Consider the following 288,358-nt stretch of genomic DNA (forward strand, 5'->3'; position numbering starts at 1 on the left):
TTTTCATTTGCAATTCTTCACGCAAAATATATCCTACACGTTCTTTTGAAACGCGTATAGTCTCAGTAATTTCACGCTCTTTGACTCGCCGGTTATCCAAAACCATATCGTGCACTTGATCAATGATTTCTGGTGTTGTTACACTTTTAAGACTAATGCATTTATTCCAGAGATGTTCCAGTGCCATACCTACGTGGATCATCTTCAAGGCTATTACTGCCACGTTTAAACTCGGCAGCCCATTTATTAATTGCCAAAAACGAAGGAGAGGAATGTCCATAAACTTTTATGAAAACTTCGAATGAATTTCTTTTGGTGTTAAACCTTCTTTTACAAAGACGTTTATAACCGCACAATACCCAATGTTATCCATTTCCTGGGGATACAGACAACACTTTTGCTTCAGACAGTTGTACAAAACAAACTACTTGGTAGAATGGCTTGCAATTTCACATAGATGCTTATGACAGATGTACCAACTTAGAAAAAAAAATCTTGCAGATAGTGTTGCCATCTATGTTCGAGGCGGAGAACTTTTCAAACCACCGTCGTATATTCTGATTATTAATCATTAATCTTGTGACTAGATTTCTATAATTTCAGGTTATTTTTTAAACGAATTTCGTGTGACATTACATCGTATAGATAACACTACTGATCAAATATATCCCGACATCCCTTCGTAGTGAATGGGTACTGAAGAGCTCAGTGTCTTTCGACAAGGCACTGCTGTAGGATGCCACTTCACAACTCAGTTCGGGAAATTATTGCCTTGATGTAGCTGCCGGGATCAACTGTAAATGTTGTTAATGTGAAGGAAATATACCTGACAACAGCACAATCTCGACCTGGTAGGCCACAAAAATCATAGATCAGGACTGCCGAGTGTTGCAGCGCGTGGCGCAAAAATATCTCCTGTCCTCTTTTGAAACACTAGCGGACACCATTCTCTGAAGTGTTGAATCACGCTTCACCATCTGGCAGTTCGAAGGACGAGTCTAGGTTTGGCGAATACCAGAACGCTGCCTGCTCGAATGTTTTGTGTTAACTGTATAGTCTGGCGGAGGAGGCATCATGGTCTGAGGCTTTTCATTAATAAGAAATCGCTGTATAATGACAATTCTGTGCTTCAACCTTTACGGCAACAGTTCGGTGAATGCCTTTTCCTGTATCAGGGCAACAACGTCCTCGTCCGCAAAGTCAGGTCAGTGCAGAAATGGTTTGATGAAATTGGTATTGTAGAACTTGACTAGCACGCACAGAGCTATAACCGCAATCCGCAGAACACCTGTGGGAAGAACTGGAACGCCGTTTGCGTGTTAGGAGGAATCATCCGACATCCTTGACAGACTTCACTAATGATTTTCTAAATGAAATTACCACACCATCATATCTAAATGTAGTGGAAAGCCCTTTTCCAGAAGGCTGCTGTAGCAACAAGTTTTTTTTTTTATATATAAATCCTCTAACACATTTTATTGCCCAGTGGAGAGGGGGGGGGGGTTAGCCCTAACTAACATTTCTGAAATTTCAATGGACAGTTTCTACCTTTAGCAGTTCATGATAGCTACCCAGAGCTGTCAATCATCGAAAAGCATTCGGGAACGAGTGTACGCCAGATAAAACTCAAGCTTTCGGTAGGGAAAGAGTATTCCAGCACCATAGGTCGACTAACTTGGAAAACTTCTGTGATAAGGCCCAGAAGTTCCTTTAGTTGGCGAATAGAATTGAAATTAGAACGATCTCCTTTGGACAGCCTGGCAATGTAGAAGCGAGCGCCACTTCCACAGGGCTGTACAAGAACAGCGTGATCAGATGTGCTGTTTTTTTATCTAAAATTTGACAGTTTTCACGTAAATACTGCAAGATAATATAGCAGTTCCACAGTCTGTAATGTTGTTTCGTTGTCTTTATAAATGTTAGTTTGGCATTTTTGTAGCTGAACTCACTGCAAGAAAGATCTATTATTGGATGTTTTAATTGCGTAATAGTTCAGTGTTTCCACTTGCACCATTATTGGTGTGATGTTGTGTGGAGTGAAGCTAAACTGCATTGTACTGTACTTCTTTTTTGTCTCATATACAGTATATACAAATCTTTCCATAAACCTGTAGATCTGTTTGACTTTCCTAATTGCAACTGGTGCCGTTTAGGTAAAGTAGTTCACTGGTATCAATAAAATTCGATTTTTGTGAGCAGATGATAGAAAAATTTCGAGAAAAGTAGGCAATTTATTTACCGATAAATTTTATCCAAAATAAGAATGTAACTTGCATTTTACTTAATTTATAATTCAGTATTTAAACAATTTAAAATAGTTTCTGTCTAAAAACAGAGTACGTAGTGTTGGAGATTCTATTATCAAAATATTACAACGAAATATAAGTCCTTAAGAAAGGATTTACTCGTTAGGCAATTATGCAATTAAATGCATCATTTATCATTTATTTTATATTTTATACAGATAAATTATTTTTATTTCTAAATATTCATTTTATTTATAAATATTTTTATAAATAAGTGTTTACAATGTTTTTATAAAAACAGTTAATTTAAAAAAAAAGAATATCAAAATGTAGATTTTTTATATGCAAGTGAAAGTTCTTTTTAATTCCGAAATTTTTTCATAAAAGAAATATATTTATAAGATTTTTATAGTAGATTTTTATAGTATAAGGTATATTATAAATAAGGTATATTCTGTTTTAATTCTTTATCCTACCGATGCGTTTGCTTTAAAACAAGAATATGAAGACTAAAACAAGAATGTTATTTTAACATTTTCTTTAATTTAATCATATTTAATTATGATAATTACAAAAGTTATTATAATAATTTTTTAAAATATAGTTTAAAGTAAAATTCCAAATGAAATTATCAAATAATAAATAAATAAAGGTAACATTTATATACAAGAAAACAAATAATATTAATAAAGTTTTTTATAGAAAATATATGATAGTTATATTCCATAAATGCTGTTTCTTCAAATCAAGGCTGAAGATTATTAGGAGATGAGCGGGAGAATGAACATCTGATTCCCGGAAAAGTCCTTTTTAGGGCTTCCAGGGTAACAAATGGCAATGCTATAGCCAATGAAGTTTTAACTGAGGCTGGGCTATTGCCGTTACCCAGCCATGACTAGAGCTTTTTAGCTCAACAACACTCCATCCACACAGATTTAATTCATTCAGATGACGGGATAAAGAGTCAAGGAATCAGTCCATCGCCCAGTTCTTTTAAGAACTTCAAATCAAGGCTTTCCCCGTGTGGTTGCCGGGATAAGAATAGCACCAATGCAAATCCAAGCACGTCGTAAGAGGCGACTAATTGGACGCCGAGATTCGAGAGTCTGAGTAAGGTATAATTTGCCTTAAGGGAGCAATTTGAGTCTCCGGGGAAGGTGTTTTCTGGCACGGCCCGGTGAGGGGCTTTGTCGGTGAATGCTTTTCTTCGGAATTTGAGCGGTTCTGCTCGTTGGTGGATGGAAGGCCATCATTGAGTGGAGCCAACGCTGAGACGGACGGTCTTTCGCACACGATTAAGTGGTCTAGGGATCGTCTTAATTTTTAGAGATTGGTTTTACTTATGTATCACCAATGTAGCTAATGCATGTCGTACGAGGCGACTAAAATTGGAACACAGGGAGGGTAATGGATGGCAATGCTGTAGCTAACAAAGTTCTAACTGAGGCTCGGCTATTGCTGTTACCCTCTTGCCATGATCAGAGCTTTATAGCTCAATAACACCTTATCCTTACACTGTCCTCTACAGAACAACGGGGAATATGAAAAGCAATCTTGCCCCTTTAAGCCAGTCCTTATAAGACTCAAATCAAGGAAATGGAAGAATTGATCGTGAGATTCGGTGATTAATACCCTTGGAGGGTAATGGATGGCAATGCTGTAGCCAATGAACTTCTAACTGAGGCTCGGCTATTGCTGTTACCCTTCTGCCATGATCAGAGCTTTAATAGCTCAATAACACCCTATCCCTACATCAAGGAAATGGGAGAATCGACCGTGAGATGCGGTGATGATTAATACCCTTTGAGGCTAATGGATGGCAATGCTGTAGCCAATGAAGTTTTAACTGAGGCTCGGATATTGCCGTTACCCAGACATGACTAGAGCTTTTAGCACAATAACACCCTCCACACAGATTTTCTTTATTCAGATGGTGGGATAAAGAGTCAAGGACTTAGTCCATCTCCAATTATATATAATTGTTTATATATAATTATAGATAATTATTGATTTTATGTATATATATATAATTATAATTTCATAATTATATAATTATTATATAAATTAGGACTGAAAATGTATTTAGTGAAGTAAGGTGCAAAAAAAAATTATGAATTTAGATTTTGTCATGGAGTTCGTAATCAAGGACGTCAAAGGATTTATATAGTTTTGCAAATGTCAAAGATATTTTGGAATCTATACATCGGCTTTAGGGAAGAGGATTATAAATACTTGGAAGCAATGCTTCCAAGTATTTCCGATCATACTTAACAAAGACAGCGCGAAAGCTACTGTTAACACAGCAGCACATTTTCAACGGCTTAATTTTCTCTTGGCCAGACAAAGAACCTTTTTACCAAGTCTTGTTTAAGGCGGTTCTCTACTAACACTTCCAATTACAAGACAAGCAAGATGCGCCCCAATGACGAGACGCTTCATAGCTGCACCATTAAATCGCTGTTCTTGTCTCGCGACTCCTGTGTTTACCCTGCCTCGACTAAATGACTCGGCATTGATTTGTCATTAATATACCGGTTCCCTGAAGCTACGAGACTCGACTGTGCACGGGTCGAAAACTCAGGTAGCGAGAGTCGTACGCCAGGGGCCGTGCAATCCATGCAACGCAGTAAGTGTAAAGTAGTCGGTTTCTTCTTGGCGAGTCCGTTTTATCGTCATTGTTATCAATGTTTATAGACCGTCATGTGATCTAGGGCGAAGGGCTGTCTCGGTGGGTTAATAGACACAACAGGCTTTTCCAGGTGGGGAAAGCGACTTGAATGGTAGTTACCCGTTATCTGAGTTATTAAAAAAAGAAAAAAAAAACTTATGAAATGAAAAAAAAAATGATTGCATGAGAGAAAGATAATTATAATGCCTTTATATCAATTCCATATTTCTCTCGTTTTTTTTAAATGTATATATATATATATAGAATGCAAAACATTTCTAAAATTACGTTTGCTAATCTACGCATGTTCCGTTTATACACATAATTATGACAAATACGTTTTATATGGTTTATAACCAAACAATGTTTCTTTAGTCAAGTTCTTTGCGACTCCTATAATAAAAGTAAATTTCTCGATATTATTTAGCATTATTAATAAACGGTATTTTTATTTAATAATTTGATAAATGGTTAATTAAGTTATTTAAAATAAAGAGCCATGGTTAATAAAGTTCTATTTTATATTAAAAATAATAATAAAGTTATACTTTATATTAAAAATGATACCAAAATTATTGTTAAACGATTTACATTAAAATTTATAACTTAGAATAAGTGTTAATAATTTATTTCTTTATTAATATTTGGACACCTAATTTTATTACACATATGAAACTAGAAAATGAACCATCGTAAGGATGCTTCTGGTTGTTATTTATAACTGTCCTTCGTACTTTTTAAGATAAGATACTTTTTAAGATATAATCGTTCCTCACAACTTTGAACTTTCAGAAAAATTTCAGTAATTCATAAAAAATTTCAGATTCATTCTACATCTATTTATGCGTTAATATAGTCATTTCTGACAATATTTTAACTCCGGGTTTAATTTAATATTCTAGGTTTAATAACACTGCTGTAACAAAATAAATTATAGATCAATGCATAATGAAACATTTACTTAACATGATTTGACGAAAGCAGTTCAATCGATGTGAAAGATGGTTAAAAAATGAAATAATGAATTAAGAGGAATGCGATGCAATCACGTGGATCAACTTAAACTTCCTTAGAAAGACATCCATTTAGCGGTTATCTAATGAAAACTTGCCACTGAAAGACAGGAGTGAATTTGACAGGTTGGAACTTAAGGCCAGAATATAAAATATGATCCAGTATAACCAATGACAATTTTTGAGAATTGCGATGGTGTTATATTTCAAGAGCTAGAAAGTTGTTAAATACTGATCACAGTGTTTGCTTTAATATTTACATAGAGTATTAAAAATGGCTGTTTTAATTATTGTAATGAGCTATCAAAAATGAGAAAAATCATTCCCTGGCTCAATTGTTATATGTTAGCTGATGCGTATGCTACTTAGTAGAACTGACACATGCCCATCCCTAGCTAGATAGCAGTTTTCAAGTAACTATCCTAATTGAAACTCGGATTTTTTTGTTTGTACGTTGAATAGCACTGGTCAGTCATTCTAGTCAAGTGCTGACTCGGTAAGACTCCGATACTGTGAGTTTCCAAGTCTTACTTGCAATGTAGTACCGACTAGAATCCGCGGTTCTGATTTTTTTTTTTTTTTTAGCCCCACGTCACCAAAACCATAATCATATATATTTTATTTTTTAAGCATTTTTATACTTTTATTTATTTTTTACATAATCCTGGAGTCCTACTCAAGGAACTTTTTTCTAGCCATTTCAAGCCGCCAATAACCTGGGCTATAGTCTCACATCAAACGATAAAAATCATCCACCACCTAAAGACATTCATGACTTCATTCAGATTCTAATCCACAGTTTGTTTGTTGGAGAGCGGGAAGCTAGCTACTCGACCAACTAGTCAACCCACAATTACAATTAATATTTACTATTATTATTGTTTAGGTCTTTCTATGCAACTAAAAATCTTTTGAAACGGTTCGCATAATCATTCTTTTAGCCTAATTTTCAAAATTACTTTGATTTAATTTTTGATTTCTGAAACAAAAATATTAATATTTTTTTTAGCTTAAAGAGGAATGATATCTGAGATATGTTATGGTATATCATTTTATTGTTAAAACTTTCATTTTGTTAAAATTCATTAATAATTTTAATGAATTTAATAATTTATTAAAGATTTTAATATATTTATTAAAATCATAATTGAATTTTAATTTATTAAAGATTTATCTTATTTTCTTAGTTAAATCCATCATTGCAAGCTAAATGTATTGGGAAAATATGGTCGATGTGTGATGATTTATAATTATAATGACTTGCAACATGTGCAGAAGTGGAGGGTTTTATTTTTAGGGTGAATCTCACCCACACAAGTTTTAATGCCATAATTCATGGCATTTAAACGCGAATAGGTCCTGAGACCAAAGTAATATGATCACAAACCTATTATTATTATTATTTTGGAAGTATTCTTAGAAAGTCGAAATTGAATTGGATATCAAATTATTAACCAAAATATTTATTAATGTTTATTGTATTATTTAGCGCTTTTAATTGTATTTTGGTCAATGCTTAAGTAACAGGAGGGTAACAGCAAGGCTCGGCTATTGCTGTTACCCTCCTGCCATGATCAGAGCTTTAATAGCTCAATAACACATTATCTCTACACTGTCCTCTACAGATAACGGGGGAAAGGAAAGCATTCTTGCTTCGCCCCTTTAAGCCAGTCCTTATAAGAATTCACTTATTCTTTCTGTGTGGTGGCCGAGATAAGAATAACCTCACTGTAGCTCATGCATTTCTTAAGAGGCGACTAAAATGATCTGAGTTTCGAGAGATTCGCTCTCTTAAGTTTCTTCCGAAATTTTGCTCCCGATGAGGATGGCTTATTTCGGGGGTTTTCCCTGAGAGAGAATTTTGAATCTCTGGAGAGAGTATTCTTCGGCGTGGCCCCTGAGAGGCCCTGTCGGTGGATGCTTTTCCCTGGAATATGAGCGGTTCTGCTCAGTGGTGGTGGCGGGGCGTCACTGAATGGACAACGCTGAGTTGGACGGTCTTTCGGCCACTCGCTGGTCCGGGGATCGTCTTAATTTTTAGAGACGGTTTTACTTACATATAAGCCCATGCATGTCGTAAGAGGCGACTAAAATGGGACGCAGAGTTTTGCTCTCTTAGGTTTCTTCCGGAATTTTGCTCCCGGTAAAGGGGGGGTGCTTAGATTTCGGGGGGGGGGTTCCATGAGAGAGCATTTTGAGTCTCTGTGGAGGGTGTTCTCCGGCGTGGCCCGTGAGAGACCTTGTCGGTGGATGTTTTTGCCTGGAATATGAGCGGTTTTGCTCAGTGGTGGGTGGGGGCATCACTGAGTTTTGCGGTCTTTCGGCTACTCGTAGGGAGTGGGATCGTCTTCATTTTTAGAGAGGGCTTTACTTGCATACCAGCCCACGCATGTAGTACTAAAATGGTACCCAGGGAGGGTAATGGATGGCAATGCTGTAAGCCAATGAAGTTTTAACTGAGGCTCGGCTATTGCTGTTATACCCTTCTGCCATGATCAGAGCCTATAGCTCTATATTACCCTATCCATACATTTTCTTCAGATAACGGGGAATATGAAAAGCTTCACCCATCTAGCCAAAAAAAAATCATTTATTCCTTAACCTGTTTATTAATTTGTTCACTACTCTAGGCTCTATTAGTCTCTTAAGATCTTGTACACTTCTTTTCCAACAGATTGGTAATTTATTAAATGCTTTTCCATTTTAACAGTTGATGCTAATACGGTCCTTTATTTTTTTTCCTAGGGTTTGCAGCAAATGCTTCATTCCAATTTGCTCCCTTCCTCTAGCATCGGTCCTAGTTATAACTGTTAGAAAATTAATAAAATGATCTGAGAACAAATAAGCTAAGTACAATACCACTCCTGTGATGCAGTTACTTTTATTAGAAAAAAACAATAAGAACGATTTATTGAAAACCCTGACATCGCGAAATGTAAATAAAATGAACGGTTACAGTTTTCAATAGACAAAAGGAGGCGCTGCCAATCATATGCTGAGTGTTGCAGGATGCAAATTTTCATTGAACACACACAACTTGTATTTCGTTCATGCTTGTGTGTGTCGTGACTCTCGGTTGATTGTACAGGACAATAAAGGTGAGGAATGAGCCTTTCTGGTTGAATTTTATTGTTTAAATACTCCTGTTAGAATCTGGAATAAGAATTCTTTGAAATCCTTCGGATTGCTTCATAAAAATTAAATGTAATGAAATATTTCTGGTGTTCGCCTCTCTGTATACCTCCACTCCTGGAAGAAATACTTTGACATCAAAACGTAATCAGTGTCACTCACTTAGATAACTTACTCCAGAATATAACTTCTGTGTTTTAATTTATAGTAAATAAACTAAAATACCATAAAACGATATTTTGTTTTCATTAATTTTTGTGTGTAATGATAACAAGAAGAAAACTCGGCTATATTCAAACATAGCAATCGTCCACAATTTTTCTTTATTTCATCGATTTTATTTATTTTTAAAATTTCAGGAATTACTTGACCACAATCAAATTGTAAACTGGCGAACTTCTGGACTGCAACAGACCCTTTGGTGGTTGGCTGTATTGTGAACTATTCAATCCAGATTTTTTGTACAAAGCTAACTGAAAATTATATAAATCAAGTGAATATTAGATACAGGATTACTTCATAGTTTCTACATTCGGCTTTGATATAATACTGGATCTAATATCCACTTGACTTATATAGTTTTACATCGCCGAGCTTTTGGTTCTTCATTTCAGTAACTCACTGAAAAATAATTTGAAGCATGTAAATTATGTTCACAAAATAATAATTTTACATTTGTTCCAGAACATTATAAACAGCAACTTAGCAAACTTTATGAGTTCGGGTAACAGTGTGTTGTGGTAAAACACATATTTACAAAAAAAAAAAAAAAACGCTATAAATCACAATCAGTAAACCAAAATGTAAATCATGAAACAGTCAGCTGCTCTTTCCACGGCTTTTTAGCTTTTACGTGACACATTTTGAGCAGGAAGAAGCGGCTTCTGTCAGCTGATTAGGAATCTTCTTGTTTCATTACAGGGGCAGCTCGTGCATAAGGCACTGCAGCACCCCCAATTTTTCTCGATATATAAATATATTAATTAATTTATTTATATTTGCTTGTAATATTTAATTTTATCATCAACAATCCTATACAATTCTCTTATTTTGTTCAAAAAATAATAAAAATCCATCTTGTAACACTTAGGAAGGCGAAGTGAGATGCGAGCTATTAGCGTAATGCGGCACTGTCCGTCGCGCAGTTCCACTGTTGTTTATATGCAGTTTGCACCAGTAGTAGAGTATTCATAGTGCTTATCGTGTTTACTCCATCCCTTTAAATATTTCAACATTAAAGGATTCAACTTTCGACAATTAAAGGATTTAACTGTAATGTCCAAAAATTGTAAATCCATTCCTTTAATTACAATTAAAGGAATGGATTTACATTTGAATGATTTTATTTTAAAGTAATTTTGAATTATACCAACTGTATAATTTTATCGATAATAAACAATATTTTTTCATGTTTATTATTTTTTTTTAAAATTTTTACTGTAATTTTGATATTTTATCCGAACACATATACCCTGTACTTGCAGTGTGTATGTATATTTCGAAAGTTGCAGCACCCCCCACGATTTCAACCCACGAGCTGCCTCGAAATTTTGCTGTTTTCCATTTAATGATTTTGAGTTGTAGCAGCATTTTGCCAGTCTGGTTGGTAGATTGGACAGCATTTTGCTCTCCAAGCAACGGTCTATTGGAATTAATAGTGGGAGATGAACCCACCATTTTACTTTTTGGAGACCTCACTTTCAAAATTCTATGGTTGATTTCTAGTGCAAGATTTCTGGATGTAACCCATCCAGAAATTACACAAATAAAAACAAATCTACCCATAGTGCTCTTGTACTATCATTTGTCGTGGGTTCGTTATATAAAAATCATTCTCAGATTTTTAATATCTCTCATACAGTACGGATTAATAAGTATTTATTCGCAAGAACATAGAGCAGTACTAATAAAATATTTATTATTTAATAAATAGCTAAAGTTGGCTTCATGTGGAAATGATATCCGCAGGAAGTCATTCCAGAATATTTTGTGTTCCTCTTTTCAATTTGAAACTACAGCCGCCTAAAACATAGCGACATTACCTAGAAGACATGTCTCATAGGTCATTCCAGACTTGGGAGATATTTCATCAATCCGTTAGTATTAAATGAATTCATTTAGCATACTTGGTCATTTGCGTTTGTTAGCAGACACAGATTGGCAGTATTGTGATTATTTGTTGAAAGATCTGAGACAAGTATTGCTCACGTGGTACAATTCACACTGGACCATCTAAATATTGCATGGCGAAAAATTACGAAATGAAGTCACTGAATTCCTCAGTATACTAATTAGTATATTCCCAGACATTCACATTTTTGCTTAATTTAGCACTATTATTTACAGAATAAGAGCGTATATAAATGTGACTTTTTTCCATTTAAAATTAAAATTTTTTAGATGTTCAATGCTTGATCTGAAATAGTTATTCCGTGTACGACCTACGTGGGAATCAAAACATCTTCGGGCTGGTAAGTAGATTTATATTAATGTATACTAGAAGAGTACAAAATCTTGACCTTTTGGACAAAAGTTGTCTTTAATCACGAAAATTATTTTCTTGTGCAATTTTGCGTTTCACTTCCCAATAAAGTACGGTAGAGGTCCATTGAAACAATAAATTAAAATGGTGGACACATTTTATTGTTTATAGAAACCGTAATTTGCGAAGCCACACTGAAAAGGTAGTAACACTTGATTCGGAATCAAAAAAGAACACAATAAGTAAATCCGATTCATATATCCGATTATATCCAAGTTAATTAAACATCTTATCTTAATAACAATTTACAAGTGTTTTGAGAAAGAAAAATATTTACAGATTTTAAATAACTCATATCTGGTGTTTGACCTCTTTCCGCTTCGTTATAAAGACATATCTTTTAAATAAGACGGGGAATATTAATATGTGTATACAATATAATAAAATCTCGAACATTAGAAGGAATTATAGTAGAAAAATGGTATTAAGTTTCACGCGTAATTCTTTTTTTCCCTAAATTTTTTATTCCAAATAGAGCAACCCACTTGAAGCAAAACTGCTATAAATAAATATATTAAATACTCTTCTTCCATAATCTGCTATTCAAATTTTATTATTAATTCCCCTAGGAAATAAATAGAAAATCCGGTGAAAGAACATGAAAATAATATATTAAATATTATTGGTTTCATATAAATGCAATCTTTCACCTTCCTTTCCTTCCAGAATCGATTTACTACACGTTTTTGTTCCTCAAAATGAAAGCGCAGCTCACAGGATGCGAACAATAACCTCTAAGTTAAATCTACACTTTATTTTTCAACCAGTCTGGGAATTTTTTGATCGCACATATACCGGTGATGTCTGCCATTTATTTATATAACTGGTATTATAAATTTTTATAATACAACTAAAATAAACATGAAGGCTTTGGGGAAGGGGGAATTTTCTGTCTGATTCTCTTAAAATATGACCGTTTCCACTTGACATTTAGTGCTATGTTGCACATTTTTTTTATATAACCTTGATATAAAAAACGAGCCACAAAGCACCGACTTTTGAAGTTATTCTGCTATAATATAAATGCTAGTGCAGTTTAAGTTCATGTATTATGTTTCATAAGCAGAATATCAATGGAAAATAAGGGGAATGATGAAGAAATTTCTTCAAATTTCAAAGAAATTTGAAGAATTTCTTCATAATCGGGATAATAAAACACAGAAAAGAGAGTCAGTCGAAACTGATTTAAAACAATTTAATAAAATAATAAAACAAAGAATTGTTCTTTTAAATAGCGTGAATGTCTCTTACAATGGAAATAATATTATTTATATTTTATTTGTAATTCCTTTCACGTGATGTTTATGGAGTTCTAATTCCTATGAAACCAACTGCTTGAAACATTCCATACTCTTTTGTTGAGAATTAATTTGTTACAATACACCACAGTATAGTCCGACCACAGAAGCGAGAGCTCTCGTTGGCAGACTGCCAAGAAGAGTCAGTTCATGTTGAAGGGGAGAAAGAAATAAGGCGATGTACGAATTGGTCACTAACACGCCAAATCAAATGCTTTATACGTAAAAGTTTCCAACTGTTATACAAGAGAAATAGTTACCATTTAAAAAACTACAATGATCATAAAAGAGAAGTTAATTTTCCGAGGTATAATAATAAACAACTCATCCCACAATACGGATTGATTACCCTATTATCGGAATGGATTCTCCTTCTTTTGACATGCGCAGAAGTGTCGAAGGGCCTCGTATGTGTGGGCCTACTATACATTTTTTTACATTATTTCTATATTCATCTGACATTTTGCGGCTCTGTTTTTAAAACTTAACGCATATAATTCAATATAATTACATTGACGTATATTAGAACTTGGAAATGGTAAGATGAGAATATTAACTAACGCGCATTTAATGAGAAGCTCATTATAGAAAAGAATAATTCTTAAAAAATGTTGTGCAGTTTTTTAAGATTTTTGAAATCTTTCTTCGTTTTGTCACCAACCAAAAATGATTATTTTACTGACCGACTCGTTAGCAAAATAAATTTACTCAATAGATAGAATGAAAGGATTAATTGAAGGTTCGGATTATCGCGGTTGCACTGCATGTTATATTTATCTCCCTGTTTAGAAGCCTTAGTAGGTATCAACGAAGCGTTTAGTTGGAAAGAACGTGATTGGAATACCGTCTAGTACTTGTTGAATCTTTTATGAAGACTTTTCAATTGAAGGTGAGATAGCCAGTCTCATATTAAGGTGGATTTCCAATCATGGAAAGTCAGTTTTTTTTTCATCACGTAACAACAGACACTGGTCACAAGAACATGCGTAATTAACATAAATAATACACTGGTCTCAGGGCATTACTTCCTTCGGGAGTCATTGATTCTTGGTAGTTAATAGCAACTAAAATGCATATGAATAGATGATTAAATAAAAATATATAAAAAAAAATGGTGGAAGAAATTCGATCCCTGAGTTTTCAGTAGGTTTCATTTTGAACGAATTATTCGATTCTTTTTATATACTACAACTGTTCTAAGTATTCTTACGGTGAAGAAATAACCTGATTCTGCGCAGATCGACTTGCCTTTTTTTTTTTTTTTCTTTTACTGTGTAGTTTTATTTTCTTACTTTTATTTTTTCCCTCATTTTACATGTTTGAATTAGAAAAAAAAAACATGATAGAAATTTTGTTAGTAGAAAATACATTTAATGTCAAACTAGAGCTTCGGCACGCGTTGCGTGCTTAAATATCGTCGATTTGTTCTTGATAGCAATATTTAACAATAACACTGTACAGACAACGAAATCATCCACTGATTAATGAACCACCTGGTGTGATATACATACACAGAGAGAGAGAGAGCCTCCGTAGCTCAGTCAATATAGACGTTCGAACCCAGGTCGGAAAGACCTGGGTTCGATTCCTGTCCGTGACGTGAGGAACCTTTATCTGGTCTCCTTCGACTGAAGGTGAGTTAGTTCGAGTTTATTCTGGAAACTCGAGTTTTTTGTCCCCCAAAAGAGACAAACCGGCCATCTGAACAATCGCACCTCTACAGACACCCCCCCCTCCCCAAAACGTCAGGCTCAGAGACAAGTCGTTTGGAATCACGCGCGTAAGGTCGCATCATTTAAAAAGGCCGATCCCAAATAGATGGGATAAGAGGAAGAAGAAGATGATGACATATCTTATGCATGTGTATATATATATATATATATATATATATATATACACACACACACACACAAGGGTTTCTGTAGTACAATTGTTATTTTTGTAAATTAGCAACATTAATGATTATTTGGTTTCCAGGTAAAATTCTTTATCGTATCTATTTATTTTAAGAAAAAAACTAGGCAATAACTCTGTAATGATAATGATAATTTCGTATTTCACAAAAAGGAATAAAATTTGTATATCATTTAATATATCAAGCAAAACTATCCATTAGATTAAAAAAAAGCAATGAGATCTAAATTGATACGCTTTTAGTATATTTTTTTATGAATAGATATTGCTTTAGTTTTATTTAGAGGATATAGGTTTCATCAACAGATAAAAAAATTGCCAAGCGTATTCTAGACTATTAGTCAGATTTTGGACAATACTTGCAATGTCTACGTCGACATCATTTCAAACTCCTATGATGCAGCTCATGTAAAGAGCTTAATCTTTGGGTGTTTGTGATTAACAAATAATCACCTAGAATTTATATATATATATAAAAATATGCAAAATATTCTATTGTAGTCTTCTTTGTTTTCAACCTAATTTATCCTATGTTTTTTTTTTTTAAGTTGTTGTTCCCATACACAAGGTTGGTTGATCAACGTATAGTACATTAGTACCGTGTATGGGTAAGCTATGTGCAAACATAGCTCTCTAAATAATATAATATGAAAAAATTAAATATTTTAACAAGTGCCCATCGGATAAAAGTGCAATACATACACAGAGTCTGGCTTAGGATAGATTCAAATGTTTGAAAGTAAGAGAGTGTCGTCTTACCCCATAACTCCACACGGCTCTCATACTTCAGTCTTGCGGTATTCTGGAAATTCCCACAATGCTATAGATGCTACTGTAGTCAACTTATTGTATGATGTCACTGTCTGAGTCAAAACAAACCAAAGCATTATTTTGCTATGGAGGAAAGCCTTACAGGATGAATTAGCGGAATATTTTTAAGGGTTTTTTTTGTTTTTATTGTTTGGTGAAAAAAATCACTTGAATCCATATTCTCCTGTGGTTAAGTTAATTTCTCAATATGAATTTTTGTAATGTACATTTTCAATATATGTTCAATTTACTTTCTTTATAATTCATCTTCAGTCTGTATTTTCCTTTTATAATGTTCATCTCCGAAGAATAAATAACTAAACAAGTACAGAAATGACAAAACCGTACAAAAAAAAAAAGCATTTATAATAACATTTATCTCAACAAATGAACTCGGATGTACAATACATGCCATGTATTGTAGATTATTTAATTCATATTATTTCGAAGGACTGTTGCGATTTGTCAATAAAAATGGTTCGATAAACCTAAAGTGAAATGAGGGTGTAATAAAGTGTAGTAAAAGAATTCAAATATTAATTTTGAATAGAAATATCCTCCAAGCCAAATCGGAGTTATCATGCGTACGAACAAAAAATTGTAATAAGATTTTTTGTCTGGCCGTACGCATGATAAGTCGAAGCAGTTTGGAAATGAGTTCATTGAATCCATGATCGTGTGCGTGAGTTTTGCGATCGCCATGTCATCTGCTCATTCCTCTGCTGAAGATAATCTTAAAAAGGGATGAGAAGTCGGAACGAAAACGACAGAGACAAGGAGATATTGTCAGTCACTGGTGAACCAATAGCAACAGTCGTTGTTGCCACACATTGCACACGAGAAACTTGTGTGTTTCTGTCACGTGCCATCCCAAGCACGCGCTTTTATGTGGAAGAAATGGAGTCACTCCAGTTCATTTACAAGCCTTGTCTTTTGTGTATGAATGGGCGACTTGTGAGCGAAAAGGGCTCTGGAGTGGGACTTCCTTCCGTAAATGTAGCGGTTTCCGGGGGTCGGCAGTAATGTTGTGCACGTGCTTAGTCATTCAGGCGGTCCGTAATACACCTGAGTCTGGAGTTTCCCCAGGTGAGTTACAGCACTCTAGCGACGATTCTTCAAGATGGTGAGATACAAACACAACGCAAGCGACGAACCGGAATTTTCCATTCTCCAACCGGAAACCGGAAACATTAAGGTGTTTCCGGTAGAGCCGCGATTTGAGGTGTTCTCCACTGATAGAGAGCGCTCTTTTCTATGAAGGGGATGGCGACGAACCACTTTGCAGTGGCGATTTGGAAAGGCAAAAAAAAAATGAAGCTCATATGTTTTCATGGTATGACGTTCGTTCTTGGGAAAATGGTGTGAAAGATTTAAATGGTCGTTCGTGCTTGTGTTTCTTCCCGGTACGCGTCTCGCGCGCACACACACAGAGATTCAGTTTGCTTTTTGTCTAATGTTCGAAACCAAGCGTTTTTTTTTTGGTTTTTTTTTCCCCCAGTAAATTGAGATCTTCTTTCTAATGTGACTCCGAGCCATGAAATTAATTATTACTAATCACTTCAAATTTTATATTACCGAATGTCGTTTATTACTTATTTGGTGGTTTTTGCTTTTGCGCAATGCACCCTACAGTGTCTTACACAAGCCCTCGAAAATTGTTTAAAATATTAACAAAACTAGAATTATTATAGCATTTTTATCTGCAAGTGTATTGCTGGAACTATGTCGCATCAATGAAGATAGTCACACGGATAGATTACGTCATCATTTTTATTTCAACCATTTAGACCATAGTAGAATTTGAATCACATGCAATAGAAATCTATATTCAAGGGAATAAGTTGATGTATTTTGATCTCATGGAATATATGCGAAATCCAGAAAAATAAAGATAACCATCCAAATCACTAATGTAAGTCTGGTACATTATCTAAATAGTTTGAAGCCTAAAAAATTACACACTTCGGTGCATTGTTTTAAAGCAATAATGAACTAAACATTAGTTGTTATTCTAATCTGTAAGTGAAGAGCTTTGTTCAACAATGAACTTTTGAAAATCGTTTGGCTTCAATGAGTTTACTTTTTTTTATCTAACAATGAAATAGATGCTGTTGATTACAGAGGGAGTTTTATTAAGTGAATAAGACCTGAATATTGTTGTGAACATCTCGTTACTAAAATGCGGATGTTTTTATTTTCTTTCCTGTTTCACGCCACATTACTTCGATTGACTTCTTTAAACAAACTTCTTTCCTAAGCGCTTCAACGTGTTAGATTAAAGAGAAAAATCTCCCTTTTTAAAAACGTTTCTCAGAAAGAGAAAGAACCGCCCCCCCCCAGAAAAAAACATCTTCCGCTTCTCTCTACCGAAAACGGAAGCAAAAATGGACCACTCTGTGCACCTTCCATACAAAGGAATTGTTTTAACCACTTCCAAGCATCTCAGCTAAGACAGATGCCCTGTCGTCTGCCCCGCAGCTAGACCCTATCACCAGAACCCGGTTTGAGCAATACGGAACTGGCCTATTATGTGGGAGATGACGTTTCGAGTTCCTCTACACCAACGCAAGTCGTTCTACTGTGAAACTTTCTATCAGAGAGCGCGGTGGCATCGACTGAAAGCGCGAGTACCGCTTTCAAAGACAGAGACGGGAGAACGAAGGAGTAGGGGGGGTATGGGGGGTTAGGGAACGTAACAGCGAACACGAAGGAGGCGGGGGAAACATGCCCGTTTCTTGTTCTCCGCTCACCGTGAAGACGTTGCCATTGAAGAGCGTTCAGGCGTCTGCTGGCATTATGGGGGCGCGTGCTTTGCGCGGCGTCTCCCGGATGACGTGCGCATGATGGGTGGGAGAGACAACCGCCATATTGCTTGCAAGACCCCGACGTCGTTTCGGTCAGATCGTGCACTTAGATAAGTCGTTTCACTACCACTCCCCCCGGGTTTGGGTAGGTTTTGGCATTCGCAGCATCCGCGCGCGGAGTTTCGTTGTTTTCGTCAGAAACACGGCTCAAGTGAAGTATATAACGCCGACACCATCGTTGGGTAGTTAGCCTCATTAATCTTCGAGATTTATACCGGGTAAGGCCGTAGAGATGCTACGAAGTCAGTCTAGTGTAAAGGCAGCCCTCTGACACCCGGACAAGAACACAACTCTTCACATTCGCTCGACGTTATGCATCCTCTCCCTCCCTCCCCCTTACAATGGCGTCCTCAACGTGCTAATTGGCAGTCGACTGTCCATATGGTGGGCAGCAACTCCTTTGCGCAGACAAGACGTGTCTGTTTAAACTAGTCGGTTGACAAATGATGATGATAGCACAAAGGTGGATCAGTAAGCTCGCCAATAATGGGGATTTTTTATTTAACAGGTTTTTAAGCATCATCACAGTCTTAGGATTGGAGATGGCGTTGCTGATGAACGAGGGAATTCATAGACGAAAGGTCAAACCTGTCGCTTGAATAACTCTGCACAGAACAGAAAAATATATAAATTTACTGTTCTATATTTAAACAAATAATAAATTTCGTCTTTTAAATCCCAGTATTTATAATGTAATTAAATCTCTCAAATCGGATATTTTTCCAATACCAATCATTTTCTGAACACAGTACTCCGTTGCATTTCAAATAATGTGAAGTGACATCTGCCGGCCACTTAACAAACCAATGTTTTTGATTGTACATTAGTTAGTATTTCGACTCTGGTACTCTTGTTCGTTTTTATAACTACCACATTCTTTTAAATGCATTTCTTTGTTAGATTATAATACATATAACAATGTATAAATTGCAAACTTAATATTGATTTCATAGTTTGTGCTAGTCCGGGCGGTTAACCTAGTGGCTGTGCGCGGACAGTAGGGGTTTTTTCCACAGTTTATCCTGGGGTTTTTCATCCCGCAAAGCACAAACCGGCCTCGAGAACTCAATACTACGGACATAGAGGATACACCGAGGCGTAGGGTCGACCATCTTATCCTGTGAACGGTTTGAGGTGCGATGATTAATAAACCCATGACACCGCAAGATAAAAAGAGGAAAAGGAAGATGAGATAGTTTGTGCTATTTAGTTATGAATATGCTAAGCGGATGTTTAGAAAACAAAGGAAAAACTGTCTTTGTAATTAATCGACAAAAGTGCATCGGAATACCATGTTTGGTTGGAGAGTTTGTGTTATATCAAAATTAAAATTTTAAACAGTCAATTGAATGGAAATATTTGAACCAAAATTTTATCGTGTCTTATACTCCGCAGATGCTCATTCAGGAACAGATTATTCACTTAAAATTGCCTTACTTAAAAAAAATCCCCTCCGAATGTAAGTTACAATATAAACTCATTGTTGTACGGTCACCAAGAAACGCGTTTTGGATTACAAAATGTTGAAATTAAAAAGTCCTATCGAACCTCTCCAGGACCCATCTGCTTGGCCTCTTTCAAAATATGGAACTGTCAAGTCTCCTGTAAAACAACTTTATTTTATCGACTTTATATTTGCACAAAATCCCCACATTGAGTACACTAGTCTGTAAGCAAACCACTTTCTGCAAATTTCGACCCTCTGTTGGTTCATCGTCTGCATAAATCCTGCAGTACCAAATATTGTTATTCGCACTATTATGACATATTTGCTAATGTTCCGCCGAAAATCTTAACAAAACTGTAATGCATTCGATCTGATGAGGACAGATAGACTTGCTGTTTCTCAATAAAATAAGAAAAAATGGGGGTAATCACCTTGAACTGTCTTCCCCGTAAATCGGTATACGTAAAAGTGGCGATCCTTCTCAGGTGCTGTAACTCCTATTGAAATAGTAAAAGGGGGTAATCAATTTAAACATCATCGGCATTATTAAAAGTGACCATCCTCCTAGGGTCAAAAATAAATAAATAAATATATATTGTAATTTTAGTTCTCCATAAATAATGCGAGCCTCCGTAGCTCAGTCAGTATGAACGAAAACCTTTGTTCGGAAAGACCTGGGTTCGATTCCCCTCAGTGACGTGAGGAACCTTTATCTGGTCTCTTTCGACGAAAGGTGAGTTAGCCGGTCTCATAAGGAGGTAGGGGAGTTTTTCGTCCCCCAGAACAGGCAAACCGGCCCGTGAACACACACGTGGATTACGGTCCCAGCCATATGCTGGTCCCGAGCAAGAATAAAATTGGGGGACTGGGGAAAGCAATGGTGAACTACCCTGTAAAAATCTCACCAGGAATACTTAGCGGCCGATAATTGCAATACAAAGCCACCTACGGTTGGAAAAGACTGAAAGGGAAAACCAGGCTAAATAATGCCGTGGAGTCGCATCGGAAACAAAAATCATTTTATCACGTGGATGCCTCATTTTTTATTATTTTTAGACGAGCTGTAAAGAATGTCAAACATTTATTTAATATAATTAAAAAGCAAATATTACAAAATAAAAATTATGAAAAATTCAAATTTGTAGCACACCACAAAGCTGAGACTTCTATCCACACCACCACTGAGGCTGAAATCGCATCATAATACGACTTATTTATAAATAAATAATGCTTTATGAGAAGTAGAACTATTTTCAAAAAGAAGAAAATAGCATTTTTCTTCATTAAAACTGTGTTATTGTATGACAGATTTAACTGTTCCCGTCTGGTCGTAGAGTTATGTTTAATTCTGAGTGTTTTGTTGTTCAGTAGATCTTCCGTTTTCCGCTCAGGCCGTAGTGCGTAGAGGATAACGGCATCGTGCTTTAGATCGGAGAAGCATATACATAAAAAATTGGAGGAGGAGGAGGAAACTTATCTCCGCCCTAGTCATTGATCACCCCCCCTGATGACCGTATGGTCTGCGTCCAAAGATGTCATTCGTCTTGTAACCGATGACATTTTTTGATAGGAAACGATCAACACCGCAGTGCAGGACGTTGCTTCGTGCACAGTGGACAGCCTACAGATTTGTAGTTGAATTATGGATTATTAGAGAGAGGGAAAGATTAAAAGAAATTCCCAGACGAAATAGTCACGAATAAAAAAAAATTTCCTTGCGAAAGATAAAAAAAATAATAATGCTTTGATGTTCTTTTTATTTACAGTTTCTTTCGAAATTTTTGCTAAATAAACTATAATTAGACAAAGATAGATACACAATGAGATGAAGATGTTGTACTATTGTGCAATTGAACTTACGTAACTTAATCTTGCATTCAGTTCGCAGCAATCTAAGCAAACACAAATTTTGTTTAACTTCATGTTGCCTTAAAACCAAATAAAATTAACAATTCAATTCTGTTGTAACTGCAAACCACATAATTCTATTGTCTTTGGTTTTTGACAATAAATCTACATTTAATTGTTGCATGATAACAATAGGCATCATTTTCATTTATCGAATTGCAATAATCATATTATTTGGCATCTCTGAATACTCTAGCAACCGTGTCACATGCAACATTGTTATATCATTCTTGAACTGCTGATCCAGTAATAATTATAGATGAAGTAATAATTTGTTGAAAGCCTCTTTTTGTGATGTTAATAGTTTAATTTACTATCAGCGCTGGTTATAGAAAACTAAATATCAGTGATTGCATATTTGTTTATCATTCATCGTACGAAATACGATTGCAATTATTTCACATCATTTGTATTATCAGCATCATTATAAACATCTCTTGATTAACATACCTGTACAACAACTTCTCTTTCGGTCATTCACTTGTGTTTAGCCTTCATTCTCCATCGATCATTTTAATGCTATTTTCTTTTTATTTCCTCCTGAAAATAATTTCTTTGCATCTTGTACAAGTGATAAGTGACTCATACAAAGGTCATCTTCAGTTAGCTAAAATCAGCAAGATACTAACAGAAGATTTATTTCCGTTAGTTTTTTTTTTACGTTTAAGAAGTTCATTACATTCTTTAATAAAAACCCAGGGGCTCTATTCCAGGAGAAAGGGCTTCTTATTGTCCCAAACATCTTTCAGACGCTAGCGGAATTCACGCCTTTTAGAATTCGTGCCACATGGTGGTTATGTACAATATTAGAGTTCGTTTTGCGGGATTAGTCGCCATTATCCGCCTCTTTGTTTATTTTTTTTTCGAAGATGAAGCGCATGGATTCTTGTAGAGTCGCATTTAAAGAACTGTTCTCACGAAAAGCAGAATTGTCATTTAAAGTTGTTAAATGATTACTTTGCTTTACATTATTTAAAAAATTATATGGCTTATCCAGTAAAAAAACACACACACACACACTAGAAATAGATCGAGAATTTGTGTAAACCCCATGGAAACAAAACTATATATAAAAAATTGAATTAAACATTAATTAAAATATTAAACACTAAAAATCTTCATCAAATATGTATCTTTTGATCTTGAATCTTGTAATTTTAGGTATACTGATCCTTTCTTTCTCTTTTGATTTCACTTAGAGATCAACTATTTGCAATCAGCTTAATTACTTTTTGTATGGATTTTATTTTCGATTCTTTTAATATATCTCCATTTCTTTTGTGGTGAACTTATTTTTTACTAATTCTTCTTATAAGATTTCACTTGCTTTAAATTTCCTTGGTTGTACTAACGTCCATATTTTGCTTCCATATAATAATATGAATTATTATTATATGGAATATATTATAAAAATATTTTAAATCTTTGTTTTGCTGTATATGTTCATTTTGCTTCCATAATTAAATTAAAACAATATATTTATTTATTTGCTTTTATAATGCTGACTCCAAGGGTGAAGCGAGATGCTTTTCATATTCCCCGCTGTCTGAATGATACAGTGAATAAAAAAGTTCATTAGCAATGTCTAAAACATACCGAACAGCCTTTGCATTTCTTGAAAAATCTTTTAAAAAAATCTTTTCAAGAAAAATTCTTTTTTAAAATACGAAAATTGGAGTTCTTATTAAGTCTTATTACTTGTAAAAATATAGAGGTGTGTTTGGTAATATCTCTTTATCTTAATAATATTTTGAAATTTAAAACTTTAAAGTAAGTTTCCATTCTGTTATTTTATTTACTACTTTTTTTCTAATAATGATTTATAAAATTTTCGTTTTTGTGCATAGTTTTATAGTTTTATTAGAATGAATAAAAAAGATTATAATAATCAGATAAAAAAATTTAAAGTTCACTTGAGCAGTAATACGAAAGAATTGAATGAAATGACAAAATAAAACTACATAAAGAAAACTAAGCATCCATTGAGATAAATTTAGATGATGCTTAAGATTATTGGAGAAAAAGAAAATAATATTATCAATGGAATGTGTACCGTACTAAACCTGATTCATTCACGTAAGACTCCTGCGTTTAACCCTTCTATGGATGCTCCAATGTCGTGAGGAGTGAGTCGAGTTTTAAGTGACTAGAACTCGAATTGTTTGGCGTCTAGTGCGTTACTTATTTCACCCCCGACTGCACATTTTGTTAGTTTTGTTATAGGAAAAACCGGAGAACTCTTCCGGGTTGAACATGACCACCACATTTCTCTCCTTCGCAGCTCTTTACTAATAGAAAATATATCTCAGAATGCCGAGAATTGTCACTGAAGTTTACCAGTGCTTCGCAATGAGTGCGATCCTTGAGTTCCCCAAAACTTTGAGAATTGAGATGGTAAATAGGGTTAGTGATTTGAAATTTCACCAAGTTCTACGCTTAGATAAACTTTGTCAGTTGAAGTTTTGCGTGATTAACACAAACTGATAGTTAGCAGCGGCTGTAAAAGAATAGGGGATTGTTAGAGAAATTTTGTAGGAAAGGCGAGCGGTTTAATAGCGAACAAATATGCTCAGAGACAAAGGAGGATTAGAAAAGAGACGTTGAGATGGACGGACGAACTAATTAAATCCTTCGGAATGCTAAATTCTATTTAGAATTCCTTGCCATTGTATCAAGGCATTCGTTAACTAACAAAAATTCTTTTGGTGGCCCAAATTATGCTAGTTGGAGTGCTGCCTGATAAGCGCTCAGTTGGAGGAGGGATGGGGGGGAGGAAGAGAGAATGGAGGAGGAAAGAGTGGCCTAGACGAATAAGTGTCCCAACATGGCGGAAAAGTAGCGTCACCCAGCAAGCACATAATTACCCGTACACAGCCAGGAGGCAGCCAGCGAGCTCCTAATGAGCGAAGTATGACGTTGATTACACTGAATTGCGGGATCAGCGATTTCCAGCAGCCGAAACCCCATTGTCTTCCGTTGTAAGCCTCACTTCCCCCAGGGAACAATTACATGCTAATGTGCCTTCGTAGCGACGTCACACGGTAAACAGAAACTCCCGACGCCAGATATTAAATCGCTGCTGCCTTTTCTATACCCAAGAGAACCCGACGAGGGTCCCGCTTGTGATACCCGACTCCGGGATGATCGGGCTGAAACAACATAACGGATTATAAGTAGGTGCGTTCTACAAAGGACCCCCCCCCTTACTCCCAGAAAGTAACTCACGCACACATAGGTTATCTGAGTTTGAAAGAACAGATGAGTTCTTTTTCCTTCAGTTTCAAGAGTGTGTGTGCGTGCGTGAATGAAACTGCGCCAAATAATACGTTTCGGGAAGAGGGCCTTCACGTGGCGGGGTCCAGAAACGGAGGGCTCATTTTACACAGGTCAAGGCACACGGGAATATTCAATAGGTTTGAACTGTGTCAAATGTGTGCACGCACTGTCTGTGTTTAATTTCGGGGACGGGACCGGGGTCAAGTGTTGTCAAATAGAAGCCTGCTTTAAATTCCGCTTCTCGCAGAATTAAATCCCGACACCGATCCGGAAATGAGCACACAAGTAGATGAAGGAAAGCTTATAGAATAAAAAAGGGAAGATCCCATGCCTCCATTTTCATTTAATATATCGCCCATCTGTTTAAACTTCGTGTAAAAAGTAATCAACACCCGCTGGATGAATGTATCAGAATGGAATTGTGTCGCGTGAATCAACTAACTTTCAGGAGACATCTAATACACTTTTCGAATTCGCTTTGTGCTCTGATTTCTTCATATGTCTGTTCTTTATTCGGTTGTTTATTAAGTTGAATGTGCTGTCTCCACACTTCGGGTATTCTGTGATCAATTTGTTTCTTCCAAGGGCTGAAAACAGTCTCGCTTCCGTATGACATCTGATGACGCATTAGTTGGGTTTATCTCGTACTTAAAGGGAAATTGATCCACATCTTGATAACTCCGAAATAAAGTGCGCCTGGGATGATATCAACTTGAGATTGTGTTGTGATTTACATAATCCTATCCTCAATTATTGATAACCACTTTTGTGACGCGTTACATCAATATAAAAATGACTTCGAAGGAAATGTATGGAAAAATTAAATATTTTATTAATGGGATATGAACATGAATATCAAGTATTTTTTATGTGTTATTTTTATTAAAATAAAATTTAAAAGTGTCATAGTTGCTTAAAGCGTGTCTTGGGAACAGGGTTTCTAGAGCAGGGTTTCTGGACTCTGTAAACATAAATTTAAAATTGATAAAAATGAAAACCAAAAAAAAACTCTTTAGCCCACCCGCGGTGCAAATGTAACGTAGGTTTACTAATAACCTTTTGTTGGTGGGAACCACTTAAAAAAAAGTTATTTTTTGCAAGTGTAATGACCATGCAAAATCCAGTAAGTGACTTTACATTTGGATAAACCAAATAGTGAAGATAAGAAGATGATAAATTTAAATAAGTGGGTAGACGTATGTTAGCAGATGGTTGGCTGAAAACCTACTTTGAAAAGTAAAATCGAAATCAGCATCCACAATAGAAGGAATAAGAAGTATGTTGAAAACATTTAATTGCTGTCCTTGTGAGGAGAATAGCAAGAAAAGCAAACAGTATTTAAATATAATGGAAGCGTCCCTCGTGGTCACTGTACCAGTCAGGTATCTCAAACCGTGTACTTTGTTATTGTTCAACGCAATAGCTTTCACTGGCTTTGTGTTATATTAAAATAAACCGTTGAAACCTGAAGGAATGAATAATATAGAATAAAATTCGCATTCTATACTACATAAGTGGTGATAAAAACTGAAAATATAGAAGAGAAATTTAAGTGATGGGAAAAAGGAAATGAGATTGATAAGATGGAAAAATTGTTTACTGGTTTGTACAATTACGGTGGAAATGAACCACAAAGAAGATGGTCGTTAAATCAGGTACGAAATATTGTTGACACGTGGTTAATACACACAGGAATGGGATGAGTATAATGGAATGCAGTTTCTCTGTAAAGCAACAAACTTGGGTTAAAGAAATGTTAACTGAAGTCGGTGATTTCGAGATCGAAACAGGTTTTACCAAAGTAATGAGAATTGATGGTCTCCCAACTATCTTTTTAAAAGAAAAGCTGGAGATTTAAATGGCCATTCTTGATTTAAAAGCAAACATCTTAAAGATAACTGTATCACAATGATTTCGATTCGCCTGTGAGCGTTCAAGGTTGTTTTAATATTTCAATAGAACGATTAAACCGCACCGTATCTTAACCCTATTAATGAACAACTGTAAACTAAATGATGGACATTGAAGTTAGGCAACAGCTTACAATAGCGAGCGCACCCACACATACACAAACAGACAACAACAACAACATTAAAGGAAACACGACTTATCTGGCAAGACCCGATGGTAAAGCAAGAGGCTTACTTTCCCCACAATAAGAAGCAAAAAAAAAAAAAAAAAGGTGACATACTAAACAGGCCACTGCAAACAATAAGGGGAGCTTCTCGCCTTCCCCCTGCAGCGAGGAACTGTAGCTCTTACAAAGGCGTATTGCCTTTTTGCCATTGTTGTCTCGGGGCTCCTCACGGCCAAGCTTGCGATACGACTCCGTAGAAGAAGGCGCGTCGTTTTATTGGCACATCACACTTTCCTGGAAGGCGAGCAGCTTCCTGTTCACGGCATCCTGCCAAGCGACGACCTTTAGGCTCCGAGAAGCTTTGTGGGCGAGCCGACTTTCTCTCTCTGTCTCTTTTTTTTTTATCGTTTTCGTCAGATGACCGCGAGACGCCGGGAGGTCTAGAAAAATGGAGTTCCCTTGGCCGACTCTGGCCAACGGACGAAAAGACTGTCATTCCGGAAACGACCAGGCTTCCATCTCCGTCGGTTGCCAACTGTGGAGAGTATGTGTGCGATTAGAAGTAGGCTGGCGGGGCCGTGAAAGTGTCATATCGACAGGACAGAATACCCCCGCGCTTGAAGGGATAATCCTGGTCACTCCGGATATGGAACTCACTGCTGCAAACTGCTCTCTTCCTCAATGTTATCAGCTGCAGAACTGGTCACTTTCTAGCAGATTGGCACAATGTTCAGGTTTGCTGGCGAGCATGTCGCACTTCCACCTGATATATAATGCGAAAAATATGAGAAAAAGCGACCGTTGAATTTCCTAGCTGATAAAATGGGTCAGATATTAACCGAGCGTTATCGGTACTCGAGCGAGTACTTTTTTAAACAGAAATTTCAATATCTTATTGGTGAAGATAAAAAGAGTGTCTTTTGGTGTTTGTAAAAAGATTTATTCGCTAATCGATTGTATTTTTTGTGGTGAACATGCACTGTAATTTCCATATTTTGAACCACGGAGAAAAAGTGCTTGTGGTGCTCTACAGGCAAACGACATTTACAGGGGCTTTCAAGATAAGAATATCTAAAAATAAACTATTGAAATGAATCGAAAAAAAAAACAGTTTTTGAAGGAAGAAACCTAAAGTTGACACTAATAAGGGCACTTATTTTGATCTTTCTTTTCTATCAATGGGAGATAAGAAATTACACAAAGCAATCTTTCCATTTTTTTTAATGTCAGAAAAATTATATTTTAATACAAACACCAGTCTAGCCCTGTCTGAAATAATGTGTTAAAGGAAAATCACAATTGAACCGTAAAAGCAATCAAAATTTAGATAATTAAGTCATTTTATTAAAAATAGAATAAATGACCTTTGCAAAACACAAGTGTAGGTCTTATTATTTTATTAGTAATTTTATTAACTAAAATGAACTAACTATATAACTCAAGTGGATATTAATCCAGCATTATTTCAAAGCCGAATGTAGAACATGCACTACAATCTTTTAAAAATTTTTTCCATTTTTGTTATAGTGCGAAGGTGGGTGGGAGAGTGTAAGTGATTTATGTATTATATCCGAATACCTGAACATTGTGAATGTTCTGATTTCTGGGAAGGTAGATATGAAGGATACTTTGATTTGTGCTTGGCAAAAAAGAGTGATGGTTATAGGAATAAAGTATATGTTACTGTAAAAGCCCGAAAATTGGTAAATCCTAGCATTTACCACAATGAGGTAGTAAAAGTCAAATATGCTTGTAAACGCTTCCATTTCGGGCTTTTAAAATACAGTAGAGAAATTTATGTGATGGGAAAAAGAAAATGATATTGATAAGATGAAAAAATTGTTTACTGGTTTGTATAATACGGTGGAAATGAACCACAAAGAAGATGGTCGTTAAATCAGGTACGAAATATTGTTGACACGTGGTTAATACACACAGGAATGGGATGAGTATAATGGAATGCAGTTTCACTGTAAAGCACCAAACTTGGGTTAAAGAAATGTTAACCGAAGTCGGTGATTTCGATATTGAATCAGGTTTTACCAAAGTAATCAGAATCGATGGTCTTCCAACTATCTTTTTAAAAGAAAAGCTTTTAAACAGCATTTACTAACACCAATTGGTAAAAGCCTGTTTTGTTTACATTATAATGATTTACCTTTGTCAATTTAAATTTCAAAACATAATGTCTAGGATAACATTAAAAATAACTGCTTTATTATTTTGCTACATTTATTTAATGTATTATAAGAAAATGTTCATAAAATAAAAGTAACTTATTAATCACAATTTCCTTCAACCTTGTCAAATCATAATTAAACTTATTTATTACAGCAAGTTTGACTTTTTTTGACATTCGGAGTTACAAAGTAAATTGACTGATTCGCACAAACACATCTTTGTGTTACACTTCTTCGAACAGTTGCATTTTTGGAATCCTTGTCCACCAACTAAAGAAAGCTTTTTTATCACTTCACGTACATTTATTTCTTCGTTTACAACTTCTTCGATGCTTAAAAAATTTTCTTTGCACACCTGACCTAACAGGAAATTAAAAAAAAAAACGTAAAATATATTAGCACAAAAACAAACCAATTCTAGATCGTAGCTCACCGCTCACACCCGTCTATACTCGCACTCGACTGAGCGGTTAGGTACGCGAACAGCTAAGAGAGTCACGAGCATGTTGGGACCTGCGGACTACAGGCTCAGACAGACTCATCGCTTATTTCGGGCTTTTACAATACCATATATATAATAATTAGGACGAAAAGTCTCGCAAAGAATTACGCTCCGAAGGATTATAATGGTGGGAAAGTCGTTTACGGTGTCATTTAGTCCCTTGGAAACTAGAATTAGGTATCCATGCCACAGTAAATTAATTATCTGAAGTCTCAATACGAAGAAGATGGCTTGGAAGGAAGAGAGTTATTAAACTCTTATTTAAAGAAAAGCCTTATAAACCCAAAGAGTTCTACGTGCTCGTCTAGAGAGCAAGCGTTTACAAATATTCGTACTCAAGGTGGAGTTCGAACCTGTTAGTTGGAGAGAGTTTTTTTTTTGGGGGGGGGGGTAGTATGGCATTCACTTGACCAGATAAGTCAAGTGAATTTGGTCAGTAGATTCAGCTGAATATTGCAATGACAAATAAGATATAAAACTGCCTTGTAGCGACTAACATTTCGGACAGCGAACAGCGGAGAGAGAATCATCTTTCAAGTGAAAAGACTTCAAAGCATCAAACATTTATCTTGGCGTCGTTAGCAGATAGAAGGTGAAGATGGATCTGACAAAATGTGACCCGACGGACAAAGTGTTAGCGAGGAAATTTGACAGGGATGGTAATAAGTAGTTTCCTTTATACTCTAATGAAGTCCCAGAGTCGACAGGAATGTATTAAAAGCCCGCATCTGCGTCTGTGAGAGAGATGTAACTGCCGCAAGAGACAGATCTATCCAGTTCCTGTATCTACCGAGTATTAGATCACTCTCTTCCGCATGTGAGTATTAAGGACGATAATCCTCTTTTCTTTCCTGCTCCCGCACGTGGGAAGAATTATAATTCTAAAGACTGACACCAGGGCACGTCTCTGTCGATCGTTAAGCACAGCAATCAGGGCTGGAATAAACGATTATGCTATAAACAGTGCTGGGATTTTCTTCATCGTCCATCCCATCCCCACACACACATGCAGCAGATACTGTAAGCCTTAAGATGGATAAAAGCTTAAAGAACTACTTTGTGTAAACAACAGAAGTTGTCTTACTCACAGACGTCTTACCTTCTGTCTACAAGACCGCTAAGAAGCAGTCGAATTATAACAAAATATCAGAAAGAATATTTTCCATTTACGATACACTAGAATATGCTTGATTCTCATACATTTTTATTTATAACTCAAAGAACAACATCCTATTACGTATATAGTTGTTGCTGACGTCATACTGTTCCAAATGCGCATGAACAAGAAATAATATTTATTGCTATTCATTGGTTGTTGTGACATCAAAACTAGGAACGTTGAAATTAGTTGTTAACGCACGTGATATTGATGTCCTTTCTTGTAGCTTATAGTTAAAACTTTCAGATAAAAATGAACTTTTTATGACTAATTAACACTTGCAAGACAGAATAGACACACAAGAAATAATATAGCAAATCCACTTATATGAAACGATCAACAATCAGGATTTCGATTTAGGTATCCGTTTTGTGAATATTAAGCCAATGTTGATCTTGTCTATTGAAATTGTAGTCTCGGTGGTGTGGGGAGGTTGATGGATCTTCTACAAGAGAAGAAAGGTTACATACGCAAGCAGTCCTATGTGGGAGGGAAATCGACCTAGGTTTGGTTCCGGTACTGGAAGTAAACTGTTATACAATCGACGTAGCTGTTGTCTATCCATCTTCGAAGGACAACTTGGATGTGTCCCTCGACTCAGTGGGCGGTCCACGCGCTCTGTTGAAATGGGTAAGTCCAATGGCTCGGCGCGTGCCCAGTGTTGCACCCCCTTAGTAGCCTAGAGAGCCCGTCGCCGGAGCAATGCAAGCGTTATTTGTCCGAATGTAGTGACTAGGTCCGCAGTTAATCACCGGCACTCTGTTGGTTGCTATTGAAGCTCCCCGTGATCCATCAGCCCTTGGCCCTTAGAACTTTGTTCCCTCCATTACCATTCGGGAGGTGGGCTTTGTTTAGCGATGGCAGTGTTGACGCCGGGTCTAGCGGGGCGCATTATTATGGCATACATGGGAAGAGGGGGGGGGAATGAATGAGATCCTTTTTGTTGTGTGCAATGCATGTTCTCATGTCGTAGATGACGTGAAAAATCCGAAAATCTACACACGCTTTGAATAAGGTCGTATGAATACACACCTACTATGTTTACATTTAGGATTTTATTATTATTATTTTTTTAATTTTTAGCGGTTTATTATATGCAGCCGTTCCACGGCTACATATATGTATCCCTCTAAATGGCGTTTTAGCTTTTTTGTTTGTTCTCGCATGGGATGACACAAGGCTGTTGATCGTATGTTCACTATTGAATCGGTAATAGCTACAACTGAGTGTTTAAATAGCATAAAACAACATTTTATCTTTTGTTTGTGTAAACCCATAGTGCATTAGTACCGTGCGTACATTAAGGAATTTGTTTAAATTAATTTTTAAATTTTTTGTGGGTTTTATTTTTTGTTATCGGATCTAAAAATTTTACTTTAGAAAACAAAAAATAAACATTATATACTAGTTTAGACCTCGAATAAACGGAATAACATATTTAGACCTCGAATAAACGGAATAACATATTTACACCTGTTAAAGAAATGCATCTTTTACCAAAAATGATTACAAACATTCAAGCCCAATGTGATCTATGCCGATGACACAATATCATAGCCAGATGCCTCCGACCACATCTGGCCACAAACAAGCTACAGAGAGCAGTCAACGAATTAGAGAATTGGTACACCCAATGATGCATTGCCATCAATCCAGCAAAAAGCTCTGCAGTACTTTTCACCAGAAGTAAAGCAGAACCGAACACAAGCATACAAATGTTTGGAAAAATCATCCCTTGGCGCAACTCTACCAAATATCTAGGAGTTCATCTTGATAAACGCCTAAATTTCAAGACACACATAAATAGTGTCTCCACTAAAGCGAGTCAGACAATAGCACAGCTAGATCCACTTTTGAATTGGAACAGCTTCCTAAACATAAACAACAAAATCTCCTCTATAAATCAGTGATAAGACCGCAACTAACTTACGCATCACCAACCTGGGGACACATAGCTAAAAGCAACATCAGCAGATTACAGACGATCCAGAACAAATGCCTAAGAATGGCATTTAATGCCCCTTGGTTCATGAGAAACCCCCAGTTACACCAAAAAGCCAACCTTCCAGATATTAAGACTTACATGATAGGCATTGCAGAAAAATTCTTCGCAGTCACTGATAATGACCCAAATCAACTAATTAAACAGGCAGCGGACTACAAACCCTCAGATCGTTTCAAACACAAAAAACCGAAATCCTCCATCGCAAGAGAAAGCTAATACAGCTTACAATGCTCACAATGAGCGGGTGATTTACCCACAATAATCCTCTCATACACAAGCTAAAATTAGATGAAGAGTCAAGGACTCGGTCCATCTCCCAAAGAAGTTCCAAAGCCCAATGTGAGATTAGAATACGTAGTCTGTTGTTGGTTGGAAATTAAATACGCTAAGCGCTCGCAAACGAGTATTTTAATGAGGCTTCTGAGGTCTTTCCATATGCGAATGATATGATTCCCATTACAATGTAACAAAGGAAACTAAAATTTAACACAAAAACGGTGATTTGTTTTATAAACACTTTTAATGACTATGAAAGAATGAGCTCTTTACTATAAAAATAAAAGTATTGGAAACTATCCCATACGTCTGCTCTGATTCAAACTGAGTTCGCGTTTAAAGTGTTCGTTTGATCTTGCTGCCAGTACACATTGTTACAATTCTTGCTTACGTCACAACCATGAAGTTTCCCTGGAACTAGGAGATGGAAATAGGAGAATAAATGCTAAAATGCTATTATACGTCCTAAGCATAATCCTGTCTCTTGTATATATACACACACACACAGTGTCATTACCATTCTATTAGAAACCATCTTATAAAACCTGCAAAAAGAAATCCTGGCCCATCTTTCCGCTTCCCTACATTTCAAGGGAACCGTGGAATAAATGCTTGTTACATTAAGACTGTCACTAATTGTCCCAAACATGCTCTTCTCGACCACAGTATTGTCCTTGCGGAAGAATAGGAGAAAGAGATAAAGATAGAAAAGGGGGGGGATATTTAATACTCAGTTCGCACACACGTGTGGATTCCCACAACCGTAAATTCCCTCGTGTGGTCCGGCCTCCCACAGTGGCGGTGTGGCGAGTGTGGTAATCATTACATAATTCATCTTCAAGTCAATCGGTTAGGCTTAGCAGTGAGCAGTAACAGCTTGAGAGGACCGCGGGGGGCGATGCCGAGCCGCGGACACGGTAAATGACAAGTCTCATCCTGTTATTTAAATTCACGATATTAATTATACCCCCCCTCGTGCCCTTCAGTTAGAAGGCTGCAGGCGTTGACCTATTTCGTCACGCTTTGCGGAGATTGGTAACGGTAGCGTTCTCTCTCTCTCTTGCTTTCAACATACTCGCGCGCGCACACACACACACGAGAGAGAGAGAGAGAGCACCCCTTGGTAGTGGCAGTCGACGGGATTTAGTGTCCGCACCACCACTGCTGTTCGCTTTACGCTGTGCGTTGTGGAGCCCTGGGATTAGGCCTAAATAGCATGGTTTGTGGTCTCGTGAAGAATGGTCCTCATAACAATGAGAGCAGTACTTAAAAGGAGAGTGATGATGAGCACTGAGGCTCGATAATCCTTAGGATTAGGCTTAACTTGGCACGTGATCTTCCACTGCAGCTGCTTGCTATTGTTAAGGGGGAGATAGCCTCTTCTGAACGAAGGAGACACACACACACACACAGAAGCGGACTGTCTCTGAGAACTATAGATTTCAACGTCTGTTCGACTTCGTTTTATTCATGAGAGTTTTAAGAAAGATTTACTACAGCGTCAAAGGATTAATTCTTGCACCTTTTCCACTAAATTACGCGTAATTACCTGTTCAAGTAGCAGTCATAGTCTCCAGACCGAACGGAAACAGAACAAATCACGAGCGCACACACACACAAAAAAGGTGTATCGTGATATTTATTCTCTTTTGCGCATCACGTGATTAGGAACTTCCCCATCCGATAATCACAGGTGTGATATTAATGAGTACTCAGCGATGTCCTAAAAGAACCAACATTTTTATTGGTTCTTTTAGGACATCCCTTCTGTTGCTTATCTTTCAGTATGTGGTGCTACTCAAGATATTGTGGTGAATAAACCGCAATAAAACTGATTACTTTGTATTACATTAATTAAAATCTATTTATAATATATTAATAATCAGTCAGTTAAGTGAAGGCCTCTCCCAATACTCCCATTGAGTATTAAATTTACTAAAACGAAAATGTTTTTTTATTATGTACCATCAGCCAGTTCAGACTATCCTTTTTCACGAAACACTTAAGATTGTAATTTTCAAGCATTAAAAGACAGATGGATTCTTCAGTTCAAGGTTGGCAAATTCAACAATAGCTGGTCACTATTGTGAATTGTCAGAATAATTGATATTTGTGATCTAAAATCAGCCCAGAGATTACGGAACAAGGTTGATACGTAATTTGTTCTGCAACATTTAAATACATTGCGAGTTGGTGAAAATAAAAACTCTCGATTCAAATTCATTCTGAAACGTCTACGTTAAGATTTAAGTACAATATTAGTCCTTCACTAGTTGGCGCTTCCTGTACCAGGGCACATATTACTTTGGCATTGGCAGAGAAAAAAGTACCAGGGAGGGTTGAAAAGTTCTGATAAATACTTAGAACAAAAATGATATTAAAGCAGCTGATCTAACCACAAACCAAAAAAAAAACGTCTTAAACCCTTTAACCCCTATGCATGTTTTATCAAACTGTAATAATTTGTTCTTTTTCTTTTAGAATGTATTAGAAGACATGTCAATTCCTTCATGGTGATGATCACAACTTTTCACCACACCCTCGTGTTAGTAAAATTGCGGGGAAGAACTTTTGCATTTTTAAGGAGTAAGAATGAGCTGCCAATTGGAATAAGTAAAGTTTAATACATCCTGATAGTCTTTCTCCTACGTTTTTCTGTATCTTTATTGGAAAAAAAATGTCAGAATAAAAGTTGGAAGAAATGAAGGAACTAGAGATAACCCAAATCACAGTACATGCGCAGTCTCAATATACAAGTGAAGAATTACCTTGAGGTAATTGGGTTCGTATTTTTCTGAATCAGTGTGAATTGGAAGATGACAAGGAAATGCATTTTTTTTATTTATCAGGAGAAATAAGAACATAATCTCATCTTTAGAAGGAATAATCTTGAATATCATTCGTGAATTATAATGCAAAATCGGTGGAAGAAGAAAAGATATTTAAATACTAAAAAAACGAATAATGGAAAAAGAAAAAGTAGGCAAAATCCTAAGAAGATGGACAATGATTGAATCGAGAGTGCGTTTTTTTTTCTAATTCAAGTTTAAATTATCCAGTTTACATTCAACCTCCCCCCCCCCCACACACACACACTGAATATGAATGAAATTTTACCGTACCATTTTGACAGTGCAGTAGAACAAAAAACAGAAACGTGATTTTTAAGAATTCTAGCTTAGTACATAACAGTGGATAACAGAAAGAAACGCCGAGCCTCAGTAGCCAAGTTTGTTTTGAATGATGCCCTTTGATTGGAAAGACCTAGGTTTGAATTCGGTTTAACACTGGAAGAATATCAGAAGCTAAGTTAGGTCTCATAGTGTTTTAAAGCGGAATCTCTAGTTTTTTTTCCCCTTACCACAATACAAAAAAAGGCCAAAAGAACACACGTAATCTTCAATGTCTGCATATAAATCCTTACTGACTATGCTCAGTAAGGATTTATCTACCCTATTTCGTTAGACCTGATTTTGAAAGTCTGCAAGTCTAAAACAGGATGGAAGGAAGGAATAGAAATATCAGGAATGAAATTAGAGAAGGAATTGGTAAATACATACAGAAGAGGTCACGTGTATATTTTAGTGTCATTTCAATTACACATATTAAGTGTTGGATAGTTGAAATTGCACTAAAAGGACAACACACAATTGGCCACCGTTTTTTGTGTATAGAGTTCATTTGGGTCTTCCTTTCCATTGGTGTACACTCTTTAAAGTGCTAATTTTTGTCATTATTCTAAATGCAGTTCCTATTCTAGCTATAGAATGGCCACTTTGTTTTACTAATGACTAACACATATGACCACTGGCAATCAGAACCTGGACTATCTATTGACCACCAGGAACCAGTCACAGATGTCAATACACTTACAAACATCGTCGTGTACCCTACCGTCAACTGACATCTATCGTTTTATCGTTTGCAAGCAGGTCAGAAAGAATAATCACAGAAGGCCCATCTTTACTGTTTGCCTCTAAAATGGGAGGCAAATTCAGTCGACTGTAGAACGACCTTTTCGCTACATGTGTTGTGCATATTGTGTGTGTCTTTCTCATGCCGAACATAAGGGGGCTAACATTTTCCCCTGGTTCCCTTGACAATAAATAGCCTCCTGCTTTATTTACTGTTCGCATGAACTCCGCTAATCGATCATTGGTAAGTCACATAATGCTTAGGCACCTTCCCTCTACTCTCCCCTCCCCCCTTGGCCCCGCTTCTGAACACGCTTGTAGTGAGAGGACAGAAAGGTAGACCTTCCTATTGTGCACGGTGCTAAACAGGTCTTCGACATACAGGGCGCGTGCACATTACGCGACCCAGGCGTAGCATTACGTGCAAATAGGATAGCTGGCAGAGAGCAAATATTGTATCGACTGCTTATTGTCGGCCAGCAAGGAGAGTTCGGCTTCAATTTTTACGTGATTTAAAATGCGTTGATGTTGGACAAGACTTGTTCTTATTGTAATACACTACGATAATGTTTAGCTTGATGTTTTGTAGAACCGCAAATAGAAATGGAAGAATTATTATTACAATAAGGTTGCCTTATTCCTTATATAAGGACTGGCTTAAAGGGGCGAAGCAAGAATGCTTTTCATCTTCCCCGTTATCTGTAGAGGACAGTGTAGGGATAAAGTGTTGTTGAGCTATTAAAGCTCTGATCATGGCAGGAGGGTAACAGCAATAGCCGAGCCTCAGTTAGAACTTCATTGGCTACAGCATTGCCATCCAACGGTATTAATATTAATTTGAAGAAAAAAACAACAACATAATAATGTTGTACGGACTGTCTTGTGTTTTCAGTTTTTATTATCCAGAAAAGAAAAAGGTGTTTGAGAAAAATTAGCAATACATTTGCAGAAAAATTCAATTTTCCTTAAAATTGAAGTAACACCGAATTATGATTATATTTAGTTACTGTAGATTTCCGGTAGGTGGTGCGATAACAATGACGTTATTTCAATGAAAGCGTAAACTGAAATCATCACAGCTAAAAGCGTGCGTTGGTTGAAAACTATAATAACACACTCTTCGATGGAGGTTAAGAAGTTGAAATACATGGTGTATGACTTAGTGACCTTTTGATGCGTTTCCAAATTAGTACAAGAGTGATAGACTGATTAGGGCTGTCGGTTGCCTTGCCTCATGCATCTCCACATGCACCTTGCGTGGAGATTATGCATACATAAAACCAAAATCCAACTGTGACATAACCGTTTATGATAGGAAACAATGCACGTGAGCAGATTATTGAATATACTAACGACTTCCTTAATGACTTTTGGTTAATTTATAGTAGGTACTGCACGAACTCCGGTAGTACCACCTACCTCCCTTCAAGAATGAGGAGATATAAATAAACGAACCAGAACTGTGCATAGAAACAACACTTAAAAAGCTACAAAAAAGAATTGGGAAAATTGAAACCTCAACTGATTGTTGTCACGACATCTGCCGGGGAATTATGGTAACTAAATATAATTCGGTTGTTTCTATTGGCGACTGCGTTTTGGGTGTGGGTATGTTGAATGGAAAAAAAGATGCATAGGCTTTTGTTTTAACAATAATTATTCTTAGTTAGATTTGATCTCGTATTAGCATAAAACAGACGTTTGAGTACCAAATAGAGGACTTTCAACTACTCCTTTGGGTGCGGTTTTCTGCTAAACACGAATATCTAAGCGTGTTATTGCGTGATTTGGTAGCGTTGATGATTTCTGCCAGTTCATATTGACAGTTCCCAGTGGAGCTGTGCGGCATAACGGTAGCGGGTGAGGAGCTACACGCCCGTGATATTTTGGCAAAACACTCCGCCTGTGTGCCACCCTGATTGTTTTATTTGATTTACGTGTGTGTTATGGGCAAGTCAAGCAAGCGATTCTGTGATAAATTCTGTCATAGTTTATTAAGTAAACGTTATGGATATTGTTTGTGTGCCTTTTGGAGAACTTAGCGCGACAGATTATGTCATAATCACCTCTGGAACGGAGTGGCGACATGGTCCGCTGATGCAGTGCGGGAAACGTGATCATGGCCTTTCGACTTTGCCGACATAATTCCGTATGTTGAAAATGGTGAAACCATACAAGAATTAACCAAAACAAAATTTATTTTTATATTTATAAATTTATTTATAAATGATGAATAAATCAAACCGTAGGCTGCCAATTTTCTGCTATTTTGAAAAGCATTCATTAATATCATATATATATATATATATATATATATATATCATTAATAATATTAATATATGAATATCATAAATCATATTAATTAATCCTGGCTTAAAGGGGCGAAGCAAGAATGCTTTTCATCTTCCCCGTTATCTGTAGAAGACAGTGTAGAGATAAGGTGTTATTGAGCTATTAAAGCTCTGATCATGGCAGGAGAATAACAGCAATAGCCCAGCCTCAGTTAGAACTTCATTGGTTACAGCATTGCTATCCATTACCCTCCCAGGGTTTAAATATTGACTTATATTAATTATCCTTATCCTTATAAGGACTGGCTTAAAGGGGCGAAGCAAGAATGCTTTTCATCTTCCCCGTTATCTGTAGATGACAGTGTAGGAATAAGGTGGTATTGAGCTATTAAAACTCTGATCATGGCAGGAGGGTAACAGCAATAGCCGAGCCTCAGTTAGAACTTCACTAGCTACAGCATTGCCATCCATTAACCTCCAAGGGTATTGGATTGAATGAATCAATCACCACATCTCACGGTTGATTGATTATTCATTTCCTATCCTATATCCTATATTAATTAATATATTAAAATCATATTAATATTAAATTTATATAAATAAATAAAAGGCGTATTTAGACATCTTAATTTTTCTTTTAACTGCCTTAAATTAAAAAATGTTTTAAGTTAATCTTATTTATTATTTAGTATGCTTTATGATTTTATGTAAATAATTATTTAATATTAAAATAATAATAAGAAAATACCTAAAAATCTATCACTTGAAAGGTAAATTGTATATACGGTATTATTTGCGATCTTTGACATGAAAACATTGCCATTGCAAACAGCAGATTTCAAAGTACTTAAAAATCCTCTGTTATAAGACACGGTTGTTTTTCTCTATGACAACGATGATTCACTGCAGTGAGAACGTTTTGTTTGGAACACTTTTTCGCCAAGTCTTCCTTGGCGACAATGATAAATTCCTTAGATTTCCGGAGGAAACACAATTTAAGTTCATAAAAGAAAAAGACGTGGCATTCTTTTTCATTCACTTCCTCTGTTTCAAAGAACAACTGACGTAGCGAATAAACATATGTTGCGTTGCACACTTCAGAGCGATTAAATGTGGCTCACAAAAAAGGAAAAAAAAAACGACAGAAGTGCTCGACGTTCTTCTTTAATATCATCCAATATTTACATGGTGATCAATTACCCAGTTGGCACTTTTGTAAGGTAGTGAATAATCGCGATGTACTGTTAAGGATGAATATTTTTTCCCTATTAAGTAGTCTTTTGAATTCTATTTTGCTCGTCCTAACATCGCATCTTTTCATTTCTTGTTTGGTGCCTTGGCGTCTGCATCAATTGTTGTTTTGTGTCGTCTGGATATCGTGGAACAAAACCACAGGTGGCATTCAATGTATCTAACGAATCATTTGTTTGCAAAATTTAGTTTTTTCTGTAAACTTTGAAAATATACAAAATAAAGTACGGAAAACTTACACGAAGTTATTAAATTTGCTGACTTTTCAATAAATTAGTTCTCCTCAAAAATGACCTCATACGTTCATAAATGGAGAGACATCACAGATGGAGTTTTCAACGTAATTTATTAATAACAAAATTCCTTTTACTGCCCCCAGAATTTAAGGCGATATTTTACCGAGTCTGTCAGATAGAACTGTAGCAGAAAAAAAAAACAATTAAGTTGTTAAAATGTACAAACATAATATTAAAATAAATTTAATAAAAATAAATTCACACTTCCAAATCAGTACTAATGTTCTCGCTTATAACCTCGCGTGACGTGGGTGGGAGTCGTATATAAAAACGAAATCTCGGTTCACTTATTTTGCCACCGGAAGTGACGTCAATAATACTGAATAGCGAATCTGAGAATCATATGAAAAGTTCGTCTTCCAAGTGTAAACTGAGATTTCGCTTCCTCCCTTCTTCCCCCCCCCATTAGTTTCTCTCTTCTGCTCCCCATACTCAGGAGAAAATCATTATTCTTACTACATTTTTTACCCTATTTTTGATGCCATTGAAGATCGCACAATTTTTCTTTATCTCATGCATGAATATACGATCTGTCTGAACAGTTAGTTGATATTTCTAAACGGTGATGTTTCCGAATGAAGTGATGACTCTTGGCCATGGAAATATATTAAGTTTTCGGAAATACAAATCAGATAAAAAAAAAGGCTAAAAACGATACTAAAGTACGAACAATATTACTCGAGTTTGACTGTTCGATTTAATTGTTTTACCACGGTGAAATAATAGTTTATAACTCCGTGGAAAGTAATCCATCTTGCTAAATATCCCTTTTTCGCTTTGTAGAGAGTGAACAACTAAAGAGTCCGCAACAAATAATTTATATGCAAAATGCATTAATGCTTTCTTGGGCGGTTTAATTAAGTGATCAGAATAATGATTTTTTGTAAGAATTATTTTGGTTGTTACATGAAAAATTCTTCACTCACGAGAAAATTGCTTGAACCCAGTCGAATATTTTCCTGGCATGATTTTCTCCAGACCCCAAAAAAATGTGAAAACACGCACGCGAAGAGATCGAGACTGCAGAATGGATGTTCAAAGCGAATCCCAAACCATTCCTAACATTGTTAATGTTTTTGTGTAGTATTGTGAGTAATGTCACCATCAAAAACAATATCGGACACTAATTGGTAAAGAAAAACTTAGGTTTTTTTTTTTCTTAAGCCCTTGTGAATTTTAAGTGATAATGAGAATCTATACTTGTATTATGTTCCTTTGCTTTGTTTTGGTATCGAAATGTGAGATCGTGATTCATCCTTGGAGACAGTTTGGTAGAGAAAGCAGTCACCTTTCTGTTACTGACTGGCTGATTTTCCTTGTCAGTCGTTTCCGACCGTAGGTGACTTTGTAGGCATTGCTCACAAAGTATTCCTGGTGAGATTTTTACAGGATAGTTCACCATTGCTTTCCTCAATCCCCCTATTTTATCCAGGCTCAGGACCGGTATACGACTGGGACGTATTCATGACTATAAGCCACGTGTGTTCACGAGGCCGGTTTGCCTGTTCTGGAGGACGAAAAACCCGAGTTTCCGAGTGAAAAAACCTATGAAAAACGTATGAGACCGGCTAACTCACCTTTTCTCGAAAGAGACCAGATAAAGTTCCTCATGTCACTGACGGGAATCGAACCCAGGTCTTTCAGACCAAAGGGCTTCGTCTGACTGAGTTACGGAGGTCCTTTCTCTTACCGTAGTTACAAAAAGCTAGTTGTTTCTGTTGGTCTACCTCAGACAGCATCCTTTGAAAACACCTGCTTTGTACGTACTATTATGTTGAATTTGTTTTTTTTTCTTTCACTTAAAACGAATTGATGTGCTTTGCTCAACTTCAGGCACTGTTATTACTCCCGCCCACGAAAGATCGTAGAACTGTGCATATTAAGTGAGTTAATCGTTAGGTCATCTAGAAACTGTGATTTAGAGCTCGTGGCTCTTTCTCAATCCACTTCAGCCTCCAGTAAGCAGGATAATGATCTTATAGCGAACTATGAAATTCATCTTCCACCCAAAGACATTCACAAATGTTCATGCACAGGAAAGGGATTCGAATCCGCAGCCTGAGCTGACGTTAGCCACTCAGCCTCGGTGGCCGAGTGGCTGCATAATTCACATGATTGATGACGTTCTTTTAACACTCTAATACTGTTTATTCTAAATACCATATTCAGAATGAGTTCGTTCCTAAATTCTGATCTAAACATTTGAGTTTAGTAGCACATTAATAATAAAATGGACAGGTTTTAGGTTTTGCATCTTATACGGTATTCTTCAAACCTACTTTCCTTTATTACTATAAGTAAATTCCATTTGTTTTCGCCCTTAAACATCTTATGTATTTTATATTCAAGCTTAACTATGCAATTTTACTGTTTTTGAATTTCATTTGTTCCAAAGTGTTCATGCATTAATACCAAACTCTTGCTATTTCAGAATAGAATAAAAGATGTATGCTTTTAATTGTTATATTCGAGTAGCAGAAGCCCAGCTTGATGACGTAGATGTTTTGAATTATTCCAGATGTGGTACTCATTGTTAAATTATACACAGTTTAATTCTATCGTGCCGGTGGATCCTTCTGCCATCTAGATGTGTAAGCTGTACCTTAAAAATTTCTATTTAAACACCTTCTCAAAAATAATCCACTTCTATCCCAGTAAATTTACCTTGAAATTACAAAACAATAAGTGGCTATCTTTTCTTGATACGAAGAATTCAAGCAAGCAATTATAAGCACTATTTACTGAAGGTCCACAGTAAGAGATATTTCAATGCCATATTATATCGTCATCCTTCAAAAAGATGTGCCATCATTAAGAAATTTGCTAATATAATCAGTCACATTACACCATTGAATCCTACAGGTTGTATGGATTACACTGAATGACTGAATCGATTACATCAACTGGCATTGCATACTTAATCGATTAAAATTCCAATCTAGAAAACAATCCCCCCCCCCTTGAGGTGCTGAACCACCCTGTTAATGTTAAAGCAATGACGAGATTAAATTGCATCTCAACCAAACTTCCCGATGCAAGATTCAAAGCTCAATCGGACGCCTTCCCCTAAAGAGACCCACCACGACCCAACAGGCTCTCTCTGAGCTGTGAACTACTCATCGGCCCATTATAGTTGAGCTACAGAGTTTGGCGGCGCATTTTCTCTTGATAATAATGTTTGCAATCTGGCAAAACGTTGTATTATAGTTTTAATTTAATAATTATTGCAATGATTTACACTATCACAGTGGCTACAACGATGTTCCTACCATTTTGTGTTGTTTCACATATACTGTATATCAATTCATTTTCGGCTGATTCGTTGAAGGCAATTATCAGTTGATATCTTTTTAAGTTATGTTGATTGATAGCTAATGCGAATCCCTGTTTGTACCTCTTGAAATATCTTGTGTAAAGAAAAAACTCGATAATCTCTGCCCCTGTCTTCACTACAGAAACCAGTCAGTATGTGTTCACGTCCCAGGAATGAAACAGAATAGATACTTAGTCAGTCTAGCAGTAAATAGATAAATAAATAGAGAGATTGACTAGCAGTAAATAGATAGAGAGATATGTTAGGTTCTTAGAATAAAGTTGGTTTTCAGATTTATTGAAAAAATTGCATTTCAAATGACATCTTTCAAAAATATTATTGATTAAACATTATTAAATGCAGTTTATAGTTAAATAACATCGATACAATTTATTAATAATAAACGCTATTAATGTGTTTGATTTTTCAGTATGAAGGATTGAAATTCGTTAATAGCAACATGATTTAATTGGACAAATGTATATGAGTTGACTTAATCTGGAAAGTCGGCAAATAACCTGCTTTCCTACCACATTTGAGACGCTCATTGAAGGGAAACTTTGATAATAATTTTATTAAATGTTCTTAATGGAGGGAGAAGATGAAGTAGATATACGTTGTCGTTCTTGTCGCGTCGAAAATAACGATGTTTTTAAAGTTTAAAAACAGCACTCTAAGGCAGCGATGATTTTACTCTGAGCTATGATTTTTTTTTCCCATTAAGTATTAATTTATTCTACTTTATTTATGGTGTGTGTGTATTTGTATTGATAGAATAATTAAATTTAAATTACCTTTATTATTTAGGTACACAGTAGATGAAAAATAACAAATTCTTTATATATGTATACAATTTTTTTATTAAAATCAAGAAATCTTTTGAGAGTAAAATATTTCACCACCGGATGATGCAGTGCAGGTTTTTGAAACTAAAATTACGATTTTTAAGAAGGAACCTTAATCAAAATAAGGTCACATGTTAAAGAGAATAACTCATTTACAGAATTAGGGGGAAATGCTCTACATGATTTTATACATCCGAAGATTAGCATTCAGAGATCTCGACAGCGATGTCTGCAGGTATTTTGGTTCCCTCTGAATGTGTCAACAAGAAATGCATTATGGGAGTTTCATTATTTCTATATGCCTGTAGCACTTATATTAGATTTATAAAGAAACTGCTGATTTTAATGTGTTCTCTTCGAGAGAGGAAAGCCGGGTCCTTGAGAATCGGGGACCATTGAGGAACTGCGTAGAACTTTCACTGCATGCACTCTTTGGCCAATGCATCGAAGCATGTTTGATTGATCAGATATTCTCTAAATTTACCACCCAGATAACTATTTCCGTGAAATCTACCGAATAATACTCTCCTGTGGTTCCACAACCCTCAGCAAGGTCTTAAAATTATGAAAAATTAATATTCATGGATATTCCTGAAAAGCGCATTAGATCACGTGGAATTATATTTCGTCATCCTGTTTGGTCCGGGGTTGAGAGAGCTTCCACTCTCCAACCAACGGGCTGCTGGTTTGCATCCTAACACACACACATATGGATGTCTGTGGTTGTGTGTAGGTGGGAGATGAATTTCATACACCAGTGTGAGGTCACGCTGCTAGTTTGAAGTGACTTCAAAAAAAAAAAAAAAAAACTCCATGATTAGTCGCTAGATAGGGATGTGCGGATTATATAACCTTTGAGAACTACAACTATCATCTCTGGGCAATAATGTTACATTTAGTGGGGAAAATGGTAGCTACCAAAATGATCTGATTGATTAAGTAAGATCTACGCAATGAGTTGTCAAAAAAAATATAATTTTTATGTGCCCCGAACCCAAGAAAGGTTTCTATAAATCTATAGTACACTCTTACGGTGGATGGGTTCAAGCTTCTTTCTATTTTTTATTAATTTTAAATTTCTTATATTTTTTTATCTGCAACAAAAACTCTATTTTATAAACCAAGCATTAAACATTTCTAAGTTACATTAGACTTCTAATAAATGGTATATGGTTCTTACACTTTGTCATAAATTTCATCTTTCATCTGGAAATAGTTACAAACATTCATTCGTCTGGTTTGGGGATGGACTCGCTCGTGAGATGCGGTGATTAATAATACCCTTGGAGGGTAATGGATGGCAATGCTGTAGCCAATGAAGTTCTAACTGAGGCTCGGCTATTGCTGTTATCCTCCTGCCATGATCAGAGCTTTAATAGTTCGTGTGGTTTGGGGAGTAGCTATGATAAATACTTAGCCGTAATTCTCTTTTTTTTTTGTTTCCTTGCAATATGATAGCTTCTGTAGATTATAACAAGATCTGACAAAATATAAGCAGATTCACGAGTATATTAACTGTCTCACCTTCCGATATCAAATTGCCAGTGGGTTTTTCATCATCTTAAAGGGTTGTTTTTTACTAGACCACTAAAGCACACGTCGAATTAATCAACGCAAATCTATCATTCTGTTTAATTATGAGATTCAAGACATTTGAAATCACTGAAAGATCAGCACGCAATTTTGATATATATTTCAATGTAGTATGGAGTTCATTAAATTTCAGTGAGTTACATTTTAAATTTGAAAAAAAGAATTCGGAATTCTTGCGAATATAACAACAACACTGAGATTTTAATGAGTAGGATATGAAACCAAACCGCGATGATTCTAATACTGATTAATAATTACAATTATTTACCAATAATTGCAGTTTCAACAATTAGATTATAATTAATTATTCTGAACTGGAAGAGAACAGCGCCAACAGATAAATAAAATTGTATATATTTACATTTTAACTCGAATTTTAAGAATTATTACCGTTTTGTTTTGTTTGAAAGAAATCTTCAAATACATTTATTCGCCGGGTTAGAAATAACTTTAACGGATCGTGTTCGGAATATTTTTCCCGTGCATCTCATACCTTTTTTGTTTTATTTCGTATTAAGAAGTGCGTTTGCAGGCGTTGAGAAGATTTGATTTTTTTTTTTATTTTAGTTTTACGTAGCGAAGCACTATCCTTCATCTTTATAGTTTTAAAATGCCTTGAAGTCGTTTTACATAATGTGTGTTTTTTATCGGTTCCAGCTCATCTATTACGCAGCCATGCACGAACACCTTTGTCCTAAGAAGATGAGCTTTTTTCCCCTTTTACCCCTTCTCGTCCCCCCCCCCCCCTTTAAAGAAGGTGTCCTCTGTAGAAAACCAGCCGAGTCTATGCACACACAAAAACTAATTTTAGCTACGAAAAGAGAAGGCAGTCATTATGAACAAGAGAATGAAAGACTGCTTTAGTTATTTGTCGGCTGCGGCCGTCTCTCTCTCTCTCTCTCTCTCTCCACTCTATCCCTTGGAAAAGAAGGTGGAGAGCACATCCGACAATGACGCAACGAGTGACTTCGTAGCTTACTGAGAAACTGAGCTGGGTTTCTCTCTCTCTCTCTCTCTCTCTCTCTTTCTATCTATCTCTCGTGCATGCGTGTCATTAGCAATGCAAAACGTCCGACCGGTTCCTGAGAGAACTCATGCAAAGTAAATAAAGCCGGAAATCAGCGAATGTGAGCCAACGGAGAGCAGACAAACCTCGGGAAAAGGGGATTTTCCGATCGCAACTCTTCGCCCCGACGGAGGAGCGGGAGGTTGCGGTCGGCGAGACTCAGAGCACCTCATGCAACAGTGCGCTTCGAAGGCCATATTGTCTGTCTGTGTGTGCGTATTATGAGTCAGAGATCGCGTTTGCCCAAAAGGATTGCCATTAAAGTCAGGCCTGTCAACCTTTGATGTACGCTGCTAACGAGGTTACAAGTCATGGCACATGGAAACACTGACGAGAATAGTGTGATCCCATCTGTAATATTTCCTCTTTCTTCTTGAAGTTATCTTGTATTTTTTTTCTTGTTTTTGACTTTCTTTCTGTGTAGGTAAAACGTTGACTTGATGGTAGGTTAGAGTGGATGCTGTACTCGAAGAATTCTTGGCGATCTCTTTTTCCATTGATGTTCGTATGTGGTTGTGTTGCATGTCGGGAACAAAGACCGAGTGATAGCAGATCCCATTCTAGCGACATTTTTATTTTTTACGAAGATTTGCGTGTTTGTTAAAATATCGCGTAGTCGAAGTAATAAGTAGGTATCCTTTATCTTTCCATACATCAATAACACCACCGCCTGCTTCGTTACCTGGTTTTAATAATGCAGCCGTAATTGGCTTTTACTTTTTTCCCTTAATAACAAACAGATTGCCGAACTACAAACAAAACAATAATTGTTTTGAGATAATTACTTTTTCGACTAATGTAAATATTAGTGTCCTCTGGGCATGAGTTCATTTAATGCAACAGGAAGTGCATCGCAACGCATGCCCACAAGGTCGTTTACCTAATCAACCCATCATTAAAGACTTTCATTCTTCAACAACAAAAAATACTGAACAGAGTTACAAGACTTACGAGAATCTTAAAAGCTAAAGGGCTTTCCAAATAAAATATAATAGCGTAATGTTTTATTTCTTTTGCCATCACACTTATTTTGTAAACAGCAACGCTTTGTATTCTTCTCTCACAATTTTCTGAAAAAAGTCTTAATTTTGACAAGAAATACCATACACAAACGTTATTATCTGAAGTAAAAACAATCCTTTTGTTATTAAGGATATTTCGAGTCACGTTTCAATCTTCATAAGGAATTATACCAAATTGGAATATATCATAATAAGCGCTGTTTATTAAGGAATAAAAGAATCAGATTTCTTCCCATGTCTTAAAGTATAGACATGAGAAACTTATTAGGAACAGTATTTGGATGCCTTAGACGTTAATGCAAAACTTAAAAATTAAAACTGTCACTAATCATCATCCTACGTTCCTAATAAATTTTTAGGCTTGTATATATTAGCACATTGTTAAATGTCTACTCAACACAACAATTGCATTTCATGCAGTTATACCTCATCGTCATGACAACAGAAGAAAACTACTATCTTCCTAGACTGCAATGATGTCGTATCTCGAGGAAACTTTACATATTACTGTGTATTTCTTGAATAAGTTTTGCAACTTTTAATCTGTGATATCACCAAAGTCAAGGAAGATAGTTATTTTCTCTATTACCATAGTCTATTACCAGTAGTTGAGTGTAATGCAACAAAGATTTTGTACAACCGCATTGTATTTTAAAATTTCGAAACATGTACATAACTAGCGTAGCATTGTTATTCAAATCTTGATCAGGTTTTTTGTAATTAAATCATAGTTATATTCATTACTCACTTTTGGCAAAAAAAAATGCTTCCAATTCCTCTTGAAAAAAAAGGAAACAAACGTAAGCAAAAGTATTGTAAACACGTGTTTACTAAACTACAACAATCATTGATGAAAAACAATCGATCAAGGAAACACAATCATTTATTTTTCAGGATTTTTCGATTCAAGTTTCAATCTTCATCAGGTATGATGTCGATAAACGGAAGTATAATAATAAAATGTGTTACAATGTACATAAGGTACACAATTTTCTAACTAGTACTTATGTAGCCTTTTTAGAGGTGAACATTCACTGTTTAAGAGTTGACAAAGAAAGGTGCATAATGAAAAAATTTTAGAAAAGAAAAAAAAAACAAGCATTGCATCAAATTTAATAAACGATTTTAATAGAATTCAGACACACTATTGTAGCAAAGTGTTTTGATAATATCCAGTCGCATGACTTTCTCCCACTCAATAAACACACGCACAATCTTTTAAATATATCTTATATAGGGATTGTTTTAGAAATTTTTCATACGCCCGAGTTTCGAATAAAAAGATTACATTTTTTTTCTCTTATCAACAAATACATCGTCTACACAAGATACTCTGGAACCCCAAAAAACTTTGTACAATTGAATATATTTATATTTATTTATATATATATATATATATATACTTTGTACTCTACTTGACAAGTTTTTAATAAAGGAATGATAGAAGGTGGCAATAAATTTTTAATCAGTATAATACAAGGTTTTTAGTGACTAAACTGACTAGGTCTAAGGTAACATAATCACAGCACAAAGATTACTGTTCCCATGTTACCTTTTTAAGAAACATGACTAGAAATTAAAGAGGTCCAAGTCCGTGAGTCCAGTTCTACAATCTTCGATAAAACTATTGCACTTAGACACAAAAGTTAACAAAAATAACGCTTAGAAAGCAAAGCAGAATAATAATGGGGAAAAATCCATCATAAATTACTATACAGAACGAAAAAAAAAATGGTATATATGACGATTGGTGGAACGACTTCTTACGTTATAGAAGAGGAATGTCTGGCCTACGATATACACACACAGCGATGACGTCACCACATGTACGATGGTCATGCGTAATGAGGATAAGAACTGATGTGTGACGTCACATGAGTCGGGTGATGGGGCATGGTGTGGCTTGAAGCAGCGGCGATGTTGGAGTACAAGTTGGCACTTGGATTTGTCCAATACGATGTCGGGGAGGGGAAGATGCTCCCCGTAGTTGAGGGTATACCAGTGTGAGCCCCAACGGCAAAGTTCAGTTTGGGGCTGTGATGGTATCCAGACATGAAGAGGTCCGATTGGTATTTGTATGCGGTGGGGTCTGCAGCCGTTGGCTGAGTAGCTTGTGCGAGTCCCTGGAAATCGAACTTGTAAGCGTACCGCTTTCCGTGTACCTTTGTCATGATGTTTTTGTCGTAGTAATACCGTAGGGCACGACTCAGTTTGTCGTAGTTCATGTTTGGCTTGCTCTTGCGTTCACCCCATCTTCGAGCGACTTCGTCAGGATCTGTGAGTTTGAATTCGCCATTTGTGCCTTCCCACGTGATGCAGTTGGCGTTGCTGCTATCCGATAGCAATTCTAGGAGAAACTGCCATAGTTGAATCTGGCCGCTGCCTGCAGAGGGAGCCACATGAAATAGAGAAAAAGATGTTAAGATTTCTTAAAAATAAATAAATAATACTAATAAAAAAGCAAATAGAGATTATTATTCCAAACAATAAAAATATATTGTCTTTTGTTGTTGTTTAGGAGTTTAAATGCCTTTTTTTTTCGTTGTAAATTAGTCAATATTCGACTGTGAATTTCATGATGATTCAAACATGATACATTATAAGTAGTGCTAAACAATTATCTCAATCATGTTTTTGCTTAGTCTTTAAATTCAGACCAGACTTAGAATCGTTGTTTAATGATATTTTCTACTATATACGTGTTGCAGGGATCCAATATGTTACAGAACCTGTTGGATCCCTGCAACACGTACATGTAACAGAATCCTATTGGATCCCCTCTATATACGTGTTGTAGGGATCCAATAGGTTCTGTGGTTCTGATTCATAGACCAATCCTCAAAATATTAATTCTTTCAAACATCACATCTTTAGCGTGTAAATGAGAAGTAGATTATTTAGGAGCTGCTGTATAAGATCATATGAGCGTGTTTTTGTTTTTGTTTTTTAAAGTTCGACAATGAAGTTTGGATTTTCATTGTCGAATATTATCAGTAAATGTTGCATGTGGAGCCTCTGTAGTTCATTCGGTATAGACAAGTTGGAAACCTTTTTGGTTTTCAACTCGTTGGAAAAATTTGAGTAATTTTTAATTACTTTTTTTATTAAATTTTGTTAAATTGAAATAATTTAAGTAAGTTATTTTAATCCTTTATCCAAGTGTAAGCAAACAAAGTTTGCGCCTGAAGTATCTTCAGGACTGAGGCAACTCGTGGTAAAGGTGGACCAAACTCTCATCACTCCTTGTCTTAGTATCTCCCATAAAATAGACAAAACCTTCCAACATCTTTCTCTAAATCCAGAGTAATTTAATAATAAGGTGAGACACCTTTTTGCAACTCGTATAGGTAATTAAGAGTTCTCCATTACTTCCACCTTAGTATCACCACGTCTGGGTCTGGCTCTCACTGATGAGACCTTAATAAAGGTCGAAACCGGTCTGGGTAGTGGCCCTTCCCTTAATGCATAGCATTATACATGTCCACAAGGAGATGTGCTTTGCATTATGGGAGATACCAAGACAAGTAGTGATGAGAGCTTGGTCCACCTTTACCACGAGTTGCCTCAGTCCTGAAGATATTTGAGGTGCAAACTTTGTCTGCTTACACTTGGATAAAGGAGTAAACTAAATTTATTATAATCTAACCAAGTGGAAAAAACTTCCAACATCTTGAACTGTTATTGGGTCTTTTAAATCAAATGGTGAGAAGAGGGTTTCTTCCCCCAAAAACGTGGGTTCCCCCCCTTCAAAACAGGCAAAGTAGCCTCGTGAACAGTTCTCACATAAATAAGTTGTGTGAGAACTGTGATTCGTCGTAACTCCTAATTAGGACGAAAGAATTGTTGCATATCACACTAGTACATCTGAATTTTATAAACTTGGAACAGCATTGATCGCAGAAAAAAAAACACAAACTAAATTCACAGATTAAAAATACAGATTAATCCTAAAGCTACGAAATTTCAGAGAAAAAGGACTGAACCGACGAACTGTACACAAGATGGTTACCACAACATCCTTGAAGACATCTCTGACCAACTTTTGATCTGAGTCCTCGATCCAATATCATCGCAAATTGTCATTAAAAACGTTCACCATCCGGTCAGTCGCAGTGTTATGTTTAATAGTAGATATCTTCGCTTTATGACTCTCTCTCTCTAAATGACACCAATCAATCCAAGACGGTTAGGGATTAATTTCCTAATTATTCTAGAAAACAAAACAAGCTTTATTGATAGATGAATTGCGTGTCCGAGTGACTATGCGCTTCGCAACCATATGCTTGGGAAAGGAGTGTTCTGGGTTCGATTCCCGTCGTCGACGTGAGGAGCTTAAGGATCTTTCTCAGCCATAGCTAAGTTAGCCGGTCTTGGGGGTAGACAGCAGGGTTTTTCTCCCCAGTTTATCTGGGGTTTTTCCTGCCGCAAGCAGACAAACCGGTCCCATGAACACACACATCTACAGACATAGGACTAGTCACCTTATCCTCGAGACCGGTACGGCTGAAAAGGGCTAAGGATAGCCCCGTGGCAGGCCACTAGGCCTAATACGTGAAGGGAAGAAGAAGAAGAAGAATTGCAGTACTCAGAAATCAGTCGTCAAAATTAGAATACTGCTCAGTATTTATTCTAGTGCTGTTGCGTTGTGACTGCCTTATGTCGTTCTTTCCAGGATGGCTGGTCATAATACGGAAAACTATCCTTACTGGCGCTCCGATGGAACTTCGTCCATAACAATACACTCGGAACGGAAACACCTGGGTTCGATTCCCGTCTAGGATGTAAAGAAACTTCATAAGGTTTGTTCTTCATCTGAGGGCGATTATTTGGTCTCATATGGAGTGGAAAGATATGTAATCTCACATTTTAGGCAGTGGCTCGAAGAGCATGTACAATCAGCAAAATCAGTATATTGTCCTGCATCCTTAGTTGCTTTGGCCGCAACTCCAAAGATGACCAGACAGCCTAGATCAGTTACGCCATGTTTTGAAGCACAACAGTGAGTGCAGTGAAGGAGGACCATAACAAATTCTAACCGCTCGGCTTGAAATGTTGAAAATGTTCTGGCAAGAATTGTTACTGACAATCATGCTAAATGTGGCTCACGTGTAATTTTTAAAAATTTAGGAAATGATTGTAGACAGTTGTAGAATGTATCTGCTTGGTTACTATATATATATATTATATATATATATATATAATGATTGTAGACAGTTGTAGAATGTATCTGCTTGGTTACTATATATATATATTATATATATATATATATATATATATATATATATATATATAGTAACCAAGCAGATACATTCTACAACTGTCTACAATCATTATATATATATATATATAATATATATATATAGTAACCAAGCAGATACATTCTACAACTGTCTACAATCATTTCCTAAATTTTTAAAAATTACACGTGAGCCACATATATATGTAGAAAGTATTTTACCTTGGGTATAATAAATGTTAAAAATACCAAGCAATTTTAAACCTGGTTTTACTCCATTTCCCAAGTAAGCAAACAGACAAGTAAGTCAAGTTTGCACCTGCAAGTCTAGCTGATCCTACAGGTAGTGCAAGACCAAGGCAACTCGTGGTAAAGGTGGAATAAGCTCTGATCACTAATCTTAATATTTACCCTTAATGCCAAAACACATCTCCAAGAAGGGGATGTATGATGTTTTGTATTAAAGGCAAATGTATTATAAGCGCTGTATTACTAAATCTTGGTATTTCTAGCCTGGCTCCCACTGATGAGACCTCAATGAAGGTCGAAACCGGTCTGGGTAGTGGCCCTTGCCTTTAATACAAAACATCATACATCCCCTTCTTGGAGATGTGTTTTGGCATTAAGGGTAAATATCAAGATTAGTGATCAGAGCTTATGCCACCTTTACCACGAGTTTCCTTGGTCTTGCACTACCTGTAGGATCAGCTAGACTTGCAGGTGCAAACTTGACTTGTCTGTTTTCTTACTTGGGAAATTGAGTAAAACCAGGTTTAAAATTGCTTGGTATTTTTAACATATATACACACACCCACACATACTTTACCAGAAATTATATTCTTGTTTTAATTCTATATTAATTTAATATGTATCCCATTATGTAAAACATTGGGAGAATCACTAATTAGATTGGTTTCGGTCTTTAAGAATATAGTTTATTGTCAAGTATAATATATATTGTAAAAAAAGTAAAAAAGCTTTCAAAATTTATTATTTTTCAAGAGTATTTAATAATAATGCAAGTCACCTTTTTTATGCTTAATTACAGAAAATATATGAAGTCTGCATTAAGTGCGGGGAAAAAGCTTTTGAGAAGAATCCACCGTGAGATGCTGTGTTTAATACCTTTGGAGGGTAATGAATGGCAATGCTGTAGCCAAAGAAGTTCTAACTTTGGCTCGGCTATTGCTGTTACCCTCTTGCCATGATCAGAGCTTTAATAACTCAATAACACCTTATCCCTACACTATCCTCTACAGATAACGGGGAAGATGAAAAGCATTCTTGCTTCGCCCCTTTAAGCCAGTCCTTATAAGGGGAAGATATTGTGGAAAAGTCCTTTTTAGGATTTCCAGGGTAACGAATGGGAATGTAGTAGCAATGAATTTTTAACTAAGGCTCGGCTATTGGCCGTTACCCAGCCATGACTGGAGCTTTTAGCTCAATAACACCCCATTTACACATATTTTATTCATTCAGATGACGGGATAAGGAGTCAAGGATTCAGTCAGATCGCCCAGTTCTTTTAAGAACTTAAGAACATTCGATTTTCTATATGTCGAATTCTTAAAAGAATATCTTGCGCACATTTATGCTATCAAAACAAATCCTTTGAATCAAAAATTGAAATTGATTCAACAGGAGATTTTAGTTTTCATCGCAAATTTCATTGAATTCCATCCAGAGCCACGGAATTGTTACTTTTATCTTTTTGAATAGGTTTGTCAGTTTTCTTTCCCCACAAATTGTGTTTGATTTACAATTTACGTTTCATTAAAGAACGCGTGACACATTTTAATAAATAAACTATATGTGAAATATCGGTCCAGTTAAAGGCGAGTTAAACACGTACGGATGGACCAGAAACAAATATAAATAGGTACTTACGGATTTTTCGATACGCACCTGACTAAAAAAAGGATAAGTACTTCTGAAAATGCACTAAAAGTGAACAGTATTATTATAACAATCAGAGGGAGCGCGCATGCCAATATCGCCTGAATTACATTATTTTGTTTGAGTGTAATTCTTTTCTTCGAAAAAATAGGAGTTTTGTTCTGGAGTTCTACAGAATTTTAAAATATCCGCTTCAAACCATTTGGAGAATTGGCGACTTTCTTGATGAATAACAGCAAGGCTTAAAGTATAGAAAGCGATTGTGAGTGAGTGATATTTATAAATAATTTTATTCGCGCTAGAATGTGCGAGAAAGAAAGAGAAGCAAATGTGGTTAATATTCTATGAGAGATAACATTAATGGCATAAATTAGATTCTTTGTACATAATGCTTCTATCGATCAAATTTACGAAAGTGGTCACAATAGGCGCAATGTTATTGCTACGTATACATCAACGGATATAAAGAGGTTTACTGTTAATATTTTCAGGTTTTCCTAGTTGTTTCATAACTTCCTGAATAAGTATCTGAGTTTATAATCAACGGAATCTGTGCACATATTTCGCTTGAAGCATATTCGACTCGTCGTTTATTAAGGAAAGCAAATTTCTTGTAACTTGTAGAAGTGGTTTTAATTCAAGGTGTAAGTAGAAATCATACTGACATTACAAAGTATATTAAATTCCTTGGCAAAAACACGAGTTCTGGTTAATATATTCAAGTAAATGCATTTAAGGGGATTTTCTAAATATTCTTAAGTGGAGGGAGGGGGTACTTTAATCGTGGTACAAACTAGCTGTAAGCCAGTTCACTCCTTTTCCGGTATTATCATTTCTTTACATTTTACGTGCATGATATTTTTTTCTGTGAATAAAACCGATATATGCAGTTTTTGTGCCATGGACACTCGTCCACAGAACAAATACTTTCCTTCTTAAAGCCATAATGAGGTTCTATTAAGCTTTCAAGAAGTCGATGCTTCAATGTTTGCAAAATCCTGTGACCAGTTTGTGACAAGTTTTATCACATCCAACACTAGTCCTTATAAGGACTGGCTTAAAGGGGCGAAGCAAGAATGCTTTTCATCTTCCCCGTTATCTGTAGAGGACAGTGTAGGGATAAGGTGTTATTGAGCTATTAAAGCCCTGATCATGGCAGGAGGATAACAGCAATAGCCGAGCCTCAGTTAGAACTTCATTGGCTACAGCATTGCCATCCATTACCCTCCAAGGGTATTGGATTGAATGAATCAATCCTCTACGATCATATTCATCTCGTTCATCCAACACTAACTCATGTCGCATTTCATTTATAACAATAAGATGTAAAATTTTTAAAGGTGTGTTTAATATTTTCTAATTTTTAAAAATATTTACATTTTTACATTTTTTTCTTAAAAATTTTAAGTGAATATAATTTGTTATTATTTTCTATATAAATAAATTTATTTAATAAATTATGCGCGCATACAATGAAGGCCGCAAATGCATACTCGAAGGCATGCAACAGTATTGGTGATTATATTACGCACGAATTTTTTTTTTTTGAAGGATGCATTTCAAAATGATTAACTGATGCAAGATCCAAATAGTAACAGAACGATTAATGAATTCAATTTTAGATAGCATAAATTAAATATTATGTGTCAAATTTTCGAACATGGCAGAATTCTGAAAGAAAAAATCGGGCCAGTCTTTCTCATGTACATCTAGTCTAGCTGCCACAATAATTAATTTTTTCTTTAATTGCATATTTTAGTCAATAAACTGGGTTTTCTGCGCCTCACTTGCTAAAAACTTAATTAATTCCATATCTAAAGTATCCCATTTACGCATTCAAAAGATGTTAGCAGGAGAACTGGTAGCATGTTGAGATTATGAATGCAAGCTGTGTTAAAATAATGAAATTCGCATGGAGTTTCATTTAAATTCTAGCGAGTAAGGAATGTTGGATATATTAAGTACTGTATTTGAATTTCGTAAATGAACAGTAAGACATTGAACTGACGCTAACATGAGATTGTGTGTCTGCGCGTGCGCAAGTCTGAGAACCTATTATATGGATGATTTCTATATAATATGCAACAGTTCATTTCCCATTACCAAAAAACCGTTATAATTGCAACGTAAACTGATTTAAGTTAAAGATATTACAAATTACATCTTTCGTTTAAGACTGTTTAAACTGTTGTGTATACTAATTAATTCTGAGTCATGTTTTTCATTTTATGCTCAAAAACATGCGCATGAAATGAACGTTAGATAAAATAATGAAATAGTTTCTTAAATGTCCTTAACTCCTTAAAAGGACTGGCTAGATGGGGGGAAGCAAGAATGCGTTTCATATTCATTTCATTCCCCCGTTATCTGAAGAGGACAGTGTAAGGACAGGGTGTTATTGAGCTATATAAATTGAGCTCTGATGGCAGGAGGGTAACAGCAATAGCCGAGCCTCAGAAGTTCATTGGCTACAACATTGCCATCCATTACCCTCCCTGGATATCCATTTTAGTCGCCTCGTACGACATGCATGAGCTACATTTGGGCTATTCTTATCCCGGCCACCACATGGGAAATTGTTTTTTAATGTCCTTATAGTCCTTAAGGATTGGCTTAAAGGGGCGAAGCAAGAATGCTTTCATCTTCCCCGTTATCTGTAGAGGACAGTGTAGGGATAAGGTGTTATTGAGCTATTAAAGTTATGATCATGGCAGGAGGATAACAGCAATAGCCTAGCCTCAGTTAGGACTTCATTGGCTACAGCATTGCCATCCATTACCCTCCAAGGATATTCGATTGAATGAATCAATCATCGCATCTCACGGTCGATTGATTCCCCACTGCCTTCTTTTTTAATGTAATATTCGTCTTATTATTTATATTCAAATCATTCTTATCAAAAAATGACGTACTTAGTTTTTAACCGTTACTTCCTTTGTTTTTTAAAAAATAAATATATAAAATAACACTTTTTTTAAAAAAAAGTGTTATTTTATAATAAATTAAAATGTTTTTAACATTATGTTTATTATTTTGCTGACTTTCAAAATGAAATATACTTAATAATAATAATATACTTAATAATATAATTAATCTTTTACTTAATTTTAAAACAAACACTTTTAATTAGTTGAACATTATTGTTCAGAGCATGTCGTGCTTCACTTCCACACAATGTAGCTCAAACACAAGGGATACTGATAGTCTGTGTTGTATTCTTGTGACAAAATTGCATCCTATAATCCGACTGAATCTCTCTCTGTTTCGAGAGATGATGGTTCTTTTATTTATTTTTTAGTGTAAGGGACCAATATTTTTGAAAAACAAGGGAAACACAAAAATCGTAACGCATTTAATTTTGTTCATTTTAATTACATCATGTGAGGAAGTCATACGTTGTATATTTCAGCTTGTATTTCGTGTCACAACGGTTGCATACGCGAGATCCTAGAAAATAATCCTAGGAACTCATTTTCTGACTCGTAAAGAAAACTAGTAATCACTGTAGTTGTGATAATGTGTATAATAAAATCAATTTGAATAAAATGAACGTGTTGTTGATTCCACTTTAACTGATTCTCTTTATATATACCAAGAGGCGGATATAGAATTTAGCAGATGATGTTGTTAGTTATACAGTATTTCTGAGTTGTGAGTTATTACCGACGTTATAGCAAATAATATATATATTCGGTAGACCCACTTTGTCAGTGATGCTCAACTAGCAGGGGTGCAACGGAAGTAAGCATCATGCTTATCAATTAGTGATATGTAAAAGGCTATTCTCAAAGCAAGTCTAAGTAAGGGATTACAGAATTTTAAAAGACGATAAGAAGAATAGTGTTGATGGCCTAAAGGGATTTTTGACGCCATTAGAAACTTAGAAGGCATAATGCGAATAGGGGAAATTATTGGGAAGAACGAGTATGAAAGAGAAAACTGAGAATAGGACAGTATCCTTCTGCCTTTTCATAATTTCACTAGCGATTACTAGTGAAATTAGGAAAAGGTATAAGGGGAAGTGGACAATTTCTTTTTTTCTTTGTCAGACTGTGGATGAAATGGAAAACGATTTGGTCACGTGCTGCTCTGGAAAGTCATCTCGAGAATGATAAGTTTATACTTTTGTTTAAAAACGAACTTGAATCAATTGGTCTTATATGAAGGCAGGTACAAAGCAAAATGATATTGCATGTGATCTCCTACTGTCATACAACGTTAACAGGTCATAATGCAGATTCTAATAGCCTTAGTTGCCTAAACCGTAATTCCAATCAGAGTAAACCAAACCTCGTGTTTTATCAGAGAGGAAGAATGGAAGGCACTTGAGAGGAAGTTAAGTATTGTTTGTTGTTTCGAAGATAAGATCGAAGCGAATTTGGTTAGTGTTACGTATGAAATTTCTTCCATAGATTTCTGCTCTTTTCGATGGATGCGTATCCCATAGAAATTTGCTATTAGGGTATTGCATTCCCTGTTGTCTGCATCAATTTTGAGAATATGTTTTGGTGTGTTGATAGCTCGGTAGAGGATGTATTTTTATTTGAAACATTTTTACCTTATGTTTTGTAGCACTTTATTCGATAGCTCACAGTCGTCGAGGAAGTTCTTCTGTGTGCCTTCTGTGAAGAGCCCATTTCTGCCAGCATTCTATTCTGAGCATAAAAGTTAATACCTTTTATAACGTTCATCGTTATAAAAGGAATTAACTTTTTATAAATGATACCTTTTATAACGTTCATCGGTTTATGTCCGAGTATTGGCTTTGATTGCGATGGACTGTTTTAGTATGTTTCTCAAGAACACCGTATTTGTTTAATATGAAAAAATAAATGAATTTATTGCAATTTTGCACTGTCTTATGTTTAGGCCACAGCTTTTCTTTAGGAAAAGTTGGATGAGTAGCATAATTGTTTTTCTTAAATCATATGTGGGTGTCTATGGTGTTTTAACGATATTGCAACCGATTATGAGTTACAACTTTCACTAAACAGGGAAGGGATTGCAGAAATAAAAGCGAAGTGTTGGTAGTTTTTGCGATGCCTGAACATCGATCTATTCACAACGACCTAAAGGAAAATTGGATTGTGGAACTACTTCCGATAATAACTTCAATCGCACACTTCTTATTCGAGGGAAAAATTTACCAAAGGAGATTGTCCGTTATGTCAGTGGCATCTTACTCATCACCACAGAAGTTTTCCTTTGGAAATGAAATCCATGCTCTGGGCAATTTTCTGAAACCAATCATTATTCACAATAATCAATCACTTAAATTTAGTATTCATCGTAAGACGGCCACTAAAGTAAACAGTTGCAAAATGTTCCGCAGTTTTCCCTTATTCAACTTCAATTCAACTTGAAGTTGAATACATTCAACTTTGAGTGCTCACCTTAACATTTAGATTACCGTATTCAACTTTTGTTGCGGTGAATATTTCCACAGGTGTAGCTTTCCGTTTATGCAGCAGCGATCATGGAAAAATTGCCTTATCTTGGTTGTGGAATGTCTAGCCATTAAAAAGGAAGCAATTCGCCTACATATAATTTCTCCCACAAGTAGTACCGACTAATGAAGTGTTTTGAAAGGTTATGTGATAAACACGCTTCATTCAACGGTTTTGACAAAGAAATGCAGCTGAAAAAAAATTTACCCACTGTTACGTCTTCTCCATGTCATTCACACACCCTATACGGTCATCTCTCGTTTCGTCACTATTATAACTACCTCGTACATGATCCTCCGTAGCTCAGTACGAAGCCTCTTGGTCGGAAAGACCTAGGTTCGATTTCTGCCTCTGGTCTCTTTCGACTAAAGGTAAGTTAGCCGGTCTTATACTGAGGTAGAGGGTTTTTTTTCACCCGGAAATTTGAGTTTTTCGTCCCTCAGAACAGGCAAAACGGCCCGTGAACACACAAGGATCTGCAGTCATAAAATACATACTTAAACCCTCATTGTGAGGGCTTAACCCGTCTTAAGGGATGGGGGAGGAGAGGGGGAATCCCATAGGAAATAAATACTGCAGCGTATTTCTTTCCATATTCTCCTCATTTCTCTCATTCTGTAAACATCCCTATTTGCATTATATTCTTCGGGGGGGGGGGCTTGTGACTCCCACTCGATAAAAGTTGTAAACATATTACTGTATAATATTTATTTTAGAAATTATCTGGAATCCAAAGATGATGTCTTTTCCAAGCAATTTTGGGCGTCCGTTAAGTCAGGTGGTGATCTCACACCAAACGATGAATTCATCTATCACCTGAAGACTTTCACGAACAGCCACAGCGGGATTTGAACCCATCGCACATTGTTTGAAACATCAAGACGTTGTCGACTCGGAAGACCCCGTCTTACTATCTCCTTTTAAAATTTTAATCCAAATAAAGATTTACAAAACCCGAATTAAATGGTATCACATTTCAATCACGTTGATTCATAAGAAATTAACTTGCACAAAGTATTATTAAGAGGATATTCCTTTCCCACATGGTTCGCATACAAGTCTCCTGTTGTTTGCCTATTCAGTGTTTAAAATAATTGTCACCTGTCAGTCAATTAATCTAGAATTCAGAAAAATTTCATCAGTCTTCTCGTGATATTTTTTTCTTTGGATTCCCGTAACGTTACGCACCCACAACCGTTACGACCCAAATCGAGAAAGGCACATGATCAAGTACCCTTTTAATAGTATAATTCAAGGAAATATTACGTTTTATTCGCTTAATTGTTTTTAAACAAGACGTGTGTGGGAGTGGAAGAGAGAGATTCTATTTTTGATTGAATTTATACTTTTCTGTTATGGCTTTTGGGAGATTTTACTTTTTTGTTGAAAGAAATGAATATTGGGAATAATGCTCTTTTCTGAGGAATTAATATAGGAGACTATTGTTTATCTTTTAATTTTAAAATGGGCGAGCATTTTATTATTGTTTGTTTTGATTGAATCTTTTATTTCAAGCAGCTGGCATTCGTGCAATGGCAGATTCCAGTTTTTCATTAGTGATGAGCGACTTTTAATATTGTTGTAGAGCAATTTAATAATGAAAAGCATTTTAATAAAAAATAGAACACGATTGGAAACTGCAGTTGCAGAGGGAGAGGTTGAAGAAACTATTTGATCAGCGTGATGTTTTAATTTACGATGTTGCATTTTGTACATGTACAGAGTTTCCTATTACGTTTTCAAAATAATATCTATCTACATAAGTAAACCCCGAGTCCTTATAAGGACTGGCTTAAAGGGGCGAAGCAAGTATGCTTTTCATATTCCCCGTTATCTGTAGAGGACAGTGTAAAGATAAGGTGTTATTGAGCAATTAAAGCTCTGATCATGGCAGGAGGGTAACAGCAATAGCCGAGCCTCAGTTAGAACTTCATTGGCTACAGCATTGCCATCCATTACCCTCCAAGGATATTGGATTGAATGAATCAATCACCGCATCTCACGGTCTAAACCCCGAGTATGTAAACCACCTCCGATTAAAATTGTTCATATTCAATAAACTAAATGGTAAGAATACATGTTTTTCTAAATTTAAGAAAATACATAAAATATTGCAGTTTAGTATAATGAAATTTGAACAATATTTTATATTAAACATTCTGCATTAAAAATTTTCTAAATAAAAGAAGACTTTAATTTGCTGATAAAAAAGCGTGTATGTACAAATTAATCGTTGATCTACTATGTTAGATCTCAGTAGCTAATTTTAAATCATGAGTTATTTAAATTTTCATTTTATATGTCTAAGCAAAGAGTGTGATTTATTTATGTATGTGCTGATATACACATAGAAAGAGGGTGGAAAGTTTGACGTTAGGAAAAAAAACTCCGCTTTCCGCTTCGAAGCCCGGACGTTCATTTCGTTAAATGAATATGGAAAAGAAAACTAATTTTCTTTTCACAAATATAAATATAAACAAATAGGAACCCCAATTTTCACACAACATAGTCCTTATAGGACTATGTTGTGTGAAAATTGGGGTTCCTATTTGTTTATATTTACAACATAGTAGTTCTTAAGTTCTTAAAAGAACTGGGCGATGGACTGAGTCCTTGACTCTTTATCCCGTCATCTGAATGAAGAAAATCTGTGTGGATGGGGTGTTATTGAGCTAAAAGCTCTAGTCATGGCTAGGTAACGGCAATAGTCGAGCCTCAGTTAAAGCTTCACTGGCTACAGCATTGCTATCCGCTGCCCTGGAAGTCCTAAAAAGGACATCACAGCAATTTACAACATAGTATCTACTGTCATCTCTATTTAAGACTATTCGGATTCAATATACAAAATGGTAAAAAGTGTGTTTATTGAATTTAAGAAACTAAATAAAATATTAATGAATTTTGAGCAATATTTTATATAAAACATTTTCATATTTAAATGACTGATAAAATATGAATGATTATATTTTAATTTAAGAGTGACCAATTTTTATTTTGCGAAAATTGCGTTTTAAAATTAAATAACATTTGAAAACCTGAAATTTTACAATTAAAACGTAGCTTAAATATTTCCACATTATAAAACCTAAAAAATTACAAATGTGAAAATGACACTTAACAGACATAATGTCCATCTCATAATGGTAAATGCGCATGCGTAATCGAAACAACTTGCAGATGTGACCAAGTTTAGGCGACATAGAGGAGTATTTAGAAAAACGTAATGTTTTAAAGAAGAGATATAAGTAAAAGAATGTTGATTAGCGAAGCCGTTTTGTGCAGAAGTGAATCATAAGTAGCGATGAATAGGGCAGACGTGTGTAAAGAAGAAAGACAAGTATGAAAAGAAGTTGGCAATAATTAAAAGTAGTTGAGTATAAGTTTGGTTGGTGCGTTAACGGAGTTATCAGCGATTTTTCTTTGGTCAAGTAATTGAAACAACAGCCAAACAACTCAGTGTTGGCCCACACCTCTCTGACATTTTAATTTAATTTTTTTATTTTTTAAAAAAGTTATAGCCACATCAGTTAAATTATTGGAGTGCCACCAGTATGTCAATGGCATGCATTCTTGACGCCGTTTGTATATGAAGAAAATACCTTGTGATCTGCGAAGTCGACGTATAAGATTTAAAAATTCGATGACTAAAGGGGCCTCTACCCATATACTACTAATACACGAGGATGTAGAGGAACTGTGTTCATGGTAACATCTTTAAGAGAGCTTTTAGTTATTCTGAATTTCTTGAAAGTTTGGTTTTAAAGATGAACAAAAACTAAAATTTAGATTTAAAGATGAACAAAAACTAAAATTTAGATATGCGAAACTTATTATGCCTGTAGAACCCATTCTGTTGTTTATATTCAAGAATATTCAAGAACCTTTTCAGATAATGAAAAATGGGTGCGTTAAATTTGTAGTTAAACTAACTGCAAATGATGGAAATTGCTATGGCAAAAATATGGCTATGGCTAATGCCACCACTTCCTTTAATACAGCAAATGTAACCAACTTTGCTCTAAAATTAATTGCAACATTATGATTTGAAATATTAAGGGTGTATTAATCATTTTAAAAAGTAATTAATATTTTTAAAAATTTCAAGAAGATTATTTAATATTCTAAGTAACATATAAGTTACATTAAAATTTTTAATAAAATATAAAAAATTATCTAAATAAAAACTTTTCTATTGACCGCCAGTTCACATTTCATGAATCCTTTCACGAATGCATTCTCGGCCACGGGGACTGCATGGTTATTTTATGATAAGTCGCTGCGACACCAAAAGATGGAATATACTGAAAACGGCGGCACTCCGGAGTTACGTGTCGGTCCTTCAAGGCCAACTTACTCGCAGGTGTCTTTTCGTGGCATCTTCTCCGGTTATTTTTTTCCCTCTCGAACTGGAACATCCAAGTAACGATTCGGCAACCCCAAAACGATGTCGTGCCTAGCTGAAAATCCGCTGGGGTAAAGATGGTCGTCGATACTTCTTTGTAGCTTCCTAATGTGCCTACGCGGATTTCGTCGTTGGCGGAGATGACTCCTCGATCTAAAAACACCCTTTTTCTTCCGCCATACTTCCGCTTCTAGCTTTACACATCCTCTGCATTACCTGTTGACTTCCGTTCCGACACTGAGCTGACCCAAAATGAAAAGGAATGGCAGCCCGTCCTTCTTCCCCCCCCCCTCTGCACAACGTTCTAGCACGAGCAGTGGGGGGCGGGAGGGAGGAAAGGAGTGGAGGAGGAGGAAGAGGAGGGGGAAATGAAGATATTGCATCAACATGGCTAGAACGCACGACACGCCACGGAACGCTTATCTCTGGCTGCCTGCAAATAGGCCTCGGCTACTCTATCTGCCAGGCTACTGATCGGTAATGGCTTTCAGAAACGCGAAAATTATGTCGTCTCGATGATGATGGAGTGTGTTACCGACGAGCATTCATCACCCCCCCTTACCCACCCTTTTCCCTCTCTCTGTCTCACGGTGGTTGCATCGGCCGCTGACTTCTCGGCGCCGTCCACATTTCCCAGCACGCAAACTGCACAATGGAGCAATTACTGGCGATCTGATGGAGGTCCCCGTGTAGTGGCGCAGTTCGGACGTGGTCGCTGAAGAGAGAAGAGCGCTGATAAGACAAAGGAATATTAACGGACAACCCTCGTTCAGCAGAGAAAAGAGGGGGACACCGATCAAGAGCACGAGGAAGTACAAGGCCTCTTTGCTATCTCCACGATGTTCGACGGAGCATTTCCTTTTTATTTTTCAAGTCGCTTGAAAATTGGGTTGGAAAATGAACGGCTTGTTAAACAGATTCCTCCGCCCCCACTAAAGACTGCACACTCGTCTGTATTTTACAATACAGTTCTTTTGAATCTGTCGTTTGAACAAAAAAGAAGTTCTGTTGTTTTCATTTGATTTTCTAAATGTAATGAAAACTGCCTACATTAAACCTGTAGAAAAGGTGCCAGGACCAAACAAACTAATTTGTTTAGTCCTCAACGTAATACACGCACGCGCATCCTCACGGGTAATAATCCACCTGCACAATATGATTTAAAAAAAAAAAAAAAACTGATATCCTATCGCGTCTTTTTGGCCAATCAGAAATAAGCATGAATTTCAGTAAATGAAATTTCCAGTTTGATGCACGTGATAGTTATTCTCGTTCTCATCATCCAACAGTGCGCGTGATGTTACTAAAAATCTCTCATTGATTATTAACATTTAAATTTCCAGCTAAATAACCTCTGAATATTAATAAAACAGGAATATTTAATTCATAACGAATAACATCAAATAAATATTGGATATCTTTCATCCATATTATATTTCGGTATTAATGATAAAGCTACATGAAAAATAATTAAAAAAATATTCTTACCTGAGCTAGCCAATCTACTGCTTGTAGGACCAAACATCTGGTATGGGTCTAAAAAAGAAAGAAAGAATGAATGAATGACACACTGTCCACTATTTATATTTTTTGTATTATTTCTGATGAAATACAACAAATACCACTTTTTTTTTTTACAGTTACTAGCTTCCGTGTATGGTCTTTAGACCGGAAATCACATGATATATATTAATAATCTTTTCAATTACCATTCCAAATGTAAAGCATAGCAAAATATTTTGTGATTCTTTCTTGCTTTATTTAAATATAGACAAATAGTTGATTACACAACAATTAAGTTTTCCTCGCAGTTGTACACGTGTCTATTTCAACGAAGACTTCAATTGGTTTATTTAAATATACCATAATGTTTTTTTTCTTTGATATATATTCATTAATGGTAAAAAAAAGTTCCGTCAACCAAACTTATTTCACTACTTATCCGACGCTAGCATTGTGTGTCAGTGCTTTCTCTGATGTCAATCTGATGTCAAAGAATCACAAAATATTTTGTGATTCTTTCTTGCTTTATTTAAATATAGACAAATAGTTGATTACACAACAATTAAGTTTTCCTCGCAGTTGTACACGTGTCTATTTCAACGAAGACTTCAATTGGTTTATTTAAATATACCATAATGTTTTTTTTCTTTGATATATATTCATTAATGGTAAAAAAAAGTTCCGTCAACCAAACTTATTTCACTACTTATCCGACGCTAGCATTGTGTGTCAGTGCTTTCTCTGATGTCAATCCATACGGCACCTTTTTGACTGGCTACATTTCATTTTTACAGCGTAACCACATCACCCCCAAGAAAAAGTAATCGATGGAAAACACATTGACGTTACTGCAGTATGTGTGTGCGCGTGTGTGTTTATTTTTCTTCAGAGAATTTATTTGAAAGTGGCGAGCATGACTCCCATCCCAGGTGTTATCAAAATAAATGTTGGACGTCTGCCACTCCTCCCGATCTCGCTTTCCTCCCGCAAGACAAGCATATGCCAAATACAGTTATAATATTTTAGCTGCCACATAACTTACTTGGCAATTTTACTTTCACGTGCCCTCGGGGTCGGCGATAGAGAAAGGCAGCGCCAAGGCGCGCGCATCAAGCGTCACTTGAGGATATGACGATGACATCTATCCCAACAGCGTTGCCGACATGTCAACAAAGTGGCACACGCACGGACGAGAATATTAATACTCATCTACCTAACATCAATATTGTCCTAGTGCGCCATGTCAGGGCTCGCATAACCAACCCTATTTGCACAACTCTGATGGACTCACTTAGCTAAGGCCGGCCCGGCTGACTTTTTTTTTTTTTTGTCTTTTTTTTTTTTTTTTAGCGCATTGCCGCCAACAAAAATGGAGTTCTTGCCGTTAACATCCTCTTTGTTTCTAGGTCGCCTCTTCCGTCCAATGAACATAAAGAAGAGAGGTGAGGACAGTTACGGAGGTGGAATAGAGTGGTTGCGGGGGGGGGAAGAGATGGTCGAGGGAAAGGGAATAAGAAGTGAGTGGTTGGCCTATAGAGGATTTTATTTCATGTTGAAAGGACTGGCCATTCTTCGGAAAACCGGATGTTATATACAGGCAAAGATTCAATGCCTTTCTGACGATTACTATTTAATCTTATTCCCTCCCCCCCCCATACTTCCCTCATCCTTGCTACTGCCTCGTTTTCCCTGATGGAAAACAGAGAAAATAGAGAATTTGTACCGGGGGGAGGTTGGTTACGATTTGAAGGTGTTTGGAAGACAAAAAAAAAATTGAATGTTGGTACGTGATAGCAAATAGAGCAGCGGATGTCAGGGGACTTCGGTATTACTTTTCACAGGTAGATGTTATTTACACAGCTGGAAACACAAAGGGAGGACGCAGGAGCGAAGAAAAAAATCGAGTTTGTGCGTGTGGAGTTGATAAAATGGATGGGTAGTGATGTAAAAATATATCTACAGTAAACTATTTGCACGGAGTAGAGCAAATATTGTTGCCGCAAGAGGGCACTACTGTAGACTTCAATTTCGTCGGATTTCTTCGTTACTAAGAAAATTTTAATTAAAATACATCGGTCCATGTTGTGATTTAATACCGATATGTTACACGACCTGTGTATTCGAATCCGGATTAATAAAGGATTGCTTAATGACCATACGTTTTGATTCGGCGGAATTCTTCGTTGGTAGTATTATCTTTGATAGTGTTAACAGATGCAGCAGGTATATCTTGTGCCTCATCTGCTTAACAAACTCATTCGCACCATGTTATGCCGGTAACAATCTATAGCGGAATTCTGTGTTGTTATTTTTCTTCAGATGCATAATTTTACTACTACTTTAAATTATAATTAAAACTTCAACTACTCTCCCCTCAATATGTTTCGTCTTTTCAAGGGAAAGACCCTCAGAGGGCGTCCAAGTGTTTGGATGTTTTACTTCAACTTCTGTGTATTGCGTCATCGCTTTGCCCTCTTATTCCCCCCCCCTTTCGAGGTGCAAATTGATGTAGTCGAAGCACGATGCATAGGAGGAGAATCTTTGGACTTCGCACATCAACATCTACTTTTTTTAGGCGGAAATAGCATTTTTCCTCTTTATTTCCGAAAAGGAAAACTCTACCAAGTTAGAAAAATTAGGCTTAACATTCGCTGGAGGAATAAAACCGATAAAAGTCTGGATGGAATCATTAAAACGAATACTACCGGTATTTTTATGTGTTGAAATCTCTTAAAATTTTATTTAAACATTTTATTGAAATGTTTTAAATTATACTTGCGAATTCAATGAATGCTGTTTCTTCAGTGCCTCCACAGCTCAGTAAATGTACAATGACATACTTTGGATGGAAAGACCCGAGTTCGATTCCAATCTAAGTCGCGAAGAATATTCACAAGGCCTTGCAACTGAAGTTAACCGGTTTTATATCAATGTGGTTAGGGTTTTACTTCCAAACTCTATCGGTTTGTTTTCATCTTGAAAAAAAAAAAAATCAAAATACGTTGTCGGACCAGAACACTACAGAGATATATCTTGATATTGATCTCGCTCATGTTTTCAAACACATAAGAAAGAGATTGGGATATTTCCTTCATAATAAGCGTATCATATTCTCGTGTGCTGTGCTTTAACCATCAAGATAAGACAAAATTTATTTAGAGTACAATATTGGAATGTTTGCTGTATTTTGTTACAGTGAATGTAGATCGGAACTTAATCATATTTTTCAGTCAATACATATTAGCACATTAACTAGCCAGTATTGTAAATCACTATCTACAGAGCACTTCGCAGGTTAATTTTCCATCCCGAGTGTTTAATCGCATTATGATTTGCTGTTCAGTGATTGGCTGCTCGACTCATACTTGAGGTCTCCGACGGGTGAACTGCAAGCAAAACGACACTTCTTATCACTCCATCCTATTCCCGTATTTATCGTTCCTTTCCCGTACACAAGAGCTACATTGTGAATGGTTAAGAAATAAATTTTTCCAGTCTAATGACGAGAGAGAGAGAGATCGGTGAAGACATTTTACGTAACCATCGCTAAGCCTAACTGAGTGCGCAGACGGTAATTGTGATATTTTTAGAGAGCAATAAACCTGCACGGACAAAAGCTGTGCTGACATTAACTCTTGCCAGAGCCGAAGATAACAGTTAGTTCCATTTTGCATGGGATGAATGTGCTCTAAGGATGCAGTATAGGGGTAGAGGAAGTAAGCGAGCAGCAAATGATACATCGTCTGTATCCGGACTTTTGTCGATGGATTGGGCGTGCCAGAAAAAGACAAACACACACATTGTAACGTAAAACTACTGCAAGAACATTAGCACTTCCGTTAGAAGCAACTGCATTTTCCGCTTCGTTAGCAGGACTCTTGATCGCCTAGCTGCTTCTAGGATTTAGCAGCTGACGGCTGGAGACAGATAGTCGCTTCATCTTCTTTGCGTCTTTCCTTACTCTGGTTTTTTTTTTGTGTGTGTGTATTTTTCTTCCCATCTGCTTGCTCTATACCTATCCCTTGCGTTACATTTTATACTCGAATATTTTCTTAGTTACACAAAGTGACAATTGAAGCGTATCTTTATTTCCGACAACTCCTGCATCTATCCAACTTGCGACAACGTCGGCGGCAAAAAAATACTAAAGACACACTTCCTGAGGTTTTTTTTGTTTTCCAAACTTTATTCTCAGAAAGAAGATATTAAAATTGTTAAAACATGAAATAAGTAACTTCGACTGAAAATTATACATAGTTATGAAAATCTTAACTTTAGGTGAAGTTAATTTTCATAAATTTAAATTTTTAAACTTCTCGTTTTTCATACCTTAAAAACGAATTATAACGAACTGGGATTTTTGAAGTTGATATAATTTGATAATTACTGTATTGTTTGAATGAACGTTTTCATCATCATCCCTTCATCCATCTATCCCCTGGGACGGATTAAGTTCCACCCTCCCCCCTACCAAGAGGACTTACAGTTAACTAATGCAGCCCGATCGCCACTCTTTGCTGCATCCCCTAAGGGCAGTATTTCTGACTGTAACCGTGTTTGTTCACGGGGCCGGTTTGCCTGTTCTGGGGGACGAAAAACCCGAGGTGAAGAAAACCCCTACCTCCGTATGAGACCGGCTAACTCACTTTTCGTCGAAAGACACCAGATAAAGGTTCTTCACGTTACCGACGGGAATCGAACCCATGTCTTTCTGACCAAACGAGTTCGTCTGTACTGACTGAGCTACGGAGGCTCAAAATGAACGTTTTGCACTGAATATGAATGCTGTGAGATTTAAATAATTTTTAATGAGCACGTGAGTAAAATATCTAGGTTGTTGTTTTTCTAATCAATGCCACAAATGTGTGTGATTGTACGCAATAATTTGATTATTAAATTAAGAGGTTCGACCGTTTTCATCCTGGTTGTCTCCCAAAAGAAAGACGGAAAACTCTAACAGTTGTACTACTGCAAGTCAGGTACCATTTAGATAAAACTAGCCACCAAAAGTTGAAATAACTGACTTTGTACATTCCTTAAAGCATGCATTGCAATGATTAGCATTCAATTTACATTATTTACAGTTGCAACGGACGCTTGATCACGTTTAATCCAATATTATAATTTACGTGGTTAGATTTTAAGCTCAATACTTTGCAAATATAAACAGTTTGACGTCCGCCGTCTGCTCAAATGAATTCGAATACCTTCGTGGAAATACGGACAGACTTGATTACATAAAAAGGGAACTCCGAAACACCTTACAAACAATAGCTTCTTTTCTCTCGTAAATTCTTGATCTTAAAGCAAAAAAGTTTCGTTAAAAAGAAAACAAACTAATAACGATGTTTATTCCTATAATATTCCATCAACTGTCTTAGTAAACTGTGTTTAATTAGCACATTTTGCCGTGTTATTTTGAATTTTGAAGGAACATGGAATTTTGCGTCGTATTTGTTATAAAACATTCGGTTGTATACCCTTGATTGGCTGCCTTCTTTCTGGTCAGTGCTTCTAAAAAAATTCAAATTATCCTGGATACAATGAACAGTCAGGCTTTGACTCGCAATAAAGTGTTCTTTTTGCATCCTTTCATGTACATTCCATCTTAGGTTTCAGCTATTTTTTCCTAAGAACACATCGATAATATGAATGATTATCTCACTATGTTAGTGTTTTCTTTCTAGTAGGAGATTAAGTGATAGTAGGATTAAGTGCTACACAGCAATGTGTAATTATCGGGAGCTTTTCGGTTTATACGCAGCTATCTATACTGATATTTAATCGGATTTCAAAGTTACCTTTGTTACCCGAAAAAAAAAACATAACTGTAAATTTAAAATTGGAATTTAAAAAAAAAAACTGAAATGTCAACATTTGGTAGTAACCTTTATTTTTGGCTGCATGAATTTTTGGCTATTTTAAACTTAATGATGTTACTATTTAGAATTTAGTAGTTCGGCCTACAGATTTTTGAACACCGAATACAGATTTTTCAATACAGAACCGAAATATTTTCAGTTACAGAAATAGAACTGTAAAAATCAAAGAGGTTATAAATATTTTGCATTTTTTAAATATTAATCAGATGAAAGTACAATACGTTGAAAAATTATATGGATACGAGCGGTTTACAGATACTGTTATACTGAGTAGGCTTTCTCTTAAATCTTTGATACTTAGATAAAGGCATTTTAGCTCCCTTAAGCGAGAAAAACCGCTCAACTATTGTGCCAGAATTGCACATATCGGCAATAGAAACTTTTATTTTCTGTATAGTCATGCGACTTCCATTACCGATTCTCTTCAATTCCTTGCGCATAATTCGGTGAGATAAGGGTCGGGAACAGCCTTCATTAAATGTTTCGGTCAACTGCTGCTGCACACAGGAAGTTCTGTTTGTCCGTACAAACCTTCTGAGACAATGATCTCGTTCTTCACAGACTGTAATAGGATCACATGGTTACGCCTCTTAGACAATCAGTGTGGGTTATTTTTCTACTGAATAAACACTCGTGATATCTCGCCTTCTGAGAAACCGTCAGCTTTGCTGTGTTAAAAATCGTGGCACCAGACCCAAACCAGCAGCATTATTGAGGACATGTGATGACGCATGTGATCAAGTATTTTGCATATACGCTACGTAAGTGACGTTTACGTACATCTGCTTAAAGGTTTCTAATCCAGTGGCCCTCTTGCCTTCAATTAATGATCTTCAACCTGTGAGCAGAAGTTCCTGTATAGAAACTGAAGCAATGAATTACTCAATGTTCTGATACCAACTACTATAGGAAAGATTACTTTGTGTTGAGAACACCCAGAGATCACAGTACTGACTATTGCGTATACTGATTATTTTTTCCCGCGCGGTTAGCCTAGTGGTTATGCGCTTCGCAACCATATGCCTGGGGAAGGAGCGTCCTAGGTTCGATTCCCGTCGGTGACGTGAGGAGCTGAAGGATCTTCCTCAGCCATAGCCAAGTTAGCCGGTCTTGGGCATGGGCAGCAGGGTTTTTTCCCCAGTTTATTCTGGGGTTTTTCATCCCGCAAAGCAGGCAAACTGGCCTTGAGAACTTAACACTACAGCCCATAGGATATACCGCGGCATTGGGCTGACCACCTTATCCTGTAAACGGATTGAGGTCCGATGATCAATGGACCCTCGACACCGCAAGGTATAAAGAAGATGAAATTATTTTTCGAGTTATTTCAACCGTCGATTTCAACTTTAAATAACGTCAACCACATTTTAATTATCAATTCTACTGACCGATGATTAATTTGGTTGTACGGCATTTTTTTAATTCATCATCCTAGAAAAAATTTAGGCTGATGAAATAGAAAATTTCATTTTATTTTGAGAGTAAAATTGATTCCTACTTCATCCATATTATGATGCCCCTGTAAATTGCCTTTCCCTGCATAACACAGGAGTGAATTTCATCATTTTTAACGTTGGGACTCATTGTTTGCAGGACTACGTTGCAATTTCTAGTCTGTCCTTCCTTAGGCATCAGATTTCATTACTTGTGTGAGTGTCTCTTAATCCTGAAGTCATTATTACGTCATCATTTTCTCTAAAGGTCAACATAAACAAAGACAAAAAAAAAGTTAATCTCATTTTTAGTACGAAAGTTTAGTGAACTATAATTTTGTTTGGTGTTAACTCAAAGCTTGCAACACCCTTCAGGAAAACATTCATTAAATCCCACATCTTGGCAGCTCTCCATAAGCCACTCACAGATTCCTGTAGCACAGTTTTGTAACGGTTTGCACAAACACCGACCACCCAATCCCGTTGCAATTCAAAATTATTCTGTTCTGCGTAACCTGTTTTTTTTTTTTTTTTATTTAAAATCTATATATGTGGAACGATGCAATTTCCTTTAAGCATTAAAAATCCACCACACTAATTTTATATTAAAGTATTGTTTTAAACTTATGGTGTATATCAAGGATCTTCAAAATTTATGAAAACAGCCGAATAATAATTAGGAAATATTAATTATTAGTTATAAAAACAAATGTAAATGAAAGATACTATCAGAGTATATTATTTTTTTAATTTAGAAGTAATTATATAATAATAATAAAAAATAAAATAGCGCATAAAAGGATTCAGTTTGGCAGATCACTAATAAAAAAAAGCAATTAGAAGCGGGAGATGTGTAGAAATTGAAACATTCCAACACACTTCGAAATTATATTAAAATTCCACCGTGATTTGATGTTCAAAATCTCTGTTAAAATTTTCAGAGTTGCTTGAATATTGGCTTCAATCGGACTATCTATATTGGCACAGTTGGGTAATTTCTTTTACTTAATTAATTTTACATTGATTGTGTAAACACAATTTAGCACACATGCTAGAAACGGCTGTAGTTTCTCAATTGTTATGTTAATGAATGAATGAATGAAATAACTTTATAAGAAAAAGTTTAAAATTACAAGTTGTATTCGTTTTTGTTTGTTTAACTAATGATAATTAAATTTGCTATATTATTTCTATGCTATTTATTTAAGAATAATTATAACTTTGCCGCCCTGGTTGGCGTATCCGCTCTCTAGCGAAGAGGCTGCGGCTTCGAATCCAGCGTAGGCATGGTCTGGGTCACCATGTCAGTAGTAGTAGAAGACCCAAAACCTTCCCCAATGGGAGAGGTCTTCACCCTGCGGTAATGTAAAGGTGCGGTGTAAGATCCCACGGATGAGCGGTCTGCAGGACCAAGTCGGAATCTCGGTGATGGGGGAACCTGCCACGGTGTATCACATTTGCGTATCACAAACCTTAGATACGCAAATTTGCGTATCTAAGGGGTAACAGCAACAGCCAAGCCTCAGTTAAAACTTCATGGGCATTGCCATTCGTCACCCAAGCTCACGGTAATCTTTAGTAAAGGGCGAAAGATATATTATATATTTAATAGACTATAAATTAATTTATTTAATTATATAACTGAACTTCATTCTTAAAAGAACTGGCAGATGTACTGAGTCCTCGATTCTTCATCCCGTCATCTGAATGAAGAAAATCTGTGCGAATGAGGTGTTATTGAGCTAAAGGCTCTACAGTTAAAACTTCATTGGCTACAGCATTGCTATCCGTTACCGTAGAAGTCCTAAAAAGGACAGCCACTCACTGAATTTCGTCCTTATAAGGACTGGCTTAAAGGGGCGAAGCAATAATGCTTTTCATCTTCCCCGTTATCTGTAGAGGACAGTGTAGGGATAAGGTGTTATTGAGCTATTAAAGCTCTGATCATGGCAGGAGGGTAACAGCAATAGCCGAACCTCAGTTAGAACTTCATTGGCTACAGCATTGCCATCCATTACCCTCCAAAGGTATGGTGGATTTTCCTAGTCCAACCAACTGAATTTCGTCCTTATCCTTATAAGGACTGGCTTAAAGGGGCGAAGCAAGAATGCTTTTCATCTTCCCCGTTATCTGTAGAGGACAGTGTAGGGATAAGGTGTTATTGAGCAATTAAAGCTCTGATCGTGGCAGGAGAGTAACAGCAATAGCCGAACCTCAGTTAGAACTTCATTGGCTACAGCATTGCCATCCATTACCCTCCAAGGGTATTGGATTGAATGAATCTATCAGATTCTATCCCTGAATTTCGTTTTGTTACAGAAAAGTTGTTAAATTCTTCCTAAGTGAGCTCTTTGAAGGTGCATAATAAATTACTAAAATATTAGCTAGAAAGCTTTAATTTTGCAAAAATAAAGATAATGAAATGAAAATATTATAGATACAATCATATTTTATATATTATATTTTGTTTTGTTTGTAAAATTTAAATTTGAAGCAGCCAGAATACAAGATTAAATTTTTAACGTCTTTTAAAATTACTGACTGTTGATATCTAAATTAAGATAATTTTGCCGGATGCACTACAGTGGTTTTTAGTTATTCTGACCAATAGAGGATTAAAGGAAAGTGTGAATGTAGCACCATCCACAGAAACTTGACCACAAACCGAGTTTTTCGTGAATGACAAATGAAATATTTGCGCGAGACGCGTGGGTTCGAAGCAATCAGCGTCAAAACGGCTGCATATATACCTGCTTAGTAAATCATAAGCCGGACGGAGGGAACACACACGACGAGTCTTTTCTCTTCGACAGACGCCATCAGCGGGCGGAAAGTCATTTCCGTTTTCTCTTACCGTAAATGTTTTGTCGTGGGGGTTGCTGCAGGAACAGGCAGGTAACCCTGGAACAAGAAAATTTGTTGAACGCAAAAGTGTTTTACAGAGTTAATTACACAACCTACGGAAGTTGAATTGCTTACAGGTTCCTGAAGTGAAAAGCGATGAAAATCGAGCTACGGGGAGTGCATGCGCGTACACACACACACACACACACACACGCTCTTTATTCCAAATAGCGTTAATTCTCTGATTTGCATTCTGGAAATTATATATTTCCTCCAACGTGAATGGTGTGGCCCTTTAGTGGTCCAACATCGAACATTTGTATTCCTTTGAGTGTTTTTTTTCCTTCTGTTGAATTACTTCAAGTACAATTGCAACTGTTACGAAATTAAATCAACAATAAAAATTAAAATATACTGTAGAAAAGATTCTGTTTCAATAAAGACGTATTCAAGATGATGGTGACCTTTTATGACTGATTTCGGCAGCGAACTGAGCAGACGAATTCTAATTCTGATTGTTTGTAATGAATTTCATTGATAACCGAATCAACATTGTAAACTTCAGTATGTTTTTTTATATTTTAACAATGGCAAAGCCACCTCAATTGTTGAGTAAACCAATCTGTTTTCAATAGAGGGCAGCACATAAATTGTTTTGAAAGGTAGTTAACAATGATATCTGATATTGTTTCTCAACAATTCTGTAGCATATTTTAATTAAAAAACACATTCACTTTTCTTTGCCTGTAACTGGATGTTAAGATAGCGTTACTTTGCCTACATTTTGACTGTAATTACAGAAGGCCCAGAAGCCCAAATGAGGATGTTAAGATGGCCTTTACGAGACGTGTTCTTTTCGTAGTTCCCATTTAATTCACGAACAAGAAACCCCCTTCCCCCAAGAATCTACATCGGTGTCGACACACTTTAAACGAAAACTGACTTCTCATTACTTTGACTTAATTTTTCTGCTCAGAGCTGTTTGCAAAAAAAGAATTAAACAACTTAATGCAATTATCGGAAACCGTAGGCTTGTTTGAGCAGTAGAATGCTTGAGGAGGTGACTGTCATTAAATACTTAGATTCCCCCTGAAACAGGACCCTACGTCCATGCCAAAGTTTACTTAAGTGTGTTTGCATTAAGCCGAAGTCTTGTCGCATTATTTTCCCCTCTTAAATAAAACACGGAGAGTAATTAAAGACATTCTAGCGAGGTGGCTTTGGAACAGTGAAGTGAATTAAGGTCTTTGATGCAATTAAACCTTAATGATTGGTCTCAACTGCTTGTTTGTCTCTCTTTTAGTCACTCCTCACACCTCTGCTTCCTTCTATCTGATCTGCGATGTATGTGTCACTTATTTACTTTTCTCGCCATCTTTCTTTCTTTTTTATGTTTGGAGTTCCATCTTGATTCCATTTTTGCTTGCTGTTTTGTTCCTTCTGTCTGCTTTTCTGATAAACTAATAGATTATAATCATCATATTTGGTGACATTGTTTTTTTACCAAGATAACGTCATGACGTAATCTGAACTCGAAAGTCTAGAGTTCGCATATTTCGTTCTTGACGAAGTCAACTACTCTACTAGGCGATCTGTTAGATGACAACACACGAAGCCATTCTCGTCATAGAGACACTATATTTGTTGTCATCAAATTAATGTTTCCGCTTCAGAATAATGCTTTTGGTAAGTTAGACAGGAACGCACATCATTTGAATGTAGAAGTGCACATCTTACCATCGTGTATACAACACTTCATCTCTTTATGATGACGCATTTACTATTTCATTATATAAGAACCTATTATTTCTATAGAAATAGATCATGAAATAAATAGAACGAGTTATAGTCGTCAAACAAGGTGTTTTATTATATAAGGATAGGACGTATGCAAAATATTGCATACGTCATTGAGATATAAATGTTTAGAATCTGTCTTTTCCCTGTTGAAACTTAAGCCTTTTGTTGCAAAATAGAAAACTGTGCCTGATACAGCAATCGAAAGATATTCGGACTCCTTTTTGGCCGAGTTACCTTGTTACAATTTCCAAGTAATCCAATTAAATCTACCTTAATGGAAATTAGAATAAAAAACCCAGGATTATATTAATAAATGCAGTTTGTTGTCAAGATATGAGAATACACCGAATTTTCAATCTTTTCCTTAACATGTTTTTATTGTGAGCCGTATTCATACAAATCCTACCAATTTTCACGTTTCTAATATTAAAATAGTATTTCTCTCTAAAACGCTTAACGTTCCTAGCAGCACCAGATGTCTCTTACCCGGAAGGCGAAGAGCTAAATCTATTGATAGAGTTCTACGAATATCATCCACTAGATTCAAACCGCTTTATCGATGCCTGTGTTACCAACACACATACGAGGTTGGTGTGCTTTTGTCAAACACGTTTTTGAATACTGATAGGAAAGTTTAACGTCAATGGGTTAGAATCCCATGTCGTGCATATGCAAGGTGTCATTAAACAATATTTGTAATATGTTCATTTTAATGGTGTTTTTCCGAGTATTTGAAATTACTCTCCTAATATTATCTTTGCCGTGAAATATATTTCATTGCAAAAAATTGGGAAGGAAGTGAAATAAAACACGTTTTGTAATCATTTCTGTTACAATACGGTTTCCTATTGGTTCAATAGCAACATTGTTAGATAAAAATGTAAGCTGTATTGTTGTCTGCGTGACAGCCGTTTATTTCACAATTGATTGTTGAAATAATGCGAAGAGGCTGAAATTCCCCCCCCCCCACACACACACACAAACACACTCCAAACGTCATCGGAACATCTAGTTTAAAAAGTATCAGTTGCTTTTTAATGTTCATTTTCCCCTTTTCCTGTATCGTAATTTTGTTGGATTAATACAACGCAAAGCGATACGTGCTAAGCGTATAAGACGTCAAGGTTTCTTCTTGGATATCTTAGGCAATTACAATTTCTTTGAAATTCATTATGTTTAGAAAGACATTTTCGGTATTTTTCTCCACCGTTTGGATGTGTGAAGAAGCAAAGAATTGGACATTATCACTATAATTTCACCTTGCCGTAGAGAAAAATAGGATTTTATTTCCTCCAAAACGACGACAATAATAGAGTAATGCCTCGTAATTTTAAGGAGTGAGTACATCCTTGGCTAATTTCTTAGATGCTTTTATGTGCTTACGAGTTTTGGCCACTAAGTCATGCCGGTTTTAGCACAAAGTGGCTAAATGACATACTAAAATAATGTGATGGATCTAGGGCAACAGCACAGCTATTAATTTAGTAACAGCGTATGAAACAGGTCAAGATATAGACAGCTAATTATATATATACCGGTCTATACACCAGTCTATAATAAGGCTTTAATCCATTTATTTTATTTTTTCATTTATAAAGAATAAAACGACTAGTTGTAGATTACAAACCATCGCATTGTTCTGAGCAAAACTCTCAAGCTAATAGTATTAGAATTTGTGTCTGTATTATTAATAATAATAAACTATTGGTGACAGACGTGTTTTCGTTATGCAATGGGACTCTTATTCATGCAGTCCATCTGATTCTCAACCCATCCAAGACCGGTCTAAATAATGGCGTTCCCAGATGCACTGTAATGCAAGACAAAAACTGCATCTCCCACAATCTCCTTTACTTTTGAGTGCGGCATCTCGGCTTCCTAGAAATGAACTACTCAAAGCACGCGCACCCACACACGTCTAAAGCATTAATGAATTCATTTTATATATGTGGGGTATGTATTATAAAGTGACGTCATTTTATGCTTCTTTACATCTTTTTAATCTTCTTTACATCATTACAAAATGACAAGAGTGAAATCTGTTTTTGTTATCAGCGACTCTAGAAAAACATTTGGATGCTCTTTTTGTACCAACGAAACAAATCATATTTCTTTGTGATGTGGAGCTTGTCATTCTTTTATCATTTCAAAGTGTAATAAGAATGATGCAAGTATGGCGCGTCAGACATAAAACGTTTGGTGGAAAGGAGACGCATATTTTAGTCTTTCTTTTTTTTCCAGCATGAAAAACTCAGTGTAGGTGTGATGTTTAATAGTCAATCTTCATTTTCTCCCATCGCAAGCAGGTAGAGGAGAAGACGCACGTAGTATAGTGACTTTAAAGTCTTAGTTGCCTAAACCTTAAACCAACTTTATTCCACCTTATTCTTTGTAAACATAGCTTCCATTGCACATTTCTAATTGTACAATTTTATATCTTCTTCGTTGCTTTTTGGATGATTAATTTAACGCTTCCACGGTAAAGAACCGCTTCCACTTTCTGTTGCTCATTGGTTGGTTAAAGGACACAACACAATTTTTCCTTGTAGGTCGTGACTGGACACCTTGAAGCAAGCTGTAAGTTTACATCCAAACAGAAACAGTTGTCTGGTTGCCGATGGCAATGAATGATGTATTTCTAACGTTCCCATCATATCCGTTCGGTCGAATTCAGTTAGACAACAAAGTCGTGGAGTAACATTTAATTTTAAAGCTTTAAAATAGACCGACTGGACTTGACTAGATGGACGAAATTAGATTTCCAGAAGGGGAAAGAAAACGATGCCTTCACCCTCTGGGACTTCCATCGGATAATTAGAGGACAGGGATAAGAAATGAATCTTGCGCCATGTTCCCAGAAAAAAAAGGGGGGGGGGAAGAGAAACAGAGAGAGACAGACAGAGCGAGATAGAGAAAGAAAGAGAGAATATGTTGCCACGATCTAGTTTTACAAGAAGTGGACGAGAAGGAAAAAAAAACATCTCAGAAGAACCGGAACCTTGGTGCTATTAGATATCGCGAAGTCTCCCGTCCGGCTTTCCACAATTTCCTGCCGCTCCTAATCCGACGCCGTCGGTGAGGACTGGTGTAAACCTGCGACACTTGTTTCCCCCGCCACCGAGGTCTTCGGCGTGCGCGAGGAGGAGGCAGTAAAAGAAAAAGAGGGCGACAAAGACGGGAGTCAAAGAAAAAGAAAGCGAGAGGGCCAACCAGGACACAAGCGCCGAGAATCAGATTAACGGAGTGATCGCCCGCAAACATGACCAGCATTCGATCGTCGAGTGAGATGTAGTGGAAAGCAGGGTTGGATGTTGCACGAGGTGGACGGTCTGCGAATTCCCAATACTGATCCCTTTGATTTGTAGAAACAAAACACGATGTTCACTGTTTCGTCTTCTTATCTACGTGTGCCCTCGAAAGTCTTCTTTTCCCCCGTGAGACAGACTACCGTACTCTTTTTTTTTTCGAGCCAACCCCTGACAGTTATATTTGTTAGGATGTAATGGTTATAGAATGTTCTTTTAAAGTTTTTTTAGAACAATGTTTCTGCCACTCTTCTTGAAATCTTGAGTAGAATATGTACGTATTCACGTTATAACAGTGGAGTTTCTTGTAAATGCACGCTAAACTCTTCAAAAATAAACATACGATTGCATTCCTGTATTTGAAAGATGTCATCGAAAATATCACATTTTTAACTTGAAAGATGTCATCGAAATTTCGGCATAAAAATGTCACATTTTCATGATTGTTTAGATCTTTACAACTCACATTCTCTTGTGGGATTGAACCTCAAAAACATTTTAAAAAAGTTTTCAGCTAGTGCGCATACTCAAAAAATCGTTATATACGATTCTTTAAATTTTTTCTGTTTAATCTAAAAACTGTTAATAAATTACACAAAAATTTTATTTTTTGAATTATCTGTTGAAAGAACAATTTACTTGAACTTGAAAATAAAAAAGGTCTAAAACCTCATATGTAAACTATATCCATTCTTTCATTGTAGGGTTCGTATTGTTGTCATCATTTTTACATCAACAATGAAATGAATCTGAATCTTTCAGTAATTCCATTGTTGCACTTTGTTGAGTTGTATTGTTGACGTTGTTTTTAATAATAATAATAACGCTTTTCATTATTTGAATATTATTTTCAGTGTTGGCATATTTTGTTTGTTTTTTAGCGTATTTTTTACTTTTTGAGTGCTGGCGTTGGTTAACATCATCATTTGATCAAATCCTGGATTAGTTGTATACAAAATTAAACATTATATAATCATACAAAATAAATTGGAGAATACGTCTGAAATTTAGTGACAAACTCCTTTTTTGTCAGTTTTTTTCTAGAAAACATGCCTACAGGATTTACCATATAAGGTAGATTATCATTTCCATACCTATTAACAGCGAACGAAAACAAATTCCGAAGCGCCATCTACATTAGTGCAGGAAATGATGTCTTGATAAATTGCGTGACTCCATGGTCTCCTCCCTCCCCCCCTCTCTAACTTTCCGTAGAAAAAGAGACTAAATGGTAGTCAGATTGAAGCTTATCAAGAAATTTATCTTCGCGTAGAGAAGTTGAAACCTTAGGTCCCATTTCCTTATCCATTAGATCGCTGGAGTAGGGATATTTACAATTCATGAATCCAAGGCTGGCGTAAGGACGTTTGCAAGTAATTTAGATGTAGAAAAAGCAGTTTCTGAAGTTGGCGTCATTTGAATTTGGCCTTTTATGTCCTATTTCAGTACATCAATAATTAAATAACTTGTCCAATTTGGTATTTTTTTACCCTTTTAATTTTTTCAAATCCGGATGTTGTGAGATTGCACTTACCCTGCATGTTCCGTATGTGAGGATGCGTGTGGGCATCCAAAGTGGGTTTCGCCATTCCAGCAATCGCATTATGAGGATAGCCTGGAAAAGAAAAATACAAACTAAAGTTTTTTTTTGCTTAATTTTTTCCACATCACAAAATAGACTAAGAGGTCATTTGCATATTTATATTAAGGTATAGCGACGTAACAAATTAAAAACGACAATTATTAATTGTTTTAGAGCTCGTCACTTGGAAAAATATCAATCCTTCATACTTTTCCATGCGTATTCTGGTTTTGATTCTCTACGTTTCAAGCCCTTTTAGCTCTTCGTCACTTTCTATTCACTAATGTTCGTAATCTTCAGAAAACGTTTCATAAAAAAAAAAAAGATAAAGATTTTGGTATTTTTAAAAAATAATTAAAAAACTTAATATTTCTTAAAGTAAGCATTTGTGGAAGTGATAGGTCCTTTTAATGTCAGTGAAATTAACAGAAAACTACTAAAATAAAAAAAATGCACCAAAAGTTTTTTCCAATATAAAATGTTCCTAGGGGAGTTGAACCTTGGAGGGTAATGGATGGCAATGCTAGCCAATGAAGTTCTGAGGCTCGGCTATTGCTGTTACCCTCCTGCCATGATCAGAGCTTTAATAGCTCAATAACACCTTATCCTTACATTGTCCTCTACAGATATGAAAAGCATTCTTGCTTCGTCCCTTTAAACCAGTCCTTATAAGGACTATAAGGAAATTGGGATAAAAAGTGGTGTGTACATGTAAATCGGTAAAGCCAAACGGTTGCTACGAAAAATTTGCAACGTTTATTTCAGGTTAAAATAATGTAATAGATACGATATTCAAAATCCGCGAGATGGGCAACCTTACACATCAGTCTCCCTTTATTCGCGGGCGATACGCTCCAAGACACCGCACGAATAATACCAAACCCTGTATAATACTACGTATTTTTCTATACATACATACCTATGATAAAGTTTAATTTATAAATTAGACACACTAAGAGATTAATAACAATAACTAATAATAAAATAAAATAATTATAACTGTAACATATGACTTTATTATATATGACTGTAATAAAGTCATATGAATGGAATCAGCCAATTGCCAGCGTCACTACTCTTACACTTTGGGCATACCATAAGGGTACATGAACGCAAGCACTGCGATACCGCGGCAGTCGATCTGATAACCAAGAACTACTCAGAACGGTTCACAATTCCAGATATTGCTGATTTCCGAAAGGTTGCGAGGAGCGTGTAGCTTTTTCCACCTTTTCAACGAGTTGCCCTGGTGTTGGATTACCTCTGGGATCAGCCGAATTACTAAAAGAAAGAGCGGCCATACGGCTTTATTTCGGTGATGTAAAATTACATAGGAAAAGTGGATATTAAGAATCCAACATTATTTCAAAGCCGAATGTTTGTAGTGACTATGAAAGTTTCGTAAGTTGACCTTGACCTTTCGTAAGTTAATATCTTCGGACCGGGGTTGACCGCGGATAACTGAAACCGCGAATAGCGAAACCGATAATAAGGGGGAGGATGAATAAGATAATATACATATTATTGCATCTCCTGGAGATTCTTTGTATACGTGCAATAACAAATGTTAGAGAAAAACCCAAGTGTAGCGCTTAACTGGTAGATCAACGCTGTACTTATAAATGCACATTGAAAAATTATTTGTAAAGCAAACGCCACTTTTGCATTGTGTTAGATATTTTTAATTTTATGATTACGTTTTGTACTCCATTCTCCCTTTAAAAAAATTAGCAAATGCCACTAAGACTTCCATTTATTCCGTACAATGACACAATTTTTCACTGACTAACCCTTAGGTGTTGATTTCGCCTTAAATTTTCTATTTTCACAATGAGGTATTTTACTAATGACTTACGCACTCAATTTACTTAGTATTCTGTTAACTACAATCTGAGCTTGTTCTGAGTTCTCAGAGTATAATTTTTTTTTTGTTTATCTCACTGAAATTAAAGTAGAATAAAAAGTTAAGTATCCATCCACATTCCGGCTCTTATCTGTAATAGCTGTTGTTGATGCTTGGGATTAGAACGCAATTGTGGTTAGAAAAAATAAAAGGATTGCAAATTTTCAAGTTCAGCCTCACATTTACTCTATATTAATTTGAGCTGATTTCAAGAAGGCCGATTATATTATCGTAATGTCCCTCACCAGCCAATATATATTAAACAAGAATTAATTTCGAAGCGAGTGGACTTCGATATGTATTGAGGCAAACTGAGACAGAACCACAGCATTGATTCCGAAATCGATTACAGACAAATCTGAGTAGCATATCTCTAGTTCGACATATGTAATTAAGATAACTATGAAAAGGGAACGCGATTAGTATTCTCCCTTGATTGTATCTAATGATGGAGCGTGTTGTGGTACTTTCCCCCAAGAGTTTAACAATAGGTCAGTTCCTGGGAAGATTCTCTACAGAGCCATTCAACCAGGATGTTGTGTCTAGATTGGGTTATTGGGGAGAGCATGTATCCTTGTTATGGGGATAAAGATAGAAATCCTATAGAGAGTTCAATCCGTTATCGTATATGCATTCGGGGTTGGTAATTGTCAAGTGATGATGACACATGAATTAATCGGCAGTACATCTCCGTATTCAGGTTAAGCAGTACTCCATTGTTTGCTGGTATTCGAAAGCAAAAATTCACTACACTCTATGCGAGGAAAAATGAAGTGACCTTAAAATGTCGTTTCGCTATAATGTGAACTCATCAGTATGCCCAGTTAAGCTTTCATTGTATATGTTACACAAATAATCGGTAAAATTTCACTATCACTTTACACTCACGTTTTTCTAGATGAAAAAGAAAAGATAATTTAAACGCTTTTTTAAAGTTTTATTTAATAGTCAGGCGTACAGTGAACAAAAGAGTTTCAGAAAAATGATGGGACGCAGTAACAGCGAATGGAGATGAACCAGATTAAAGCATATAACAAGCGAGTTCAATGAAAGTCCAAGTGATCTCATAAAGATGAAGACTGCAAGCAAAGACTTACCGGAAACACCGAACTTAGGTAGTCGTTTTACTGATAACCAACGGTTTGGCTCGAAGAATTTATCGATCAGTTTCTTGATTGATAGATTCGCTTGGGGGTCATTTTACGATACATAAAGATAGACGGGACTGATAAATGAGATATTATTAGTAGCCACATACACACTCGTTTCGAAAGCAGACTGGAATAGAGGTCGAAGACTGCATTAAACAGAAAGAGGGGTGGGAAAGACATAAATAATACGACAACACGACACTTGAAATATTGGGAGATTGAAATTGAAGACGTTAGTGAGCTGCACGTTGAGGGTTTAAAACAGGAAAAGGAAGTAAATAGCTTCTGATAAAAATGTAGCATAAGCAGACGCAGAACAGATGCAGAAAAGTGTATAGAAAATAAAGAGAAGAGGAGATTTTTTATTGATAAAAGTTCCTATGAATAAACGGTTGGAAACGAGAGAGAGAGAGAGAAAGTTCGAAGTTATCCAGATGAGACAGTCGTTGACGTACGAGATACTGATAGAAGAAGACTGTTTTGTAAACATTAAGTTTTTGAAGATCTTCGGAGAGGAATTAAACTAAGATGATGGATTTTTCTTTGGCAATCGCTGATTACGTGAAAAGCTTCCAAGTGGTCAATGGATTGTTGATTGGCTCTTTGTTATTTTACTAAGTACAGCGATAGGTTGGTGAATAAGCTGATTATAAGAGAAATGGAATGGTTATTTTAGAGTTGAAGCGAGAATAGTTGGCTATACACATTATTAAGCTGGTCGGATGTACCTGACTTAGAGACCAAATCCTTCTGCTTTGGCTGCAGGTGAATAAATACCCTTCGACTCTTTTTAGAATTATTAACGTTACACTCAGTCTTAATCATGATTTTGCTATACGCATAGTAAGATCGTGATGAATGACGAAACACTGTTAAGGGAGAGGATTTTCTTCAAAGCTAAATTTATACAGAACTTGTAAGACTATATGTTTCTAATATCTGTTATGTTAAATCATTTCTCACCCTTATTCGACACATTAGTTTTTATCAGGTTTAAATTATAACTAAATCTTTCTTATAAAACAAAATGATTAGCAGAGGTTTATCAAGTGTTAAATTACAGTACGATGTTATGTGAATGAGAAAAATATTAAAACTCCTAAGGGGGGATTGAGAACATTTAAAATAGGGTGCTGTTGACGACCACTAAAGATGCCATACAGTGGTCATGTCACAAATGTTGAAGTAAGAAAAAGAATCTTCTTTTGTCGGTCCAAGGGGTTAACATCTTATCGGAGGAAACAGGCTTGGTCGTATCAGCAGATCTGATAGCCTTCAAATGCAGTTTTTTTTTAATCTAAGCCTTATAAAGTGAAGGAACTATATACGTTCATCTAGAGCAGACGTTTACAAACATCCATGCCCTCTTGGATGAGTGTGATATCCACTTGGCCAACCGAACTTCTTCACGGGCGTATTCGAGAGACTGGAAAAAGAGACAAATTTATAATAAACTGGATAGACAGTATAAAACAATTGGATAGGTGCTTTACTAAATCGAGAATTGAATAGGATATTTCTGTGAGGGAAATTTCCTGATATGTACTCTAAGGGGAATTAAGGAAACATGAAGAAGAATGCTCTATCTGAATATGTGCATTATTATAATAGCAAGTATGATGGGGGATCCAGCACATGTATGTGAAGTATGTTTAAGGTTGAGGAAATAACTGGGTTTCGCCATTCGGACTCAGAAAATGAACTGGTGAATAAACGTCTAGTGGGTGGCTTTTTTACCATGTAACAATTTTTGAAACGTACACTTCTAAGGGACAGGCAAAAAGAAACCAGTTTGATTTACTACAGAAAATATCCAAATGCTTGACACAAAGCTGGAAGACTATTTCTAGTATCGTGCACGGCAACAGTTCTGATATCTCCTAGGATTGACACACGCCGGCCACTGAATTAGAAATCTTTATGCAGGTGTATGTAAACGTCACTTACGCAGCGTATATGCAAAATACTTTATCACGTGCGTCACCACGTGTTCTAGGCAACTATTTAAGAATGATGGTTGGTTTCCCTTTGCCTTTTCAGACTGTAAGTGGCTTTGTAGGCATTGCCCACAAAGTATTCCTGGTGAGGTTTTTACAGAGTAGATCACCATTGCTTTCCCCAACCCCCCAATTTTATTCGGGCTCAGGACCGGCATATTTCTGGGACGTTATTACTGTAATCCATGTGTGTGTTCACAAGGCCGGTTCGCCTGTTCTAGGGAAATAAAACCCCGAGTTTCCGGGTGAAAAAAACTCTCCACCTCCGTATGAGACCGGCTAACTCACCTTTAGTCGAAAGAGACCAGATAAAGGTTCCTCACGTCACTGACTGGAATCGAATCCAGTTCTTTCCAACCAAAGGGCTTCGTCTATACTGACCGAGGCTTTAACAATGATGCTGGTCAGTAATAGTCAGTAGTGTTGATCACAATGGGAAAAACAAAGGATATTTCGGAGTTCAATAACAGGGTGTACTGTAAGCACCTGTCTTGCTGGAGACACGACTTTGAAAACAGCAGAACTGGCTGGTTTCTCAAAAGATGAAACACCCGGGATCTCACTTTTGAAATCCAGATCCGCACTAATAAATTACAGCTATTGTGGTCCTATTAACTTCTGTTTAGCTGTAATTAAACAACAAATGTCGACCACGTTGAGTGTTTACTCAGTGGGAAAATAACCCACCATTGCCTTTTCTAAGAAGTGTAGCTGTGGTCATAACACAGTCTGTTAGGAACAAGATCTGAGAAGGCTTGTACGGACAAACAGAACTTCCTGTGTAGAGTAATTTACCGAAGCATTTAATGAAGGCCTAGCCCATATCTCACTTGACTATGCGCAGGGAATAGAAGAGGGTCGGTATTGGCATTCATATGTTTACACTAAAATAAAAATTTTTAATTCAGTGGCCGGTATATGCAGGAAGCATTCAGAATCATATAAAATCATTACTGTACTGGGGTCGTATTCTTTTAGGGATTTTACCAACAACTGGAAATGACTATTGAATTAAATATGCAATCCTCCGTTAGCAATGTGTTCCGGCTTCTCGTGGATTTCACTCTCTCCCTATTCCTCGTTCTGCGAATTAATTATTTCCAATTTCTTGAAAAGAGCTACAAATTTCACACCCCCTAATGTACAATGAGTAGTACAGAACTCCTAAACTTTCATAACCTTTTACGAGGCGTTAGAGTTCCACTTTGCCAACATCACAGCGATATAAATCAATTGTGCCGTAAAGTTTTAATGGAAAAATCTGTAGGTTTTGGTTTCCTGTAGGGAGCGCGAGTCGATTACTGTAGTCTAGTTTCTGCTGACACCATCAAACCCACGAGCACGATAATGTAAAACAAGTCTGCACAATATCCTGGATCATGTAATGTTTACATTTAGCGCAATTAATGAACGTTGAAGCGACCGACTAGCACAAAAGCATCTACAATTACGACAAGATGTTGCGATGCAGACCAGATCCGCACTAATAAATTACAGCTATTGTGGCCCTGTTAACTTCTGTTTAGCTGTAATTAAACAACAAATGTTGACCACGTTGAGTGGAGTATCCCAGTCATTAGAACAACCAGGCAAATGTTCCGCGAGCCATCACGTGGTATAATATGCTTACGCAACAATGTGCAGTAAATGAGTTAATCTCCCGTTAGATAGAGGACAGAAGAGACAAATACAATGTACGGTTATCATTAATATTCTGCGTTATTACTTTGGTGTCAGTCTCGCTGCCGAGCCCCGCCAATCAGAGCAAAGTTCAGCCGCCATTACCACAACTTCTTTGTCCGGCATGCATTAATTGGTACCCTTTAATTAGCATTTTGTGGGTAGATAACTTAATGTGACAGTAAGTACTGATTAAGAAACAAGCTCATATACTTGTAATTAGCGTCAGAAAAGATGCGTAAGATGAGGATCATCAAAGATGTGATTTAGAAGATATTTCTTTGTATTGACTGTTTATATTTAGATATTTACTATTAATGACTTCTCAAGAATAAGAAAAATGAGTTTTCACAGTTATAAAATTATTTCAATTTATTTAATTTTCTGTTGTTGGATCTGACGAGTCGCAATAAGAACAAAACAGCAGTACTGTAATAAAATTCCAGAAGTAAAGGAACTTATTGAGATAATGTAACAGAATCTATGTATAAACATACCCCAATATTACAAACTTTAAATTTTTTTAAGCGAAGATCTGATCTTAGAAGAATCAAGTTTCTATTTATTTCTCTATTTCAGCTTTACTGAGGCCTCTGAAATTCACTCTAATTTTTCCGCATTTTTCAACAGTAGCCTTCCTTGATTACAAGAAGATAATCAAATTAGATTGAGATTACAAATAGCACAACGGTTTTACATTCATACAGTTTACGTAATGATATATTTCCATTCACCCACATATCTGTTTTCTATAAATTGTAACGATTATCCCGTCTCTTTTCGCTCGCTATTGTTATTTCTAATGCGTAATGAGATGACTCTTAAATGCCCTCATTATATAAGTGAACAGAATACCCATTCGATGATACTATAATATAGTTAAAATCTCTTCGTCTAAGGTTTCCGATGTTAAGTTCTAATGACTGTATTAGAAGATGGAAAATCATGATTTCAGTTCTTTCACAAAAACGATTTTATAAAACCAAAAAGGAGGATAAAAACTTTAATTCATATTTGTATTACAAGTTCTTCTATTGAAGTTGATAAAGTTAATATCTGTAAAAGTGAAGGTTTCCATCAACTATTATTATTAACCCCCTTTAAATGTCGCTTCCTCGCATATCTCCAAGAATGTGCAGAGAAAGCATTCCAATGAAAAATGCGTATAACGAATAATATTTAAATCCGATAAAAAAAAAGTATATTTCTTAGACAAAGATTAAATAAAAATAATACAAATATTTTAAAAGAAGCCAAGAAGGATGAATAAATTTAATGAAATATTGAAAAACCATCCACTGGAGCGAAAGAAATCACATGACTTAATTTCATAGAAAAGAGATGATGATATTGATATTTAAACTGCTGTTTCTCTTATGGAATTCTTGTCCATAGGGAGATGTTGCAACTATAAACACTCCAGAATCAATCTCAAAAGTGGAAGAGATATTAATATAACAGTAGTTATGGAGAATGGACACTTTCTCACATTTCTTGCTCTTTATTTAAAAAAAATTGAAGCAGCTTTTCTGTACTAAGAAAAATAATTCCTGTTCTACGAGGTGCCATATTGTTCCTCACTGCGAATTTTCGCAGCTGGATCATCCGAAGGATAGTCTGTATTTGTTCCATAGACGCCATATTCTGTTACATTCCAAGTTATATTTCTGTTATTTGATGCATAAACAACTCCTCGTATGAAGTGTCAAAATTATCATAATCGAAAATCTTTTGAAATTTTAAAATCAACTTATTGAGCCTCTAAATAATTATTTTTACAGACGAAAGGTTTTAATCTGGTCTGATTTAATTGGGCATCAGACTGTGATCATCATTTATCTCATAAAGAGATGAATGATGATCACAATCTGATGCAGATTCATCATCTTACTTAGAAATCTGAAACACCACGAATATTGCTCGAATTTATGGATTTGACCAAATAGGAGTTCAATTCGGAAGTGATTTTTAGCCACTTCAGATCACCAATTAGTTGGTAGTAATCTAACACCTGGAGATAAAATTCATCTCCCACTTAGACATTTATAAAACATTTAGGTGGCCAACCAAATATCGCACATGTTCTATCGAGATGTGTCCTGGAGAACTGAATAATGAATTTATTTTATAGGAAAAAATATAAAACTTTTTTACAATCGAATAATGAGCTACTTTTGTAAACTTGTTAGCCATTGGTCGTGAATGGTGTCCACTCCCTATGCTCCTCTTTCTTCATCCGCTTATTAGTCCTGTTATAACGTTACCCAATATAGAAGTGAATTAGGATCAGAATTGACTTCTGTTCCTAATTCTGCTGGCAACTCTCCACCTATGTCAGTGGAGAGTCAGAAAATGTTAGTTAGTTTGGATTGGTTGGATTCACTTCAGTTATAAATTATAACCTTTAAACCCTTTACAAATTTATCATCTTTTTGCCAGAATCAAAAGTATCTTCCTCAGACAAACCTATTTATATTCAACCTATTTTTAAAAAGGGAATAAAAATCTGCCCTATAGCTATTGCCCATTTGAAACCCTTTAACTATTAAGATTTCCTAATTTGTTCATCTGTAGGAAACTTACAAACTTCACAAAGACTCCAGCGCCCCTTCTGACATTTTAAAGTGTATTTCATCGTGCTATAAAAGTGAACTCTCTAAATAATTGCGGTCTGTCAATTTTTTTCTTCTGTATGCTAATAGAAAAAAAAAAGGCAATTGAGATTTCATGTGATTTTCTTTCAACTGTTTGCTATTAAATCTGCACCATTCCATTTGCAGTTATTTTATTTAATATTTTTACTACACTTTATCCGTTGAGTAGAAGTGCTATGTGCATTACAGTGATGAGAACGTTGTTCTTTTTCTTTATTATTTGACGATCCTTGGTACACAATGTTTCGAATATTAACCAATTGTTATTTGCAGAGTCTTCGTAGCTTAGTCGGTATAGACGAAGTGCTTTGGTAGGAAAGACGACATGAATTAGAATCGCTCAAAAGAAAGGAAAGGAAGAACCTGGGGTTTTATACGGTCTTATACAGGGATAGAAATGTTTTTCCTCCTGGTAAAGGTCTTTCCTCCTACCGGAGTTTTCATCCCTCAAACAGGAAAACATGTCCTGTAAATATATCTACAGACACAGAATACGTACTTAGCGGGATACATAAGAGGAATGGGAAGCCGACAGCATTATAAACTACCTAAATCTGGGGACTCAGGTCCTCTTTGATGAATGTATTGATATTATCCAGAAATATGTCGTTTCCTGACCATTAAGTTATTCCGATGCCACCTCAAATCCCTTTCATAAAAGGGATCTGTTTACCTTTACTTATGTTGGATAAATCATTTACATAGTATAATTAGAAGAATGGCAGATGCCGTTTAAACTGGAAAGACTTAGGTTGCAGTATCATCTTAAGATGCTAAAAGCATTTATAAGCTCTTTTATAATTAACCGTCCTCATATGTGAGAGGACAATATATTTGAAACTATCCTCTCTTCCAGAAGAACAGGATAGCACCCTATAGTTGTATGTTGCCTTGGCAGTATATATATAAAGAGCGTTTCGTTTAGTTAACGACCTATCTATCATTGATTCATTCCCCCCCCCCCTATTACACAGGCATTTTTTCTTTGTAGAAGTTTTCTTAACATTTTTTTCATCCCACCTGCGAATCATCAATTCACAGTTCAGCTTCAATTAACTACCAAAACTTTTTATTTTTGTCCTTAAACACGACATTTACAATCTACATTACTAAAATAAGAGTGTAAAAGGCTTAATTCTGTCGTAAATAAGCTAATTATAAAAATATATCTATTTTAATTATATAGCCAGTTTAAATTTTTCTCAGAGCTTATGAGAATATAACCTTCGGCATAGGAATTACCTTGGTTAGCACTAATTAATAGGCATGAAATTCAACTCAAGAATCCATAAATTCACCTTTGATTAGTGAATTTAGTGAAGTTTCTTTAAAAAGAGCCAAACAGTCATATTTTCATTAAATTCTCAGGATAATTTTAATTAATCTATAGAATTAAAAGACATATATAATATTATTTTAATAAATAATTAATTTTGCAGAATAAGGCAGATTTATTCTTTAATTTTAGTAATTTTTTTCACACCTATCATAAGTTTATTTATAAAAAATATAATCATCAGGCATGTGGTTGCCGAGATAAGAATAGCACCAAAATAGCACCAATGTAGCTAATGCATGTCGTACGAGGCGACTAAAATTGGTACCCTTGGAGGGTAATGGATGGCAATGCTGTAGCGAATGAAGTTCTAACTGAGGCTCTGCTATTGCTGTTACCCTCTTGCCATGATCAGAGCTTTAATAGCTCAATAACACCTTATCCCTATATCAGAGCTTTATAGCTCAAGAACACCTTATCCTTACACTGTCCTCTACAGACAACAGGGAATATGAAAAGCAATATTGCTTCGCCACTTTAAGCCCGTCCTTATAAGGACGGAATATTAAATGGAGGGAATTGGTGAAGGACCCTTGGATGGCAATGCTGTAGCCAATGAAGTTCTAACTGAGGCTTTGCCATTGCTGTTACCCTCCTGCCATGATCAGAGCTTTGTATAGCTCAATAACACCTTATCCCTACACTGTCCTCTACAGATAACGGGAAGATGAAAAGCATTCTTGCTTCGCCCCTTTAAGCCAGTCCTTATAAGGAATATTAAATGAATCGACCGTGAGATGCGGTGATCCAGTGCCATCCATTACCCTTGGAGGGTAATGGATGGCAATGCTGTAGCCAATGAAGTTCTAACTGAGGCTGGGCTATTGCTGTTACTCTCCTGCCATGATCAGAGCATTAATAGCTCAATAACACCTTATCCCTACACTGTCCTCTACAGATAACTGGAAGATGAAAACCATTCTTGCTTCGCCCCTTTAAGCCAGTCCTTATAAGGAATATTAAAATGTAGATAGATATCTCTTTTATAATATTGAAGAATAGGATGTTAAAATGTAGATATCTCTTTTGGATTATCATATTGAAGAAGAGGATAAGAACATCGCATGACATAGTTATAATTCTCTAAAGGTGAATCTATACGAATATTAATCTATTTGATAATATAAAATCCAAAACAGTGACTATTTAAGCCTATACGGTTTGGTTCAAATCCAAACCAACCAACAGTCACAAAAGAAAGATTTTATTTGGAAAAAACCGTATTAAAGAAAATTGTCAATTAACCTAGCATTACGCTTTCGTGCAGTTCATGATACTTCTAGGAAATGGGGGGTTAGAGTAATAGAAATGGGGAGGGCGACTAGCTTTTGCACTTTTGTAAAAGTCATAATGTAGAGGAAATAAGAGATACCGTCAATCAGATAGCGGCTAAAGCACAAATAGAAGAGTTAGGCTAAAAATAAAACCCACTTTGGCAATGGCATAACCACAGATAATAACAAATGAATGGGATTCCCATTCATCACTCAGCTGTGCATAAAGAAGATGAGTGAACTCGCGGAAGTCAGCAAGTACATAAATGGGCGAATTGTTCCATTTGTTGGAAGACAAAAACAGCATGGCTAATGTACACTCGACAATCAATAACGCGTGTTCGAAATGACTGCCGAATTGTAAGCACGTTTCACCGTTATATATGTTTATCTGAATCAAATACGGAGGGTTTTTTTCGGTCCGTTTGTTAATTAGGCATCTCTGTAGATGACTGGTTAATCACAACTTAAGCCTATAATATCGGGGTAAGTTTTTTCCTTCTTCTTCGATAGAAGACAGTGCATGAATCTTCTCGTGCTAAATAAGCGAAAGAATACTCAAATGGCGACAGAAAATAAATTACGAAAAGCTTTTAAAGGATCGAAATGGAAAATCTGTTTTTTATTCGGAAATTAGAGAGAATTAATTACAAATCTGAGGTTGTTTTTGTGCTGTTGTAGCAACTATTGATGTGGCATTAGCGTGCTGTGTTTGCACAGTTTTTGACTCGGTATTTATCCTTTTTTTTGTTTCCATTAAGTATCGAATGTGTTAGAGACTTTACATCCCTTTTGTGGTTCTTTTTCAGGAGGGTTTAGTTCAAGACAGGAGTTTAAACATTGGCAATTGAATTTCGTACAATAAGTGCTTTGAGAAGTGCCCATTTAAAAGTTAATCAAAATATATTTTTCCTTATAAGAAATGTGTAATTTGCCCAGACTATTTGGTCATAGTAATGTCGTGAGTAATTAGTAGAAGATCGAGTATGGATCTCGAGGACTCTTTAGAGAGAACGACCGTATTTTGCCTTCGTTTTTGTCGTTGAAGAAACTAGAATATTGGCAACAGAAAAATCCCATAAAATTAGTAGAAGGTTGGTAGCCATTTTTTCCTTGTAAGAAAATACTTTTTTTAAAATAGTGCTACGAAATTAAAGCTCTAAGGAATAAAAAAAAACATTAACGTCTTCAATAATGATCAGGAATTTTACTACTAAAATAACAAAAGGTGATTATAATAATCTAGAAGAATACTGGTGACATTTAAATTAGAATCGTGATCTAAATGGCAAAATGAGTACTGGTTAAGAAATCCAAGATGTTTTAAAGAATAACTTGAGTTTCCTTACAAGACTATCCAAAACATTTAGAAGTATTTTGTCTTACAAACTCATCAGTACTATGACACAATATCTTCTCCTTAAAACCTACACAAACTGAGAAAACCCCGTGTCTTCACAAACAGCCAAGATGCTGTTTTAAACTGCATTCTAAAGAAATGTTGTCCGGTTTGTTTCCCATCTGCTATTTGAATGCGATTTCCATCCACGAAATGTTTATTTGTCAGCCTATAGTACATTCGTATCGCAGGTGGATAAAGGATTTTTTTCGTATTTTTATTTACTTTTACATAGTTTGCAAACCTTTCTCTAAAGACCAAGCATAAAACTTCTTCAAGCCACTTCAAGCCTCCAATAAGCAAGTTTGTGGGCTCATTCCAAGCGAGCGATGAAGTTGGTCGGCAGATATTTCGTGACCAACTAGAGGAGAAATAATACTTTGGGGTATTGTTTCTCCTCTAATATTTATTACGCCACAGATGTATCTCACTCCATTGAAATATTAGAGATACTTCACGAGTATATCTAGAAGGAAAGTAACGATGTTTGTCAACACACTCCTGTTTACGTTTTCGTCAATCTCTTTCTTTCTCGCCGAATATTTTATTGGGATGGCCCATAACTTATTTATGAGTTAAGGTTTGAATTTCGCCCCGATCGCATTTTTTCTCACTTGGAGTCCACACTCAAATCTCTTTCCTCTCGATTTTCACAGTTGTGTTTGTTATCGACTGATATTTCTTTGAGTATTTGGTTGTAGTAACTGGAAAAAGTATTTTTGTTCGTAGGTAGGGTCAGAGCTTATAACTAGTGAAATCACTTATCACTTGCGTAGTGGCAAGTGTATATGTAAATATATAGAAAGAATTTCATGCATCCTTACTTCTGTCCTGATTATGCATAGAGCAAAATGTTATTACACTTTCGTATCTGTTTGAATGCCCAGCTGTGATCAAATTTACTTGTGGAGTAGATTGATTGAATTCAATTATATATTTGCCATTTTATATCTGTCGTAGGTATGCATTACTCGCAGATATTATTTAATGAAGGGGGAAAAGAGAATAGGAAGAATGTAAAAAAGGGAAAATAAAGCAAAGATAATAAAAACATGAGTGATGGAGTCAATAATAAAAACTGGATAAGTAAAACGAAAGAAGAAAATAACCGGATGAAGAAGGAAGAAAGATACAACAAGAAAAATAACTCGATGCAGAAGGAAGATGATGATACGACAAGAAACATAACCGGATGAAGAAGGGAAGATGAAGACACAAAAAGAATAACCGGATGAAAAAGGGTAAGATGGGTACAGTGGAAGACCAAACATGCAGATGCTAGAAACACTACTTCTGAACAACAGGGAAGAGTACGCACGACCAAATGAAAGAAGAGAAAAACAGAAAGAAAAAAGGGGGAGCAACATAAAAGCCTAATTATATCGAGCAACTGATCCAATTGTTTCACATCTTTTTTGGTGAACAGGACAGCACGCATCACTAGCTTGGCTAAATGGTGTTTTCCTCCACACCGGAGCCGTGCAAAGAGGTAGAGACAATGGAACTTTCTCGGAGTTTCAACAGAGCCATGTGCACACTAAAAGCTTGTGTCGGCCTTATGTCTGCTGTCCGTAAAAAACGTTCACTGCTTCCTTCATGGTCCGCCTGTCCGGTATTTTGTACGTAATTTATTGAGTCATTGCTTTCGGGAGTCCGTCAGTTGAGAAAGCATTTTGAGAGAGCGCCACGTGCTGACGGTGACACTACATGCATGCACACGAAAACCTTTTTTATGTCGCTGTCGACTGTATTGACCCCCATAATTGTTCTATACACAACGAAAAATGAAAACAAAAAAAAAATAATAAAAGTGTCGACTAGTCACGGAGCGTAAGATAGAGAAAGGATATGTAAAGTGCAAGTTCCTCTATAGGTCTTGAGGTCTCTGTTGAATCACAATTTACCCTTGAACTAAAAGTGCATCCGGGTTCTTTGGCTCGGTTTTGTTAAGTACACAATGCCTCGCACGTAATGGACTTCCCAGCATCCCGCTTCTATTTATTAGGGGCGTAAATCCGAGTAATTGTTACCTGGCTGCTTTGGTCAAATATTGACCGTGGTAGTAGCTTATATGAAATGATCGCATGTTCGTAACTTCGTCACAGAACTTGGACACTTCAATATTTTGAATTGATTGGCATAGTACAATCTTGTGTAACAATGATGATCGATGAAAAATATTCATGAATTTATCAATGAGCTGATGTACAATTCTTTTTATGCACACTTCATTATAACCCAGTCAGAGTTGAATTGCAATCATCCGTAGAAGATGAATCTTTAGATGTTGCTATCGGCACTCTTCATCCAGATGCAATAATTGGTATGCAGATAGCGTGGAAATGGACAATTTTGCAATTATTTTAATAGGTAGTATGTTTAGCATAATTATCTTAGTGACATCCGTAATCCAAAGATTTCAATTCACGGAGTTAATTTTCGACTTTTAGGTAGGGTGAGTACTTCTAAATGATCCCTTATATTCTCGTTGTATCTCCTCTGCTATCTTCTATCTCCCCTCCATCCCCAAATCAATGGAAAATATTGTTCCATTGATTTGTTCCTTATATCCATCCCCAAATCAATGGAAAATATTGTTCCCGTTCTACGGGATGTTGCGTTTCTTGTAAATTAAATTATGTATCTCTTCAGTTAGATAAACTGACTTCAGACGAGATCGAAATCTTGTAATATTTGCACCTCGAAGACTTGAAAATCATCTTCAAAGCGAGCGCCTTAATTAAATGGAAATAATGAATGTTCGCACATAATCAATGTGTTTTCCATAATGTTTTAATTCTATAAACAAAGCAACGGGGGTTTATTAAACAAGGACCATTCTTAATAATCATACTACGATAACATCAATCCAGTACCGAAAATTCAAACACCATGTGGATAAATTCACATAAAGTGAATTCCATTGTAACGATGCAAAAAAGACAAAGAATTGGAAACTACAATTACCAATACAATCCAGGATTGTATTTTTAATATTAGTTCATTCTTTCATTAGCTTGAGGAAATGTATGTTGCCATGACTATCATCGAAACCATAGTTAATCTGCAGCACTGCAAGAGAAGCCTCTTCGTAGATTGTCCGCATATATACAGATGAAATTCAACAATGCGAAAAACAATCCTATATAAAACGTCAGCTTTAGATGGACGTTACGTATGCTTTCTAGAATTCTACTGATAAATCAAATAAGCAAGTAGAGGACATAGTTTCTGTGATTGGATGTACCTTGTTAATCTTATGTAGTGAGGTAGGAACCACAAGTAGGAAGAGATAATCGTATACCATGTTCTAGATCAGCTAAATGATAGGTAGGAACCATGAGTCTCTCTTATGATCATTTTAACATATTTTAATCCCCTTGATGAGAATTCGAACAACTTAAATAGAACAGGGTTTTCGATTTTTTTACGCAGTTTTGTGAACCTCTAGTTTTGATGAGGAGGTTTGAAAAAGGCATTTGCAGATTTGGAAGGAATGCGTTTGGTGTAAGGTACTTAAAATCCATGCAAGAATTTTTATGAGGCTTTATAAAGAACTAAAAAAATCTTATAAAGAAGCACAGTTAACTGATTTGATATGCGATATGTCATCCATAAGTATCACGATTTACTTTTGTTTGAGTCAAGGTATTCACTTCTGACTTGATACAGCAAGTCCATCGTCATTGTCGAAACTTTTGCAGAAGTTCCATATTTTGAACCTGGAGAGCATGCCTGTGATTTTCTTTTGAATCGTGACGTCATCAAGTTTTTATCCATTCAGAGCCAAATTTAATTGTGAAAAAAAAACTGTTTCGAAATGCCGATTGAAGCGTCATCCTTTACAATGAATTTGTAATATACATTTCCATTAACGTAAAGAAAGTAATTATTATTAAATCAACAAATTAGTCCGGTGATGCAACTCGTTCAGGCACGAAGATAATGTCCAATTCTTCTAATGATGAGCCTTTTGCTTTCTCTCCAGGTTATGTTCAAGTTTCTGCACTTACTCTACGTCCCTGCACGTATTTTACTTCGACATCTGCTACCACACAGTCCCATATTACAAACTACAACATTGAAATAAATGCTAAAAGATCCGACATATCCTACTCGATTTAAACATAGCTTAGTAGCTGTGGACTGAGTGTAACAATGAGTGTGAAAATATTTTGATCACATATTGTATTGTACAGTACCAATGACGTAACAATACCGTATTAATCTACCGAACTTGATTTCTTTTGGTGTTTTTATGGTGTTTAAGGTCTGTAATTAAGAATTAACATTGTTCTGCGCAACCAGTTTATAATTGTGAACAAAATAAAACGAAAACAAATTAATGAGCTTCTCTCGATTCTTTATTCGAGGGTTTTCGCCGAACGACTATTCTGGAATTATACACAACAAATTCTATGGTTTTTAAAGCAACCAGTGTTATTTGGTTTAGACTAAATCACGTTGGATCTGCACTGAACTAACTCGATTTGGATTAGACTAAATTTTTCCATTTTGCTATTACTTGCGTAAACTTAAGATCACAAAGGGATATTAATACGTGAAGCGACATTTCTTGGATAGAAGTCTTCATATATACTTACATTTTCCAAAAACCTTTCAGGTTCGTCTTATTTCGAAGTTAGTGCGAACGCTAAGATATTGAATCTACATTGTCTTGATGCCTTTTCATGCAAGAAGAAAGGTAAGCCTCACATATTCCAGACTGTGTGATTAGCCGGAATTTTTAAATCTTGTTCAATTGATAATTGGCCCTATATTTTGTCAACTTCCGATGATGCACGTACAGCAGGTTTTCTTTTCATTTAAAGTGTCCATTTCGAATGATTACTCGACCAAAGGAGTATACCCTACCACAGAACATCTTGTACTTCTAATAAACTGCCAAACATAGAAATATTTACTTATTTTGCTAAATATTAGTCCGGTGATGCAACTTCTAATGATATGAAGCCATTTTAAACAGTCGTACTCAATCGCCTACTACGCGAGATGTTTTAGGAGAATAGTGTCCCCCCCCCAGAGCACGTGATAAGATTAGCAACTCATAGATCTTTTAACAGAAAACACGGTGAAATGATTTCCACTTTTACTATCCTAAAGAATTTTCCTGTATATAATACTTTCGTTTCTTTGATTAAACTGGATACGTTTCCAGGGCAATAGTATTCGGCTCACGTCTACCATATGAGTTATAGGGAATATACATTGTCCGTGTATGTTATTACGTCGTCAAGAGCACACTAGACAGTATTGTAGAGTGCTATGCATAGCGAAGGTCTAATTAGTCACTTTATATTTCGCAATGAAACATCACTAAATTTATATGCATCTATTAAATTCGATCTCAAGTGTTTTACATTTGAAATGTTTGTCCCTCTCCTACTCCATACGCTGGTACACTTGACCCTCAATTTTTTTCCACATCTGTTACTCATCCAATATGTATCCGTAGGCGTAAAGACAGGGCTACGTGATCGTCCTGTTTCAACTGATCTCTTGTATAAACAGGCAGGACGCTCTCTATCCCCATTGCAGACCACCCTTATATAGTTGGACCTAAACCTAGTCAATCAATCAACCATTACATTTTTCTCGTGATGACGGCAAACCCCCTGTTGTCCTACGATCAGCTTTATATCGGAGATTCGCGAGTTGGCTGTGAGATGAGTCGTTAGTTATGCATTGTCGCGGTGATTCGTATTAGCTTTCCAGTGAACCGCGTGAATTTCATGCTCGGTTAATATTTATGCGCGATCTTTCTGCGAGAAAAACAAGCAACTATCAGCGATAACATGATTTCATGATTTGCTTCAATGCTCATGCAAATAATAAGGTCCTCTATGTTGATGCTCCAAGCAGCTAACTACATTTCATCATATTATTTGTTGTTAAGAATCGATGAGCAAGTATAAAAAGCAGTGAAATACTAAAATGGCACTCATAGAATGTATGAGGCGAAATCTAAATACAAATGCTTACATTTAAGAATAATATAATACAGCTTGTCAGTGCGCTCTTAAGATAACCGCATTTAATTGGTAGATAAACAATGTGTTTTCCTAGTTTCCACTGCTTGTGTCGCGTGGAGCTTTAAATTTCCATTTGTATTGTTATTGAACAACAATACTGTTATCAGATGTTTGTCAGTAATTCTCTTTTTTCAGCTGTAATATATTTATTAGGAATCTTTATACTGTGAGAGGCGCCATCTTTAGCACCAATGGATCACTTTTATAACTTAACTTTTAATTTCATTTTTTTATCCTCACCAAGTGATTGCCATCTTTTTTGTCTTCCAACAAATGCATTTTCTTTGATTAACTCAAAGAAGCGGTGCATATTTGACTGGAAAAAAAAAACAACCGAAATGGCCTTCTCAGATGATTCACAAGCTTCTTAAGAAGTTTGTGAACCGAGTTAGCAAAAATAACATCCAGACGCTGTTATGGTAATTAACAAATGGGCGTTCTTGTTGTCTAAATGGTTCGCGATTCTTCAACGAGATAAGGCTCGATAAGTTTTGATTTTTTCAACTCTTCCTGAACACGATACGCCTTGTGAGAGGAACCATTTGGTTGTATTGAAGAAGACTTCCACACCCACACACACACCCACACAGAGAGAGAGAGAGAGAGAAAGAAAGAAGAATGAAATTTCAATATATCATGAACATGATTGTCAGGATTTTTATCTGCATTGCGAAACTGAATAGGAGAATGTGAAAACCTTAACAGGAGGAGCTTTCACAATTTTCAAGTTAATCTCCGTTCTTTTGGGACTGAAAATTTTCTTTTTCAGGAATAGTAGCGCAGTAACGATTAACAAGTCTTGGATGAAATTGATATTCGGAGATTTACTATAACTTCGCTGGGTATTTAAATTAAATATAAGATAATTTTTATCACCAAAATTATACGTTTTTCTATTAATTCAGGATTAGAGAAAGGGAACAAGAACAATGTGATAATCTCACTGTTGTCCTGTAAAGTGATGACAGCATTAAGATTATAAAAATAGTTTTAATTGCAAATAGTCTGATTGGGAGTTTGCATTCGAACAACACAGCCGTGTGAGATGATCAGAAAATAATACTGTAACATGAAGAGCATATTTTTATAATCTCTCTCTCTCTCTCTCTCTCTCTCTCTCACACACACACACACACACAAAATGTAGTATGGAATATCTGATCACTCTAATGAAAAGCTGTATTAGATATGGTTTTAATCCATTGATATTTTCCAATTTCTTTATCGAACAATATAATAGTATAAGCATTACAGGAAGTTTATACATCATTATTTCTAAATTACAGAGATAAAAGTGATTTGCTCCACTTCAACAACTTGAAAGCTGCATGGATACTTTATTTTAAACCTGTTTTAAGTGTATGTTATGTTTGGCCGCTGCTTTCATAACAGTACATTTTAAATGATAGGAGACTCCTTTGGAAATGGGTAGCTTTTATTTTGGATGATGAGTTTTATTAAAATGGATAATGCAAACAGATATTCCTGTGCACATTTGCAACGAGGTTATAACATCATCTCGTTCCATGCTGCTTCAGTTCCACCTCTTGGCATACCTCGTAAGTAAATACAGCGGAAAGGTATGCGTGACATAGGACACCGACTTGCAGCTAAATATACTGTTAGCGCCGTTCCCTTGACACGAAATGTCACGTGACTGGTATTGCAAAATGATAGTAATCGTGTGTTTGTTAGAAATGTGACTAACCTTTACCCTGGAAGGACAATCCTGTGACCTTTGAGTTAAATGATCCGTGAACTTGGAGATGAAATAGAGGGAGGAGAAAAAAGGTTAATTTGCGGCCCAAAGCTAACTTAATAGGAGGAGAAAATCGTCGAAATACGAAATTATTACCTCTTTCTGTTTCTTTATATGATCGTGTTTTGTCTCATCCAAATTGTGATCCATTTCTTTCTTGAGAACAAGCAGGATTATAAGATGTAAGACGTTTCCATAGTTACAAGGATATACGACACTTGCACACAAACGGAAGGAAGATAGAGATGATGACTCCCGATCATTTCAGGAAACGGAAGTAGCCTCAGGAAGCTCAAGATCAGAGGAATATATCTACACAGGAAGAAACCCTTCCTTCCGGTTTTCTGTCGACGCCATGATTTGTAGAAAGTACTTAAGAATGTCACCCAAAGACTTGGAACGTTTCAGAATTTGATAAATGTTTTTTCGAGAAGCTCACGCGAAAAATACACCCTCTCCTCATTCTCTCTCTCGCTATAAGCATGAACTTCGAATTCTACGATTTCATTGCCGTCTGCTTTCGATGCATATAATAATAGTAAATGCACAAACATTTAATCAGACCTGGCACTCCGAGAGAAGGAATAGTTTAATATAATTTTTGAATCGATTGAAGAATTAACTGACATTTTAAAATTATTTTAAGAGGCCATATTTTTTTCCAGTAAGTTTAGTGTCAAAACTAAAATATTTTGAGGTTAATGAGTACCTAATATATCCCATTTTATATAAAATGGAGTTTGAATATGTACATGAAACATTATTACAATCTATGAATTCTGCAGTATTTCAGAGATTAGCTTGTCTTATACTGAGGTAGTACACGTTTTTTTTTTAAACCCGCAAGTGGGAATAGACAGTGAACACATATTTATAAACATATAAACCTACTCTTAGGGGTTTGAAGCAAAGAAATGGCAAGCTAGATGTATTAAAAATACCCGTAAATCCCTAAGCAATGTACTGAGTCATCTTTGGATGGAGAGACAAACATATGTCATTCATTGGACAGACATCCGCCTTAATCTCAGAATGTGTATGTATATATATATATATAGTCGATCATAACAAAGGTTCTGCCAACAAATTTTCAAAACATTTTCGTAATGATTACTACAACTATCAAATCCTTATATCTTATATAAGGACTGGCTTAAAGGGGCGGAGCAAGAATGCTTTTCATATTCCCCGTTATCTGTAGAGGACAGTGTAGGGATAAGGTCTTATTGAGCATTTAAAGCTCTGATCATGGCAGGAGGGTAACAGCAATAGCCGAGCCTCAGTTAGAACTTCATTGGCTACAGCATCGTAATCCGTTACCCTCCAAGGGTATTGGATTGAATGAATCCCTCCCTCCACAACCATCAAATATTCATTCCATTCATATGTATAAAGTATATATATGGTAAATTAAATGGTGTATAATATTTTTCGATGAATCTTTGGGCTTTATAAGCATATCAAATAACAATTATCACATATATTACTAATATTTTCTGTTTTTTAATTTATAATAGAAACATTATTTACACAAAAGAAGAAAAATACGTAGTTTTAGATGTTTGTCAGATAAAGAAATGACAGAACATTATACCACAGCATCATAGATATGTTTTCTTGTCTTCGGATTTTCTATTAGTCATTTTAAGCTGCCGTCCTTAAAAATAACTTCAATATAAAGAATAAATTTCATATCAGGTGTGGTATGTTAGACAACAGACTAAATTTATTCAGAAGCACCGTCGAAATCGTCTCCATCTCTCATGTCAGCCATTTATCATAAGAGAAAGGATTTTTTTGTTTCCCTTTTCTTTCATTATTCGTTTCCTTGTCAAGTTCTCGAGTCTAGAAACGCAATTGGATCGAATTTGTCTCAGTGTCAGTGTTTTTATGGAATCGCAGAAAAGCTACATAAAAAGTATTTGAATCTTTTGACGGACGAACAAGTCATTCGTAAACTAAAAAATAAAATGAGAAGTTCCTTAATGGGAAAAGTGAATGTCCTTGCATAGTAGATGACGAAAAGCATTTTTGAAAAAAAAAAAAAAAACATCTTAACGAACACCCTCCAAAATATGATGAAAATTGAAACTCTCCCTTTACACATTCCTTCACACTACTCTTTAATTTATATTGAGATTGAATGCATTTTTGTTTATAAATTTTGTCTTGTAAGCAGTTTTCGAAATGATATTTATCAAAGAAACATAATCTGTCTTTCTGAGCGCTTTCGCAATATTAGCGCTCATCAAACAGCAATGGAATTTTTGAAGGTTCGAAATAGCTTGCAATCTAAATATTTAAAATTCTCGCATGTATTTATTATACACGCGCTATAAACCAACACAAGTCGGGGTTTTGGAGATTTTTGTAAGCAGAATGTTTCCTCTTTACATTCATCAGCTTTGCTTCGCTAAATGCATTATACGAGAAGCAAAGCAATTTTGAAAGTATTTAATTACATGCCGATGAGCTAAGAATTCGAGCGATGTCGAAACCACAGATTTTATTGCTAACGAAACAAGTGGTGGAGAATGATTCTCGGGCCTCTGACGTCAACACGAAGGAGAAACACGACACACAATCTACGGGCTGTTAAGAGAGTAATGAACATTTGGAAATTGAGTGGCCAAAAACACATTTACGGCTTGTGTGAGGGCACGGGAGGAAAAGTGCGAGGGGGGGGGGTTGAATATGGGAATGCGATGAGAGGGAAATGTGGATGCGAAAACTGAAGGGAGGAAATTAGATTGACTGTCGGAAATTGGGACCGGCGCCTTTGGATCAGGATGATGCTGGGGCGGAGTTGTAAGCCTTTTCTGTTGCGCAAGCCGGACGCGGCGTGGTTACACCCGTAAAGCCACAGCGTCCGGTTACGGTGGCTTGTCCGTGCTCTTGGTATATGTAACACGGAGGTTAGTGAGATAATTAGAAGACTTGGTTGAGCCTCCACACGCGCTGGTTAGCCAGTTAGCGACTTTAAAGTAGAATCTAGTGCCGCCATCTTTCAATGAGCTAAGATTGCTCGAATGATGAGAGAATAAGAAATAGTTCTTGGGTTGTGCCAATGAGTATCGCACGTTCCGAAGCCGTAGAAGCGTCCGTGTTTTGAGCAGCGGCAATAAGGTTTTTCACTACCAGGAAGACTGGGTTCTGATTATTGGAATGTGCGTAGTCTATGTTGGTCATCCAATGGCTTTTCATATTCTTCGAAAATAATATGCATGTCTTTTAAGACAGCCCTAGGGTTTACGTAGGATTTGGAAGACAAACGGCTTAACACTTTTTCGTGGTTGTTAAAATACCCTTGCTTCAATTCTTGTCATTGCCACGATAAACATTTCCTCGTGCTACTGACATTTTGAAAAGGAACGTTCAACAATGTTGTCATTATAGAAGGGGGGGGGGGTATTAAGTTTCCCTCTCGACAAACTCCGTTATTCCCAAATGGACAAATCAGCTTGAGAATACATAAGAAGAAACAGCCATAACGTCGGGAATTAAAATGGTTGGTCCGTCTAAACTGAACTTAAGTGATTTATACCAATTGTGTGCATACTCAGGAGGACCTCTGGAATATGGATTAAGATCTAATCTACTAAGAACTAGGGGATTAGAATCTGTATCTGGAAGCGCTTGATGAATACTTAAGTGGATATCTCCCGTAAAAACAAAGCAATCAAAATATTTGTATTACTTAAACATGTCTTTAAATGATGTTGATTATTCCAGTGGATAAACTTCCACTGGAATAATCAACCTTTTATATAGCTGCAATTGTGACCATTTATCTCTGTGCCTGATAGCTGTATAGTATCTCTCTTCCATACACACACACACACACACACACACACACACACACACACACTATGCAGTAATGCTGTAAAGTTCGCCATAATATATCTCGTAGGTTTCAGTTGTTTGAAATTAACTCGTAGAATAGCTAAGCTGAATGTTGTATTTTGTTCCTTCATTGTGTTCATCAGTTGATGCACTTATTTTGTGGAAGAACAGATCTTTCCACTTTCGTCTGAGACAGAGCTCACTCAACTACGGTTGAAAAAAAACCCATATCGCATGCTGATAAAATCCTAACATGTAGCGAGCGAACTCAATATGTAGCAGCCAATGCTATAAAAATCAATTTTTCATTGAAGTAACTGAATTTGGTAAGTGAACTCTGCTCACAAAACGTGATAAACGTATAACACAGTGAGTCGGCCAACTGGGGGACTTCTGGTTTAGAAATCAGAGACAGTACTCAGAAAGAAAAGTCTGTAGCTACAAGACAAATGACAGTGAGGAATGCTATTAAACTGAACAAAACGAATTAAAGGGTTATAATTTAATAATTGTCGATCTGTTATATGCTCTTGTAGCACTTAATGCAGTTATTAGAGGACGGTTGGGATGAATTTAGCAAATGCGGACTATTCCGGGTTGATCCAATTGCTGGTAGAAGGTAGGTTGTTTTCGAACTAACTCTATCGAAACGGGTCTTCGAATAATGCTGAGGGAAAGATTTGTTTCCTGTTAAAGTAAATAAGAAAACTGATTTGAGTGTAGGAATGAAATATGTTTTGTTTTAGGATATTCTTTGAGTTGGGTGCTCAATGTTTAGCTTTTTTGAAGTTTAGTGGTTTCTCAAAATGTTGACTTCGGTCATAAAAGAAAATCATACTTTTAATATTTTAGAAATATTTAAATTATTTTTGAAAACATTTAGAAAATAATAAAAGATAAAGTAAATTATGAAAAATAAAGAATTACAAAAATTATTATTGTCACACCAAACACACCATTCAGAATAATGTATACAGCGACATTATATAATATATGCCTGATCAAGCATTTCCCACTCCCTGTGTGGTAGAAGTGGTGGCCGGGATAAGAACAGCTCCACTGCAGCCCATGCATGTCGTACGAGGCGACTAAAATGGTTATCCAGGGAAGGTAATGAATGTCAATGTTGTAGCCAGTAAAGTTTTAACTGAGGCTTGGCTACTGCTGTTACTCTCCTGCCATAATCAGGGCTTATAGCCCAATATTACGCTATCCATACATTATCTTTAGAGACGGGGAATATGAAAAGCATTTTTGCTTTTGATTATGACCGATCTAGCAAAAATGAAAAAAAAACTTCTCGGTTTTATGTGTTATTGTTAGGAAGGAATGTTCATAAGTAAAGAATTTGTATTGCAACTTATTCATACAACAGCTTGGTGAACCATTAATGACATCACAATTAGATCGTGTTCACGAGATGTGCAGTTGGTGAAGCATGCAGTCACTAAATATGTTATTCTTTAACGGATCACTTTGAAATTTCGTGGCTTCAGGCTGTGCTTATACAAGCCTAACCTTTAACCGTCTAAATACGATGTTATCTCATTTAGCCTTCAAGCGATGGCATCTACCAGTAGACTTATTTAGCATTCTCACAACGTTCAAATCACTTCCCATCATTTGCCATATTTAACACGGGTCTGTTCCTGGAATTAATTAGAAACAGCAATCTAATGTATGATAAATTTTGTCGCGTGCTAAACCTCATTCCCAGAACAGCATACATGACACTGTCATTCTCCCGGCTCTGGGAACTGCTCCACCGCAACACAACTGATCCTGCAGGAAGAATCGACACAAGATTTAATGGAGTACATTTTTCGACGTAAATCGAAAGTGGATGAAGAGAACTAAAAAGAAAATTTCTGTGTAAAATACACCTAAAGAAATATTAGAAGGGAAAAAAAACACACGATAAATACGAATGAAATTGGAATAACTCAGACTGCATTTCCAATCTTTTAATATATTATAACGCAAAATACATAATAAATACTGACTAAAATAATTTTAATAAAATTATTAATATTAAAAAGTGCGCCCTTAGTGAGAGTTCACTTAACTAAAATAATTATAATAAAATTATTAATATTAAAAAGTGCGCCCTTAGTGAGAGTTCACTTAACTAAAATAATTATAATAAAGTTATTAATATAAACAAGTGCGCCCCTAGTGAGAGTTCACTTAACTAAAATAATTATAATAAAGTTATTAATATAAACAAGTGCGCCCCTAGTGATAGTTCACTTAACTAAAATGTACTGTCGGATTTGCACTTTTACTTTTTATATGCACTCTGTGACTGTTAGATTTTCCCAATATATTGCGGCATTTCAGATTCTATTTAAAGTGCATTTGTTAATTAACATTCAACAAAGTCCCTTTTATTTATTTCGCTGATTTTATGATTTTTTCTTGAAGATAACGGTAGTCAGAAGCGATTCAGATTTCTATTTCTTGTGATCGCTTTCTTTTTTTTTTTTTTTACCTTTAATCTGTTTTGTAAATTTCATTTAGTCGGTAACGCTATTAAAAGTAGCCCCGCAGGTCGAATGTCTTCTGAACTTCGGATAATTACTTAGTAAAACTATTGATAGAAAGTTCTCTAGAGAGTAATTCATTATACTTTAGAAAGGTCACTGGGTGTTAACAAACTACACAGTTCAACGTAATGGTGTAGGAGATGTCAAGATAAAAGCCCTAGCAGAGATTGTGCTGATTAGATTCTTTAGCTCAGCGGGTATGGACGATGCCCTTTGGTTGGACTCATCGGAATTCTAATCTCATATAGCATTTGTAGAACTTAATAAAGGTTTTTCAACTTAAGATGAGCTACGGAGTGTAAGAGCTTTTCATCCCGAAAAACACGCCAATTGACCTGGAGAACACACGCAGCTAACAGACTGAGTTGCTGCATCCTCTCCTCAATTGTCAAAATGTGTTTACTTTTATTTAGAATCCAATGCTGGGGTTAAGAAATGTATGTTATTGTATTGATATAACTGATAGAATCCCTCCTTATCTTCCCTTTACATCTTACGCACGGGGTTCGAGTCTGTTATGGCCCGATAACTTGCTTCAGAAATAATTAATGCACTGAGAGGGCGCTGCATGCTTTTTCTGTCAATGTCGTCTATTACCTGGCTGGTTTATCTGTTTTTGCTGGATAAAAAAAAAAGCCAATTTTCTAGAAGGAAAAAACTTTGTATGAGCCTAGCTATCTAATCTTCAGTTGAAAAACCCTTATGAGGAAGAATCTTCGCGTTCTAGTTGGGTTCGTTTTCCAGCTAAAGGGCGGCATTTTCAATGTCACTACCGAATTAGCTGCGGAGACTCTTAAATGATACAATAGTCTGATCAATCGATCTAATGTGTAATTGTTTGCATAACAGCAACTATTTTAAAGTTCTTTTTTTAAGATTCGATGTCATAATCTTCATATTACGTTATGCCTTCGTTCGTTTTATTGTGTTTGGCAAGAGTTTTTTAGCAGTGAGATTGTCATCGTAAGATATAGTTTACTTTTCGTTTAGGTAGAGAAATTCAAGTGAGAGAAATTCTATTTTGAGAACCATATTAATATTTCCTTTGAGGGATGCCTTGAGCAAAGTATTGTTGCGCCTTTAAACAAAGCTCTTGATATTTGAGTGAACACGTAACAAACATTTTGTGATATTCCCGCTTACACTAAGCGCAAGGAAGTTTAGACGATACTTTCAGAGTATAAAGACTGGATTTAGAATCCCTTCTATGAGACTAATAACATATATAAGGACTTCACAATTAATTTTACCAACCGCATAATGTAAACTTCTCAGAGAACACCAACTCTACAAAGTAAAGGACTCGCCTCGCAACTTTCGTTGCTTTAGCAACATAAGATCTACAGTAAATAGTCTTTGCCGAACATTATCAAGTTGTTGTTAAGAGAACCACGTGTATGCTTGTACCAGTTTTCTTACTGCTTCACAGTTAAACGTTGTTAATTCCAAATCAAAGGGAAATTAGTAAATTTATTCTGTTATGTGCCATTTTAATGATTTTTTCCCTGAAAGCTGCTTCTTATGAGGGAGAGGGGAATTATTAAAAGAAAGGATAATAAAGTAAAAGTTTTGAAAGTGACAGTGCTTACGAGAGTACAAATTTTGACATGCGAGGTGCCTTGGTATTGTTTTGCGTGAAATACACACACACTATACCCAAGAATGAGATATTCGCTCTTCTAATTAGTACGTTGCTTAATAGATTGAGGATTTCTTTGGCCTGAACACAACTACGTTCGAACTATTGTTTCCTTTATCACCAATGATCAAAACAGAATCTAAATATCCCGCAGCAGTTCATCTTTGAGAGTTGTGTCATTTGCCAATAAAACGTTCAGAGGTTAATTAACAATAATTTGAAGGAAAAACACAATCGTGCTTCAATAATCATGATTGTCAACTCATGAGAGACACAAATCTTTCAAACATGAGATTGAATTATTTTGATTTCTTCCTGTTTCTGATGAGCGCCAACACGTTTGAAAGTCTGTTTCGTCCGTACTATTTGAAAACAGATAGACGAAAGTTAGGCGAAATCCCTGTCTTTTAAGATAAAATACCAAAGACATATTTTCGAGACGTCGAACATTTTAAAGGTAAACTTGTTTATCCATTTTCTATTCGATAATAATTGTCTATCAACCTTTTATTTAACGATATTTCAAATTTCCATAAGAATACATATTTATACCAGTATTGCGTCAGATAAAGTTCGATAGTTAAGCCAATTCTATTAGCGTAACATAATATAAACCAACTACTGCTAGTAAGATAAACAACTCCAAATATAAAACAACTCCTTCAATGTATTACTCCATCATTTAAACCTTCAAGTTTGTACACTCTTCAAAAGATCAATTCGTCATAGATACAACGATTTATTTAAAATAACATTTATATGATCTCACAAGCTTCACTTTTCATAGCGATGTTATAAAGTATTTAAGAAGTCAATAGTTGTTTGGGTGTTCGTATACCATTAATGTATATATCAGTAGTGAGAGGAACGAGATTATCCACAAACATCTAAATATTTTATTTTAAAACTCTTTAATTTACTAGATAATTAATAACATATTCAGCGATTACAAGCAAGAACCGAAACAATAAGCGAACGTTAGCAACAAATAAGTTAATAAATATCTTTAATAAAAAATGGTGTCTAAATTTTATAGGAAATTTTTTAGAATAATGTAAATATTTAAAAAAGAAACTATATAATTTGCATTAAATATAATACTTACAAATATAATTCTTAAAATTTTTATAATTTACTTAGAGTATTAGACTAAAAAGATATCATATTTATTTCCTACTAGTTTTTTTTATTTTTAATTTCAGCGATGCTATTAGTTAATAATGACGCAGATAAACACAGTTCAAGATGTAAAATTCAGAATCGGTGTAGCGATTTACCAGATGAATAAGAATAAGGGCTTTCCATATGTTTGCTGTGTCGCGATACCATGAACAATCCCAACCGATATGCTCCGAATGCGAACAATATGCTGTATGATCTGACCTCCAGAATAATTTCTTTTAAATCAAGAGGAAAGATAAAGTATTACGTTGAGCTGAACGAACAGAATCCATTAGCATTTACTGTGAGAGTGTTTTAAATTTATTCTTTGAATAATATGAGATTTTATTTCTTAAAACGATTCAGACAGTTTATTGGAAGGGTCTGAAATATAAAGCTTTACAAATCGTACTGTAAAAGTGTATAAGAATACATTATACCCCTTTTCACGAGACTTATTGCTTTGGGTTTATTAACAGACATATAACAACGCTTTCATTCACAATTAATTATGCGCAAGATGTTAAAAGAAGAATTTTTAACAACGGATGATGTTGGAATAAGCCGAAGTTGAGAAGTAATTTCTTTTCATATTTTGTTGATTCAGTTTATTTTCCGAGAATGTTGAACAAGCATTGGATTAAGACAAAACATTTCTTGAATATTAATCAAGGAATCTTGTCATCAAAAGAAGATAACGTTCACATTGTTGTCTATATTTACGCACAACAATTTCGCTCTACTATTATGTTCTGGGTGTGATGTTCATGGCGTATCTTTAAGTACAGCGTAGCGACGTGGTTAGCTCTTTAATGCTAAATTGTTTTTCTAGTAATAGAATTTCTTACTTGGTGCTTTTGGCTAAATGCATAAAACGAATCACTGATAATTTAACGTTTAGGATCATTCACAGTATTGCTTTTTACAGAAAAAATAATTAGTAATTAAAAAGTCTAACGAAGGTAGACAAACTTAAGATGTGGCTGACTTAAATTAACAACTATTCATTTCGAAACTGAAAAATAGGAGAAATTCCAACTAATATTATTCTAGTTGTATTTATGCATGGGAAAAATACAATTTTTGAAAATGGAACTATTCATGTTTGCAATGCAACATGACGCAGATTCAAAAAATATGTTCGAGTTGAAATGGGAAAAAACAAACAAACTTTAGAAATTCAGAACAACCTTCTCTTATCCACTATGATTTAGCAAAAGTTGTTTATTTTAGAATCCACATATACCGAAAAATGCCTTTCTGCAAGTTCAAGTCTATTCATGAAGTCAAGGACAATATGAATGAGACACGTCCTTAGACGTTGCGTAGAATGATTGGCTTAAAAGTCAATTTCATTTCGTTTAGTTAATTGAACAAATGCCAACATTTAACAGAATTAAAGCGTGACATTTTATTTTAACTAAGCACTTATTTTTTATAAACAACTTTGTATAGTGAGTATCACGAAACTACTTAAAAACAAACATACTCTGTTGATTTATAGATAAACAAAATATTAAAATTATATTAAACTCTGCTTTTTCTTCTCACTTGTAGCAAGGTCAAGGATTTTCGAAAATCCTAACTCTTCCTATTATTTTTCTAGCGAGCGTATTCAATAATGTTCAAAGTATCCTTTTAATTAACTCATCGCAAGTTTGAGATTTGCAAATTAAAATTTGAACAGGCATAAAGGGTTTGCATTGAATCTTAAAAGAGATTTCCTATAGTACATCAATAAAAAAGAGCATCAAAAGTTGCATCAATAAAAAGAGCATCATCAACTTCTTTTATGGGATAGCGGTTAAATAAACATATGACATACGCTACCAAAAATAATTGTCATATTTCTCTCAATGAAATCTTGCGCAAATAAACTTAAACAGTATCTTGCGTTATACTCACTGCATGGTTGATGTGTTCTTTTAAGAACACATAAATCCAATCTCTCTGTTCTTTTAAGAATAGAGAGATTGGAATTTGTTTACAGCTTAGGATGGTAGGATGAATGTTAGTAATCCCAGTGATTAACATATTATATATTTCATATTATTTTTCTTGAAGAATAACATAAAGATAACACTTGAAAATAATGTTTACTGTAATTGCTACCAAGTTATTTTGGAGAACCTCTCCACAAGTTAAAAACAATATAAAGTAAACCCAACTCTATATATTTCTTCTAATTGAACTTATTCTGTTTTCAATCTATGTTAAATCATTTAATTAAAACTGTCCTAATGCAGAAGAGTAAAATTTTAAAAAATAAATTTAAAAAAAGGGCATTTCTTTCATTTCTTGTAGTACCAGTACGATATGGTTTAATTTTATTTCCTAATTAATCAAAAAAGATGTCATGCATATGAAATACTACAATAATAGCTATGCACATACGTTATAGTACATTCCTACGAAGAATCATGTTTACTGTATTCTACAGCATAAGTAAGAACAGCTCTGTAACTTGCGAATATATAGTCATTCACTGTTACCAACACGCGATACGTTTCTGCTATGCAGAGAAGCGGAATTTACAGGACGGTTTAAGCATTTGTAATTAGAAGTAAACTTAAGCTAAACATTCGTAAATAATAAAATTAGTAATCTTACCTTGAGCTTGAGTCGGCGAAGGCGAGCCCCAGGCTCCTTTATATGATGGTTCTAGAATGCAAATGAATTCTTTTATTAATTATAAGAGACGGATATTTCTAATTAAGTACACTAAAATACTTTTCTACCAGAGCTCTACATTTTTCTCTTCAGGTGCATTTTGTACAACAGCTGAATACATTTAACGAATGAGAAATGTAACTATCGTGAAGCTAAACATAAATACAGATTGGTTTACTCCAGGGGAATGGTTTGGGAAAGGGAAAGAAGAAAGATAGATGCTATTAAATTAAGCTGATTAGATTTGAAGGCTGGTGAACTCGCAACTGAAAGAATTAAGAGCCTAGCGTGGAGATTAACATAAACACACACAAATACATACAAAAGAAAAACATTTACCGGTGAACAGCATGGGGAGATTGCCGACGGGAGAGCCGTTGCTGTAAGGTACGAAGTCCGTCGCTTTGCTACCTTGCATCCACAGCCGGTAAACGTCGGCCGTCCCGTAGCGGCACGGGAGCTGATGAGGACAATCACCGTCTCGAGCCACGGTGGTAGACTTTGCGCTGCTACAGGCGCTGTTGTCCACTGGACTCGCGGCGGCTGCTGCTGCTGCGGCACGGCATGCAGTGCACGTGCAGGAGGAGGAACGGTGGCTAAGCTGAAGCACGGTAGTGCCTGGAAGGTCACTGTCGGGCAGTGATGCCTCGAAATTCTCCCACCGAGAGAGAGTCGTCGTTCGGGTGTCAGAGGTCACGCTCCTACGTGTCACTGTTCGACTTCTCCTCTCTCTCTCTCTCTCTGTCTATCTTTCTCTGTTTCTTAAGCACTGTCGTCCACGGAATCGTGGACAATTGTCATCGGGATGGTTTTTAGTCCGCAGGACATCCGCCTCGAATTTTAGTTATTTTACGAGTGAGGGTGAACGCTACGACGATAGACAGGCGAAAAACGAGCGACCGTTTCGGGCTACATACACACACACACAACAACGCCAGGCGTCTGCGTGGCCGAGCAGTGGGGAGACACGCAAACCACCCCTCTAAATTCTCGGTGACTTTCCGCTGAAATGTCAACCATGTTTCGATCGATTAGCGTTGCTCACTTTATAAATGTTCAACTAATAGCAACTTTCAACCGCAACACCGCGTTCAGCCCCGGGATCAGGAACGAACCAATCACAGTGGAGAACGGCCTATGACGTCCGGCATGCGTGTCAAGTATCTGTTCCCGCTCTTCCGCACCGCGGCCACCAATCAGAGCATGCACGAGTCGGCGTTCCCCGGCAATGTTAATGAATTATGCTTATTTCCTTCCTAAGGAATACACTTTTCCTCTTCGTTGTCAATAGACGGAAACACAGTAAGAAGGCTCCGGAACTAGGAACTTGGTATTTCCTCAATCAAAGGAGCAAAGCAACCGCTCGCAGTAAGGAACATGGCAAAGAGAGAGAGAGAGAGAGAGGTGGATGTAGAATGGCAGCGGAGAGAGAATGGCACACTGGGAAACTTTACCTCCAGTTCACGTTGAAGAATTCATAATTGTTGCCTGTTATACAGGAAAGAAGTCTTTGCTTAATGAAAGAAATGCCATTTGCAAAGACGTTCCCCAGATAAAGCACTAGACTCGTATGTGTCACAACTACCTTTTGTCTCTCTTTCTTTCTTTCTTTCTCTCTCTTATAGAATCTTCTGTAGAATGCATTTCACAAGGGCAGAGGGGGGGGGGGTCTCTCAAGAGCATCCAGATGCCGCTTGAGCGTATCGGATGAAAGGTTTCAGGTTTATAAGATTTTTAGCAAAGGGAATTTACGAACGGCAGTGAGTTATTGGATTAATAGGAGAATCTAAGGAATGGAAATAAATTAAAAATGGTAGAAAGGAAGAAAATTAAATAGAAAGAAAAACATTGGTGCCAAGAAGACAGATTAGAGAAAGTATACAAATAGAAATTAGGAAAAAACGTGAGTACAATAAGAGAAAGAAAAAAATTAAAGAGAAATAAGATATATATATATATATATACAAATATTTGTATACAAATAGTTGGGGATTTGATAATCAGGCTTTATATTTTGTGTTAAAGGAGTTTAGTTATTGATATGGAGATGGAGATATCACTGGAGGCCATACAGGCACTCCTGTATCCCCCCCATAGGGTTTTGGGGGCGTTGTGTTTGTTAGGGGGGGGATGCTTGAGAAAAGTTGAGGTTAAGTTTTTATTCCGTAAGTTAGCGCCCTTAGCTTCATTAACACTCCATTTCCACACACCAGTGAATTTCAAAATAAATAAATAATAAAAATAACGAACTTAAAATTATCCCCATCCCCTTCATTGCGTAGTAAAAATGATAGAAACGTTTGAAATTTATTTAAATAAATTATGAGTAAAATAGCTTTCTTTGGTTTTTCGTACTTAGTGTTGAAAACCGCTTTTAATCTTCTATGTGCTTATAGACGTCATCTAGAAGATCTATTAACAATAAAAATTCTGTATCCAGTACTGGAAAATATTTACAAGATTAAGTAATCAGTGCATAATTTTTGAATACATAATTTTCATATCTGTGATTGGAAAATTATATTAACTAGGAGTCTCTTCCGAGCATGCGCAGTGAGCATTTAAAATGACCATCTAGAGATAGCATTGCTGTATTTTAATAATAAATTTTCCACGCATTCTAATGAATAAATTGTTAAAAGATTTTAGGCTTAATCATTTAAATTGATCGCATCAACATCACTCCGCCTTTTGTAATTCTGATTTGCGCAATGTCAAAAACAAATTCCTGATCCCATCAACATCAGCACATTTCCTTCAGTTGTTTGACTTATTTAAAAACTTAATTGCAGGTTAGCAGACCCATTAATTTTTACTCCGGGCGATTATAGGCTTTGAGTAGTCACGAAATGATAAACAGAGTAATTTACTATCAAGGATTTAGTCTTGTTAGCGACAAGACCCCGGGTCTGCTCAACGGGTGTGCACAGTAATTTCCGTCCGCCTCTAGTTCCGCGAGCAACAGTCCCGGTAGAGATTTGATGTCGGGTTTCAAAGCGTATGACGGTTTAATGCTGGTGTCACTACCGGATATTGTGTCCCTGCAGGAAACAGGCCTAACATGCGGATTGTCGAAGACTTTGTAACAATCAGATCCACACCAGAATTGAATACTGCACACTCTACCGCTTTCATTTTTTCCTCCTCACATCCCCCCCCCCCTAACTGTCCTAATCCACCCCTTCATTATGAAGTGACTCTATTAAGGCTTTACAGGCAACAGAATCTAATCCCTCGATGATCTGTGACTGACTATTTTTCACCTTTATCGGTACGTGTGTGGTAATAAACCCCTGTGGGTTCCAACTGTCACCTTTAACATGAAATTATAGCCCACTGCAGTTAATGATTTTGAGGGGATTTCAACTCAGATATCTTTCGTCGGACCCACACTTTACTCTACCCCCCCCTTGCTATTACGAATAGGCTTAGCAGCTTCAGATATTGCATTAAGATGAAACACGCGTGTGTTCCAATGCAAATTGAAGTCATAATTTATTGGCTTTGATAATTAGTTTAGCGCTAACAGAAAAGATATTGTGAATACCAATTAGTTCTTGTTCTATTCCAGGATCAGGGGAGTCTTATGCACCTGTTAACGGAACTTCTACGGGCGAATATATTGATTCATATATACATTTACGGGCTTATGCGTAGCATGATTTTTCTTTTGTTTTCTTATTGTTAACAGGTTTTAAAACAGTTCTAAAATGGTTTAAGTAATGGAAGAATATTTGCTACAAATTCAATAATTATTGGCTGTTAAAGGGTCCTCACTCCTATACGGTGCTTGAACCCAGGTCTTTTCAACCGAACAGCTCCGTCGGAAAAATACACAGCCTCCGCAGTTCAGTTGTTTTCGACGGAGCCGTTTGGTTAGAAAAAACCTGGGTTCAAATCCCGTCTTAGATGTGAGAAGCCTTTATCAGGTTTTTTTCAATCAAAGATGAGTTATCCGGTCTCGAGCTGAGGTGGAGGATTTTTTCCTCCTTGAAAGTCGGATTTTTTGCTCCTCAAAGGAACACGTCTATAGATTTAAAAATACTTTCTCTAAGGGGGATGCAAGCCGGCTGCATTAGTTTCCAAAACTCCTACTTAGAAGATGCAACTCGTCTTGAATGAAGGAGAGATAGATAGATGGAAAATTAATCGATATTAAACAAATTACAAACAACTAAGATATTGATCAGCAGTCGTTTATAAAAAGAAATATCTCCGATGTAACTGGAAATGCTGAGATTTCTTTATTCTCCCCAAAAGTCTCGATAACTCATAACCCTCCTCTACAAAACAAAATTAGCATAAACCAATAGCTTGAGTTTCCACCATTACAAACTAATAAGAATGATCAGGTACTTTCTGTTTCAAATAAGTTGGTCTTAGTATGCAATCTTTCATCTTCGTTTTACTAAACTACTATCTGGCAATTTACCTGAATCGAAAGATGTGCTGATTACGTTACGCTACAGAATAGCCTGAAGAGATGTCTTTGTGTCGAAATGTCTGAAATAATTATTAAGCATCTAAAGCTGCCATTAAGAGCGATGCCATCATTGCTAGCTAATGTTTATCTTCACGTGACTCACCCTTACATATCGGACTTGTTCAAAAATATTCACTACAGAAACGCGAACAAACTCCCTCCTCATTGCTTGACGAGGTGGTTGGGAGTTACATAATAACGGTGTTAAAGATAAGGCTCTAACGAAAGACTGGTAACTAGACACCGTTGTACACGGTGGCAGCATTGATGAGATCTCCCTAACATGTAATGACAGAAGAGAACTTTAGGATGAGGGAGATTAAAATCGTGAAAACCTGTACGATGGGTCTTGTCACACGGCGCTGGTCAATGATACACGCCGGGCTGGGGGGGGGGGGGGAAGAAAGATGAGAGTTTCATTTCATCATTCAATTTGTTTGTGCCTTCGGAGACCGCGACTCCAATTGATTACATCATACGGCACGCACCGGCGTCCTTACCTCCCCTTTCAGATTCCCCAGAATGGGACTCTTCTTGAAAAGTACGCAAAGGCCACGTGTCACCACGGTTAACACGCACTAAGAGACTCCGAAACTGATCACCCAATAAAGACAGCGTTTGTGCTTCGTTAAACCCACTTTCTGATATTCATGAGTAGGCTTAGTGTATATGGAGAGATAAGAGGGGCCGTATGACTGTTTTTCGCCGACCCATGAGCGTGTTTAATCCCTCTATAGTTTATATCAGTTTCAGGGACTCCAATAATTCCTTCCTTCTCGTATTAATTCTGATCTATGTGCATGCAAGAGCTGGTTAAGCAATTTTTTAAAATTGAGTCTTCTCTAAAATACATTAAAGATGAGATTTCAATCTACCATTTATAAGAGACTCCTTACACGGTTTAAAGAAATTATCCACGATAACACTAGTGGAGATTAAAGATATTAAGATCATAGATCATATAATTCTTTGTTTTTAGTGTGACTGAAAGTGTCGAAAATAGGAACATCTTGCTACTTCTCAGAAGACTTGGAGAAGTAGCAAGCTAAAAATGAAAACTTTCTAAAACAGCAAGTACTAATATTGAAAAAAGATTTTTTTGGAAGAGCAGCACGTACCAACATTGAAATTTTTGAATAGCAGTAAGTGTTAAAGATGAAAGAAAAAATATTTGTAACAAAAGTAAGTGCTAACAATGGAAATCTGTAAGTATTAACAATGAAATAGTAACAACAATGAAAACAGGTTTCAAATAAAACACAAAAATATTTTTATTCCTAATTACGAAACAATGTTATGACTGTTTTCAACAAATAAGTTTTTGTTTTCGTATAATTCGATTCAAAAAAATATGATCAAGTCCGCTACGCCCAAAACTATGACAATACCTAGTTTATTTTCCTTGCATCTTACGTAGTTTCCCTAGAAGATGGACCTGACAGAGTCCTTGGGGTAATACTTAACAGCCAGATATATTGTTGCTCTTCGATCCTCGGTCATCGTTCTAAGAAAAAAAAAATCACGACGGCAGAAAAGAATGCAGAGCAGGTGTCACAGAGAGGAAGATAACGGGAGAAAAATGATATATGAAGACGAGCACCGAGCAAGTTGCCCTGAGCAACAGACGATAACAAGGAGAACTGATCCCGGGCAAAAGATCAGAAAATGGAAGAATAGCAAAAGGTAAAAATATTTCACACATTTTGGAAATAACTTTACTTGAAGTAGGCTCAGGAAGTGGAGAAAACAGATAACTGCGGAACCTAAGGGATAAAAAAAAATAGGGAGGCTGTGGAGAAATCAACAATAGCTTAGTGATCTTTTATAAATACGGGTTTAATAAACTCCCTAATCTCACTCAGAGTTTGTTCCTTCCTCTTATTCACTATGAAATGTTTGTAAGAAATGTCCACGTGTATAGGCAATGAACTAATTAAAAGTTTACGTAAGCAATACAAGAAACGGAAGACCCATCATTTAACCAATCGAAATTCGTATTGAATTCCTGAAACTAAGCATATCTTTTAGATGTCAGGTTTCTAAGATTTTTTCCTTCATTGAAGGTCTCCAATGTATCCTTGACTCTAAGAATAGATATCATACATCGGGGAGAAAGCATTCCTGATCGGATGGATTAATCTCCACCCCGAGACATTAGCTAAAGACGAGAAAGCGCTACAGAGGTAACTCGAGACTCTTAATGGACCAAAGAACTATTCGACAGCAGGGGCTACAAATGGAGTTATGGCATTAAAGGAGCAGGACGGAGGAAGTAGGGTGGAAATTCAATGAGGTCAGCTTCCGTCCACTAGTGTCCGGCTCCGATCGGACACGCGGGTTCTCTTGTTGTGAAAACTGACCGCTTCTTCACTCCCAAACACATCGAACACTCACGGATAGGGTGATGTATCAGCACGAGTGTGTGTGTGTGTGTGTGTGTATGCGTCCTAAGTAATGTTAGAGAACAAGAGATCGGTTGGAAGCCATCAGCGAATGTTTTAGCAAAAAAAAAAAGTTTCCTTATGGAACGAGTTTACGTGAGTCTTGAATAAATGTGATCTCTATAAGAATGGTGGAATAGTAACTGTTTTTTTGAGATGTAGAAATAGATAAATTGCAATCTATTTAATCGTGTATCTGGCCTATTTACGTCATCCTGAGTGATTACTTGTTTACTATCTTCAATTGCAGATTATTTATGAGAATAAAGAAAAAAAATGAAAATAATAAATAATACAGTTTAATAATTACCGTCAAATCTTTTTTCAATGGAAGGCATACCCGATAATATTTCCTAGTATTATTAATTCTTTTAAAACAAATGTTACTGGTTTCTTCCTTTTACAAATAACTTCAAAAAAATGTAAATGTTAGCATTTATTCTCCTGAATGAGTTGCAAAAACTCAGTTACAATTCCATCAATTTTCTTTTTTTTTCGCAAGAAGTAGACACAGAAAAAGCCTATCAAACCCTTCGATAGCAGTCTTCACATAGTAAGCGTCTTCCCTAACGCTGGGGAATCTTCACTTTTAATATGTACACAGGTGTACATAATAAGATTACGGACACAACATATAATTCATCTGAAACAGCGATTCTTTTTGTATCGAACGAGCTCAATGTCCATAGCACTCGGGGTCTTAACAAGATGTGACAAATGACAATTCAGGATAATAATGAGGGGCTGAGCTTGATTTACGACTTTCCGACTGGGTGATCAACTGTTGATTTAACTTCACGGGGGGTTTCAATTTATTTTAATTTAGTCCTTAGTATGCGCTTCAGCTGCAAAGAGGGATGCTGCGGTTCATCGCTTTTTTCATCCAGTCATCACCAGCCACTTGCTGTTTAGTAACGGACAAAATATAGATAAGTATATTTTTTAAACGCTGCTGAGGATAGCAATGGAAACTTGAAAACTACAAAAAAGATTGTACTGAAAATGAACTACAAAAGAGATTGTACTGAAAATCAACTACAAAAAAGATTGTACTGAAAATGAACTACAAAAAAGATTGCTCTGAAAATGAACTACAAAAAAGATTGTACTGAAAATCAACTGCAAAAAAGATTGTACTGAAAATCAACTGCAAAAAAGATTGTACTGAAAATCAACTGCAAAAAAGATTGTACTACAAATCAACTGCAAAAAAGATTGTACTACAAATCAACTACAAAAAAGATTGTACTGAAAATCAACTGCAAAAAAGATTGTACTAAAAATCAACTACAAAAAAGATTGTATTGAAAATGAACTACAAAAAAGATTATACTGAAAATCAACTGCAAAAAAGATTGTACTGAAAATGAACTACAAAAAAGATTATACTGAAAATCAACTGCAAAAAAGATTGTACTGAAAATGAACTACAAAAAAGATTGTACTGAAAATGAACTACAAAAAAATATTGCTCTGAAAATGAACTACAAAAAAGATTGTACTGAAAATCAACTACAAAAAAGATTGTACTGAAAATCAACTGCAAAAAAGATTGTACTGAAAATGAACTACAAAAAAGATTGTACTGAAAATGAACTACAAAAAAATATTGCTCTGAAAATGAACTACAAAAAAGATTGTACTGAAAATCAACTACAAAAAAGATTGTACTGAAAATCAACTGCAAAAAAGATTGTACTAAAAATCAACTACAAAAAAGATTGTACTGAAAATCAACTGCAAAAATGATTGTACTGAAAATGAACTACAAAAAAATATTGCTCTGAAAATTAACTGCAAAAAAGATTGTACTGAAATTGTACTTTTCGGTACAAAAAAGATTGCTCTGAAAATGAATTACAAAAAAGATCGTACTGAAATGAATTACAAAAGTTTATGCACTGAAGGTTACACTAGAAGAAATTGAAAGATATATTATTTAAATTTGTATTGAGAGAGAGGGGGAATACGTGTAACTTTGAGAGAGAGAGAGAAAGAGTGTCTATATTTGAGGATTACAGATATGTATAATAATACCTTAAAGATAGTTTGAAACAGAAAGAATAATGCCTTGTTGATTACCCGTAAGAGAAAGAGAAACAAAGAGATGCACTTAGGGAATTATGCATTAGGGGCATTCCTGTGCATATTTGCTTTCTCTACTTATCTTTTTCCATTTTGTATCCATTTCCTTGGCGTAGTCAAATTAGCATTGCTATAAACAGGCTTCGTTACAATTCCACATTTCAAAGAGAGAAAGTAAAAAGAAAAAAAGAAACAAGAAGGAAGTGAATTAAAGATTACAAGGAACTCCCTTTTGCTTCAAAACGAAAAGGGAAAAAATGGCATTATCGCTAATTACAACGTAACCAACCTCTGTCCGGACGATTCACATTATAGCATCTTTGTGTTCATTTGTATCCGTTGCTATGACTACGAAGGAGAGAATTTAGCTTGCGTATGTAAGAGAGAGAAAGAGATCGATCGTTAAGAACATAGTTCGCGCAAAGACGAAATCTATCCCACTAGCTTCGGTATGGTTTTAAGGTTAGCGAGAATCCGACTAGATAGCTGGCACTATCGCCCGCGGTGACGATGCATTTTCTAGCAAACTATTTTTTTCCTTCTCTCTCTCTCTCTCTCTCTCCTTCACCGCTTCCTGATCCGGGTGCTTTGTCACATGGGTTCCGATAGGCACTACGCAAAGTTCTATTATTGCTAAGAGTCACTGCGATTATGCCGATAGGTAGGCAGGCAGAGAGATGATGGGAAGAGAGAGACTCAGTTGCTTTCTGTACTTCGCCTGCAGCATAAGTATTGTAGCAATCCACGGCCTATCTCCTGCTGAAGCGCTGGGATGAAGGCGAAAAGCCATTTGTTAGTCTAGATTCAACAGTACAGCTTCGCACATATTCAGGAAGTAGATCAGGATATGAGGCTGTCGCCAGTGCTGGGGGCTACGCGAGGTTCCATCAACAATGTTACTGCTACAACTGCTAAATGTCGGCCATCTAGACGCTACTGTCACACTGCATGTATGCATTCCTACGTCAACGGTGGACGAAAGTGTGTCTGCTGTTCACCCTCGCCTTTTGTGTGAGTCTGCAGCGAACTGGTCACAGCGCTAGACAGAAAAAAAAAAGGACAGCTACAGAACTGGGGATTGTTGCTTAGAAATGCAGGAGCCATTTACTTCTTTTTGCGATTTTCAGCTACAGGGATAATGTGGCTCAGGTGGAAGAAACATATTCCTTAAAATAGATTAGAAGAATGCACCTTGTGGATATACAACAACTTACAAGCATTTCACTGTTGTTTACAGCTTTTTTCTGACTTCAGCATTCCATTCTGCATGTTGCATTGCTTCTTCCCTCCATCATCCCTTACTTTTAGAGAGAGGGAGAATGCCTCCCTGTTGAATGTTTTCATTTTTGTACCCATATCTTTCTTCGTCGATTCTTTCTGAAGGTGTGCTCTTCTACTTCGCTCATCACAGAAAATTTTCTCTCTCTCTCTCTCTCTCTCTTTCTTTCTCTCTCTATCTTTCTGTCTCTTTCTTTCTTTCTTTCTTTCTTTCTTTGTATGCGTGTCCATATCTGTTTTCCTCATGTATAACACTGTGGATTAGATTGGTTCCCTACGTAACTCTTCCCATACAACGAAATCGTATTATTCTATCCATCTTCAATCATAATACTCTTCTGTATCTTCCACTCTGTAATTATCATTGCAGCGTGACCCGATTGTGTCAATTAGGCTGTAATAATTTCTCTGTCAGTGACCGAAGTGTGATCTATTGAGATAAACGGATTCGGCTTTATTTCTGAGGGGAGAAAGTATTAATTATTAACGCCTATGAGCCTCCGTAGCTCAGTCGGTATAGACGAATCCCTTTGGAGAAAGACCTGGGTTCGATTCCCGTCCATAACGTGAAGGACAGAGGGGCCAGTCTCATCCGGAGGTAGAGGTTTTTTGTCTCGGAAACGTGGGTTTTTCGTCCCTCAGAACAGGCAAACCAGCCCGTGAACACACACTGATCTACAGTCGTAAATAAATACATAATTAAATCCTCATTATGAGGGCTCAACCTGTCCTAAGGGACAGTTGAGGAAAGGGGGGAACCCCCACACGAAATTAAAAGATAATTAACGCCCTATGAATTAAGTTTTCTGATTTGAATCTTATCTATTTTTATTTCGTAATCTAAACAAGATTTTAAATTTACTTTAACGGTGACACTCAATTTATATTAGCATCAGATATGCGTTAGGGTTCCTGGTTTAATAATTTTGTCTTACAAACGAATCCTTTAGCCTAAAGCAATATATTAACGCACTAGCATATACGGCATCCCCACTTTGAACTTTTTCTCCTGTCGTCCTGTATTGTTATGAACCAACGTAGTTGACATTGAGCAAACTATAAACATGATGCGTCCATTTCAAGTAGCCAGGATGCTAAAGGCAGAAAACTAAATAACAAATTATTACAGTGGGACGATAAGGGATCAACAAAGTGGATTAATATTGCTCTAAAGATTGTGAAAATTGACAAGAGAGATCATAAAAGTCTAAAAATATTTTTACCACTTCAGGTCCTTGATAAGCAAACTGATCCAGGCGCAATGACAATTGAAAATTATCTACCAGGTATATTTCGTAAGGACAGTCATTTTACGTTTCTAACCTTTGAAACAGTATTACATGAACATCTTTACCACAGTGATAGTTGAAAGGATGCAAAATTAGGTTGCAAATGGCAATGACTACATTGATTAGAGGAGCTTGATCAAGACGGCTTGGAATTCGGTAACTCTGTGAATTCATGTCATTTCCAAACATAAATGGCAGGAAAGTGGGGATGAAACATGCAGAATTCTAGCTTTTGTTGCAATGTGGACCACGTTTATCAATGAAATATACAACGGTGAAATAATATTGAGAACTAATTATGGCGAGGTACCAAATAGGCACAATAACGGATACAATGTGTTTACATGGATCGAATGAACTGGCTTCGCTTTCAAATCATTAGGGAGACTGACTCTTATTAATTGAAAAACTAGACAGATCTTACTCATACGAATAGATTCGAAACTCATCTAGGACGCAAACTTTCTAAGGACTTTTCACAGATAAAGATGAGTGAGTCAGTCTTATACCGAGACGGAAGAATTTTTTTCCTCCTAGAAATTCAGTTGTTTTTTTCCTCAAAAAAAAAAAAAACAGGTAAATCGGCCACACGTAGCAAACAAACACGATACAGTTGGCCTCATAGCCATACATAATTTTCAAACAACCAATCAGTACGCTGTCAAAAAAATCAGTTATCCTTCCAAATATTCTAGAATCCAGTAACTTCAATTTGCACAATCAACACAATCTTTACAAATAATACTTTGGACTCAATGAGATACACGACCATCACAGTAGTGCTTTGAGGGGAGAAAAAATCAGCTCATTCGCAGTGGTCAGATTTTGGCACCAGGAATCTTTCCCCCAACCACCCACCCCCTCCCTTAGCAGTCTGCAAAAAACTACTTTTCTAGTCCATTCCATTATTTAGAACCCTCTTTGGCTTATTTCAGTTTACGCTTCCCCCCCCCCTACTCTCCATTCTCGCCTCGTGCAGAGATGAAAGCCTTCGTAAGGCAAAAACGCGGATGTGCAGAAGGACAGCCACCTACAAAATGTGTGTGTGTTAACTTTGGCTATTTTAACGACCGAATGAGTGATTGATTACACCTTGCTCGCGCCGCCTGCACACACAACGAAGACTGGGATCGCCTAGGGTGAAGGAGAAGAAGACAAGCCAGTTCCTGTGTCGTTTCCTCAATCACGGCACCGTAATCCACCCTTGCCGGCAACTTTAGTGCCGCTGTCAATGATGCTAGAGCGAGCTGGCTTATTTCCCCACGGTGACGCGAAGTTAGTTAAGAAAGGAAAGAAGAAATCTTTGCAGCTTTTCAACACACGCAGAAAGAATCAAGACATTAATGTAGAACTTCAAAGACAGACGTCTTGAAATTTATTGAAGCTGTTTGTTTGGTTACCCTTCGTTTGAACTGTGAATTATCGTCAACAGTTTTTGAATTATTATAGAATTTTTTGAACCGCATGAAACATTTTTAGAAGTTATGGATAACTACATAAAAAGTCAATCGCAACTCTCCTTATAAGATTTTTTTCATTATCCTGATTATTTTAGATGTTTTAAAATAATTTCTGTACACTGCTTAAAAGGGAGCATTTAGTTTTAGTTATTAAATTAAAAAAAAAGTTATTAACTTAAAATTACATTAAAAATAACTTTCAAAAAATATTAAATTTAAAAAAGATGTTATGCTGATCTAAAGTTATATTTCTCTTTTAAAGTTTTATTATAGTCATTCCTATATTAAAAACTGCGTGTGAAGTTTCAGTAGATTGGTATTTCGTTATTCATTTTGATACTCACAATATATTAAGTTTAAAATAAAAATAAAATAATTATTTTATAAATAATTAAAATTATATAAATATAAATTAAATATAAATAAGATAAATAATATAGAATTATAAATCATATAAATACGAACTAGACACCATAATTAAATCCACATATTAATAAACAAATTTCATCTGGTATCTGCTTGTATATAGCATATGGGAGGGTAATGGATGGCAATGCTGTAGCCAATGAAGTTCTAACTAAGGTTTGGCTATTTCTGTTACCCTCTTGCCTTGATTAGAGCTTTAATAGCTCAATAACGCCTTATCCCTACACTGTCCTCTACAGATAACGAACGGAGAAGATGCAAAGCATTCTTGCTTCGCCCCTTTAAGCCAGTCCTTATAAGGACTTGTATAGCATATGAAATAATTTGATTTTTTCAAATTATGTCCCATTGAATTAAAACTGAATGCAGCTTATGCTCTTATTCATTCTCTTTTCATAATTATCTATGGTTTTTATCTCTATCACTTTCTCCATCTGCCTAAGTCATATACAACTTTTGCAATTTCTCCGATTCCATTCTTTCGTCACCATAGAAACGAGACAAGCACCTCGTTTGATCCATTGTTGTATTTAAGCAAACCGAAATGTGTGTGTGCTATAAATCCAGATAACGCAAAAATAATGCGTTTTGATATTTATTGAGAAAGATCAGATAAGAAATAATTTCTTCTTCGTTTATTACAGACATGATAGACAGACAAAATATTCTTTTATCACTCAGAATCATTATAGGAAATGTAAAAGTAACAATGAAGAATGGACAATTTTCTGCAGATCCATAGATCTGCTTCTCCGAAACAAAATCCAAAATTATGTGTTTCTCTCTCTCTCTCTCTCTCTCTCTCTCTCTCTCTCTCACTACACAGAAAAACGATTCTGATTATTGGAAGAATACAGAAGATTAAGATTTCGAAATATACCGAAATATTTCGGTATATTTCGAAATATTTCTGTATGTTTGGTAATCCAATACAAACATCAGTTTAAATATTCAGAAAGCCCAGTAGATGGATCGATCAGTAGTGTCAGACAGTTTTCTTATACATTGTATTAATACTGACGTAATTCTTCATCTTAAACTCTCAGCGGTTTTCCCCAGAGATTATTTAGCTAGTTACATCATCCTGCATAAGAATAGCGAGGTTCATTTTTCTGTGTGTGTGGCCGCATAATGGAGGAACCTTGTGTTTTGAAGATTGATTATTTCATGGCGGAAAGCGGATTTCAATCGAATTAACAATCATTAAAGTTGATCTTGAAGAAAACCATTTTGGCCGTGGCCTCACCTCAGTTGTATTTTGTTTCAAACGGTCAAAGAGGTTATGTCTGTGATGCTAGTGTATCATGTTTACGATACACTAGCATAGTGTATCGTAAACATGCAGATACTGTGACTGGTTTGTCTATTTTGCGAAATTAACACAGCAAACGTTCCCGGAAGGAACATCTTCCATCTCTTTATAAGACGTGCTAGCCTGCCTTAAGATTAAAATATTTCTTTTCGAAACGTTCTGTGCGTTCAAGACCGTATTCGAGCCTAATTGTTTTCAGCTAGGCATTGACCATATAAGTTAATACGTTTCCCACAACCTCAATAAAGATTGATTAATTTGGTGGATAACATTCAATCATGATAGGCATGAATTGCAAAGCTTCAAAGACCTTTAAGAAGCTTTCAGAGATACTCAGAATAGAGAATAATGGGAAATACATTGTGGATTAATAAATGCTCATTAATAAGTAGACAAAAAAGTAGGATGTAGGAAAATAAAGGATTTAAAAATGTAAGATGAGCATACATAGCGGAAGTACAACAACACAGTGGAACAGAAGTTGCATCAAGAAAAGCAACAATACAGTGCAACGAATGTTACGTCATAAAATGTAACAAAACAGTGAAACGGATGTTACATCATGAAACGTAGCAGTATATCACGACGGATGTTACGTTAGGAAATGTTACATCATGAAATGCAACACTTGAAGCGGAACATCAGAAGATAATACGATAGAAAGAATCTGTTCCTAGAAACATAAAAATACTGTTGCATAAACAGGAACAGACAAAGTGATAGACTAATGTCGATACCTCGAGTGACTGACATGTAAATCTTTACTTACTTTTCACGATAGAGAAGTGTTTCCCCCGCTGGATGTTGGCGTCGGGAGACGGATCTGTATTCCGACCCACAGACTCAGAGGTGCCTGGATCATTACCTTTGTTACGTTTTCTCTGTTCGCTTGATTACCGGGTCTCTCCGCCGGGCCGCTACTGTACAGTCTCTCTCTCTCTCTCTCTGATCCCACAGCCCAATTTTCCGAAGGAGAAAAGGCGGCGTTTTGACACAATCGGAGCCTCAATTTGCTCCCAGCTCGCCAGTAAATTGGAGGCAAATTGAGCAGGAACTTCCTCCTGATGAAGGTGATTATTTATCGAGGCAGGGGCCCTTCAGATCATTTCGACAATTTGTTGTTTGCGTTTGTTCTCGTTGGAACCACAGATGTCACTTGTGCCGTGCATTCTCTACCACCGAATTCTTCCCCCATCCCTCCTCCTCTTCCCCTGCTGTCCCCCCCTACTATCATAGTTAGACGGCGGCGATGCCGCCAGTCGACTAGGTAGCGGAGTGACAATCTAATAATTTCATATTTCCTCGCTTCCTGTATCCGTACGTTTACACACTGTGGGCTTTACTGGGCCAACCGGAATCTCTGATTTATAGGAGCGGCAAGCTGGCTAACTCAGTTTCCTCTGCGCTCAGCTGCTTCTTCAGAATCCACAGACACGAGCGCGTGCGAACGCATGCAGTCCCTTGCACCCAATACGCTACGGGAAAAGGCTGCTACGTTAAAAGTTGAAACCCAGTAAATGTGCAATAAATTGAATGTTTTACATTGCAGGCATACGTTTCGGGTTCTTGTAGACAATGAAATAAGTGTTGTCTTCGAGTAAAGTTAAATAAATGGGATAAATTCCGCTTTCCTCGGTGTAGCGGTATTTTATTAATAAATTGTGCTATTAATGTATCCCATCAAGAAGATAATAACGAAATATTTAAACTAGGTAACACCGAAACATCGTAAATGAAGAAATGTTAACCAGGACTTTAATTTTGAGAATTTAACGAGATCCTAGATGAAATACTTAGTTTGCTTTACTGACTGTAGGAAGAAAACAATGTAGACACTTCAAATCAGTAGATGCTCCTTCATCCGTGATTTTATTTATTTATTTTTTTTTTGAGAACAAAGCTTAACCGGAAAATACGTAACCAATTATCTCTACAATGTTACCCCTTTGGAATATCTGTTTACAGGAAATTTTGTCAACATTTGAAAGCATTAATGCCTCAAATTCCTTATCTGCTGAAGATAGAAAATTAAAAGGATAATTCAAAATAAATACATTTTCCCCAAAATTTAATTTAAAAAAAAATGCTGGGTTATTAGGTGCTGATATTAAATTAGGAATAAAGTGATTCTGGTCGATCAAATTTGCTTTTTCTCCTATGATAGGAAAAGAATATTTTAGTGGAATCTTAGTGGAAGCACAATCTGAATAGAAACAAAACACATCGGAATAAAAACATCCCTAGCTAATAATGAAACAACGTTATAAAATAAATGCACAGCCTACGACATTAACGGTACACAATAATAAAAGAATGATGCGTAGTTTGAAGTGATGGGTTGCTTCGATGGTAGGATAGGTTCGGTGTTCTGCCTTCTCGAAACGAGGTTCAAGTAATTTCATGTTCTATTGCGGAGGTAAGTTTTGATAAAAACTTCGCCCAGTAAATAGACACGGAGATGCTTATTTTCTTGAAAAAAAAATGAAACATTTATTTCTTTCGAGGTTTCTTCTTAACTGTGACATTTCTCAAGAATAAAAACATGGTTATAAACAATTCGATTTTTATAACTATCTTTCCTTTAGGACTAACTATTATCAATGAATTACTGTAATCTGCAATCTGTTCTCTTTATTCCCAGATGGTTTATGTTGACTTACTCGTTCGGACAATCTTTCTACTTGCCTTTTTAATGTACCCCCATCCTGTCGTATTTTCTTTATTTTTCCCTGTTATTGGTTCTTGTAACTTTTTTTGCTAAATCCTTAATAATCAAATAGAGAATGATTTGGTTTTTTTCTCACAATCTTAAGTTTCTATTAATATTTGTTTACTTATTTTTGCTAACAAAAATGTAAAAGATTTTACTTTCGTAAATTATGTTCGTAAGGTCATAAACTTTTAAACTAGTTTTGTATTTGCAGCTGGTTAAGTACAGGATTGATAACACCCACCTGGTTCTTGGGGTTATTTTTACGTATATTCATATGAAATTATAAAACCTAAAAAAGTTCATTAACTGGTTCCAGTTTTTTTACTTTTAGTTAGATCTTAATCCTTAAATGTTATTTATTTATTTATTTTGATATTTTCGTCTCCAAATCTTCGTCTTTAAGTTTAGAATAACTTTCTGAAGTTTATCTTCAGAAGTAGTGTTATCTAGTCATCTACAAAAAAAGAATGTGTTTAAATCCGCATTGGAGAATACTTAAGTGACGTGATGGGTCTCTTTCTTTTTATTGCATGAATCAGTAAAAATATACTTTTACATGTTCGAAGACGGGGGAGGCCTTAAAAATTTTGAGCTTCGAGTATGCAACTGGTGTTCATAAAACAACTTGAGTTTGATCTTTATTGAATGACATAAACAACAAATCAACAGTTTGTGTTTTCGGTTGGATTTCGGAGCTGTTTAGGAAGTTCTTTAACTAGAATGATCTCCCGGTGGATGCTTCTTAGTATTAAGAACGTATGATTATATTCTTGGTAAAGACTAAAGATGCCGCTGTGTTCGAATATTGTACGAATTATGGTCGTGTTGGAAGGATGCATTATTTGAAAATTATGATAATTTTAATTTTACGGGAGTTTTGTTTTGTGGCACGTGATATTGCGATTCATCACTATTACATTGTTTGATTACTTGCTCAGCCCCATTCTGTTCAATTGTGTACACACACACACACACACACACACACACACACACACACACACACACACACACACACACACACGCTGACGAAATATTTACTTTTCATTTTCGCTTTTTTTTTCTTTTCTAAAATCCGCACCACCCTCCCAAAAATCGTCAAAAGGATTGTGTCGCACACCCGTTTGACAACACTTCCTGCTTACTTCTACATCTGTACCGTATACGGTTGATCGTCCCATTCCTTACGGGCTTTCAAACCCAAATGGCTTACAGAAATAATGTGTGTTCTATAGAGCTCTACCCCCACCCGATAAGGGGGTGGTGTAGAAAGGGCTGTTTTTTCCCCAAAATAACACGCATTATAAGAAGAGAAGGGAGGGTAGGAAAGCAGTACTATTTTTGGCTGGGAAACCCGCTGCCACCAAGGAGTGGGGGCTTCGTATTCATCGGAGCCGCTTCGCTAATCAACAATTAGCTCAATGACCAGATTGCTGGGGGCCATTTATGTGGGCAAACAAGCTCAGGGGCCGACAGTGGGAGAGCAAGTACGGGAGTCGGTGAATGGAGAGACAGAGAGAGTAAAAAAAAACGGTCTCTTTAACCAAGCTACACAGACGAAATAGGTCTCGTGGCGCGCGCGTTCACAACATGCTCCCTGTTCGCACATCGGAGCAACGAAGCATGAAACGAGACGCCAAGGCGTGCGGCGATCTCTGGCAGGACTCCACGGCCACCAAGAATGGACTTGTTATAATCCCCCCCTCCCCCCATGAACCCACCCGTCACCCTCCTCTTCCTTCAATGCCACCGTACGATGGCTGACCGGGAACAGAAGAAGGGGGGGCGGTAACTCCAATGAATAAAACGACTAAGTGTAGTCTTGTACAGGTTTTCGACTTGGGCTGCATTTATGATCCCACGAAGTATGTTGTCGTACGGGATTTGGCACTTGTGGACGTGGGAACGGACGCCAATCTCCCCCCTCTCTCTCTCTCTCCACGGGTTGTGTTAACTGGATGTGGTCTATCCCCTAATACTGTACTCCCTACGTTAACAACGGTTTACTTCTTTCCGTAACATACTGTTGGAGTTTGGCATTTAAAGCACGATGGCGCGGTTTTCCACTTTGAATGACAAAACTGAATTCAATTTTTTTTTCTTGGTTAAAATGCAGTTGATAAATTTCTTTTGGGGTGGCCTTATAATAAATGCTAACTTTTCTTATACTTGGATGAACACCGCTGTAGGAATGATGCAATACGATTAATTCAAACTTAGTTAAGATGACGTCATTCATAATAGAATAGTGAAGTACTTCAAAAAATTACGTCACAAAAAAAATCCATTGTTAGGAGTGGTTGTTGAAAAATAATTGCAACTCTGCTGTAAATGCATTGTTGTAGCTACAATTAGAGGTGCCACTAAAGGTAGTTTTATTCAGAATGCTCTTAAAATGGAATCAGCTCTTTTAACAGTTTATTACCCCCCCCATACAGCAATTAATAGCTATTAATTGCTGTATGGAGGGGGGGGGGTCTGTCTCATGTGGAAATAACAGGATATTTTTCTTCTGGAATATTGAGTTTCTCATCGAACAAAGCAAGCAAGCAAATCAGTCGAAGAACACACACAAGTGACGCACATAATATATGACTCCATGGCCTTCGTTTACTTTTAAGAAATTCAAAAAACTTTCTTACTACTCGTAAATAAATCGCAACTAATATATTGGGTATGATCTTGGCGCGCGCGCACACACACAAACTTATTTTAAACGGAAATGACATCATTACGAGAACTGTGCGCTTGTTTTAATTTAAAAAAAAAAAAAAAAAGATCTTGGTTAGAATTCCGTCTAAGAACCAACAGAAGAAGCTTTATAAGGACGTTGCAAATGAAGCTGAGTTACCTACTTAGCAATTTAAAACAAAATCGCAGTTCGACCTTCGTCAGTTTCGGTAATAACCATAAGTGGCATAGTCACATTTTATTTTCCAATTTGTTAATGACGGTAATACGTTAATATATTTTTTGCATCGTCTACAGAAGGTATTTGATCTGTTGCACTAAACCATGGGTTTCTGAGTAATGCTTAAACTTTATTTGAACTGATGTTCCATGACTAGACGCACGATTGTAGGTCTCTTCCTGCACTATACCTTACTAAAGCGAACGTGGTTAGTGGCGCCATCTATTGAGCATTTCATTTTCACTTTCATTTCTGAAATTATTTCATCAGGAGGTGATAAAATACACGAAAAATTTTTAATGTAAATATATGAACAGAGTGTAAATTCCCACGTGATTAATGCGTCAGAGCTTGACGCATTAATTACGTATATTATATTGATCAGTATATAATTTATACTGGTTACTTATAACCAGTATAAATTATATATTTACTTCATACTTTCTCTCTATTCTGAATCTAGTTTATTCTTCTTTTGTTATTTTTTAAATTTATTCATATTATGTTTCCGTATTTTCCTATTGTATTATACTATCTCTCTTTTCTTTCCAATGAAGTGGTGTTATTAATAATAATTAATAGTTATATTGTTAACCCGGTTTATTATCAGACCAATAATTGGTCTGATAATAAACCGTTAATTTCCATTATTACAAACAGAAGTTTTTCTCAAATATTCTTTCACTTTATATTGCTCAGAGGATATGTCCTAATACAACCCATCTTTTCATTTTCCGTTGCTATGGTTACCAGCTGAAATTTTAAAAATCAAATTATTCCCAAGGACAAAGTAGGTACGAATCTGGATAACAACCAAATATCGCGTCACTGGATTCTCATCCAGCCCGACAAGAAGTAGTCGCATCACCATTTTCTGACTGATTCGCGTTCCCATTAATATTTAGGCTCCTCTTTTCAGTGCTTCAAACTCCATTTCTTCCCAACAAAACATCATTATTCGTTCTGTAGCCGACACGCGCAACTCATGTACACCGAGACGCACATAGAACGTGGAGCATCTGTTTCAGCGTACGCGACCATTCGTCCAACACACACTCATTTCGCCCGCAGTCACTGCAGTCATTGATTTCTCCCGGCAGGGGGCAGTCACGACCAAGAGCGTGGAATAACAGACCAAGAAGAAGAAGCGACTGCCATCCTACTTTCACTAGCCTGACCTCCTGTGGTGTCAGCATCAACGATTAACGAACCTTGGTTGTCTCGGCACACTCGACGCGTTCTGTAGCCGTGACTGCAGTCTTTATGGAAGGATCGCACAACTCCACGGGCGCTGATATATTACCTGTCATTATAACGGGGAGAGAGGTGCGAGATATTGCTAGCAGCGAGTTGTTCCCACAGGGGATGTTGAAAAACCACCGTGAATGTAGTTGGGGTGTTTTAGTCCTTCAGTGTGACTTGATCGCGTTTGTAATTCTAGACGACCCTCCCTCCCATGGCCCTGGATTTGTGTTTAAGTGGACATGTGAGAGGTTTAGGCAGAATAATGAAATAATACGAAGCTAATGAACCCAATAAATTATGTAATTCAATATGAAAAACCAGCAAAGAACTTGTGGGAGTTACGTATATTTTGCAGATCAGTCACTCATGGAAAACGCAGAAGTTAAACTGCATGAAATGTGTTGAGAAATAAGTAGATTGTTACGTCTTGCTGTATATTTTAATTGTTGTTAACAAGGACATTGTCGTTCCCTGCAGATAACAATTGAAACCTCGTAAGACTCATAAAAGTGCTAGTTAGCAAAGCCACACGCAAAACCTGCAAATTTTAGAAGATTTATAAATAACTGAGTATTTATTTTAAAACAGACATTTCTGCCTATTTCTACTTAGCTTTTTATGATTATATCGAATTCAACTCTTGAAAATCTGATACTTTTAGATCAACTATTATGATCAAAACAGCATACATCCTTCAACATTATTGAAACCTTATAGTCCTTATAAGGACTTAAAGAGGCGAAGCAAGAATGCTTTTCATCTTCCCCGTTATCTGTAGAGGACAGTGTAGGGATAAGGTGTTATTGAGCTATTAAAGCTCTGATCATGGCAGTAGGGTAACAGCAATAGACGAGTCTCAGTTAGGACTTCATTGGCTACAGCATTGCCATCCATTACCCTCCAAGGGTATTGGATTGAATGAATCAATCACCGCATCTCACGGTCGATTGATTCCTAATCCATCAACATTATTGAAACACTTAACAATTCGACTTTTATTGTAAATTTATTAAATATTGATAAAGGTGTTTTAGCGTTTTTATCATATAATAGTTTATATTCAAATATATGAAAGATTCCATTTAATTAAAAATTAATTTATATCTAGCAATATTTATTATAGGCAAATATATTATTCAGGGTTAAGATAAAAACAGCGAACGCTCGTTTTTCCTGAACGTGTGGCGCCATCTAGTGTCAAATAATGAAATCAACGGATTTCGGTAAATTCTGCGATTAATACTGTATATGTTTTTCGTGTGGAGTAATGTTTTAACCGTGTTTCGTTATGAAAATAAACTATTGAAATTGACATCGCATGATACCGTATGCTTTTGTAAAAGGAGTAAAAATCAAAATTTACATCATTCAAATTTATTAAAATATTTGCAATATTTAAATTAAGGGGATATTAAATCCCACATTGTTTTAAAACCGAATAAGAAACTCAAAGATTGGAATCAGAGAGTTTCTTGCCGAATATAGTAAACTATAAAAGTATCGGCGACCACTAGCGTGAGCTAATGCGAGTAGTCCAAGTACGTAGTACAAACTCGGGCAACTCGCAGCAAAGGTGGGTAAAGTTCTGATCGCTATTCTTGGTTTTTTCCATAATGTAAAAACACATTTCCTAGGAAATGCATGCTGTTATTACATGATGGAGGGAGGTCACTACCCAGACCGGTTTCAGCCTTTTTTGAGGCTTCATCAGTGAGTAGCTAGACCAAATTAATACCAAAGGGTATAGCGAAAAGAACTTATATCCTCCGCTATACGAGTTGTCAAACAGGTGCACCGATTAAGTTACTTAAATATAAAGAGCCAATAGGCTTCATTTCGGCGATATAAACATTATTCAAATTAAGGGGATATTAAATCCCACATTGTTTTAAGAACGAATAAGAAACTCAAAGATTGGAATCAGAGAGTTTCATGCCGAATATAGTATAATACACTATAAAAGTATTTGCAATAACTTTAAAGTATTAAATTTAATTTTAAAAAAGTGTTAATTATAAAAATATTGAAAAAATAATAATTCTAATTGTTTAAAATATATTTTAAATAAGATTTTCTTGAAAATTACAGCACAGGAATAATTTATTTAGATAGTAATTATATATATATATATATATATATATATATATATATATATATATATATATATCTCCCTCAAGGTTCGCTGCTCTCACCGCTTCTTTTTAACATCTTTGTTTCTGATGTTCCTAGCACATCACTAACCACTATAGCTAGTTATGCGGATGACATGGCTATTCTCAGCAGATCTCTCAGGCCTAATGTAGCTACTCAGCGATTACAAACTGCAGCAACAAATTTAGAAGACTGGTTCAAAAAATGGAGAATATCTGTAAATGCCGATAAAAGCACTGCCATTCTTTTCACAAGAAGACAAGCATCTCATGTTGGAGAAGTTAAACTTTTTAACACAGCCATCCCATGGAGATCTAGCACCAAATATCTAGGCATTCAACTTGATAACCGTTTAAACTTTAACTCCCACATAGTTTATGCATGCAAAAAAGCAAACTCTGCAATAGTACAACTCTATTCTCTGCTCAATAGAAGAAGCCAAGTCAGTACTGATAACAAACTACGGATCTACAAAACAATTATCAGACCATCGTTAACTTACGGATCGCCGGCCTGGAGTCACACTTCCGCCACTAACATCAAAAAGCTACAAGTTATACAAAACAAGTGCCTCCGTATGATCTTCAACGCTCCGTGGTTTGTAAGAAATACTCTCTTACATCGAGATGCCGATATTCCAGATATTTCCACTTTCCTCCATAACAGTGCTGCTGCTTATTTTGCCAAAGCAGCTGTTCATCCAAATCAACTCATTCAAGAGTCATCTAATTATGACGAACACGATAGGTGGAAACATAAGCGCCCGAAAGCTGCTTTGCTTATCGATTCTGGTACCTCCGTACAACCCTAAATAGGGTGAGCCAGGTGCTCGCTAACACTTAATACAAGACTATTCCATACCGATTAAGGGATAGAAGTCCAAGGGACTGTAATCCATCAAGCCATATCAGGTTATCAGGTTATCAGGTTATATATATATATATATAATGAAGATAATGAAGATGATGGTTGTTAGAGGAATGTTTAATCGACGTGAGATGCGGTGATTAATACCCTTGGGGGTAATGGATGGCAATGCTGTAGCCAATGAAGTTCTAACTGAGGCTCGGCTATTGCTGTTACCCTCCTGCCATGATCAGAGCTTTAATAGTTCAATAACACCTTATCCCTACACTGTCCTCTACAGATAACGGGGAAGATGAAAAGCATTCTTGCTTCGCCCCTTTAAGCCAGTCCTTATTATAAGGACTATAAGGATAATTCTGATATTTTAAAAATGGATTGTTGATAGGTGATGACAAAGAAACAAACTTTTAATTTAAAATGATTAAAATGACTAAAATAATTTTAAAAAGTTTAAATTATGAAACCGTATTTAAGCTTTTTACTTGAATCTTATAGCTTTATAAAATCTGAATTTTAAAGAAATCGTTAAAAGCATTTTATTATTATTTTCTAGTTAATTTTATTTATAGATTAAATTTTTAAAACACGAAAACTCTTAAAATTATAGTTTTGCTGGTATGTATTTCTTCCATCCAAATATAATATTCCACTAGTGGGACATCCATGATAGTTATGTTCCCATGAAGACGAAATGAGGTGGGAAGGGGTGGTGTTGAGGAAGATACCGAACATTATGAAACTAGCATTATTCGGTAGACTCGAGCGGATTTGAAATTGACCGTGACGATCCGAGGGCAACTCTGTGAATATTTTACGATCCGTCCTCCTCCTCCCCCCGTCAAGGGACATAACATCTTGTTCGCGTCACCAGTCATCGTTTTGTTATCAGAGCTGACGAGCCCGTCACCGACAATGGAAACCTGTAATTGCCCGCTATTGTCCGTCACTCCCGCTAGGTGTCGCGACCAACGAAGCGTAGCGGGGAGAGCGGTGGCGATGCAAAAATCGACGTTCCCATGGCAGCGCCCAACTGCACGCATTGCAGGGCGCCACGGGTGAAAAGGAAGAGACCTCGCAAGCACGCGAGCCTGGATGTGTCCGAAAGCGAATTCTGACCTCCGGTCTGAACTATGAATAGTGAGAATGCACGCGGGTTGGTCGTGTTGCTGGAACAATCAGACTTCCTTGCAAAGGAAATTAAACTGTAGCCGAGCTAGCAGCGGAGATCGGTAATAAGCAGCAGTTTGTAGCGACACCAAACACGTCAGGGTTAGCGGAGTTGGTCATTTTCAGCATGCTTAATGAGGGGATGTCTCCCAGGTGACTGTAATGGAGTTCTAACAGATGTGGGAACTGAATTCACCGAGTAGCGTCCGTTGGCAGTCAGATAAACGGTGTATTAGACATCAGCAGAAGGGTTGCGGACGCTGCGAATAAGGGCGGGAGGGATTATCTATTCTCTTACGCGCTTTGAGTCATTTCCTGCGCAATTAGTTTGCTAGAATGAAGGGTGGTGTTGGAGTACGAATGCGGCTTTAACTAAGTTTTGCATGCCAGGCTTACTATTTCGGACTCTAAGACGAAGTTAGAATAAGATGTTTGCAGGGGATGTTTACTGGATCGGGACCAAAACACCGTTGACAAAATTGATATCCAAATACGAAGTTCTGGTGTTTTCCGGTCAGATACATGGGTGGGATGGCCAAAACCACGATCAATCAGGCTTGTGATAAAGCGCTGGACTTTTCATTCTGCTGTGAGTGCCGAATTATGGTTCGATTCTGCTTATTTCATACTCTCATACGAGATAGAAAGATTGGTTCTTCCTGAAACTCATGAACCCTAAGGCAAAGTACAAGAGAATAAATGCATTGAACAGTTACAGTATCCGTGAATTATAACCAGTTACTGTTTGGCACAGGCGTATAGGGTTTTTTCCCAGAAAAACGGGTTTTTCCGAGACGAAAACTGTAGAACTTGCACTATTTTAGACAATAATACCAAATAGGGTTTAGGATCTCGATATGGCGACTATTATGTTCTGTAATAATTCCACGAAATTCATCAATGGCCATGAGCGTAGATATTTGAGATGGCTAAGGATATGGATCACCTGCCTACCGATTTCCAAAAGTTCGTTAAAGCTAAAAAGTTCGTCATCTTTTCTCTTTGAATAATAAAAGCCATTAGGGGATTTTTTCATGCTTCTGTTTTTATTTTATCCGCTCCGTCTGACGAACTATGTCGTTCCTTTTTCCCAGCTAAAAAGATCTTTCGCAATTAAATATATAACATATCACAAAACTGTACTGAGTCTAAATAACAACTTTACTCTTCTGTGGGATGATGTAATGATGGTCTGACCATCATTCATGCATTCTGATAAAGACAAAAAAAAAAAAAAACCGTTTTACTGCACATGATCTCTACATTATGTTATACTCTATCTGTAAATTAGTACTTCCTTGAATAAAGAGAGATTACCGGAGCACGACAGCCGTCCTCTGGATAAAGAAGCAAGATCCTAACGAAAAGCGATGCATAACTGTATGACCCAAGTCTATTACTGCAGGCGGTCGAAAATATTATTGGAAAGCCATTATCAAGATTGGGGAAGTTGTCGCCTTTCCTTCAGACAGATTTTGGGGGTTCTTCTCCACAAAATAGGTTTCAGGTAAGAGAGGGTGAGGTAAGAAGTTGCAGCTTGATGCCTTCCACTCTCATCCAGGAATATCCTGTTTGCTTGTGGGATCGTACAACTGTCAAGAGACATTGAGCAACAACATTAGTCCCAACCAAATGCTCTCCAGGTCATCACGAATCCGCCACTAGCAATGATCAATGATTCAATCGAATCTTTGATTCTCTGCCAAGGATCAGCAGTCTAAATTCTGCTCAGTCGACATTGGTATCAGGAAGAAACGACTGAGTCTTTATCTGTTTGTGAATATCTTTGTTTATGGGGTTCTTTGAACTGTTGATAACCTTGCTATCAGCTTGCGCGATAGTTTATCCTTGTGTTGACACAGTTCTTACAAGTCATAGCTGGTTTCTACCATTTATATTTCATTTTATCCCGACCAGAATTAGTTTTTGGTTTGGCTAAGCGAAAGTTCACCCATTTTTTTTTAATATCGTCATTGAGACATTGAACAATGCAAATCCTACTGATAATGAGGTTTGGAGAATCACTAACATGCCATCTCGTCTTGTTTTAAGCCTTTCAAGAACCATTACGGTTCTTTAGCTGTGGACTTCACACCCACGACCGTCTCGAGTATAAGGCGGTTGGCCCTATGCCTGTCAAGTTTTCGCTGTTTTTATTTTAATTTTATCTCGAGTAAGATCACAATATAAAGCTACGCTTTGATAAGCGGAAACGGATGTGACGTTACAGAAACTTAACTCGAGGAGATTTCATATTAGAATATCACATGCTACAAAAGCGAACTGTCCAGCAATGGAATAAGAAATACTTCTATGACGTCACATCCGTCTAATCCACCAAGTATATCATATCAGTTAATTGCGTGTGTTCTCGTGGTCGGTTTGTCCGTTTTGCATGATGAGAAACCGATTTTTTGTGAAGAAAACTCCTTCCGTATCTGTATGAGATTAGTAACTCATCTTCGTTCGAAAAACTATTATTAAACGTTCGAATGGACGGAATTCGAACCCAGATCTTGCTAACTAAAGAACAAGTGTTCTTTAGTTAGTAAGATCTGTTCTTTACGATTGCGCTATGGAGGAGATAAATCATCTCCATCAAGATCGTTGACTTGCTTCCATTTTGTCGACGCTAAATCTGAATTATGATGTGTAACTGATCCTGCAACTTGTGTAATCAGGATTACAAAATTTTCTTTAGTTCAATTTCGACTAGTCTTTGTTATATAGTTCAGAAATTAATTTCTCCTGTTATTTTAATCAAATGCATGAGATCGTAGGCAGTCATGAACGAGTTTACTTTGTAATCGGATTGTTGTACAACAATTTGTTACAACAATTAAACCTACAGCATCGTTTGCTTTATATTTGCTTTCTACTCAGAACCTTTTTTTTTTTTTTGTATTATTGCTTTTACCGATTATTATCATCATTTGTAACATCACGTTTTATACCATTTTCAGCTTTTTTGGCCAACTTTTGGCATATTATCACAAGTTTGAAATTAGCCAAGTTTCAACCAACAGAAAACTAAGTTAACTTAAAAAGCTGGTCCTGACATTAATTTTAAATAACACTGAACCTTCCGAAGATTCGTCCATAAATTAAATAACGCCATTTTCCTCAGTTTCAGATCTCACTCTATAGCCACTGTCTTTCTACTCAGAAATTATGTACTAAATAATACCCTTCTCTTCCAAACAGGGAATATTAATTTTCCTAATTTATTAATATGTTTAATAATATATTAAATTTTTATCTATAGAGATAATATATTTCAATACTTAGTTAAAAATTAGAATAGTAATGATACACCATAATTTATTATAGCTCTTCTTTATACATATATTCCATTTTGTTGAGATTTAGGAACTTGGCAATCGACCGTGGGATGCGGTGATTGATTAATTTAGGAACTTGAATTCCGCAATAGTCTTGGAGGGTAATGGATGGCAATGCTGAACCAATGAAGTTTAACTGAGGCTCGTCTATTGCTGTTACCCTCCTGTCATGATCAGAGCTTTAATTGCTCAATAGCACCTTATCCCTACACTGTCCTCTACAGATAACGGGGAAGTGAAAAGCATTCATGCTTCGCCCCTTTAAGCCAGTCCTTATAAGGACTTTACCGATTATGTTAGAATCCATAGCACGAATTTACGATTTTTTTTGGAGGGGAGGGATTTAAATCACATATAACTTTAAATGAGGAAGATGCTGCGTCTATTCTGTTTCGTGTATTTGCTGAATTTTATAATTCTAATTATATGCAATTAACACTGACCCAAATGACATCATCCATTCTTCTAAATAAATCTGTTTGACTAAGTGCAAGCGTGTTCGCTTTCCTTTCAACTGACTAGGTAGTTGATGATCTTTACCCCCGATGCGATACTGTCTACTTATTGGAGGCTGCAGTGGCTTGAAAAAAATTCTGTCTTTGAAAAAGAAATCGTAGTTTTGAAAAAAAAAAAAAAATTCAGTGGATGGAAATTTATGAGAATACAAATTCAACTAATTCTGCCTGGAGATTGTACATCCGCCTTTTATTACTGTTGATTAAAGATTTCGCTGGGCTGAGAATTGTTTCGAGCTATTAGTTTACAACAGAGAATAGTCTGAAACCTTCTGAAGGAAACGTCATTCCCAATACAATAGAATCTCGTTTGAAACGAGGCAGTGAGATTCTATGGGGCCAAGGTATTGGGGGCCGGTCTCAGATCAGTGATAAAACATGTACATTATCCCAGGCAGAGTTATCAGCTACTAATTAAACTACACCCAATAGCGTAATCACAACACCCCTGTTCCACCAAGGGTTACGTAATTTGTTATGAACCTCCAGTAAGTTCCCATTTTATAGTAATTCTACCTCCTTTTGCAGTTGGTTTGCTTGCCTGCTTCCCCTTGGTAATGGTTGCATGCAAATGGCTCCTTTTTGCCGTCTTCTCAACTAATACGGGAGTATTTCACTGCTCATTTTTTTCATATACTCTCCTCCTCCTCCTCCCTACCATTAGGATGCCGATATAACTACACATATTTTCATAATTTGTCGTGTTGCAAGTCAGAACTTATCAAACAGGCACGATTGCTTGCAGCAGCTCTTAGCCTCATGACCATCCATCAGTGGATAGAATAGTTTTAATTTTAAAGTTAGTACAGTTTAATATCTGCATTTAATTGTTTACTAAAAATCACATTGTATAAAGCTCTAATTCATTGTTAATTGGAGCCATATCTCGCATTGTCCAAATAAAAAAGTTCTTCAACATGCAAGTGGGTTATTTTAAATTTACGACCAAGCAACTAAGGCTGTGAGGCCAATGTATTATGTCTGTTAATTCTGCATTCTTAATGCTGGTTTATCTGTTTTTTTTTTGAGGGGGGTTGAAAATCCAAGTTACAGGGTAATAAAACTTGTCAGATTTGTATGTGACCAGTTAGCCCATCTTCACTTGAATAGTGCTTACAAAAATTCAGAGAGCACTCGGATCCAGATCTTTCCAAAAGAGTTTCGACGATTCTGATTGAGATACGGAGGCCCCAATAAGTAGGATGGTGAAATATGTAATGTAATTTATGTAATAAATATGTAATTTCACCATCAAATGAAATATGTAATGCATTGATTGTTGAAAATACACCAAAATATTTTTTTATTATTACAATGAGGAGAGGCATCAAGCCCAACTGCAAACTCTTCCTTCCTCTCTATCTGTAAGTGTAAATCTCACTTAGCTCATCTCTTAAGTCCTAACATGAATTACGATCAAAAATAATTGCAGAATACATATGATTATTCTCTAAATGCATAAAACATAAACACAACCAGATACTTTTAGTAAATACTTCACGAAATGGCGTAAACGTACTAGATATTTACACCATTTCGTTTGTGAGATTCCTATAAAAATTATTTTACTATTACGTTGATATAAGGATTGCATTGTTTTGCTTCTCACATTACAAGAGAATGTAAATGATAGAATTGCAGTTAATTGAAATATCACTGCTATTTCTTAAAAATTAAAGCTCTGATCATGGCAGGAAGGTACCAGCAATAGTTAGAACTTCATTGGCTACAACATTGCCATCCAACACAATCGCCCATTTTTTAAAAAGTCAGATATCAGCTCTTTTGAAGTATCTTTATATATTAAATAGTTTGCAATGTATGAAAAAATAAATGTTTATAAATTAATTTTAAATATTTTATTGAGTTTTTTTTCAAAACATTAAATTGCATATTATCTTTTTCGTCTTTCTATATATATTTTAATATGTTATCTGTAAGCAGTTAAAATGTATGCTACATCAGTGCCTTGATTGAGCCTTAGTTTTATTTTTAATTATTATTCATTTAATATTTTTTCTGTATTTTAGTTCATTTTTTTACATAATACGGAACCTACACTAGAAACCAAACCTAGTACTTTTCTAGTCACTTCAGGCTTCCAATAAGCTAGAGAATGAAATTCACCTCTCACCTAAAAACAGTCAGTCATCAATGCCTAGGATGGGATTCGAGCCCGCTTCCAGTTGGTTGGAAAGAGGATATCTAACCACACTGGCAAACTTCCAAAAGTGACTACGCTGGTGCATTTATTTTATTTTTAGAAATATCATTCCGAATAAATTTCTGTATTTTTTATAAATTTTTCAGGTGGGCTGTGAATTTCATTGCCCGACTTGGAGGCCTGAAGTGGCTTAAAAGTTCTATGTTTGGTCTCCAAAACAGGATTTTCAGATTATGTACAAAACAGAAATTAAAAATACTAAAAACTATACAAATACTAACAGTAAAAAGAACCTTAGCTCACCAACGGTATTATATAGGTTTACGACCCTTGGTGAGTGAGAAGAATACTATATATATATATATATATATATATATATATATATATATAATAGGCATATATTTTTATACACCAAATTATTTATTACATAAATTATTTTAAAGAGCTAATCAAACAGTTCACTACACTATATTTGTTGGACCGTGAGATGCGGTGATCAATACCCTTGGAGGGTAATGGATGGCATTACCCTTGGAGGGTAATGGATGGCAATGCTGTAGCCAATGAAGTTCTAACTGAGGCTTGGCTATTGCTGTTACCCTCCTGCCATGATCACAGCTTTAATAGCTCAATAAAACTTTATCCCTACACTCTCCTCTACAGATAACGGGGAAGATGAAAAGCATTCTTACTTCGCCCCTTTAAGCCAGTCCTTATAAGGACTATATTTATATTTACATCTATTTCCAATATCTAGAAAGTTAGTATCTAGATTTTTATGTTTTCTATAAAAAAATATAAAAAAATCTCAGCACTCTTTTATACTATAAAGGCCGATGATGAGGGACATGAACTCCCAAAATAATGTTTTCTATGCTACAAAGTTGTAAATTAATAAAAGTTCTAAACGTAGCCCCCTCCTCCAAAAAAACAATGGTGATTAAAAATTCATTTTCGATTCTCATATGATGTGCGAATTGATATAAGAATTAAAAATGGAAACGTATGATATTTTTTTATCACTATCATTATTTTTTCACTTTGAATCTGCAAACCATGTTTTTCTTTTCTTCTTCATTTTTTTTCCATTTCAATACTTTAATTTTTCTCTTCGCCTGTGGATTCAGAATGGTGTTTGTTTACTGGTAGTTTAATTTTAACTGTGATTTGAATGTTCTTATAAAAAATAGGTTACAGTATTTCAAAGCATACCTGGATTAATAAGTGTTTGTGTAACAGATCATTCAACCTAACGCACATTGTTGAGAAGAAGAAAAAAAGATATTTGGTATTTCCTTTTGACAGGCGCGATGTGCAGGAAATATAACATTAAGATCGTATATACACAAAAAAGAACCGTTTGTTAGCAATCATAGACAGGAATCAGTAATTGTTATGGAGAGAACAGTTCTTGGTTTTGCAACAGGACAGTTTTTGTTGCTCCCATTTGATCTGGTGGTTTGTTAATGCGATTTAACAGCAGCTATAGGACGAGTGCTATGCGAATGAAGATATTTGTGAAATCAGTGATGAACACAGCTGCCAATCTACACTGTTTTTGCTAAACCTGAGTTCCACTTTACAAATACTATCCATCCCATCCCATCCGTCGAAGACAGGTTGAGTCCCTTCATTAGAGAATTTAGGCAATTAACTTAGACTTCTTGCCCCTCAGTTGCATCCCATAAGAGCAAGTATTTACGTCTGTAGACCCGTAAATACTTGCTCTTATGGGATGCAACCGTATGTTCACGGGACCCGTTTGCTGTTTGGAGGAACCAAAAAATCAGTTTCTTGGAGAAAAGACGCGCCAACTCCGTACGAGACCAGATAAGTTCACCATTTGATTGAAAAGACTTGATGAACGGGATTCGAAATCAGGTCTTTCTAACCAAAAAGCTCGCCTATACTACCAATTGGGCTAAGGAGGCTCTGAAATAGTATAGTGTAGTATACTTTGACATATTGACAAAGTCGCAAAAAGCTTAAAGGTAAATAAAATCTCAAATACGGAACGGACTACTCACAGTAGCCATTTGTGGACTTTTAATTGCTTAAAGAAAGCCTTAAAAGCCATAACATCTTACGAAATTTACTAATTTTGATCAGATAAAGAAATCCGCAGATGGCAAGAGATTTAGATGCAGAACTGATTCGTTTTTGGAATATTCTTCACTCCTGTTCGCAATAACGAAGGTGGAAGTTGATCTCAAGGTGTACTTAGAATGGTATCGCTCTCCTATATACTAACCCACGAAGCTTAAACATAATAATGTCGTGTGGTTTAAATTATTATCCGAAGAAATCGAGCCGAATAATGTAAGTGATATTCAAGGACATACTGGTGACAATGTCAGGAAAGGACCAAATAGAGACGAGGAGGTGGAGGAATGTTTAGTCTATCATACTTATAATGCATTGGATTCCTATTCCAGACAGGAGTTATGTGTTATGTGTTCGTTATGTGGTACATAACGAAGAAGCAGCGATAATATTATGGACCAATTAAGTGAAGAAAAAATACTGTACTTCATTATTTAATGGGAGATACGGTAGATATAGTAGATACGGACTGGGATAAGAGCTGGTTTTCTTTTGAGCATTGAATCTAAGTCAGAACGACATCAACTCAGTGCTCGAAAGAGGATCAGCTTTTATGAAGTACTTAAATGAGGATCAAAAAATAATCAGATCGAAAACAGGAAAAGCTTTATTATATACTTTGAGCATGAGCCGATGACACTGTGAGGTATAATTTCCTCGCGATGCTCTGTTTTTTTTCTTCACAGTCTTAAAATCTACCTAAAATACGTATGAACGGTATGCGAATTTGGATACCTCGTGAAGTTCATGCCGCTTCCGCCCTGGATGGATTTAAGTCTCCTAGTGGAAGACTTATCATAATATTTTGATTTTTGACGGTTTTAACAGTTTTTGAGAACCAGTGAGAAATAGTACAAGATGTAGATCTATCTGAGTCTTCTCATTCTAAAATTGTCAACGGGGAGAGGATGAATTTGGTTCTTTGGAAGAACGGTTTCAATACTGCAAATTCATTCCCGCTAAAGAAACAAACCAGCCAAAGTACTCACGCAAAACTGATATATAATACACCTGGTTTATGGTGTCTTGGTCGCTTCCGGATAACCGGAAACAAATCATATCATGTGACAGAATTACATGCGCAATATTAAAATGAAACTATTGTAATGGTTTCATTCAACTGCATTGCATGATGGGACATTTCTTTCAATAAATAACGTAAATAATTGTGTGGTCAAGTCATTGTGCTTATCAAGCTCCGTAATCTAACCTTATTGCATTTCCTGCAGACGTGGCTTCAGAAATGTTGTTAGAGGTTCTGTAATCAAGTGTAGATGTATATTTAGAAGAAATTAAATTCTTCATTTTTATTGGTTTTTTACAAGCTTAAAATATTGATTTTTGTTTTCTTTTGGTGAAACGGAAGTTCCGAGTTGTAACTGCGCATTTGTGGCCGGAAGTTGGCCTACATCAGCATAATCTGCGCGTGAGTGCCTGTGCGCACTCTGCACGGGTTTTTACTAAACGAAGAACATTGGGAGGAATGAAACCGAATTAACCAAAGCAATCACTGATTCCTTTAACAAAGTTTATTAATGTTACGTCTTAATAGTTATCTGGTATTTGAATACACCGCAGTGTGTATATTCGCATACGTCTAAGTTTTCTAGATTATCATTATTATTAAGAGAGATCTCGAGGGAGTCTACTCATCGAAGGGGGGGGGGCATAGTACACGCACCAGCTACCATACTTATTCTTGAATTCATTCATACCGCTTGCACTCACAACATCCAATGGCAATCTATTCCAATCACGCACCACCCCTCTTCTTCTTGAGCTTCACAAACCCTTAAGGTTCTTAGCTACAAGCACCACAGTACTCCATTTTTTCCTATCTTTAGCCTTCCGGTTTTGCAGCTTCACCTCTTTCGTCTCCATTTCAATGTTATCCATCCATCTTCTGCAGGATCTTTCTCTTATACGGTGGTGCGTGGTTCCTAACCACGCACCACCCTATAAGAGAAAAATCTAGCCTCACCCCTTCTTAGTAGCATTCATTCTCAGCGTCCAAGGATGCCCTTTCCCCACCCTCAATAAATTGAAAAATTCCATCAATTGTAATTTGTAATTCTCAATCATATGACCCCTCTTTCTCCTGTTTGCTAATGTCTGCAGTCTCTTACAAATTCTCAATCTGTCTTCATAACCAGTATTCCACAATCCTGATATCATTTTTAACACTTTCCTTTGTACTCTCTCCAATATATCCGAATCACAACGGAGACCAGACCTGCGCATAACAGTCCAAGTCAGGTCTTATCAAAGCCTTGTAAAGAGGCAAAATGACATTCTTATCTTTACATGTGAACGTTCGTTTCAGCATTGCAAGTATTTTTTCAGCTGTATATTTGCAATCTTGGCCACATGGTCCCTGAACTTCAACCTATCTATTAACACTCCAAGATTCTTAACCTCATCAGTTTCTTCAACCCTAATCCCACCAATATAATACGATATTGGATATCTAATCATGCCGAAGTGAATTGAATGACTTTACATTTATTGACATTGAACTGACATTCATTTTCCCATGGCCACAATTCCAGCCTATTCAAATCATTCTGCATGTACTGCATATCAGCAGCATTTCTGATTACTCTACCTATCTTTGCATCATCAGAAAACAGCTGTATGTCGCTTGTCAAATCCTTCCCAATATCATTAATGTACAGAATGCATAACAGTGGACCAAGCACTGATCTTTGTGGTACACCACTTGTTATCTTAAATCTTACAGACTCACATTACCCATAGATCACTACTTGATATCTGTCATTCAGCTATCCTCTTATACACGCTAATATTCTATAATCCAAATCCATATTCTCCGATTTCTGCAACAGTCTACCATGCTGTATTCTGTCAAAAGCCTTAGCAAAATCCAAAAGTATCATGGTGTGTCCATTCCGCTTGTCTAGTTCAATGGTAACATTTTCAGAGAATGTGAGCAAGCTGCTAAACGATGACCTTCCCTTAGTAAACCCATGTTGCTCATTGCAAAGTAGAGATTCACTGTCAACCCATTTCTGAATGCGAGCCCCAATCAATTTTTCCAAAATCTTCATCACCCCTCCTGAGATATTAATTGGTCGATAGTTGGATACATCAATCTTTGCACCACCCTTGTGCAATGGAATTATATTCTTTTCTATTCCTGTAAAATCTTTTCTGTTCTGAGGAAATATTAAACAGCCTGATCAAAGGAATAGCCAGTTCAGCTGAACGCCCTTTTAGCACACGTGCTGATATCCCATCAGTTCCTATTGCTGAATTCTTATTCGGTTTGTGCAACAGTTTATTCTTGTAATTATTGTCATGCAGATTCTAACCGAAGTGAAGGGCAGTATTGTTACATAAAACATAAAATATTTGCATACGCAGCAAACTCCAGATTATCCGTGGGTGGAGGATGTAGCAAAAAAAAAAAAAAAAAAACTTACAGTGGCTTATATTGTCATAGCATAGTACAAATATTTTGAGCTTGCTGCCATCTAGTGAGAGAATGGTGTACTACCTCAAACGAAAATAATCTGTTAAACGATAAAAATCCACCGAATTTCCGTTTACATTTAAAATCCACTTCTCTGTATCTATAGATTGAATTTGTAAGGTTTTTTTTAGATAATTACATGTAATTTGTCACTGATCAGTAACCTTTGTCACTAAATCGCAATGTAATGTCGTACTTGATCATATCATATTAATAACACACACACACACAAAAAAAGAAAATGCAGAAATAGAATGTAGAAGAATTTTTAGAAATAGAATATAAATATGTGTTGAACCTAATAAAAAACCAACCAAAAATTCTTTAAAATTACGTATCCTGCTATACATTATAAGTATGGTTATATTCAAGCGCATTCTAATTCCATAATTCTTGTATAATTCTTATATAATGCACATTATATAATATTTGTTAATGGCATAAACCTCGGTTTTATTCAGTGAGTCTTTGAGTCCAGGAGACTTACTATAATAATAAATATACCTCGCTGCTTGGAAATCAACAATATGTTTAGTTGTAAAGGCACTGACCACAACAATTGACAATAAACAATGACTCATTCGAATAAGCCTATTTTTATTTTTACGCAACAATGCAGATTAGCTCATTGTTAATAAAATGTACATATTGTAGATTTTTCCAGCTGTTTCATTGGGTGAATACTAACGGTCTGATACAGTTAAATTTTACTTTATAAAGAAAACTGTGAATTGGATGTTAAGTACGAATTAATGTTTATTTTAATTATTCTAGAGTGCCTAAGCATTGAATCTTTACACGCTGCATGTCTAACTTTCATAAAACTTTTTTTTTTTGTTCGTAACAACGGATTTTTACAAGTTTTTCTTTCCAAAATAACTTTTTCACTTTCATGCCATTTTTTTCTCTTCTGTTATTTTCCTCATTCCATCTAACATAAGTGGCCGTTTTTATCAGCCGTTCCATGATGACATCCTCTCAGATTACAGTTTCCTACGAAAGTTTAGTTCATTATCAATTCGCCATGGAAAAGCGGGTGACAAGAAAAAAAAAAATCTATTTAAAAAAAAAAAAAAGTGCACACAGTTAGTTTTGAAAACCAGCGGTTATTATCTGCAACATCATTACAGCAGGTAAATTAAAGGTGAGACACTTGTCCCACGTGTATAAAAGCAAGCCTTTATCTCCCTCGGCTCACTGCACTTTTTTGTTTCAATGTGTCACTCGGAGACAAAAGAAAGCGGGTTGGCTTGTACTAAATGGTGCCGAGAAAATTTCCCGTTCTGAGTTCAACTGTGTGATAACGCCGCCTGTCGTCTGCGGCCTCATTAATATCTGTCACAATACTCAACATGATATCAGGGGTCGATGGATGGTTTTTCCACGACTCTACGTCACGCGCGACTGTCATAGGACACCGATGGTACAAAACAGTTTCCGGAGCCGCTAGAGAGTCTGAAGAGGGGGCCCCGCTGAAATGCAGTTTTCACTTTGACGATACGCCACACACACATATACTGGTTGCCGGAGTTTCGTATCGCCAGCCGGTGTTATCAGCGACACCCAGCAATGGGCAAAAGCGTCTATCCTTCTCGTCTCTATTCGTCTTTCTGTCCGACTATCCCCCACCCCCTCTGCTTTCCCCCCCTTGTGAAAATGGCAATCGAACGGTGAGACGAAGGAAAGATAGAGATGGTACATCAATAAGGGGCGCGCGCAAAAACCTTGTCGCGCTCGAGGTGTGCTTTATCTCTCTGTCAGCGGTGTAGTATTCCAGTGTGGGGCGACGTGTCGGCCTTTCACAGGAAGACAATAGAGGAAGCGCCAAGGCCCAGGTGTCAATAGAGCTGATTAGCTAGCGTACCTCATCAACCACCCTATCGTAATTATTTTTAGCTCTGTTTTCCGATGTTCGGGAAGTGAAAAAACAAACTAACGATATTAGCCGGTTTTTTTGGGGGACTTCCTCCCAGTTTGAACTCGAACATTTAAAAAACTTTTACGCTTTCTATTGTTTAAGGCCTTATCAGAAAACTCGCTGGAAACATCCTGGTAGTCGCTAGAGGACGCAGCTATCGCTAACAATGTTGGCATCGTGTAGAGGAGGGGGGGGGGGAGGAACTGTGTATTGATTTTTTTTGTATTCAGGAAGATGCATCTTCATATTTTTTCGCTTTTGTTTATCTAATTAACACTCCTTATGGCATGTAAATAAATCTTATATAAGAAAGAAGCGGCAACGAATGACAGGAGCTTATTTATGAAAGAAAATAAAGGAAAAAAACAACAGCTTTTTTTTTTTTAGGGGAGGTGCCCTTTTTTTTTTTTCTATTTAGGGGAAATTAGATGCCTTGAAGAGCGGTATTGCTTTCAGATATATAATTGCAATTTATCCACAATACTTCGATTCTTTTGTCTACAGAAAAAAGTAAACCTATCGGAAAAGACTCTCCACATATGTGTAGAGAGGAAAGAAGTTGTCGATTTGGTGCGGAACTTCGCATAATGAAGTAGAAAAAAGCGCTTCCATAGAATGCAACACCAACTAAAATTAATGACAATTCTCTGTAGTTCGATTATGATTATTAGATAGCCCAAAATTGGTTTTTGGCACGATATCAACGTACACATTTCTCCTTAAAATACATCTCGTGTTGTATACAGTTCTTCGTGAAGGTCAAATTGGTTCCTTCTACTCGTCTATAGCCTCATGGCCTTAGATGCTTGGTCTGTATATCCAAAAACAAATACTCCTATTCTTCAAGATTAAATATATCAAACATCCCTTCGCAAACAGTTTATATAAACGTTTCTTGAATCCACCGTTATGGCGGCAATTAATATTGAATCTCAACAAACAAAACAATCAATTAATACTAAGCCGCAACTAGCGAAACTGGTATTATGGCGTTTTGACCAAGTCCGCATTTAATATTTACCTTGACGATTAATTTTGAACCTCCGCTTTGTAACAATGAACCTTGAAAAGGACCGTAACTAATACTCAACCTCAAAAACAGACAATGATTGTTGAATTTCTCCAAAGATGTCCAATAGCGACTTTTAAAAAAAGATAATAAAACCTTCAAAGGAGAGTTAGTAATGAATCTCCAGAAAAAAAAAAACAGTTAATAAAAAATCTCTAAAATTAATCCTTTACATGAAAAAAGAAAATGGATGGATTCTCTTAAGTGACATTTAAATCTGAACCTGGAAAAAAAAAATTCTAAACAGATAATTTGTAATTCACCTCCAGAACACAACAATTAATTTTGCTTACCTACAAAAGGCAAAAAAATAAAAATGAATCTCTGAAAGACAACAATGGTGAAAGGTAGAAAAAGACAATAATGAATTGCTAAAAATACAACAATTAAGAATCGCGTGAAAAAAAGCTAATAATGAATCTGAAAAATACAACAATTAATAATGAATCTCTAAAAAGGAAAAAGAAAACAATTAATAATAAATCTCGAAAAAAGACAACTAATAATTTGCAAAAAGACAACAGTTAATGACTAAAAAATATAACAATTAATACTAACCGTTGAAAAAGACCAGCAATCTCTAAAAAACACAACAGTTAATAATAAATCTCTAAAAAAACCTGACAATAATGAGTATTTAAAAAGACAACAATAAAACTCTAAAAAGGGCAACATCAGATGTTGTCCTTTTTAGACAATTGATACGATGATAGTTGATATCCAGCCTCAACCAGTTTTAAACCTGAGCCTGATTGGTAAATGATGTTCATGTTTTCTCGTAATCATTTAGCTGTAGTAAGTTAAAAGTTGATACCCGCTTAGTGTGTTCAGCCCGACGCATCCATTCTCTAAAATCTGTTTATCTATCGTCGCAATGAATAAGAAGTTGACATCGAAGTTCATTCTTAAGTTACTGTCTCGAAACGCATTTTATAAGTTCTATAAAAAGAAGGCAGCCTCTAGGAAAAGCATGTTATAAATAGCCAGTTGAAAGCAATAATGGGAATGCCGATGGCAAGTTTGGGAGAGACGAGCATGTAAAAGATGGCTTTGGTTGCAAGATATGCCTACATCAGTGTCTAACCCATTCTTTACCTGTTTATTTCAATAGTTTATTAATATCGCAGATGCATTTTTGTATAGGAAAATTTATGTTGGGGTTCCAAGGCTGAATTGGTCTTTACCAAGATAAACGAATAAAAAAAAATAAACTCCTGTTTATGTTTGTATTACCAATGTCTAAACTCTTATGTCTTTAATACACGCTTTTAAGAAAGATAAAAGAGTTTTTCTATTTTTTATTATTTTTATTTTTTTAATTTGTATCAAGCGGTGGGAAGATATTACCGAACTTCTAACTTGCGCAAGTTAGAAGGCGCAGAAGTCTTGAAGTTCTAGAAATAAGTAAGGAGGATCCGATATTAAACATCTCTCCTTGAATGTTTTTTCTTTTTTTTTTTTTCCTAGTCCGTCTTATGTACCGTTTTTCTACAACGCTTCACTGTTTTACCGAGTGCCGTAGAACAGCCATCGAGAGAGAGAAAAATAAAGATTGAGACAGACAGGCTGACTGAATCATCCTTCAGTTTCGCCGAGACGAGAACTCCGAACTCCTGCGGCGCGTTCTCTTACCCTGACGAGGGAGTCGCAGTCTGCAATGGACACCGCTAATTGTCAAAGTGGGCGCATAATGAATTAAAAGCCCTTGATGATCTGATGGGTGATACCGAGGCGGCGCTCTGTCGGTCCCCGCGGACAATTTAGGATTACGGTATTAGCAAAAGCGCCCAGTGAGCAAAAGGCAACACTGGAATGGATCCTTTTCATTGTCGGGTCTCATCCCGTTGTTATGGGCTTTTATTATGCACGTCTTGTTAATTTTAGAAATGACGTGAAAGGGCCGGATCGCACGAACCGATAGGAGGGGCTGTAGAACACTTTTGCCCACAGTGTGCGCGCACACACGCACATTTAACGACCGAAAGTTCTAGGCTCTATTTAATTGTGCAAGAACATTTAAACTGTTATGTAATCAGACCGTACTCGGTTTAATTATGGGAAACTGTCGCCTGGAGGTTACACAAAGGACTGTCTACTTATAAATGTTTCTATTACACTCTTAGAGCAATATTTAAATTTCTTATCTTTCCTATGCCTGAAAGGACTACCTCGTAGATTTGAGATGTCGGAAAGGTTTGTACCTTTCAGCTAAATTTACGTATTCTACATGCTAATGATTGTCCGCGGAATAAAAAAAAAAAGAATAAAAAAGAGGGAAAAAATCTCATTTGGTTGCTTTGTCGAACTCGTGTGTGCTCAGTCCAGATGAATAAATTTGATTTGTGACCTTTGTTAAGCACGAGAACTTGATAGAAGAAAGGGTGTTGATGAACATCTGGGAAAATTATACCGAAGTTAGATTTTTAACTTGTTCGGTGGGAGAATTTCATGGGTTCGCTGATAATTTGAAGTGCGTCGTTAGGTGTTAAAGAAATGGTGGTGGTCTTATAAATAATGGGTGGAATAAATGAGCTTCAAAATTCTCCTTTGAGAAGTTTATGCTGAGACAAGAATAAAAATATTGGACTTCAAGTGAGGTGCGAGTGTTGGATCATCATTATCAATATTTCCCATAGCATTTAACTGCCTTAAATTATCTTTAAATTAAAAAAGTATTTGTTTATTTTTTTAACTAATGTCAAAATTAACAACATAATTTTAACAATAACACTGTTATTTTTTTAATAAAAATAACAGTGTTAATTTTGAACGATGTTCAAAATACAATACATTGAAAATATGAACACTTTATAGTCATGGAAACCACGTGCCAGTGCGTGATTTTCATTTCGTGGAATTAACAGAAATACTTTTCAATTGCGACATCTCGCGCCCTACGTCACGTAAAATCTGTTGATTAAAAGCATTGTATTTATTCTTTTAACCTCATGGGACCAATACATTCCATTGTTGAATGGAAATATCTTCAATGGTGCGTTTGAAAAATAAATAAACGATCAGCAAGGACTACATTAAGAAATAACTCACTTGATATTTCAGTCTGTATTTCATGATAACAGAAAAATGAATAAAAATAATAAATAAAAGTTATTAAATGTTTAAACCCTTTCGTGACTTATCGGTCACCGTGTACTAAAGCCGTGCAATGCAGAGCGCGTTACCTCATATTTCATTCATGTCTATGTAACATTATTTATTGACGATATTGTGCGCTAACTGCAAAATGATATACTGAAAACAGCACCACCTGGTGTACGTAACCAGAACCTACTGTTTCCATGGGAACACAAAGCATAATGTTACATGCATCTTTGTCTAGCAAAATTATTTTTAGATAAAAGGATGCCAATGATAATCTGACATATAGAATAGGTGACTAGTTAATACCCTTATCAACTGGTCAGCTGCTGCTATTGAGAACAACGACTTAATTGTGATCTGCAGATCTCTTTAGTTAAGTTCTTCGTCTAGCTAAATATTGTTGTGCCTTGAATTTGGGGGCTTTTTTGTAGTAGTGTAGAATCCCTATAATCTGCTATTGTGTAGTGCTTAATTTCATTACCTACTCCCAGTCTCTACGTAAAAAAAAAAATTTGAATTTTTTGGTGTTATTCTTTTTGTAATTTTTGGCAAATTATAACCTAATAATGCAACGTTTTTAAATATTTTTCATGAATATGAAATATGTAAAAAAATATTTTAAATTTCATATAGCACTATTTTGGCAACAAAATTATAAAGATCCCGAATTTGTAGCCACATTCTATATTTTTTGTCTCCAAACTTTCACAACTTTTTTACTCTCCCCTAAAAAACCCATGAAATAAAAATGTAATAGCTTTTTTTTTCCCAAACTTTCACGCCATTTTTTTTTTTTTTTTTTTACTTTTCGCCCTCATCCAAATCCAGTAATATACAATTAGAATAAAAATAATTACTAATACCATTTCTCCTACCTGATGCCAGAGGAGGTGATCCAGTTTGTGCAGAGGCTAACGTTTTATCTCGGGATGATGGAGGCAGAGAGGACTCGGATGCTAATGCGAAAATAAAGTAAATCACACTCAGTAAAAAATATTGTTAATCGAAACAATGAAAATACAACAATTGTATACAAGAAACTCATCTGCATTGTTTACCGTCCAATGAGAAAATTTCTTGTTCTCTCTAAATCTATGAATTCACAGTCAGAACTCACACATACACACACACAAAAGTCAGAGTTCACATTTATCTAAAAACATTGATTTTTTTAAAATAAATTTTAGCCAGTCGTTATTCTTCTATTTTTTTTATAAATTATTCTGTATAGATTGTTGAACACACAAGAAATATTTATGTCTGTTCAACGTTTTAGCAAAATTTATACGACATATTTTGGGGAAATCTATTTTGAAAAAATGTCATTTTTTGTAATCATTTAGTGTATAATTTACAATACAATTAATAAATATGCTCTGTAATAATTCATTAATAATTACTAAAATAATAAATTGGGTTTTAAATATTGATTTCTAAGTTTGATTATTTGTCTGTGACGTTCTGGATCTGAACAATATACCCCTCTTATTTTTTCAACGTTTGGTGACCTTTGACACAGACACTCTGTTCCAAATGCGTACGATACCTTCTTGACACGAAATGAAGTCCCACGTCTCTTGGTACAAATATTTACTTTTAACTCCCATCCTGGTTGTGTAGAATCTCAAATACCGAACTCTCATGGGAAGATGGTTTGTCTTTTTTTTTGTATTAACTCCGTGCACGAATGATTGTCAGAGTATATCAGTGTTATGTGTGCAGACAAGTTAGTCGAGAAGAAATCTTTTGACGCGTTTCTTGGACAGCTGAAGGTTGTTTTCCTTTTTTTCCAAACTTTCACACCTTTTTTTTTTTTTTTTACTTTTCTCCCTCCTCCAAATTCAGTAATATACAATTAGTCTTTGGGGGAAGAATGAGGAACATTGTTCCAACGAACAGGAGGATTAAACTAAAGAGGAGAAAGAGAAGAAGTAGTGTGATGACAGTGAGCTTTGGTATGTGTGAGAGAGGTTGTCATCAGTTAACCGAAATGCATTGTTCTCGACTAGCCTCCGTAGCTTAGTCGGTATAAACGAAGCCCTTTGGTCGGAAAGACTTGGGTTCGATTCTCGTCATTAACGTGAGGAACCTTTATCTGGTCTCTTTCGACTAAAGGTGAGTTAGCCGGTCTCATACGGAGGTAGAGGGGTTTTTTCTCTCCCCCCCCCAGAACAGGCAAACCGGCGCGACGAACACACATGGATTACAGTCATGAATACGTCCCAGACATATGCCGGTCCCGAGCCCGGATAAAACTGAGGAAGTTGGGGAAAGCAATGGTGAACTACCCTGCAAAAATCTCACCGGAATACTGTGTGGGCAAAGCCTACAAAGTCACCTACGGTCGGAAACGACTGACAAGAAAAACCAAATTGTTCTCGACAGCATCCATACATTTTACAGAGGTTTTTATTACACCACACCAATGGGTGGATAAATCGGGGATTTATAAAGTGGAGGGAAGCTCCGGATGTGATGTGTTCGTGCCATGATAGATTACGTGTAATTTAGTCCAAGAAGAGAGAACTGATCTCGACTGGTAATGTGACATAAAGTAAGATGGGGGGGGGGGGGGTAAAGTGTAATTTTTCTTATGAGAAATAAAACAGGAGAGCGTGTTGGTATCATCTAAAATTATTCTAATTCCGCAAGACAAAGCGATCAGTGTTTAAGACTATGAAAGATTCTGAAACCGTTTGTACACCACAAGGGTTCTCGAATGGAGTGTGCTGATAACAGCAAAACTGCCGATTGGATTTTAAGTTAGTGAGAGAAGATCGTTAATATATAGGAGGAGGTGGGATGCAAGAACAGAGTCGTTTGGTAATCTAGCATTCGTGGAGAAATCTGGTAACAGCTGCCACCTACCAGAGGATCTTGTGAATGACCAGAAAATGGTCGCCAATGGATTAGAAATGATAGTTTGGAAGGTGGGAGTTTGCGCTAAACCCGATTAAATGTCCTGGAAATGTTGGCTGGATATTGCCCTCCCTGCATCGTGAATAGAATTCCTGTTGGTGTCGTCTGTTATTTTTTGATGATCTTGGTTTTGAGAGAATGAAGTGAGGACAATGCGGTAATTGTGCGATAGTAGAATATGTGCTTATTTCCTTGCTAATTAAGACCGATGAAAAAAATTACAATTAATTCTGGAGCACAAATCCCACTTCCTAGTTTGTCTTCCAGAATCAACAGGAAAATGAAATCTTCTTAGTATCCAAGATGTTCTGAATTTGTTTTGACTTTTCTGGTGAAAGGTCAGAGGAGGTGCGCTCTTAATATAGTGGGAGATTTATCAGGACCATATATGTAGTAGCTAAACGGAGAGTTATCTTCTATTTTGATCAGTGAAACTCGAAGAGTATAAACACTGAAGTCCCTAAGAAGATGAACTCGCACTTTAAGTAATTAGACTGCAGAAGTTCAAATTTCAGAGATAATGAACAGTTCAGTAGCAAATGAGTGAGTTTTTTTACGGCATTTTGAGTCGCAAAAGATCAAATGGGAGACCCTTTTAAGTTTACCGCTCTATGTCATGGAATGTTTATATGACAAATGTACCACCTTTCTGATGGAAGGAATCGTGAAGTATAGAGTTTGTAAAGCTCGTATAGGTGACACTGGTTTTGTTTCGGCAAACTCTTCTTTCTTTCTTCCTTCCAAAGAACAACATAAAATGTAAACCAAGTTTTCTTAGAACCTGTGTAAAAAAATATCGGATTGTCTGCTGAGCGGAGAGCATATATGCTCTCGGGACCAACAGCGTTTGGGTTCAAATCCGCTGTGGACATGAATGCTTTAAGGTCGAATTTCATATCTGGCGGGAGTGTGACTCATTCCGCGTGATGTGGAAATGTATTTAAGGAGATAGAAATCAATCCTCCTCCTGAATGTTAAAATTAGTGAGGTATTCCGTCAGCGGAAAGTGCAACATTCACGAACGAATAAAAAAATATATAAGTACGATTAATCCTGAAAAATGTACACCCTCTGTCCAAAAAGAAACCGCACTTTTCGAAAATAGAAGAAACTAGTGGCGCCACCTGTTGTATCTTTTTGTTGTCGAAAGCGGAAACTTTCATTAGTGTTGTTTCAACTCTTTATGACATTTGTTTCATTAGAAGCCGAGTTAGAGTGCCAAGAGTGACAGTTTTTACGAACGGTCGAAAAATCGGTTTCAAACAGAGCTACGATTTACTTTTGTGTTAAACTTGGTAAAAGTTTTACCGAAACGCATCAAATGCTTCATAAAGCATACGGTGATGAATGCTTATCCCGTACTCAAGTTTACGAGTGGTTTAAGCGATTTCAAAGTGGTCGTAAGACGCTTGAGGACGACGAAAAGCCGGGCCGTCCAAAAACTGGACTGAGAGAAGTTAACATCCAAAAAAGTGCGTGATTTCATCAAAGAAAACCCGAAATCGTCCGTGAGATTCATTGAATATGAATTGGTAATTCAAAAATCAACTGCGCACAACATTTTGACCAAGAGTTTGGGCCTTCGTAAATTGAATTCGTGATTTGTTCCCCACAAGTTGACCGACGACAAAAAATGTATCGAATTGAACACCGCAAGGACCTCATTAAAACCGGTCGTAAGGACTCAAACTTCCATGAAATGATCGTTGCTGGTGACGAAACGTGGTGTTTTGAGTATGAGCCCGAAACAGAGTGCTGAGTGGAGACCACCGGAAGAGGGACATCCGAAAAAGTTATCCGCAAAGAATTCGTTCCGCCTGGCCAAACAGTCAATGGTGAGTTTTATCTCGAAGTTTTGAAGCGATTGATAGCGAGAATTCGTCGCGTACGGCATGAATATCGTGACGACCGACCGTTCGTCAAAACACACTGTCACTCTTAGCACTATAACTCGGCTTGTAATGAAACACATGTCATAAACAGTTGACACAACTCTGAAGGTTGCCGCTTTCGACAACAAAAAAATACAACAGGTGGCGCCACTAGTTTCTTCTATTTTCGAAAAGTTCGGTTTCTTTTTGGACAGCGGGTGTAATATCTTAAAGGCGTAAGATTATAAGCTATAAGGATTTCGAAAGAACTTTTTCCATCTTACGAAAGTATAACCAAACCGAGATATAAAAGTGTCTGCACCGAGGCAGTAGTTAAAAATTACTTCGATATGATTCTGTGTGTGTGTGTGTGTGTGTCGTACTGAATCCAGACCACTGCATTGACAACTAGGAAGCAGATTGAATTCCATTGGCATTCTTCTCTTCCTCTTTTTGAATTTATTTGGAAAAGTGTTTGCATCCAAAGAATCGCCACTTTAGAAACCGCTGTAGGAAGTACAGCAACTATAAAGAACCTGGTTTAGACCTGCTTAGGGCGTGATCAGATGGATAACAAGGAATGGGCTTGCAGATGCAGTCTGAAGAATTGTTCATATTAAGGTCTACTTGATCATTGTCGAGAAGAACTTGAAAGCAAATCGTTGCTGTTCGTGGTCATTTTATGAATTTTTTTTTTTTAATTGAGTGTTAAGCAACGTTATTTACAGCATAAAATCAGTGCTCGATTCTAAATGAATTGACACAAGTGAGCGATCGTGACTGCATTTGTATGATCGTGCCAACTTTCTCAACCTCGTAAAATAGGAGAAAGAAGCAGGGAAAAGGAAGAATGTTATAATCCTTTAAACGCATAGAAGTCCATCTTCCCAAGTAACAAAATTCGATCTACATTGAATGCCTTTAAAAGAATTATAAACATCCGCTAACATGCACGAGACTGCTTGCATTCGCGGCAGGAAGCAAATGGTTGCTGCCAGTGTTGGATGCTATAAATTACTGAAAATTGTGAATCAGTTAATATCCTTAGCGGTGGCGTACTGCGTACGTTTGTAAATGTTTTCTTGCCCACAAATAAGTAGTACGATTTGGCTACTTGGAATGGTGAAAGCCAAACTGGTGACGTAGTTATTACCAACATATACTCAACGCATATTATGAAATACCAAAGCGTGTACATTACTCGGGTGGTATTTAATATCTACGCTTATTTGAAATATATTTATCGCTTTTTCAGAAAGTGTTCGTGGGAATGATAACAGCACAATAAAACGTCACGTGAATGTTTAAAAGAGATGTACATCGAAGAGAGTAAGTTAGCCGACCTCATATGGCAGTGACAGGTTTCTCGTCTTCAGAACACGAATGTCTTTTTCTGAAACTTCAGTTTTGATAAGCAAACTTGTTTGGCTATAATTCAGAACTCAAATCGTATGGAAGATAAGGATGCTATATATTTAAAAAAAAAAAAAAAAAAGGACTTGCAACTTTGTTTTGCATATCGGTATCTAATATTACTGTATTCTTCGTTATCTGTGCTCTGAAAATATTCCTCAGTGTATTCGAATTATTATTATTATTATTATTGGGGACTCCGTAGCTCAGTCAGTATAGAGTGAGCTACGGATATGAGCTCAGTATAGATCCTTTGGTCAGAAAGATCTGGGATCGATTTCCGTCAGTAACGCGAGGAACTTTTATCTGTCTCTTTCAACTAAAGGTTGGTTATCCGGTCTCATAAGGAGGTGAAGGGTTTTTTAATCCCTCAAAATAGGCAAACTGGTCTCGTGAACACACACGGCTACAGTTATACAATATACTACGGCCAGAAAGGCAACGGGAAACCACCTTCCTCATAATCATCTCCTAGTATGGTATCCCCACTAGGCGTATGGCTGAGGGAGGAGGAGAGAGATTATTATTATTAACATAGTATTCGAGATCCTTTGCATGAAAATATATTGTAAAGAAAGGCTAGCTCAATATTGATTTTTTTAAATTTTATTTTGACGAAACTTTGCCGTAGAAGGCCTTAGACTCACTTATTTGCAAACTCAAATTCTAGATTAGATTAGATAGACAGAAGGTATCATTTCCATCTTCTACCACAATTTTTATAACTTCAGTATGTTCTTAGGTCGCTATATTTCGTTCTGGAATACTCCGAAACTACCAACGCCACCTATTACATATGGGATACGAAAGGTGTCTCCAAAAAAATTAAATAGTAGATTTTGCGCTTCAGCAATTTCCTAAGTTACCCTCCATCATTGGAACTAGTAAGGAATAGCTTTCTCCTGATTATGAATCTGATTTTTTTTTTCCATAAATCCCTTAATCTTCAGCTGCTTTATAATAACAAACCGAAAGATCAACTTAAATTCAGATTAAAAGAAGTTGAATGTTCAAGGTCAAGTGTCGAACATTGAATGACAGAAAACAACAAGAAGTTGGCTCAGACTTTTAAGATCATCCTCCAAATTTTACGCTCCCTTTCTCTAGATTTTAAGAAACCATTTCTTAAGAGAGTACTAAAACAAACAAAAAGTGTGCGTTGACCTATCATCAAATTCAAGCTGTAACTAATGTGTTTCTAGAACAGGGATATTGTTTTTATTTGATTATCTCAGCAGCTAGATGTGCTGTGCATGTGCAGCAGTGTTGTCATAGTCTTCATAGGAAATCGCTAAAACTCAATTCATAAATAAATATTATGACTAACTTTTCACAGAAATGCTCCAGTTCCGTTATCGCCGTACTCGAGGTTATGCTAAAGTATTTGTAAATCTAGAGCATCCCCTCTAATAAGCTAAATGTTACCTAAGCCAGGATCTATAGCTGAGAGATTAACGAATATTATTTATGCATTTCAGGTTTTTGTTAAGCCAAGTAGTGTCGCATCTGTAGGTGAAAATCATTTCGCTCCATGCTTAGCAAGTTGCATTTTGCAGTTTGAAACTGAAAAGTTTACATTTCAATTTATAATTAAGGAAAAATATTAAAAAAAAAACAGAATTTTAAATATATTTCCTTAATTTAAACTGAGCAGTTTACATTTAAATTGAAATGTAAACTGCTCAGTTTACATTTCAATTTATTAATTTGCCTTAACAGTAAGTTAAGGCAAATAGCTAAAAGAAAAGATCCCTCTGCTTGTACGAGGGGTGGGGGTGATCCAAATTACAGGATCCCTGTTTAAGGATATGTGGAGCGCCATCTAGTGATCCAAATGCTGAAACTTTGCAGGAATATGTTGTGCGTCATGCGGAAGCGATATTTGAGGGGGAAAAGTAATTCCGAAATTCACTACCAGGGGCGTTGTAAACACCAAATGCATGGAATATGCATATCACGCAACTCGGCCAATGCAGGAGGCTTTAAAAAATGCACACGGAATTTAAAAATATTACCAGAATGAAGAGAAAAAATGTTTTCTCTTCATTCTGGTTGTTTTAATATCGGCCACAGTGATGGCGATAACATCACCCCAACGTGCTTTGCTCGTGCAGCTGTACTACATAAATAATTGAAACGCTGTTGTCTCACTCCACGAATTTTTTTCTCTTGAACAAAAGTCGACGCGGTCCACTATCTCCATGTGCTCTGCGACGAATGATTAGTCGTTTTAAAGGAACGAGATCGTTGGGAGTTAGACCTGGCAAAGGTCAGAAACCAATCAGTTAACACGTGAATGAAGTTGCTACTGCCGTTGTGGAGCAGGTCATGAATAACAGCGTTGGTTTCTGCAGTGCTGTATCAACACACATGAATGTGCTTTCTAATTCTAAGGAAGATTCTGCATTTTTACCTATTCAAGCTAACCCTGACACAGGAGTTGCGCTTGCAAGACTTAAAAAGTCGACTAACATTCCTTGCTCGAGTGGAGTTGTGTTTGCTGCGTGGTCATGGACCATTTTGTCGGAAGATGAGGCTCACTTTCACCTGAACCGAGCTGCGAATACCTACAGTTACCGGGTATGAGCTACGCAAAACCCGTATGCAATCCAACAAATTCCTTTGTATTCACCCAAAGTTACTGTCTGATGCTGGTTTACAGCTTTGTTTATCATTGGACTATTCTTCTTTGAGGACATTCGCCAGTCGGGTCCTGTGACCTGCTCTATTACTGCCGAGAGGTATCGCGATGTGATAAACAGTTTTGTTGTAGCACAGCTACAGCAGCGCCTGTGCATGGATTCAGTCATTTTCATTCAGGATGGAGCCTATCCACGCATCGGTCGATCCGTTTTAACCGCATCATTCTGAGAACCTGTCAGCGCTGAAAGACAGCATGTACGCAACATCAATTCCCGATCAGCTGCGCTCTGCCGTTAAACACATTGTGCAAAGAATGCAATTTGTGGCATACAAGAAAGGTAGGACATTGAACAGTACAACCCATGTATATTCAGTTAATAATGGAAGTGAATAAAAATATGTTATTTATGCTCGTGTCGCTTGTCTCCTTCACACACGCACACACACAGAAAACTACTACATCTACATTCGGTGCATCCTACAGCGTTCCTGGTTGTGAATTTTGGAACCACTATCCCCCCCCCCCTCAGATGTCGCTTACACATTGTCGCACAATGTCTTCCTGCAGTTTCGTCGTATTTAGATCACTGGATGGGGCTTCACAAGGCCTTAAGGGATACTATAATTTGGATCACCCCCCCTCCCCGTACAAGCAGAGGAATCTTTTTTTTTTTTTTTTTTTTTTTTTTTTTGCCTTAACTTACTGTATTGATCATAAAAATGCTGTTTTTTAAAAATATTAATGGCAACAGGCCACGTATGTAGGGCTATTGGGAAATTCTTTATGCAAATATATTCACAACAAATTTTTAATAAATATAAATAATTTATAACTCATCTTCCTTTCTTACTAAAATTAATTTATATTGTTTGCAGCATTCGAAATGAAGCACGTGAATGTAGGAAATATTTTAAATATGAAAAAAAAAATTGTTCACGGTAGCGTTATTTTATAATTTTAATTTAGCTGACACCCTTTTGTTAACGTCCAAAACAATGATGCATCGAGAAATTTAAAATAAAATGTATGTTAAAATATTATTTACATTGGCATATTAAACCCTTTTTAAAATTAATATTCAATGTTTGCGATTGCATATAAAATTATGAATATTTGTTGTTTTCTCCTTTTGTTCTCTTTTTTTTTAATTATCTTTGATACTATCCCTATCTTTTATTTATTAGGTAACCTTTAAAAAAAAAAAAAATTACTCTTTGACGGAGTCACACCACTAGAGGTCAGCAGTTGTTATCGGACTTAGTGCAGAAAACGTTGAATTTGACCACCATCGCCATATTATGTGTGCATCATGCATAGATTATCTGAAAATACCAAATAAATGATTGAACTTACCAATTAACTAAAGATTATGGTGAACCTATCACACGAACGAAATGTAGTTCGACACTAGCTGATATCTTAACATCAGTAATAAAAATTAAAATGAAATTTATTAAAGCGTTATACTACACATACATAGAGAATGACGTAACAAAGAATTGTAAATAACAATGGACATCTTTTGCCAAACGAAACTGTGATAGGCATTGTTAATTAGATTTCAACTGACTACGTATAAGTCATTGTTTCATTTATAAACAATTGAAATTAAAATATGAACTTTGTGGTTATTTATTCTTAATTCAAATGAAACTGTATGAAGTAATATTTTACTTCATTTTTTATGCATTCTATACACCATAAAATACCTAACATTATGCAGTCGTCACACTACTGCCACCATACGATAATAAATGACTCACTTTGACGTAGAAAATTAAGATGGGCGTACAGCACTTCTCCGTTGTAAGGATTGGTCAGGCGACCGAAGTCCTCCCTGGTCAGCTGACATAGCTCGCGACCAACGACATTAAAGCGTGTTGTGTCGACGTCATGTAAGTTGTACTCCTTCACTGCCCATTCCAGCCACTGCTTAACATGCTCGGGGTTCCACAGAAGCGGATCTGGAAAATTGAAACCGGAATATAGATTGTTGCGAGCTATTAAATGTCACATAGAAAATAAATAAGGAAGGAAAAAGTGGGTTAGTTGCGGTCTTAACTGGATTATTTCCTTCAATATTTTCTCCTGACTAATGTAAATCGGAGACCGCTGGAGTGCACTCCATCCGACTTATTTGGAAGCAGATCAGCGCTGATTTATGTGTAAACAGACGTACATCACACAGGCAGTTTTCATAGATTATAGAGCTCAGTGTTTTAAGACAGAGTAATAAAAGCATAAATAATAGTTATTTTTGAGACAGAAGTATTTAATAAATTTATTTTGTCTACAGTTGTATTTTTAACTTGTTCAGCTGCATTACATAAGTTGAACAAGTTATCATTAATATGACAGAAGAAAACTCATCAATCAACAGACGTAAGATTACCTTCATGAGCTTAGCCTCAGTTTTAATTCAAGCCAGTGTCTTAATACACTTATATAATAACTTACAGGCTCATAGTCTGAAAATGCGGTTTTCTCCGGGTTCTCAGGTTTTTTCCTTGATCGCCAGGGCGATATCAATAATCTACCATGATTACTTTTTTTTTACAGAAACTAAAAACAGAAGGTAGTCTAGGTTAAAATCACCACAAGAGGGCGCTGTCAAACAGAATGAAAAGTTATCTGAGAGCGATTTCTTTCTTTTGAGATCCTTACTCCAGAAGACGTCTTGCTGTATATTAATGTAGTCAAGCATTTCGTACAAGAAAAAAAGAATTTTCTGAATGAATGAAAGATGCACAGTCGGAGCCTAATGACTAACTGGCCGTACTATTGATTTCTTCATGCCGTAGCTCATTCTATAAATAACGCGAGGACACTGTTGCCTTTTCTACAGGATACTGCGCCGTACAAAATTGTTATAAATTAATGGTATGTATGAATAAATGTATTCTAATATTGTCCCCTCCCAGACAAGAATCAATTTTCCTTGCGCCAACCCCTCACTTCTAACGTTATTTCTTACATTATTAATGGCATCCTTTGTTTAGACGCGACTTAAATGTCTAAGATATGTAAATATTTCGAGTAGAACACGAATTTTGGAAATCCGGTACGTGTAAGATACGGTAGCGAATAAATTAATCAAAACACTCCCATTTTACAGAAAATTTTTAATTTCTTTTTAAGTTTAATAAGTAAAAAAAAAAAAGATTAAACTCCAACTTTTACCTATTAATTAATATATGCGCCTGTGTTTCTAATAAGTTCATTAATTCGCTTAGGCATGGACTCTACCAACGTAGAACACTTTTTTTTATTACTTAAGTATAAAGAGCTAATAAGCTTCATTTCGGCAAGGAAAACATTACTTAAATTAATGTTTTCATTGCCGAAATGAAGCTTATTAGCTCTTTATACTTAACTTAATGGTTGCACCTGTTTGGAAAACTCGTTCGCAGAGTACATAAGTTCTTTTCGCTATACACTTTGGTATTAACTCGGTCTAGCTACTCACTGATGAAGCCTCAAAAAAGGCTGAAATCGGTCTGGGTAGTGACCTCCCTCCATAATGTAATAACAGCATACATTTCCTAGGAAATGTGTTTTTACATTATGGAAAATACCTAAGAATAGCGATCTGAACTTCCTCCACCTTTGCAACGAGTTGCCCGATATTGTACTACGTACTAGGATCACTTGCATTGGCTAACGCTAGTGTCGCTGATACTTTATAGTTTACTATATTCGGCAAGAAACTCTCTGATTCCAATCTTTGAGTTTCTTATTCGGTTTTAAAACTATGTGGGATTTAATATCCCCTTAATTTAAGTAAACTTTTTTTTATTTTTTTTTATTTCTGCATCTTGAAAAACCATACACTTATAATGGATCGTATTAAGTTATCCTTTGTATCACAATTTCATTTCCCAAGTCTCTTTTTCACTATGGCCCACAAATGTCCTATTGGGTTAATGTCAGGAGAGTTTCAGGACTTGGCCACTGAGGCAATTGGATGTTGTCATTGCTGAGGAACTCTTTCACTTTCCTGAAGTGTGGTATGCTGATCCTGTTGGAAGATGAGTTCTTTGTCTTTCTGGATCTGTAGGACCACTCTTTTCTCCAATATTTTTATGTCAGTTATCATCATATCGTCAACAGGCACAAGCGATCCTGGACTGTAAGACAACCCCAGAACATCTTTTTAGCTGGGTGTTTAGGAGCTAGTTGAAGGTGGGCCAGAGAAGTCTTCTCTGCCACTGATTTGCGAACATAAGGTACTCGCTCTCCTTGCACAAAGAAATGGCTCTCATGCGAGAATGTGACCTTCTTCCACTTTTCAGCAGTCCAATTTGTGTACACTTTTGCCCACTGGAGCTTCTTTTTCTGCATGACCTTCGTCAACGTTGTTTTTTTTTTTTTTTTGTCTGTGGGCATCCTCCCTGCTTTCATCAATCTTCGACGGACTGTCACGTCAGAAACATTAATGCCACGAGCTACCAAGTCTGTTTAAGTCTACAACAGACGATCTTGGATTCAATTTTCTTTTCCTAACTAGTAAACAATCTTGAGTAAGTTTAGTTTTCCTTTTCCGTCAGGAGAAAGGGTACCTGTCCTCCTAAAGCATCTTTAAAATCGCATTTAACTGTATCCAAATCAATACCATAATCATTGGTAATTTGTCTTTGAGTCATGGATGTGTGCTGAGAAAGAGTACCTATTTTTGAACCTTTTCTTGACGATGTGTCCATTTTATGGCTACACAGAAGGAATAAAACACGAAGAATGTCAACTAGTTTACACTATTAAAAACGCCCAACAATATTAATAAACATCGTATACATCGGACACGCAGCGCTGAACCAAAATAGTAAACTATAACCAAAAGATTGACTAAAATTCTGCTTGTTCGGAATAATTTGTTCGCTACTGGACGACTAATGTAAAACTGTGCTACGATAACCACACCATTGTTTCCGGCGGTCACATCGTCCTTTGTTAAACCAGTGTTAAATAGAATGAGCTGTTTACCACAATCAGCCCTTTATCACAGAATCAGTCCTAGCGTTTTTTGTTTTATTTCATTTATTTCATTTTTTTTTGAGCGGGGGGGGGGGATATATTGCGTTTATATGCAGCGGCCTTTAACAGTGGGTTATGAATCCAGTATGGGATGTTTCGGCAGAAGCATATATATTATGGATCTTTTAACTAACGCCCAGTGTTCATCGAAGGACCGTGTAACTCCCCCCCCCCCGCATTCCTATCCCATTTCATCAATTTATGTGCATCTGAGTAGAACAGCGGATAGGTATGGGCCCAAATCTCGTCTAGGACGGAAACATTTTCAAAGGTTTTTGAACTGAAGGTGAACGGTTTCATAGAAGTGACAGGGCTTTCTTTTTGTCCTTCAAATAAAAAAAAAAAAAGGGCAGAACACGTGCCAGATTACGTGTTTTTAACCTTAAGGCATAATACGCTGATCTCATAGTTTTAGCTGCTTCCCCAGTAATATCAAGTAACCACAACTATATAAAGACATGAACATCAATGCATACAATTGGATTCGAACCTTGTTCATTGAAGAACTGGTATGCTTCCCAATATGTCAACCAAGGAATGAACTTATTTAAGTTAAGGGATATTACATCTCAAAGAGTTTCATGCCGAATATAGAAACTATATAAAGTTCGGCGAGTCCAAGCGTAAGCAAATACCTGGATAGTGTTACAACTGACCCTTTAGGGAGTGCAACACTGAGGCAACTCATGGTAATGGTGGAGCAAGCTCCGATCACTATTCTTGATATTTCCCCATAATGTGAAACCCAACTCCTAGGACTCACTGATGAGACCTCAATAAAGGTTGAAACCGGTCTGGGTAGTGACCTCTCACTCATAATGTAGAACAGTAATACAGCTCCTAGGAGCTGGGTTTCACATTATGGGGAAATATCAAAAATAGTGATCGGAGCTTGCTCCACCCTTACCATGAGTTGCCTCGGTGTTGCACTCCCTAAAGGGTCAGTTGTAACACTATCCAGGTATTTGCTTACGCTTGGACTCGCCGAACTTTATATAGTTTCTATATTCGGCATGAAACTCTTTGAGTTTCTTATTAGACTATGAAACAATATGGGATGTAATATCCCTTAACTTAAACAAGTTATATGTCGCCGAATTGAAGCCTTTGGCTCTTCATATAATTAATAAGGAATGAACTGTTTGAATGATGCGTTTATAGTGATAAATCATTTCTTCAGAATTTGACCAAAAGTGTAGACATTCTAGGGACAGCTCTACTTAACCATTTTCGTCTGACAGCTCACGTTTTTCCATTTCCAATTCTTTTTATATTTTAGAGAATTCCTACAGAAAATTATATTTATATATAAATAACCTTAATTCCATAGGTATGCGTGAAAGTTTAGTTTTTTCACGACTAGGCTACTTTAACTGTGGACATCAGTTGTCTTATATCCCACAATGCACACTACACTTCCTTCGGACTCATATTTTTTATGCATTATGGAAACAGTCATTACTGATATCAGTTTCGACCTTTGATGAGGTATTTGTCAAATTGCGAGAGCTCGCCAAAAATGACGATTGATCTACGAGATTACTGTAAATCTCTATCTGCGTTGCCTATATAATACCCTGATTAGTAAGTAAAGGGTAAAATCTCAAAAAATCAGACGATCTCTAGGCCACTCTAAAGTGGGCGAAAGACCGTCCATATCTCAGTGACGGGCTCCCCGACCACTGAGCAGAACCGCTCAAATTCCGAGGAAAATAATTCACCGGCAAGAACCCCTCAGCGGGCCGTGCCGGAGAACACCTTCCCCGGAGACTCAAATTACTCCCTTAAGGCAATAACCCTAAGAGAGCGAACTCAAAAACTCATCACCCAGGATAACAGCAACACCTCAGTTAACTTCCTTGGTTACAGTTGCTAACTGTTACCCTGGAAGTCCTAAAAAGGACTGGTATAACTCCAACTTTATTTCACACCAATCCCGGAACGACCAATGGAAGCAGGTTCAAAAATGCAACACAATAATACTCAACGCAGAGTTGATATATTTTATATATATAAAAAAAAAACATGGGTATAATTATATTTTTCAAATACTTCGTAAAGCTGAAGGCATACATAATTTTGTCCTAATAATTGAAAACAAATTATACTTAACATAAAATTATATTCAGATTTTAATTTTTACTTAATAATAAAACTTTGCGAGTGGTTTTTGACTAGTTTACTTCTGTCCGCATATATACTTGAGAGTGACCTGAGCATGGAATTAGGCTACTAGTGAGGGCTTCATAATCAAGTCGAATTCCTGCTGTTGCTTCGTTTTGTGTACCACCCGAAAAATAACCGTTATATGCATGTTTGTGCGTATCCGTTGAAACATCATACTAAGAGTGCATATCAGCCACTTCAGCAAACGTGAACTCAGCGTCCATTGCAAAATACTGGATGATTCCGAAACATTGAAAGAAATAGCAACTGTAACTTACTGGACAAACCTGATTGTAAGCAACTCGAGGCACGTTTTGTCTGTGATTCTGGTTGTTCAGACTCACGTGATTCACGGAGTTGCGTCCATTCATCTACTTTATATATTGTCGGCATTCAAGCTTCTAATTACAAAAGGTTGTATGTCAGAAATACGAGGTACAACCTTGGGTAGTTTTACTGGCATCTTTTCGTTAGTTTTAAGGTGGGATACATCTTTGAAATTTGGTGGGAGTGTAGAATCTCATTATAACAATATCACTACAACAAGCAAATATTCTTCTTCTGCACGTTTATCCTGCTTCCAATGCAGGGTCCGCGTATTACACTGATGCGACTTTTGTTAGTACAACCCCCCCCCCCCCCCAACGGCCTTCACCTAGGGTGGATTTATTTTTGGCTGTAGCAGCGTGTTCAGTGTGTGGGCCAGTTTGCCTGTTTTGAGGGACAAAAACCCGAGTTTCCGGGAGGGAAAAAAAAACCTCTTCCTCCATATGAGACAGTCTAACTCACCTTTAGTCAAAAGAGACCAGATAAAGGTAAAACACATATATTACGTTGTCACAAATGACAAGATAGTCAACTTACGGTACATTTGTACTGTGGTGGATTTAATTTTTTTATTGATGGAATTCGTATAAAACGTATATAGAAAATATATCGTATTAGGTTTTCAGAGCAATATAAAAATACTGAGAAAATAATGAAAAAAAAAAACATAATAATAACCATAATAGAGATTAATGAAATAAGGTTAACGATGAGAAAGGATAATACATTCAAGTGATAATACTTTTAATGCCACTGTTTTTTTTTTTAATAATAATAATTTGATCGGATTATGATTTGATTTCAGAAAGAGTATAATAATGCTGCCTGCAGTATTCCTACTGGTCCTTCGATTTCAGTACTAATAGAAAAATAACCATTAAGACAACGCTCTTTCATGCATGTATAGAAAGTCTCCTTTTCCGGAATCTTAATTACGTTTTAAGTCAGTTGTATTATTATTAAAAAAAAAAAGAAAAAAAGAAAAAACTGTTTGGAATTGCTTGTGGATGATGACTGACTCCCGATGTCCTAAATAAAATCCTGCTAGTTTCTTTAGAGTTGTTGAAGACGTTAGTAACCTTAGCATTAATTTCTTCAAGGCAAATCACCGTGACTTCATCAAGAAATTACTACGAGACTTCTTTGTAATAATACATGAAGCGATCTAATAATAGATAAAGATGTGTAACGTAGGAAATTATTATTTTATTATTTTCTGTAGTTTAACTAAATTAATTTTTAGTGTAAGCCGTTAAAGAATGTTTTAATATACGTAATCCGTCATTTTTTCAATTCAGACTTTATTAGTTACATGAGAAATAACATACCCAATCAGAAACCATTATTTTGGTGACGTAATCTCTCCGAAGTAAAAAAAAAATCATTAACGGGGGGAGGGGATACGTTTATGTATTTCCTACTTCATTGTCCCTGCGTTTTAGGATGTTATTCGTGCAAATGCGTTTGCCTATTTTATGCCAATAGTTTTTCATTGGTTTGACATCTGAGCTGCTTCCAGGTCAAGGTAAGGTAGACATAAACTATCCGGTAATTATAAACTAATCGGCTAAATGTCGAACTACGTTAGTACGTTAAGGAACTAGAGAACAACATTGCCACAGGAAAATGTTAAACACTTAGTTGTTAATAGTTTCTGTATAGGAGATAAAAACCAATATATAGTGTGAAGTTTGCGTTCATTCACTATTTCTAAATAGAATTTGTAATCTCTTTGAATATATTTTTTCCACCGGAAAGCAGGTGTTTCGAAGTCATTGTTCTAATGACATTTTTTCATCTTTGCTTTGACTTGTTCATTATTTTTTTAAAAAAAAAATTGAATATCCTTGTGATGTGTTTGCAGTTTAGGCCAAAAGTCTGATGAAGCCACTTGTAGGCCGTTCAACAAATTCCAATCCGATTTCTTCAATACACGTTGAAGTGAACACGCCCATGTTCGTTCTAATGTTGCAAAAGTAAGGACACGAACATCGGATGGCGTGTTTATTGTCATCCGCTTCACCATACAGTTTGTGAGAATAACATCTTTGCCTTTCCAAAAGATACCACGTGCCTTTCTGTTGTATACTGAAGTGTTGTTTGATAAGCTAGTAATTGGTGGCAAATCTGAAGTATTCACTTTTTAATACGTGAAAAAAAAAGTATTAAATGCTATTTAATACTCTTCGACAAAGTGGTAAAAGATTCGGTCACTGTATATGCGGTAATACGAGAAATGTAACTTTCATTGTACCCTACTATATTGCGAAGGCTCAGTGGCGCAACCGCGGGGAAAGCCCCCCCCCCCCCCAAAAAAAAAAAAGAAATGGAAAAAAAACACTAGAAAATTTTCCAAAAATCTTTTCTTTTTCTAATTAAAATTCATTTTTCTATTTATGTTGTGTCATGTCTTCTATTTATATACTGCTTATGAATTAGCAGTCACATAAGGTGGGAATACCCTACAGCTCTCGGGAATCACTGCCGCTGTGAACGAAAGGCGAACGAAGTAGTGCTCGGGCGGAAAGAGTGCGACTTCGTTTGTCCAAGTCGGGCCAGAGGAGATCACGGCAGATGCTCAGTCATAGGTCGTATGCGATGCGTAGTGTGTATTCGCAAATCGTCTACTCAACTCGCCCCTCCCCCAAAGATTAAATCTTGAGTGCCCTGATATACGTGGGAAGATGCAAAAATACTTGCGAGCTCACATTACTTGAGTGCGAGTGCCTTCAATATCGTAGCCTTAGCAGTAGCGCACTCCAGATTCAATCTTGGGGGGGGGGGGGGCAAGTGGCGCACCTCTACGTGTCATTGTATATATGTGATACATGATTGTCCACCACTGTATGTTAAAGCCACTGGATTCAAGGCCGCTCACACTCTAAATACTGTGGCCATGCAGGCATTACTTTCAGAACTTCTTTCGTATATGGATAGTAAGGTTGTTACGCTGAAGCCGTTTGCAACGGTTTTGCTTTTTACACTTTTGTTAGCCTTACAAGTTAAGATGGTATTGTGCTGTTCGTCAGGAACGCATTAGGAACACAGTATAAGTCCGCCTGGCTGAATGGATATCTGGGGTTCGAATCCCACCTTGAGCATGGATGTATGTAAACGTGCTTAGATCGGAGATGAATTTCGGAGCAGGATTGTTTAGAGGAGAAACATGGAAAATTTCCATGTTTGTCCTCTAATGATGTGAACACGATAAATTCGTTGTGGTTCGTAGAAAACCCACTTAGGGTTTATTACAAGCGGTCGAGAGGCTTTAGATGTGTTTCACTAAACATTAGGGTAGCAATCTGCTGAACCTCCGTAGCTCAGTCGGTATAGACCGAGCCCTTTGGTCGGAAAAACCCCAGTTCGATTCCCGTCAGTGATGTGAGGAATTTTTATCTGGTCTCTTTCGACTAAAGGTGAGTTAGCCGGTCTCATATGGAGGTAAGGGTTTTTCGTTCCCCAGAAACAGGCAAACCGGTCCCATGAATGAACACACATGGATTATAGATTACAGTCGTGAATACGTCCCAGCTATGTGCTGGACCCGAGACCAAATAAAATTGGGGGTGGGGGGGGGGAGCAATGGTGAACTACCCTGTCAAAATCTCACCAGGAACACTTCGTGGGCAATGCCTAGCTGGAAACGACTGAAAGGGGAAACCGGACAGCAATTTGTTTATTTTTTTCTGATCAGGTGACCACGTGATTGTTTTGCCGAAGGTTGACAATCCGTCTGTAAAAAATCATATAATCTTGAGATTCCTCTGTGGTCCATTCCACGTAATATCGGATGTTGATTTGCATAAGAAAGTCAAATTGTCTTAAACTTGGGAAGTCGCTAACGTGAACCTATAAAATAAAGAAAGTTCATATTTTGCAACTGTTTTAAGCATTCTAAAAAATAGTTTGAAAATCCTGTATAATGATCAGAATTGAAACATAAGCGTGTGATCAAATGCGTAAAAAACCCTATGAGATTTCCATCTTAAAATCTCCTTGGAATTTCGATTTTCGAAGGTCTAAGATGTCCATCCTAAACCATCGCCTAAACTCTTCACAATAGAAGTCATTGAGTCATTCCCTTTTTATCGAAAATGGTGTTACAATATTGAAGCCCAGTAGATGACGTTAATGGCTTTAATTTTGAATCTAAGGGCAGGCTGAGTTCTGAGGAAACAGTTAAATGTACTTAAAGATGGGTGTAGATTGCTCTTCGTTTGAAGGTGATTTGTGTTAAGACTCGGGTTAAAACATTTAAGCGATATTTGTATGAAAAACATTTGTTAGAGACCAGGATAGAAAGATAAATTAAATCAGGAGTTTTAAGAGAATGAATAATGAATGAAGAATAAATGAATTTATTATTCAGCGTCTAATTCTTCAGTCCTGTCTCTCTTTCTTGGATACTCTACAGCTAATAGTATGATCAGCGCGCGACGTGTCATTTGTTTATCCCTAACATTTAAATTAGACGCTTTCCTGTTGTTTATTATTCATTAACTGCAAATTAGTTTCCCTATACTGAATATTGATCTGAAAATTCAGCAGAGAAGACTCATTAGACAGTTGAAACGATTCAACTAGACGGTTTCGTAAGAAATGCACAACTCTTTCGTACACGCATCACTAGCTTGCATGAGTTAGAACAAAAGGGTTGTATCAAATTACACTCCTTCGCCATCCGAAGCCGAGTTTTCTAGCGAAGAGCTGCCAGAGGTGAAGATGATGTTTTTGATTTATTGGAATCTCGCTGGATGTGAAGAAATTCACCAGAACTTTCAAGGAAGGCTGAATAGAATATGATACCGAGGACAGTTAATTACTTAATTATAGACCGTGTTTGATTGAAGAACGTTTCGCTGGAGCATCATAACTCTTAGCCAGGAGTATGAATCGCGAGTGATTCAGGTGGACTGAAAGAATTAATTAGCGTATGGTGATGCAACGGACATGAGTCCTATACGGACAGTACGACACCATCTTGTGAAATCAATGCTTTATAACGTATTTTTTTCTATCGACTGCACTTGTTCCCCTCTTTTGAGGGACGAAGACTCCCCCTCCATATCCGGCTAACTCTCAATTTGATCGCAGAGATCTGATAAATATTCCTCACGTCACAGACGATTCGAACCCGGGTCTTTCCAACCAATTGGCGCCTTTATATCAACTGAGCTACGCAGATTCCGGTCGAAAGAAGGAAAAAGAGGAGAGAAATGATTAAGGGAACACAAATCTTTTCATCTTTAAAGAATGCGAAAATTTTCACTGCAGTTTAACAAACAAAAAAATAAATAAGTAAGAAACCCAAGTGATGGTCATAATAATCTGAAGTATTTGTTCGTGTTAAGCACAAAGGCCTATTTAGTCATGTCCCATCTTATGATTTGTCTTTTACTATTTGGATGTCCAGGCTTCCTTTCTCATACCATAGATAAGAGTGAGTAGTTTCAAACTCAAAGACTGCATACAATATAAATATTCAAGTACTTCAATGCTGTCCTTTTGTCTACTGTCTTTCTTGTATATCAACGACCATCTCTAGTTAATGTAAATCGAATTTCTATCAGATAGCTTCGAAACCGACTGTGGACATGAACGTTTTAATATCCATTTAGGCAGGTGATAATTTTTATCTCTCAGTGTGATATACCACTCTGTTGGAGGTCTGATGTGTTCTGAAACACATCTAACCTCCAACAGTACTAAAAAATATTACAAGACTATAATCCTTCGTGGGATGGTCACATAAGATCTCCACTGTCTCTCTGAATCAGAATTGGCATCTGTAATTTCCTCTAAATCTGTTAAAATATGTACGACTACCACGCACACATAGTTCAACCCGGAAGAATTTTCACACAAATTAGAATTTATTATTCATGCGTTGTCTTTTTTCTACTGTTCTTTGAGATCTTGTTATTAAGAAAATTACTAAAGGCACCTGAAGAAAAAAAAAAAGATAGTTCTCAGCTAAGATTGCCAAGAAGGTATATATTATTATTTTCTGGTCATTTTGTGTACAATTTTAGATTCTTCTTAGGTGAACTCTGGGTAGGTTAATGAAAAAAATTACTAAAATGTAGAGCAAAATATTATACTTTTTATAAAATTGAATAAAAATGTTAGAGAATATTATAAATCTAGCTATATTTTATACAAGAAGCCAAAAAACATAAGAAAATTTCGAAAATTTACCAGAAAGTTTATGAAAACAATCTTAGGTATAAGCTCTGATAAATTTAGCTGTTTGGTAACTTTCAAGACTTTGTTTCATTTTTATATTTAGGTATAAAATATAGCCTACTATATCTTTTTTTTTCTTCAGTATTTTCTTTTTCATTTTCGGTATATTCTGAATATGTTTATTTTCTTTCTTACTGAATTAATTTCAGTATTTTAGTATGTTGTAACAAGTGATTTGCTTAATGGATTAAAAGCAACTCCGCAAAATGCACTCCAGTGCAACAAGCAAAATTGGATTTAATAGAAAAATATTATTTACTAAAACCGAAATTCTTTAATTTCATATATATAAAACATTAGAATGGAGGATATTACGAATGCAGACATATTTTATACCATAATATAAAAAGAAATTCAAGAAAGTTTCGAAAATTTACCGAAAAGCTAATTTACCAGACAATGTATGCCAAAATTTATATTTTCATAAGCTCTCCGATAAAGTTTCGAAACTTTTTAAGCTTCTTTTTATCTTTTAGTATAAAATATAGCTGGATTTATAATATTTTCTCATTTTAATTTAATTTTTTTTTAATTCTTAATTTTTTCTCAATATTTTTATAATTTATTTATACACCTATACAAAATTCACTTATAACGACTTTAACTTCCACACGAGTTGTTTGTTGTGTGTATTTCAGCATTGATGATAATATATTTAAATTTCGCAATTTTTAGCATTGATGGTTGATGATTTTATTTAAATTGGAATAATGAATCTCTGAGTAATCCAGTTTTTTTTTTTTTAGCCGTTGCATAAACTTTAATTTTTCTTGTTGCACGATGTATGTGTGAATACTATGAAGCAAGAACGTGGAATGCATTTTGCTCTGCGCATAGTAAAGTAGTAATAGAAACTTATGCGTGTGATGGAGAGAGAGAAAAAGAAAGAAAGAAGATATAAGACAGTCGTATATCAAAGCGACACCAAATAATTCAAGCACGTGCCACTGTGAAAAGCCTCGAATGACAAAACAAGCCCTTTTAGAGCTGTCTATTGATAGTCGTATGACGTCCAGAGGCGATCAACTGGGCGAGAGGGTGTATTGCCCTTCTCTACCTTTATTGTTGAAGCGTCAAGGGAAAAATATGGAGTTGTGGAAATCACGCGTGATCTTGTTTCACGGGTTGTATAGCTTGACGTGCATTCAACTCGTCACTGTCGCAATGTGAATATGACCACGCCTACACAAGAAAAGAAGGACAGTCAAGCTAATGATAGACGAGACAGAAAATAATGGACTTTGATGTGGAAACTGTACTTGGCTTCACTGTTGCCCATTCTTTCTCCTTTCTTACTAGCACGTCTCCTTCTCCCTGCATAAATCACAAATACACAAGAAATAGTCATGTATACACTCCATTCTACTGATTATATAGAAAATTAAAAAAAAAAGACATGATGTCTATTTCTCGAATGGAAAGATATTTTAAAAAAATTACATCAGCAGCTTCTAATCATCAGTGAGTATAAGGAACCGCCGTCTTTATAAAGAACATACCATGGATTAGGAACGGATGACGTTCCTAATCCGTATCCTTTATTTAAATAAAGTTTTCTTACTAAGTGGGATCTCACAGGCAATCTGAGATAGATGTTATTCGGATTTCATACTTGAACCCAGTAGGAATATTTGTCGAACCGTTCGAAGTATGGTAGAGTTCAGTAAACAGTTATTTGAATGAGGAAAATGGGGAATCTTGTTTTTAGATGGGATTCTTAGGAGTTTTGTCAGTCTCTTCTGTACTCGACACCTAGGATTTTTACTACTAAAAATTGTCCCATTGATTTAAATCAAATTACCCATGGTTGCAAAATGTATTCAAGGTACAGAAAATTCAACTAAGTTATAAAATGAGTCTACAGTAGATAAACAAGAAACAACTGGATTCACTATGCCAGAAGCTATTGTTTGAGATGAATCCATCAGTTGATTGATTAGATCAATGAATAAATGTTATCAATAAAGTTGGTCTAGCTCCATTGCCCATTGTGATACTTATCACGTTTAGTGAAGGCCTAAAGGGACTTGAAGAACAGTTCATTTTGGGTCTTCAGAACATGACCTAAATCGGATTATCGAGTCATTTGCTCATCCATGGAACTACCGTACGGCAGGTTTTTAACCTTTATTGAATATGGATTCCTAAGAAGAAGAGTATTAGTGGTGGAAGAAGATTACCGATGCCCAACCTTAGATTTCTTAGGATCGTGTCCATATTTGTAAAGACAATAGGTAAAGAAATGGGAATGCTCCGCTAAATTAGAATGCCGATCTAAATCCAGCTTATTATTAAATTTCATTTGGCTTGGGTGGAGTTATTGCAATGGGTAATTTCCCCTTTATGATCCTGAAAATGGTACTACAACAAAAATTAGAAAGACACCATTTTTTGTAAGGAATTCAAAAGCTAGAATTCAGATTTTTAATTAGTCAATCATTATAACTGACATACATTTTATAAATTTCATTACCAGTTTTTCATAAATAATGAAGTCCTGTACTAACATATGACGTCACAAATGTATTTATATCCACGTAACCATTGATTAATACCTTCTCTCGCGCACACTCACACAAAGTCGCGTGCCAGACGTCACAATGGCATTGTTGGCTGTTCCATTACTCATTAATAATAGCGGATGGATTTTAATTTTTCTTTCTTTCTTTCTTTCTTTCTTGGATTTGAAGAGGCGATGGCTGCTCAATATTATTTCACAATAAAGGTAGGTAAAAATCACAGATTCAACAGGAGAGTGCGTATTATCCAAACAGGTATCAGCCTCTTCTTTACTGCGCTGTTAGATAAACGACAGAAGAGTAAAATGAAAGTTCTTCCTTCATCGCATTCTAATAAAACGTCTAGTGACTGTTCTTTTTTCCCACGTGAATAACGATGAATCCAGAGAATGAGAGTCGATCAAAAGAGGGCTCCGTATTGTGCACACGCACGCTTGCGTAACGAGCTGTGCATCGCGGCCTAATTGCCGCAATCATCGCTACTATGCCCGAAACTTTTAATCACCGACTGCTCACATTCCCCTGAAATGTGAGCTCCGTGAACCAGCAGCATCTTTACTAATCTCTGTGTACACTGGGATGGGATCTGGTCTAAAGATGGTTAAACAATTGGGGGGAGGGTTGGACGGGGGGAGGAAAGGGAGAGAAAGGATGACGGCGGAGGGATGACTCCACCAGAAGAGCTGACTTGTGGTCTTTTGTGTTCCACTTAACGCTACATGGCTGATGTTCTGGTCCACAGAACTCGGCGCGTCCGATGGCTTTCGCCAACCCCCAAAGAGAGAGGGAGGGAGGGATAGAAAAGGGGGTTCTATCCCGCGTGTCTTTCACGACCTTGCAGAGTATCCAACTGTGAGGTCACGCGTGTTGTGAAGTCGACGCCCCCCCCCTCTCTCTCTTAGATCGGAAACGCTGCGTCTCGTCAAAAGTCATGTGGACGAAATGATCTTGACATATGTTGATCGGTGGGGGGTTGCGGATTAAATGAAGTTGTCTGGTGGCGCGTTGAGTGCTGGTTATGATACCTTTTGATACGGTCCGGGTGTGGTGCACGTGAGTCACTGGATCCGCTACGGGCCATTTTGAAAACTTGGTTCCAAGCGCTGCAGTATTCTTCAGAATTTGTTCTGCGTTTTGTCTTCGTGACAAAATATCGCATGTTCCCAGGGAAGTCGATGCTTTTAGTCTTCTTGTAGTTCATTATTTTCGTGCCATATTCTGTGATTTGACAGTTTCAGAACCTCACATCATGATAGTTGCTTTTTTTTACGTATATTTTTAAAATGTGTCGTGGATTGTTTTGCACTTATTTTCGAGGGGAAAAAGTTTTTCCTCCCCCATATGAAGAGCCAGCCACAAAAAAAATAATTTTTTTTTGCATACCACGTTTAAATTCATTCGTAGCTGTGATTGAAACACCATTCTGAGTCGCCTCGGAGCACATCGATTCTCTTTCTTCGTTTCATCAGAATAAATACAATCGCCACCTTCAAAACTTGCGCGTCATCATTTGTCAATTCTCCTTTTGGAATTCACAGAGATTATTTTTCAATGTATTGTCATTTTATATCGTCTCGTGAGAAGTCACATATTCAATAAAAAAGTGTGTGACCAAAAAAAAAATACTTTTTTTTTTGGTCACACACTCACCTAGTGATAAGAATAAAAACTAAACTGCACTAAATGGTAGACTGTTTGTGCTTTAAGCTGGAGATGATGTCAGTACTTATAAAACTGCATTCTTCGGCGAATGAAGAGTGGGGGAACAATTGTGTTAACCCCAACTATCCGATTTTGTACAGTGATTTTTACAACATAAATTATTCGAAACTGATGCCGATTTACACTTTGACGCAAGCGCAGAAACGACCAAGTTGGTTCTGTGTCCCGAAACTGAAGAAACATTTAAGAGGACTTTACGTCATGTCAAAGGATGAAATAAAGATAGCGGTGAGAATGAATTTCCTTCAACAACTCAGTTGTATCGCGAGGAACTTGAGAAACTTTGAAATTTAAGAGAAGATCTATGTGTTGAGCTCAGATAAACTTGCAGAATGAGAGTTAAGAAACGTATTCGCTCTCGTTTCATGAAACATCCACTTCTATCATCGAAAGACAAATTGATACATTACCTATCAGCATCTCATCCTTTTCTCGGAATTCTGTATAAATTACAGAATACGTTTCTTAAATAGAGGACAAAAGGCTTGGCATTGACTTGTACTTCCGATACATGAATTACAACTGTAGTGCATCCACCTCATCCTCCTGAGAGGATCCACTCCACTATTCTACCTTGTGCCAGTGCATTCACAAATCCCAATTTTCCTTTCATGTTAGGCACAATGGCATTGAAAAATAAACTGGTTTCATTGAAACCTGACTAATGCTCTTAGAGGACAGTTAATGCCATCTACGTAGTGTACTATGACTGCCTATTGCAGGTTTTTCTTTTGCCAATTGTGTGGGATGAAAAAATCCTATCTCCATATCAGATCGGCTAACTAACCTTCAAGCCCTGTTAATTCGACAGATCCAACCCGGATCTGTCGAATCCAAGGGTCGTCAAAAAACGAATAATTTTTTTTTCTTTCAAAAATAGTCAAAAAGCAATTAAGGTTAACCTTAATTGGAGTCATATAGTCTCTTCGAGTGTCCTATTCGATGAATATCTCAAAGATTATTTATAAAATAAATAAATTTTGACTTTGAAGTGCTGAATAAATCTGCACAGTATAAACACAGAATCATACAGATGTGGTGAAAGTGTACCATGACGTGATACAACGAACACGAATGTAGGTAAGTTAAGGCGAGATAAAAAGAGCTACACAATAGTAGATTAAGAAAATAACTCGTAATATACAGCTGTTAAGCACACGAAAAAACTATTACCAGGATCGATCCCAGTATCGATCCTCGCAGTACACTATATTTTGTATTTCACTGTCATATTTTCCCAATTTGATGAATTGTTCTGTTAACTATTTGTAATTTTTTTAATTTGTAATATTTGTAATCAGTTATTGTTGATTGCGTTTCCTGTTAGAGAAGCTTTGGAAATATCTAGAAAAATGTTGTTATACACGTTGCATTCACATTGCGCCGAGAACTCTAAATTTGGTTCCATCAATAAAAAAAAATGTACCAAAATACTGTATTTGAATGGAATAGCAAATCTAATAACCTTGTATTTTAATGTATCGCTAGAAATAAAAAAAAAAGACTGCAGTTGTTTTTTTAGTAATATTTTGACGAGTTAGCCGGTCAGATACAGAGAACGTTTTTCAAACAAAAAAACAGGCAAAGCGGCAAATGGAACACACCAAGTAACAGACATTATACACTGGCCTCATAGCCTGAGTTGCTTCGGCCATAAAAGTTTCTTGTTATCTGTCAGTTGTTTCTCATATTAGTATTTCATCATAATACCAGGGCAAGAAGACCACAAAGCTATGCAGACACAGGATCAGAAATATTATTACTAAGGAAGAAAATGGGCCTCCATATGGGACTCATTGGTCTTAGACAAGTCCTTTGGTTAGAAAGACCGGGGTTCGAACCGGAAGCCTGTTGGTTGGAGAGCGAAGACGCTAACCACTCGATAAGGCTGTTGGAGAGCAGGGTCAGCCTGGTCTCATACGGTGATTGTGAAAAAACTCGGGTTTTTTCGGGCAAAACCGCACAAACACGTAATATAATACAGACATAGGATACTACGGGAATTAGGCTTAACTTCCCCTTTTCCTTCGAATTTGGTTTCCAATATCTGCACTGTAGTGTGGTCGGCGCGTAAGAAGCGTAAATGAGAGAGAAAGAGGGTAGTTTTTTTTTCTTTCTTCATAACTCTGGGATCATTTCCACACCTGTGCAGATATTTGAGAAATTAGATTTATTCATTGATATTTTCCCCAAATTTTATATATGATACTTTATAATATTTACAGACAGATTACAACACAAACAGTATTGATACCATCGAAATATGCCTTTATATAGGAATAATGTCGAGTTATTATAATACTAAAGAAAAAAAATAATAATAACGCCTCTTTTGGAAGATAAACATGACAGACATTTTAGAGAGACATATGAAGAAAATAGTCCGCGCGGTTAGCCTAGTGCAGTGATGGCGAACCTTTTTATCCAGGTGTGTCAAACTTCTTTTTTTTTTTCTTTTTTTTTTAAATATTGACGTTGTTGATGTGCCACTTGCATACATGCATTATAAATTTAACTACATAATCATAGATGGTGACTTATACATATCATATTAGGCTATTTATTTAATAGGACATTGATATAAAATCTATGAATTCATATTATACAATTAATTTAATAAACTGAAATTACAAACTTGCATTACATTTAATGACTTTTCTGTTGCTGAGTACTGGAAGAAAGTTGCTTTATAGAAGGGCTATAGTGTGTACATTTTAATGCTACACAGGCAGCGCTCAAATCATTGCTCAGTCTATTTCTCCCTTTCGATTTTGATTAATTAAGTAGTAATAATTAATAAGAACTAACAATTACTGGAAATGAATTATACACCAGCAACTCAAATTACTTAAGTGGCAGACCATGCAAGACTACCACTACTTCTTTCAGCAGGGTTGCCAGATTTATTACCAGTCCGTTCGTAGCAACCTTGTTACGTTTAACTTTCTATCATGCTACTAAATAGCAACTATTTAGTTGGTTTTGTTGAGACGTCATCGTAAGTTGTTACTATTTGCATTATTTAACAAAATTTACTGAATTTATTGCAACTATAAAATATTTTCATTATTTACTCAGATAAAGTCAATATTTAATGCTGTGAATTATATTTTCTGTTAAAGTGGTTTTCAATACGTTTAGAACTTGTATTACTCAGTCGAGAGACTTGGAATGCATGCATGAACGAATTTCACACAGAAGTCAAATGAAAACTTTAAGTTTATAATATATAAAGCGCGTATTTATAAGTTTGTATCGTATAATATTGATAATAATTTTTATAATTTTTTATAATATCATATGACTATGCAGAAATTATAATGATTAAGAAAGTTAACTATAAAATATAAATCTTTCAATGAACAAACCTACCTTCGCCTTAACTGAGAGCGATCTTACACGATTTATCGCAGTTTTTTCGTCAGAATACCAATATCTTTCATCATCCAAGGTGTGTCACCTGAAACCCTCAAATGTGTCAGTGCTGACACGCGTGTCATAGGTTCGCCATCACTGGCCTAGTGGCTATGCGCTTCGCCACCATATGTCTGGGGAAGGAATGTCCTAGGTTCGACTCCCGTCGACGACGTGAGGAGCTTAAGGACTTTCCTCAGCCATAGCCAAGTTAGTCGGTCTTGGGCTTGGACAGCAGGATTTTTCCACTAGTTTATTTGGGGTTTTTCATCCCGTAAGCAGGCAAACCGGCCCCGAGAACACACAGGCTACAGCCATTGGATATACTACGGCAAGGAACGCAAAGGGAACGACCTTGCTCATAATCATCTCCCTAGCATGGTAGCATATAGCTACCCACACTAGCCGTATGGCTGAGGGAATAGAATGAAGAAAACAAATTGTAGCTGTATCATTTTTTTACATTTATCTTAAAATAAATGCATATATGCTAATGATTAGCCCAACCATAATACTAATATGTAATAGGTCTGCAATCATTTGTGGATGAAATTTATTAAAAACAAACAAAAAATATTTTGCCCAGTTAGCGCATCGATATGTTGAGGATTGCTAACAATATCAACGGCTTATTATGCACGAAGTGCAACCGCTGGACTTGCACCCATCCTGAACTCACAAGAACCGAGGAAATGATTTTGGCGAATTTTGTACTCAAGACTTCGAAGGAAAACTGTAGAGCAATTTTAAGTTTTGCTAATATCAGACGATAATAACAACCCCTCTACACAAAGACCAAATTTTAGTACTTCTCCATTGAAACTATTGAGAGATTTTATCTCTTCCCTAGAGGCAATAATTTCGCCCAGCGAACATAATCGACACTAATCTCAATTGCCTTTTGCCTATTAATCGTCATAAAGTAGCATATGCTAATACCGAAGTGTATTATTTATTGAGTTTCATCGTCCGGTGGGAGACCCTCGCGCTTTTGCTGGAGGCTTGAAGTGGCCAAAAAAAATTCCAAGTTTGGTCTCTAGATATCTGGTTACCCACTCACATTACTGATAGTATTGTACGTAGAGGGTGTGCTGCGTATGGCATTAATATAAAAACACTAGTCTCATTGAAAAAATTACCAATGGCATGCGTCACTTCCCAGGTTGGGCGGGCAAGCAACTGGAAAATTTGCTCCAGGGAGAAGACTATAAGGGGAAGCTAGGACGGCAAAAAAAAATATAACTCCACTTGGCATTAATCGTGTGGTATTTTGACGTTAAAAATATTTTTTTAAATACTAAATTACTGATGTAAAAATAATAACATACCAAAATCCTGTAAGGTTTTATATATCTGAAGAAAAAAACCAAGAGAAGTAAGATGACCTTCTGTTATCAGTGGTATTGGAGATTTACATTTCCTTGCTCGAAAAATAAAAAACCAAGTTTGAAATAATATATATTTGTCAAAACAAGAAAAAAAACAAAAAAAAAAAACCAGTAAACTGATTATCCACATGCACGTGATACACATGCAGATTTCTTCGAATGCTGATAAATGAATGATCTATCAAGATTTTTGAAAATACAATTTCCTTCATCAAAGAAATGTCAGTATTTGCAGGACAGTTAATCAATTCAAAAAACACTTAAAAATACGAACAAAACATTCGCCATCGATGTCATCCTTCATTGAGTGACCTTGTAAATAATGGAAATGAAAATTGCATCCCCAATATGGGAAAGCCATTCTTAAAATAGTGTTATAGTGGTTAATCAAGTCATATTTTTATGCGAAATCCATCCATGAACGATTGCAAAGCTTGTCAAAATCTAGGATGGGCTAAGGGTTAGATAATGCATAATTCATATTTGGAGACCAAAGATGGAACTTTTCAAGCCATTTCAGACCTCCGTTAAGCACAGTGATCATCTCACAATTAATGTCCAGCCATTCTCATGGTGTTATCATTTTACTCTGTAGAATCGTCAACATTTTCTAAACAGTTTAAGTGCCGATGGTTGCACGCAGTTAACTTGACCTTCAAAGCGCTTTTTGGTGTTATCTTAGTTTTTGAATACATTTGGACCATCGGTAAACAAATTGTTGTGTTCCATCATGAAAAGTAAAAAAAAAACGAAATTCTTTGATTATTCTTAAAGTCATGTATGTGTCGTCTTACTCAGAAAAAAATCACTTTCATCAAGATTTCGGTAAAGCATTATACAGCACTTTGCTAGGTTTGTAACTTCGTCTATAATCGCCCAGTTTGTCGTTATTGCTCATCGGTTCATTCACGTAGAATCGACGATTTGTTCTGATTTGAACACATCATTTCGTCTTTGATGCAGTGAAACCAAACACTTGGCCATAAGTCCTTAATGAATTTCTCTTAATGAGTGGGAAAATAATCCGGCCTAATGCTGCTAATCCTGATGAAAAATATGCCAGATTCGGCCTTAACTTCTGTCGGTTTTAGTTGTCTTAACTGTTACAAATTTTGAAGACATTTTTATTTCAGTTCACATTGCCAAAGTAGCCAGTTCTTCTTTTTAGGTGAGGAAGAATTTGTGAGATTCATTTTGTCTTTTGAGAATGTTTGCTTCATCTGTTTTATTGGATAGTTGGGATTTTCACGAAAATTGTTTTGAATCCAATTTTTGGTTCAACTGCACTATTTTCAGGGATACAAAGAGATAAATTATGCATTAAAATTGCATAATGGCTACTGAATGGAGTTGAATAAAAACGTGGGATTTATGATACCTGATTTCAATGGGGGAAAAATAATGAATAATATAAGAGCCTCCGTAGCTCAGTCTGTATAGACTGAGCTACGGAGCCCTTTGGTGAGAAAGACCTGGGTTCGATTCCCGTCTATTGGTCTCTTTCAACTAAATGTGAGTTTGCCGGTCTCATGCGGATGTAGAGGGTTTTATCACTCGAAAACGGGTTTTTCATCCCTGAGAACAGGCAAACCTACCCGTGAACACACACGGATCTACAGTCATAAAATACACAATCCCTCACTTGGAAGGCTCAACCAGTCCTAAAGGACGGGGTAGGAACCTCTTAGGAATGAAAAAATATGGAAATATCAAGAATTAAAAATTTAACCTGTAATTTTGAAGTGCATTGTGTACAAAAAATAAAGTAATTTAAAATAAAAAAAATAATTAAAAATAAAATAATAAAACCAGCAAAATTGGCTACGCCACATAGAAAGAATGAATAACGATAGAATTCCTAAACTAGCACTAGAATATAAACCCACAGGAAGAAGAGACCGTGGACGTTCAACATTAAGATGAAAAGATCAACCTCATCTGCAGAGCAGGAACAGGACATAAAAGCCTATACTTAAATTGCTCCGATGACTACGAAAATAATAAAAAATTATTATTATTACAAGAGCCTGTTACGCCTAAGTTGACATGGTCATATATGGACACATTGTGATGCCGACAGGGATCAAGACTAGTTGATAAATGATTTTCGCTATAATTCCGAAATAGATTGCAAAAAATATTTTATTCTCTTATGTTTTAAGGGGAGAAATAAAAGAAGGAAAGAAATAAAACACTAGAAACCACCGATATGAGAACTGTATGGAAAATATGGGAGATGAAAGATCAGCACAGCAGATACTTGGGTGGCAATTAAAAACTCAGCAGAAGAACAAGACCAAATTATTTCATATCATGAACAGATGGAAGAGTCCCAGAAACGACTAAAAAGGAAATGTAATAAGATTACTTTCTTTTTACGCTATATTTCAGTATCCATAGACAAGACGTAATCATAAACTGTTAATATTATTTTTTTTTTTTTTAATTTCAGCCAAATATAAATAAAATGATAAAAAACAAAAAGATTCCCTGATATACAGGAGGAGGAAAAGATCTGAAATTCCAGCATTGACAATACAAGATTGATATAGTCCAATACGAAGATCATAAAACAAAGAAAAGTAAAATTTATAAAGCCTGACTATTGGCAAAGTTATTCTGAACATGACATTCATGATAAGGATTTCGACAGAATCAGATTACAGGTTGTTCTGAGAATACTAGCGTCGTGAAATATGCCACCGTAAATTATCGAAATGAACATCGATATATTACATAAAAAATTAATATAAAACAAATTAAACTGAATAAAAATGAAACAAGAGAATTTGGATATGCAGATGATATAATATAATATGACCTCCGAAGGTAACTATTTATAATATGACTTGTAGGAAACGGCGATGACTTTCAAAGGCAGCTGTTTAAATTCCGACACATGTAACGATTTCAAGGAAGTAATATCAACAGAGTTTTCCACCTCCTCTCTAAACCGAAATGGAACGGGAAAAAATTTTAACAAGTAATGGAATTTATGTAACTAGCAATAATTGTCAACAGGCTAAATGTAATAAAATATCAACAATACGGAAAATTCAACAATACGAGAAAATAAAGATGAAACAAACGTAATAATCTATAAATCAGTGGTAAGATCAACTCATGCACACGAAACAAAGAAAAAAAACATCAAAACGGTAGATAAATATATGAGAAACGAAGACATTAAGAACAGTAGTTAATACAACAAAATTTGATTTAAGAAACACGAAAATATGTCTTCAGAATAACTAATAAACGTATAAACAAGAGAAGCCTAAAATGGAATGCGACTATAAACAGAATCGGTTTTAAAAAGTAAAATTAGTAAGAAATTGGAACTTGAATTTTTTTAAAAAATCATTTCATAGAAAAAATAATCTTGAACGAAATATTGAAAATTCAAGACTTAAAATAAGAGAGAGAGAGAGAGAGAGAGAGAGCAACAATAATATTCCTGAATAGTATTTAGGATGTTGAGTTGTCTGTTTGGTACATTCCATTGCTGTTGTTTTAAAAAGAAAATAAGAATCATCTACGTCTTATCAGAGACCAAAATATTATTCTTGAATTTTGAAAATAAATTCACTTCGCATTAAAATTATTTTTAAGTTCTTATTTTCTCTCATTTTAATTTTCATTAATTCATCTACCCCATGTGGTGGACGGAATAAGAATAGCTCCACTGCAGCCCATGCATGTCGTACGAGGCGACTAAAATTGGTATCCAGGTAGGGTAATAGATGGCAATGCTGTAGCCACCCCCCTGCCATGATCAGAGCTTATAGCCCTACATTACCCCATCCATACATTTTCTTTGCAGATAACTAGAAATATATAAAGCATTTTTGCTTCACCCATCTAGTCAAAAAAAAAAAAAAAGGAGACTGTTGATTTTCTACTATGAAGGTGCCTTTTATATTTTAATTTAAATATATGTAAATTTATCTTATTATTATAAATTATGGCCGCGTGTTTATTAGAAAGCTGAGGGCTATCACTGTCAAAGTTTGCTAATAAAAAACCAAACGATCCTAAAAGAGTAAAATTAAAAAATGGAAATAGTTAAAAAAGTTTCTTTTGGTTTTTTTATATCGTTTTTTGAACGAATAAAATGAAACTGCAATTTTCATTTATTTATTTGGAAAATGTAATGGTTTCGAAGGAATGAGCTATATATACGAAATGGATGTTCATCACTCGAAACGAAGAAATTTAAATGCCTGTTTTAAATAGCAAGAAAGCGAATGTATCACCAACATCATCAATATGATAACCATCCCACACGTGTCATCAAATGCTGCCACTTTCCTCAATCTCGTTTTCCTTTACGGTCATTAGCATATCGATTGTTAAGTGAAAGGAAGTATTTTTCCAATAAGCTTCTCCAAACAACTACACTAATGGAATGACATATCCGAACAAGCCGACAGAAAGTTGTCATTATTTTATCTACAGTTCCATATCAGAAGGAAATTTGTACCACTTTTCCCAAGTTTTGTCGATATCAGTACTTTCTATGTTAGTTTTCTTGTAGGAAAAACGTTCTGTTACATTTCGAGTCACATGTGCGTGACCAGTTTGCTTTTAAGTGTCACGTGCCCAACAATGATGCACGCACTCCAACTGCAAGTCGGGCGTTAATAACCAAAAGACTACTACTAGTGTTTGAAGCTGATTGGTCACATTTCCTTTTCATTTCCTGCGAGAGGCGTGGTATCTGACAGATACCTACGATGATTGGGAGATCGATAAATAGGCGGAGTCACAGTGTCCCCTTGGTTACACACGAGAACCGTTCAAAGTAGAAAGTACGTCTGAAAGGAAGCCGACACGCTAGTTCATTGCGGTAATTACCAGTGAATGCAGTCAGCAAATGTAATCAATTCTTTTGCATCAATATTTGAGAAAGTTTGGGAAGTCAGTCACGGAATTAAAGTAGCAGAAAATAAAAAGGGGAAAGGTGCATGCTCGACGCTCTCGTAATCTTTGACAAACCTAAGGAAAAGAAGGCGCTCAAGGTTTTTTTTTTTAAATTAAAATAACGTTTTTTAAAAAAAAGTTATCGGAATTTGAGGGGATAACTCACTTGAGAAAAAGGGGGTGGAGACATTCTTGGGGTTCTTTCTTATTACATAAGGAGTTTTAAATTGTTAATAGAGTGTATACGTTCTCCCTATTGAACCTTACATTATAATTACGTTGTTTACGATGATAGGGAATCAGAATTGCACGTAAGTATAGCATCAGATATGTACTTCATCCTCTCTCTGATTAATAGAGCGCCCTCTTTATTCTGACGGGTCATTTATCATGGAGTTGATACGTTTTTATTAAACAACATACGAAGTTTGTTGTTTATGAACGTAATACGAGAATCTCAATCAAATGAGGTCCATAGGCGCAGTTAATTTAAAGTGCTGTATACAGTAAGCTATTAATCTGCTTTCCTGAAGATGTCTATAGATTATAATCAAACGTCAGTTATTGTTTTGTGATAATTCCATATAAGACAATGAACTAAAGAATGGGGAAGAGTTTACGAGCCATCCATAATCATTTCATCTGCTATATACATGAAGAAATCCATATTCTACAATGGGATTCGAACCCGCAACTGCTATTAAATTATACTCGACTGGTTTTTCACGCTTTGCAGACCTGGTAAGAGATGAATTTCATGGACACGTGATCTTTAATTGGAAAATAGGTAGGTTTGTCTTTAACAGACGAATATCTTTCTTATTTATTTATTTATGTGGGCTTTCCCCCGTTTCTCGACCGCCCCTTAGGGCTGGCTGAGCCCTCCTAATGAGGAATTAAGTATGCATTTTTGACTCTAGCTTGTGTGTTCACGGGACCGGTTTGCCTGCTTGCGGGATGAAAAACCCCAGATAAACTAGGGAGAAAAAACCCTGCGGTCCACGCCCAAGACAGGCTGACTTAGCTTGCTGATAGCATAATGATTACACTACCAGTAGAAAGAGCATTATCCGTTTGATTCTGGTCGCCGATTAGAGGGAGTGTTTTTTTCTTAACTTATTTCAACCTTTTCCCGAATTAGTTGATTTTTGGTGCAGGCAAGTAGGATTTTTTCCTTCTGTAAAACTGTGCTTTAACTCCACAACCTAGGTTTAGCACTCTTTAGATGATAAAGTCAGGGTTCAGGAACCCAAGATGGGAAGACAATAGCTTTCCGCGCATCTTCTCGCCTCAAAGTCTTCGAAACCATCAGTAGTCATTAACTGTCGGTAACGAATGAGAGTGAAGACTGATTTCCAAAAGTTAGGGCTAAAAACGTTCCTGCTATTTCCTCTGACTTTTGAAAATCAGTACGTTGTCCGGTTTTCATCTTGCTCCATCGCGGCAACTGATTTCGTTTTTGCGTGTGCTAGATGGAAAACATCGCTTCGATAAACTTTTGTCATCATATCTCGAATTTTTTTTTTTTTTTTTTTTGGCTAGATGGGCAAAGCAAGAATGCTTTTCATATTCATCGTTATCCGTAGAAGAAGAAAATGTATGGATGGGGTAATATAGATATACAGCTATAAGCTATGATCATGGCAGGAGCGTAACAGCAATAGCAGAGCCTCAGTTAAAACTTGATTGGCTACAGCATTACCATCCATTATCTTCCCTGGGTATCCATTTTAGTCGCCTCGTACGACATGCATGGGCTACAGTGAAGCTATTCTTATCCCGACCACCACACGAGGATCATCATATCGAGTTTCTGGCTGCCAACTGTTATATTGATTAATTATCGTGTATTTTTTACACTTAATTAAAACTTCTACTTTTATGCTAAATAACTCAAAAATCTGAGTTTATTATATTCTATTTTATTATTATTATTATTGTTGTTATTATTATTTTTTTTATTTTTGGTTAGTGAATGGAGTAAAATTTTTAAATTATTATAACAGTATAAGTAAGTGCCAGATTAATGTTCCGTTGAATTATTATTTTAAAACTGATGATAAAATTATGATAAAACTGATCTTTTAGGAACAAAGAGAAAATAACGACCTTATATACATTGCAATGTCAGAACACAAAATACTGACAGCAAAACATTTATGTCACTATGCAGCTTTGCTAAAACATTATTTCGATGCCAACTACACGACAGTCAGAAATACATACCGTATAACAAGACCTCAGACAACTAATTATATCACATATAAATACAATAATCACTACGGAAAGGCCACGCGAAACTTCTACATCCCAGACATGATCAACAAATTACCTTTTGAATACAGAAACCTTACAAACTACAATAGCCTGAAAAGAGCTCTAAGGACATACTATGAACAAGAAACACGCACCCAAAATACCATACAAACTTAATGAAACACAATATATTCGCTCAGGCTTCCAGTTCAGCGATGCATCAATGCATTCCAAGTTATTGTGCGTGCGTCGCATGCGCGAATTTCACAATGAACGGCTGCCGTGTAAATCAAACCTATTAAACATAGGTTTGATTTCGTAACTTCCCAACACAGCAAACAAACCAATAAATAATAACTAACTGGTGTCATCCTCAGATAAGCTTACAAATAAGCTTCGTGGATCAAAGCTGAGAAATTACGTCTCATCCACGATTAAAAAAAAAAAAAAAAAAAAAAAAAAAATCCAAACCCATATTAACACATTTCAGTGCTGTAGTTATAGCTTACGCTTAAATTTACTAAAAATAAATAAAAAATAACAAAAATTGTAAATATATATATATAACTCATTGTTAAATGAATAAATGCTGTATTATTATTATTATTATTATTAATACATTATACAGAAATACAGAAAAAAAAGAAAGGAAAAAAATCTGTACAAATTTCATTGTTCAAAAAAAAAAAAAAAGAATTAAACCTGTTGTAAATAGGTAATCACAATATTAATCATAATTTTAATTTAAAAACAAAGGATTGAATTTTTTTAAAAGAAAAATATGCAATCAAGTATATATCATATGTAATCAAATGCATGTAATGTTGTATCATATGTAATAAAAAAAATAAAAAATAAAATAAAAACCATCCATATTATCATTTAGGCAGTATAAAAACAAAAATAGCAGGTAAACAGACCAAATAAATAACAAATAACTTTTTAAATGAATCACTAACAGCAGGTTACAGACGTGTTCTGCGAATGCTTCATCACCATTTCTTTGGTGTATTGATATTGATATTACTATTTAGTATATTAAATTATTAATAAATATTTAAACTAAAATAAAAAAAATCCTAATAATTAATTTAAATCAAAGAAAAAATAATGAATCCATTATTATTTTATATCAAAAATTAAAATTTTCGGTATATAATGGTTAATGTATGAAATTATAAATAATCGGGAAGATTTTCTTAATACTGTACCGATTAAAAATGACTAAAATATGGAAATATAATTATTAAAAATATGAAATTATTGTTTATCGCAAAAGTAATAATGCGTTTGAATATTTTATATAAAAAATAGAGATATTTATTATTCTCTTCAATTATAATAAGCAGTTTGTGTAGTGGATAAACTAATACTGATGCTAAAAGAAATTAAAGGCAAAACTGCTGGGTATTTTGTCAGGGTGCTCACTTTCCAATTGAACTTAGTTCCTCAAGCATAAATAGTTAGTCCTAGGTACTGTGCATGTACAGCACCTAGGAAATTTCTCTATATACTTGGATAAATATACTTTAGACAGGTAAATAGATTGCTTGTCCACTCAGAATTGCGCTTTGTTATTTCATGGTAAAGTTTGTTTTCCCTTCGGAAAAGGATCGCTTTAAATTTTCAACTTTTTCTTCTTCCCTCTATGGGTCGCATAAAATTACTGCAAAGCAGTTAATGTGTTATTGTTGCTCAATAGTGAACCTAGTGATCATTACTAGAACAAAACTACTAACTACTGTTACAATTGACAATTGGCATTTATGTCTTTGGGGGTGAAGCAAGATGCTTTTCATATTCCCCGCTATCTGTTGCGGTTAGTCAAGGTAAAATTTATGAGCAGTTTGCTCGCCCTGAATGGGAATGGAGATTATGCATCGCAATAGGAGGCTAATATAGCTTTTGGTCTTCTATATTTGAATATGTCCGTTGGATCGTATGCTGCAGCTTGCTGAACCAAATCGTTGGGATGTGTGGACGTCTTTAGGAAAAACTTGGATGCTAAGGATTGTAGAAAAGAGAAAATATAGGGAATATTTGTGTCTCTATGGAGTTGATTGTTTCTAACATACCACGGGGCGTTCAGAATCATTCTCAAGCACTCGCTGTATTTTGATGATGTTAGCATTAGAGGTGTGGCTCCAGGCCGGAGAGGCATAGGTGATTATAGGACGAATCGTCATCTGGTATAGTTGCAATTTGATTCTGTTGCTCAGATTGCTATTTCTATTAATTAGCGGATAGATCTGAGCTATGGCTTTAAATGCCTTTGCGCACGTATATTTGATGTGTTGGTTAAAATATAGCTTTTTGTCCAGAATTACACCCAGGTAATTTGTTTCTGCCTGCCAGGGAATTTTAGTATTGAATAGTAACACAACTCCTGCAGGAGACTACTGTTACAACAACAACAACAACGTTGCTGGGTGAAGCATAAAATGCTTTTTGTTTTCCCCTTTGTCTGTGTCGAGAAGCTTGATGGGTGGGGGGGGGGGAGTGAGCCTTATGCTCGCACTTTGTGAACTATGGAGTTAGCTCTGTTCTGCTGAGAGCAGGATTGCCTTGGGTCTTTTATGTTTGTGATAGTCATGTTCCCTATAACTGGAAGCTTGTCTGATTAGTGGGTTGGGATGAGAGTGTGCCTTGCTGAAGAACTTTTCCGCATGGTCATGAAGGAGAGAATGGATGTCTGGGGTTCCAGTTTCTCTGTGGATCTGCGTGTTTTTGACGAACCATGGAGCGTCCAAGATCATCCGCAGGCATTTGTTTTGTATCCTCTGTAGTTTCAGGGTGTTAGATTTGGATGTGTGACTCCATGCTGGGGATGCGTATGTGATTACTGGTCGTATTACCATCTGATATAGTAGCAGCTTGTTATGTGTATCCAATTTGCTGTTGCGGTTGATCAGGGGATAAAGTTGGGCTATGGTTCTGGATGTCTTTGTGCCTATGAGCTTGGTGTGGCTGTTGAAATTTAGCTTTTTGTCTAGCTGTACTCCAAGGTATTTGGTTTCTGTCTGCCATGGTATCTTTTTTCCGGGGAGTTGAATGTCATCATGGATGAAGGGTTTGCGTCTGGTGAATGGTATAGCTGAGCTTTTGATGGGGTTTACTTGATATCCTCCAGTCCGAGAACCATTTCTCTAGCTTTGTAATGGTGTCCTGGAGACGACTGATCGCCAGGTGTGGGCGGAGAGATCTTGTCATTATAGCTGTGTCATCAGCATATAGGGCTGTGATGGTAGTCCTCAGGTTCTGTGGAATGTCAGCCACGTAGATTGTGAAAAGTAAAGGAGCCAACAGGGATCCCTGTGGTACTCTTGCCAGGATTTGGCGCCTAGTTGAGATGGTACCATTTATTTTTATCTGCATGGATCTGTCAGTAAGGTATGATTTTATTAGACGGGTAAGGTTTGTTGGAATATTGGCCTGAATGAGTTTGTAGAGTAATCCTTGATGCCATACCTTGTCAAAGGTCTTGGCAATATCCAGAAAGACTGCAACTGTGTGAACGTTCCAGTTGTATCCTTGAGTGATATGCTCCACTAGTCGGTGTATTTGTTGCACTGTGCTGTGTTCACGGCGGAAGCCAAATTGTTCGTTTGGAATTATTGCTAATTGGTCTGATTTTTCTTGTAGTCTTGAGAGGATGATTTTTTTCAGCAATCTCTCCTAGGTTGGAAAGCAGGCTTATTGGACGGTAGCTTTGGGGGAGTTGTGGATTATTTCCTGGCTTTTTTATTGGTATGATGTCGGCTGTTTTCCATGCAGTGGGGGAGTGTTGTATCCTCCGTATTGCATTGGTTATGTTAACCAGGTGCACAATAGCCTTTCGAGGAAGTAGTTTGATGATTCTGTTTGTAATTCCATCTGGACCTAGAGCTTTTTTGTTGTTTAGATGTTTTATGATGTTGGTTATTTCCATTGGAGTAGTGGGGTGATGCTGTCTGGTTTGTCTGAGGTCAGTCTTAAGATACGCTTGACCTGCTGGTGGACTTTATATATGTCGGTGATGTTTATGTTGTCATATGATGGGCTGCATTGTTTTTCTAGGTTTTCTGCTATTGCTTCTGCTTTTTCTTTATCAGTGTCCATGTGCAGTTTGCATGGGAGGGGGGGGGGGTAGAGGCTTGTGTTTGGTGCGCAGGATCTTCAGAAATTTCCATATTGTGTGATCTTCTGGGTTGAGTGATGAATATCAGTTTATTGTCCCAATCCTGATTCCTGTGGTTTTGAAGTGCTTTTCTGACTTTGTTGTTGTTCAAGTTGTTCAATGTTTTCTTGTCCTGTGGTGCTCTTGTGTTGTGGTATCTTTTCACGGCTTTGTTTTTTAGGTTCTGATGAGGTCCATGATGTTTTCTGGGAGCCGTCTGGTTGGGTGATTGGTTGTGGTTTTGGTGACTGCTTCTAGTGCTTTTTTGATTTGGTTTGTTAGATTGCTTACTGCTTCATCTATTTCTTCTTTTTTTGTGGATGATGGGTACAGGGCCAATGTATTTTGGTAGGATTTTGGCTAGCCTATCCCATGATATGAAGGTGTGCTGGGGGGGGGGGGGGCAGTTGGTCTTGCGTGCCAAGTTTGATCAGGATTGGGTTGTGATAAGATGATAGTTCATTGATCGTCTCTAGTTGGTATTGATAACTGATGTTTTTAAGGATAGCTATGTCAAGTACATCTGATCTGCCATGAGGACTGTAATGAGTGTAGTGGGCCCTGCTACCACAACTGAGTTAAGTGTTGAGTAGTTGTGTAGTATGCGTCCACTTCTGTTGTTGGTGGAGCTGAACCTGCTGTGTGTTTGGCGTTGTTAAGTCTCCTGCTATGATGGTGGGGTCTGCGGTGCCAAGGACGGCATCCAGGTCTGCTGTCAGTAGAGGGTTGCTTGGTGAGTTGTAGGCGGCATATATCTTGAGGCTTCCAGCATTGTTTGTGTGGACTTGTATTCCTGTAGTCTCCAGGTTGGTAGTCTGTGGGTTGAATATGGAATTGTGGTGGAGGTACGGTTTTATGTAGATGGCAGTGCCCCCCCCCCCATCTGGAGCTGAGTCTATCTATTCAGTACGTTGTGTATCCTCTCACTCTTGGGTTGTTGGCAGGTCTTAGGTGGGTCTCGTTGATCAGCATTATGTCCAGGTTGTGTCTTTGTGCGAATTCCTGTAGTTCTAGTGTCTTGTTGGTGAGGCCGTTGGCATTCCAGGCTGCAATTAGAAGCGAGTTGGGTTTTACTTTTGTTTTATTCATTATTGAGTGCTGTCAGTATGGAATGGGTTCCTTGCAGGAATCTCTTTGTGGAGGATGGAGTTGGTTTTGTTCTGCTGAATTCCTGTAGCATAGTGGCTAGCGAGGCAGTCAGTATTGCTATGATGTTGGAGCCTATTTGATTGCTCTGCATTGTGTCCTTAGGGCGGGATGCTTCTACATAGGTCTTGGTGGGAGGTTGAGCCCTTTCCTGACTTTTGTGGATAGGGTTTTGTTGATTTGATGACATTGCAGCTGAGATGCTTTGAGTGGTCCAGATTGGAGGAGGTTGGACAGGTCTTGTATTTCCGTGATTTCTGGGATGGTGGTTGCATCCTTTGTAGTTTGCTGGATGGGGACCTCCACAGTTGGCACATTTGGCTGGTGTGGATCTTGGTTTTGAGCATGTAATGGTTTGATGTTTCTCACCACACTTCAGGCATCTGAACTCGGCTTTATATAGTTTTGGGCATGGCCAAACTTTTGGCAACGATGGCATTGCCCTGCTGATGTTTCCTAAGTGGTTCTGTTGTTATCTGAAGTCCACAGACCGCAGTTATGTCGTAAATTCGTCTTTGCATGTTCTGGATCTCAACTAATACTAATCGCATCGGTCGTTTATCAGATCTAAGCATCCGGCTGACTTTGATTGGTGTCAGGCCCTGCTGGGTGAGGTCTGCCGCGATCTCCTCGGAGGTAAATGCCTTCAGCGACACCTCGCAGTACAACCTTGAGATTTCTTTCGCTTATAAGGGCTAGGACCGGACATTTGCATCAAAAGTCAAAGTCTTACCTTGTATGCCGCTATCAAAGACGATTCACAAAATCTAAAACTCACTAATCACCACTGAAATCAAAAACATTCTTCACAACAACAACAACCATCATGCCGGTATTCATCTTCCGCCATCTTGACTCTCTCTATCCATTCACTACTGTTACATAAAGTAATATATTTATTTCCATTTTACCTAAGTAAATTCTAATTCGGTGTAGTAAGTTATTAATAAAAATAAAGTTATTAATTCAAAAATAATTTTAAAAAATTGGAGAATTATAAACTTTTCATAATTTTATATAAAAAAAAAACAAACTTTCAATGCAGAGTGGGTAGCGCATCCTGCAAATTTATTTCAGTTAACAATTAGTGTAATTAAAACAGTGCATAAACTATTTAGAGTATTCTGTTATTGGGTTGCTCTGAACATATTTTGTGTGCACTGAATCCCTTTTCCCCTGTATACCTTTCATACCAGATGAAGATCACTATATATATACAACGGGAGAAACTGCTTGTTTGCTAAAGGTGAATAGTCAGTCTCAGACGGGGGTGGCAGTGTTTTTCTATTAGCGTTTTATCCCTTATTATTATCTAGTTCTCCTGTTTACACGAAACATATATTCTGTCCGGTAACCACTAAAATGTCTTCTGATCAGGACTTGAGCTCCTATTCCATTACTTTTCCTAATTTGATCCAATCTTTTAAAATTTATTGTCGTCGAATATTGTGCCCACAGGTCATTGCAAGAACAAAACCCCTAACTGTTGTAAAATAAAATAAGATATTTTTATTTGTATTTTCAAAATCGACCTATTTAACGAAATTACTTCGTTGACTAAAACATTAACTAACTCCTAGTGGTTTAATACATTGTAATAGACTGACATAATTACAGACCAATATTTATTCTCGCCGAAATATTGCCGATTTGAACGTTAATCCATCCTTTATGTTTATTATAAAAAGACAATCTCGTTATCTTTTAAGATATTTGAAAGAAACTAGAAAATTAATAGTTAGTCTCCGGTCTTTCATTTAGGAAAACATTTAACTATAAAACAGAATAAAATAAAACACCGGTAATATTTTTCTGGCGTTTCTTAAAAGTTCCATCATCATTGGACAGACCTATAGGGTATCCCCTATTGCACGCTATAGTTGTTTTTTTTTAATTATTATGATTGAGTAAATGGCTAAGTGGGTAACGTATGTGGTCTCCAACCAACTAGCTCTAGGTTTGAATTTCAATGTGGACATAAATACCATATAGCTTTAGTCAGGAGATAAAATTTCATCGCCCCCCTATGAGACCACTACTCGCTTATTGGAAGCCTGAAGTGGACTTCAAAAGCTAAGTATTTAGTCAAAAAAAAATTAAATTTCTGGATTATTTAATCCTAAGCTTATCCATGGTACTAATTCTATTGTATAGGCTAACTGCCATGATTCGGTAGAGTTCTCATAAAAATTTAACTTATTTATAATTCTAACCTTTAAGATTTTACAGATCCTGTAACGAGTGATATTTCAGGATTTATAATTTCTCATCCTATCTTCCCAAAAAAGACTTGATTGTGAATATATTTTCTATAATAATAATATCCTATTGTCATCTTAGATTTTAGCGATCCTAGAACCAGCGATATTTAAGGACTTGCAAAAATTTAAAAAAAAAAAACCGGACTTAAATGTGAATATCTTCTCTTTATAATAATATATTTTTTACATTACTGTGATTAATGTCGATTGGGAAAATTCATAAAATTCGGGACGCTAAGACCGGTCTGAATATGTCCGTATTACAAACCCTTGACCAATAACATTCTCAATGCAGCAGCGGGTTCTCAAAAACTCAATGGTTTTAATCGTATCGCCTTGGTTCAGTCAGAACGACCTTTGATTGAAAAGACCTGAATTCTAGTTCCGTCTACCACATGAAGACCCTTTACAAAGACATTTTAGATGAAGGTAAATGCACCGATCTCATAGAAGGACAATAGAATTTCCCTGTCGGAAACTCTCACGAAAGAAACAAACCTTAGTTGCCTGCACATTACACTAAAAACGTACCATTCACGGTACCCGAAGTACCAAGCTTTATATCTACAATAGGTCTTTTGAACTGTTCCTTTCCGAAGTTTTTATATTTGCTAGCATAACTCTCATTTGAATGTCACAAATTCACACTGAAGGCCAAAATATCAAAGGCAGAATAAAAGTTTGCTATTTCCTCATTGAAGAGTTCAAACAAATAGATCTAAATCTCTTTCTCGACACTAAAAATGCCGAAAATGATTTAGATAAGGGACAGTGAGTAAACTTTGAAAAAAAAAAAAAAACGAAACTAGTTAAGAATCATAAGTTCCAGAAATGTTGCTTCATTTTCCAATCTCCCCTTCGATGCTAAGTGTTCTCAATAAAACTGTGTAATGGTCCCACAGAAATTTAGACTAATAAAAGTCAGCTTCACTCATTTTCAATATCAGCTTTTGTTCTTGATCCCGACTAAGCTTCATTTTGCAATGTTTAAACTGCCTGTTGAATTTTGACATGTTATTATCTCAAGAAACTAATGATTGTACGGTTTTTAACTCAGCATTGGAGAAGTTTGTTAACTGCGTTTGGACTCGATTTAACAAGCGAAAACTAAAGACACTTAAAAAATGTGACGTATAATATAACATACCTATTACTAGATACCGGATTTGTTCTTAAAAGAACTGGGAGATGGACTGAGTCCTAGACTCTTTATCCCGTCATCTGAATGAAGAAAATCTCTGTGGATGGATGGGGTATTATTGAGCTAAAAGCTCTAGTCATGGCTGGGTAACGGCAATAGCTGAGCCTCAGTTAAAACTTCATTGGCTACAGCATTGCCATATTTAAAGCTGTCTCTAAAAATTCGGACGATCCCTAGGTCACTCAATCGTGGGCGAAAGACCGTCCATCTCAGCGGTGGCTCCACTCACTGATGGCCTTCCACCTACCACCGCCACCGCTCAAATTCCGAAGAAAAGCATTCATTGACAAAGCCCCTCACCGGAGAACACTTTCCCCGGAGACTCAAATTGCTCCCTTAGGGCAAAAACCTTAAGAGAGCGAACTCAAACTCTCGAATCTCTGTGCCCCATGGGGTAACAGCAACAGCCGAGCCTCAGTTAAACTTCATTGGCTACAGCATTGCCATCCATTACCCTCCAAGGGTATTAATCACCTCATCTCACGGTCAATTCCCAGTCCGGACCTGATTTGTTTCTTCGTTTTAATTCTCTTATACGATGATTTGGTTTTAAGATAAGTGGTGCTTAAGTATCTTTTACTATTTCTCAATTTTTGAAAAGTAAAGCTTCTATTAAATCATTTGTTCCACTAGATTTTTATATTTTTCATTATATACTATAAGAATAGTTTTTCGCAAAATCAAAAATAGCTCTAATATGCTTCCTTGTTCTTTTTTTTTCTTCTTGTATAATTGATCACACATAGTTATAAATTTGTAGAGGCAATAAAACTACCTTCATCGAAGCAAATGGCAAGCTCTTTGAGATTAATTTTGTTTTCCATTTTATGTAGATCAAATAATGAATTGAATGAAGATCACATCAAAAGAATTCTTTGCTACATTCTGGTTTCTCCTTCCATACAAGCATATCATTATTGGACTAGATGCACTGGACCCATGATCAGGACACAAAGAATGTATTTTAAATTAAATTAAACTTTAAAATTCACACATAAACGAAAACAATAAAACCAACTTGCTCGAATAATGTAACAGTTGCTATCACACATGAAATTGCAAAACAACAGCCCTTCTTCTATGTCTACTTCTGTTGTAAGAGCTCTATTAATACCCGTAGGTTCACGAGACCAACCCCTTGTTTTATTATTTATGGGCACCGATCATGTAGTGGCTACCTGCTAAATGCTGTTAATATGGTTGTGGTTGCCTAGGTAAACAGCAAAAACCCTTAGACTATGGGTAATTGATCGGATTTGTGTGTGTGGAGAAGCCACAGATCGGAAAGGGAGAGGGGAGTTGGCTCCTGCGATCTCGCCCTCCAACGCTATACAAGCGCACAGCCCCAAGCTACCCGTCAATATCAGTAATGTAGCATTTATGAGTTTGTCAGAGCTGAGTGATGGCTACAATCCCTGACAGCTGCCTTTCCAACTTCGCTAACTTTCACCTGCCTGTGGATTATGCAACGAGCGATGATTTTTCTCCTACGAGAGATACCAGACATCCGCCATATACCTGTTAATATAATCATTACCTGTACATGCACTCGTTTCCATGGAGATAATTTGTTACGCCAGGTGTAAATGTCAAAACAACTTTCTCCCTTTCATTTTAACTCGCTCTCCCGCTTTACAATCTCTTTTTTTATATTTTTTATTTCCACTGTTGTTAATATATTTCATTGTTAGAGCGTGCACTAGCTAATTACAAATGTTTTTTTTTTCTCTATTGTTGTGCTCCTCGGTTACAAGCTCAATGGAATATTTGCTGCAAGGGAACAGCCGATACAACCGCAGTCATAAAAACTGTCTTGTGTGAAGATAACTTCCTTGCCTTACCCGTATAATAATGTATGGGTAATACCGAAGAGCGATCCTTCACTGTGACACTTTTTATGACCGGAACTGTACATGATAAGAATATGAGACCCACAGTTGATTCATTTTTTCGAAATTTAGCCTATGCCGTCTGTACTATTTGAGATTACAATTTCAAACTTAAATGCAAATAATGTGTTACCTATTCCCAAGAGAAATATGATGAATTAAAATGCATTGATGAATCAAGTAATACTGAGAGTTTAAGGCAAGTAGAACTAGGAGGTCACCTTAAATAATATCACACTTTCTTGAGGGTTACACTACATTATAGATTCTTAAAAGTAAAGTATTTCGGTAAACATAAACAATCAATTTTTCATTTAACTTCTAATTTTTCAAAACATGGTTCACATATTTTATTTTATTTTACGCTTTTATGCAGTGTAACTGCATAAAAGCGTAAAATAAAATAAAATCACAGTAAAGCTTTTGCTATAAAAGTAGTAATGTTAGTATGTGAGAAATTTAAAGGTATATTTGATGTTTTTTAAAATTTTAGTAAAAGTCTTAATTTATTTACATATTAAACTATAAATTTTGATTAAAATATAAATTACATTATTTTTTCAAAGAAAAAATAAATCAAAATGGTAAATAATGGAAATTGTGTAAAATAATATCTAAGGCGTCCAGTCGTCTCCTGAACCTTGTTTTATTGATATGGAGAACTGCAGTTACACAAAGAAAAATTAATTTATCTAGAAGATTAGAAAGGGAAAAAAAAAGCTTTGAAGTCCTTTTACTTACGACATGACAAAAAGGGTGATTCAGTGTTTTCAAACGAGTAATATAACATTAAAATAATTATAGAAATGTCAACAATATGGAGTAGCACAAATATGGTATTTACTATTCTCGTATGAAATGTACTATGAAATAGATGGCGCTGCTAGCACTTTTACAATTTAAGAATATTATAGTAAAAATTGTGTTTGTTATATGACAGGTATAGATATCTGTATGTTAAAAGATGTTATTGTTTCCAAAGGGTTGTATCCTTGTAAATTACTTTTGTCTGGTAATTGTAAAAATATCGTTTGTTTCAATTGCACTCCTATTAATTTTTGTGATATATGTTGCTGAATAATATTTTTTCTAACTCTACACTTGTTAACGTAGGAATTTTTAAAATAATTGTCAAAAGATTCATTAGTAAGTTCTCAGATCAAGTAATTCTACAGCTTTTATTTTCACTTTTTCGTGTATTTCGTCTCATAACCGTTTTTCTTTTAAAATATTTTGTTTGGCTTCATTTGAATTGTCTTTTTCTTCTCGCATCTCTGCCATTCTAAGAGACGTGTATTGGTTTTCCGAGAATAGGCCAAAAATCTTTGGAATTAGATGAAAATTTAGAAGAAAGCAACTAAATAAACTTGAATTGAGTACAGTAGGGTATTCAATATTCTCATAATGTGTTTCGATCGTTTAAGCCTGCATGCAGGATTGTTTCACCCACTGCTGGTTGTTTATATGTTAGTAGTTTTCTGGCTGTGTTTTCCTCTGGATACTCCGGTTTTCTCTAAAAAGTGTTACAGAAGCAAACCAGTTTTATTGGGTTGTTGGTGAAGCTGATGCCACTTGCAACCCAGATGGATCTATGTACATCTAGGCTATCAACAACAACACGTATATCCATCAAATAACAATAATAATAATATTTGTTATTATTATTTCTTGCACTGTGAATTAAGTGATGTAATTCTTACATTGGTGTCTTTAACTTGTGTGCATCTTCGCTATATCACTTTAATCTAAAGTTAGGAGGTTTACGGTTAAATTAGAAGTTTAATTTCCACAAAGTAAGCTAATAGTTAGCATTTGACTGTTATGATGTTTATTTCAAAACAAAACGGTAAAGGTGATTGTGTGTGTGTGTGTGTGTGTGTGTGTGTGTGTGTGTGTGTGTGTGTGTGTGTGTGTGTGTGTGTGTGTGTGTGTGTGTGTGTGTGTCCTTCTTATCAGACCCTCGTGAGAATTAAGAATGACAGCCAACACCCATCTCGAGAAATTATAGCTGCAAACACCAACAAACTTGTGCGTTTTCTCCTTCTTATCTTAGTCCGTGGTGTGCTATGTTATCCTTCCTCTTCCGCCCGACGGATAAGTTCCTTGAGTGTACTTCCTGTGTGCAGTGACCTTGTAACAAACATATACGTTCCCTTTAGGACATCAGTGTGGGATAGGGTTCGTTCACTGCAGTTTTCAAACAATAACACAAACACTGGATTTTAAATAGATGATGAGAAGCAAAAATTAATTCTTCTGGGAGACAGTAAGGTCTACTGTATCTTGCTTTAATATCTGATTCGGGTGCAGACGGAAATAATGAAAAAAGTCTGTCGACTACCGTAATATTCATCACGACGTCAAATGATGTATATATTTTTTATTTCATTCATATAAAGTTTACTGTTCAATTTTCTTGCTAAGATGGAGATGTTTTCATCCTAAAATTTATTCTTAATCTTTCAATTATTACGTTTTAAGGTGTAAATAAGAATCAGAAAAATGAATTTGCTACGTAATTCGACTGAGCTACTACTATGGGTCGAGTTAGCCTCGTTGTTATTCTTAAGCACGGGAAACTCGAACATCAAGTGGAGGAAATGGAACCACACACTTCCTTAGCACTTCCTTACGTGTAAGTAAAATGTAAATCCAGTTCCAGGCAGATAGCTGTAAGTCTTTTGGAGATCAACTGGTGACAGCACTAAAATAAAACGAATGCGTTTTATTCCAGATGCAGTGTGAGAGGAAAGCAGCAAATCTAATTAAAGGATGCGACTGTGGGCGAATATTCCAGTGCTGTATTTTTAAGTGAATGTGTGTTGAGGTAGGGGGGGGGGGTTCTGATCAAAATAATGAAATTTTCTTTTACAAATAGGATTTCTCTGTTCGTTATATCAGCTGTTACGATTATAAATAATAATGATAATAATTCAAGAATGAAAACATGAAATTCTTAACTAGGAAAAGCCCGATTGTTTACTAAAATAGTTTAAAAGCATTCAGGAAGAAGAAGCAAAATAACATTTGCAGCCATTCAGAATTTTCTGTGATGAAAAATACCAATATTTTTATTTTAATTCATGCCAATGGTGCGATTTAGATCCCGTTGCTCTTCACAGTTGTAGAAGTCAACAGTTGACAAACAGCCTTTCACCTCTAAAGAACGTCCGTTAAAAGCATTATCAATCGAAAAAAATCGGACATCTTTTTTCCGGATTATTGATCTTTGAACTTATAAATTGATCACAACATAATACAATTCAAATGTAAATATAAATAAAAAAAATTCTGGGAAAAAGTCAAACACTATAATAGCAAATAAGAAAAGTTACAATACCTGCTGGCACAACAACTCTCTTGTCCGACCCTCTGACCTTCTGACCCGTCGCCTGTTCGCCGTGTCCGTTACGGGAGTTGATGGAAGACCTGACCGACAGGTCTGCCTGTGATTGCTGACCTCCGCTGTTCGAGAGCAGGGACGGAGCTAGTGGCACTCCTTCTGACGTCTTGCCGCCCGTCATGTCGCTGACATAGGAGCCGGGGAACAGGTGCGCCGTGCCGGTGAGGTTGTTGAAAGCGCTCGGACCCAGGTAGCGGTTACGAAAAGCCAGTGCAGAGTTCAGAACAGGTCCTCCGGTGCCGTTGACGTCCGATGATTTACTTGATAGCGACAGTGGCGTCTCGTTCGTGCTGCCTTTAGGGCTGTCGTCTGACATGTAGCGTCGGGGCCCCAGTGCTGCCGCTGCACAAGTCGCCGGGTTGCCCCCGGCTAAGTGTTGCGGTGGTACTCCGAACCTGTAAGTGCATCCCGGCCATTCTTCGCTGACCGGACAGCCTTCCACCTTGATCTGGACATTCTGGTCCCCGGAACAGGAAAGAGGGAGGTTGGCACTGGAAGATGAGGACGCCGTCGACTGGCCTAACCCTGGACTACAGCAATGAGGGGTGGCTATGGCTCCTAATCCTCTTCTCGATCCACTGGGAGCTGAGGCTGCGTGCTTCGAGAGATCACTGACTTGGCCAAAGGAACAGCTGCTGGAACCTTCGTACATGGCAGTGTGAGGGTGGGACGGTAGATCGTGCAGAAGCCGGGAATGAGACTTCCGCTGGCCGACAGCTCCTTTTTCCTGGAAGTAGGAACACAAACAGGATCTGAACTGTAGGTCAGCTTGCATGGGTAGTACTTCCGGTAGAGACTTAACTTCCGGTAGTAATACAGAATATCTAATAACGGTTAATATCGCGACAGATCGTGCCGAAACCTAAGCGAGAGGTCTCTTCTAATAGTGTCAAGCGCTGGAAGAAATAATTGATGCATTTATTTAAAAATTCAGAGGGGATCTTCGCTAGTCCTACGCTGGCGACTTCGATGTCACGGACCGACAAAAAAGAGTAACAAACAAGCAAAAAAAATCGCATTCACTTTGCATCCAATACACGCTTCGCTAGGGGGACGGGGGAGGATGGGAAAGAGGTGCCGCTAGAGCACGAGCAACCATCAAAATCGCGTGACTTCATACCCGGAACTTTTTTTTTCTCTCTCTCTCTCTTTCTTTCTGAAAACGGTAAGTTCGTGACCCGTCGGCCAACTCCCGTCCCATCCGGAGAAGTACGCAATGACTCTCAATTTCCCGCCCGGGACCACGACATCAGCTGTGAAGCGGGAGAGAGTAGTTGATGGTGCGGCGGGAAATAGCGACACGTGCCGATCCAGTGAACTGCGCATCCTCATTAGGGCAAAGCGTTCTCTTGATGGATGCTGTGACCAGTCGCACATGAACGAAGAAATCGCCCGTAATTAAGTGGATTCATGGCTTCTTTGACAATACACGCAAAACAATGGGCTACAATACATGCGTTGGTCACCCAGCCAATATGCAAGGACATCTCAAAATGTCCACGAGAAACTAAATCCGGAAAATAGGATTAAGAACGAAGCGAGTCGTTTTTGTGAGTTAATGATATAGTTGGATTCTTCGTATGAGCTTACCAATCCCCACTAGTTGCATTTGATGGTCTCATTAAACAGCAACCGTCGACATTACATACACAGCTACCGTACGATGTGGTGCATCAAGCTCGCTGTATGACAACTGCTCTTTAAATCATCGCACTAAAATACAAACATTTTTAAAATCATGACTTCAGTAAGTATTGAACCAAGCGAAGCAGTCAAACACTTTTGTATCTTATGAACAAAACATTTATTTGAATCGTTATCCTTATCACATTCATTACGTTTTCCAGGTGAGAAAAAACAAAGTTCCAAAAAAAAAAAAAAAGGCCCTTCCATTTTCTGATCTTAACGATAGACCGTTAAGATCAGATACCCATGAAGATCGGATAGCATAAGTCGAGTCCAATGCTGATTGCTAATAAATCCAACACGTCGGAATAGATTAAATAGTTCACCCTCTTTTTTTAAACTCAAAATGCGATTGATTAAATAATAAAAATACAAAAGATCCAAATAAAAACTTGAATTAAGAACAAGTTAGCTTCTTAATATTGCAGAGATTAAAAACAGTTTAGGAATCTCTTGAATGAATTAAAAAACTATTTTAATCTCATATCGAATTGGAAATCTAGAAGCTGAAGAACAGATCATCTCGATAGAGAAAGATGAATTTCTGGTCTTTCTGAATTTTTAGAATTGCGAAAGATCTTGAAGAAGATTTCGTAATTCTCCAATTGGAGAGGATCTGGTAGAAGAATTCTTGATTCTAGAATTGCAAAAGATCTGATAGAAGATTTATTTTTTCTTTAATTTATCTGGTGTACCTTTCTTATAGATCTGCAACTCTCGAATGTAGATCTTCCATATCATCTGAATGAGTTAGATCTTGGTGTTTTAGTGGAAATCTTGATATTCCAGAAAGTCAAGGATCTGTCATATCTGATAAATCTATATTTAAACTTTTTACAGAGGGGGAGATCCAGAGTATTCAGAAATCTTGAATTAGATCGAGAAAACAATTCTACTCTCAATAATTAATATTCCCTTAGATTTTCCAGATAGTGTCCCTCCTTTGGCGTCTAGTTTATTAATATTTAATTTATATAATGACAATTAGCGAATAGTTAATTATTTTAACTATACTACTCACATATCGAACCTTAATAATATCACCCCAATCTCAGTTAAAATAACTTAATAAGAAACACGAAACTTTCAAGGTTAATTTTTAATAATTTATTAGTTAAGATATCATTACGATTTTAATTTTTTTCAGTAGATGAAGATGAGTTTAGTAGAAAAACTTATCGATGGCAGTAAAATATTTGCGTATTGGGAAGGTCCCAATATGTACAACCGGACTCATCCAATTCATCCACCAAATATCTGGATATATATATATATATATATATGGGAATAAAAAAGCTTTAGCCACCTTTACAATGAGTTGCCCTGGTGTTGTACCATCTTTAGACTTGAACTTTGTTTCAGGCGCAAACTTAATTGTTTGCATACTTGGGATTAGGAGCTAAAATAACCAAGCATATAAAATTGCTTGGTTATCCTAATATATATATATATATATATATATATATGTTAAAAATACCAAGCAATTTTAAACCTGGTTTTACTCCATTTCCCAAGTAAGCAAACAGACAAACAAGTCAAGTTTGCGCCTGCAAGTGATGCAAGTCTAGCTGATCCTACAGGTAGTGCAAGACCAAGGCAACTCGTGGTAAAGGTGGCATAAGCTCCGATCACTAATCTTAATATTTACCCTTAATGCCAAAACACATCTCCAAGAAGGGGATGCATGATGTTTTGTATTAAAGGCAAGGGGCCACTACCCAGACCGGTTTCGACCTTTTTTGAGGTCTCATCAGTGGGAGCTAGGCTAGAAATACCAAGATTTAGTAATACAGAGCTTATAAGTATTTGACCAGAACAAGTTGCCAGCCTAGCTTCCACTGATGAGACCTCAAAAAAGGTCGAAACCGGTCTGGGTAGTGGCCTCTTGCCTTTAATACAAAAGATCATGCATCCCCTTCTTGGAGATGTGTTTTGGCATTAAGGGTAAATATTAAGATTAGTGATCGGAGCTTATGCCACCTTTACCACGAGTTGCCTTGGTCTTGCACTACCTGTAGGATCAGCTAGACTTGCATCACTTGCAGGCGCAAACTTGACTTGTTTGTCTGTTTGCTTACTTGGGAAATGGAGTAAAACCAGGTTTAAAATTGCTTGGTATATAGCACTACTCTTCAATTAGTTAATTATTCGCTGTTAGGTGGGGGTTGTATTCGTGTATGTACAGAATTCCGATTTCGAAATTATTATTGCTAAATACATACAGTATACAATACAAACCCATAGTGGAAATCACCATGACCTTTGCTTAATTATCAATAATAAATATTTTAAAGTGAATTAACAAAAATAAAAGACTGGTGTGTATTTGTAATTATCAAAGAAAAAAGCCATACAGCGTAATAAAGCAATGTAAATTAAAAAAAAAAAATAGAGAATATTAAGGATCCTACCTTACTTCAAAGCCGAATATATGTGAAGACTTCAGAAGTTATGAAAATTTGACCAGAGTGCTTATGGGAATAGAGTCTTCGACATTGGAAGTTAATTTAACTCTCACAATTTAAAAGATACGAGTGTTACCAAGATTTCGTATATTCGCCTTTTATTAGTATTTTTGTTAAATTATTTTTGAATTGACTCTGAAATAAAGTTGTATCTTTAATATATCTTAAAATTATTTAAATAATATTGCTGAAATAAATAAATATAGCTGTTTTTTTTTAATTATTTAATGCACCTATCGAGAGTTCACTTATAAAAAATACAGCTTTTTGTATTTTAGGGGTGTTTTGGTTTGAATAAAGATTCTACTTTAATTTCGGAAAAAATAGCATAGTTTAATTTAATATTTTACTTCCTCACCTACTTAGTGTTTTTTATTATTTTTAATTTCATTTTTATTGTATTCAATTTCGCAATAATTATAATTTAATTTGTTTCACGAATGAAAATAATGAGAATTTTTCACATTTATTTTCGCAGTTTTTTTTTATGTTACTTTGAGGATTTTGTGGGGTTAAACCTTTAATACATTTTTTTAGTTTTTACAGCATTTCAACTACCATGTTCTTCAAAATGGTGTTACCTTGACTTCTTCTCAAGGTATGCATTTTGTAATTATTTTCTTTTATTTAATTTATTTCAGTAACAGCTCTATTTTTTTTTCTTAAGATAGGATTCGTTAATACTATGTGATAATATTCATACACTTCGAATTTTACCTTCTATGGTTTAAACTTTCTTATAATTCTAAGAGGAACATTTACGTTTTCATTTGAAATAATTCCTGATAACTTTAATCACCGCACTGGAAATATTAGTTACAATTCGCACTTTATCTACGTGGAATAAGGTCAACCTAAGAATAAATTACTGAGTGGGGGATTAATAAAGAATCTAAGGGAGGGTGTTTTCTGAAGTATGAGAAAAATTTCTTAGAGATATATTATTATTACATGATACCTCCAGGGAGTTCAAAGACTCATCAAGGGAGGGCACCTACTCTACAACTCTGTCTCCACCAACTACAACGAACCGCAACACCAACGCCATCTACACCAGTGTTTCCCAAACTGTGGTCCGGGGGTCCGCAAATAATTCAAAGCGGGTCCGTGGGATAGTTTATTTTCATTAAATTTTATCTTATCATGTTGCTCACACCTGTTGTTCACACCTGGCCTAATTGATGTGTTCACATTCTTCGGAATATCTCCATTTATAACAGTATTGCATTTTCATAAATGACACTTTTAATGTTGTAAAATTGTAATTTATTACTTCATCTTTATGATATGTAAAATATAAAAAAAATTTCCATTTTGGATTTTATGGGGGCCGCGGTGAATTAACATTCGCTACAGGGTGTCCGCGACATCAAAAATGTTGGGAAACACTGATTATACACCAACGCTATCTATCGCCCACTACCAGTATTCTCACAGACAATCACAAACATCCGTGCCCACGGTAGGTTTCGAACCCGCAGCCTTTTGGCTGGAAAGCAGATACTCTGACCACTCGGCTAACCAGGCCGGCAACAGATGCTGACTTCACAGCTTCCATCAGCTAACAATCAACTGTTGGACACCAACAATACCGTACATTGAAGATCACTAATATTGCCAACTCTGATGATCCTGTTTTTCGTATTTTACTGAAATTCGCTCTTCTTATGGATATGATCTTAAGCATGGTATCTAACGATTAACACGTCTTGCAAATTTAGTTCCTAAAAGATTCTGTGATATTCAGTTTCAGTGGATTGTGATGCCCTGCTATTTCTATTTCCTGATAGAAATCTTGCTACCTATGGAGACATTTGCCATTAATCAGCGCTAGGAATTCAGTCACAGATTTTTCCACTTTAGCGACATACCAGTTGAGGCATGCTTTACTATCACAAGGTCGACTAAATAATTTATTGGTAGTTGTTTTGCCATAGTTTGAATGTTGCCATAATGATTACTATTCATTGAGTTAGAAGAGTGGCAAATAGCTCTGACATTATACTTTTTTTTTACCTAATGATCAGAATTTTGAATGGCTTTCAATGTATTCACACGCATAATATTTCCTTTGTTTCTCTTGACTAAAACGGATGTGACCTATTGTTCCCATGACAACAATAAGTTCTGCTTACGTCCTTACTTTACATCTTCAAGAACGAAATAGGCGAATTATGTAGATTATTTATTAAAATACACTGTCGTTCAACAGTTATTGAAATCTGACAAAAAAAAAAAAAGAGACTACTTAAAAAAATTTTTTTAAGCAGTCTGAAAAAAAAATTAAACCAGATGAGACCTTAAAAGCTGACCTTAGCTCCGAGATTTTTTCCATGTAGATGAGTCCACAGACGAAATAAAGCAAAACGGCCAGTCTCACAATATGACCTCTCGCCATAGTCTGCAGCCGATCCAGCAGGCTGAGTGCAGAGCGAATCCGCGCTTCCACCAACCGAATGTGAGTTCCAATCCGAAATACCCTATTTAGTGGAGGTCTCACTTGGCTTGGAACAGTTGTATGTTCTCTAGAATATGATTTCCGTATCGAATCTTCAATCTATTAACAGCACTAATGTACTATATCTTTCGCAGGGAGAGAGATTTATATATAAAAAAAGGAACATTCTGTAGACACGTGACATACTCATTTACATATATCCGATGTAAGGTAATCACCTCATCGCTCAGTATCCTACAGCTAAGTGAAAAGTCAATTCTTTCTCCTCATACAAGAAAAGGCCCAAAAAGATTGGTGGGGGGAGAGAGAGAGAGACTAGAAAATATTTCCATGTTCGTGGTAGCATTATTCTGATGGACTTCCCTAAATCCCTGCTGAAGGATTCCGTGTGACCTCTGCGAGGATTACATTGCGCTTTTGTGTCTCGAGCAACTTGTTGGCCTAATAGGAAACAAAAAAAGACTTTCCCGTGCCAAGTTGGCCTCCAAAGAGAGAGAAAGATCATACGATGCATCTCTTCGAAGACTTTCTGTGAATACCTTTCTTTTATCGAAGAAATTATGAGAAATTTTGACTCAAAGATGGTGGACATTTATTGAACAAGGCATATCGGTCACTGCATCTAGAAAAGATGCATTCAGCGTTATATATTTTCCCTTGGCCCATAGATACAATTTTGACAATGTCTATTCGCTTCAGAGTACTGTTACTGACATATCTTGAGAAAAATGAATGATGATTCCTTATTAACAGAAGAGCGTTTCTTTCCCATCAAACACAATGGTGGATTAAAATGCTTATAGAATAATCCCAATACTGAAATATTTACACTTTACTGACGATATGATTTGTTCTTAGGATATCCTCTGTTTTATTCTTAAAAGCACGATCCACATATTTGTTACGTAAATTAGACATTTGAAAGTAGTTATCAGTATATTTCGTTCTTGACGTAAATTATTCATCAGTGTTATCCTCATAGAAGTATGAATTATCGTTTCCATGTTAACAATGGGTTTGTCTTTAACAAGCTTTGGGTCAACTTCCTGAAGAATGGGAGGCATTTAGGACTTGTATTATAACTGAAGCCGATATACCCGATCTCAGAAGTGTGACGTAGCTCATTCTATTCTAATATTGTAAGTAATCCCAGTTTTTCTTCGTCAAACTTGAGCAAACTATTGAAAAAATAGTTTTAGCGGACACAGTCTGATTTCATTAAATACTTGGATGTATTAACAACACCCGCTTAACAATAATCACATCTAAAAATAGTAAGTAGACTCAATTTCCAATCATAGTTTTTAATTAAAATTACTAACCAGATAAAATGCAGCGAGTTAGAATCTTACGCCTCCTAGGGAAGACAAGCTAACAACCGAAGTGACTTTATCTTTGTACTCTGCGTAGATTTAGCGAGGATTGGGCTACTGCTCTTGCATGCTAGAAGAACCGGTGTCTATGAATGGCCTGAGCCTAAATTACGTTATGAGCTTGTAGGTATTGTAGTATAGTATCTTCACCATACAATCCCACTTTCTTGCAAGATAAACTAAAGATATATTTCATGCTTTCATAGCCTAAACAGGATATTAATGTAGGCAAAATTTACAAGTGACGCGATGGGATAATTCGAATAGTTTGGATTTAAAATGATCGGCGTGTGTGCGTGCGCGAGAGTTTTAATTCTTGAAATGTTGCTTAAACCCTTTCATTTATTTTTGATTACATTTTCGTTGCGTGCATCTCTCTCTTTCTCTCTCTCTACCTTTTCTCATTCATTCCGAACCTCAGTAGAAACTGCAAATATAATTCCCTCCAAGAAAATATTTTAAATAAGGAGAACTCAATCCAATTAACTCCCAATCCAGTAGAATACCTGAATTCTCTGAAAGCAATTCATACTAATGCTTATTTCTTTTCTCCTTCCTTATCTATTAATTGGGTTTATCCTTCTTCTCTCCGACTAAACTTTTTCAAAACGTGTACAGTCATGATTTCTAACTTCTTATTGGAATTTCTTCCACCTTCCTTTATCTCTCAAAGGATTGCTGTATAGAATTATGACTTTATGTGAACCTTACTTTTAAGCAGATAGGAGATTATCCGTACAGCATGCCTTCATTATGTCTATTAATGTGCGTGGTAAGTTTATGTTGTGAGGGAGGAGGGGGGGAAACAAACCTCTTTCTCATAACTGTTATTCAGTTGTTAGATGGAATTCGAGTCATGTCTTTCTAACCCTCTACGGAGGCACGCATTAATATTTTTGATACCTAATTATTCGTTAAAAAATAATATTACTCCAACAGTTTAAGTTTCCTACTTAAAAATTATCGACTGTCATAACAAAATTCTAGGCAGTTAGAAAACTCTCAAATGTTGATAAATTATTATTTTGATACCATTATATTTTAATAAAAGGATATACATCCTTCTTTAAGGAAAGATTTTGAAACACTACGTATTTTCTTAAAGTATTAAAAATTAAATTTTTAATTCCATTTAGTTCTATCTTTGCATTTACTTTATTACTATAATTCTTACCTCCTAATCAAAAGTAATATTCTATTACAAACCTACCCAAGAACACACACAGTTAACAGAATATGTGCAGCGTCCAATCCATGAATACTTCTTGCTTTATATTGCTTTTATTATATCCTAAGCACCATTACTTGTATAAACCTAACGAAATTACCATCATGTGTATTCACATTTATAAATGTTATTGGTGCAATATATCAGTGTATTTCTGATACTTTCTCACACATTTATGTTATTTTATTCAGTAAGAGATTCTTAAAACATAAGAATCGCGTAGACATAAGGTGGTACAAAAGGAAAACTAGACAATAGTTGAAGTATTTTCATACGTGTCAGATATTGCACTTGTGTAACATCACATGATACTCATTAATATGATTCTTCATTGTTCAGCAACTCTATTTATCAAAATACATCTGATGAGTCTGAATTGTGTTCTCTTTCGGAGGAGAGTCTGCAAATCACAGCAGGATCCCTAAGTAGAAAGCCTTCACTGCATGAACATAGATTTGCAATTTGCTTCTGATGCTATTGTATTCTTATCCTTCTTTTTTATATTTCAGGAATGAATGTCTCCATTGAATCATCTCCTTGTTGCATTTTTCCCCTGATCATCACCGAATCAAATTACCGACAAGTTCAAAAATATCCTTCCAACAGGATGACAATCAAATGTGCAAAGAGCTCTGAACATACATTTGTAAAATTGTTGTTACAAACACATGCGTGTGCTAAGATGATGAAATGCAGTGTCATACTGCATCAGCATTAGATACGAACTCATTCCCATAATTCTTTACTGTTTCTGCTTTCAAAATAAATGCAGTAAACGTTATTCAATATTGGGCCATTCCTTTTATCCAAACCGTTGTTGCATTAGGTAAAGAAATGAATAGAATAGTATATAGTTAAGTATAAGACAAAATGGAAATATATTTAATAAGAATAATAATATCGATGATGAACTATGTTCGTGCCAGATCTCTCTCTCTCATTAATATTTTCGAATATTTAATATCAACCCCTTTCACCACATTACTAAAGTTCAGTTTATATTTAACAAAATACGAAATTAGCTATATATTGCATTACATATGAAGTCAATATATAGATGAAAAAGATAATAATGAGTAGTGATGTAACTGGTAAACTGAAATCAGCACGATGGAAGAATACAAAATATCCTTTGGTCATTGTAAGAAAATAGCTCCTGGCATAAATAGTCTAGTAGAAATGCAACAACTGTTGTCTGAAGTATCGGCTTAGACATCCTAAAATCACAGGTTTGTCATTTTAGCAATTTATTTAAAATATTCAGTTATCTTTACGGAATCATCACGTAACAGTTTTCTAACATACTTAAAATAAAACAAATTCGTTGGTGCAAGATGTATACGAAAGATATTAGAGCTAGTGGAGAGTAGTATTATTTTTTGCAGGCCATCATTTTGTAGATTATAATTCATAAAATAATTTATAAATTATAAAATTCAAAAGTGTAAGATAATTATATTTAAGTATATTTTTGAAAAAAATTATTAATCATAAATTATCAATAACACCTTAATATATTTTATATAAGTTGGAATGAAAGTATTTGCTATAAATACTTTCATTCCAACTGTCATGTTGAAACATGACATTTGGCACATTTGGCATAGTTTTCTAAGTCTTCTACAAAATTCTTAACTCTCCGAAACACTGGAATTATATTTAATTTCTTTTTTCTTTTCTTCATCCACGTGATCTTAAACACAACCAGTCGAATTTATCTTACACTCCAACAAACAAAAGTCTTAGTAAGAATTGCACGTTTGTATTATCTCCCCCTCGTCCTTTTGCTTTTATCTGCCATCAAGGAAATACATCTAATGTTTCCCGTACTTAAGATAATTGAAATCTTTAAAGGAAGTTAATGCATCATGTAGCGCCACCTGCGTTTTGAAAGAAATCATTAAGTTTTTAGGAATTAAAAAAAGAAAACATAAGGATCATCAATGAGTGAAATAAAAGATATATTAATTGACAGCAAGTTGAATACTATATAAATAAGTCTTAATACCTTGATTACTCATATACGATTGTTAATAAAAATTTGATTGTTTAGCACACTCGTAATTATCAGCGATCATGACACTAAATTATTGGTAGAAAAACGAAAAATTGCAAAATAAACCTTTTGAAGTCAAACCTTATTCCGGTAACAATTGCATAATATAATATTCACCTATGATTAAATTATTTTTAAAACACTTTTAATAAGATTTCAGTTGCATAACGATCACTACGTTTGAACTAGTTTAAAATACTTTTAATAGAGCAATATTATTTATAAAACTAAAAGGTGTTCTTGAATAATATAAATAATATCAATTTCAGAAACAATTAAAATCAAGAATTTTTTTCCATTTTATAATAATTTTGCGCATTGTTAAATAGCAGATAATTCAAAACAATAATAATTAACTCAATAAAACAAGAGCAGCAATTGTAATATTTACAAAATTTCTCTAAAACAAGCACTTGATAACCAATCGCAAAATATTATTCTTTAACAGATTATTCATTAATTATTCTTTAACATCTTTACAAACAATGCATTACATTAAACAGTACTAAATGATTTCACACAAGACAATGTGCATTTGTTTACATTGATGAAATAGCATTAACAATATAAAAACATTAGCATTTATAAAATTTAAAAAAATACAATTTCGTTATTGAATAAAAAGTGTTTTTTTTTTTTTTATAATCAAAAGTAGGAGAACATCGCGATGGATTTCACGAAAATAAATTCCGTCCGCTAATGTTGCGTTCTGGTACCTGCCACTCAAATCATGATTCTTTTTTCCCTGTACCCAGCAGACAGTATTAAAAGCAGTGCAAAACTGTATTTCTCAGTTAAAGGAAATCACTTTCCTAAGTATAACCATATAAAATATACTGTTAACTGCAGTCAGCAAGAGGAAGAAGGAAATATGGATGAGGGCCGCACTTCTCTAAGTAAACTTTCTGCGACTCAGTCTGGTTGCCGGAGGGAGGCAGCTGCGTGTGTGTAGCCGCAGGAAGGGCCCGATCTATCAGCCGTGATTCAATCCTTCCTGTCCCGGTCCATCTTGCTCGAGCGGGCGCGGAAAGAGAGAGCGAGAGAGAGACAGAGAGCGTGTAAGTGTGTGTGAGAGAGAGAGAGCTAGCCAAGGTTTGCACTCCCGAGCGGACGGCCCCTCCGGATTGCCGCCGGCGGCGTCGGCGACGGGCAACAAGGCCCCGATTTCCCCGGCAGCTTATTGACATGCGCTCGCATATTTTGTGCCCCTTCCTTTTCCGTGGGCTGATCACTTTGATAATTCGCTAGTAACAAGGAGAAGTCGCTATATAAGCTGACGACGAATCTTCAATTCGCGTAGTTTGAAAAGGGACTAAACCCCGAGCGGTGAACTGCATTGTGGGGGTTGTTTTGTTTTTGTTTTTCTTCTTTATCTTAAAGGGGTGTTTCTTAAGAAGTTCTTCTTAATAACTAAGATTGTGGTAAGAAAAAAAAAATTCTAGGTTGGAAAAGTATCAAATCGTAACAAGAATTTAAATAATAAACGACTGGATTGTAAGTTTAAAAAAAACAGGAAGGCTCGTCTTACCAACCTTTGTAGGACTGCTGGCCGGATGTCCGCTGAATCAGAGTGAACTACTTCTTCTTCCTTCGCCCTGGCCGATTTATGGGACTGCGGAAAACGCGGGTTCAGGAATAGATCCCTCGGCAAGCCAGTGGCAAAGGCCGGCTGTAGGGCCTCGCATACAGCCAAAGGTTACGCTCTCTGCTTTTGTTCTCGGCGTGTGGTTCGCTGGCGTGCTACTTCGATCGGCTCCTCGTGGCCCAACCGCTGGATTGTTTCTGCCGTGGCTCTGCACGCAACCCCCCCATCACGAATCCCCGCGCACTGTCCTGCCGGACTATAAGTTTTGCTGAGCCTATGATACAGGTGATACGTCTTGCATACGAAGAAAGAAAGAAAGAATAGAGAGAGAGAGAGAGAGAGTTAAGATGTAGTTGATCGGGTTATCAGCATCTCAGCGGGAAAGTCATCACAACGAGTCTCCTGTAAATGTATTTTCACTGCAAGACTCTGTTGTGGTGCCAAGTTGCTATCTCAGTGTCTTGACCCGATTAATGACTTGCATATTATTAAATATTCTTTGCTTAGTGCGTTGTTGTTTCTTTTGTGTTTTCCTAACTTTCAAAAGATCCCGGTAAATAATATAAATATTAATTTAAGTTTCATAATTACAATTCTAGAATTTAAAAAAAAATACCATATAGCGATCTTTATTTTAAATTAAAGAGGTTTTATTATTGTTCTAATTATGAGAACATTATTTTTATTTCTTTATTTTGTGCATGTCGGTGAGAACTTTGAAAAATTATTTTAAAATATTATTCCATATAATATTCTAATGTCTAAATTTATTTATTTTAAAACTAATTTTCCAGTTTTATTTTAATTTTAAAACATATTGGTCTTTTGGAAGTGAAATAGTTAAAATTTTCGAAAGAACTCGAAATATTTTAAATGAGAAATTTTTTTTAATATATATGAGTTTTTTGAAAAGCAAAAAAATCCTTAATATGAAGAAATTTTTTTAATTTTCTCTATAATAAATATTCTAGAAAGATAAATTTATATTCGATATTATTAGCCTGAATGGCAATTAAATTTAATAATAATTTTAAATTAAGATAAAAACCAAAAACACCATTCTGTAGAATAACAAAGATATATATAATTAAATCCCGAGTTATTCAAATTAAATTTACGTATATATAATGAAAAATAAACAATTTTTGAATTTTTTTTTTTCAAATCAAAAATAAATGTTAATGGAAAACTTTTTTTTTCGCTTACCCCATTTCTTTTCCAATTTTTCCCAGTTATCAGTCTCAATTATGATTTTTCAAACTCGTGTCTGTTTTGTGACAGAACTCGAAGATAGGAGTCATTTTAAAACAGAATTGAGATAATTAAGTGAACTGCCATTCAGGCTAAAAATTTCTTTCTCGTGTTTGGTGGCTGATATGCGCATGCTCAGTACACATTTAATTACCAACACTGGCGTTGCCTTATTGTTTTGCTGATAAAATATATTGGATTTTCACGCTTAAAATACTCCAGTGGATAGGGGAAAAAATTACTGCGGTGTTTTTATTAGCCGGTGATATTTAAAATCGAAAATATTGCGTTAATTATTGAGATGGGACTGATTATTTGTCGTACTGCTAATTTATTGTTGCTTTCCTGTTCTCTAGAGGAAAAATGACACAGGATGCAGATTATTAGCCGAGCATTGTACGTAACAAAATTGCGTGATGACCAAAAGATTTTATTGTGTGGATAGTGCAAGAGCAACATAGGCATTTGCTAAGGCCACGAAGTATGTTATAAAATATTTAATGAGCAAAGAAAATTTTGTGCGACATTACCAGCATTTAAATAGAGTAATTTACGTAGAAACAGTTTAATTGTCTTTATAATTAAAACACAAAACTTTTTTAGAGAAATATGGTTGGGGAAAAAGATAACTCCCTGTAAATGTTCTTTCACTGCATGCCTCGTTTATACTGCTGGGTATATTACATTTTGCAGAAAATGATATTTCTATCAACTTCGGTAAATTTCTAAATAGTTAAGATTTTCTGTATTACTCTATAATATAAAATGATAAGCTTTTATTGTAACGTTTTCGTGTCACGTTTTTTTGTCAAGTTATTTGAAACGTTTTGAAACTCAGGAGCTACCCTGAGGTGTCGAGTCTTCACAATTCGAGCCGTCAGAATTCAAGAACTGGCCTACCAGTCTGCAACTCGGGGGTTGGGCGCAGTAGGCGCCAGGGGGGACCCCTAGTTTGACTATAAAATATAAATGGATCAATAATATTCTTCAAAGTTCTACTCCCTTATTTTTCTAAATAAAATTATTTTATCTCATATTTTAGTATTTCATAATGCACCTATTAAAAGTAAATTTAACTATCCAATAAAGGATTATCACTCTAAGAATGGTTATTATTATGAGCAGACGTGAGAACCACCATACCCTTGGAGGGTAATGGATGGTAATTCTGTAGCCAATGAAGTTCTAACTGAGGCTTGGCTATTGCTGTTACCCTCCTGCCATGATCAGAGCTTTAATAGCTCAATAACACCTTATCCCTACACTGTCCTCTACAGATAACGGGGAAGATAAAAAGCATTCTTGCTTCGCCCCTTTAAGCCAGTCCTTATAATGGTTATTATGACGATTGATTCATTCAATCCAATACCCTTGGAGGGTAATGGATGGCAATGCTGTAGCCAATGAAGTTCTAACTGAGGCTAGGCTATTGCTGTTCCCCTCTTGCCATGATCAGTGCTTTAATTGCTCAATAACACCTTATCCCTACACTGTTCTCTACAGATAACGGGGAAGATGAAAAGCATTCTTGCTTCGCCCCTTTAAGCCAGTCCTTATAAGGTCTATAAGATATATGATGGATAGACAGTGAGATGTGGTGATTAAAATACCCTTGGAGGGTAATGAATGGCAATGCTGTAGTCAATTAAGTTCTAACTGAGACTCTGATATTGCCGTTACCCAGCCATGACTAGAGCTTTTTAGCTCAATAACACTCCATCCACGCAGATTTACTTCATTCAGATGGCTGGATAAAGAGTCAAGGACTCAGTCCATTGCCCAGTTCTTTTAAGAACTATAAGAATGGTTATTATTGACCGCATCTCACGGTCAATTGGATGAATCAATTGACCGTGAGATGCGGTGTTTGGTGGTTTGATTAATACCCTTGGAGGGTAATGGATGGCAATGCTGTAGCCAATGAAGTTTAACTGAGGTTCGGCTGTTGCTGTTACCTCCTTGGGCGATGAGATTCGAGAGTTTTTGAGTTCATTCTCTTAAGATTTTTGCCCTAAGGGAGCAATCTGAGTCTCCGGGGGAAGTGTTCTCCGGCACGGCCCGCTGAGGGGCTTTGTCGGTGAATTATTTTCTTTGGAATTTGAGCGGTTCTGCTCGGTGGTGGGGGAGCCCGTCACTGAGTGGAACCAACGCTGATGAGATATGGACGGTCTTTCGCCCACTATAGAGTGGCCTAGAGATCGTCCAATTTTTTGAGATTTCACCTTTACTTACATAGTCGGTGATTGATTCATTCAATCCGATACCCTTGGAGGGTAATGGATGGCAATGCTGTAGCTAATGAAGTTCTAACTGACGATCGGCTATTGCTGTTACCCTTCTGCCATGATCAGAGCTTTAATAGCTCAATAACACCTTATCCCTACACTGTCCTCTACAGAAATAATGGGGAAGATGAAAAGTATTCTTGCTTCTCCCCTTGAAGCCAGTCCTTATATAAGGACTATAAGGAATGGTTATTATCAGTTATGGAGATATTTTATATATATATATTACCATATGTGTTTTCTACGCGAAAAACAATAAGCTGTTTGAATTTAAAATGTTAATGAGTGTATGAAACTTAGACTGACTGGTCTATCTAGATAGCATTTAATTTCTTTAAAAAAACTTTAGGCCACGCATTTCGCTTTTAATTTCAGAAAGAAGTGAAAAAATTATTCTTCAGTAATCGGCAGACCTGTTAACTTTTATTTGAAACCATTTCTCAATGCCATATAGTTTTACTAGCTAAAAATTTCAGATACTCATTATAATAACAGTAAGTGAAAGTTAATTTGCACATAAAAACAGCAAAAAAAGCATTTTTTTTATAATTATCTCATAACAGTCATGGATGAGCAACATTACCATTACAAGTAAAGATTAGGAATAAAAATATCACCATTAATTTCACACATATTAAACATATATTTCTTTAATATTTTATTTACATTTTTTATTTACAGCCGTGAATCCTCAAATTTTTTCTGTTAATGAAATATAAACATAATCTGCACAGGCCGTTTTGGTTGTTAATATTCTATTTGAGTCGATTTATTTACCGAGTCATAATGTCATAATTATTACATTAACTTCTGAATATGCAAAAATGTTTGCGGATGTAAGGGATTAAATTAGACACAACTGATTGATGTGATCTTGGATTCTGATTTCTCCTGACATTCCTGATTTTCTTACAACAAATTTGTAGTTCTCTATACAAATAAACTGTAACCTAGGACAGGTTACAGTTTATTTGGGATCAAGCTTTTGAACGTTAAATTCTTTGGTGTTGTCATCCTCTTCAGATTTCTGGAACTTCCAAAATGAACCTTAAAAAAAGGATCAAACTATTATAAATACATATGAGCACGTAATATCTTTAACAATTGTAAATGCAATTAAAGGAACTATTAGTTCAGGAAAAACCCTGTTGTAAACAAATCCACAGAGATTTAATATATTAATAACCAAATTTATAACCAATTTATAACCAAAAATCAAGCAAGGCCATCGAACGAAATAAATAAATGATAGTGGAAATTCGCAACAATGCTGTCGTCTGCCTACAATAACAAATTATCACAACAATTACATTTAATAATGAAACAATTGATGAGTATCATTTCAAATAGCAAAAATATGTAAATTTATACAAAACAGTTATCGTGGAAAACTCAACATTTAATCGTAAAATTGTATCACGAAGTTTTAGAAATGATTCTAAATAGAAAGTTTCTTCCAAACTCATTCTGTCAGCGAAGAATCTGTAATCTCAGAAGTCTTCAGAAATACTTGCAGAATTTAGAAACACTTTACACATGGGCACCATTGTTTCTAAAAAAAAGTATGCTTGTTTATAACCAAACATTGTTGTAATGTTAATGTTCCTGTATATGAAGTGTCAATTTATCATCACACAATAGATCAAACTACGGAAACTTAATTATGCTACAATATCAAATTAAAATAGTTTGTTGCAGCATAAAAATTTCTGATTGATAATGGTGGTGCATTAAAATTGTATTTGAATTTAATATAACACTTAAAGAGTAACCATAATAAAATACTTTTATTCTCATTAACAGGATAATCGTGCCTAAGTGAATTAAAATAATCGGTTAACACGGGTTCGAAGTGAAATCAGTAATGATCGCGGTTCTGTAAGCCTTTCTGTGCAGATCGTTATGACTTAGTTTGTATTCGCTCAATTGGACGATGTGCGATTCACGCATTACGTCCACTCGTTTGTTTGTCTCTAATGAAGTCAGGATGGATGGACGTCCTAGGCTCTGAATAGCACGTATTATCTACGCATTTAATGATGCCCAAATCTAAAAATCTATTAAAAGAAAATTAAAAGCACGACTTTTTGTTTTTAGTTTACTGGTTATGCACTATCACTCATCCTTGGCAACGCAGCTTCCTTGCATCCCCGTGGCAAATGATTTTCATCGTTTGTTTGGTACTCAATAGTGAAGAGTAATCAGAAAACACACACACAAGTGTTATATCCGTTGCATTTCAGTAGCACGGTTATCGAATAAACAGCTTCCTGTTGTATGAATCAACAACAATCTATATTTTCGATTGATAATAAAAGACGTGTAGTTTTGAGGACGGGGGGAGATCCAACAATGAATATTTACTGTCTAAAATGGGCCTCCTCCGCATTAGTTAATGAGGCGCTTGATTGAGGCAGCAAACTGCTTATCACTGTTTTCGTCGCAATGGAACCATTCAGAACAGCTTTGTGAAAAGTTTAGTTTCATTATCTCCGGCTGCAATTTCTCTTACGTTCAATGGATCATTCAAAATGCTCGTGTGTGCTTTAAGGAAGAGAAGGATAGAGAGATAGAGAGAGCTTGGCCGTTTGCCTTATGATGTCGCGTAATGCACGAACACGGACTTCGGGGTTATTTCTTGAATGTTTCTTTATAAATCTGATTCAGATGAAGGTCTGTATAGATAGGGATAGAAGGACAAGAGGAGGCGATGTGTCTATATACTGAAATGTAAAAAGTATAGTATACTGTTGTCATCCTGGTAAAATGACATCTTGAACAGTGCGTATCTTTGAACTAAGTTTCTTTAAAACAGTCCTTAATCATATGCACCCCTCTGTATCTTAATCGTTCCACATTTCTAACAAACGATATTCTTGAATACCTGAAAGATCACCTTAAAGTTATGTTAAATGATCAACCAGATCCAAGATGAAAGAGATAGATTAAAATCTCGTTTTCTTCATCCTTTTTATAGTCCTAATTCAAAGAAGACGATTGTCTTCTTGGGTCATCTGCTTTACTGTCCAATCCATTGGTCAATAGATGGGAGAGATTACCTCGAACAGAATCTTCACCTGTTGTAGAGATTATTAGCCGAGATGTTCTATGAAAACCTCTAAAGATAATAGAAAACAAATATCTCAACTCAAAATAACGAATCCAAAAATTTGAAGCACTCTTTTCTCCTCGGCATAATATCATGGGTCAATGTCATGGGTCAGGTGCCCCTGAGATATGTACATTGGACTTGTTCCTATGACGTCGCTATGGTAACCACGCTGTAGCATAAGATTTTTCGATGAATTATAATTCATCTTCGTCGTACGCCGATATGTGTGTGTACGAGGCCGGTTTTCCTTCTTTGAGGGGCGAAAAACCCGAGCTTCCGGGAGGGGAAGGCTTTACTTGCGTATGTGACCGGCTAACTCAACGTTTGATTGAAAACACCTCATAAAGGTTCTTCCAGTCATAGACGGGACTCGAACCAAGGTGTTTCCAACCAAAGAGCTCGTCTAAACCAACTTTGCCACGGAAGCATCTTTAATGCTCTACACGGATATAAATGACCTCCAGGTCTCTTTAATGGTTCCTAATGATCTTCTTATGCTAATGAAAAAGTCGTATGTAAGTATTTGCAAGCTATAATAATGAATACCAAATGATGATGTGAAGATATTAACTTGTCGGCGCACAGACATATGTGAACAGGAAATTGATGTGAAATTTCTACATGCTTTTGGTTTAATGTCGACTTTAAATCGAGACAGTTATAACAAAAGCATACATTCATAAAAAATACTCGTAAAATGGTCAACCAAAGCTATTCTTTCACTTGTGTTTACTGTTTTCATCTCTTTGTTCATTGGCGCTTTAATGATAGTTCTTGTAGATAAACTTATACGTTGGTGATCCATAACCGTCAGATTGTAGGAAAAGACAACGTATACTACAATATTAATTAAAACTTTGATTAATACTTCCTATATTTGTAATGTTACATTACCCTTTTCAGGGATCAAAAAATAATAAGATGTGTAATAATAAGATGTTGGCTGTTGGGCTGATGTTCTTAGAATGCAAGTTTCCCATATTTGGGGCAGTCTCATGCATCCAATTTTGTTGAGGTTTGGGGAGCTTTTTTTTTAGAGCTGAGGCTGACTCGAGGAATAATCTCTCATATTTATACTTACTGCGGTGTAGTAAAGGGGCTTTCTTCCAGCGTATTTTGTGGCGGGTATCCAAAGCATGGTCCGCAAGTCCTTAGTGGCTCTATTGGTGGAACCAAATATAGTCCTTATGTTCAGATATCAGCTGTTTGGCCGTAGTAGGACAGTTTGCAACTAAAATGGACCTGGTATACCCAAGGTAGGTCTAGGGGAAGTGATTGGTCTTTGGTGGAGCGGATAAGGGATGCCAATTTCTTATATGGTTTGTGACAGGTAGTCAAGTCATATTTGTTTAGGATTTTTGTTAACTTTTCAGAAGTACCCTGGATATAAGGAATGGTGATAGATTTAGAGTAATCTCTGTTATGGAGGGGGGGGGTTAATTGGTTTTAATATTTTTTGGATTTGGGGGCGGGGGGGATTGTAGCCATTGGCTACGAAGATATTAAGAATATGATTAAGTTCAGTAGTTAGGAGATTGTTATCTGAACTGATTAATTTTGCCCTGCTATATAGGGTTTTTTATAATCCCATATTATTTTGAAGGGGATGATTGCTAGTGAATGTATCTACTTGTATGTGTAAGTTTTTTTATAAAGAGAGAAAGCCAGGGTCCACCAGGCTGGCTTGTGATCAGAGTGTCTAGGAAAGGGAGATGTATGCATGCGTGCACATATCATTATTTTTTTATGTTGCCTGAAGATGGTAATGTAATATTTCCGAAATATAGGAAGTATTGATTAAATTACTGAGATAAAGAGCCAATAGGCTTCTCTTCGGCGAAGTAAATTTATTCACATTAAGTGGATATTAAATCCAATATTATTTCTCAGCCGAATAAGAAACTCAAAGCTAGAAAATCTATCTAAGAGTTTCATGCCGCATATAGAAAACTATAAACGTCCAAGCGTAAGCCAACAGGTGGATACATGCTGAGGCAACTCGTAGTAAAGGTGGAGTAAGTTCCGATCACTGTTCTTAGTATTTTCCCATAATGTACAACACCTAGGAGATGTATGTTGTTATACATGATGGAAGAAGGTCACTACCCAGACCGGTTTCGACCTTTTTTGAGTAGGTAGACCTACATGCAAATACTAAGGTTGCAGTAATACAAAGCTTATTTCTTTACCTTTTTACGACTGGTACGGTAAAGAAATAAGCTTTGTATTACTGCAACCTTAGTATTTGCATATAGGTCTACCTACTCAAAAAAGGTCGAAACCGGTCTGGGTAGTGACCTTCTTCCATAATGTATAGCAACATACATCTCCTAGGAGTTGTGTTGTACATTATGGGAAAATACTAAGAACAGTGATCGGATCTTACTCCACCTTTGCAACGAGTTGCCCCAGCATGTACCACCTGTTGGCATACGCTTGGACTTTTATAGTTTTCTATATTCGGCATGAAACTCGTAGATAGCTTTGAGTTTCTTATTCGGCTGAGAAATAGTATTAATTAAAGTTTTTTTAATTAATATTTTAGTATACGTTGTCGTTCCCTAAAATCTGACAGTTTTGATGATAGTTGGTTCGAATCAGATTTCATTAACTAAGATACTGAGTCCAACATATTATGTCTATTAATTAGTTGTGTTTGTCTGCTGCTTTTTCTGATTTATGTCAAGGAATGCCTTCGACTGAGAAGCCATTAAATATATTTCTCACCTACTAAATTGGATTTGACCCAGGTCTTGCCAACCTAAGAGACCGTATCATTCTTCTGACTATACTAAGGAGGAGCTTAGTACATCGAGGAGTATCCACCGCATGTAAATATTTTTTATATCTTAGTATATTAGAGTCGGAATAAGGCATTTTAGCATTCGAAACAGCCTTGGAAGTTGTGTCCACTAAATATTAAATAAAATATTTTCCAACAATCTCATAAGAAGCTATCATATACACAAGGTACTAAACCAATAACATTTTCAGCCTTGGATGTGCTAGGGATTGAATCCTCTATGATTGCAATGTTTTGCAAGTGGGATTCACAAAAAGTTATCGTTTTTATAAATTCTATTCCCAACTTTTTCTATTAGTCATAGTTTCTATTAACAAACACAGACTGAGTGAACAATATTGTCTTTAATATTGGCGAAGAAAAATAACCATAAATGGAATTATGCCATCGGTGTTTTATTTGCATTCACTCATCATTACCATCCCATTCCATCTTTTTTTTTTTTTATTCGTGGTCAACATAATTTTCTTGTAGTATTTCAAAGAATCACAACTCAAGCCTGTTCAAGAAAAATATCGAAGAATTTCTCTCTCTCTCTCTCTCTCCATATTTAAAGAACATCTCAAGAAGAAGAACATCTCCGTACTCTTTCCTTTCGATCGGAAAATAAAGCGTCCTTAATTACAATACCAAAGTGTATTCTTGTGTTGCTTTTCATTCTCTCTAATACATCCTCCAGTATTTATGGTCAGTCGTTGATGCAAGATTTCTTAGATGATAAAAAATATTTTATATTAAATTGATTTTATTATAAAACCAAACATGATAGGTTCAATCGGAACTGCTGATTTTAAACTAGTCAGCGTCCGTACAGGAACCAATTTCAAATTTATTGAACCAGTTTTGTCTTCGTGCTCTTCATTCCCATACCATATTTCAATTAAACTGTATAATCCATAGGTATGCAATGAAAGTATTCAAAACTTATTCCTCAGTTCTAAACTGAGATAGTAAAAAAACTGGGTAATGTTTACTAAAAATTCAACTCCCGCACGTTATCACAAATTCATTAGTCCATCTGTACAGAATGGCCAAACGTATAACACTCGGTACGCGTTGTTGTCTCCGAATTTGTAAGTATAATTTTAAACGTATTGTTTTTATATGAATAGTGTGAAAATCTTAAACATTTTCGCTACTCGTCTCTTTAATTACCAAATTTCATTAACTAGCCAAAATAGCCCTGTTATATGGAACAGAAAGAGGGATAAACGGACTGCCTCAAAAACAGTCTCAATAGTTGATGAAATGCACATAAATCGAGCAGTCCTCAAAATATCAAACCCACCTCTTCTACAACCCATGACTGGTTGAGCTCATCTTTCATAAGTTACTTTTTCTATTCGTTCTGTAAATCGACAAGTGTTTTGTTTGTTTTTAAGTTGCATTGTAGAATGAATTAATGGGAAGATTTCTGCTTTAGTCTTTCCATAGCTCTCTTTCTATATGGATTCTTCGTTCCCTCTTCCGATGGGAAGCGAGGGTGGTTGTATATATGCATTTTAGTATGTCATTTAAGATGCTGTTTATTACTTATCTCTTCCTTTGAGCTTCTTTTCCTTACCTAATAATTTTTGTTAAAACTGTAGGATTTATTTGGAGTTTTACTAGCAATCTTTAATCTTCGTCCCTTGCATATCTTAAGTCTCCTATTAATATTCTTCTGACAAATCTTTGTAAGAAGCTGTTTTCGCATTGATCGGAATGTCTTTCCCGACATTGATACTATTATACATTCCGTGGGAATCCTTGCTATTAATACGAATAGTTTTAGAAAATCCTAGCTTAGGGGAAGGGTGACCTGTAAGCGAAGCAAGAACCCTCGCATTCCTCCCTCTCCAGTATTGAAGGGAAATGCAAGAAGTCTTCTCTTCAAGAAATTAATTTCTTCTGAAGTAATTTCCAGTGATTTTTTTATTCCGTAGTAAATCATGTCGTGTTTATGCCCTTTTAAAAACGCTGCCTTATGTTTTACAAATATATTTTAATTAATTTGAAAGAAGCGCTTTAATTTCAAGTTGGTATCATCGTTCTCCACTCTGCAACTGGAACAGAGATGATGGATTTTGTCTTCTTGTATAATAACACATTGATTTCATAACCCAACTGAAAATCAACTTGCTTCCCGTCTATTTGGCCAACTACTCTCCAGTCAACAGGCTCTGAGTTCAAATCAATAGAATCTACGCAGTTAACAAACATAACACGTTAACATAGATTTAGTTGCTTTGGTACAACTTCCGCCAACTTCAAGTGCAACCCATCGGGAATCGCTCACGTTTGAATGCAACCAGAGATCCCCGATGTTAGGAAATAATAGTTAAGATCTTATTCTTCATTATCACACACACACACACACACACACACACACACGTCTCACGGTGTTATGTAAATGTATGTCTTCAATATACGTAATAATATGAAAGAAAACTTTAAAAAAATCTGTGAATATTGCAGCAAATCCTTGTTTCCAATTACTATGATGATGAAATATAACACTCAATTCGATTTTGAATTAAATAAAAGACAGATAACATGTCTGGAGATTGTTAATTGACAGTCTGTTACAAAATATTAAAACATAGATGCTCAACTTCTGAATAGCATCACTCAGAAAGAGATTACAAATCACAAACCTATTCTAGTTTATTTATTTATTTATTTATTTATTTATTTATTTATTTATTATTTTTTTTTTTACTATTTATATAGAGCTTGTTAGTCTCCGTAGCTCAGTCGGTATAGACGAAGCCGTTTCGTCGGAAAGACCTGGGTTTGATTCCCGTCCATGACGTGAGGAAACTTTATCTGGTCTCTTTTGACTAAAGGTGAATTAACCGGTCTCATACGGAGGTGGAGAGTTTTTCGTCCCTCAAAACAAGCAATCCGGTCCCGTGAACACACACACACACATGGCTACAGTCATAAAATGTATTACGGCAGGGAAGGCAACGGGAAACCACCTTGTCATAATTATCCCCTGGTGGAGTAGCGTATTTGCTGCCCCCCCCCAAAAAAAAGTGTGAAGGGAAAAATACAAAAATACCTTCGGGCTTGTTAGTTTGCTTCGTAATGAAGAAATAAAGAGATTAAAAAAATGCAAACTGTTATATTTGATAGGGTGGTTCAAAATTCCACGTACAAACTTTGAGGGGAGGTAGAGAACATCAAAATCATCCATATTCACTTAGGAAAGCATGACCGGAAACGCCACTGGAAGGTACTAACAGGGACACAAAGACACAGAAATAACACAAGGCAGTAAGTAGTGTAAAAACTTTATTAGGAGTAACTGAATAGTTCAATCGTAGTTGGATACATAATATGGTAAACGAGGTGCATGTCTGCCATCTCAGCGTTCGTAAAACGACGCATGTTCTTCGTACGATGTCGAAAGCTTGAATGAGTAAGCCCCCAATTCCTCACCTGGAGCGCTGGCGAACAGCGCCACCTATCACTTTCGGGTGACGTTTCCGGTCATGCTTTCCCATGTGAATAGTTGATATTGATGTTCTCTACCTCCCCTCAAAGTTTGTACGTGGAATGTTGAACCACCCTGTATATTATACTGCCTGAATAATTTTTTTTTTTTTTTTGAAATTTGAAAATAATTTCACGGCCATTTCTGTAGTAATAATAATTTTAAGGCCTTCATTAAAAGAACGGCGAATTTGAAGCCTATGCGTAGGCTTTCTCACGTGGTATATTTTGAATATGTAGCCTCTGCGTCCGACAGCTCGCTAATTTCATCGCTATATTTCTGAAATTATGACGCAAGAGAAGCTAGATGAATTACTCATCCCTATTGGTTGGAATGACCTGTGCGCGAATAGTGTCGAGGATATAAGCGGCATTCATAAGAGCTTTTCAGTAGGGGCCGAATTAGCCGGTGTAATTCATTAGTGGAAAGTTTGTTTTTTCCCAAAACAAACCATAGCTACGTGATAACTTTAATTTCATATTAACAGAAACCCAGATAAGTGGAAAGTGAGCGAACGTTTTTTATATTTTTACCTTGGACCACAACCTGTTTCTAACATAGGGTTCTCAGTGTTTATCGACTCTGATTAAAAAGTCCTGCATGCCAATCCGGGTCTAGAACACTAAGAACATTTATAAGGGCCTCTAATCGAAAGCGATTATTCGGTCTCATACACAAGTAGCGGAGCTATTCCACCTACAAACTGTTTATTATTATTATTCAGCAAAAACAGGTTAGAAGAATTAACAGACGTGTTCCGCTCCTCTGGTAGTCTTAGTTTTTTCCTGCTATAACTGAAGCTAAACCAAACGCACGCATTCTTCACACATCACTGGTCATCCAGCCTACTGGGTACGCCCAACTACATGCCTTTACAATTCTCATAATCCTGGAAATAAAACAATTTATAAGAAATGGTATGCATGTATAATAATAATTATTATTATCGTATGATGATACACCGGCAGTGAGTCTCCTTTCCGAGGAGGTACGGCACCATCTCCAAATTTTATCCAGGGTCTGGAACCGCATGGGCTGAATCAGGCCTATGGCTGGGTCAGTATTCCTGACTGTAATCCACGTGTGTTCATGGGACCGGTTTGCCTGCTTGAGGGATGAAAAACCGCAGATGAACTGGCGGAAAAAACCCTGCTGTCCACGCCCAAGACCGGTTAACTTGGCTATGGCTGAGGAAGATCCTTCAGCTCCTCACGTCGTCGACGGGAATCGAACCTAGGACACTCCTTCCCAAGGCATATGGTTGCGAAGCGCATACCACTCGGCTAACCGCGCGGTCAGGACATTTTCACACTTTTGAAATTAGCTTTCCATTCAGCTATACAGACATTGTGTGTGGGGGTGGGGGGATTTATGTCTTAAAATTGTTGCAGTAACTCCTGTTTTTTAATTTATTTGTTTTAGAAATAGCTTTAAAAAAATACGAACAGTATATTCTATAAATTTATAAACGATTCTATAAAATTCTGTTTTTATAGAATTGTTTAGATTCTATAAAGTTTAAATTCACTTATCATTAACGGTATACAAATATAAAGCTCACTCTGCAAGTAAAAGCGATAACAGGAATATAAATATCAATGTACTCCATGTTGAAACAGGAAGCGTCCGTACAATTATTTGAACAGGAGAGGTTTGAAATTATTAGCACTCTAAGAAAGAAAATTTGGTCTTATCCTAGATGGTATTAAATTGATGAAGAGATGGAATGAACTCTGGTTAAAAAATAAGGATGACTGAATTTTATGGTGATGGAATTATTCGACTAGTTCATCCACCGCTCATCAAAGAATAAAAATTAGCATTCTGAAGTATAGATCTGAGAACCACGAACTCCCTTTCAGTTGAAGAGTCCTTAAAAGGTTTCTCCGCATCCTAGATGGGATTATTAGCTTGTTAATCAGATGCCATTGTCATTCTTCTGTGTTCTGGAGACGCACCATCATCAGATTTGCAAACAATAAAAGAAATATCATTGACATACATAATAAGGAGAGTAAACAAAAGATCTGTACATTCAGGTGTTCTACATGGGATAATCCAGAACATCACAAAGCATCCATCCTCACATGTTGTTGCTGATGTATGGGAATATCCAGGATATCAGTATTGACATTTGGATCCGAGGTATTGCTCAGGAGTTACCGTTTCCTAGCGGGGGAGGGGGGGGGATCATGGCAGGCTTCCCCCATTCCCTGAAGTGTGCAATGTCTGTAGATCTGTGTACACAGGGCCGATTTACTTGTGCTTGTTTCGACGGAAACTCGAGTTTCCGGGAGAAAAACACTCCAACACCATATGAGACTGGTAACTCACCTTCTACTCGAAAACACATAATAAAGGTTCCTCACGTCATAGACGGGAATCGAACCCAGGTCATCTTGATCAAAGGGCTTTGTCTATATCCACTGAGCATGGACGACCCTGGTAGCACATCAGTAGCATAATCAAGAGTGTATTCCTTCATTTATCTTTTGTTGGAAAGATTTGTTTCAATCCTGTGTAGAACTCAAGATTTAAAAGGGTTTTTCGACTTAAGATGTTCTATCCGATCGTATATGGAGGTGATAGGGTGCTTCCCTTCTGGAATTTTTTTTTCATCCCACAATTCAGGCAAACGGGAAAAATCTCAGAGGAACCAGAAATGAAACTAAACATCCAACTTGATACTGGAAGACGAATCTTACTGAGAAATGCCTAACAAGCACTTTATATGATATCTGACTAACTGCTTTTAAAAATGCCAACACTTTAGGTTTCTCTGAAACTTTTCTAAGCATGTTAGCTCGTATGCTGCTCACAGAAACGAACAAACATAAACATATCTCAATGCAGGATAGAATTTGGGATCATATTTTAATAAGGATGGGGTGCTCCTATGAAGTGTCCTTTTAGGATCAGCGTTTTCGGTTAATCGTGCCTAAAAAAGGGAAAAAATACATAAATTCACGTAAGGTTATGATTCATAGTTGAATTTTAAATCAATTTAAAATAAAGTTATCAACAGTATATTCCTTCATTTATCTTTTGTTGGAAAGATTTGTTTCAATCCTGTGTAGAACTCAAGATTTAAAAGGGTTTTTCGATCCTCTACCGACAGTAGACACAATGTTACACGGTGCTGTCATTTCAATTTATAAGGTTTTCTAGGAGATACTTTTTAGCTTCTTCAGATTCTAGTAATTGTCCGTGATGACCTGTACATGGATAACAGAATACGTGGTTGTGAGCTGTTTGTGTGGTATACTGATTCCTATATGTAAGATGAAATGTTTTAGTCTATTCCTGTTTTTACTCCATTGTAGTTGTTGGTTGCATATAATATAAAGGTAATTTACTTTGGTGGTGATAAGGACTTGATATGAGGGCTAAAATAGACTAATAATGAATCACAAGCCACTTAATTGCATAATCTTTTCTTCCCTTATACTCGTTGTGCTTAAAATGAATTTAATAATAATTGCAAAATAACGGAATCTGAAATTATCACTGGGCCAACATATGTGTAATTTCTTTCTTAAGATGTATCAGAGAAAAATATGGAAAAAGAAATTAAATATGAAGCAAAATAAATGAAAATTCCAGAAGACAACAGAAGGTTTGGTGCGTTTACTTAGCACAATCTTTAATGGCGCCTCCATCCATCTCACGTGGTCTTGGAATTATTTTTCTGAAATCAATCCTCAAAATAAAACTACAGAAACAATTTTGTTTTAATAGCAATTCCTCCGTAGGCACACTTAACGTGCACTTTGCATGTTAAGAAAATTTTCTTTTTTAACCTCTATTACTTATTTCCTTTTCCGAATGCCCTATTAGGAAGAATTTTCCCCGTGTCTAGCCACAGAACACCAATCTCTTCCAACTCTCCTGTTTTCTCTATCTTTTCTTTCACTCTGTTGCATTCTGTCTATTTTTCTACCCAGTCTGGTAACAGATTATCTCTTTTATTTCGCCTTCTGCTGTAAACAGACTGAAGAAACATTATCATGTAAGATTCTTCTATATCTCTGCCGCCAGTCGCGCTCAATTTACCCTCCAGCCAGCAGGTCAGTGGACCCCAGTACGATGGCGAAGTCAATGCCAACTGTGTAGCCTTTCTGACATAGAGAGATGAGCTTTCTTTAGTTGGGTGACAGGAGGGGGACTATCTGTTATTCAAATAGGAAGGAGGTAATCGCGTAGGAATGAGGCTTAACAATGAGGGTGGATGGCTAGTGAGCCAAGTTGAAGCGTGGTTATGTGACTCGGTCCCTTCCAGGCTGGGCGATTTTGAAAAGCAAACAGACTACTTTAAAATCTATAAGAAGCTCAATAGGAATTTAGTTTTGTATTTATAAAAAAACGTTAGTATATAAATAAATACTATTCCATTGAAACGTGATGTGCCCTGTTTAAGTTAAGCTTCCAATATGGAACTCTGTTTATACTGTATTTTATTCTTTACAAGTGAAGATGCATTCGCGAGGATGATCTTGAAACATCATCAAACGGGTCACAAATTTTAAAAAAAATCTTTAAAACTACTGTTTAGAAAATTTTAAAAAAAACTAAAAAAATAATGTGAAATAAATTCTCATACACCACTTTTAAACGGGCATCATCCACATAAATTACTTTTATTAGTACTCATGTTTATGGGAGATGAAGATAAAAAGTCCTTTTTAGGACTTCCAAGGTAACAAATTGCAATGCTGTAGCCAATGAAGTTTTAACTGAGGCTGGGCTATTGCCGTTACCCAGCCATGACTAGAGCTTTTTAGCTCAATAACATCTCATCCACACAGATTTTCTTCATTCAGATGACGGGATAAAGAGTCAAGGACTCAGTCCATCGCCCAGTTCTTATAAGAACTATAAGAATGTTTATGGGAAGCGGTGATTAATACCCTTGGAGGGTAATGGATGACAATGCTGTAGCCAGTGAAGTTCTAACTGAGGCTCGGCTATTGCTGTTACCCTCCTGCCATGATCAGAGCTTTATAGCTCAATAACACCTTATCCTTTCACTGTCCTCCACATACAACGGGGAATATAAAAAGCATTCCTGCTTCGCCCCTTTAAGCCAGTCCTTATAAGGACTATGTTTATGGGAGAAAAAAGCTATTGTCGTTTTTTAGAGGAATACCTCAGTAGGGTATTCCTATAATTCTCGTTTTATTTCCCTTTTTATAAATGGGTGCTAGGAGAACTCTTCTCCAATCATCTGGAATTCGACCTTCTGACCAGGTCCTCTGATCTATGCAGCGTAGAAGACTTTTATACATCCATCTTTGAAGATTTCTGGCTGAATATCATCCACTCCAGCTGCCTTTCCTCCTTTCAAGTTTTTGATATGTACTCCTGATTGAAAATACTCAAGACGAATCGATTCATCTTTCTGTCACTTCTTGTTTTATTTACCATTCAAAGTAATTACTCCAGACATCTAAGATATGATGAAAGTGATCCCTCCCTTTTACGTCACTTTCCTCCATTTATAAGTTGTTTTCAAGAGTCGCCAGACAATTTCCGACATTCCTAATTTATCTTCTACATTTTTTTCCAGTTTCCCCACAACTTTTACGTAGCTACTTAGCACACTGTTTCCCTTTCTTACATTTTTCTCTGTGTTCTCTAAGAGCACATGCTGGCTCACTTACTAGAAACTTTCGATAAGCTTTCTTCTTTCCCATGGCAACCTCTTTTAACTTCTTGAGTCCACTGTGGAGTTCGGATTTTCTTCTTGCAAACAACTTCACCCCATGTCTGTCTGGCTGAATCAATCACTGTTTTTTTCACAGTATGTCACTAAGTCTCCAAGTTTCATTCCTTTGTTAATAATCTTTCATTTTTTGTCGAATCATATTTGTGTATTTGAGTCTGCAATTCACCTTTATAAGCTACTTCAAAAACTTGAAAAACGTCTCCTTCCTTCGTTAGTAGAAGTGGGACCATAATCACAAATAAGTCTCATTGTTCAGTTCCGTATTCTGGTGTTTGCCCACATCACTCTCCATGATGTTGCCTGCCATGCAGCAGGATTATCCTCGTATTTAGTGTTGAATACTATAACTACTCCTTTTCATTGTTGCCTAAATATAAATTCCTTAATTGTTATTTACAATAATCTCACCTGCAGTTATCTTCGTTGTTTTGATAACGCTAATTATGGTTATTTAAGTTCCTTTCTTAAAAATTAAATTTTTAAAGTCTCAAAGTGTTGTTTGTGTTCAAGGATTTAAAAGATGAAAAATATTTACTTTTAAAGTTACTGAGATAGAGAGCCAATAGAAATCATGTTGGATTCAGTATCCACTTAATTTGAATAAATTTACTTTTGAAGGTTTACAATATTTAAGTTTAAAATGTTAAAAATAGTTCGTTAATATTTTAAAAGATGTTAAACGTTTTTTATAGTTTTCAGACGTTAAAAGATTGAAGATTTGAAATGTTTAATTTAAAATAATTAGCATTTTTGAAAGATTTTAATGCCAGAAATTAAAATATTTAATGACCGAGGAAATATTAACCATCTAAGAGACTTCTGTTGGTTTATTGTTCTTACTTGACAATATTGGCAATCTCGGATAATGCAGCGAAACCTTTTATATGTTAAATAACGATATTGATAATAAATATAAATTACAGGATAACTACAGTTGTTATAACTTTGTTCGGAATTTATGGAAGCATAACAAAAATGGAGTTATTTCCATTTTCAAACTGTAATAGAGGATAAACTTTGTTTTAATGAGTATAAATCTAATTTTAGATGTTTGTGTTTAATCCTCAGAGACTTATAAAGGATTAATTTGAGTACTAAACATTTATATTTATTTTTTAAGAAGACATTCTTTTCTTACATTGTACACAAAGTTTCAAGATATCAGCTATTCGCTAAGCCAAACACACGTGAGTGCGAAATGTGTCGTTATTAATTTCACTTGGTTGAATGTTCTCCCCTCAAAAGTCCCCTATTTTGCGTCCCACTCGAAACCCAACAAAAGGAGTTTTGATATTCAGTATAAGTGGATTCAGTATACATCGAATTGTTTTGGTATCATTTATAACGATAACCACGCAGTTATAGACACGCACAAGCACACAGAGAAAGTTGCACATCGCTGCGATGCCATCAGAGAGGTCACCCGGTTGACTATTGCGACTCGTTTCACCACGAAGACGCAGTACGGGGGTGTAATCAGTTTCGGATAAAACACGAAGTTCCCCATAACTGGAGACCTGCTCCGTACAAGGAGATGGGAGTGGCCGTAACCACGCACGCAACAAAGAGCAGGTCACGCTGTTATTGGCTGCTCCGATGACGGAGCACGTGAGAGAGGCTGTAGCGATAGCGAACAGGAAGCTCGCGCGTGGCATACACACGAAAACTTTCGGCACGTTCCCAAAATTGATTATCTGTGTGTGTCGAACGAGAACGCAGTGGACTGGTCCCAGTATCGCTTGCCGCTGCCGTAGTATAAGTTAGTCACGACTATTTCCCCCCCCCCCACTCTTCTCCCCCTGCCATTTTCCCCTTCCACAAATCTCCTCCCAAAGTCTGCGTGCGGTGTAATGGCCGACTGGGTTGGAAATTGCGGAAGCCGGCTACAGGAAGCCCCTCTATGGTAACTCTGTCTCCTCGTTCGCATTTTGGCCGTACCATAACATCATAAACAGCGGCGAAGTGCTGCCTGTCATTTGGCCATAACGACGATACCCCCAACGCTTATTCAAGTCTGTCTCTCAGCCGTTTGTGCTCCGAAAAGTGTATGATTAATACCACGTTCGGCCACTTGTCGCCAGGCATGTGACCTCGATTCGGTCGAGGCCATAAGGAGTGCGTGTTCGGGGATAATTAAAACCCCAACAACATTTAGAAGGCGAGGTAAAAAAATATCAAAAATATAAAGCAGGATGACAGTTTCATGCTAAATACTGCTTTTTACGATGTAATGATTGCAAGGGGAATTAGAATTAGGTTGTGTCGGTTATGTGTGTGTCAATGATCATTCTGTATGGTTGAAGGGCTATGCAAAAACAATCAAGGGATATATCATTAGCTGAGATAAACATTAAATCAACTGAAGATATAAAAAAAGTATTCGGCTGTAATACAGCTATACATTGTTGCACTTTTCTCTACTGCGCATGCGTTTCAAAAGTTCTTTATAAATAGGCTTATTCTCAACGTAATGCAACGATGTGAATAAAGAAGTCTGCTTAGCGATGCTAAAGAGTCCAATAGGTTCTCTCTACAATCGGAGAAAATGTCTATCTAGAAGCTTTAAGTAAATTCTGTATGAGTTAAGAAAGGGATTTAAAATTGCTGATTATTATTTGTACAGACATTTCGTTTAATTTTAAGGTAACAGGTAAAATAAAGGGCTAGCAGTGTAAAAAGTGTGTCGTTGTTATTTAGGAAAAAGGTTACACCAAATTATATATAAAATTAAATTAGTTGCTTCTACGCAATTGATGACAATCTGTCTATTTATAAGTCTATTTTTTTGACAAAAAAAAAAAAACGGCATCGCTTATGATTGATTGAGAAGATATTTGGCGAAGATCCAAACTTTGAAAGAATTGTTATAGGTAATAAAGAGTTTCGCCATTACTTTGTGAAACACTTACCTATTAGATTTTTTTTTTATATATTTACTTCATATTTTACGGAGAAGTGTTGCGAACACGCAGTGTCTATTACCTGTAAATCGGCTCTTCTATCGAGAGAGCGTGACAGGAATATCCGGTTCCTTATTTCATTTTAAAGGAAAAGCATCTGTCTCTCCAGACCTTCTCTCGCTCTTGTTGTGGCAGTCAGAGAGAAAGATGAATAGAAAGTTGGAGACAGAAAGGTACAGAGACATATCAGAGAAAAAATAAATAAAGAGAAAGACATTATTGTTATAGTAGGGCTAAGTAGTACTATTGAACTCAATATCTGTGTGTGTGTGTGTTATCGTGCAGTATTATTTTCATGTTTTTTTAATATCTTGACAGTTGCATTCTTTTGATGATATCCTTAGCCCCTGGTGATGACACTTCTTTGGTACTGTTGAACGAACGCCTGATGTCCTTAGTTGCCTAAACGCTAATCTCACCAGTTACAACGACAACTTCTCAAGACTATATATTCTTATTTTCCTTAAACCTATTTCTTAAAAAGATTCTTCCTTCTATAGTTAAGGAGATTCAACTGAAACATACCTGGTATTATAAAGTATTAGAACTTGTGGGTGTAACGACACACAAATAATAATAATAATAAAGGAAAAATTCTTTGCAAACTTTTTTGTCATATTATAAGCATTTCGGAATTTACATATTTTCCCTGAAGATGGCAGACACTACACTGGTTGTTATGGCATTCCATGGCATCTCCCATAGCCATTTTTTATGCGTCTTCTACCCACCAAAAGATGTAAACGTATAATACATTGATACCGCCGACGGCTGAGAATTTCCTTTCTATCACAACACACTGTGCCAAGGCCAGATTCGAACCTGTAACCCGAGTCTGAGAGTGGATACGCTAACCACGCATTTGGTTCTCAGTGGATTTTCCGACACCTACCGTGCTAATATCTTTGTGCAATGCAAGCAGACACGGATGCTCTTTCAAAGGGTTTCTTATGAAATTCGAAGCTCACCAGCAATGTTCTTGATGTGCCCATGCTTGTTACTTCCCACCTTAGCATTCACGAGAAACCATTTTTCGCAGTTATTATTTCAAAAGTAAAGCATGTAATACGGCATTGTTTTTGTTGTATGGATACAAACGAGAGAGGAAAAAAACCCCATGTTCATCATGCCTTAACAACAATTATAGTGTCGCCACCTGCTGTCAAAATGTGAAACGTACATTAAGGATTCGTATTTCATCGAAATATTTATAACGCTGTTAAATAAAATAAAATTAAATTAAAATTAAATATCAAGCAAATGTTTTTAAAAAATCTTGGCAAAGACTTTTCTATGCATACTCAGGGCTTGTTTTTAAGTGCGGTCATGTCAATTTGAATATTATCTGGAGCACAAAACTCACGTCTACACAAAATTCCTGTCTTAATACGTACGCAATTACGCAATTACGATTTCAAACGATTAGTTTGAAACTATAGTTTCAAACTAATCGCAAAAAAAAAGCCCACAAAAATACACTGAATAAATTATTAATATAAATTCAAGCACTAATAGCTCCCTCATTAACGTCTAAAATTTTCAACTCTATGCAGAATTAATAGCAGTGATTTTTGGATAATATTACTTTGAAGAAAAATATTACTGTTGAGTCCTATAAGACACACAAACTCGCACAACATAGGTTTAGTAGCGGAACATGACTTCATATCAGTGATGCTTACAATGCTCTTTTCTTGCTACTTCTTACACGGTGTTTTTTTTTTATTATTTATTATTTCTATTAGAAAAATATTATAAAGTTATTTTTAAAATAATTTCAAGTTTATGATTTTAAAATGTTATAATGTTATAATAGTATAAAATTTTAATTATATAATTATAATAGTATTGTCCATATTAAATGATAACTGAAGAATTATGACAGATCCAAAGAGTATTTGTTGTCTTCATTTTTCTCTGTGTTTAATCGATATGATTAGTTAATAAAATTCATCATTTAACTTAACAGTAGTTCCATTGTGGTTGTTATCTTTCTTTACTACTTTCAAATGAAATGTCTACCATTTGGTTCAATGTTTTGTTTTAATTTGGAATCATAGCCGAAGCAACAAAGGCTAAGAAATCAGTGTCTGTTGAATGCGCGTTTTCCTATGACTTGTTTTGCGGAATAAAAATCCCAACTTTTTTGGAAGGTAAAAGTCTCCACCTGGTACCAGATCGATTATCTCATTTTAGATTAAAAGAAAAAAACTCTTGAAAAGGCTCTTCGTGGTGGGCCTTCAAGAAAAGGAATGCTTTCAGTAACTCCTAGTTTTTAAAAAATGCCTCAAAAGATGCATTCAAACATTGGGAAAAAGATTCACGTTTGAAATTTTCTGATCCTTAAAAAATTCCCAACGACCTGTGAACTGGATCTCCCTGACCCATAAAAAAATTAGGAAAAGAGAGTTTGAAATAATCTAAGTGTGTGTGTGTGTGCGGTTTTAAATGTGAATCGGATCGTGAAGGTTGTAAACCTAGATTCCATCATTGATTTGAATCCAAAACTGTATTTGACTAAAACTCTTCATCTAATATTATCCTTTGGCGTCTTCTTCAATCCATCCTTTCCCTGGAGACGGATAGAGTTTCTTAATTAAGCGTCGCGGCAAATTAATGCAGTCTACAATCCACTCCTGTGTTGCATCCTTTAAGGGCAAGTATTCATGCTTGTAGATCTGTGTCTTCGGGGGCTGTTTTAAGAGACAAAACACCCGAGTTTTTACTGGATAACAAACCCTCCACCTGCGTATGAGACCGGCTAACTCACCATTTGACCGAAAAGACCTGATAAAGGCCTCTCAGGATACGAAGCGAGCTAATGACGGCTCCGCCCTTTACCTAAAGTACAATTTTTGTCATTCACTGGACTACATTATTCCAGGGTTCTCGAGCAAAACATCACACCCGTCTGTGACATCATGTAGAATTAACAGAAGGCAATCAAGTATAGCGAACTGTCTTCATGACTGCAACCAAGTTCGATGACAGACATTGATGGCGAAACTCATCCCCCAAGCATTGCAAAAAAAACTCTAGAAAAGACAGGTGACTGAAAACCATACATAGGAACAAAACCAAACGATCTACAGTCTACTCCAGCATTTTTGCTTTCTCTTTTTTACCGGTTATTTTTTCATTCCATAGGGAGAGGTCAGGGGGTGCTAATACTACTGTTACCGGAGGTCGTGCAGTTCGGCCCGTTGCACTCAAGCGGTAATTCCGGCGACGGTACCACGACTTTCAAGGCACGTGGCACCATCTCTGTGGGATTCTGCCTCTCTCCACGCTACATTAACAAGCGGCAGGCTAGTCGTTTGGCTCATCGCACTACTGACTCGAGCAGTTAGTTCCCGTCTGGGGCGAAACGGAAGAGTAGCTGGTCGCTCCGTAACTAGCTGCCTGCTTGGGGCCGATTAGAGGAGACGATGACTTGATGGCCGTACTCAGGGATGCTAAGAGATGCGAAAGGAAGATGGAAGAACTGTCACCGTAAGAATCGCGAGCGCGCGCTGGCTACTGGAAGAATCCCTTTCCTAATTACCGGGTCGATGCCAGTTTTGTCGCTCGTAGTTTGTCCTTCAGTCACTTAAAGGTTTTTTAAATTTTTAAAAGATAAATGATATAAATCGGAAAAATTACATTTCGGATATGTAAGAATATGCAAACCATGTTAGAATCCTTAACCATTTTTAAGGACGAGATTAAACGAATACAAACGTAATAACAGTATTTGATTCAAATGAAGTTGAAAGAAGAAGAAAAAAGAATCATTATAATATAAACGAGTTTTGTGGATTTCTTGAATTTGTTGAGTTGGCTCTTTGTTATATTTTTTATATAATAAAATAACTGTTAACTGTCTACTGGTATATAATGACAGATTGTTGGCATTGTAACAATGCTTGTGACAATACCGACACCAGTATAACAAAAATGAACGACGAACGTGGATCTCCATTCTTCATCATTTGTAGTTGAGCTCATTTTTACCGATAATTGTAGACTTACTGGTGACTAGAGTACGCCATATCGCGTTCCTAACTCTAATTGGTATCATTCAATTTTTTTTTCAATTTCATAATTATTTTCGAGATAAAAAAATGAACAGATGTAGATTACAAAATTATTATATAATTATAATCATATGCCCCGTTTCTAGGAAGAAGCGAAAGAATAAATCTGTAATTCATTCAGACGTATTAATTTGTTAATTATCTAAATATTTTCAATAGTACTTGCAGCAAAATAAATCGATAACAAAAATATTTCAAAATACTTTTGAAAATTATAAGAAATAAACGGCTTTAACCAAAACAGACTAAGAAACAAGGATGGGGAGTTGTAGAAGGGTACAGTCGTAATTATTATAAGTTGGCTATTGTTTCTTCTCTGTTAAAGAATCTCAGGTTTATTATTTATCATTTTTTATTCTGTAAAACTATGAGTCTGTGTTATGCTGTTTTGGTAATAATGGCTTTACGCACACAATAGGAGGAAAAAGAAAACGTTAAGAATTGGGAGGAGTATTCGAACTCCACTGCAATGGAGACGCTTCAGGATTTAATGAAAATCCGTGAGACAGATCTCAAATTGAAAGAAAGAAGAAGCTAAAAACAAGCAATAGCAGAAGGACTTGTCGATAATTCGTGAGATAAGTCAATTTTTTTTATTTATTTTGTATGAATAATATATAGAAATTTCAAAATCCAGATTTAGTGAAAATTCTTTAAAAAATTCAGAAATGTGAAATATTTTCAGAATTTCTAAATTTAGAACCTGTTAAAGAAGACTAATATTTTTTTAATTAAAAGTTAATATATATATATATATAAACTTTCTCAAACTTAAAGCTCTCAAGTACTTCAGTACTTATCCCCGACATCTTATTTCTTAGCTTTAAATATTGCTCCTCCACTATTTTGCAGCTTTGGCGTTCGCCCATTTCAATCTTGTAACACACACACCGACAAATTTAATCAACCTAATATTCATCTTTATTTAGCGCGTTCACAGATTTCATCGCATGCCCGTAATTTAGCGCTTACTGCTGGCAGCTAACATCGTGGTCGTAAGATTAAACAGCCCCCCACATCCACTCCATGTAGCTGCGTCCATCCTCCCTCCCCAGTCGTTACAGCGGCCCTTATCTTGCGATCGGTGGGCTAGGGAACGCAGATAACCGGACCACATTCCGTCCATTGCCGCCCATCTTCACACTCATCCCATCGATAAGCCTACCAGAAGCAAGGAGTGTTAGAGAGGGTGGTGTAATGACCGCATAAGGGGGGGAAGGACAGGCGGGGATTGACAAGAGACTCGTTTTCGGGCAATGGTTGCCAGTGATGGTTGAGTAAGCTGTCACTAGAGATGGTGTGCGAGTGGGGAAAAACACCAAAGATCTAATCTGTGATGGTGTTCGCCGCCTTCCTTCTTCTGACGTAATGGGGTAGTTTTGCGGGAGGGCTAAGTGCGTCTGTAAAATAAAGTTTTATAAAAAGATAAGCGTCCACTAGTAATGATCGAAGAAATTTGATAGCAGTCCAGTTCTCCACTCGACGGTGGAGAATTAGAGAAAGGAAAAAAGATTGCAACTGAAAAAAAAAAAAAAAACACCGTGAAACATATACAGAGAGAAAGAGAGAGTTTGATGTCTCAGTTCTTACTTCGTTTTTCTCTCTCTATCTCTTTCTGAAAGCTGAAAGAGAAATACAAAAGTGAGAAGGAAGAAATGGAATGAAAAGAATATAAAAATACTGTATGTGAAAAGAGCACTACGAAATAACACAAAAAGTAAAAAAATAAAGGCATTAATAGAAAGAAGGAAACAATACACGAGGAAAAAAAAGAAAAAAGTGAAGAGTGAACTCCAATAATTTATATATTGAAAGCTGAACAAAGTTTGTTTATAATAAACAATGCCGAACCCGGTTCAATCGGTATTTATTCATCGAGCAGTTGGAAAGACCTGGGTTCGAATCCCATGCAGGTGAACAAGGACTCAACTGAAGGTGAGTTACGTTGATGGAGAGTTCCCCTCCCGGAAACTCTGGGTTTTCATTCCGCCACACACCAAAACCTGTCAGAAAAACACACGCAATTTACAGACGTAATACACTGGCCTCAAACAGTTTAGAGCAATTTTTAACATACTTCTCTAATAATCCTCTTTTTTTAGAGAAAATGTTTCTTCCTTAGTTAGCAACTTCCCTCTTATTCCTCTCCCACCAGTCCTACATTTGATGTCACATTTTCCTCTGACTATTCTCTACCAGTTGGTTATAATATTATTAATATTGAGCTCAGAGGAATCACGTAATATCAGTTATTTGTGTGTCTATGCAGTTCCAACTTATTGAGAGGCACTGAACAGCTGCTAAGGAACAATTATTTTTAACATTTTAATATAAATGCAAAAAAATAAATAAATCATTAAAATATATTTCTGGGCTAATCTTTGTTTACGCACTTTCATGGAACAAAATATATTTTCTCTACGTCATTGATACAGATATATAAGATCGATAGCAGTTATCCGGTTTTGTATCCTTAGTTTTGTATGTTGGTTAAAAGAAAGATGTAGTATTGAAAGGCACGGTTTGCAGATTGACCCACCAGATGACACTACTGCAGTTGGTGCAAATTTCCAATGCTGGTATAGGCAGAATAGAATCTGCTGGGTCATTCTCCTGTTTATTTCAAAGGTATAAAGGCGAGAGTAAAGCATTGTACTTTCAAAGAACTCTCTACAAGCGTAATCATGTGCCTGTTGGTGCAATTTCTGCCTGCATTATAAAAACGCATGCTGAGATGAATAATATGTGTTCTCTAAGAGGAGGGAAAAAACTGTCTTTCAGATGTAAAAGTCGAACAGTGACCAGAACTTAAAGCATTGAATGTTCTTAATACTGATAATAAATAAATATACGAGGGTGGTCTGAAAAGTTCTAAACCTAACAAAGAAAAAACGAATTTATAATTTCGAAATTATTTTTATTTGTCAACATAGTCTCCCTTAAGACGAATACATTTATTCCAGCGATGGTCTAGCGCCATTATCCCGTCCCTGTAGTGGTTCTCAGTAAGATCTGCAAAATACCCCTCTACAGCTGCAATCACCCCTTGATTCGAAGTAAAACTCTGACCAGCGAGGAAGAGTTTTAGTTTTGGGAAAAGATAGAAGTCTGAGGGAGCCAAATCTGGGGAATAGGGTGAATATTCCAACAATTCATAGTGCAGATCCCTTAATTTTCGCATTGCCAAAACACCTTTGTGTTCAGGTGCATTGTCCTGATGAAAGATGATTTTTTTCTTCTGCAAACCGGGTCTTTTCTCGCTAATTTTTTCATCTTGTCTGGTTAAAAGATCGGAATAATATTTTATGGTTTTACCCTTTTCAAGATAATTAATAAACAATAAACAAATTCCTTTAGCATCCCAAAACACCGAAGCCATGATCTTGCCTGCTGATGGAACAGACTTTGTCATCTTTGGCGCTGAACAACTGGCTTCTGTCCACTGTTTTCACCGCTGTTTGGATTTTAGTGTGTAATGGTGAATCCAAGTCTCGTCCATAGTAAAAAACGACGCACAAAATCAGTTTTATTCTTGTTAAAATGCTCCAAGCACATTCAGAGATTTTCATACGAGTGCGTTTTTGATCTGCTGTGAGCAAGCGAGATCTTGCGCAAAGCTTTTTCATTTGCAATTCTTCATACAAAATACATCCCACACGTTCTTTTGAAATGCCTGTAGTCTCGGCAATTTCACACACTTTGACTCGCTGGTTATCCAATACCATATCGTGCACTTGATCAATGATTTTTGGTGTTGTTACACTTTTTGGACGTCCTTCACGCGGATCATCTTGGAGACTGGCATGGCAGCCCATTTCTCAATTATTGAAAACAAAGGAGAAGAGTGTCCATAAACTTTTATGAACTTCGACTGAATTTCTTTAGACGTTAAACCTTCTTTTACAAAGAATTTTATAGCCGCTCGATACTCAATTTTATCCATTTCATGGGGATACAGACAACACTTTTGCTTTAGACAGCTATAAGACAAACTACTTGATAGAATGGATTGCAATTTCACATGGATGTTTATGACAGATGTACCAAAAAATCTTGCCGATAGTGTTGCCATCTATGGTGGAGGCCGAGAAATTTTCAGAACACCCTCGTATTTATTATTTTTCACGAAATTTTATCAAAATTACTGCACATTATACATTCATTCAAGCTTCTGAAATTGGCTCCTGTGGGAAAATAGATGAAATTATGTGAGCTTCCTATGACGTCCGCGTAAAACTTTTGAGACTGTTAAATCTTAGCTGGAAATTACACTGCTGGAGTCTTCACTGAAAACAAAAACGTACAAAATTGGTGCAGAAAATGCCGGGGAATAGGAATTTTTGAAGAGACCATATTTAACACCAAGTGGTTCTCTAAGTTCAAAAGCGAATTAACGTCTTCGATGATGTCGAATATCGGGCAAGAAAAATATGAGTCCTCAGACTCCTTGGAGGTGTCACCTAATAATAATAATAATCAATAAACTGGTCCTTGCAAAGAAACAGGCTTCATACTTGCATCTCTTTGTCAGAACCAAAGTTTGTTTTGTCTGTATCCTTTAGTTTTGGGCCAGAAATTGTTACTGCATCCTTGGTCTTTCCTGGTCTAGAACTGTGCGACTTTTTTCTTTTTCCAAAACTGAAGTATGAACTGAAGGGAAGAAAAATTGATGACATCACACAGCGGGAAAAAAAAAAATTAAAAACCTCACATTAAATCTGATGATGATGATAAGATCACTGGAAAGGACAAAATGAAATTTTAGCCCCCCCCCCAAAAAAGCCATTAGCATAATAAAATACTTTCAATTAAACGTTTTGTTAACATGAACCAATCGTGGTTAACACTTTTCACAAATCGCAACTAACGTCAATCTTAGCATTCTATTGTGTTGATTTAATGTGTTTAGAAAAAATCTCTCCAAACCCAACTAATTTATAAACAAAAAAAAAATAAATAAGCAGACCGCTCAGAAAGCATAAATGGTTGATAGACCGTAATATTAACTATCTTTTGTCGAAATATAATTTTGAATGATTCTGGTGACAAACAAAACACCATAATTTGATTATTGAAATAAATCAGTTATATTTTTTTCAAATTAAGGCGATGGTATCGCGAAAGTCTATAAAATGGGCAATAAATATATATAAACTCATGCAGCGACAACCTATTTTGCAGGCTGAAGCATAATATTATTCTTCATTTGTTTTTCTTAGAAAATTCAAAATTTTCTTTGTTCAAATGTTTTTAAATAAAAAATCACGGATATGGCTTATTGTTATTTGCTCTACCATATCAATAAATAGTTTTATACATGAAAAAAAAAAGTTAAATCACATTACAAACTACATGTTCATCATGGCTATAGTGAACACACCTACCTACCCAAACTTGCATTCCGTTAGCATCCTTTGCTCTCCAGCACAGGGATGATGGGAAATATCTGTGCTCAATGGAACCCTCACTCACACTACACGGTATCAAAACGCACTTGGCTCACCATCAATTTCCGTACGAGATAAATTGGTCGGCGAAACCTAGTTGAGCACAAAGTTTGATCCAGGAATATTTTTTCCTTATCTAACTTTTTTTCTCTGGTGGAAGGTTTTAAAAAAAGATGTTGCTTATCAGGCGAAAGTTCCATAACCTTTAATACACCAAGGAATGTTGCCCATCTTCTTACGATATCTTAGATACTCTACAAAAGAAAAAAAAAATAGAAAGTTGACATTGAACTGGTTGAAAAGCTCAGATGCATGCATTTTAATAATTTTCTTGATAATGTGATGGCTTCCCAATCTTTAGGTTATAAGGAGAGACTATAAATTTACAATTTCTTTTCAGAATCTTAAGATCGATTCAATTGGAACTTCGTAATTTTCATACAAATCCCAACGATGTGTTTTATTGAATAGAATTTTTACCCGAGTTCATTTTAATAGTATGAGTGTACAGTAATCATTAGGTTGTGTTATCTAACGATAAAAGCCTTCATAGACACCCCTTTTAGATAAACTTTATGGCAAAAAAAATCAATGTAGAAGGCGCAAAAGTGAAAATATTTATGTCGCCATTTTGGTTTGATTAAAAGACGACAGAGCTAACACATACAGTAAATTTTGACAGAGATTACACCCTACAATATTCTGACAAAGAGTGTTTCATATTTATTACCAACGCCTAGGACATCGAAGCGAGACGGAGGAGAAAGATAAACAAAATATATGACCGTACGCGTTCATGCCCCGATGGTATACCACAAAAATATCTACCATCCAATATTGTACTTGTGAATAAAATAATGCCCCGCTACCTGCCTTGCTAAGCACCCTTCTTATGTTTTTCAAGTTAAACAAAGTCGAAAGTGCCCGTGATTTATCGCAACAATAAATAAAGATCAGGCCGTCACTAACCCATTTTTAAGGAAGAAAGAACGAAGGCCATCAAAATACAAGAGATAAAAGAATAGCTTCTCACACGTTCCACTTCAGGCAACTCTTGTCTTGGCTACTGGCGCACTTCGATAACCAAACCGCCTTAAAGTCATCGCCGCTGAAAACGAAGCAAAAAATCACAAAGGGAAGGAAGAAATTGAAGCTGTTCTTCAGAGGAAAAGAGCAATGCCTGAGGCAATTATAATGACAATTATTCATCATCCAGGCCTGTGTTGGATGATCATTCATTTTCTCCGTCGGTATACTTGCGTTGGTCCGTTGCCCGTTATAATTACATGACGAACGACGCTGCTTTTCATAGCCCCGTCTACACCCCTCCCCCGCGTTCTCCTCCCTACTCTACTCCCTCCTCCCCTTTTAACTCGAACGCGTGAGGGCAGCCTTGACTACAATTTCCTTCTCTGCTCAGCAACATTAAAGAATAATAGACGCTTAATGGTATTTGAATAATTGAGCGCACTTCTTTGCTGGCGTGCGAGGCCGAGGAAAGAACGGGTGGCTTGTCGTTCTGTCTTAACCCCTTCGTGCATGGTTGGGTAACTGCATGCATACGTAACGAAGGACTTATTTAAATTAGTCAGAAATATGTTCACAGATTTCTGCCTGCCTGTAAATGAATATGTATGGATGAGACAATGAAATAAGATTCTTGGAGCCAGCGTAAGACGTATTGAGGACGAGTTCAGTTGTGTGTGTCAGCAGTGTGCCTTTCCGTTATGGGTTTCACGTCAGTTTTTTAATCCCTTTTGTCTTTTCATTTAGAAGTAGCATTTGATTGTCTTGGATAACAATGTCGGAGCATGCAAGAAGTTGTCTAATTCTCAAGAAATACTTGGCGATGCTTTGGAAAGTGGTTCCATTTTTGCAAAGAAATTGAACATTCCACTTAGTTTTACAATTTTTCATTTAGATTACTTATTAAGACTGTTTTATTAGTGAGTATTATCATTAAGAAGTTATTTCCCATGTATTCGCAATCCTACCGTATATTAACAACTGGATTCAACTTGTCCTTTACCAGAATGACTGTCAAAATCTCTCGAGGAATTAACAGATTATTCAATAAAAGTAAGTTGAGTCTTATGTAGATTATATTTGGGTCCGTTTTAATCTCAGCCAATTGAAGTTCCACTCGCCAAGTTTATACAATAAAAATCAGTTTTATAAAATTTGTATCTAAGTCCCCATTTCTTAATCGCATTGATGAGTCATAAAATCTCGATACTTATCAAATGCGAACTGGGTTCATACTGATATCAGCGCGTGTGAGAGAATGAGCCAATAACTTAAATTTACAATGAACTTAAGCTTGAAAGCTAAAGATTCGGACTTACGAAAGAAGTATTAATAATTAAATAAGAATTAAGACTGAATAAAGCTTCGGGATTTAGACAACAGCTTTTACTCTAAGCTTGTGATGTGTGTGAGTGAGTGAATAAAGAACCAAACAAAGTTTAAAGATCAACACTTCATTGCAAAAGGATCACGACTTAAGAATCAGACCAAATTAAGACCAAGAAGAACAAACAAAATGATAAAAATTAAGGCAGTTAAGAATAAGATTCAAGAATCTGAATAAGAATAGTTTTAAGATTAAGACTGTATTCTTATGTGAGTTGAACATAATAAGTGTCCTTGTTAAAGAGGGACTTGGTGGGGATACGCGTATTTGAATGAAGTAATAAAATTAAACTAGTAATAATTTTACGCATAATGATACTTGCAATCTAAATAGTACTGAAACGAGTGGCATTCTTAAGAAAAACCCAAAAGAAGAAGTGCTTAGTAAAACTTAAGGCTAAAGATTAGGACTTAATTAAGAACACTGAATGAAAATCAAGGCTAATAACTTTGGCACTTAATTATGTTTTAATCTTTGGCCTAATTAATTAGGCCAAAGATTAAGACGGTTAAGGATAATGAATAAAAATAAAGGCTAAGAACTTGAACACTCAATTATTTCTTAATCTTTAGCCTAATTAATTAAGCTAAAGATTAAAACCGCCAAGGATAAGGTAATGAATAAAAATAAAGGCTAAGAAGTTTAGCACTTAATTATGTCTTAATTTTAGTCAAATTGATTAAGCTAAAGATTAAATCAATTAAGGATAATGGATAAAAATAAAGGCTAAAAACGTGAGCACTATTTAACAAGGGTAAAGAATAGCACTAAAGCTCTTAGCCTAATTCATTAGTACTAAAGCTTCGTCTTCAATAATCTGATTAATAATTTATACTTAAGATAGCTTAAGACAGTACTAGTCTTTAGTACAATTATTACCAAACACAAAAGATTAAAATATAATTAAGAATAAAACATAAGAATCAATAATAGGTACAATTTTCTGAATTTCCCGAAAGTTGTTGCAAATCTTGGTATACTTTTTCTTAGTGCCGTTCACCGAGAGCTTATGAATAAATGAAATAGCCAACATTTGCCGAACATTATCCTAGCGTACCGAATATTGCAAAAGATAGCATTATCAATGCAACTTAATGTAATCCTAGAACCGAGATTAGCATTTAGATATTTATGAAACACAAAATCAATAGTGCCCTTGATATGAAGGGACCTGGTTGGGGAAAACAATTACAGCAAGAGGAGCTTGTATGTCGACCATTTTAGCGACAGCTGCTCCTATTCATTTTTCCGACTTGTTGACGTCTAATGCTAAAACACCTGTCCCATAGTCAGCAGGTGGTTTGACCTGCACTAAGGCAATGATCATTCAGATCCCCTCCCCACTGATATTTAAATGGGATACCCCGATTTTACCTTTGAAACAACCCAATGTATGTCACGATATATGTCTTAATATAATTAAAACAAAGTAAAAAAAAAATAATTAACAGAAATATGAAGGGTTGCAGTTGAAATGTATATTTTGTTTTCTTTATTGAACTAGCTCAGTCAACGATGTCCTTTGGTTGGAAAGGCCTGGATTCGAATCCCCCATCCACAAAATTTATCAGGGCATTATAACTGAAGGTGAGAGGTGGAATTTGTTTTATCCCTGAAAACACTCCAAAAGGTCAGAAGAACAATCGTAAATAAGACATCCTTGGATAACTAACAAAATCTTATCCTATTTTACTCTCGGATCAGCACTTATGGCTAATAGCCTACAAAATTATTTAGCTACTTGCTAGCCCAATTTTCAGTGTTTTTTTTTATTATTATAATCCCAGTTTCTAGTGATTCTTTTATTATAATCCCAGGTATTTTCGACACAACAACAAATCCTCAGATAAGATATAAATAAATGGCAGTTCCTTGTATAAAAACAATCAGAAACATAAGCAAATCCAGGGATAAGAACATAGATACAAGCAGCAAATTCTTACACAAGAATATTAGCAGATAGCAGGTCATTGGGTAATATATAAATGAAAATCACAACTTGTATACAATTGTAAATATTATACGAGTGATAAATTTATTATATAATATTTATAATAAAACATAAAAATCCTTGCATGAAATGCAAACAGATGAAAATTATGGATAATAGCATAAATAACCATCAAAACTTCATAAAAGCATTGTTATACACCAAATCATAAATTGTATAATAATAATATTTAAATTTTGAATTCATAGACAAAGAACACTGACAGTGGTTTCGAAGGACTGTCAATCCAATACCCTTGGAGGGTAATGGATGGCAATGCTGTAGCCAATGAAGTTCTAACTGAGGCTCGGCTATTGCTGTTACCCTCCTGTCATGATCAGAGCTTTAATTGCTCAATAACACCTTATTCCTACACTGTCCTCTACAGATAACGGGGAAGATGAAAAGCATTCTTGCTTCGTCCCTTTAAGCCAGTCCTTATAAGGATAAGGACAAAGAACACTGATTGATTCATTCAATCCAATACCCTTGGAGGGTAATGGATGGCAATGCTGTAGCCAATGAAGTTCCAACTGAGGCTCGGCTATTGCTGTTACCCTCCGGCCATGATCAGAGCTTTAATAATAGCTCAATAACACCTTATACCTACACTGTCCTCTACAGATAACGGGGAAGATGAAAAGCATTCTTGCTTCGCCCCTTTAAGCCAGTCCTTATAAGGACAAAGAACACTAAAGTTTTCTTCATAGAAGTTTATGGTGTGTTGAATTTTCAACCCAATACCCTTGGAGGGTAATGGATGGTAATGCTGTAGCCAATGAAGTTCTAACTGAGGCTCGGCTATTGCTTTTACCCTCCTGCCATGATCAGAGCTTTAATCGCTCAGTTACACCTTATCCCTACACTGTCCTCTACAGATAACGGGGAAGATGAAAAGCATTTTACTTCGCCCCTTTAAGCCAGTCCTTATAAGGATAAGGACAAAGAACACTAAAATCCCATGGAAAACTGAGATCAAATATATCTTGGAGTAATATTGGACAGAAAACTGACTTTCAGCTCCCAAATCAAGATTCTCTGTGCAGACACATCAAAAACCATAGCCCAGCTCTACCTGCTAATTAACAGAAACAGTAAGCTGAGCACCAGAATCAAACTTCTCATATACAAACTGATGGTTCGTCCAATACTCATCTACGCTTCACCGGCCTGGAATCATACTGCAAATACTAATGTCCTCAAATTGCAACATATCCAAAATAAATGTCCCAGAATAATCCTGGGCGTCCCGTGGTTCATCCGGACTGTCCAGCTGCACCGGGACACAAATGTCCCCTATATTTACACTTTCATGCAGACTATAGCAATCAAATTCTTCTCAAAAGCATCTGTGCACCCTAACAAATTAATCCAACTGGCTGCAGATTATGACGCAATGGATTATTTCAAACATAAAAGACCTAAAGCCATCCTAAACTTCAGCACTGAGGACTAATCTCCTAGCCCACTCATAGCAAACAATTGGCTCATAAACTTTCTCCACTCACAGTTTCTCTCAAGATAGCGGGGAATATGAAAAGCTTTTGCTTCACCCCTTATGTCAGTAAAGTTGATAGGTGATACAAAGAACAATGGTGACTTCCCAAAACAAAAGAAATTATGGGTAAAAATAAAGATTAGCTTTTATGTTACTCCCACCCACGATAGGTTGAGACTTATTCTATATTAATACTCTGAATGGGTCAAGAGTTTTTTTATGACTATATTTTTTTTATATACTCCGAAATCCTGCTCTAGAGATCACACATGGAAAATTTCAACACTTCAGGCCTTGGAGAGCAGGTTGCTAACTACTCTCCAAGCAGACCGGCAGTTAAATACACACACACACACACACACACACAAACACACACACACACACACAAAAAAAAACACATATGTATAATTATAATTTCTACTTATAATACAAATTTTAAAATGAATTATATGAGAAAATTTGAAGTAAGCTATATTAATTGTAGGGCTTAAGTGTGCATGTCTTAGGCCATTTGGAAATGGCGAAAGGCAAACTAAAACGAAGCACTTAACTTCTTATGAAAGCCGTTCATAATATATCTCCATTAAGTAACCCAGACAAACAAGAAAAACAACGCAGTTGATTTAATAAACGCATAAGAACTAGCATAGTCTTACTTTCATCTACTTCGCCACCTAGTGGATGCAAAGAGATACTATATTGCCATGGAAACATGACGTAGCTATCACTTTATACTGCCTTCACCAAACAAAATTATTTTATTATATAATAATGCTAAAAAATATTTTTCTCTTAGTGTTAGATTCTATAAGGAATATTGATTATGTCTGCAAGTTTTTTTTTTAATTTTGAAAACGCACCACAAAATAATAATATTAATAACATTTTTCGATGTCAAACTGTTTCAGTTATAAATGAGAGCAACCATTTATTGCTGGCTGGCTTGGTTGATCAAATGCTTAGCGCGTATCCCCCTTTCTAATCAACAAGCTGTGGGTTAGAATCCTGGCCTTAGGTATGCATTTTTTGTGAACCTTGAGGTGGCAGATGAATTTTATCGACCAGTGTGATCTATCGGTCAACTTATTGGATACAAAGCGACTTGTAAAGATTCGTGTTTGGTTTGTAGAGTTGGGGTTCCAGATTACGTAAAAAAAATAAATGAAATACAAAAAAAGCAAGATGAATTGCATCATCAACATAGGAGAGTATGCATATTTAAATAATGTACAGGTAACCCTCGTATAATGCGCTGATGTTAAGTTCCATGGAAAGTTCCGCCTTATATAAAGCACGTTATGAAGATTCAGATCACATAGAAAAAGTAGGGTTTAGTTCCGAAGTCGTTTTTGTTTTTTTTTAATTATATGAACAACAATGACATATCAAACAAAAATATATATTTTATTTAATTCGGGTAATTCATGTAAGTTAAGAAAATATAAACTATGAAACAAATACATGGTATAAAATTAAAAAAATATATATAAATTGTACGTGAACTTCATTGCACATAATACATAAATCTTTTAGGCAGAATAAAAGTGCATATTTTAATCGTCATCACTGTCTTCAAAACTAACATTTCGTAGATGTCCTCTATTTATGAGTGGCCGGATGTCGTCATCACTTGAAATCTCGTGGACATCCTTTGCATACTTCGGCTGGTTTAGTTATCAAGAAGTTAATAAGACCTTGCTTACCACTATGCTGCAATTTTTTTATTAAGTTCATAATATGGAGCTAAACAAATATCCAATTGTCTCGTGAATTTTCCGGAGCGCTCCATTGAGGGATCATTATCCGTAAAATAACTTCTTAACTTTCTTCCCGAGTCCAATCCTTCTGCTAATTTCTTTAAACTGAATTCTTTAACGGATTCATCACAATCAGAATGTTCGGCAGAACTTTCCCCGCCATTTGGATGAAGAATCTTGATCAAGTTCTTTTAAATGTTTATGAACTTTGAGAGCTTTTTGTTTAATAAGATTTCCATCCGTAGGAATTTTCTTTTGCGGTGCAATCTTCTGTCGAAATCATTAGAGATTTTCTCCATTTTCCCATTAGAATATCGCACACACGAGCAACGTGCTTTGCACTTATTGTTGACTCAGCAATAAACACTTTCTCGGATTTTATATTCATTTGTTTGATTGTTCGAATTCAAAGTCCTTGCAAAAACTCCTGGTTTTTCTCCATTTTTCAACCGATCCAAGATTTTGAATATTTTTCTTCGAGAGAAATTAATTTTATTTTCAATGTTGGTTTTCCCTTTCGTTGCAGTTTTAATGGCCATTACTATAAAAATATTTTTTAATAAAAAAGCATTACATATTAATTATCTATGTAACTCATCAGAAAATAAAGCGCTCAGCTTGAGATTAACACACTTATGATTTTTAATACGTTTTTCTGGCATAAAACGAAGACAATTTTCAACAATAAACACTTTATACGGTAAACAATTGACGTACATGCGTGACGACAATTGACGTAAATTATCTCTAAAGGGTATTTCCCCTAATATAAATTCGTACATGACGATACGGGCAAACGCAAATTTAACGAAGATTTTTTCGACTAAATATATTTCATATATTTAGTTGAAAAATATATGAAAAGATAAAATGTTACTACAGTTTGTAGACCGTCTTATATCGAAACCGCGAAATTACAGGGTTACCTGTAATTCATCTTGATGATGATGCAATACCGATTATGATGCAATCATCTGTTATTATTACATCAGAATCGTGATAACTGTTATTTAAGATGTTCTTTTCTAAATTTGTTTTCTCATTAGGAGAGAATTTCATGCATTTCTAAGGATTGTGTATAGATACACAACAAACATTTATTCATTCCTTCCCGTGAAATTTCTACTGTCTCTTGAAAAGACCAGAATGAATGTCATTCTAGTCTTTCTTTCTCTTCCGATATTACTTAGAAGCTTCTAAGTAAAAAAAAAAGAAAGAATTCTTCAGAAAGTATTGTATGATGATGATCGAACGCATTGCGTAATGTTATTAATTTTCAGTACACGTCCCATCACGACATGTACAGAAGTGATTTTTATACCGATCACGCGATAGTATTGATGCTCACTTTCCCAAGGATGATTGCTGTGTGAACGCCCCATTACCGCGTGTGAATTTTCAATGCCTGTTCATCCAGAACCTCCCCCGGAGCACTCTGCTTAATGGGGTTCCCTTGGAGCTCACCTGAAGTCATGCGAAATAATTTATCAGATCGCGTTAAACTAGGCATTGGAGAAGAAACGAAGTACCTGCAGATGTCACTGCATTAGTAGTGACATCTGCAGGTACTCTGGGTGAACTATTCGGTTTTATAAAATAATTTAGTCGAAGAAAAGTGATTGACAGAAGAATATATTCGGAGAAAGAGAGAATATAAAGAAAATAAAAAAGAAAAATATATGTAGAGAGAGAGAGAGAGTGGTGCAAAATAAATATGAAAGAGAATTTCAAGAAAGAAAAAAAAATTGAAAAAGATAATGGGAGGGAAAAGGTATAAAAGGGAATATGGGGGTGAAAAAGAGGGGGAAAGAGAGAGAACGAACTAGCTCTAATTACTGTTACTTCCGACCTACTAACGACTAATACCAAAACAACGATGCGTTCTCAGCGGAATCGTTAGCTCCGCCTGCCGTGATCCCCCTTTCCACCGACACGTGCCTTAAAGGTCACGATAGAATTAAATGGAGATCTGCCCACTTCGCAAGGCAGCACGCTCGGAACGTCTATGGAAATTAATTCGCTATTATATAAAGGTAATTACAGCCGGGACACGTGATCAGAGGAGGTCTTTCGCCATACTGATGAGATCGGGATGTGACAGGTCGTTCGGCTCCGTGGAACCAGCGACAGGTTAGCGTGACTGAAGCCACTTTAGGGTTATGTCTGTGAGGGTTTTGTTTAGCTCTAATCACACTTACTGCGATGATACAGCATACTGTGGTAACCAGCTGTCCCTCCCTATTACTGGCGTATGTAGATCTCCTTCCATGAGAACACAGTTTGTGGTTCTGGGAAATGAACTCGCAATGTTACTTGAATCTTTCCCACCTACGCATCTGTCATGAGACAGTTTAGCTAACAACTATTAATTTATTTCTTGCATGAATTATAAATAATGGTCTAGTTATGTTTTATAGCGATACAATTTAAATTACTCTAATTTATATTAAAATGCTAATTAAAATACAATTATTTTAAAAGTTATAATTGTTTTTATAATCATTAAGCGAGTTTATAATTCTGAAGAAAAATTTTAATTACAAATGTAACAAAAAATATGAAGTAACAATACAACCAGCGGCGCCATCTGAAAGCAGGTTAAGTAAATATTATTTGCCCAAAAATTACTGCAGATGTCACTACTTTCACTTTCGTCTCAGTCAGCAGACGACATAATAAACCAATAAAAACGGAAAGACTTCCAGTTTATAAGCAAAATAAGCAATCATCCGCACACATTTAATTATTTAATATTATTCTAGAAATAAACCAAGCTTTTTAATTAAAAGCACAAGCTTTCAAACACAAAGTTTGTTTTTAAGTGCTATTTTTACGGTTCAAAAAGCACGCCAATATTAAGACTTCGTACCTATTAAAATTTCCCATTCATATTAGAGGGACAATCTGGGAAGGAAACGTTTAAATACCTTTATTCATTTAGCCATCAGATCCCAGTGTAACTCCAATAAGTCAGATATAATGGCACACACGCATACGAATAATAAAAAAAAACTCCACCAATTCAGTGGCACATTTCGTTCAGAGCTGGCGCTGCCCAGTCACTGATTATGTCATTAACAGTGGCCCGGAAGAACCATCAAATTACAGTTGACTCTCTACAGAATAAAGGATGTGCTTCCGTCCTGGTGAAGCTATTTCCGTAATTGTCCTGTACGACAAGCCTTTGGTGTTACAGATTTTATAACCAGCTCGGGTTTTCCCTGGGAGCGACAGATCATTATAAAGATTTCTCATTATTTCATCATCGAGAGGAGACTATTGTACCCTTTACAAATCACTGGAATGCCGTCTGATTAGCGTTAGAAAAATAACGCTAAATATTGACATGCATACAAACATACTCGATGGTGTTAACTCAGTAAACTTTTTTTTTTCTTGCTGGTTTAAAGTGATAGCTTTTAATTGATTGTTACACTATGTGTGATATCTACCAAATGAATTCACACGATGAACTGTGAGAGTTGCTATTTTTTTTCCTTTTTTCATTTCCTTAATGGGATAATGGTTTAATGTATACTTCTAATCCCTCATAATATTGTAGATCCTTATTCCTTAGATTATAATTGTTTTGTACTAAATATTGATCATATTATATAATGTTCATTTTAATGAAACGCCATTTCACTAAGATGGTAAATTATAAAATATCCGAATGGTTTTGTTTGTTTGTTTTTTTATCCATTCCATAGCTGAAGGAATACGCAAGACTATATATATGAATCCCATTGTAACTGAAGTGAACGATTCGGGTTAACTGAAAAGTGGCTTGCTGAATTAATCACGTGAACATGCCTACTGCATTGACTGCAAACGCCAAAAAATAGTATGCAATGCAATGATTTAAGTGTTGAGTACAGAAATGCATCAATGCTATGCAGCACAGCATGACGAAAGTGTTTTGCCAGAGAAATCTTGCTCTCTGGCAAAAAAAAAAAAAAAAAAAAAAAAAAAAATGTATAACTGACGAAGGATTAGGACTTCCACTTAAATTTGCTGATGAGAAAATTAAGAAAGTCAGCATATTTATTTCCATCATCAGGAGGATGAGTATTAGTCAAGTGGCGATTGGTTGACTAATCACTCACTTTTTATTATCAGAATTCATATACAAAATTTTATATTCAGAAAGGTAACCTCTTCCTGAAGAACATTTCACTTGTGACGAAACGTCGACCCATCGGAGAGCACAAAAACAGTTGGGAATGACAGTAGTGATATCTATCGTTATATCTGTGGACAAAATTATGCTCAGCAATTTTTTGGCCTCACAAATCACATCTTAAAGCCAGGAGTTGCATGGCATAGTCCTCCCACCCCCCCACCTCACTGGGAGACAAACTATGGATATATACCAAATGTAGTTTGAGTTCCTAGTGTAATCTCGGTTGTTCCTACCTTCTTGGTCGAACTATCATTTGTTCAGCAGCCACAAAGTGCTTTGAAAAGCTGAACAAAATGTTCAGCGATGCATTATGCTAATTCTAACGCAGCACATCCTGCTGGGAGCTTATATGAATCAAATACTTTCATCCAGGAGGGATCACTTGTTAAGTGGGTTTTTTAACATATTTTAATGTTTAACACCGTACATGTTAAATGAATAAGTATAACCAAAAAATGTAAATATTTGTAATTCACTAGGATGTACTCTTATTTTGTTATTAAGGCAGTCGGTATGTTTTCGACTAGTGACAAAAATTCCATACGAAGTACAATATCTTGAAATGGCATTGTCGTTTGGAAGTAAATGATATTAATACAAAAGTATACAAATAGGATTAACGTAAGAAGAGTCTAGACAGAGAAAAGAACGTCGCCTGACAACTGAAGGGATAGTTATCAGGTTCCCTTCGGCCTTCAAGACTAGCCTCAACGTGTCAAGTTATGAACTCTAAGACGTTATCATATCCCACAGGCTCAGATTTATTTCAGATCCGGTAACTAACTGACCAATGAAGTATTGTTCATTCACCCTTATACCTCAGGTATCACCGTCTTTGTACAGTCTGCAACTGATGTGTCGCACTGTCTTCTCTGACACACGGAGTATGCAGAGAGATCACAAATAAACTGTGTGTGTGTGTGTATGTGTGTGTGTGTGTGTGTGTGATATACAGAATAAACATACGTCGATACAGGAGTAAAGTAATGATTGCTGTGTTTTTATAGCCTTACTCATTTTCTGCTTTATTGCCAATCGTTGAGTGAACGACTACATAAGAAAAAAATACTAAAATAAAAAAAAATAAATAATCACATTTTAGTAATTACATAGGAGGCAATCGCTGTTAAGAATCTGTGATAGGAGATTAACTTAAAAAAAAAAACTTTCGTGGAACTTTTAACATCAAGTAGATAATCGACGTATAGTCTGCAAATTACATTCATCACAGAAATTACAGCTATTTAAGCATCAACCGGTTACGGAAACTGATAAATATTCCAGTCTTTTAATGGTCGGCGATAAAGTTCTTTTTTTAAGATGTTCAATTAATATTCCTAAAATTGACTTTAATATTAGCCCTCCTAACAGTCCTCTGACAACCCAGGAAGAATGATGTTGTCATTCGCAGTGGTAACATTTTAGTTAGGAACACGAAAAAAAAATCAATTTCATCGTTCGGTTCTCTTTGGATGTAATCAACTAATCACGTCTTGTCATTGACTTAGAGCAGGGAGGCCAACCTTTTAAGCTCCATGCTCCAATTTTTTCACCTACGAGTTCAGATGCGCCATACAACTTTTGTACCCTTAGAAACTCCCTGTAAAAATGCTAATATAGACCTATATTATATAGACGTGATATATTGATTTAATATAAAAACAAGATAATTACCTTAATGAGACTTTTGAGTCTGTTTTGATTTCGCCAAGATTTTAATGCTTGGAGTTAAATTAGTTTTCTGAGAGCAGCAAAGAATTCTTTAAATTTGAATCAGTCAATCGCGACCTCATTTTTTTTTTAAATCAATTTCATCGCTGAAAATGCTTGTTCACATCTGTAACAAGCTGTCGTTCAGTAACGACAGCTCTCGGCAAATTTTCTTAATTCTGCAAAATGCTCACAGGGTAATAATCGCCAGGAATTAATCATGTCGGAAGCATTTGGGACTGAACATCGAATTTCATGTTCAGTAATGAATTTGTTTTCAAGTGAGTAAGTTCCATTTGAATGTTACTAAGTATCTTCATGAATTGTTGTTCACTAAGTGAAAATGAGTTTAGAAATGCAATCCTCTTGAGCAAAATCACGAAAACGACTTTCAGCTGACCCTTACGATAACCTGATTTTTTTTTTTATATATTTTGTAAAATTGCTATTATCTTCAGCACATTCACGCTGATCTTTTAAGTGCGGAAACTGACTCAAATCGTCATTTTCCAACTGAGAGGTAAACAGTTTTAACTTCATCTTGAAGATATTGATATCATTCGCTAAGCTAGGAAACAATTTGTTCTTCCCTGCAGTTTTAAATCGAGCCTGTGTAGCTCAGTGGATGTGGTGTTTGCACAAAACAGCGCTTGACTGCACGATGGAAGACTTCTTGGTTTCGAGTCTAGTCGGCGACTAGAGGAAATTTTTCTAAGCCTTTTTTTGACCGGTTCCCGAGTTAGTCGATCTCTGACACGGGCAAGCGGGGTTTTTTTCCCCGGAAACTCGTGTTTTTCGTCCCGTAAACTCAAGAAAATCGACCGTAGAACCCACACTATTTCAGATATTAAATATATTGGGTTAGAGATAGGGACCTCGCGATGGCGGCACTTGTTGAGCCGTCTCTCTTCACTGCGTGCCGCTTAATCAGTGATAGCCTGGGCCAGCTATCTCTGATTGGTACCAGTGGAGATTGAACTGCCCACTCCGTCTCGAAAAGTTAGATAGGGCTAAAACGGCCACGTCTACTCCCTATACGGGAATAAAAGGGGTTAGCTGATTTAGCTAGCTGATAGCAATTTTAAATTTAGATCATTTTGATATCTGGTAACATCAACTAAAAATGCAAAATCAAACAGCCAAGTGTTATCAATTAAAAGGACTCTTTCCTAAGGCAGCTCATTTTTCTCTTGTATAACATTAATAATAATAATAATAATAATAATAATAATAATAACATTATAAACAGTATTTTTAGTATCCAAAATCTACCCAGAACCTGTCCTCTAGAAAGCCAGCGACCTCACAATGAAGAACGATATCGCCAAATCTACCATTTCCCAATATTCTCTTCTGTTTAATCTCTCAATCTAATTTTATTCACAACCGGTAACATTACAGGCTGCAAAATTAACGTTTTTCCACACAGTGACTCTTGGTGTATAATGCAGTGCTATCTTAGTAAAGGACGACAGAAAAGTTTCAAGCAAAGTCGTAGTGCCGGCGGTTTTGCCTATCATTGACGGCGCTACGTCAGTACAAACACCGATGACTTTACTGGAATCCACTTGTAGATTTTCCAGGCCTGATTTCACTTTCTCAAATATCTGATCCTTTTGTTTTTCCCATGAAGTGATTCAAGACCGATAAGTTCTTCAAAAACTTTAAAATTATCATCAATTCCTCTTGTAAAAATGCTTAGCTGGGCTACATCACATATGTCAACATGCGTCCAAAGCTAAAGAAAAGAAAGCACGACAAGGTCTTCCACTTTCTCAGTTACACATGAGAGAGTTCTTCGGTGCGTCTTATAACTGTTTGCTTTGACAGAGAATTTTCGTCTACTTTTCTTTCGATATTTTTCTCACCAAAACATCTTGTAAATATTTGTAGACAAGGTTTAACAATTTCTTCTCCATCAGAGAAGAAATTGTTAAGAACTTCCTTTTTCTTAATCACATATTCTTTCCCTAACTCAGACCCAAGCCTTCAGTTTTCCTTCTATTTCAGTCTGGTGTTGTGTTTTACGGTGTCTCTTAGGACCACGTCTTTTATTATGTGAGAAGGTGTTTTCACAAACAATGCGCGACGGTTTTCCTGACGGATTCGCTTTAAATAAGAACTCATTTTCCCACTGTTCGTTGAATTCACGATGACTATCACCTTCTGTTTTTCTTTTGCACGATGAGTAACTGAATGTAAAAAACAAGGCTTAATTTTCGAAAAAAGAACAAAACTGCAAATTTACAAAAAGGACGAACAAAGCACAACTCCGTAGCGCACGAGTATCAACTGTAAACTGACTGACAAAAATCTGCGACGCACCGCTGTTGCTAACGCTTGGCGCCTCGGGATAAAACAAGTGAATGTGCAAAAGATGTGCACGAAACAATGAAATCGCTAAACATAATGACTAAGTTTTAGCATTTTTTCTATAAATCGGTTTTTGGTTAATATTTTTTACATAAATAGGTTTACTTTGTATTGTTATCATTGGGATCCAATGCGCCGTAGATTGGCCATCTCTGAGTTAGAGTAATACGCATGACAACTTGTTTATTTTTTAAGTATGAATAAATAGAAAATATTAATTCGTGGTGAGAGTAGACAGGAAGAAAGGTTCTACCTATGTCTTCCCCTTATAATATAATATGAAGAAATTCTAAAAAACACGGGAAAGTTACGAATACTCTGTCATATATCTTTGAAGCATTATCCCCCAGCTATTACATGAATGTCAGCACCTAGGATGACTAAATATAGAACTGAATGCAGATCGAGGGCAAACAACATCTCTCTACTTTGCCTCTATATACATATACAGTATATAAAGGATTCAAGCTAGCAGCAGGACATTACGTAAAGGGTTGCATAGTTTTGTTTTCTCCGGTACAGAAGCTCTCATAACCATCAGCCGTAAGCTGATGGCTATGAGAGTTGATTGGTCCAGAAATCTGTGATATGAAGCAACGAGTCAATCTACATCTTTTAAGATTGGATAGATGAGTGTGAAGTAAGAGGAATACTTGGGGAGTGTCATTTGCTGAGATGCAAAAAGCTAACTGTGAATTTGGTAGCCAAGGTGAGGAGATGAGAAAGAACTTATAAGGAAGTTAAAGAAGGAGTCCTTTCTTTCCCCCATGCTATTGTGGCACGTACAGTTTAGGTTTCTCTAGAATACAGTGAGTACCATTTCAATGTACCATACACGACGTTTAAACTAGTATGCGAACACTTTAGGATTTCCCAAGACCAGATTTGGACGCAATGGCAAGAGCCACTCTTCTAGGGAGACTTTTCACTAAATATTGATAACCATAGAGGAAATTCGGTTTCTTAATGCCCAGAAACTTATGACGTCCCTCGTTTCGAGGGACTTCATAAGTTTCTATTACTCCACACCCGGAATCTGTTGATCATTCTATAAATCCATTTCTACAACGAATGTGGTTCTTAAATATATGCAAGACAAGAAACATAACACGAGTGTGGTAATCCAAATTTCAGCCCCCCCCCTTATCTAAGCATTACTGTCAAATGCAGTGAGAAACTCCACTATGAAGCATTGGAAGAACGAGGGAACAGTACGCCTTTCGAGTGGAAAAGACCTGGATTCGATTCGCGTTGTGATAGAATTTCCCCTGGGATCTACTTGTAAAAAAAAAAAATCAAAAAATTAAATAAAATTAATTAAATAAAAATTTTTTGATGTAATTATTTGTCTCCAACCTTTGCCCCTCCTAGAAAATTTTGCTTTGCCTTCCCTGGAAAATTTTCTGCGGATGCCCATGCATGTAATAATAATAATAATAATAATCGCCATTGTATCATGTTAACGTAATGAAAGTTGAAAATGTGTTCAGTCGTCTCAGTTTTGGTTTAAATTTTACTACTATAATAGCAGAATTAGGCGAAACAAAAAATTATGTCCGCAGACAAAAAAGGTTTGCTCAGACATAAATAATATAAAATTATAATATCTGCTACTTTTACTATCATGTCTATGTTCTAAATAACATTGACAAGATTTGTTGAAAGCGAAATCTTACTTCCAGTAGATCGTGGATCTAAGTAAATTAACAATCACTAAATAATATTTAAAAGAATTGCTACACATTTAAAAATGTCAACACGATGTCTTGATACAAATCATTTTCAATTATCAGTAAAGAAAACTAGTTATTTATATTGGTGATCTGGGGATTTGTATGACAGTTAAACTGATAAAACCCTTTTTCCATATTTTCAAATAAAAAATTAAGACTGCACTGATTGTGTAGTTCTGTGTAGGTGTGTTTGAAATAGCCTTTCGATCACGCATGCTCTGTATGATAGTTTGACTAACAACGGCTGAAAAAAGTAGTCTCTGCATTAGTTTGCTGTATGAGCACTTTACTAACCTCGATATACACCCTCTGTCAAAAAAGAAACCGAACTGTTCGAAAATAGAAGAAACTAGTGGCGCCACCTGTTGTATCTTTTTGTTGTCGAAAGCGGCAACCTTCATTAGTGTTGTGTCAACTGTTTATGACATTTGTTTCATTAGAAGCCGAGTTATAGTGCCCAGAGTGACAGTATGTTTTCACTAACGGTCGGTAGTCACGATATTCATGCCGTACCCATCGAATTCTCACTATCAATCGCTTCAAAACTTCGAGATAAAACTCACTATTGACCGTTTGGCCAAGAGGAACGAATTCTTTGTGGATAATCCCTTGCAATCGTAGAAACAAATCAGCATTGTCTTTACTTTGGACTTCTCCAAGCGACTTTTTTTTTCGGATGCCCCTCTTCTGGTGGCCTCCACTCAGCACTTTGGCGCTTTGTTTCGGGCTCCTCAAAACACCGCGCTTCGTCACCAGCAACGATCGTTTCAAGGAAGTTTGAGTCCTTACGAGCTGTTTTAATGAAGTCCTTGCGGTGTTCAATTCGATACATTTTTTGGTCGTCGATCAACTTGTGGGGAACAAATCGCGAATTCAATTTACGAAGGCCCAAACTCTCTGTCAAAATGTTGTGCACAGTTGATTTTGGAATCTCCAATTCATCTTCAATCAATCTCACGGACGATTTTGGGTTTTCTTTGATGACATCACGCACTTTTTGGATGTTAACCTCGCTCAGTACAGTTTTTGGACGGCCCGACTTGGCTTTTCGTCGTCCTCAAGGGTCTCACGACCACTTTGAAATCGCTTAAAACCACTTGTAAACTTGTAAAGTACGGGATAAGCATTCATCACCGTATGCTTTTTGAAGCATTTGATGCGTTTCGGTAAAACTCTTACCAAGTTTAACACAAAAGTCAATCTCAGCTCTCTGTTTGAAACTCATTTTCCGACTGTTCGTCAAAACATACTGTCACTCTTGGCACTATAACTCGGCTTCTAATGAAACAAATGTCATAAACAGTTGAAACAACACTAATGAAGGGTGCCGCTTTCGGCAATAAAAAGATACAACAGGTGGCGCCACTAGTTTCGTCTATTTTCGAAAAGTTCGGTTTCTTTTTTGACAGAGGATGTACACTGGTCTTCCAAAAGTAATGGAATACAAATATAAGCGAAATCGGATAACATTGTCCCACCTTTGGCTATAATTCATGGAGCTCTACGAGGCGTCCTGGTAGACGTTTAGCAGTATTTAGCTGGACTCTTTCTTTAAAACAAAGAAAACGCTTTCTTTAAAAACTCTTTCTTTAAGAAGGGGATTGTCGTTTCTGTTTCTAATTTTACATTCCATTTCAAATGTTGTGTTAGGTGACGGACTCTGTGCTCACAGATGCAATCTCCCGTGGTTTTTATCTTCAGATCACGTGTTTACCGTCACTATTTTATTATATGGAGCGTTATTGTGTTTGAAGGTGTAAGCACCGATACGGTAAACCACCAGAACAAATACCATTTGTTGTCCATAACATCAATGTAGGACCAATTCCTTATAATGCAGCCAGTAGGCCTAACCCATACCTATCCACGATGCCATATATACTATAGTTTTATACTCTTTCATGAATAGATACACATAATAAAGAATACCAGGAGAAAAGCGATCCCTCATAATTAAGCAGCTATCTCCGGTGCGTACTATGGACCACTTCGATTGACGATGCGTTCAGAGCTAAGACAAACGGATGCAACACTACCATGAAGATTCATGTGCTGCCATCCGCTTCTGTATAGAGCCTGATGGCGTGTTCAAGTATTTAGACCTAACCTGGTCGTATCTTGCACTCAGTGTCACCGTAGTCTTCCATTTATTCAGTACGTTGCAAACTGACGACTTGAGAATGTTTAATTGCTATGCTCTATCAAGTACCGACATTTTTATCAATGACTTCCAACTTCAATTTCCCCCCCCTCTGAAATGATATTAGTTATTTCCATAGACTCATCGTCAGCATACAAAATTAAGATGATTTTTAAGCACACCACTAATTTTCTTTATAAGTAAAAAAAAATCAGCAGTATAATTACATCCACTTTCCTCCAATCGGAAGACTGTCCCATAATTTTTGGTACATAGTGTGGCTGATGTCTGAAAGCCTACAAAGTCAACATCAAATTAAACGAGAAAAGACACAAAAACATAATACGCAAACTGTTTTGAGGCAACTTGGATGCGTCTTAATTTATTGCGATTCCTCCATTTGCTAATAATTTTTGCATCAATTTATAAGTGACTTCAGATGATTCGTTGTGGTGGTTACTTCCCCCTTCTCTCTTTTTTCTCTATGCGCCTGTGCATATTTTATACCTCATATATTTATTAGAGATTCCACATATTTATTTTATGCTGTTCTTTCACAAAGAATCCATATTGTTACGTGTATATATACATGATACATAGCATGCATCACGAATTTTTTCCCCATGGTTCAGGCTGACATCACTGAAGATGCCTGTGATGAAAATCTGCATTCCAATCCATGAAGGATACGAGCCATTTCTCTGAGAATTTCAACTGAAGCTTAGTTAACTGATCTCATCTGGAGATCGTAGGATTTTCCATTTCGATTTGCCTCCCTCCCCTGGCTGAAATGATCACAAGCAACAACAACTTCAAAAACACTTGAAAAGTACTGGCCAAGTGTTTTAACAGGAAAAAACGTGAACACATCTTACGTTTTACACTTACGTGTAGACGCACCCCTTACCATGCACTTTCGAAACCAGATCTCATGGAAGAAGATGGTTAATACTAATTTTCGTTATCGTTTATGTCTGGAAATTGCGTGTGTTCATTTGGCCGGTTTGTCTGTATTGTGGGATGAAGCCCGAGTTTTCGAGAGAAAAAACTTTTATACCTCAGTATGAGACTGGTTAAACTTACCTTCAGTTTGAAAACCCCAGATAAAGATTCCTTACGTCTAAGACGGGATTCGAACCCAAGTCTTTCCAATAAAAGGTCTTTCCTGTGAGTCGTGAAAGACTTTCTTCTGCTATACAGTTGGCAGTATTTGGCTGGACGCTTCCTTTTAAAGCACTGGCAAGAAGGGGAGGTAAGTGGGGAGCTCCTTGAAACTGACTAAGCTAAATAATAAAAATATAGACATCGTAAAAGTAAGAAAATAACTAATATGATGTTTATTTCTATTCAGCCTGTTCTATTCGTAAAGTTTGTCAGAAATCAGGAATTGTGCTGAATGCTAAATAAGTACATAAAAAAAAAAAGAAAAAAGAAATAATTTACACACCACACATACCAAAATCTGTATGCAACATACGAGGAGAGAAAAACATCAAAAACAGGAATTTAAATAATAGAAAGAGAAATTAAAGAAAGAATAAAAACAGAAATAGAATAGAAATGTTTTTTTTTTTTTTTGTTTCGTCTGCGGAAGAATGTTCAAATTAACTCAAAACGTCACAATAATGAGACAGAATCTTCGTGAATTAAATATCCTTGGAGAGCATCTCAATATCATCACATGGCCAAAGAGCATTCTCCTCAGTGCTTAACAAAGCAAATAAATAATGAAATAGAACGAAAAGGGAAGCCAAGGGGAAAAAAAAGAAAAAAAAAGCGATTCATTCCTTTCTGCCCAACTGCCCAACGCTTATAAAGCGGAGTGAATGCAGAGCGAATATAAATGGCCATTATATTTCCGACAATGCTGAAAGGTATGGATGTCTACCTAGAGATCTCTCCTCTGTATCTCCGTTTCGTGTCGCAATCTATTTTTCATCCTTTTCTACACACAGAGGGCATGGTGTCGTGGATAAAGCAGGAAGGAGCGAGATGACGACATAAAAGGTCACTGATTCGTCAAAAGCCACTGGCCCTAGTCGAAGAGTCACAGGCAGGAACGGCCAAACGAAATCACCAACTTTCAGGCTACGATGATAACGACAGACATTAAAAAAAAAAGAAAAAAAGAAAATGGCGACGACTCATTTGTTCGCTTCTTGCGATCTCTGAGGCTTTTTCTCTCCTTATTTTTCGCCTAGACCTTAGAGAGAGAGAGAGAGTGCGCGCGCACTGTGTTGTCGCCCAAAGCTAGCTGGCAGGCGGAGCAGCGGTCACGGAAAGCCTCCCGCAGAGCCGTAAATAATGGGCCGGGGCCGTTGGCGCTCGCTGGGTGATTTTCCCGGAAATTCGGGATCGTGGCAGACAGGAACTGCGGGAAATGGAACCGAGGAAGCATATTCTCATCAATCACCAGGAGCGGGTCGATGTTGTTCACGTTATAACTTGGCGATCGCCAATTTTCTCTCTTGTGCTTTGTGCTTCATAAAACTTGTCTCCGGTGGAAAAAAAATATATACACAAAAGGCAAAGATGCCAGGGAACACAGAGAGAAAGATACTCCTATGTGGCGTTACTGCTCACTTCCTTAGGCCATAGATACGTAGGTTTTATGGTGGTGGTGGTGTGTGTGTGTGTAAACCTAAGAAATTTTGCAAATCTGTTTCTTTCTCTCCCCCCCGCTTTCAAAGCGGAAAAATATAACATTTTTTTGTCATCTTTGTGTCATCCAATAAGATGGAAAGCGTGATTTTGAAGCCAGGCAAGGCAATGTGACATTCCAACAACACTGAACACGCCTAGATTTATTCCTCCTCCTCTGACAATTTTGCCCAATTTGCTTCTTCCGTTACAACTAGGAAGTAGATAGATCGACCAAGATATTGCCCGTAATCTAAACTATAAGTCCAGTTTGACACTCGGATTATTTCATATATTATCCCCTCGTCCCTTCCTCCTCCCAAGAAGTATTTTTGACTGCGAGAATTCCCAGAAATGATGCCTGAAAGCAATATAGAACTGGATCCATACAGCTAATAGGTGTCTAGTGTCACTTGTTGGAATTCAAACATCCCAGTTGGAAACAGAATAAACGAGGGTCATTCGTCTTGAGCAAACTGTAATGCATCCTTCATAAAAATGTGCTCCTCCATCAACTGCTTAATGTGTATAGTTTCCTGCGAAGGACGTAAACGCATCAGTAAAATATCTTGTAATTTTGTTTTTCTAGAATAGGTCTGTTTATAATATCTTCTAGATTTAACTAGAATTGTAATGCCGTTAATTTCGTTGTGACATTTCTACAGAGCGAGCTAATAGTATCATAAGTATCCTTCATGCTAAGCCTAACATGGAGGAAATGAGGAAACTGCAAATGAAAATCTTTCTCCTTTTTCTTGCCAACAGCCTCCATTACTTCCTTAACAACACACACACACACACACACACACACACACACACACACACACACACACACACACACACACACACACACACACACCATAAGTTACGTCGTGAGCAGAACTCAGCATGTCTAGATGACAGCAGGAGATGATAATGATTAGGATTTGGACACTCCTATTATTGATTAGAAAATTTCAGAATTTTCCAATTTCTACGTAAACATTTTCTGTCCTAAGTTTTCTTAATCTAATTCAACCACAAAGAACAAATACTTTTAACAATGGATATTGCGTGGATTTGTAAACGAACCGGAATCCATAACGGGCATTTAAGATTTAATATTAAATATTTAAAAAAAAAAGTATCTACAAATTAAATTTTTTTTTTGTTCCTGAAATTAAATAACTTTTCAGATTGGTGTCGGCTTTCCAGGTAATCAAAAATATCAAGAATTTGTGAGATTTAACATCATTGGGACATCGGAGTTTTATCAGCACCTATGCATTTTAGGCAAAATTGGCACGTAGAGCATTCGAAAGAATTAAATACGCTATTCATGGATGGAAAAACTTAAGTGAGAGATTCCTCAGTGATCAAGGAACATATTCTTGAAGCCTTACAAAAGCATTAAAAAAATAATAATAAAATCAGTGTTGCTGACAGTGTAACATAAATGTACTCTTCGCATTGCATCCATTTCACACAAATAAATAAATATTTTATTAGATAAAGATTCTTTTCTTCATTTCTTCCTTTGTGATCGATAAACATTAATCAAGATAAATTAATATTAAACTTAATACAACTTAAATGCATCTCTCTGAAGATTTGAATTTTATTGGTAAATTACAATAGTTAAAATGTAATGAAAAAAAAAAGATTATATTTCATTTAAAAAGAAACCATCTTAATTGAAAAAAAAAGACAAATTTTTTCTCGATCTACTAAACGGATTAATCGAAAAAAATTGAGCAAAAGCCATACTGCATTTCAAACATGTTAACTGTGACTCCACGTGCATTCTTGAGAAATATCCTGCCCAAACAACTCGCTGCTTTTCATATAATAACTTCCCATCAATTACCACATTAAGCTTGTTAACCTATCCTACTCAAGTTGAAGAATTAATTGAGTGTCTTCCCTAAATCTGTTCCGTATATCAACAAGGTCTCAGAGAGAGAGAGAGAGAGAGAGAGAGAGAGAGAATGTCATAAATCACTCGTGTCCATGCCTGATAAGGCCTCAACTCCTTCCTTCCTTCCTTCCTATAGCGTCATAACTTCACATAGATTTATAGTTAGTTTCCTTAGATGCCTCACGTTGGTCTTTTGCACGCGTTGTTTTTGCTCAAGTAAGTGTTATAATTGCTAAATGGTGACACTGCACTTTTCAGCATGGAGACCATTCAAATGACAAATATCTGCAGGCAACTGAAACATTGCTATGTGTTCTAACTTGTAAAATACTTTACCATATCTGCCTTAGTAACGAATAAACACCGCATTTTTCCTTTTAAATTATTTTCCCGACCTTTAATCCACAGTAAAACACTGTTCAAAACTAGTCACGTGTTTATACTTTAGTTTGAACTTGAAACTAAGCTTGGAGTAAATATCAGTAAATAAAATAAAATAGCAGAAATGAAAGAGAAATAAATAAAACTAAAAAAAAAATGTTGATATCTTATATTCTGTATTGTCAATACTTCAGTATAATATAGTTTTGCACTATTTACGATTTTTATATTTATATTACTTGATTTTCATAGTTTATTTGTTGAACTGTCTTAATAAGTACATGAAAAGTAAATTTTATCTGATAATTAATTTTAAGTTAAATATTAAAAGATAAATAAAAATAAATATATATATTTTAAAATATTTATCTTCTATAAAATATAAATATATATATATATTTTTTAATTAAATAAATCGGATTTCTCCTATAAATTATCACTGGAACTTCTCAAGCTGAAAGAATAATTTCAGAGCACAAGAAACCTTCCCATCTTAAATATTCCTCTTTGATTGGAGAAATAGCCAGCTTTTATGAAGAATATTCGTTTACATATCATACGAACTTGAAATCAAGTTCGCTTCTCCGCGTCTTTTCACTGACGAGGTGAATGCTTATGCTTGATGCGCCATCTGATGTTCTAAACAGGAAGTAAACTAGATTTAAATTATCGGCATTCACCAATAAAATTAGATTTTTTTTTTTTTTTTTTTGAAATATTTATCGTTTGGCACCATCATATGGCATAAGAATAGTGATTACTGAAATCAAAATGCATTTATTTATATAAGCATGTTGAAAATGAACGCAATTCTTTAGTAAGTTTTTATACGTCTTACATTTTGGAAGATTATTCTTTTTTTTTAAAAAAATCAATCAATCTATAAATCAATCAATCAATAATAAACCGCTGTTTATAGGTTTATTATTTGAAATAATGTTTATATTTTCAATTTTCAAATTCTGATATTTAAATGATAATTTTTAAAACTGATATCTATAAGTGATAATTAAAACAAACCGGCATTCGACATGCTTTCCAAAATATCTTATTTGATAATTAAGATAATTTTTAAATTTATAGTTATTACATAAGAGATTTTAGGTATCACTAAATTATTTGCTTATGATTTCAATATGAATTTTAAATAATATATTGAAACATATATTGGCACATCCCATATATATATATGTGTGTGTGTGTGTGTGTGTGTGTGTGTGTGTGTGTGTGTGTGTGTGTGTGTGTGTGTGTGTGTTTCTAATTTCGAATCCCTCCCTATCAATCAACAAATAATATAATTTAATTTAATTGAAATAAAAAATGATCAGTGTTTTCCTTTTTTCGGCCAACAGTTCCTCCTCTTCCTGCTTTCACGTATTTAGCCCTATGCCTCCCGGTGTGTCCTTGTTGTCTGTAGATGTGCGTCCCCCAGTTAGTATTCTTATAAGCTCCTTAGCGATATGATTCATGTTGTTCTTATAATATCTTATTCTTCTAAAAAATCAAATCATATCTGAAGTTATCATTTTGATGTACATATAATAATTCATTCCTTACTGCTGTTTATACAGCACTTCAACTAAATGCAAGTTAACCAGTCTCGTGCGTGTGTGTGAGTGAGTGAATGGTTTCAAATTAAGAACAGCAAAATGCGAACCTTCAAGGCCTATAAAACAGAAAACTGTCTTTATGTGTTTCATAGCTTTCGAAAAAGCATTTGACAAAGTCAGATACATTAACTTAATAGAAGTCCTTCAACAAGTAGAGCTACGCGAAAAAGACAAGACTAATAAGAAATCTGTATTTGAATCAGTCAGCTACCATTCAATTAGACAACAATACCACCAGTAATCTTACCATCAAAAGAGGAGTGAGGTAAGTACGTATGCTCTCACCACTCTTGTTCAACATATACTCAGAGTTAATCTTTTAAAAGGCATTGGAAGAATGTCCAGAGGGAATCACAATAAATGTAAAGATTGTTAACAACCTACGACATACAGATGACACAGTGCTAATTACAGATAGCATCATGGATCTCCAAAAATTCATTGACAGAGTAAACATAGAAAGCCAAAGATTAAATGGGAATAAATATAAACAACAAGATGAAACACATGGTCATCAGCAAACATCCAACCTCATCAATGAAACTGACACTCAATGGGAAAACTATCAGTCAAGTGTCAAAGTATAAATATCTTGGTTACTGACTTAATGAAAGGTGGGATCCTGAAATAGATATAAAGTCAGGGATTGAAATTACGCGGTAGTCTTTCATGAAAATGAGAACATTATTCTGCAATGAAGATCTAAATATAGAACTCAGATGCAGAATGCTGAAACGTTACGTCTAGTCCATTTTGCTCTATAGAGTTAAGACATAGACATTGAAGGCGGCAACCATCAAGAAAATTGAAGCCTTTGAGATGGGGAAATATAGACGAATGCTAAAGATATCATGGACAGAAAAAACAACCAATGAAGATGTCTTAAAATCCATTGGCAAAGCCAAAGATTTCATATAAACAATCAAAAAACGAAAAACATATCTTGGCCACATTCATGAGAAACGGCAAACATCAGCTTCTACAAATCATTTCGGTAGGAAGAATTGATGGCAAAGGAACTCGAGGAAGAAAAAGAATATCTTGGTTTGACAACATCAAGACGTGGACAGGAAAGCAGCATACAACTGATCAAATCAAATCTCAGATCAAAGAAAGAATGTAGTTTGTTCGCCAAGATGGTCGCTGACAATCGATAAAAGATGGCACCATAAGAAGGCCTAATAATAAGGTTAAAATAACCACACTTAGACTGTAGTTTTATTTCTTAAATACTGTTGCCTACTCGGAGGAAGACACAGATATGCTTTCTTATTACCTGACACGAATTAAAAATACAATATATATATTGTGTTATTATATTTATTATATTATGTATATTATTATATATATATATTACATATTATATTATAATATTATATTATTATTATAATATAAGACTAATCTTGGAACCACCTCTTAAAAATAATGATTAAAAAACATTATTTTTTTTACATGCTCATCATCACTAAATTCTTGCCATGTACCTATCTACAATTTTCCTCCAAGTCAGTCTGTTACCTGTCAAGACTCCAACATTATCAGATCGTATATTTCTATCTTCTAAGGCACTTTTTGCCGTATCAATCCACCTATAACTTGGTCTTCCTCTGGGTCGTTTTCCTGCCACCCTGGCAAAGAACACTTGTTTTGCTAATCTTTCCTCGCCCATTCTGTTTAAGTGACCATACCACCTGAGATTAGCTCTGCTAACGCATTCTTGGATGCTGACAATATTAAGTTCTTTTCTAATATCCTCGTTTTTAATATGATATTACCATTGATGCCATCTGTTCACGCCTCTAATGTTTTCCAGGACTCTCATATCTGCGGTCTCTAGTCTTTGATCAAGTGTTTCACTTCTGACCAAGCTCTCAGATCCATAATTTAAAACTAGTTTGAACATTGCTTGTATACAGCTAATTTAGTGTTCCGACTAATTTCTCTCTTATTCCATATGAATTTATTCAATTGACTTCCTATCAGACCAGCTTTGTTGATTCTGTTGTCTATTTCCATATTTAATTTACCATCTTCACTAAAAATCGTGCCTAAGTAGCTGAAATGTTTCACTTGTTCCACAGGTTCTCCGTTCACAACGCAGTTAACATTTTCAACGATTCTGCCTATTTTCATTGTCTTTGTCTTTTTATTGCTGATCTTCATACCATATCTATTACAAGAGTTATTCAATTTACTCAGGGAATCTTGCAAACTTGCAGCTGATTTATTTAGAAGTATAACATCGTCCGCATAAAGCAAAGAGCTGACATTAACATCTCCAATTTTGATATCAGGTTTAATACCACATTCCTTCATAATGTGATCCATATAGATAATGAATAACAGAGGGGATAATGTACATCCTTGTCTCACACCAGATTTAACATTAAACCATCTTCCTGTACTTCCTTCAATTCTAACTGCCGACTTATAACTCAAATAAAGACTGAGTATTGCTTGATATAATGCCCCATTGACACCATATATATTTGCGCCTATAAATATATTAATGAATATGAATATGAATATTCAGTATTTACATATTGAAAAGGTCAAATGAAATTTCATGTATATCAGTCTCGCTGTTTGATATGATTAAAATATATTAAAATTAAAACTATTTTGGAGATGCAATGTGAAAAAAGTTCTGGAATTTATTTAAAAACAGACTTGCTTATGCAAGACTGCTTGAGCAAATACATGAGTGTTACTGAACACTAATTTATTATTATTATCATTATTCGAGAAACTTGCACGAACAAACATATAGTGAATTATACTCGACAAGAATTTATAATCTTGTTTTCGTTTCCTTCTCCGCTTCGTAGCAAGAAAAAAAAAATACTAGCTACAAATGTCATTATTCTTCATAACTCATCGTAATGCACGAAACAACTATTATAAACTACCTTGCTAATAGTCGATATCTGCGTTCTACAACGTAATGTTTTACCGCTACACACAGAGCTTCCGTTAACATGTAAAACAAGTTGCCCTCTAGCGGCCATTTTCTAAATCTTTTGACCTGCCAATCATGCTTAATTAACTAGCAATAAATAAATAAATTAAATTAAATAAATAAATTTCGGCCACTATTCGGACATTTCTGATACAGAAATCTAAAAAAACTTTAGAAACTATTTCATCCCTTTCATTCCCTAGAGGGCGTAAGTAGATCCTTTTAGCTGTAAATAAGCTCGCGAAAATTGGTAGGCAACGGACTTTACCCTCAGTGATCGCCAATCGTTTAGTTCATAACTACCAATCATTTTGAAACCTTTTAGTCAGAGTATAGTAATCAAATGAGCCATACCGGAATTATACAGGATGACTTGTATTGCTTTTTAAAATAGTATATAATCTACAATCTTTTTTTTTTTTTTTAAGTGTTGATCGTTTCTGGGGGGGGGGGAAGGAGGGTAAGCTAATTTACTTCATCAGAATTGCTTAATTCAGAAACCAGCTGAAAAGAGTTCCTTTATTCCAAGACTAGAATCGAAGTTATCAAGCTTTGCTTATTCTTGTGTATTTCCACATTCCATATTTAATTTATCGCCTTCGTTAAAACTTGTGCCTAAACAGCTGACACTTCACTTATTCTACATATAGACTACATTCATGATGCAGCTCATATTTCCCAAGATCCTGCTATTATAATAGTTTGTTTATTTTCTTACAAAAGTTGCTACATCAGGTATTCAATTTTAGCAAAGAGATCCTCCCAAAGATTTGTACCGAATTTATTTAGGAGTTATTCAGTTTTCCTGAAGACTTACTGAAAAATAGAATTAGGGAATAATTTTCCCAAAAACGTGAAACTGGATTAACTTAGAAGTTAATCTCTCTCCAGTTTTAATATGAAATTTATCCGATATTTCCTTCATAATATCATACACAGACGAAGAGTAGAGATAGTGGTGGTGTGCATCTTTGGCTTATATCTAATTTAACATCGAACCATCTATTTGTAGTTCCACCAATTCTAACTGCAGATTTACAGCTTACATATATCCTTACTTATATCCCGTTTACTCCATATAACTGTAGCGTTTGGATAGTTTTTCTTGGTACCGTCTCGTATGCAAGGTACCAAGAAATAGACGTTTCAACTACCTGCCTAAGTTAAATACAGATCCTTGTTATAATCACTTGTGTTTTTCTCAACTATCTGTTATAAGATAAAAATCTGATCCTGAGAGCCTCCATATGGTGTGAACTCAGTTCATCCTTCTCCAAGATACCTTTCTCCAATTTTTCTTTGCTTCTCCAAGATTCCTTTCTCCAATTTTTCTTTACTTCTGAATTATGCAGTGC

At 36.1% G+C, this 288,358-nt stretch overlaps 1 protein-coding gene across 1 annotated transcript; it reads right to left on the reverse strand.

The window, feature by feature from the left end:
* Positions 1 to 50,361: 50,361 nt before the first annotated feature.
* LOC150096569 (retroviral integration site protein Fli-1 homolog) lies at positions 50,362 to 214,503 on the reverse strand. Its single transcript, XM_090408640.1, has 7 exons — positions 213,666 to 214,503; positions 171,444 to 171,644; positions 161,709 to 161,789; positions 117,244 to 117,294; positions 84,191 to 84,271; positions 67,378 to 67,425; positions 50,362 to 51,291 (listed from the first exon to the last, which is right to left on the reverse strand). The coding sequence occupies exons 1-7, from the start codon at positions 214,501 to 214,503 to the stop codon at positions 50,744 to 50,746; spliced, it is 1,848 nt and encodes a 615-aa protein (XP_090264766.1). The 3' UTR covers positions 50,362 to 50,743.
* Positions 214,504 to 288,358: the final 73,855 nt, after the last annotated feature.

Source organism: Typopeltis vanoorti, chromosome 18 (genome assembly GCF_054136105.1).
Source record: "Typopeltis vanoorti isolate ZY-2024b chromosome 18, IOZ_Tvanoo_1.0, whole genome shotgun sequence".
Lineage (NCBI taxonomy): Eukaryota > Metazoa > Arthropoda > Arachnida > Uropygi > Thelyphonidae > Typopeltis > Typopeltis vanoorti.

Bases quoted from the DNA above. Each gene is read 5' to 3' on its own strand.
- LOC150096569 (XM_090408640.1), bottom strand. From the start codon at position 214,503: ATGCAAGCTGACCTACAGTTCAGATCCTGTTTGTGTTCCTACTTCCAG. The intron at 161,790-171,443 runs GTGAGTCATTTA...TTTTCGCATTAG, and splicing joins TCTTAATTTTCTACGTCAAA to CATCCGAGTCCTCTCTGCCT. The intron at 117,295-161,708 runs GTAGGAGAAATG...TTTGCATTCTAG, and splicing joins ATCACCTCCTCTGGCATCAG to AACCATCATATAAAGGAGCC.